Below are 237,212 nucleotides of genomic sequence, written 5' to 3'. Positions count from 1 at the left end.
TCTACAAGAGATGGTTGAGTTCAATTACAATTATTGGACTTGAAGGAGGAATTAATTCAGGAGGTTTTGTGGCCTGTGCTACAGAGGAGGTCAGACTAGATGATCACAATGGTCCCTTCTGATCTTAAGTTCTATGAATCTATGAATCCCTTGCTGAATCAAGGCCTATGAAGTTGTGTATCTCAGAACCATCACAATTAGAGAGGAAAGCCCCCTGGTACTTTGCCCTTTCTATTTTAAAGGGTTCCAGGCAATGGCTCCCATTGTTTCCTTCTGACACTAGCACTTACCTTGACTAAACTATATTTGGGAGTTCTTTCAATCTCATTTTCTCATAGATGTCACCTTTCCTTTCATGAGCTGATCAAATAGCAATGTCCTATGCATGGATTCAGATTTTGTTTTATTTTTTAAAAAATGTTCCCTGAGCAACAACGTTTAATGGTCCAGTACCTGCTTCTTAGTTTAAAGGCCACTCCACTCTCCAGGTGGATAAAACTGCATTTGGACAACAATACCTAGCTTAGCTGAGCCCAAATAATTAAGATGATCTATTACAGATGGTCTCTGATTTTCATATGTTACATATGTAACTTCCTGGCACCCGAAGGATAGATTTTCATGATGAAAATCTGTTGCAAGCTGTGGACACACCGAGAAATGCCAGTGTGAATGAAGAAAAAATATTGTTTAGTTTTGAAGCTACAGATGGCATCAGCTGACTTTGGCGGACATGTGCATCCTGGGAAAAAATGAACAAATGCAGAAATTATGTCTGGTAAAGCTGGCTGCATGGTTATCTTAACCCTCTATCTCTTGGGGCTTTCGAAGCAGCACAGTATACAGCTGGAGGATGATTCCCGAAACCACTTTGGATTAAACGGAGTATCAGTCAACCACTGCACAATACTTATTATCATGTTTATTTAGCTTTATTTTAACTGGGGTCCATCTGTGCTGCACTGTTTAATGTCGGTGAAATTTCTCCTTGGTTTGCAATGTTTAAAAAGTTGGTAAAATGATTTGAGAAGCAAAATAATGTTATAAGTCTAAAGAATAGTTAAAGAAAGTTACTTTTATCAGAACTTTCATAGCTTGCAGAAAGTCCAAAACAAAAGGCTACTATGGGTCTTTTATTTTTATAAGCGATTTTTGAAATATTTTGATCAGATATTTTAACTTGAAATTGTTAAAATTCGTTTGTTTGGTTTTTTTAAATTGTAAATATAGAACTGTATTTATTGCTACAATAAAATACAACCACACTAAAGGGCATGAGAAAAAGCCATGTACAGTTTCATACTGATATTTGCTATATTTTCTATTGTCTGCTCATATATTTTACTAAATTCACCATCTGTATATATTATATGTAAATGTGTAGCGATTGTAAATAGATTATGTACTTTCTTTTCTATCGGTTGTTCCAATATATGTAATTTGTAATAAAATTTGTGACTAAACAGAAAAAGGCATTTCATCAGGGTCTAGTTCACCAGAATAAGATCTCTGAGGTATGTCTACACTGCAATAAAACTCCCGTAGCTGGCCTATGTCAACTGTCTCAGGCTTGTGGGGCTCGGGCTATAAAACTGCAGCGTAGACATACCCTGAGGTTCTAACCAGAGCTTACATTTTAGGTGATTTCTATCCTGTTAGGGGTCCAGGAGAGCACCACAAATCTAGAATAGTATTTTATTTCAACACAGACCAAGCCTCTTTACCTAATATTCTCCCTTATCTATCAGTCTGAAGCCAGGAATCTTTTACCCTGACTATCTTGTATCTACATTCTCTTCTCTATTTTGCATGGGACAGCTCAAAGCTATTCTGTACCCCACACACACACACCCCACCCCACCCCACATTTCAATAACAAAACATAGGTTTGAGCAGCCCAGGTTACACTGCTGGTTAAAGCCCGGATGACTGAATAAGAGGGAGACAGTGGCAGGGAATCATAGCCCAGTATAGAGAGCAAGTCTGAATTCATTGTCAGGCTGATTGAGGAGGACCCCAGAAGACGTGCCAGCACTGGGACACACACTAGTGATTAGGAACAGTGCTGGGTGATTATCAATTATTATTATTATTATTATTATTGGCAAATAATTTAGCTGCCCAAAACTTCAGTTTCAGTCAACCCAAAACTTCAAGTTTTGGCCGAACTGAAAAATGAAAACATTTCAGCAATGTCAAAAAGAAAAATTTTGTTTTATTCTTATTTCAGGCATTTGTCAAAAGCCAAGGAGGATTCACAAAATGGCTGGGGAGGAAAGGAAGTGGCAGAAACTTCTTTTACAACCTTTAGCCCAGTGGGTCAGGCACTCACCCAGGATGTGGGAGACCCAGGTTCAATTGCCCTCTCTGCCTGATCTGACACAAAGGTTCTCCTGCCTTTCAGGAGAGAGCCCTAACCACTGAGCAATGGGATAGTCTGATATGAAGGGCGGGAGCTTCCACAGTCTCTCCTGTTCCACTTTGTATAAATAAGCAGTGAGACAGGGAGTTGAACTTGTGTCACCCACATCCTGGGTGAGTGCCCTAACTACCAGACTGTAGAGTCTTCCTTCTTCTCTCCCGTGCCTCAACGACTGTTCATTCTCATGACAGTGGCAATTCAATCAGTTTCAATTTATCTTGACTCAACTTTTTTTTCAATTTTTCGGTTCACCAAAAATTTGGAAAAAGCTTTTCAGTTCAACTCCAAACGATTTTTTTTCAGACCTGCAGGCAGACGTAAAAAAGTACATTTTACAGTATTCACCAAGCTCTAACTAGGAACCACTGCACAAAATAGTTGTGCGCACTTGGCTTCTCAGGTGTATTGATGTTGGGCTGAATAAAAGTGGAATACAGGCAGCAAGAAGAGACATTTACAAGGAGAAGGACAGAAAAGCGAAAAGAGGACAGACTAGAAGGAATAGAAGACGGCAACGTATCAGAAGAGACATAACACTGAGTAAGAGAATTAGGGAGCTTGAGAATATTCTGGCAGGCACTTGGCCCATGTGCGAGGCAGCTACAAAATCAGATTTTAGAATTGCAGGTGCTAGGCATAAATGACAGAAAAATTGAAAAGCAACTCTAGTGTTGGTAATATCAGCGAGTTCGGCCAGGAAAGTTCACAAAGAAATGAAGCTTGAGGAGGGATTTGAAGGCAGAGAGTCAGGTTGTGTGGGGGACAGGATCAGGAAGGAGGGGGCACAAGAAAAAGGTAGAATTCTTTTTGGGAGATGAAAACCCGAGGCATGACAAAGTGGATTGAGGTGGCAGAACTCAGGGCATAAATCAAGGAGGAGGGGACTTCAAGGGACAAGAAGTAGATGGAAGCAGAGTTGTGCAGAGTATGAAGGTGAAGCTGGGGTGACCAGATAGCAAGTGTAAAAAATGGAGATGGGATGGGGGAGTAATAGGCACCCATATAAGACAAAGCCCTGAATATCAGGACTGTCCTTATACAGTCGGGTCATCTGGTCACCCTAGGTGCGGCTGAGGTGTTTGAATTTGATGTAGGAGATTGGAAGGCAACGTAGTGATTTAGGAAGGGGATGAAAACGGTCAGCTCAGCAAGTAAGGAAGAAAGTTTTAGCTCCGTCATGTTGAGGGGGATCGATGTGAGAATCATGGAAGCTAAAAAAGAGGGAGAGGTTGCAATAGTTGAAGTTGGATGTACGAATGCATAGGTCACAATTTAGCTGTTGGGACGGAAAAGAAAGGATGGATTTTGGAGATGTTACAGAGGGAAAACAGATGAGGATTGGATGAAAGTGTGGGAGAGGAGGAAAAGAAAAAGGAGCCAAAAATGACTCCAAGGTTTTTTTCCAGGTTTAACTGGGAGGATGGGGGTGGTATTATTTCTGCTTTTGTTGTACTACCACTTAGGGGTTCCAGTCAGGGATCAGAGCCTCATTGTGCTAGGCACTGTGCACACATGTAACAAAAAGATGGCCTGTGCCCTGAAGAGTTCACAATCCAAGTATGCTGAAATTATCAGTGATAGCAAAGGAAGGGTATTATAGGGAGGAACTGCAGTTTTATCACATTATTATTAATCATTTATACAGTGGTAGCCCCTACAGGCCTCCCCCAATTCTTGCCCCAATGTGATAGACACTGTATTAAGTTTGAGTTGGTGGGTGGACACCCAGGCAGAGTTGAGAGAAAGCTACAGATGTGTGATTGAACAAGGAGAGTGGGCGGTTAGCACAGTGATGGAAAGGAAAGCCAGCAGAGAGGATGTAGTCAGCCATGGGAAAGGAGAAGAGGGACAAGGACTGAGTCTAAAGGACATTGATAGAGAGAGAAAATAATGGGGAGGAGAAGCCCCAAGAAAGAAGTTGCATGAAAAGTACCGTGGGATTCAATATGGAAACCCAAACACAGGACTCACAAGGCAGTCATAGCTCTTACCGAGGCCGAGTCTGGATATCAAGTTGTGTTGCAGCCCGCTCTGATCTGGAGCTCTGGTTGCATTTTTGTTCCTGCTGCCCTGCTAGTACCTTTCCATCCAGACTTCTGCAACCAAGTAGCCTGCATGTAGTATCCTATGAAACAGCCATTAACCACATATAAGTTCTAAATATTATAACCACCCACTATCCCTCTTTTGTTTTTGGACATTCAGCTTTACAATATTTGACATCTGAGAGTAGTTCAGTGATATTCTCTATGTGTTGTCTGGAGTATTGGGACAACTGTTAGGGGGCTTGTTCCTTCACCCACTTACTTCCTTGGTCCTTCTCGCATGAACAGAGAGCAACAATACCCGAAGTCCAAAGGTGCAAACAATTCAATGTTTATTGGGGTGAACTTCCAGCAAGCATGATTCCAGTTTCCTTACTTAGTGTCCCCCATCCCAGCTCTGACACCACAGAGCCTTACACCTGTGTCCCTGTTCCCATTCCTGCCCTTGGCCAAACATGATTCCAATTTCCCACACACACACACACCCTCTTTCTGATTGACGGCAGACTATATAGTAAAACTTGAGTTCTGCTTAGCTATACCTTAACCAATCATTTTCCTGAAATTTAACTAACCAATCCTAACATATTGTAACATGATTATATAACCAATTATATCCCATCACCTTAATTAGTTTACACCCAGCAAAATTAGTATACAGCAGACAGGAACAATCACAGAACCAGACAGAGATTATACAGACAAACAATAGCAAAGTGGGAACTATAATGACAAAACAATACAGAAGTGAGGATTTCACATCCCAGCTATTGATAAATGAGTTCTTGCCAGACAGGATGTCTGTCTAAGTTTCCTTTTACATTTTCTAGGCACTTCCCTTTCTCTGGAGGTGATAGGCACTATCAGGACAGGACTGTATTCCTAACAGCCCAATAGCACCTTCTTTCAAGGTGACTAGTTTGGAATGTGAGGATGTGACCGGTCGCTTCCCAGCTTATGGCTGCCTCTGCTGCTTAGCCAAAGGCCTTAGCCTAAGAACAGGGCCTCAGACTGTCACAGTAAGAGAAGGACCTTACACCGGCAGACAGTGATTTTGATTCTCTCTTTTATACCTCTAGAACTAGCCAAGTGATAAGAATACACCTAAATTCTTAGAGCATAGGCCTTTACAGACAGGCCTGAATATCTATATCCTAACAACAACAATACCTTACAAAGGCTGTATTGCATGTACGCTGATGTTTCTCAATCATCAGTTTAAGTTTTCATATTGAAGTGTAGGTGTTGCCGGAAATATATCAATAGTTGACAGTTATAAGAAATTATATAGTCTTCAGATCAGGAAAGTAGAAAAGACACATGAAAAGTCAGAACAAAAACCAAACCAAAACAGGCCTATAACAAACCAGTTTCTATTTCCAGACTCATTCAGGTTGAATGATGGCCCAGATCCTCAACTGATGTAAATGGGCATAGCTCCATTAAATTCAATAAAGGTGCACTCATTTACTCCCGCTGAGGATCCGAGCCATCTCGCCTAACAACAACAACCACCCTGAGTTTTTTCTGCAATATACGTATATCATCTACACAAAGGTTCAAGAAACAAATCCTCCATTCTCGAAGTACATCTCAAAAAAACAAATAACTAATTCAGCTCTAGTTCTATATTATCTAAACTAAGCTCAGGAGTTTGATCCAAATCTGTAATAGTAATGATTGATACAGTCTCAAGCTGCGTTAGATTAGCTCTCCTTTTAAAGGAGAAGGCCAATTTATCCATGCTAAAAAAATAAATAAAATCGAAGCATTCATGTACCCAACAGATGGAAACATACATGGGAGAAAACATAGTATCAACATCAAGAACATCTTGTTCACATAACGAGAATCACAGTCTTCTGGTTCAGTGGCTCCAGAGATCGAGGAAACATGAGCACTTCTCCCCCATAAAACAATTTGTTGTGGCACTGTCAAAATAATCTAAGGATCCAATCTCTGTCACAGGAAAAAACAAACATTAAGAGTATTCCTCTTGAGAGCTGGCCTGAAGCCAGAATTTCTAAAAACCTCAGTCACAGACTAAGAGTCCACTTAACAACCCCATATAATCATTTCACAGGTGGCAACACTTTCCACTTGTCAAGCAAAAAATATGCCTTCACTAACAAGGGATAAAATGTCCATCTGTGAATATTAAGACTTCCACTAAGTAATTTGGATACATGTTCTGAAGAGCTTCTCCAACCAGTTTAGGAATTCTTAAGTCTCTTAGATAATTGGTATTTGAAGGCAATTTCAAACTTCTCAGTTTTCCTCTGGAGTCAGAATTTATCTGTAATCATTGTTTTGACAGCTGCCTATACAGTTTTTAATTGAGTCCCTTGCATATCCGCAGCCTTCTCAAGACTGGCTATAGATTTCCCGGCAACAATCTGCAATTTCCATTTAATTAAATGACCTTTTTCTCTGGAAAAGAATTTCTCCCATCTACCTAACAGAGTTACACAAAGTGATTGGGGAGGTTTCACTAATAAAGCAGAAGTTTCACTTACTTAAGCTGTAGCCTTGGTTAGTAACGCAGTGTTCCCAGTTTTGATATGGGCTGCCTTCTTCGTTCCACCATCTTTGTAGAAGAAATGCAGAACGTGTCATATGGGTAAGCAATCCTAGGGTAAGAATCAATCAGCTCAATGTAAAGGTCTGCAACCAAAGGGGGCTTTCACAACTCTTCTCCAGGCACTTAACTGTCAGTCTGTAGGCAAACACATAAAGGGGTAGAGGCCAACCAAGAGCTCATGCCCTCTGCTGGAACGGTGAGAACATATCGGAGGTATGTCTACACTGCAGCCAGGTGTAGTTTCGAGTTTGGGTAGCTATACACACACTAGCTTTGATCAACATAGTGGACTAAAATATCAGGAATGGTGACACAGGCTAGCTACCTGAGTACAATCTCATCGAAGACTCTAGGTATGTACTCAGACAGCTACCTGTGCCATGTGCCTACACTGCTTTTCTTAGGACACTAGCTCAATCAAAGCTAGTGCCTGTATATCTACCTAAACTAGAAATTATGCCTCCCACTGCAGTGTAGATGTACCCCTAAACCACAGCAACTCAATCCAAACAAAGGTGCTGGGGTGGATATATACTTATTAAGTTATCTTACACTGCAAGATCACCATAAGCGGACTTCAAAATTTTGATATATTTGCCTGTACCCAGCCCAGAGGCCCTGCTGAAGGCCTCGAGGTCCTACCACACCCTGCCCCAGGAAAGAGCAATAAAGGTGAATCCAAGCTGCCTAGAGAGGCTACAGGGAAGCAGCCAATCAGTGACAAGCAGGCTCATATAAAAAGAGGCTGATGGACAGAGCAGTTCAGTTGTTGGCTGGAGCTGGAGGAGTAAGAATGGTGCTCCTGGCTGGCTGTAGGGCTGGACAGATTAGTTCTGGCTGGAGAAGGTACTGGGAAAGTGGCCCATGGAAGCACAGTAGCAAATAGTTAAAGAGAAGCAGCAAGGGGGTGCTACTTATAGGGCTCCTGAGTTGGGACCTGAAGTTGGGGGGACTTAGGCCCACCCACTATCAGAACAGTTGGAGTGGCTAAAACCCTGAGCAAGGGAGTAATCTGGCGATGGGCTGATAACCTGGAAGATGGTCAGTAATTGTTGAATGTTGTTACCCCTGGAAGGGGATGGACCTATAAATAGTGTCCTAGCTGGGGTACCAGGCGAAGAGCCTCTGGGGAGGAAATCCTGAGGGCACTACTGCATATCAGAGCAGGGAACAATACTTGAGGGAACCCAGGAGGGGCTAAGAGACGCTTTGAAAGCTAGCCCAGGAGGGGCAATATCCAGGACACTGTGATAGGCCCTTTTGGACTATTTACTCCAGAAGGGAGTCTGTTTTGTGTTTGTTTCACATAAGGACTGTGTGTGACTCAGCTAGAGGGCTGAGTCACTGAAAAACCTGCTTCAGAAGGCTAACTGCATGCAGCAATGCAGAGGGAGTGCAGGTGCAGAGACACACCCAGCTGCCAAGGGTGCCCATGTGAAGTGAGTGGGCCCTGTCACACTGACAGGGAACTGTCCCATGCCTTAAATCTACAAAGGGTTACACCTGTGGAAGGATCGGTTTATTCATGGGTAGGGGGAGGCCACTAGGACCCTGCATGGGAGTAACCATATTAATGGGTCATAACCCTTTGTAGGTTTGGGCCTCCAAACAGCAACATTTTGGGACTGACTGGATTTCAGGAGACTCCCAGGTACTAATCAAACTACCTATCCTGGCCCCAGACTCTTTATACTGACAGATTGCTCTCAATTAAATATTCTACAAAGAAACTGCCCACTGCAAACCACAAGGGTAGCAACAGAGTTGTGGGGACAGCTGATCTGCTGTGACATCTTATGTCTGAACTTTAATAAACCCCCTATGTAATGTCATCATGGGGAAAGATGTGTGCAGAGTCAAAAAGGAAGGCAAGCCAAATCATTTCCCAAATGAGGGGAAATCTGCTGAAGATTATGTGCTTTAAATCATATTTCAGCTACAGCTGGCTGGGAAACTGAAGAGTTCAACATTTCAGTGAAAAGTGGTGTAAAAAAAAGTCTATAAAATTTTTATATATTTTCCTCCCATTTTGCAACCCATTTTAATTTCAACTTAAGACTGTCTCAAACTGTTGAAGGTGCAGAGGGTCAAAGTGTGCAAATGATTATCATTTTTATTTTTTCTATTATCATAGCACCTAGGAGCCCTAGTCAGGGACCAAGGCCCCACTGAGCTTGGTGCTGGCCAAACACAGAACAAAAAGATGGTCCCTGCCCCTGAAGAACTTACACACTAACAACAACAGATGAATACAGCCAGGCTGATGGAGGAGTATAAGGAAACATTAATAATATTTATACTGTGATGGTACCTGGAGTCCTGAGACTGGGCATTGTCCCATTCTGCTAGGCACTATATAAACACTGACAGTCCCTGCACCAAAATACAGATAAAGCTAACAGTTCAAATCAGGGTAATTTTAAAAATCCCTGACTCAAACTGTCATACTTTTTTTTTTTTCTTCAAACTTTGCAGGAACATTTCCTATAGCCTTGAGAGTAAAGCTAGCAAATTTGAGGCCAAACCTATTTTCCAGCTTAAAGCTATAAGGAGGCAAAAATACCGCTATGTTAATGGAGGTCAGTTACAACTTTAATACAGAGATGCCACTGCTTTATACATACGTTCATAGATTCAAAGGCCAGACAAGAACATTTTGATCATCTAGTCCAACCTCCTGTATCACACAAGCCATAGAATGTCCCCAAAATAGTTTACACATTCTAATAACGTTCTTGTTGGCCAAAACCTGGTTTAAAGGATGCTGTTACCCCTTCTGACCTCAGCAGTTAGCCAATATTCAGGTCTTGCGGGTTGTTTCCATTAGGATGAGAAATTGATAACTGAGTCAGAAATTTCTTTGTTCTAGTCCAGCTAATGTACAAAGTCCTATTTTTCTGAACACAAAAGGAATCAAACAAGAGACAGTTTCTTTGCTCACAGATTCAAGCCCCTTTTCAGCCAGCACTCTGCCCAAAAGCTCTCCCCTCCCTCCCCGCTCAGGGTCACATTACAAGTGCTTCTCTGGCTGCCTCTGTTGCTTCCTTGCTGCTGCCTTTGTGTGATTCTGTGGTGTTTTTGCCATTTCTCTCTCACATACATAGCTCCATCCAATAACACCCAGTCCTCTCCATTTGAACTCAGATCCCAATGAAATCCCTCTTCCCACATCACTCAAATTCCTGACTAGACTTGCATGTGCCCTGTTTTGGGGCAGTGGCTTCTATTGTTTCAGCTATCTATTTCATAAAGGGGCTTAATTGTTTTTTTCCATTTATTCTGAATGAAAAGCAGCTGTTACGTCCACCAGCATCAACAGGGTTTCACCAAACCCCCAGCATAATAGTATAAACGATACCACTGATGATGGCTTAGCTATTAGTAGGGCCCTACCAAATTCATGGCCATTAAAAATAAATTACAGACCATGAAATCTGGTCTTTTGTGTACTTTTACCCTATCCCTCAGAGCTGGGCAGCTGGAGCGCAGCAGCTGCTGACCAGGTGCCCAGCTCTGAAGGCAGCGTCACCACACCAGCAATGCAGAAGTGCTGCCACCATACCATGCCACCCTTACCTGTGTGCTGCTGCTGATGGGGGTGCAGCCTTCAGAGCTGGGCACCTGGCCAGCAGCCACAGCTCTCCGGCCACCAAGCCCTGAAGGCAGCACAGAAGTAAGGGTGGCAATACCATGCCCCCCACTACAATAGCTTTGCCACCCCCTTTTTGGTCGGGACCTCCAGTTTGAGAAACGCTGAGTCTTAAGGACTTTACACGTTTATATTTTGCTGTTTTAAAAATACATATTCATGGTTGTTAAAATGCTGTGGAATTTAAGATTTAAATATCTGAAACCATGAAATTCAAGTAAGTAATACAACAATAGGGAGTGTAAAAAGGAAATTCTTTGAATTAAGGGTACAATTAATGGGAAACAATGGGAAAAACCACCAGTGTACATTTGTTACAGACCACTAGACCTGAAAGAAAAGTGAACAGGAAATATTCCTGAAGCAACTCTTGAGGCACTTGACTTGAAAAGGTAGTGTACATACTTTAATTCCCCCTTAACTACCCAGATCTCTATTGGTTACAAAATACAGTCAAACGTGGATCAGATGAAAGTTACATGGAAGATAATTTAATGTTTGAAAGTAGAGAGTCTAATCAGGGGAGAAGCCATCCTGGATCTATTTCTTGCAATAGAGAGGAACTAAGAGAAGAAGGGGAAACTGCTAACAGAGGTCAGGTGCTATGGATCTGGGTGATACTTCCAAAGACATAGATGGCAGTGTGGCATCTAACTCCCATTGGATGTCAGTAGGAGTTAGGCACCCAACAGCCATTTGTGCCTTTGGAATTTTCCCCTGGGATCTTCAAAAGTACCTAAGTGATTTAAAACAACAAGTCCCATTGATTTTTCCATTCTATATGTTTAGGCTGCATTCATTTTCTGCTGGCTCCAAGTACCTGTAGTTCTTGAGGGGCAGGGAGGAGATGGAGTAGTGCATTTTCCCTCTGCCCCACTTTTCCACTGGCCCATTTCCTGCGCAGTTTTGAATTCTCAGCTCCAAAGAGGGCTTTCCATGAGGTTCAAGCGTAAGAGATGGTGCTGCAGAGAAAGCTGACCTCCCTCTGCAAGCAAAGAGTGAGATCCACTCCCAGAAGCTTCCCTCCTTACACAGATCTTAGGAAGAGGTTTGAAACGCGAATTTATAGACTGGGAAACAAACATGATCCCAGAAATTATTTTACTGGCATAGAGATGAGACTTATGGAAACATAATGTAACAGATAATAGAGATCTGGGGAGAAACCACTCCACATCTAGGAGGATAACAGAACCATTAACAGTAATCATCATTAGCTTATAAAGGACAAGTTATACTAGAGAAACTTAATTTTTTGCTTGTTTTTTGGTAGAATTACAAAGTAGTGGATGAGAGGAATGCAGTAGCTATATTACTAGCATTTAGCAAGTCATTTAATGCAATATCTTACAAAATAAAACTTTCAGAATTTAATCAAATTGGATAACAACCATCACACAGATTGAAAACTGGCTAAAGTAGCATAGAAAGGGCCCCTGAACAGCATTTTATCAAATGCATAGATACCAAGGCTAGAAGGAACCATTGTGATTATCTAACCACTGTGTTATGCAGTCTGACCTCCTGCATAACACAGGCTATCGGACTTCCCCTAAATAATTCCTACATCACATCCTTTAGAAAAACATCCAATCTGGATTTAAAACTTGCCAGTGCTGTAGAATTCACCACCACCCTTGATAACTTGTTCCAATGGTTAAGAATGTACGCCTTATTTCCAGTCTGAATTTGTCTAGCTTCAACTTCTGGCCTTTGGACAGTGTTATACTTGTCTCTGCTAGATTAAAGAGCCCGTTATCAAACATTTGGTCCCCTATAGGTACTTACAGACTGTGACCAAGTCGCTCCTTAACCTTCTCTTTGTTAAGCTAAACAGATGGAGCTCCAGGAGCTCCATCACTAGAAAGCAGGTTTTCTAATCCTGTAATCTTTCTCGTGGCTCGTCTCTGAACCCTCTCCGATTTATCAATGTCCTTCTTGAAGTGTGAGCACCAGAACTGGACACAGTCTTCCAGCCCTGTGCTAAATACAGAGGTAAAATAACCTCTCTATTGCTACTTGAGAATACCCTGTTTACAAATCGGAGGATCGCATTAGCTCTTTTTTGCCACTGGGAGCTCATGTTCTGCCGATTATCCACCACGACCCCCAATTCTTTTTTAGAGTCACTGCTTGCCAAGATAGAGTCCTCCATCCTGTAAGTATGGCCTGCATTCTTTATTCTTAGATGTATACATTTACATTGAGCCATATTAAAATGCATATTAGGGCAGGGGCTCTGGAACAATTTTTATAGTGGGGGTGCTGAGAGCCATTGATCCAAACTGTAAACCCTGTATAGAATGGAAACCACTTCAAGCGGCAGCACCCCTAGCATCCCTGGTTCCAGCACCTATGTATTAGGGGAGGCATTTAGGGGAGTATTGCAAGGATACAGGTTACATCCTCTCTTATTTAAAATCTCCATTCATTATTGAAGAGTGGGATAAGCAGTCCATAGTTGGTATCCTTGGAGAATTTCAGCAAGGGAAATGATGTGCAAAAGGACATAGCAAGAGGGGAGGGATAGCTCAGTGGTTTGAGCATTGGTCTGCTAAACTGAGGGTTGTGAGTTCAATCCTTGAGGGGGCCATTTAGGGATCTGGGGCAAAAATTGGGGATTGGTCCTGCTTTGAGCAGGGGGTTGGACTAGATGATCTCCTGAGGTCCCTTCCAACCCTGATATTCTAAGATTACAAATATTGCCAGAAAATAACACACTGAGATTCTTTTAAGGAAAATGCAAACAAATACATCTGGGGGAAAAGTAATGCAAAGCACAGACGCTCTGTTGAATGGAGAAACCTGGAAACAGTAACTCTGAAAGAGGTAAAACTAATAGTGAAGACAGCAAGTTAGATATGCATTCATAATGCAATAAAGTATTGGCAAAAAAAAAAGGCCTTTGAAATTTTGAGACTGCAGGCAGAGTGTTACATCGTGGATCTGAATTGTTCTATAATGTTGGGTACCATATAGGAACTTAGGCGATAATTATCCATTGCCGGATTGTGATATGGCTCTTTTGTGATTGCCTCTGCAACATTACATTCATTTTGGGACCTCATTATGTGAAAGATAGCGCCAAATTAGTGGAAGTTCAGAGAACAGCAACAACAAGGATCAGGAGTTTAGAGGGACTAATGTGTGAAGAAACATTAAATGTACTAAATATGTATCAGCAATGGATTAAGAGGGAACATAACAACCTTCTGCAAATGCTTTAAAGGTGTAAACAGCAAGGAGAGACCATAAGTGACAGGAGCAGTAGGATGAAATTAACCCATGGCCAAGTCAGTCTAAATAACAGAATCTCTTTCTGATAATGAGATCTGTTAGGCTGTGAAACAGTTTTCCCAGGGAAGTATCACAGCTAGGCATATTTGGAACTAGGCTGACCATGTATTGTCTAATCCTGTAATGGACTGACAGCAGGGAACAGTCCTGCATTAACAAGTGGTGAGGCTGGATGATTTAGTCTGGCTTTTCTCTAATTTCTGTAATTTTACACACTGATGTCCAAAAGAACAAATAAAATAAGTAACGTGTTTGAACTAGAACTGAGAGAACTCACACTGAAAAATATATTCTTTTTTCTGTTTGAGTTGTATGTGAAAACATAGTTTGATTTTTACAAATGTATTCATCATTCATAACGGTTCAAATACTTTATGCAACCATATCATGGTCTCTGGGTTTTTCAGGAAGTATTTGCTTTGACTATATCTTCGATTACTCTCTATTCCTGGTGTGTGATTAGTTGCTAAATCACATTTTGCTAAATCACACGTTTCTGCTCCCTGCCTGGATGACCAAAGCTTTGTGAATAGTGGGCATGCACTTCCAGCACAAAGAAAATTCACATTTCAATATTCTTATTAGCATGTGAACACGTAAAGAATTATGCAAAGACAATCCCCTTCACACAAATGTTAGTAAGAAGGGATGGATGAGCTGAAAAACAGCTCAGAATTCAGAAATAAATTCCACGTGCTATTCTCTCAGCTTCAGTCCTACACCAACATAGTAGCTAAAATATAAAATCTGGGGCACACAGAAATAGATTTCCCTAATCTCCACCTTTCCACCTATATGAATTGGCTAACGTTAGGTTCAGAAACAAGCTTAAACCCCGTGTCCTACTGAAACAGAATTATTATTTAGCACCACTGCTGTGTATGCTGCTTTACAAACCACTAGTTCCAGGCCCTGAAGATCTTATGACAGTAGCAAGTTCCTCTTTGTCTGCCATGCGCTTGGTATCTATTCTTGATGAGCAGAAGAATGACAATACTGAGTCAGAACAATGGTCCATCTAGCCTAGTATCCTGTCTTCCAGCAGTGACTGGGCCAGATGCTTCATCTGTAGCCTGTCACCAGTTCCAGCTTCTGGTAATCAGAAGGTTAGAGTCTGGTGTTGCACCCCTGACCATCTTGGCTAACAGCCGTTGATGGACCAATCCACCATGAACTCATAACTTTACACCCAGTTATACTTTTAGCCTTCAAAACATACCTTGGAAATGAATTCCATAGGTTGACCATGCTTCGTGGGAAGAAGTCCTTTCTTAAAACGGTTGTTTTAAACCTGTTATCTCTTAATTTGGGCTACCTCTGGTTCTTGTGTTATATGAAGAGGTAAATAACACTTCCCTATTCACTTTCTGCTCTGTCATATTGCCCCTGGGTCGTCTCTTTTCCAAGCTGAACAGTCCCAGTCTTTTTAATCTCTCTTCATTTGGAAGTTGTCCCATGCCCCTCATCATTTTTGTTGCCCATCTTTGTACTTTTACCAATTCTAAGACATCTTTTTTGGAGAGGGAGCAGCCAGAACTGTACGCAGTATTCAAGGTACCATGGATTTATACAGTGGTATTATGATATTTTCTGTCGTCTTATCTATCCCTTTCCTAATGGTTCCTAACACTCTCTTTTCAGCGAATTATCCACAATGACTCCATGATCTCGCTGTTGAGTGGTAACAACTAATACATTATTTTGTATGTGTAGCTGAGATTGTGTCCCACTCTGCATTACTGCTCACTTATCAAGAAGGCTACCATTTTGTCATGGTTATTTTTAATAAAAGCCATGGATGGATCACAGGGGCAATTAAAAAAAATTCTTGGAAGCTGTGACCTTGTCCCTGACTTTTACTGAAAATATCCATGACAAAACAGGGAAGGAGGAGGGCCGAGCATCCTGCCCTGCTGTAGCTGGGAGGGACCCCTGCCTGTGATGGCTAGGGAGCTACGGGGGATCCCCCACTGGCCAGGGACTGCGGAGCTGCAGAGGTTTCCCTGCCACTTGCAGCAGCTAGTGAGCTGCAGGGGTCCCCCACATTCACGGGGACTGGGGAGCTGTGGGGGATTCTCCCCCTGCCCGCAGCGGCTGGGGAGCTGCCAGGTATCCCCCAGCGCCCACAAGGACTGGGGAGCTCCAGGGGATTTCCCCCGCTCCCTGCCACAGAGGCGAGGGAGCTGTGGGGGATTCCTCCACCACCACTGGGGGCATCTGAGGAGCTGCCAGGGATTCTGCCCCGCACGCTCAGGGCCCGGGGAGCTCTGGGCGATTCTACCCTGCACACGCAGTGGCTGGGGAGCTGCGGAGGACCCCTACCACTCCAGTCAGCAGGGGTCCTGCAGCTCCTGGCCACCCTGGGCTGTGGGGTTACCCTGCAGCTCCCAGCCGCTGTGGGCTGAATTCATGAAGGTCTGCGGAAGTTATGGATTCTGTGACTTCTGCAACCTCTGTGACCAAATTGTAGTCTTAATTATCAACATTGAATTTCATCTGCCATTCTGTTGCCCAGTCACCCAGTTTTGTGAGATCTCTTTGTAACTCTTTGCAGTCAACTTTGGACTCAACCATCTTGAGTAATTTTGTATGGCCTGTATACTTTGCCATTTCACTGCTTATTTCCTTTTCCAGAGCATTTATGAGTATATTGAACAGCACTCGTCCCAGTAGAGGTCCTTGGGGAACCCATTACTTACCCCCTCTTCATTGTGAAAACTGACTATTCCTATCCTTTGTTTCCTATCTTTTAACCAGTTATTGATCCATGAGAGGACCTTCCCTCTTACCCCATAACTGCTTACTTTGCTTCAGAGCTTTTGGTGAGAGACCTTATCAATGGCTTTCTGAAAGTCCAAGTACACTATATCCACTGGATCACCCTTGTCCACATGTTTGTTGACCCCCTCAAAGAATTATAATTGTTGTGGCATGATGTCCCTTTACAAAAGCCATGTTGACTCTTCCCCAACATATTGTGTTCAATTACGTATCTGATAATCTTGTTCTTTACAATAGTTTCAACCAATTTGCTTAGTACTAAAGTTAGGTTTACTGTATTGTAATTGCTGCGATTACCGATCAGAAATCAATGTTACATTAGCTATCCTCTAGTCATCTAGTACAGAGGCTGATTTAAGCAATAGCTTACATGCCAAAGTTAGTAATTCTGCAATTTCATATCTGAATGCTATCTGGTCCTGGTGACTCATTACTATTTAATTTATCAGTTTGTTCCTAACCTTATTTATTGGCACTTCAATCTGGGACAGTTCCTCAGAGTTGTCACCTAAAAAGAATGGCTCATGTGGGAATCAAAGACCAATGCAAAGAATTAATTTAGCTTCTCTGCTATGGCCTTGTCTTCCTTGAGTGCTCCTTTAGCACCTTGATCATCCAGTGGTCCCACTGATTGGCAGGCTTTCTGTTTTTGATGTAATTTTTTAAAAAGCTGCTGTTTAGTTTTTGTCTTTTGCTAGTTGCTCTTCAAATTCTTCTTTGGCCTGCCTAATTATATTTTTACACTTGACTTGCCAGAGATTATGCTCTTTTCTGTTTTCCTCAGTGGGATTTGACTTCCAATTTTTAAAGGATATCACCTTTCCAGGACACTGTTGTGCTAGTTGCTGTACAAACACAGGACAAAAAGACAGTCCTTGCCCCCAGAGAGCTTACAATCTAAGTATAAAAAAAGAGACAACACATCCTAATTAAAAAACAAGAAGAGAATACATAGAATTCATACAGGGTGAAATTCATGCCACTGCAAAGGACATGTGCAAGGCCCTATATCCCACATCACATAAGGGATAAAGTGGTACAGAGGGCTTTTCCCCCAATCAAATCTCTGATATTCCTAGAAAGAAATGAACTATAAAGTTTAAAAAGCTGTTCATTTGTGGTAGAATGAAGCATGTCTTGTCGAACCCAGAACCTCATAAAATACACTAGAGAGGATATTTTTTTTAAAAAAAGGTAAATAAGTAACAGCTACGTTGTCCACAAACTAACGCTTTTACACCAAGAAGCTTTCATAGAGCAGAGCCGAGTCATAAAAGTGCTTTGACGTACGGAAGATCAAATATCATTGTTTTCTAATAACATCACTTTCTTTCCCAATGGAATACTGAGAGTGCCTGATAATGCAGCTTTATTAGGATAATTAGAAAAAGATTGTTCGGCTCTAGTTCACCCCGTGAGCTCCCTGGCAAACTTCTGCTTTTATGTCATTCAGGTTTTCCCTCCTGAATACCTTTGTCATAAGGAAGAAATTTAAAAGTTTCACGTTTATGACTCAAGCGTTTAGCCCAGCCCATGGTGATCCTAGCCAGTGATCGGTGGAATCTGGAAGACGGACCCTTTGTAAAAATTAAACCATCACAACTTAAATAATGAATAAAGAACTTTTTACGTTAAATGAGACTTTTACAAAAGTAGTTTACTGAGCTTATATTATAAGTGAAAGGGAACATGGTTTTTTTTGTTTTTGGTTGGTTGGTTTTTAGGGGGGTTGGGGAAGGTGTCATTAAGGGAAAATTTGCCCATGTGGGACTTTTGGCATGTAATATGACTAGAAACAGAATTTGCATGACAGATGACAGACATAAGAGGGCACTTGTGAGGGAGTATTACCAGACATCTGACTAGAAACGTGGAATTCTTACCTTGTCTTGATATTGCAATGGTCGTGCTTTTGAAATCCACAGAGGTAATTCTAAGGTCATGGCCAATTAGGCAGGCTGGAAGAAGTCATTATTTGACCAGTCATGAACCGCCACCTGGCCCTCTATACTTTAATGCTATTTTGAACCATTTTTGGCTTTCCTTTTTGGGCCCCAACTCAACAAACCATCCCTCTTCAACAAAGCACTTAAGCACATGCTTATAGTCCATTCGAGTAAATAGGACTTAAGCCTATCCTGAAAGTTAAGCACCTGCTCAAGTGCTCTGTTGAACCTTGGTGAGGCTCTGCTGTTTCCATCAGTTTCTCTTAGCCACATGATAAAATAGATAGCTCACTAGGTAAATACCTTCTACCTCACTCCACAAAGCTGCTCATGCATTTCTTCGTTGATCAATACTGTTCTGAAATGGCTGATGTTTATAGAATCATAGAATATCAGGGTTGGAAGGGACCTCAGGAGGTCATCCAGTCCAACCCCCTGCTCAAAGCAGGACCAATCCCCAACTAAATCATCATCAGCCTGACCTTAAAAACCTCAAAGGAAGGAGATTCCACCATTTCCTTAGGTAACGCATTCCAGTGCTTCACCACCCTCCTAGTGAAAAAGTTTTTCCTAATATCCAACCTAAACCTTCCCCACTGCAACTTGAGACCATTACTCCTTGTTCTGTCATCTACTACCACTGAGAACAGTCTAGATCCATCCTCTTTGGAACCCCCTTTCAGGTAGTTGAAAGCAGCTATCAAATCCCCTCTCATTCTTCTCTTCTGCAGATTAAACAGTACCAGTTCCCTCAGCCTCTCCTCATAAGTCATGTGTTCCAGTCCCCTAATCATTTTTGTTTCCCTCCACTGAACTCTTTCCAATTTTTTCACATCCTCCTTGTAGTATGGGGCTCAAAACTGGACACAGTACTCCAGATGAGGCCTCATCAATATCAAATAGAGGGGAACGATCATGTCCCTCGATCTGCTCGCAATGCCCCTACTTATACAACCCAAAATGCCATTGGCCTTCTTGGCAACAAGAGCAGACTGTTGACTCATATCCAGCTTCTCATCCACTGTAACCCCTAGGTCCTTTTCTGCAGAACTGCTGCCTAGCCATTCGGTCCCTAGTCTGTAGCGGTGCATGGGATTCTTCCGTCCTAAGTGCAGGACTCTGCACTTGTCCTTGTTGAACCTCATCAGATTTCTTTTGGCCCAATCCTCTAATTTGTTTAGGTCCCTCTGTATCCTATCCCTACCCTCCAGCGTATCTACCTCTCCTCCCAGTTTAGTGTCATCTGCAGACTTGCTGAGGGTGCAATCCACACCATCCTCCAGATCATTAATGAAGATATTGAACAAAACCGGCCCCAGGACCGACCCTTGGGGCACTCCACTTGATATGGGCTGCCAACTAGACATGGAGCCATTGATCACCCCCCATTGAGCCTGACAATCTAGCCAGCTTTCTATCCACCTTATAGTCCATTAATTTGATATCTGACTTTGTTTCAGAGTCCCTGGAGTAAAAGAGGTGACAGTTCCTTTGAATAGGAGATAAGAGTGTCCAGCCTCAGGAAGGCTAAAATACAACAACAACACTTAGCACTTTTCACCCATAGACTTTGAAGTATTTTACTATGGTGAGTACATATTCTCATTCCTATGTTTCCAATGGGTTAACACAGAGAGGCTAATATCACTTGTACAAGGTCATATAGCAAGTCAGCAGGAGTGGTGGGAATCTAAGTTTGCTGACCCCAAATCCCATGCTCAATCCGCTAACCAAATACATGTGCACAAATTCTGATCTCATTTACATTGTTGTAAACAAGAAACTTTACTGCATATTCACTGAATTCAGTGGAATTACTTTGGATTTACACCTGTGTAATTTAGATCAGAATCAGCCCCTTCCCCCCGCCCGCACACTCCACCCCTCTTTCCAATTGGTCAGAGTAGACCAAACTGAAATAAATGTTTTTCACTACTCTAGTTCACAAAGTAAAGCCTGTGGAAGATTTAATCTGATTGGATGAAAAAACCAGAAAGATGTACAAATACAATAATCTAACCTAAACTTTGATCTCAGTTGATCTGATAAGCCCTGGCACAAGGCCTTCAAAACCTACTGAACACAGTGCTCTTAGAGGAGTCTTCTGAATAAAGGATGTAAACATGCATTTTATGTGTCTGTTTGAATTTTATAGTCATTGCCTCACTCATGGGATAACTGCAAACAAATATGTTGGCTGTTTACATTTTGGATTAATTCCAGTGGTCATTTTCCCGCTCCTGTAAGGTAATTACAAATACAAAGTTATGCTATTTATAATGCCATTCTCCCATTTCCCCCGTCACCACGACGAGAGTTTGACAGCTTTTTGATCAGACCGGGTCTTTCTAGTATTACTGCCAAGGCAACTCTACTGATAGGGCTGGTGTGAGCATGCTGCATGAGCACTGTGTCTTGTATCTCCCCCCATTGCAACGGCCTGATACCCTTTGCCTTCCACCAAATGGGAAAAATAGTCAGACCCTAGAACAGCATTTCTGCTGGCCCGTGCAAAAATGGGAAATGGACGCCCTTTACAGGACTGAGTAAACATCTGCATATCCATAGTCAGTGTTTGGCTTTGCATCACTTCCAAAGTTTGTCACAAAAGTCTCTGGCATTCCAGCAGAAGATTTGACATCATTTCGCTGTAGCTGAATGCCATCTGTTTTGTTGAAATATGCTTTAATGAATGTGAATAGACCTTTCTATCCAGCAGAAAGAGAAAGGGCTAGAAGAAATAACAATACCTCTCCTTTAGAAAGAATCTATTTCAGTAGGGTCTATGTTGCATTTCATAGACTACTGCCTACCTTGAGAGCTAGACAGGCCTTCATAAGAGTCTTGCCATCCCGTAGCCTGCTTGGGAGTGTCCTGAAGGAACCACATAATTCAAGGAAAGAACTTCAGCTACCATTAGACACCCAGACTGTAGGGATCTCAATAACACAATCTTAAAACTTTTGGTTTGTTTTCCCCTGTGTATCTAAATCAATCACTTAAAAGCCTCACTGAAGTGGCCTTTAACCAAAGATGGAGAAAAGTTATATCCAGAACCTTACAGATAATTAAGGAGTAAAAGGGGGGGTGGGGGGGGCACCTCCAGTATGGGAGATGATCGTTAATGCAATTTTTCTTTTATGTGTTGATATCACAGCATGGGTGGTTTGATGGGAACTGAAATGCATTGGTGCACAAGAACTCCATGCAAGACCCTCCATGGCAGGCTACCAAGTGGGAGGGGGAAAAACACATTGGGGAAAACCACACTAGCTGGCCAACCCTGGTACTCTGCGACACTAAAGCAGTTACGAAAAGCTGTTCCAAACCTAATGTATGCAGCTAAGGCCCTAAGCCACATAATGGGTGCTTAGCCTTAGCTTTTCCCTGTTCTGGGAGCACTTTTGACATGGAACGTGCTGGCAATATTTCCTTATGGGTTGAGTACTTCTTTCCGACTACAGCCTCCACCTCCTGGGTTCAGCTATGTGGTCTAGCCCACTGACCCTACCCCAGCCAGGCCCAAGTGACTATGGCTTCACTTCTACGGTAGCACAAATTGTTGATGCTGTGTTGTTAAAAGCATAAAAAGCTGTCTAAAAGGGGAATTGAGCAGCTGCTGAAGACTTCTCATCTCCTCTTCCCAGCTGTCCTGACAGGAGCCACCAAGACAAGGAGCCTTTGTCCTACAGAGCTGCCCCTACAGACATGTGAACAATAGGGGTACTGGTGGTGGCCCTTTGCCTATGATGTTCATGCTGTAGCCAAGTCACTCAGGATGATGACAGCTGCACTAACATTTTTGTCTTTTTAACTAGATGAGGAAGTTCACTGAGAGCTTGAGCAGGGTGGCAGAGGAGCCTCAGTAGTGGGAGTAGTGAGAGCTCACAGGAAGGGTAGATATGCTGCAGGAGGCTTCTGGTGGCTAGAGATGAGGAAGGGATTGAAGAAAGTATGTCCCCCTACATAATTAACTCACTTCCTCTAAAATACCAACCCTGCACAGCTCCTGGTCTATTCCAAGGGAAGAAACTAGCTATTCCCTTGGGATTCTCTCTTGGAAGTTCCCCAACTGCCCACCCACCAAGCTTTCTCATTAGCTAAATTATGTCAACCGGCCTGCAAGGCAGCTAGAGGAAAGAATATGAGAGAATGACAAACGCATTACATGTGTCAGAGGAAGAGGATACTGTCTAAAACTCAACAGAGAACTCCATGCCAAAGCACAGAGATTGCCGTCCTCATAGATAGAGCCCTGCAAATCTGCAGAAATCCACGGACCATGTTTGCGGATCAAATATGGATACAAATTTTGTATCCATGCAGGGCTCTACTCCTAGATGCAGTGACCTTCACATAGTTTATCCTTTGCAGGACAGGGGAGCAGGTGCGGAATGATGCAAAATTCACTCAACTGCCTGATCTTTCTACGTTCTACTTTGAAGCTGAGTAATTTACACAAGAGTTTTGTCATCTGTTGCACTAGGCACCCATCCTTACTGACTTTACCATAAATTCACATTTAGCTGGTACTAAGCCAATTCTTTGCCAGGGCCACAATGAAGTTACTTCTTCCAGGCCTCCAGGTGCAGCACTGACGACTTCATGATTAGGTTTTATGCTCCCTTTAACTGAAAGCAAACAGTCTCACAGATAATTCATTGCCAGCAACTTAACAAGGCTCATTTTCAGTTACAAGGCACATACCACTTTATTACCAGGTATTCAAGTAAGACAGTTAAAATGACTTACAGCAGCAACAAATTTCATTATATGAATTTATTATATAATGTAATGAAACAGTAGCAGTTAAAGTCTACAACCCTGTTAGGGCCAAATTTTGATCTTGCGTTCCTTGGAATCATTACTTTAGATAAGTTACCTTATAGATAGATAGAGAAATGCCAGCTGGCTTATCTAGGCATTGGGGACAACAGAAATCCTCTGGCACAGAAAATTTGAGGAGTTAGAATTTTTCTGCAATGTTTGTTGTCTAGAATTTAAGTATTATTTAAAGGAAGAGACATGTCTACTCCTCCTCATTAACAAAAATAACACGGTCAATGCACTGTTGTGACACACAGAAAAACTACCAAGACAAGTGTGCTTACATTCAGTTCAATTGAATCCTGGCTTGGAAACCTAACTGACCCTACTGCACCTAAAAGTGACATGAAGATTTCTGTAAATCAGTGGCAATTCATTTACATAGTCCTGTGAGTCAGCCATTGCGTCCAGCAAAGCTGATCAGACTTTACAATCTTGTCAGGTCTCCCCCAGTGCTCAGAACTAAACAACGAAAAGGCCTTTTTGTCCACTTCATTCTTTTCCAGGCCAGCCAATCTGCTCCCTTCAATCAGGCCAGCCCCTTGGCTCAACTCTTGTGACCTTTCCAACCCACTCCTTCTGACCAAATTGATCTTATAGTCCAGTTTTGCTGGGGCCAGTCAGCTGATTGGCTTCTCTGCTTCCCAAGAATCCTGCTTTTTTCCCCTGCAAATTCCTTCAATCCTAGCTCCGGCAACCTCCCAGTTCCTAGCCCTAGTCACCGCCAACTCTTGCCACACCACAGAGCAGGGAAAGTTGTCCTATCTAAAATAGTTGCCAGGCAAGCCATGATTTTCCAGCACCAACACAGAGAAATCTGTTATGAAGTCTTCAATAGCAACAATGTCACTGCTGTATGTCATGCCAAGAACATTCATTTCATGCAGTGACCAAGTGTGGCTGGGCAAGCTGGTCATGGTCGGATGCTCAATAATAAGGCCACAGGAGTTGGTGCCCTCAAATAGTTAAATACAGACTATTGGTGTTTAGAAACCAAATGCAGGAATTTGCTACTTAAATATCAGCCTTGCTAATCTTAGACAGTAGGGAGTATACTTTAGTCAATTAACAAAAGTTATTTTGTTCTTAGACAACAAAGTATAAGCCAGCTACTAGGGAGGCTTGTCAATAGGGATGGCTGGAAAACAAGAAGTCCATTTCATGAAAAATTTCAAGGTTTTGACAATTGTTTTTGTTCTACATCAGAACAAAGTTGAGACCTTTTGACATTTTTTCAGAAAACCAGAGAGAAACCACCCTCCCCAAAGTAGCAAACAGCCCAGAGGCTGGGGTTCAAATTCCTGCGCTACCTGATCGTGTCCTCCTAGTTGGTTATATTGTTCATCACAGGCCATACTTTTAGCTTAGGGAGCTTTTTATTGGTATTTACTACAAGCCTGTATGTTTGAAGCAACTCCTGTGTCTGCATTGTGGTACTGTGCGCTTCTTGTTGTTTTCTGGTTTTTGAGGTTTGTTTTTTTTTTTGGTTGGGGACTCTAATCAAAACATTATAAAGATTCTGGGAGCTGACTGAAAGGCCAAAGAGCAGGAGTTTTGTACTGGCAGCAGATCATGCCATATGCAAATATCAGTAGATGATGATGACACGGATGTATGGGAATGTGTAGATAAGAACCACTAGGTCACTGAGATAAGGAAATCCCTTTGGGATAGGGAGGCTACCACGGAGTCCAGGGTCTCCATCTGCAATCTTGTTTTCTTCATCCATTTGTTGAGCCATTTGAAGTCCAGGATGGCTCTGACATAGACACACACAACCTCCTGTATGATGATCCTAGGGATGATGAAGAATATGGAGTTTAGCTCTTTTTTATGGGGGAATCATTCCATTCCTTCTCTATCCCATTGAGATCTCATTGAGCACCAGCTTGTGGTTAATAGGGTTGCTTGAGGTGAGTGATTGGATGAAGATGGAATGGGAGGGGAGGCTTAAGTTCAAGGGAGTAACTGAAATTAACTACTTTGGTAAAAGTGATTGTGAAATGATAAATGTCATGATTCGAAGGAAAGGAAGGAGTGAGGGCAAATAAGGACAACGGACTTTAAAAAAGCAGTCTTTAAGAAACTCAGAGAACTTCTAGGTAAAGGCCCATAAAAAGAAAATCTAAGGGAAAAAGGAGTTCAGGAGAGCCAGCAGTTTCTCCAACAGACAATTGTAAAGGCACAGCAGCAAACTATCCTGATGCAAAGGAAAAATAGGAAGAAGCAAGAAATCAATATGGCTCCATCAGAAACTCTTCAGTGACTTGAAAATCAAAAGGGAATCCTACCAAACATGATCAAATTGAAAAAGATGAGTACAAAAGAATATGCAAGGGACAAAATATGTAGGGAAAAAATCAGAAAGGTTAAGTGTGATGGTGGATCAGGTCCAGAGGCCCCCTGCTTCCTTCACCCCACCCCAGAAAGAGCAGAAGAGAAGTCCTCCAGCCAGCCTAGAGGGGCTGCTGGAACAGCCAACCAGAGGCCAGGAGGGCTATATAGAAAGAAGCAGCAGCAGCAAAAGAGCAGTAAGTTGCTGCCTGAAGCTGGAAGAGAGAGGACCGGGTTCCTGGCTGGCTGGAAGAGTGGCAGGACCATGGACAGCTCAGTGTGGGCAGGGCAGAGGCCATGGAGGATTGCCAAAGATCAGGAGAGTTAAGAAGGAGCTCCAGGCTAGCTGAGGAAGAACTGAGCCCAGAACCTAGCCAGATCAAGTGACGGTCCTATGATGGGCCCTGTCGGTCTGGTTAAAGATTGAGCTCTGGGGGCATGCGGAGGTGGGGGGATACTGAAAAGGACACACTAATGGAGGGTACTGCAATGGGCCCTGTTGGATTGGTATAGCAGGCAGTGTCTCCAAGGAGGAAGTCTTGGCGGAAGGTAAAGACTGTATACCCTGAGAGGGGTTTGTTTGTTCTGTTTCATGTACAGACAGTGTGTGTGATTCAACTGGAGGGAAGAGGCCAGCAGGGGCGGGGACTTGGGGCAGAGCTGCGGATAGGGCCGCAATGGGTGCTGAGGCCCACAATGATATACTCTGCCTGTATTAATTAAAAGATTATCTGGCCCTGTGGGTGCTGACAACCCCCCTTTTTTTTTTTTCAGTGACTGCTTGAGCTCCGGAGTATCCACAGAGTAGATGCCTGTGTTTATGCCTGTTGTTGGCCTAGTAGTCCCTTCTTGAGGCACTGTTTGGAGACAGGAAGGATTGCTTTGGTTTGGGTGCACTACTATCTGCCACTATCTTATCACAGTCTCCAAACGGGAGAGAGCCTCTGAATATTGATCCACACAAGGTTTGGAGTCAGCAACCAAGCTATGCCCCAAGGGCATAGGTAGATACACTGCCTGGCTGCTGAGCTGCATGTCATTGCACTGGCCAAGAACCTCATCATGTCCACTGAGGCATCTGTAACAAAGGCTGTTACTAGGGTTATTTTCTAAAGAATCGACTGGAGGCCTGGATGGTCCTTGTCATGCTGGGCCTTATGGTCATCCAACCATGACATTGTGACTCATGGAAAGGAGCTAGGGACACAGAGTGGTGGAGGAAGCTTCAAAATCTTTGAGGGTGGCTTCCACCTATCTGCTATCTCTTTAAGAAAGCTCTTTCAGATAAGATTATCATGCCCTTTGCTAATGACACCCCACTACAGCATCCACCTTTCCAATTTCTGTGATGGCATTTTTTGCCCCTTGCAGTTTAGCTGTGTGCTTATATGCTTTCCTTTGTTAGGATATTCCCATTCCTCCCCAATCACTTCCTCAAAGGAAGGGAGTTGGCTAAGACCCCATCTGGATGGAGCTGCATGGTAGATGCGAGTTTGCTCCACAATATCAAATGTGGCAAGAGGGGGAAAAAACTTTTGCAGCTTTTTGTCTCTGTTCTGCTCTGAGTCTGAATCAGAAAGATCACCATCCTCAAAGGATGTAGAGTTTTGAGTCTAAGGAGAAATATCTTTTTTATTTCCCTTTTGTGTTTCCTGTGCTGCTTTTTTTTTTTTTTTTTTTTGGCTCTTTTTGCCCATTTTGCAGGGTCCATGCATGACTGTGGCCAAGGAGAGGGAGGGTCTCTTGCAGCCATTTTTATTGGCAGCCTTTCCCCCTTTTAGATGTCACTTCTGAGCTTAATGCCTTGGCAGGGTAAGGGTCATGCATCTGTGAACAGGCAGGGCATAATTTGCCTCCTGCACAGCCTGTAAATGCTGCCTCATTTACAGAATACTGCTTTGATTTAGCCCACTGCTTGCATGACAGCTCTGTCATTGCTTGGGGAAGAGGACAGGCAGAGGAGTCCTAGACAAGAGGTACTGCAGGAACAGATATGGATGGTTAAGGCCAGCATGCTGCCAATTACCCAGTCCGGAGTGGGAAGAGAAGGAAAGAATATAATTTACTTGGCTACTACCCAAAATACAAATGAAAATAAATCGCTGGCAGGGGAGGGGCCAGCTGTCCTGGCCGGGAGCTCAAGGGCCAGGGAGGACAGGCCCACGGGCTGTAGTTTGCCCACCTCTGTCCTAGATAATAACCTTTGAGATAGGGAACATGTCTCACTGTATTTTGTAAAATGCTGCATAAATTGTGTGCTTTACAAAAGTTTGGAAAGCACTCATGATATTGTAGAGCCCATGCAGTGTAAAAGGGAAACCTGCCCTGCTTCAGGAAGGGGACTTAGGAGGTTGCCCCCTTTGGCTGCTAGGTTCCTGAGACTAGCCAGCATGCTATGCTAGAACAATCTCTCTATGTTTAGGGAACAGATTCAAAAAGGTGTGATTATCTAATGGAACAGGGACTGTGTCAGGAGCAGCTGTGTAAATATTGGCTGAAGCTCTATTTAGGAGGTAGCCTTGGACTCTTCTTCCCCTCCAAAGGCAATTGAGCAATCTACCTAAAGAGAGTCAGATAGTCTGATCTAAAGAATCCTCCACTCCCCACCCTCTGTTTCTTTGATGTGTTACAAGCTTTACCTTCCTCACGTGGTAAAGGAAGAACCTAGCTCTAGGGGAACCTGGCTGGGAGCCTTCAGTATAGCACAGGGAAGGTTACCTACTATAAGGAGACAATTAGACATTATGCCACCCCTACACCTGGAATGTTTTCTCTCTCTTCTCTTAAGTCTTCAACAAAAATATTAGTAAGACAGACTGAAGCAAAAGGAGCCTGCCTTTTGGAAAGGAAGGAGACTGAGATGAAGGTCCTCTTCAGCGATTGGTGCATCTGTTTTTTTACAGAAGAGCAGCTCTCCCAGTGGTGGCAGACTGAACAGTATTCTTTTATAGGAAATGCTGTTTTATAACTTTTTCAGCCTAGGTGTAATGGAGTCACTTATTTCAGTTCAACCAGCATCAGCCTTCAGTCACTTTTACACATAGACCATGCAGCTAGCATGCAAGGGCAGATATCTTAAACAATACGTGCTCCTGTTAAAGTAAAATTAAGTTTCTCATTCATTTGACCATTCCCTGTAGTTGTTAGATCTCACTCAGCTAAGGTAGGATGTATTTTAAGAGCTTAATTAGCTCTTATTTACACCAGAAATAAAACAATGTTAGCTCGAATCATGTTTAATAGTTCTTGCTGCAGAAGTCACAGTAGAGACCAGGCTTGCCCACATTGTAAAGGGGTCACTAACACTAGAACATCTTTAAACCCTCTGTAATACTGAAATCACAGCATACACTGCTTCACTAACTGTGTTAGTACTTCTCCCGTACAAGCTATTTTAACACAACAGTACAGGCACTATAAGACATCCTGTGTTGTAAGAAGCAGGACACACACTAGACCTATTCAATTTAAATTGCTTCTATAAATAAAATGTTTATTTTGAGTAGTTTGGTTTTCTCTCATGATCCAGCCACATCAATCCACAATTTGAAATAAGTGATTGTTTTAAAATGGTCTCCTATGGTAGACTAAGTGCAACATCTCCTCCTCCTGAGAAAAGAGGATGTCCTTTTATGAAGTTAATCAACTGTTTCGTATTTCACTTAGGAACATGAAATAGTGCATCAAAGAGGAAAATGAAGTACTAAAATCAGCTAGTACTAGATCTTAAATACAATTGTTTAAATGGTACTTTTTATTTAGTACACTAATGTATACAGCAGGACAAGACATTAGAATGTCAATTTCTAATGAAAACACTGAAGCCTTCAAGGGTGAGAGAAATTCACCAACACTACCCAATGCATTTTTCTTTGAGCCTGGCCAGAGAACAGTCACATGAGCTTGTGCTACTCTGAAAGATATCCATCTTCCTTGTCATTGCTTCTCTAAGTAATTTTCATTAAAATTGAAGTTACAACTGTGTTCAGCCAAATAGAAGTGGGCCAAGATGCAATTTAGCACTATAAATTAAAGCAATACAGATTACAGATGACCAGAAGGGAGACAGTCAGTCAACTTTAAGCAGCATATCTCCAACTATATGAAGAAAACTTTAAGGCAGAGTAGATCATTTCCTGAGGAAGATTTAAAACTTAGAAGTTTCTTTTGAATCAGAGTGAGCCAAATGGCTTTCTGCTACACAGGCACAGAACAGTGAGATCAAAAAGGTAACAAAACACTGACAATAAGTATCTGTCATGCCTAAAGAAAAGGAGTACTTGTGGCACCTTAGAGACTAACCAATTTCATGTTTGCATTTGGAAAGGAAGATGATGTCTGTCTGTATCTGTGCAAGTTTTTTCATGCAGTTGATAGATTTCCACTCCATACGGCTAAATGCAGTGCCTTGCATAATGACAGGTTTCAGAGTAACAGCCATGGTGCCACAAGTACTCCTTTTCTTTTTGCGAATACAGACTAACACGGCTGTTACTCTGAAACCTGTCATGCCTAAGAACATGAGCACTCATACAGTCCAAAATCTGTAACTTTCATAGTAATGAACAATACTTTTAATAAGATTAGAGAGTAGCGGCATTGTGCTGAATCGTGTATTAATATAAATGGTCATGTCCCCCACAGATTTCTTTGCTTCCCTGCAGAAAAATGACTTCTGAGGGGGAAGTAAAGGGAAGCCCCAAGAGCAATCACATGCCCCTCCCGAGCAGCTCAGGCAGGTCGGCTCAGGAACCTGGAGCAGCAAATAAGATATGTAAATCACCACCTGTGGGGAGAGGGGGTGGGTGGGTGTGTGTGTGTGTGTGTGAGAGACACACAGACACTCTGTCCCTCTCGCTATTGTGGCACACTCGACCTGGACAGGCAGGGCTTCAGGGTGTGTCTGAGAAGATAAGCATGGTGCAGGAGAGTCCCCTCAGGCAGACCAAAATGTAGCAGCCTGCCTGCTTTGTGAATTGTTCCCATTGTCTTTGTGAATTCCCCCAGGAGTGTAAAACTGTTAAGTCTCCTTTACATGGCCAGAGTGATGATGTAAAGGACAGTATGGCCTTATAAATGCTTATGGTGCTTTAGTGATTAGAACTTGCCTACATTTTTGGACTGAAAAATGTACCAAAATGTGCTCCATGAACTGTTTGCTACTGCCCTTTCTGGAGATGGTCAATAGCCAATATAGATTGTGAGTTTGACTCCCCAGCCCTCACTTGCTCTTCAGTTGCCTATGATGTAACACTGAGCATATGGCTGCATATATATTTGACGACTAATAACTAGAAATAAACGGTCAGGGCTACCTACATTACTATTAGGCAAGGGGATTTCCTCCAATGCTCCCCACTCCCATTCTCCATCCACTGTATTGTAGTTTAAATAAATTACTTAAATAATTGAAACCAGCGTGATTATATTGTGTTATTTTGACAAATAAAATACGCAGAATTTTAAAATACTGTGCACAGAATTTAATTTTTTTCCCCATGAGTAGTGTTTCCCTGAAATAGGGCATACATAAAAATGCCATGGATGCTGTCAGTCATTAATGAAGTTTTAAATGCATTTTGAAAAAATACTTATGTAGCACATCCTAAAAACTTTCATACCGAGGCTTTTAATATTTTGAACAGAACAAAACATTGATTGTATTTTAATTTCCTACTGTGTGGTCTACATCAGATTCATTCAAAACTAAATAGTTTTGAGCACTTCTGACTTCGTCTAACTAAAACAGAGCTTGGATTTATTGTTAAATTTTTTTCTGATGCTGCCTTACCGAAACAATAAATGTAATAACAGTCTTTTTGAACAGGCAATTATTTGAAGTTTTACTTGTTTCTATAAATCAGGTGTATAACTATGTGGAAGAACAGAATCTTTCCCTGTTGCCCTGGTTTAGGACTGGTATTTTTTCCACTTAAGGCAAGATTACCTTGGCGCGTCCAAGAATCACAAACTTCAGGAAAAAATAATTGTTAATGAACTGATGTCATGAACCATCTCCCCTCATTTCCAAATTTGAGGATTACCTACCCTCCGATTTGTGATCAAATCATCTTTGTGGCACCTGTACAAATTATTCATATGGAAGTAATAGTACAGGAATGGCCAATCTTACTGACCCTCTGAGCCACATAATCTTCAGAAATTTGTCCATGTCTTGCGACTCTCAATCTGCCCCGCAGGGTGGCACCTGCCAGGGCACAGGGCTTCTGCCACAATGCACCCCCATGAGGCTAAAGCCATTAGACCCCCCGCTCCCTGCAGGGAAGAAGCCCCAAGTCCCACCACCCCTGCTGCAGGGGGGAAGCCCTGAGCTCTTTCCCCCGCCCCCACCCGCCCAGTCTGGTAGGGGGAGAATGGGGAGGTGTAATTTGATTTGGCACATGAATACAAGGGAGGGAACTAGCACCACGTGACCAACCAGTTCCAGCAAATGCTTGTCAGTTCACTGGAGTGGCAGAAATATCCCATTTTGTAGTGTATGTCAGGAGGCCCTTTCTCAAAGTCCTATATCATTAAAGGATAGAATTATGGAATTAAAATATGTCAGTTTCTATAACACAGTATCTTGTACTTTGTAGGGCTGGAATAAGTGCTGTCAGTGGTGACTGTCAAACCATGATAAAGTGTTTGTATCTGTGGCAGAAGGAGGAAAGATCTTTTGTGGATATGAAAAATATTTCCCAGTCACAATAACTGTGACTATCTCAATCCCATTTTCATGTGATTAATAGAGAACAAATAATAAAGACAACAGCTTTCTTAAAAGTTAACTTATATTCAAAATATCTTTGTATAAACAACTAATACTACAGAGTAGTATCTTAATACAAAACAGTTCAATATTAACTGTTCTTTAAACTGTTAAACTTTATTATAAATTAAAATTTCTTTACAAAAAAATTGCACATAATAATTGACCACTCTTTTTTCTGATGCACTGGCATTTGCAATAGTTTCTTTAATCTTCAAGTTTAATAGTCTCTCTGAGTCCAGAATGCAGAAAGGGCAGTAAACAACCCTCTTAGAGCCTTCAAGTGCAAGAAGCATACTTGAGGCCCTGGCAGTTACGCTTTCCTTAAGAGCGGCTGCTTTTGTTTTAAATCCTGTAATGAAAAAAAATCTCAAAAAGGTTTAAAAAAGGAAAAAACCAAAGTGGACTGCTTGCTTTTTACTGTAAACACAGTCCAGTACTTAACCCCAAACACAGATCTCTCAGGCATCAGCGAGAGTGTCAAGTGAATCAGGAACAGCACAAGATAAAGAAAAAGGAAAATAAAAGGAAAACATTAAAAAAAAGTCTGTCATTTTGATTAACTATACTTACGTACATGATGTTATGAGATTCTGGCAGGGCCCAGAAGCAGGCCAAACAGGGAGTTCAATTATCCAGAGAGAGGAGGGTCATGTTAATTGCTTCCAGGTTCAAGGAAAGCAGATTGGAGACTTGATATGCTCAGCAATGCTCATCTGCCTGACACAGAGCTTAGGCATGGATCAGCCTGAAGATTCATTCAAATGATTTTGGCATTTAATAGGACTTAGGACTGACTGCACGCCAGCATTCAGTGATTCTTGCTTTCTGTTCTGTAAGTGTTTAAATTTAAAAGCTCATCTAGGCTGACTCCAACCTCTTGGCACTTGGAAACTAGTTTTCTCAGGTTATCAGTTTTACCTCCTCCTGATGCTTCAAACAAGAGTTGCTGTAAGAGATGGGGAAGCAGATATAAGATTTAGCCAGAGCTTGAGCATCACCACATCTATGGATATGGGATATGCAGAAAATTTATATGAAACCTCAAAGTGAAACATAAGGAGAAAACATTACATCTTTCCACAGTGTTGCACATAGAGGTAACTTCTGAAAGGCTCTCTGATATAAATGATGGACCTGTAAAATAAAAACAAATACCAAGATAATGCTGCTCAATGTATTCAGAAAAACAACACAAACATTTAAAGCACATAGAACTGTCTCAATAAGATTTCTGCGTACAAAAAAATAATCTTAAGAAAATGTAGGTTGCAAACTCAAGCAGTCAGAAGTTAGGAAATGCCAGATTTAAGCCTGCCTGTGCTTTAATTCTGACCCTTGAGTGCACATTAGTATGATTAATTACATGATTACATACTATTTTTTCCACAAAACCCCTGCCTCTGTCATTGCACAGGAGGCATGATGCTCAGGGAATGAAGCAGATGTTCAATATCTTTTTCTCCTCATCATTCAATGTGTGGCCCCATGTCTTGCTTACTACATACCATCCAAATCCAGCACTGCATACAGAATTAACTGCCTCATGGGCTTTTGCGTATGGCATTCATCATTGTATTATCTCGGTCTCACACATTAATGCACTTACTTTCACAACTCCCCTGTGACACAGATTATTATTATTCCCATTTTATAGATAGGAACAGGGAGATTAAGGCAAAGTTTATGAAAGTCCCCACCAATCTGCGGTGTCTGAGTGACCGAGCCTCAAATTGAAACACCTAATCCATTTCTTGCACTTTTAGAACAGGCTATGTTCAAATCACTGTACAGACATTAATCCTCAGAACACCTCTGGGAGGCAGATGGATAAGCATTATTCCCATTTCACGGGTAGGGATTCTTTGTCTAAGTGCCATGTCAGAGGAAATCAGTGGCAGAATCAGAATTCAGAACCACTGTAATGAGATGCTGGGGAGGGTGCATAAGAAGTGCTACTGGACTATTAAAAAGTATTTTTGGCCAACCATATAGTGAGCCTACACAAGTTGACGGCATTTCTCAGTATGTTTGGATGTAATGTGATAGCTTTTTGATCAGATGTGGCATTTACTTCCAAATTTCAGGGAACACTGAAAAAATCGAAAAACAGGGAAGTGCGGGGGGACCACAGACCTCCTGGCCTTTGGTCAGCAGACCCAGAAACTTCAGCCAGGTCTACATGGGTATGTCTACACTGCAATTAAATACCTGTAGCTGGCCCATGTCAGCCGACTCTGACTCACAGAGCTCAGGCTAAGGGGCTGTTTTATTGCAGTGTTGACATTTGGGCTCACTCTGGAATTCCCCCATCTTCCAGGGTCCTAGAGCCCAGGCTCCATCCCAAACCTGAACGTCTACATTACAATTAAACAGCCCTTTAGCCCAAGCCCCAGTCAGCTGGCACAGGCCAGCTGTGGGTTTTTAATTAGAGTGTAGATATACCTTAACTGTCTATAAACCAAAGAACCAGTTGATGGCATAACAATACACACTCATCTCAGGTCTGGCCATCCTCCCAAGAGTATATGTTGACACTCTGAATGACTCTCCTAGCCAGAAAGAAAAGAAACTGGGGGGCACACACAGAAACCCTGGCAGGAGGATAAGGACGGGTTGGGGAGGAGCACACAGAGTTTCTGGAATGTCGAGGAGGTAGTCTAGGGAGGATGTTGCAGGGACTCCTTAATGTCTGCATGAGCTTGGCCTACAGAAGCTATGAAGTATGTGACCCTCTAGTTACTGTTCTTCTCAAAACAAAGTGTGCTGTGTGAAATACAGCTAGCCAATGACTAACTTGACCAGCTTCACTGCCTAATCTGAACTGAATTTCAAGAGGCCAGAAACGACACCTCCCTGATACCAGAACCATACCTCTGCCAATTTGAAGTCCTGCTGCAAATGATGGAGATGATAGAGATCTTCAAAAATTTTCATTTTATTTATAATGAAAAAATTTTAAGCAACGTACAAATTGGTGTCACTCCTAATACAGTTTTTCTTTCGAACATTGTTAGAAGTATTGTTACTCCCACAATTCAATTCTGCAAAATGAGCTGCCGAAAATATTCCTTGTATTTGAAGTATCTGTTTCTGGTTTATGCCCAGAACATTTCAACTACCCCAAAATAGACTTAATTTTATAAAATGGCCTATGCTGTGTGTGCAGCCAGGTACACTGACAGTTTCACAGAATTTTCTTTGTTAAAATGATCAGTTACAATGTTAACTTACCTCTCTCTGTCCCTTTAGAAAGCACTCGGCAGCAATGGCTCTGAGAAAAAGAAATACACAAAAATAATTTATCCATGCACGGAACTAAATGCCATTATTGGCAGAATATTGATTGTGGGATGGGATTGCAAACGCCCTGAAAGTAACAGACTAACTTCCAATGATGATAATCTATAGTGAAAAGAACGAAGAAGAAAAAAAAGTAGCCATTTTTTAAAACAACCTTACATGAGCAAGACATTTCAGTGGTTCCCCATTATGAACAAACACTGAAGAAAATGATCAGTTGAGCATCACTGGATAATGGAGATTATTGCTATTGTGATATATAAAAGGGAGGGTAGAGAGGAGGAGGAGACAGAAGTCAATACTTTAATAATTAAAATACATTTTCTATATTTATCCAAACAATAATTGCCTATATATTTTTTCTACATGGAAACTAAATGATTCATTTTACATTAAAAATGTCAGTACCTCTGCCTGTCTGAACCAACTGTTGAAAGTCTAAAAATAATGAAAAAAAGGCCTTCCAGTATAAATCCAATTTGAAGGACATTTCAGATTTACCTTTGTGATGCAAACCTTATAAACAAAAGTAATATCTATGAAAACAGGTTTATGATTGTTGCATTACATTTTCCAGGTGGCCAGGCATGTTGGGATATTATATGTAAACATCTTGGCTTGCAGTTTCAGTATCTGAATATTATTCTCTTCCCAAAGTTGCTGAAGCAGCCTGTAAAGGACATTCAAGGGAAGTAAGTACAGCTCTTATCATAAGGAATAAAAAAAATACATTAAAGATACAACCATGTTGATCTAAGTGATCTTATGTCACTTTTTAGCCCTTCTGTAGATGGAACAGAATTCTGTCAGGCACTGGGAAACGACTGGCAAGATGCCAAAATGCCAGGGTGTTCTTCGGCAGGATGCAGAAAAGGAGTAATTGCAGTTTATTAACTTGTCCTCTTTTCAAACACCTACATTTTACTGGTCACCACAACACTTGTCTTTATTCTCTCTCTCTCTCCTATTATATTAAAAGATGTTCATACCAAGCATTTATTTTAAAAGGAATTTTACTTGTATTCTGGCCGATACATGGATATACTGAACCTGAACCTCTCCTTTGCTAGACTCTTATACAAAGAACTTTGTTCAAGTTTTGGAGTGTTTTTTTTTTTTTTTTTTTTTTTTTAATACATTGAATTCCCAACTGCAACAGCGCGAACTAGTCTTAAGAGACATAGAACTGGTTAGCAATATACACCCTTAAGTTTATTTTCCTACCTCAGTGCAAGTCCAGGATTGGTAGGCATAGAAGAGCAAAACCGTTCCAAGGTTTTGGAATGTTGAGACTTTGGAACACAGCTCAAATAAAAGAAAATTACCTGTAAAATTCAAAGATAAAAGTGAATCCAATTTAAAAGGGTATGAATTCTAGTTGCTGGTAATTTTGATGAGAAATACAATTATTGGAACATGAATCTTAAGCATGAACCTTAACAATATCTGTTTATTTGGCAGAAACAATTACTATATTTTACCTAGAAGTTTAATTTTTAAACTGAATAAAATCTCAAGTCCATTACAGTGAAACTTCCCCCCCAGCCTCCAGAAAGAAATGTGGTCTTCAGATTAGCAAAGTCACAATTATTATTGTAAAAAATTAATAAAACTCAAACTAGATGATGCTCAAGATGAGGATTTTTTCAGCTTAAACTTCATGAGTAAAATTTTCAAAAGCAGCTACGTTATTCCGGCACTTCTGAAAATGTTACCATGTGTGTATAACACCATATTCTTTCCCAATTAAAAAGACACTCACACACCCATCCAGCAGGATTTCCATTCAAATTTAGCATCTTCTGTCGTAACTGTATAAACACAAGTTTTGAACAATTTGCTCAATGTCCTTCACAGCAGCAGCACAGGGTGCCCTACAACTAAACAATAAGGCCATATACTTAGCTTACAGAATTCGTCATAGTTCTGTTGAAGTCAGTGAACTATACCAATTTACACTAGCCAAGTAAACATATGAAATCTCTTACGGAACAGGGAAGGAGATGGCATGGAATTGTTTAATTACTAGATAGTAAGTAATACATTAGTATGTAGTGTTATTCAGACAAAAAATCCTTATACTTTCACTGTATGGGCACGCGTGCCCTAATGCAGTACACTATCAAATCACTTGTTCTGTCCTGAAACAGTTCTGAAGGAAGCGTTTCAGATAGTTATTTAGGTAGAATTGCCCTCTGAGTGCTCCAGGTTCTTCTATCTTGCTGATCATTCCTTAAGCATATTTCAGGGACTTACTCTCTCCTTTCTTGTTGCTATCCCTTGAGATTTTGTGCTAGCTCCTCTTTTACACTTGGACCTTATCCATTCCCATAAATTTTAACTACCACCTCTATCTAGATAATTCCCAACACGACCTCTTCCCACTCTTCCCTCTTCACATTCATTTATCTCCAACCATCTCTCAGACATCCCATCTTGGATGCCTTGTTGCCACTCCACACACCTTCCAAAATGGTCTTACCTCCTAATTTTGCTGAACTACCCCCTTAAAAAAAAAAAATGAAGTCACAACTCCAGTACCCTTCCAGTCTCCCACTATTATAGCCACCCTCTTTGTAGACGTTTTCCACTGCACACCATGAAGTCTCTTCCTCTCATGACCAAAACAGAAACAAAAAACACCCTATCTTTTCCTCTCTGCAAACACACACATCCACTCCGATCAAATTTTGCCTTAACTACTATAACTTTCTCTTTAGTCTTACCCTCTTCTCATCGCCCCAATTTATTTAAAAATTTCATTGCTGATGTGATATTGCTGTCTTGCTGGTGTAGAGCAACTTCCTCCTTAAATTTCTTCACTTTTTGTCTCACTGGATTTAATTCCAACTCAACCTCACCTTTAAGAACGCATATAATCTTGTTACCAATAATATTTCTGTTCTAATTTCTTCCTTCTCCTACCACTCTTCCAAACAATTTTTTCCATTTATCTTTATGCCCTCCATGCTCAGAAAAGTCTCCCTTGTTCACTGCTTATTCACCCTCTTCCCTAAATTCACATTTTTTAAGAAACTGGGAAATGCTAAGAGAAAATATAAGCTTGGAGTGCTCTAACTCAGTAAGTTAGTTAAGAACATTTGCTAAAAGGTCATTAGCAACACACATTTTTACATACAATTGGTTACTGAAAATTCTTACCCTATTATGAAACTCATAATTGGTCCAGTAATCAGCAGTGCTAAAAGGAATAGGGTATCGGGTGGGAACTGTAACTAGACATCTGTTCACTAGATCAGTAAAAAGCTTGAATTCTTGAACTTTATTGTTGGATCCAACAACTTTGCTATTGAGAAAAACAAGGTAACTGCAAAAAAAAACACAAAAAAAACAAAAGAAAACCACATTGACACTTCCAAAGGCCTTAGTTTTACAACTGTGAAATTAGGTAGCTTTCCCCCCTTCATTTAAACTTACTCCATCCAAATGTTCTGCACCGTTTCCTGTTGCATCACTGCTCCTAGAGCTGCTTCATAAGCATCCAATGCTTCACCAACACTTGCATGAAGAGACTGGCATAAACTGTTTGTTTTAAAAGTTAAAAAGCATTATGCCTTAGTGGGTTTGCTCTTATTTTGTATATTAAATAAAAGAGAGAAGGACAATGCAGAGTTTAACATTTCACAAAGGCAGAAGTGAAATCATTAATATTGCTAAAATAAGCCCAATTTCAATTTTATCAGTCATAATTTATAAAAATGACTAATCTTTCAGCAGTTAACGAGTAATAGTTTGTAAATTAAATAGGTATTTATAATGCATTTAAAGATTAAAAGTTTCTCTTACCTGTACATTTCTACTCTTGAAAAGTACCTTTCTTTCTGCCAATCCTTACCTAAGAGTGTTCTCTGACTGCTGCAGACTGGAGACAGGTAACCAGAGCTTCCCTCTGGAAAGCTCCAACAATAACAAAATTCCAAAAGGTATAATTAAATGTACACTTGAGACGATCAGACTATGATTGCTAGTTAAACACTAAGGGTTCAGAAACAACACTGGAGGTGAAACAGTAAACAGCAAATATATGGACACCCTCCCCTAAGAAGAGCAAGAAAAAAAAAAGTCAAACAATGGTCAATAAACATTTAATATTGTTTTTCTGCTCCCAGAAGAAGGGGAGGATTAGACTGATGGACATAACTTTTCCAAGACGAGAGATTAACAGAGGAGAAATTTCTGACAGACACTCATCCACCAATCTATGCTTAGGGGTTTAGCTAGGAGTTTGCTAAGAAGTCTTTGGCTAAGTAGGTTATAAGAAAAAAATGCATTCACAAACTGGAGGGGGGAGCGGGAGAGTATAGCAATGAAATATAACTAGATAGCTAAATAAGCCCTCTGCCACAGCATGAAGAACGATGTCAAAGGCAGCACAGTGGATAACCAAAGGCCCTGTGTATAGTACTTGGAGAAGGTGTGAACAAAGGACCAAGTCAGTAGTCACAAAAGTCACATGCTCTTTCCAAGTGAATGTTGTTGCTCCTTGATCCTTTCAGGTTTTGGTATTTCCACTTTGTGTGATTGTATAATACAGCAATGCACCTGACAAGATGAACTTTGAAATCATTTGTCCTTTGCATCTGAAAAGGAAAGAGAGGCACCTGCTGACTTCCTGAGTCCTTCCATCGTTTAAGATTTGTCTTCACAGCTCAGCAGGGCATAGCTAAAGATGCTGTACAGCTCAACTTTATCAAGAAGGCTGATAAAGCTCAATGATTCTCCTTGATGAAATTTATTATTCTCAGAAACATCAATCATGGATAGGAAATAAGATACAGACTCATATGAGGGGATGGTCTGTGACTACATGATGTACAAGGCTTCTAAAATGGGTGTTTCCTAATCATGGCAGGCATGGATTGTTTTTATGATTCAAGAAGCTAAAAACGTGTATGTGGAATGCAAGACTGAGCTCACTGTCCAGACAGCAAGTTGTCCATAGGTGCTTGATGAATCTTCAGTATACTTATTCCCAGTGCCAAAGGGGATGTGTTGTCCTGAATAAAATTCAGGATATACTGAATCCTGGTGCATATTAGTTGTAGCACAGAATCATAGAATATCAGAGTTGGAAGGGACCTCAGGAGATCATCTAGTCCAACCTGCAGCTCAAAACAGGACCAATCCCCAATTTTTTTTGCCCCAGATCCCTAAATGGCCGCTTCAAGGATTGAACTCACAACCCTGGGTTTAGCAGGCCAATGCTCAAACCACTGAGCTATCCCTCCCTTCTGATACAAATAATAAATAACATGCAAAAAAGAACAGTGTATCATGGAGGCCTCATTGTACTAGGTACTGAGAGATGCACAATTCCTTCTCCAAACAGCTTACCATCTAATCTGAAACAATGCAACAAATGCAGCTAGGTAAAACAGCAGATGTACGCTTCGAGGGGAGGGTTTTAATCTTTGCTAGCTTCAAAGAAACCTTCCACCAGTAAGTAAGCATTCATTTGGAGAGTTATCCTAGCTCAGCCTCTCTATTCAAAAAGCCATGCAGTCAATCATGGAGATGGCATAAAGCCAGACCATGAAGTAGGCTTCTTCCATGACAGCACAAGAGAGTATCCCAATGACATTGCCTATACTAAAAGAAGGGTCCTCTTTGGCTGCCTGGGTGTTACCATGACAGCTAGTATCTTCTCCTGGCAAATCTTGAATATCCTTGCTTTCAGACGGAACAATAGGAAAAACAAAGTAGATCATAAGTGCATGACTGGGATCTGTCACCTTTACACATCGCTTTCTTCTTGAGGAAAACTGTGTCCGTGGCATTTTCTTTTGTTGAGAAGAGATCTGTCTCTGGAAAGTCCCAACTTTTAGAACATGCATGTCCTTACTGCAGGAAGACTGGGCCAACGAGGCTGGGGAAGAAGAATGCTGAAGAACCAAGCAAAGGCAAAATAGGGAAATGGGAAAAACCTAGAACGAGAAGTGGAGATAGCTGAAACAGAGAAAGGAAGAAAAGTTTAAAAAAAGTCACTGGCACTTTTGGTAGAGATAAGCCACAGCCATGTTCTGGCACAGCAAGGACAGAACCTCTGGAACTTTTCCCAAGTGTGAGCCTTTGATGACATCCTCATTTACAGCTCCATAAATCTATCCCGGTTCTGCAGCAGCCAGGGAAGCTTCTAGAAGGACTGGTGGATTAGTCATTCAGAAAGAACCCAATATAATACACACTTAAGTATGTACAATGCACTCTTAAATTATAAAATCCACTGTTTACTGTTCATTTCTCAGAGGCTATAAAAATTCTCACCAGTAGATTTGCCACAAAAATGGTACTTGCTGGTTTAAAATATCATCTGTAAGATGTCCTTTATACAGAGGTGATGTAAATTCAATCGGCATTGGAAAATTCAAGAGATACCTAAAACAAAAATATGCACATACTTGAACATGAACTGCTTCTCATATATAGAAATAATCCTGACCAGACAAATATTTACTGGTATACTTCAGAAATACACTTCACACCTCACATTCAAAATAGATAATGTGTACCTAGCATCAGCTTTCTAAAAATATTACTTAGGCTTATCAAATCTAAACAGCAATTTTAAAAAACATCCTCCTTTTTTCTTTTTATTCTGCATCAAGAAAGATACTAGACTATATAAAAAAACTGTGAACACTGAGCTTCTTTACATCTGTTCTTGATGCAGACATATGTTTCCTTTTTCATATTATATGTATGTCAACCCTTTATAACTGAAAATTATCTACGTTTGATCAGCTTGTGGAAAAAATAAAAATTCCATTACTACCATTAAGCTGACAGTATATAAAAACTGAAGGTGAAATTCAGGTTTATTTGATTTGAATTGAGCTACTCTTGTGCTTAAAGTTACGCGCATAACTGGATTGGGGCTTTATGCAGGTACCTAAACAGATTTAGGAGTGTAATTTTAGGCACACCACTTTAATATTTTTGGCCTAAATATTCAGCATATTTCTATTCCTCATCCCAAAAATCAAGGAAATGAAACCACTAGTAGATGTTAAAATAAACAAAGACCAACTTAACTGTAAACTACCTTGCACTGCTCAGATTAAATGATCAGAAACGACATGGTTAAATAAGGAAAGTGCAAACCTTAGAACAGTGCACAATCTAATGGATTGTAAAACGTAGACACAACGTAAATTAAAAATGGAGTTTTAACAACTCTAGATTGCCTTGCTTTTGTGGGAACGAGTCCGTTGATAGTTTTGCAATTTTAATAAAATCAGATACTTTACAATTTATTGTATTACATGACACCATAATTATATCAGTATGAATTAAATAATGCCTTCTCCAATCCTACCGTAATAGATCCATGGGACTGTGTTCCTGACATACATTCTCAAAGAAGGCTGCGACAAATTCTTGAAACAATGGAGGAATACTGTCTGCCCTTTTCTGTTTTAAAAGTAAATTAGACATTACGTAAGACTTCTGTCAGCCTACAGCACATAAGTTAAAAAAATTCATTAAACTATTTCTTAAAGGAGTACTTTCTCTTGAATCTTTCAAGGAGCAATATAATTAAATTATATCAAAGGGCAGGTAACAGGAAGAGAGGAGATAATGCACTAATGCGTTTACATTGTGACATCTTCTACTTTTCTTGCACAAGGATGTGGTCTGGACACAGGACTGGGAGTCAGTTACTCAAGTTCTGAACCCAATTCTCACATCAATTCTTCCTATTTGCTTGCGCAAGTTACTCAATTTCCCTGCTCCTATTTCCCCAACTATAAAATGAGGATGACACATCACAGGTATTTTGCAAGTGTTAGTTACATTTTGTTAAGTGCTTTCAAGATTGAAAATACTACAAGAGTGCTAAGTATTAGTACTAACTACATATTGCAAGGTACAAATATACTCATTTTACAGAATACATAAGCCGCAAAACCAATGAGGGTGTTTTTTTACCTGGGAGATGAGAAATTTGCACATATGATAAAAAACTTGGGCATTTTGAGGATTTTTCTCAAATGCTGTAAGCCACACAGCATAGGCTTTGTCATGCTGTTCCATCCGCAAGTATAAAGTAACCAGCGCTTCCAGCAACTGACAATTGACAGGGCATAACTCCAGCAATGAGATGCACAGTTCTATAGCAGCCTCCCACCTTAAATAAAACAGTTAAAAGTTTAAAAAAAGAAAGTGCTGAACTGAATATCCTTATACAAGTGTTCTGTCTGGTAACCTGTTCTTACCTTTCCAGTAACTGCTGCAGAGCAATCATGTTTCTGTAAAGTGGAAGGCAGATAGCTATTCTTTCATCAGCTCCAAGATTTTCATCAGTACATGTTTGTACTGCATCTAAAAAGAGACAAAAAAAGTTTAAAATCAAGCCTGTAAATATAAGCTTAAACACAGATTTAAATAAGTTAAGTTTTACACAAATCTATACAACACGTTTAAGTTGATTTTTACCTATGAATTAGGGAAAGGAAACGTGACCTTCGGAAAAGTTGTTTTCAGATCGTTAACGTGTAATTCGAGAATGAAGACTTTCTTACCTAATAATTTTCTGGTAATGCCTCTCACCTGTGGAATTCAGACGGGCTGCCATGTTCTTAGCGGAGGCTCCAGGATTAAGTCCCTCCCTTCATTTCAGGATACCAGAAATTCAGCAGCAGCACAAGCAAGTGGTTCAATTTCTCCCAACCACTTTGTTTTATAAAAGTTTTTCTTTAGTTAGTTTTTATGCAACAGGGACTTCATTTCAACTTTCAGCTTTCCTCCCCACTCTCCTGAGCTGAGGAATCACTAGAGCATAGAGGCTCGAATCCCTTGGTGCAGCACCTTTCTAGTGGACTCCCTCTACCCCCACCACAACTGCCGAGACCACCTTCAAGCACCAAGTCAAATCCAAGACATGGTACAGGTAGCCTGGGTAGAATTTGACTTTTATTAAAAAAAGTAATTCTGACTGAAAAAAAATCAATGTTAATTTAAATAAAAAATCCTTAAAAATATTCAGTTGTGGGAAGATATGTGGGGGAGATCAGAATTATTTAATGACCGTAGATGTTGAGGTTCAAAAAGTTAAAGCTTTATAACCGTTAAACACAACTTGTCATCATGTCATCAAAATATTTAAAAAATAATTTTAAAAAAGTCCTTAAATCCAACTCCAATAAGTTCTCAAGTGGCATTTTCTTACTTTGCCTATCTGTAAATTTTGTTCTTCATCAATGGAAATTTTTGTGGATCTGTGTGTTCCGTGAAATGAAGTTTTCAGATAATTTACCAATAAAAACTAATCCTTCCAAACCTAGCTATCAGCAGCTTTTCAGGAACCTCGAAGGGTGACCTATGCACACTGTTGCAAGCCACAAACACTGGATCTATTAGTCCATGGGGCTTTTGAGTTGGACTCAAGCTGGGGCTTCACTTCCCACTGCCCTGCCTGAAGCCATGACTTCACCACAGAAGGCTTAACTGGGAGCATGAGGACATGAGGATTCCCAGAGAGAGGAGAATTTCTTACAGGTTGCTAGAAGAAAGTCTTGCCAACTCCAGAGGATGTGTCCCCGAAAAAGATAAAAGCTAGTGTGTCTCCTTCATACACCAATAATTTGTACCACCAACAAGCAAGCGGTTTAATCAGAGTCTAAACCTTTTCCTTCCCATCCTGAGTTCCACAGGTGAGAGTCACTGCCCATTTGAATGAGGAGAGCAGCAGTGCAGCAGCAAAGTTATGTACTAAATAACTTACCTTCAAACACAGCTAACAACATATCAGGATTGGTCTTCACATCTTGAACTGTTTGCCATGGTATTAAAAACGGCTCTTTGTTCATTATCCTTGAAGGGTTGGCATTAGCAGGATCATAAAACTTAACAGGGAGAACACTGAATTCAATTAGATGTATATAAGCTAGCCAAGCCAAGCAGCGGTCACTTATGGTGAGGCGTTCTGCTATTATCTTTTCATTAGCTGATTTTAAAGCATTCTGTAAAGGTAAAAGACAAACGGGATTATATTTTTGACTGATATGCTCTACATAGGAGATCAGTATATTTTGAGATCTGAAAATGAGAGAAACAATGAGGAAACGTGAAGTTTCCATGTTCTCAAAAGCTCTCATTATGACAGAAAGGCAACCCAAAGACAGACCTGGAGCCAATATCTAGTCTCCTTACTCATGGAAGCAGCTCAAGTACACATAAGGCAAACATGTAATATGGCCCTTGAACAGCATAATACTACAGGCTGAGACAATGACAATGACAAGGACCTGTCTTACTCTGAGAAGTGAAGTGACCATACAAAAATGGACTTTGTACTCAGCATCTCTTCTCCCTACACGTATTCTATCTTATCTACTTACCTGAAGACAGATTTGCACAGATGTCACTAAGGGCAGTAGTACGCCTTCAGACTCTGCTACTAGTGCTATATGCAAGTCTGAAAATAGTCTAATATGACTGGCACATCAGAAATAAAGTATGTGATGACTGGCAGACAAAAATCTTTGTGTTTGAACGAAGTACACGTGCTCCGGAATAAATGACGCACAAAAAATAGAGATGTACAATATCACGTTTAGAATAATTTTTAGGGCAGACTAGCCCCAAGACATAAAAGACTTACCTAAACTGGTAGGGTTAGAAAAAAGCATTACAAAACAAATTTTAAAAACCCATGTGACTAAGAAAATCCCCTTGCTGGTAGGCATGAACCACTGAAGTATGCAGCTATTATATCTCCCTTTTGCTAGGAGCAGACATCAAAGTTTTATTTCCCATTTCCAACTGCTAGCAGGTCATACCTAGTAATGATCAGAACTAGTCTTTCAGGACATCTTTCTACATTTCACAGATAAGTAGCAAAGCCCTGTCATTGCTGTGTTTTTTGCAGCCATGGAAAAGGACCACTAACTCCTCTATTGATTGTGGAAAGTGAAAAGAAAACAAAATCACACACATGCATAATGTTTTCAAAGGATGATGTAAAGGACAAGGAACGAAGGACAAATAAATAATTCCGCCACCCAAAGAAGTTAAAATATCACCCAAAATTTTACAATGGTTCAAATATTAAACACAGTATTTAAAATAATTTTTGTAAAAATTGTTAAGAAATCACCAACACTAGATTGGCTTGAAAGGGCCTTGGACTATTAAATTAGGATAATGAATAAAGATACCTCACAAACTGTAACAATCAATGTTGGTGCTTTGCAATACATGTTCCAAGTTGTAAGATAAAAATTCAATAAACTTTTTTTAAAGACAGTCTTTTAGCAACAATTCATGCAACCAAGAGGGAATTCTCCTCAATACCTTGTTGAAAGTTTTAAAAATTTATTAAAATCTGCCTTATTAACACATGCACAAAAGCATCCTTCCAATTGTATCAACTTTCTACCAATAAATGGGATAACTTGTCTGGTACTGGAACTACCAGAATTCTAGGCACCACAAAGAATTAAAGGAAAAAGGCAATTCTTTGGACACTTAAATGAAAAACAAAACAAAAAAACCCAACACATAATTAGTATTTAAGCATCCAGTATAATAGGGGTTAAAATGTGTGTAACTTGATAGCCACCTGAAGTAGAGCAAGAGCATTTTGATGTCTTCCTGTAAACATGCTTAAGTGAACTCTGTACAGCAGGGTCTCCAGCAGCTGAAAGGACAGGAGATCAGAGTTTTCTTCACCCTCTGTACTTTCCATTAGGAACTGCAGCATTCTCCCACATACATAGTCCTTTCCATCAAAAGAGTTTTCCAGGTTCAAAAACTAGATAGAAATATTTCACACAAATAATTATTAGGTGGAAAACTTCAGTACAGTTATTAAGGCTAAAAGCTATATAAATCACTATATTTTATTCACATGAACAACTACTAGCAAACTGTTAGGGTTCAAATATGATGCTCTTTTTTATTTACTGTGTTTTTAGATATTACCTCAATGAAACACCACTCCATTCAAATGTTATTGAAAATCAATATTCACAAAAGGCAAAGAAATTTCAAGTTAAATTGAGGTTTAACTTAAAAAACTAAACACACACATACACCTTTGTATCTAGGAAACGCAACACCTTGCTTTAGATAAATTTGATCATCAAATCAAATGCAATAGGAACTGGACCCTGCTAAGGACAGCACTGTAAACTTAACTGTGAATTTCCTTGCTTTTTATCATTATATTAGATCTTTTTAAAAGCTAAGGCATTAGGCACAGGGGAAAAAGAAGAAAAAAAAGGAAAAAAAAAGATACCCTCTCCCTGTTGCACACTAAAATTCACTGCTTACCTGTAGTATTGGTATATTTTTGCACTATATTATATATAGGTGCTTGAAGTACATAGTGTTATTTTGTTTCTTACCGTCCACCAGATTTGGTAAGTAGGCGCATACTCTACTGCTGTCTCGCACATCTCCTGCACTTCCTCCTTGGTTCCTCTTTTTGAGAACAGCTTGAGGTAATGACACCAGATTTCAGGGTTCTCTTTGTTGTTTTCTAGTGCTCGAGCCAGAACATTTAAAGCAGAATCCAAGCACTCAGAAGATGAACTGTGAAGGAAAAAATTGGGCCAATATATTACATCTCAATGTTTTCTTAAAGTGAAGAGTGGACTTAGTAACTTTTAGAGCTCATTCGAGACAGAACATTTCAGAGGGAGGCATGTCAAATGAACAGAAATTAGAATTTTTTTAAAGAAGTGTTTTAAATGCTTCTTGCCATTATAAAATGGAGGACTGCAAAAAGACCACACTTTTTTCATATTTATATGAACTGCATACTATTATCACATACTCTACAAAAAGACAGGAGTATCAGCTCCTTGGAAGAAGATGCCAGTTAACAGGATGTGGTTAACTTGAACAGGGGTTATCCATGGCCTGAGGTCTCCCACTTTCTGACCCAGAAAGAAGCTAAAAAAGTAGAAACATTTCAAAAGTTAAATGAAGCAAGAAGTTGGATTTCACTCTTTGGCAAGATTTTATCTGTTATACACAGCACATGTGGGATATTACTCTTTACTGCAGACTAGAATGCATGTCACGTTATTTCGCTCTTTTACTCTTGCCCAGTTTTAAGCCACAACTTTTCCCCCCTTTTGGGGGTAATTAACTACTCACCACATTTAAGTAACACAAGTATAGTTCTTGGCAGAACTGCCAATCAAGTGATGGACTGCATATGTGGTTTGCAGTTTATAAACATCAAGTAACTTCCATAAAACTATAGAGAGCTTCTCAGGCTAGTCTTATTTACTCTATTTGAGGGATGGATATTTATTTATTTAGGAATTATTTTACACAGACCTAAATGATTGTGTTTATGCAAGAAGATTCAAAAGAAGATTAAAACACCTCGTCTGTGCTTTTGGTCATGTATACAAACCTCTGAAATTACTTATATGCAAAACAGACTTTCCACTGTGTATCTCAACAAATCAAAAGCATTGCAAATCAGCTAATGGACTTATATTCACAAGTCATAATGGGCCTGTTCACCTCTTAACAGCCAGATCATCAGGAGAGTTGTTTCAGAGAAGGAAGTTCTATCCTGCCCACTGGTACTCCTTCCCCTGCAGCCCTCAGAACAACTTGTGTCCATGTTTTTAAGGAATGCAGTGTACATTTAGAGTGCTCTACAATGTAACTAAACAATTTCTGATTAAGAGTCCATGTATATGATAGTTTGGTACAGCCTTCTAGCAAGTTATCAATGCATCCTTGGTAGTATAGAGCTGTGGTCCCCAAACTTATTACTGCAGTTCCCTTACAAATATTTAAGAACTTGGGGGGAGGTCCCCACAACCAGATACCCTCCTTTAAAAAAACAAAAAAACAAAAAAAACCACACACATCAACTCAGGACACCAGATTCAAGAGGGACACTAGAATTGGACAGTTGTGCAACTTTACTCAATTTTATAAAGTTTAATTATCTAATCCAATCTGGGTTTTTAGAACTATAATTTGAACATATGGATTTTTTGCATGTTAGGACACAGCCTAAGATTTTAGTGAGAAGAATGGGCCTGTTTCAAACTGCATAGGGGCTGTACAATGTTTGCTGTCAGACATAAGTAGTTTTCCAAATTTAAATGATTTCTATGTTAGTTTTCACAGAAATCATTCCTGAAAACCCAGAATCACAGAAATAACTGGAAGCGAACGGAAGCAGCACTGCCAGGGATTTTATTAAAAAAGCTTGACTATAAACCTTGCAATGTCCTAATTGCTATTTCTGCCACTTCCTTTATTCACGCTGAAACCCCACTGTTCTTTCTAGTCATAGCTGCAGTCCTGTCAATACACAGCCCCCTCCTAACCCCAGTTAAGTCCTTCATCTGCTATGAAGGTATCCAAAACTTTAGTATTTCCTCACTGGTTGTTCAGACTGGGATTTCTTTGCAAAATAAAAGTTCTTCAACCTCTTGTACCTATTTTGGCAAATCTCACATAACACAGAAGATGAGACAAATTGGCTCTGTCTGGATTCTTCAAGCTGCAGTGCAAAATACTGCCTCTTCCTAATTGTTCTATCAAGTGGTCATAGGCATTTTCACATGGTCATCAGTGTGTCAACAGATGGCATCGTTTGACACAAGAATGGTTTTTAGTGCTATGGCTGCTTGTTCCCTAATCATAATTTTATACACATCTGTTTCTTTTGGAAATATAAGGGTCTTGCTAAGGGTGTGTGCTTGTTTGCATTTTGGAATTCACATGGTCACAACAGGAGTTTCTTCAAAGGCTTTCTGAGGAACTGCTTCTTTAGCAGCAACTATTTTTGCCACTTAAATTCTTCCTCTTTCTTAAGGGGGAAAAAAAATTGCTACTCGTGTTTGGTTTCCCTGGCCTCATACTTTCATTTACTAACACTTAAGCAAATGACACCTATTGTTGTGGTGCACTTTCCACAGTCACATCAAAACATGAACATCCAAACAACGTAACTATCACAACATCTACTTTTCTTCCTTTTCCGTTTAACTTGATTTAAATCATCACCTTCTTCAGCTGAATGTTTGCTACATGTAGGCTTAGCCCTTGGTAAAAGTCACTCCGTTATAAAAAGATGCACCTATCTCTCCTTCATTTCCCTTCCCTTATCTGTGAATGCTATTGCTTTTAGCACTGGAAGTCTCTTTGCCCTCCACGCCAGCAGGACTTCCAGTTGAGAGTCTTCCTGCTCAGTGCTTCCCCCCAGCAGAGTCTCTGTGCTAAAGGCCCCCTGCAGGACCAGAGGGCACAGAGAAGCTCCCAGTTCCGGAAACAGGAGTAACTTTAGGAGCAGACCAGTGGTTTTCAAACCTTTTTCATTTGAAGACCCCTAAAAATTTTCAGATGAAGGTGCAGACCTCTTTGGAAATCTTAGACATAATCTGTGGACCCCTAGTGGGTTGAAAACCATTAGTGCTCACCAATAGATAAGATGAAGGTGATTTTTTAAGCCTCATCTAATAGTCAGTTAATTGGGCGGGGGGAGGAGGGGGGGGAACACTGATTAAAAAATTTTCCCCAAATGCTCATGGCTCCCCCATGAATCTCTCAGTTTGGCAAGCACTGATACAGAGGTTGTGAATCACTGTACTTCCTCACGTAAACCAGCTTTGTACCCACTGTTCATATTGCAATTACAGTCAATACAGAAGCTTGTTAAAATACTCCATCCTAGCATTAACAAGTTAACGAAATTCAAAGTTTTGATTCCAACAGTAGTAACTCCTCTGCTGGGATGTGCCTGGTGAGTTTTTATTGAACTCAGTAAGTGGTTAGGTTAGGCCAAAGTATACATAACACAAACCCACACAATGCGGTAGGTGGGGCTCAACTGCAGTTGTTGTGGTTATCTAAACGTTAAATTTTGAAGACTAAATTTCTTGATTTGTTTAAATTAACTTTTTTTGCACTGAATTTTAAGTTTCTTTTTCAAGGAAATTTGCAAAAACCCAAATGTTCATACACCAGAACATGCTTGCTATTTGAAATATACATCCATACGTGTGCAGGCTTGCATATACCTTAGATAATTAAAACTACATACTTAATTTGGTAAGTTACATATTTCACATGATGCTATTTTCACTTCATTATAAGCAAGTACTGGCTCCCAAACTGATAAGGCATAAATTCCTCATTGAAGATTACACACACACCAAATTTGAAATTGTAGAGCTCAAAAATCAAGATTTTTCTTTAAGCGTGGAGGAAGAGGTATATTCATGTGCTGATACTAAGGAATGAAGTGCTAAATTTTGTCCATGATTTCCAAAATAATTCACATTTAGACAGAAAATTTAATCCTAAAGAATGTATATGTCTGAAAAAACAACTTCTGAAAAGGGAAGCTTATTAAATATTTATAGTACAGTAGTATCCAGAGGCCCGAGTCAGGATGAGGGTCTCTTTTGCTATGGCTTACACAAACACACATGAAGAGACAATCTCATTCCAGAACAGTTTATGATTTAAGAAACTTAGAATGAAACAGCCTACTCAACCTAAGTGACCAAGTTGCTACTGGGATGCTTTTACCATAAAATAAAAAAACATATTGATTCTCTAATTCCTATCAGTTAAGGAAAATGAAAAAAACTTAGTTACTAAGAATTCCAAAGGCAAGAAAATTACAACATGAAAAACACACTGGAGTTAGGTTACCATTTTCCCCACGTATTCCACATGGATTAAAAACTGCAAAACACCTGGCAGTTCTTACTCTAGTGGGTCATCTTAAAGCACCTTGACTACATGTTGTCTTAGAATGCCATCCCAAACATTCCAAAGGCAGATTTAAAATCAGTGTTTCCCTCTATCCTACTTACCTTGATGTAAAAATTCGTAGAACTGGACACATTTATTCCACTGTAATCTTATAAACTGTGTATTTTTTAAAGTGATTACTCCTTTACTAATTCCCATTTCAGCTACTTCCACTCTGAAATAAAACCTGTCTGGAGTTAAATATATAATTTATTACTCATGCACTGGACTGTGTACAGCAAGAGATCTAATCTGAAGTTTCTTCTAACTGCTTTTAAGCAATAAAGGTATTTGTGGCTTTGTCAAAGAAACAAAGGGTCCTTTGACACCAAGAAGGAAATCTGATTACAGTAGCACAGGTGAAAAGCATCAACCAAAAAATATAAAAAGGGCAACAGATTTGTTTGCCTATAGATAAAAACCTACCCTTCATTTTGACTCAAGTACTTGTATGCAAGTTTAATCCAAAGCTGTACATCACAGGGGTTTTCGAGTACACTCGCCTCCAGATTAGAAATATCATCAGTCTCATTTGTGAAATATCTGACATCATCGGGAGTCACAACAGCATCCAAAGCTCGAACATTTGTTTTGTGTTCTACAGGATGGGCTGGAAGAATAAAGTGTCTCTGTTCAGCATGCAGATTACCTTTCACAGTGGAACTTGAACTAACTAATCGTATATTTAAGATGAGGGAAAACACCATCAAACAGAATTCCCAAGTGAATGTCAGGATACCTTTCAAATACAATAACCACCCACCACATTTAGAAAAAGATAAAGGTACTCTCTCTTTAAAGCAGGAAAGAAGCAGTAAGTACAGCACAAAAAACTGGCAGTAGTTCAAATGTGAAAACTGGAACAAGGAAGTGTTAGAGGACTGCTTTTGCAGGATCATACTGGTTAGGGATAACTTATAGGACAGCACTGAGAGTGAGGCGGAGCTCATAGGAGAAAGTTCATCACAAAACAAGTCTGATCCTCTGAAGATCCTTCTGGAGGATTCACTCGGGGGGGGGGGAGGGGGTGTTGGTTGTGCCATTTGCACAAATCATGTGGGAAATCTCTGTAACGACTAAGATTTTTGATATCTTAAGGCACAGGTAAACTAGTTCTAAAGCTATGCCCTGCTAAGCATGCGCCAATCTCAGATGCTCCAGAACATTCTAGCAGTTTCCTTGAAAGAGAAGGGAACAACAGCTCCCACTAAGACTTTAAATTATTTATTTTTAAATGGATATACATAGATTTAATCATCCTAGAATAAAGAACAGGCAAATGAGGAGAAGGTAGTCAAGAAGCTTATGCGTGGAGTACATAAATGGATCATATACTGAAGTAAAGTCATGCTTTATCTGAGTAAGTGCTTGCAACTCCCCGCCCCCTTCCCCCAATATTAGTTATTTCTAATGCACAACACAATTTTGCCTTACCATATTTAATAGTTCCCAGAGATTGTTCCTCCTCACTGCTGCTGCTACTACTACTATCTAAAACAGGTTTTCTCCAGTACTTAGGTCTCCATTTCCTTTTGTCTTTCCAAGTTGTAAATGGAGGTGCTGTAACCAAACAGAAGAAAAGAAATTGTCTGTTTTGCAGCCACAAACCAATGTATTTTTGTTCAAAGTCAGTCATTTTAGGTAAAATTATCAGAAGCATTTAAGTGTCTTAGAAGCACAGATTCCATTGACTTTCAATGAGACTTAGGTTCCTGAGTGCACAAGTCACTTTTGAAATTTTTACCTTATAACAAAAAGAAGCTTAAAGACAGAAGACCATAACCATATGTTTCAGTGCAATAAACTTAAATAGAGTAAGCAAATCTTCTCTTTACAATACTATCGTAAGAATTTGTCAAGCTCATACGCAATGTTAACGCTATAATATAACAGACTGTTTTATTAATAGTATCAAACAAGTTACTTACTGTGACCTTTACTCTCATTGATATTGCTAACAAGAAGAACGGCCATCTGATCCACTGACATTCGATCTCTGTTTACACCAAAAAGTTTTTCTACATATTTTTCTAAAATGAGACCAAGATTACAATATAACTAGATGCTATAAATTTATGAAATATTATAACAAAAGAGATAATCTCAGCAGAAAGAATAATGAAAATATAAATATCACCACCATTATTTCAGTGCTGATCATTTCAAGTTATCAAGTGTGGCTGGATATAGAAGTCAAAAATTGGAAAAAGATATATTAGGCCATTTTATCCACCCCCAAGATTATTCCTGCAGTACATTTTCTAGTGCTTTGGTCTCGTCTACTTGTAAATATCCTTAAAAAAGGGAGTTTCCATAGGTGCTTTCTAGGCCACCGCTACAGATTACATCTCACAAACAGAAATTTCTTTCTGATTTTTCCAGTCTGACTTTCTTGTGTTACTTTCATCCCATTACTCCTCAAAGATGCAGAAGAGGCATCTGGGGGAGGGGGAAAGGAACACAGAACTTCATCACTTTTCCCATGTCTTTAGACCCTGATTTAAGCTCTTCCCCTTGCATTTAATTAAGGGAACTGGAAAAATGAAACTGAACAGTACACATCCGCTATCCAAAATGACAATCCAACATGGTGGTAGTAAAAAACAGATACTTTTTTAGAATCATAATGATGTTTAAGAAATCAATTTCTCTACTGAACCCTAGACCATCCCTCAAATTCACATAATTTCACATAGTCTCCAAAACCGTATCTGGATTTTAAAAAATGACATCTGGCTCAATAGTTTCTTAGTAATATATATGATCTACATCATTCTGCTTTTTAAAACCAACTGTTTATCTCAGGCTTTTTGGCATGGCAAAACAGAAGTATCAACAGAGAGTGTATTACAGGATTTAACAAGAAATCTTGCTTCATTTTTCAATTTAAAAGATGTGTATACCAATACTCCATTATTAAGTTTAAAAACATTAATATTTAGAATATTTTACCCATCCAACTTTAACCCATTTAAGTGGCAAAATTACATAATCATCAGCCCTATCTCTAGAGAACTGGGCTTAAAAAGGACTGATCTCTAGAGAAGAGTGTCTCTCATCCTAGATCCCAGGATGATATGTACACTTTGGCACAAAATAATCATCATTAAATCTAGCCCTGAGAATAGATTAGAATATGATTATGTGCCTGGATTGTGGAGGAAGCTTTCCTGGTGCCTATTCACACTATACCTAATTCCATTAATAAGTACAACATCCCATTAAGTTATGTATATAAGCAATAAAAAAGGAAGGTAAGGAAGGTTTCCACTCCCCACCCATGAAATCTTGTCTCCTTCATTTCTTGTTTGAATGAAATGCCCAGTGAAATTAGGGAGAATTTTCTCCTGAATAAAGAAGGAATTTTTCCTGAATACAGGAGTTACTGTCTACTACTGAGAAATTTACTATGGACTGTGACTCAAAAATGGCTTTCCATTTTTCCATACAAAAATATTTTACAATGTATACAATGACCACTAGAAAGACTGTAATGATTCTTTAATGCTAGAACTTCTAATGAAAATAAAAGCTACCCTTTGGAAAAAAAAAAATTCCCAGTTTTACATTCAGTAGGAAACAAACTTAAAAACCTGTTGCAATGCTGATCTCCTCATCAGTGCTTTTTTCTGAACAGCCAATCAAAGCTAAATTATAAGAAAGAATGTCCTGAAACAGCTGCTTTCGGTTAACAGTGCAATCTTTCATGTGCTGCCTAAAAAGAGAAAAAAAAGTTAGACTAAGTTGTTCTCAGACAACAAAATATCACCAAAGTAAAGATTTAACATCAGGGCCACAATCAGCAAGTGTTACTTAAACCCTACTGAAGCAGAGAAACCAACAAAAAATTGAAGTGAAAAGATGTCTATGAAGCACAATGTTTAAGGTGCTCTGAAATGTCTACTAACGAACAAGTATGCTTTTAGGCCTTGTCTAAACACAAACTTGCAATAAAATAACTAACAGTTTTAATTCACTCCTTCTGTTATTTCAGTACAAGTCTATGTGTGGACCACACTTCAAAATACACACTTGCACTGAAGTAACAAAAGGTGCCAATTAAAACTGATTTTGTTAGTTCAGTGTATGTTTGTGTAGACTAGTTTAGGTATCCTGCGTATAGTCTCACCACCCTGTACAAGGAATAGATATGCACTACTTCTAGTAAAGGAGAATAATCTTAACATAAAATAGTAGGTCTGTTCATATGATATTCCTCCAAAAGATAACAGGAGTTGGGAGTCTCATGCACTTGTGTATTGGTAGAATTCCTCTCAGAAATAATCCAGTTGCTCTTGATTACAGATTATATACCCAGAGTCAGTGAATCAATACACTACTTCCTTTTCCCCTCCCCCCTTTTTTTTTTTTAAAGTTAGATCAATCTCATCATTTGAGAGGTTCCAATGGCTCAAGAGGCATGGTAGGCAAGCAACAGCTAGCTAATGAAACTCCAAATGAACAGGCTATTGTTAATATAACCGTAAACACCATTTAATGATGTGGCTTCAAAGTATACAGATTTTAATGCAGTTCTAAACTGATCTCTTGCATTACAATAGGATCTTTTATTAAATAATTCCATAATACACCATGCTATAGATGTTACTAATTTATTTATAGTGTGCTAAATAGTATGTTTCCTCATCCACTGTTACATCAGGTAATAAAAGACTCTGCTGTAATTATGATACAAGAGAGTTCCCATCTGGATACAAAAAGAGCCTAAAGGACACCCCGCAGGATCTGACATAATGGTGAACAAAATCCTCGAAAACTCAAGCAATCTTTCTTTTTCCAAGTTTAGACATAAGAGCTCTCCCTCCAGGACTGGAATTGGCACACTGATTTTCTTCCTGCCAAGTGAACTTATACAGGCAAGTTTTTAATGGAAGGCTATAGCACATCATGCACACAGACCTTGTTAAGAATCAGACATGTCTATTTTCACCTCTTGGCAGCAGTAAACTCTGCAACAGAGATTTGGGACAAATGAATAAGACTGAAAGGGACTCACCACTGACAATCATCATCATTACACGTGCCTGTTAAATCAAAACGACAGAAACACTGTTTTGGCTCAATCATATTGCTGTAGGATACTGAACTGAGGTAAAGCTTTTCCTTCGTTCGAAAATAGGGGCTAAACCTAAAGAAAGAAAAAAAAATATGATGTGAATCCCTGGTAGACAAACAGAAAAGCAGTTTTAAATATAAATAAATAAAAAGGAATTGTATTTTGCTTCCAGAAGTATCTTGCATTTCTGAAAGGCTGACTGGAGTACAGCTGACCTACAAAAGGCAACACAGTACAGTTCTCTCAGTCCGCATAGATTTCTATTCCGATATCCTGCTCTCCCTTCATTCACCAAACCTCATTACATGCACATGGGGAATTAATGCACACACTGTAGGGAGAGTTACATATTAGAGTTAAGATCTAATGCGAACCTGAAAGACCTGTGCTCTTTCACTTACTTAATTGGCATCAAGCAGAGCTGTAAAGCAGATTGCTGGGGATTAAATAACCTCAGAAGCCATAGTACTAAAAGCTCAATATCAGAGAGCCTCCAGAACAGGTGCACAAGACTCAGCTCATACTGAGTTTCTATTAGCCAGATGTTTTTTGGTGGTTTTTCCTTTAATATAAAATTTGATGCTAAACTATTACAGCGTTTTAAGTTTGTCAATTTCTAGTATGGTAAGGGAATCACCACAGTCTGTACTATATTAAAAGCATAGCAAAGCTGCTCCTGTAAGAATGTTATCCTTCAGCTTCTGCCTTCCCATTGTATTACAATGCTGCAATACAAAAATCTAGAGCACACTGTAAATTTAGGGGTAGTGTAATATAAAAGAGCTAATATAAAACAAATACAAGGAGTACTGCACTGCTGGTGTTAAATTTTTGCATGTAATTCAACGTAATCATCCAGATTTTAGAATCTGCTTAAATCTAGCACAGAATTCAATTTATGGAACTGAAGCGCCATAGACTTTAGGTCCATCTTGCTGCTCCAAAATGGGGCCTATAGGTAATGAATGAAGACATAATTAAGTCTCTAGAGATAAGTTTTCTGTTTCTTTGAAGCAGAAAAATAATTTTAAGACAACTTTTGGTTTAAGAAAGTTAGGTTTTACGTAGCATGCTTAAAAGTTTATCATACCACACAGAACTTTAAAATGTCAAATCTTCCAAAGAATGGAATCCCAAGCTAAGGTTACAAAAGCTGTTCTTAAGCCAAACTTACCTTTGGCATTAGACAACTTGTAAGAAGAAATAAAGAGAGAGCACTGAAAGCAATTAAAATATTCCATACACAAAGAAGCCACACACGCACACACACAGTTAATATAATCTTCATACCTGTAGGATTTAAAAACTAGAAGGGGACTATGATATGGCCCAAATGGAAATGGTTTCACTTCAGTTTGTTTACTTTGTGCCGTAACAATATCCATATCTACCAAAATTTCCTAGGAAACAAATATACATTTAAATAATTATAATACAGCAAAAACCTAGTCTTCATAAAAAAGACAAATCATCATAATGTACTTACAAGTTAAGTATTAAAAAAAAGGAGTTGAGGCACAAGTTTACCTGACCACATAAAAACTCTTTCTTAGAAGTCATAACGGCAGTACTTTTTATAAGCAGTTCTTTCAAGCTGTCAGCTTTAGCGTAAAGTTTTTTCAGTTCATCAATATTCAACCCAAGAAAAAGTTCAGGTTCCTCCACTGCTTTTTTAGAAAGTTTGTTTATTTCTTGTTTGGGGGTGTCCATGTGCTTAAGATTCGGTTTAGTAAAAGAACTGGATTCTCTGAAAGATCTCCTTCGTTCTCTGTTTGAGTTAGACAAAATTTCATCATCAAAATAGTTTTCTTCACTGTCTAGGGTCAGTTTGTCTTGTGTAAGGTCATGAAGTGATGGCTGAGGTAATACAAATTCAGATTCCTCTTCTGCATTTGGAGTAATATTCGGTTGTTCCCTGGTTTGAAGTGCACGGGCCTCTTTAAGTTTCTGAATCTTTAGAGCATACTCATACTCCAGTTGCTGTAGTCGTTTCTTCTCCAATGCAATCAATTCTGCTGAATGTTTTTTTGGACTTGATGCAGGGGAATGATCCAATTTCAACATTTTGCTTGGCTACAAAGAAAAAAAAAATCCCTTAATATCTCTTTGCATTTACTGAAATACTGATAAGAGGGTAATGAAACAGGGTAAAACATTTGACTCAGGTTAGAAGTACATATTTTAAACTCTTGCCTGAAAATGTAAACAAAACAGCAGGAAAACCACAACATAATTTGCCACAATTCCACTGGAATGTTTGCTGGTTTTTCTATTAAATTAGTCTACACCACTCTATAAATCTTTAACACACAAATTTGGGTTACCAAAGTTTAAGCATAAAATGCAAAGCAAATACATATAAAAAAGGGAAAACAAAGAAAAAATATAACTTACAAAAAACTGTCTCAAATTGTCTCAGAGCTCTGTTTTTCTTCCAAATTGCCTTCTTCAGCTTGTTTTTCAGATTAGTAATATCAGATCCTCACTTACTTGTCTCAGCTGGACAGCTTGGGCAAAATCTTTGAAGGAGCTGAATAGTGATGTCACCAACATGCAGGAATCCTTCCCCACAGAGCTCAGGCCAGAATCTTATTACAGTACTATTCGTTTTCTCCAGCAAGAGATGGAAGTAAAACCCTAACACTTCTAATGTAAAAATCCAACAGAAAAGACTTTTGGAACAAACTTTCAGAGAGCTTCTATATTACAACGTAGGAGATGTACATGGAAAAAAACTTGTTTTTTCTTCACAGTTCACCTTTTAAAATACTTTTCCATTTAAACTTCTATTTGAAGATTCTGAACTGAAGTTAGCTAAACAAAGTTATTATTGCTTTTTGACTAAAGAATGGTGCAAGTTTATGTGACTGACTTACTCCAAGGTGATCTTGTTCCAGTTTTCGTTTTCCAATTTCTTTACTTGCCACTGCTTTTGCTCGAGCAAGCTCTTCTCCATATTTTAACGCCAGAGCTTTCTTCACTGTAACTCGTTGTTGAACTTTGTGAATCTGAAAAGAGAAAAAAATATTTTAGCACTTCAAGAAAACATGCACTTTCTACCAATAAAAAGTTTGATTTGACAAAATTCAGACACAGCTAAATGAATTAATATGTTGCACAGTACAAATAAAGCCACATACTTCCAAGAACTGAATTTGCACAACTCCAAAAATATGAAAGTTCACATAGTGATAGAAAATAAATTGAACAATTTTTTTTTCCTGACAAAGTTCAAACCTACTTGTTCCTGAAGCTTCTTCAAAAACACCCTATTAACATCCAAAATCTTTTCAGTTGCTTGCAGTTGCTCAGCAAGTTTGGCAATCTTATTTTCAGCAATTCGAACAGATTCTCTCTTCTTTGCTTCTTGCTGCAGGAGATGTTTCAAAACAGATTCATCCTTCATTAACAGAAGTCTAAAAATTAAAAAGTTGGTTTAAACAACACATTTTACCAAGGACCAAAATGGCACAGAATTACAAACTACCACTTTGAATCCCAAACTTCTTAATTTGTAGCAACAGCCAACCAACCACTTTCAACAGTACCTTTCATTAAATTAACTCAAACTATTCTGCAAACAAACATTAAGTATATAACATCCCATGAGACAGGCAAGCATGGGCAATACAGCTGGGTAATCTACAATAGATATACTGAATGGGCAGATTTAGTCAATGACATCACTTTAAATATGGTAGTCCGATGAGAAAATGGCAAATCTTAAAAATATTTTGTTGATAGCTTTAGATATTTAAGGGCACCAAAAATTCTGCTCCCATTTCCGCAGCTGAGCCCTCTTCTCAGGTAGGTTTATACTTTAGCGGAGGGCAAGAAGATGCAGAACAGAGGTTGCCTCAAGACAAGAAGCTGCTGCTTCAAAAAGAGCAGCACTTAGACCTGGCAGGAAGGGCAGGGAAAGAGAAAAATAGTACTTGTGCTACAACTGGACACTAAATCCAGAGCAATTCAGTTGGGGGCCTAGAACCAAAGTTTCAAACCACAAAGATCGGAGAGCAGGAAAGAGGGCTGTGGAGTACTGTGATGGTGGCATTACAACACACTCATTTTGTAAAGCAGGAAGTGACAACATAAGGTGCAAAGCAGTGGCTAATCCAGCCCTATTGTATTGAAGTTACATATTCATGAATATTTTCACCTTTCATCCCCCCTAAACAAGCTCAGTGTGGTTTACATCATACTGAAGAACTTACTTGTGCTTCTTAAGTTTTGCTTCTGCTTCTGTAACTTGTTTTGTAACTATTGCTATTCTACCAACCCCATCGACTTCACCATCAGAGTTTGCAGGAGATGAACCGTTCTTCAATGGATCAGATTTAATTAAGCGCTGCTTCTCTCGACTAAAACAGACACATTAAAAAACAAAACACATGGAATATCCAGCAATTGCAACTAGCTACACATTATGTCTTCTGACAGCATATACTCCCAGAACACAAAAAAGGAGCAGAGCTTTACAGAAAGTAATATGGCTATATTTCAAGTAAGAGGTAGATTTTTGTAGCTGGAACTGTTTCCAAGCAGTTCATATACTGAATAATCTTACTAAAAAGAATCTAAAAAAAAGCCAGTTTATTTTTACAGTCTAAGGAAGCACTTCAGATTAATTCTACTGATGTTTAATTCAACATCTTTTTGTCAGAATTAAAAGGACTGGTTACTGGTATGGCTTAAAATCAAAATATAGGTTCTCCAAAGCTGTGCTATTACACTGAAACACCAACGCACCTGGCAATCTCTTCTTTTAAGAGTCGATATTCAATCTTCTTATCTTCTGGTAAGGCCTCTGGGGTTCTCATAGGATCATTTTCTTTTTCTGATTTTGGAGGTGCTTTGGGTTTTGAGGCCTGTTATAAGAAGAGAGCTTAATCAAAATATGCCAATATTACACTTCCCACGCACCAAATTAAATGCAAATGTTTGCAGCAGCCATACTATATTTAAGGGGCAATTACATTTTTCTTTAAGTTTAAAGCTTTAAGATGTAGTTATTAACAGATTACACAGTGAGTACAAGGTTTTTAAAGCCAAATATAGTCAATTAGCAGCCCCTTTTCTTACCTGCCACAACCTGGAGTTCTGTGTTTGGGTTTTATTTTTCAATGAAGCATATTAGTACACCTTCAAGTTTTATCCTGAGGTTATTTTTAACTAAAACAAAAGCAAGCTTACATCATTCTTGCAACACAATGGACAATTACTAGCCCAGGCACAGTACCATAGAAACACACTCAATATTCTTCTGTTTCTGACACATGCCTGTATCTCTAGACCCTTGCTGGAAGGTTTGCTGTGAATTCTGAGGTTAAAAAGTGCTAAAATTAAGCTGTATAAATAGATATACCATTTACCTCTGCAGTTCTTCTTGCTTCTTTGATCATGGATTCTAGTCCTCCAAATACACTATTAGTAGAGTTAGATGGCTCTCCATCAGATTCACTATCATCTGAATCGTTGAGTGTCACCACTACTGACTTATGCTTGGGAAGCTGCAGAGACAAAGTACTTATTTTTATACCTACTGGCAAAAGAAGCAAAACCGTGATGCATTATAACGTAGGCTTTATGTGAACACTTTTAACCCTGCTCCAATTATATTCTGGATCAGTTCTAGTATTTTATGTACATATATATGCAGCTCCCTTTACCAGAACTTCCAAATGCCTCATTTAAAGGATTTATTCTCACAACAGTCATGTGAAGTAGGAAAGTATCTTAATTTTACAAATCGAGAATGGAGGCAGAGAAAATAGCAAGCCACAAAGGAAGTCTATGCTAATACTATGCAGTGATCTTTCTAGTCCCAGTCCCACATACTCAGACTAGGTACTCAAGACTGAGTAGGTCAAATAATGATAGATTTTCGCATGTACAGTTCTAGGCAACTTCACCCTATTTTCTCCAGCTGATTCTCTCCCTTCCTCCTAACACAGGCATGATTAAATTTCATTCAAGGCTAGACAGCTACAGAGTAATGTTTATCCTCTACCTCAGGGCCGTGTCCCTTCAATATGTTACAAATCCCAAATAAGAAGCCTGTATTACTACACTTTCCTACATATACCACTTCTGCAATAACACGAATTTGAGCAGCTAAGCAAAAGACATTAATTTTGTCACTTTTACTCTACTATTCTTCTCAATGCAAGTGGAAACATGCATAGGGAGGAGTGTGATCTTATATAGTCTTCCAGGGCTGCAGTAGGGTGGAACAGATTAGCGGTTTGTCTTCTCCCTTCACCACCACTCCCAGTAGTAATGTCAGGATCATATACACATTGTTCCAGAACATGGTGCAGCATTGCCAACCAAAATCATTCAAAAACCATTAGACAGGCATAAAAAAAAAATCATGATTTAGGATTATTGTTTTTAAATCATATGTTTAGTTCCTTGTAACAGTCTTTTGTGTTTTGAGCCTTCAGGGTACAGACCGTACACATTTTCAAACTTTTCTCTGCAACCAGGAGGACAAGAAGCTTACTTTTTAAAAAGAAAACACAGTCTCATGATTTCAGGAACTCAAAGAATAATTTAAAAAACCCTGAATACCACAAGACAAACAATTTAAAAAAAAAAAAAAAATGGCCCTAAGAGTGATGAGAATTGACAGTTATTGTGGGTAGAAGGGAGAGAAGAAGCTATGCAAGTGATCTGCTGTAGATACCTACAGCTGTCTACACACTACAGAGCATCTATCCCGTATACACTACACCTGCACTATTAGGAGATGCCAGGCAGGCATGGCCTCCTATTGTAGCCATAGCGTACGCCAACAGAAGGAGTTTTTCTGCTGATGTAGAACCACTACCTCCCTGAATAACATTAGCTATTCTTCGCCAGCATAGCTCCAGCTACACTGGGGGTTTTGTCAGCATAGTTATGTCGCTAGGGTATGTATTTTTTTCCCCACACTCTGACTGACACAGCTATGCCAGTGTAAGTTTTAAGAGTAGATGGGGCCTTAAACTGGCCACACCTCCTTTAATACACACAGGAAAATGTTCCTGTTCTAGACCTTAAGCTACCACATTCACAATAAGCAATGGCTTTTAACAAGCCTGAAAATGGAGTGATTTTTCTATCATTATGTTGATTCAAAACTCAAAACACTTAATTAGAATGGCTATGCAAAATGAAAAGTTGTTAAAAAATGAGCAAGGCTGAAGCATATACAAACATATCGTCCATCATTTTTAAATTAATTAGTGTAAAAAATAACTAAGCTAATAATCATTAACTAGAGTATACAGAAAAACTTATCAGGACTTGCTCAACCCTTTAAAAACTGCCCATCATCACAGCTGATAAAAGCTATCTTGCAATTAAAAAGGCTAAATACTGGCATTCATCTCCCATTAACTAGTACAATTTTTCTTTGTGTTTCTGTACCATAACAGTTGAATTAAATCTGACCCAGGAGAAATTCAAGACAATAGGACAAAGAACTCTTTCAAAATCCTCTAATAGTTGACAAAGTGATTCAAATGAGATTTACATAAAAAATTACCAAAAGAACAGTTTACAGAACACATGCAACTGCCAACTGATTATCACATGTATAATGTGCCACAAAGGCCAGAGGCCCTTTGTATCTCAAATTACTCTTGTATTGTTTGAAATTAGGTTAGAAGTAGGCAGCGGACACAGAGCGTTAAGGAGATGGAAAGGTTTGCTAGAAGAGGGGGAAATATGACCTTGTCCCTGCTGAAGTTATCTGAAAGAGTGGAATATCATAAGATTTTTTTAAAGTAAATTCAGCTAACGAAGAGTGTGATGCACACGAGAGGTTATAATCAGAAGACTAAGAAGCTCCTGTAAATTCTGACCAAAATGACATCAGTGTAGTCAGGCCTCTTCTATCTTTCATCCGTACTGTCCTCCCTTCTCCTTACAAAACAATATGTAGGCAGTGAAACACTTCAAAGGTGCTTCAGAGAGATCATGGACACCACAAATCAGATACTGACGTGATCTGAACCCATGTCTCAGAGCCATTAAAATAGGATTAAAAAACCACTATATAATATCTAGCTGGACTCTGATAATTAAATACCAGATAAACCAACTGTCAGAACAGAACTACCTCGACCATTTAGTGCTAATCTTATGCCTCATTAATTCCCCTCCATCTTAAAAACGCTGGTTTCACTGTTTTGGTTTTTAAATTTTCTACATCCAAGCATCTTCTGCCTGTAACATCTCCCTTCATCTTTAACTTCGTGTAAGATTATACCAAACCAAATAACAGGACAGTATTTAAAGAGTCTGTCTCACAGACTCAGTGAATTTTGACCATGGCTCAAATGCTCATACAGTGCTTTGAATCGATAGGATGCTGAACGCTAAAAGCGGGAAAGGGTAATAATCTTCAGTGTCTGAAATTCCTAGTGAAAGGTAACTTAAGGTAATTTAAACAATGTTTAAGTGACAGCTATACCGTTTTGCACTAGATTGCTAAAAATATATGAAATTACATTTGCTGCTTGCTTCATGCATCTTATCTTCTCAGGATTCTCCTCCCCCCGCCCCAATCTAAAAAGGGAAAAACTTTAGCTCATTTTAAAAGGTTATTTAAGAAGGGCCACTGCATCTTCTCCCAGCTCAGAAAAGCCATAAATTCTTAGACGTATCAGAGAATTAAATATTTCATTGCAATGAAGGGAAAGAGAACGGCCCAACATGCCACAGGTTCCTAATCACTGCTCTAACACAAAATTATTTGCAAGGGAAATAACATGCCTTTATGCATAAGAAGATCCTTTAATTCTAACTTACCATATGAGTTAAGACTAGTTCATAAGATGGTCTTACTAAAAGAAAACTGAAGTTATTTCCTTACTGTGATTACTGCTCGTGGAGGTCGCGGTACTCTAACAAACTTTGTGTTCTGTACCCGAGGCTGGGATACAGTATTAATACTGACTGCTGATAGATTGCTTCTTGGCACAGGCTGGGAATTATTTGGAACTGGAGGTGAAGGCGGACCACTATTACTTGATGTTTCCTACAGAAGAAAATAAAAAGTCCAATCAGGGGGGAAAACAGTATACTGTATCAAAAGAGTTTCAAAAGGTGTACAGCTCTATATGAAAAACAATTGAAAAATATTAGCATGTTAGTGCCTATGCCATCTCTAAATTTTTATAACAGAGACACTATACCACCAGAACATATTTCAATTTTCTGATCGAATATAAACTACCACCACTTGTGTAGTTACATAGTGATGCCAAAAAGTGTACTAGGCAAGAATGGTCCTGCTCTTGTTTATAGTTGATCTGCAAAGGAAATAGGTTTGTGGCCTCTTTTATGAGGTCATATAGGCAGTTTAGTTTAATTTTCGTTACAAACACAGGGAGCGGTGGGGATAAGTTTTGTCTGTTTTTTACCTCAGAAATACTAGAAATGTCAAGTCCTGTCCATCTCTCATTTGCTGGAGGACTGAAGTGCAGCAAGAGCTCTCTCAGCCTTCAAATGACAGGTTAGGTAGTGTTTGAAGCTTTAACAAAAAGAACTTCCTTCTAATTGTTTGTTAAATAGGTATTAAGCAAATAAACAGTTTAACAGTGAATAAAATCCCTTCAACTGTACAAATTTTAGTCCTTTGAAATGTTATAATCCCACCAGTCCTCCAGCAAAAACAGGTTTGACAAGACCTGTAATTTGTAATGTAAGACAAGCAGATTTTGTTTAAAACTCATTCAGGATTGTTTTATACAGCCATAAAGGAGCAAAAAAACCTATCCTATATTTTCCACCCTTTGCAGGTCACCTTTAAAGTAAGCTCAAGATTGCCATCTAGAGGCTATATTCACAAACTACTGGACTACCTCTGATTTGAAAGCTCGTTTGTTAGCTAGAGACTTGAGTAGCTCTTCTCGTAGCAGCATTTCTTCTTCTTCTTCCTCATCTGCAAATGGAGGTTTGGGTGGCTGTTCAGGTTCCTCAGGTGGAAGAGGCGGGAGAGGTGGAGGAGGCTCAAGAGAAACACAAGAAACGTCCTCCACATAAAGTTGGCTCAACGGCTGCATGGTCTGAAATGCATTACAAAAAGAAAAACAGAATCTGAAAACCAAATAGAATTAAACTAAACCTTTCAGTGCTAAATTATCCCAAAAGACACAAAGGACATGAACTAAACTGATCAGGTCACGGTTTAATATTACAATTCAAACAGCAGTGACTTAAACAGTGACATCAAAGGCTGGAGTTAAATTGCTCCTATTTACAAAAAAGGAGGTAGGTAACGAGAACAACAAGTGCTAAAACAGTGGCCTTTTGAAGGTTTGTCCCTTCAGCTCTATTACAATTCCCTTTAAGGCTAGGAATTCAGAGATTTTAGTCCCAAGAAGAAGCACCAACTAGGCACAAAGAAGGATACGAAAGCTGCAAATGTTCAGTGGGAAGGGGGAAGACAGAGAACAGCAGGCTTCTGGAAAATTCCTAGGTAAGAAGGCAACCAGAGTCTAATTGAGACTGGTACTGGGTGGATAAGGGGTCTACAACACAGCCAAAATAGGTGTTAGTCCCTGGATGGGGAATACTGAGGCTAGAGAGGACAGACATTTTGTATATAGGGCCAGGGAACCGGAGCCCAGGACGGAAGTGGGGACTGGGTTACCCTACCCTTCAGCTACACACCTGAAAGTAGTGATGCAAGAGGAGAAGGAACTGATTAGAACTCCAGCAGCAAAGAAGGTGGAAAGACAGTTGAGCCCAGAAAAGATTGAAAGAATTGTCTGGTTTTGTTGATCTCTGGAAAAGGGGGTCTCCTGTACAGTCACCCCAACACCAGAGGGGGAACAACTGATCAGCAAAAAGATACAGAGGCACAATGGCACCACAAAAGGGCCTGGGAAGAACTACTGTATGCAGACTTGTTAGAAGTTATTAGGAAATTCTCACATATTTTAATGCAACATAAATGTGGGGTCCAAGACAGTGTTTCTTTAAGGCACAGAACTAAAATATATATTAAAACTGAAAAATTTAAAAGACTAATAAATTAATTGAAATTATTTCCTGTAACCTGAGGTGGAAGAGGCAAGGAAACTGGTGGCGTTGGAGGAGGAAAATATCCCATCAGACAGTCAAAGAAAGGAGGCTGCACTGGAGACGAAGCTGCAACGAAGAGAGATACATTTAAATTCAAGAAAGAAGAATAGCAACAATAACTTAAACAGTTACCAAACACAACTCTAAGTCATGTTATACTTTAATTAACCAACTAAAAATCTAGGCAAGTTACCGAATTGCATTTCAAATCATGACTATAAAGCAAAGTGAGAAAACAGGCAAGATCCTAATTTACATCTCAACTTTGGTAGGTGAGACCAGATCAAAAGAGGAGTATATACACCTGAACACAAGACACACAGAACTACTCAATGCCCTGTTTCTACCTTTTTTTATTATTAACTTTACAATTTGTATTCAAATATTCAAAGACAACATCACTCTAAGAGAAACCCATCTTTGCTGTCCAGTTTGATTTAACTCACAAATGCATGCTTTCTGAAACTACATGCCCCAGCAGAGATTCCAACTGATCTGGCAACCAGCAATAAGGAGATGCAACATGCACAAAGGCTTCAGCACCAGACAGGGAAGAAACGCAAGGAGTATTGACTACTGGGATATGTAGATCCAGAACCTCAGAGGCCCGCCCTTCCATATGAAGGAGTCACAGTTTGCATGCCTGGAAACAGTATGTTCTGTGGTCCTTCTAAAAACAGACAGTAGAAAGATTAAGAGAGGCAGCTAGTGAGAAAGTCTGGGAACAGAGGCCAGAGGGTAAGGAAGTTGGCCGAGAAGGAAAAATAATAATAATAATATGGAAAATAAGAAAATAAAATCAGAAGATGAAGAGCAATGGAATAAAAGGAGTAAACACAGTTAAGAAAGAATTACCGTTATTGAAATATTGGTAATGTTTCTAAATTTTAACTGTATTTTCTGATGGAAAAGGAGAGCCGAAATAGTTTTATTTAAGTTTGTGAGAAAATTAGGTGCAGGACAGGGTTCTAGAAAGTAGCCAACAGAGTCTTTCACATCGTGTTCTGCGGACCCCCATTTCTACATGATTCCATGTGAATTTATAAACGAGTTTGATGTTTCTAATCATATTTGTCTAAGTGTAAGCCTGAAGATCTTTAGAGGATCCCTAGGGAATACAAAGATATATAAAAAATAATCAGATTTAAAACAGGACAGAATTAGTTCCTCTTAAACGGCATAGTTCTCAAACCCGCAGGGCATTATTATGAAGGCTGCAATTTGGTCACGGAATCCGTGACTTCCAAAGACCTCTATGACTTCAGCCAGCGCCAGCTGGGAGCTGTGGGGTACACCGGCCACCTGTGGAGGCAAGGAGCTGCAGGGTACACCAGCCGCCCCAGGTGGCAGGAGCCCCCTCGCAGCTTCCAACCCCCACACGGACCCCCCCGCAGCTCCTGACCGCCCCGGGCGGTGGGGGCAATCCTGACCGCTCCGGGCAGCACAGGGGGACCGACCCCCGCAGCTCTGCGCCACCAGCAGAGGGGTACCCAGGAGCTCCCAGCCCCCATGGGTGGTGGAAGCCCCTGGAGCTCCCAGCCCACCAGCAGATGCCCAGGCTCCCCATTTTGTTATGGATATTTTTAGTAAAAGTCAGGGACAGGTCATGGGTTTCCATTAATTTTTCATTATTGCCCGTGACCTGTCTGTGACTTTTACTAAAAATATCCGTGACAAAAAAAATCTTAGCCTTAATTACCACCCATTCAACTTCAGTCCTCAAAACGAACACAGCCCTTCTGAGACGACAGAAGAAATATGAAACGGACAATCTCCAACAGTAAAGTACCGTATATACTCGTTCATTAGCCCATTCATTAATAAGCCGACCCCCCAAGATGGATAGGTAAAAACAGTAAAAACTATATGATCCTTTCATAAGCCGACCCTATATTTCAGGGGTTGACAAACTTTGGCTCCTGGCCCGTCAGGATAAGCCGTTGGTGGGTTGGGACGTTTTGTTTACCTGGTGTGTCTGCAGGCATGGAGCCCCTCAGTTCCCTGTAGCTGCGGTTCGCTATTCCCAGCCAATGGGAGCTGCGGGAAGTGCCATTTCCTGCAGCTGACATTGGCTGGGAACGGCGAACTGCGGCCACAGGGAACTGAGGGGCTCCATGCCTGCAGACGCCCCAGGTAAACAAAACGACAATGAATTAGATATTCAATTTCAATGATTTCATAGAGTTTAAAATCATCAAATTTTGGTGTAGACCCAGTTATAAGCCGACTCCTGCTCTTTGATGCGTCACTTTTTTACCAAAAATATTCGGCTTATGAACAAATATACGGTAATATTCCAACCATTTTTCATCATTACACTTTTCAACCATGTCAGCAATTGAAAATAAATCTTACCTGGTGAGTTAGTTTCACTGTCCGTGTCCATGGCAACTTCATCATAGTTGTCATATTGATAAATCCCTCCTCCACTATCAGTAGATTGCTTATCTAAAGACCATCTCAAGTCTGTATCTGAAGACTACGCATACAAAAAAAAAAAAAAGTGTTTTAATTTAGCATGTCTTACAGCATTTGCATTTTTTAAAAGTTGTTTTAACACTGCCACTACCTGTCCCCTCACTCATTTTTCAACCAAGTTCTACCCAGTAGAGACAAAAGGAGGCAAGAAGGGGGTCAACCGTGGGTGGCTTAAGTCGTCAAACTACAGTTTTCTTCTCCATGTAGAGAAGAGACTGAGATCAGCTGGAGGTTTTGAATGCTGTTTTCTCTGAACATAACAGCAGTTTCTACAAGTTTATCAAGGAAGAGATTAACAAGCAAACATCCAATTATCAAACCCAAAATAAACTTATAACAGACAATCAAGCTCCTGAAAATTAGCCAACGTTAAAAGTCTGGGGAGTCTTGAATAAAGCGTTTCTGAAAGAAATGGTGCTACAATTAACTTCTACTTCAGAACTCTATTGCTCCTGCCAATACATACAGTAAATTACTGAAGTTCCTGATGAAAAGCAAATCTCTTTTCAAAAGACCCAAGTAATGACTGAATAGGAAAACTAAAAACATAGTTATTATGAAAGAGCACTCAGCAACTTTATTGTAAAGGTTGAACAAAGCTTTCAACCTTCACAGAGCTCTAAAAATATCCAGGTGCATACTGAATTTATCTTGAAAATCGTTAAGCCTCAGAGCCAGTTAGTTGTGTGAATAATGGGTCATTCGGCCAAAGGGTTCCAGAGACAGAACTCCCATGAAAAAAGAACCGTGACAGGCACCTGAGAGAAAGTGATTTGCATACGCTCCATGAGACTGGTACACCTGATGCCTCATGCGACCAACTATGCAGAGGAGCTCAGCCTACATCGATCAGTTGCTTGCTTACAGAAACAGACTGTCTTGAACTTGAGCACACAAAAACTATGAGTTCAAGTGCCGCTTTTAGTAGACTTCTGAGACAAATTTCAGACTACTTTCTGCTTGCGCCCATGGGCTTGTTTTTGGAAGTTCTGCTTCAAGTGTCAGCAGCATTAACGAGGAACGGCAGTGACTTCATAGGTCTGGTCAAAAAGAGCTGTTTAAAAGCCCACTTTCAAAGTACTCTAAAATCCATGTACATAAAGGAGGTTGTCGTGAACAGTGGTATACCACAACATGGTGTACTTTGTGGTGCCAATTTGGAATCATTTGCTTAAGGGGCTCCTCAGATACAGCCTTATGAGTGGCATGAAGGAGCCAGGAGAAAAGCAAAGCTAGTAGCTGAGCAGCAGTGAGATGTATTTAGGAAGTCCATCCATGGCCCACACCACAGGTGCCTCTCAATCATGCCCCCTCTTTACCATCATTTCCTCAAACAAGGGAAATTCAATGCCAAACCTGTATTAAGTTGGCTAGCACTACCTTGTGCCTCATAGAACATGGAGGGAAGAGCTAAACTTGCATTTCTGAAAACAAGGAAATGCAGAGTTAAGGTCATTTCCCATCCCCCTCCCTCCACAATCTTACCTCTGCCCCCATGAGCAATACTCCAACCTGTCCCAGTTAAAGATCATATAACTGTACCCCTCCTGAGCACCTGGAGGACAGCAGGGGAGAAGTGAATAAGGATAGCATATGGGGAACTCCCAAGCCTTATCTTGACTAGGATAAAGGCTGAGATTAGAATGGGCTTAGCCAAACACCAACTATCTAAGCCTGACCTACTATTCTTGACCACTTTGCCTATTCCAGGCAAGCCCCTAAAGACTTGACAGATGTTGATACCTGTCCATCCTTGTCTTAAGGACTCCCTGTGGGACATCAACTTTGGTTACTTCAAAATGAGCGACATAGTGTAGTCTGTTGGCACATCCCAGTGCTAGAACTCCCAGAGCAACAGTACAGGACAGAAGGCAGAGGGGATGCATGACGTGTGAATGCCAATGCAGATATGGAGTGCTGGTGAGCACTAAGAATATGCAAGTGTTAGAATGGGGTGAAATGCTACTATCCCTCTATATTCTTGACATACTTTGTGGACTGTCAGCCTCTGGAATGGACAATGGTAGCCATTCTAGTGGCCCTCAAATGCTAGAGTTCTTTCAAATATTGTTACATTATAAAACCAGGAATGGCCATTATGACTATCTAATGGGACCTTCTGTATAACAAGCCCAAAACACAGGGATCCCTGATTCCTCTAGCTGCAGCTGCACCTCTCCTGATGCAGCAAGCTACCAGTTTACTCTAACTTTTACTTGGGGCAGTGCAGCTACACCTAAATGAGAGGAATGAGGCTAAAGAATTGGTCTGGGGACACAGCAGCACAAAATTTTGTTAGTGACAGGGTCAAGTTTGATTTGGTGCCAGTGCCTATTTCCAGCTCCATGATGACAGAATTAAGGTTGGGTGCAAAATATAACTATTTCCTGATTTTCAAATTTAAGTTTAGGGATACTCTACATTCTGGAAAAGCAGAACTAAGCAACCCTATCTCTAAATTAATGAGACTTTTTCCTAGTGAATAGCCTTTGCTTCTTGATAGGCAACATATGTTGTTGGTTCACTTCTGCAGTGTAACGTGATTTGTCTTAAAATGAGCACTTTTGGGGAGTGCTACCCCACTGAATTTAATTTCCAGAATAACCTAGTAAAAAGCAGTATCCTGGCTTTACACCTCTTAGAACAGGATTGACTACTAATTGGTTATACTTATTTACAGAGGGGTTTAACATCTTTCAAGCATTTTATGCTCACAACACTCTTACGAGAATAATTACTGATGACTAATTTTCAAGTGGATAAATCTATGTAGAGAGATTGAGACATGACCAAGAACAGTCAGAAGAAAAGAAAACAGTCAGATCTGGGATTAAAACACAAACTTCTGGCTCCAAATTCTATGTTGTAACCACTAAACTATTCTGTTTCTCTGACAGTTTGAAAAAGAAAGTATGCATCAATCAAGGATCTCAAACAGAACATCTGAAAACAAATCACTACCTTGCTTCTTGATCTCCTCTTCCCCCCAACAAGCTTCATGAACCGGTTGTACTGCTCTTCTTGATTTGAAAGGTCCCGAATTTTTCGGATTTCTTCTTCTCTTTTTCTTCTTTCCTCCTCCTCCTCCTGTTTCCTCTGCTCCTCTTCTTTTTGACGTCTTTCTTGTTCCTTTTGCTGCTGCATTTTTTTCCATGCCTTTGTTTGCTGTTTCCTCAAAGCTTGCTTAGCTTTAAATAAAAATATATACAGGTAATTGCATCTCATTTCTTTAAAAGCCTCCACACATATCCAACACAAGTCCCCAAAGGTTACATTTTGCAGAAACCCTAAAAGTTTTGAGAATGAAAAGTATTAGTGAGTGCCATATGGTGGTGAAGATTTGGTATTAGTATCAGCCTTACATAACAGATTACATTTTAGATTTCAGATGGACGACTACTGCTAACCATTTAAATAATGTTACGCATATTACCTGCAGTGCTGGTTTTTTTGGTTGAATGTGGTTTTGTACTGGTTTTGACTTTTTGCTGAACAATTTTAGTCTTTGTTAGTTTTTCCTTGCTTTCCTTCATCACCTGCTGTTCTTTCTGCTGCCATTTCTTACTGGCAGACTGAAGTGCAAGAAGTCTAAGCTGCAATTCAGACATCTCTTCCTCCTCATCCAGTAGCTTCTTTGAGGATGGGATGGAGAAAAAGAGGGGAGAGCATAACTGAAAAGTCATTAAATTTAAGTCATTAGTTAAATTCACAAATGTTATTTTTCACACAAAAAGACTTGAGAGTGCAATTAGATTTCTATAAAAGAGGCAAGCTTAAAATCCCACCCCAGATTTCATCAGGGTCTTTGAGGATTAATGCTACCTATTCCTAAAGTGTGGCTTGACTTTACAACGTTGAAAAAAAAAAACCAGAAGATCATGCCACAAAATAGAACATCATTTCAGCCACAACACTCTTACCTTTTCAGATGTAGCATCTGAAGTGCTAAGCTTTCGTACTAATCTTTGTTCTTTGTCTTCTACTCCTTTAAAACAAAATAGCACTTTTATAAACATGACAAAGCTTCAGTTCACTTAATAGAACTACACTAAAACAATGTGCAGAACTGAACCCAAGATATTTTATTAATATTATTGAGGTGTTAATACATTAGAGTAGTATATTAAAAATAAAATTGCTGCAGATGTGTACTTTGAAAGTGTGCTATTATAACTGGCATGACTGACCTTGCTTTGAGAAGTAACACCCTGACAGTAGAGACTGGATCTTTGATCTTTTAATAGTTTTCCATCTAAGGTATTTTTCCCCTGTTTTTCTTTCTGCTTCTATGGAAGTCTTCCCCCAGTTTATCCCATAAAGAGGATGAAAGCGGCATTTGTCAAAAGACAGGCTATGCCTACACTACTGCGGTAAGTCAACCTACGCTACGCAACTCCAGCTACATGAATAATGTAGCTGGAGTCGACATACCTTAGGTCGAGTTATTGCAGGGTCTACACCGAGGGTGGTTGACAGTAGATTTTCAGCACTTTCGGCTCCCACTGGAATTTAAGAAGCTCAGCACATCCCAGTAGCTGCTCAGGACCTTGCAGGATTAAGTTGAAAACTCAAAGCTGGAGAAGAACACTGGTTCACCTCCTCCACCTCCAATGAAACCAGTTCTAGGGTTATCAGTGGCCTGGTATGTAGTAAAACTCACCAACTGAACTTTACCCTACAGATATGCTTGACTGCCCACCAGTCACATTGCCATCAAATGGGAGGGGAAAAATAAAAACAGCAGATGAATCATTCTCGAAGATGCTTTCTCTCCATATAAAAAACCCTCTTAGAGCGTGTCCCTGCCCACATGCCAAACTGGGAAAAGAGAAATTGACAACCCACTTTTCTCCCTGCTCCCAAGTCCTAGAAAAAGACTCTTCCTAAATATCAAGAAAAGTAGATACAAGGGCAAATGCAAACTCAAAACATAAAACAGAAATTTTAGAAGATACAAATGTTATATAGCTCACCCTGGAGATCTCCCTGCTTGCCATGTGCTTTTAAAAAAAAAATAGCATATGAGAACGAGGGGAAATGGGATGAACCCAGCAATGCTTTACCTTCAATTTTTTAAAAAAATATTTCAAAAGCTTATTACACAAGCCAGACCAACAGACCATAAAAGTGTTAAATGAAAGCACATGGAAGACATTGTAAGAGCATCTGAAAACACTTTAAAGATTTAAAAAATTAACTGAACAGACTTCTTTTGTCATGGGGGGTGGGAGCACAAAAGGACTGCAGTACTGGTTCTTGGGTTAAAACTTTGCATATCAAGTTTCACTTAGCGTAAAGAAAGTTAACAGCACAGCTGATTTATAAACTTTTACATTAAAACGCTAATAAGCCCTGAAGCATAAAGGCAACAGTAGACATCACTAAAATATAGCTGATGCAGATTGAGACCATTATTGGATTTATTAATAGCACTTCCACCCTTTTCACTTCCAAACTATAGCCTAGTTAGCCACAGAACATGTACAAGTATTTTTCCTAATACCACATATCTCAACATTGAACTTTAGAGCTTCCCTCTATGCCCCTTCAATCCACGGATTCAAGGTGGGAAAAGGCGCAGTTAATGCTAATTGTGATGACAGGAGTTTCTATAACATGGAACACATGCTTCCTAAGACTAGGTCTACGCTACCGCGGTGAGTCCCCATACCTTAGGTCGAGTTACTGTGGGGTCTACATTGTGGGGGGTTGATGGGAGAAAATCTCCCGTTGACTTATCTTACTCTTCTCGTCGGGGGTAGAGTTCAGTGGTCAACTGGAGAGCTATCTGCAGTTCATTTGGTGAGTCTTTACCAGACCCGCTAAATCACCTGCCAGTGAATCAATCTCAGAGCGCTGATCCCCACTGTAGTGTAGACCTGCTTTTCCCCAGAGATGGACGAAGACTAACTCATAATCACACAGCCAACAGTTAGATGGTAAAAATATATGGTGAACGGAATAGAGCTACAAAGAGCAACTTAGGGTATTCCACAGAGAGGAAGATATAGAGCCTCCTGAGTAAGAGGAGGACAGTTAAAATTAGCATTAAAACTGTGTTTTAGAATTAAGGCCTGATCTACATAAGGAAATTAAGTCGGTACAACTACATTACTCGGAGTGTGGAAAATCCACAACGCAGTTAAACTGAACCAACCCCCTCTTGTTGACAGAGAATTCTCGAGTCAACCTAGTTACAACCTCTTGGTGATACAGATTACCTACACTGACAGAAGCCCTCCCATCGGCATAGGTATTGTCTACACTGAAGGTTGCAGCTGTGCCCCGGTATTGTTTTAAGTGTAGACACGCCCTAAAATAGCTCTTCAGCTATACTGCACCCATTAGGGCCTCAGAATAACATTTGATATAAACGCTCTGCGATAGAGGATGTTTCCTTATAATCTCTTATGTACTGTATGCAGCCCTGAATAGTATACTCTCATTTATCTTAGAAATACCTACCTCACTTGATATTAATTTACGGTTGTTGAAATCACTTGGGATGCTCTTGCTATCAGATCCTGGGATAAAACTAAGATTAGCGACAGGGTTCTTAGCTGAATGCTCTGCTTTTACTATGCATTCCCTTGAGCACTCATGAAAATCCAAGTTCTGATAAGTCTCAGGGCATCATGCAAAGCCCATTTATTCTGTTTTGTTTCTGGTTGATTACTATGCATTGCAATTGTTAATTTGGGTTGTATATTATCATTTGATCTTCTAAGGCACACTCGAGATACTCGTGGTACTGGTCATGCAAGTATAATTTGTCAGTGGCTTATGTAACTTGTTTGCTTTTAGTATTTTTTATGTAATGGGTTTAGCTCCTACCAGGCTAGGTACTATATATGAATTAAAAATAAATTGTGCATCCAAGGAATACAGCATTAATTTTACCACTAGCATATGGTCCAATAGCAAAAAGAAAAAAGAAAAAAAAAAAAAAAAGGCTGAGGGGATATGATTCCTCTCCATAAATACACCGGAGGGGTAAACACGAGGGAGGAAGAAGAGCTATTTCAGCTCAAGGACAAGTTGGCACAAGAACAAATGGATATAAACTGGCCATGAATAAATTTAGGCTGGAAATTAGAACACTTCTAACCATCAGAGGAGTGAGGTTCTGGAACAACCTTCCAACAGGAATAGTGAGGACAAACAACCTGCTTAGTTTTAAGCTGGAGCCTGATAAGTTTATGAACGAATGATATATGGAGTTGTCTGTGACCAGAGGACTGGACTCAAAGCAAGAGATCCCTTTCAGTCCTATGTCCTGCAATACAGAGTTAATTCTTCTTGTGTTTAATTTCTTATTTTTATGGATTTGGGGGTGGGGTTGTTTTTAAATAGCTCCTTTTTATTCCCCAGACTCATAGGTGTCAGTTTTACTCCTTTTTCTACATATTTACTTATCCTATATTATATTGGTTCTTGCTCTGTCACGAAGATATGACTGCTCCTCTAAGCCTGGTAATAAAGCCACATCCACACCTTTATCATTTTACCTTGATTAGTGTAATAATCTTTTGGGTCTCCCTACTTTTCACCATCCCCTGTCCAGTTTATCTAAAGTACCACAGGTAAAACCATTTTCCTTAACCACTATTCTCTCATTCCCTTCCTTTACTGGCTTCCTATCTCCTGCTGGATCATGCTCAAGCTAATCATCTTGACTCTCAATGCCTTTGTCTTATATTTCTCATGCTCTGATGCTTTGTATCATCTCAGATTCATGCTTTCTTCTGTGCTGCGTCTACAGTTTAGAATATCCTCCCACTTCTGTTCATCATGCTTCTATCTGGCCCCCTTTCAAACCCACTTCTTACATAAATCTTCCCTACCTCTTTCCCACAATGATTTCTCCATTTCTTTTCCTTACCTGAACTCTTACAGTGTGTTTTGTCTTATATTACAACTTAAGTTCTTCTGGGCAGGAACATTTATTACACTACAAGAAACACTTGAGAGAAAAACTCTCACACTAGAGTATACGATTGTCACTAAATTTCAATCCTCCCCTTTCAGCTTTAACAGAGAAACTTTTGCCATTGCACATTCTAGTCTCACAAGAAGGAAGCCAGTAAGGAAAAGAGACCGAAAATATAAGAGATGATTAAACGAAAGCCCAAGATTCCAGTTATGAGCAGGATGCCTCAGACTGTTAATTTAGTTTTTAAAAAAAAATCTCAAGAAAACAAACTACATTTCAAAAGCAGTAAGTCAGCTCTTAGCACTAGTTATTCCACCTACTCTTTTACACTGTTAACAGCAATGCTCCCAGTGAAATTTAAGGCTGCCACAGGTCTCGTTTTCAAATTATTATTTTTTTAAATAAAGACAGCACATGTTAGAACAGTAATCAATTCTGGCTTATCAAAATTAAATTACCATTTTGCAGTTAAAAACACCAGAACTAAATAGCATAATATGATCACTCAGAGCCCTTCAAATAGGATACCACAGTCAGGAGCCACCAAGTATGACATCCATGCTTGGCCTTCAGGTGATATTACCATAGTAATAAAACTATGTATTTTTTTAAAAGTGTTTCTTTAGGTTATTAAAACTGAAATAGTTTAGATTTTAACAACAATTTATTTTAAATATGTGCTGTATGTTTCCTTTTTATAGTTAGTTAATGTGGATAAGGGAAGAAGGCTGATTAGACAACTAGTGATTCATCAATTTCACTTTCTGATTCTCATGCACTAATATACAGTGTTGAAAACCTAAATATAACAAAAGGGAAATATTCTAATGTTGTTCTCCTGCCCTACTCTCTCTCTACAAACAAGTTATTTACATTTAAGTTAGAAAATTTTGTGAAAATATTTATCATAATTTATTTTATATTTTGGATCAATCTTTAATTAAATCTTTAAATGTTGAAGATGTTATACTTCAGGACAAGTTCCAAATTTAAAATAAGTTGTTTGATGTAAAACCACTTTCTTTTAACAATATCAAGTTTCAAAGAAGCACAACTTTCCCAAATATCTAGTAAAATCACAAGGATTCTTGCTGTAACAGGTTAATGCAGACAGGAACGTTCGATAGTTACCTTGACTGGATTCTGAGAGTTCAGATTTTTGTGACAGCTGTTTTGTTCCATCTTTAGTTTTTTTCAATCTGTTCCTCTCAGCCGATGTAGACAGTTTTTGCCTGAGAGGTTTCAGTTCAAATGCCTGAAAGGCTATAACCTGATTTTTCTCCTCAGGAGACACTTCTTTTATAGTTTCTTTTGTAATACTGACATTTTCTACAGCGATTTGGTCCTCAGCGTTTGCTGTTTTAGCATCATCTTGGTGCACAGTTTCTTCTCTGCTATTCAGAGCCAGTTTTTCATCTTTATTAATATATTCAAGCTCAAGCTGAATCTGCTTGTATTTCAGAAGAAGATCCTCAAAGCTTTCTTCCATACAGTTTTCATTTTTAGATGGGTAGTTCTGTTTTCTAGATGGGGATCTTCCAAAAGTTTTGGCTGAATTATTTGTTAAGAAAACTAAATTTCATCAATTTCTGACCTTAATATGGTAGAGATTAAGATACAATGAATGAAGATTAAGCAACAATATGTAACAAATTAAAATGTGCTCCCCCACTGGAGTAATTTAGTATTAGAACTTCATATCGAACTCTCCTCCCCATTTTCAGAAACAGAACTTAATTTGTCAAACACATAACAATATGCATATTTTATACGTTAGTCTTAAGAACGGAATATAAAGTTAACATACTGATCACACTTACCCACTGTCAAGTAGCATCTTCTTGCTCAATTTCATTAATTCACATTTCTTTTATAGGATACTTTACAACTGTTCTCAAATGTAGAAAAATACCATCTTTTTTGTTTCATTTTTTAAGACTTCTGTTACTCTTATAGCTCAAGGAATTGCCCAGCAAGTTTTCTCTCTCTCCACCCACAACCTCTGACTCACTGGAACTGCAATGGTGGAGACTGATAGGGAGGAGCTCACCTGGTGGTTAGACTTGCTCAAAGCAAATTAGTGAGCCTCAGACTTCTCTGACAGAAGTATGACTCAACCACTGACTCCCTCTGTGTGGTCTTGAATAAGTTACTGAAACTTCATTCTGACACAGTTTAACCATCCATAAAACGCTGAGACCAAGCAACAGCGCAGTTAAAATCTGTAGCAACCGTGTTCCAACATCTGAGCTAAAGCCACAGATAATTACCACCAACAACCAAGAAAAGTAAACCACAAGGAGCCAAGGGCTCCAGGACTTATCATCAAAACAGTCAGGAATATACTAGTTCGTTTTGCAGCCATTGCTCAGGACCAAACCTTTTGGTTTACAAGGTGTTGTGCATGCATTCCCAATGGACACCGCTTTTCTATTGGGTTTTGGCTTGGCAACAGGAGCTTGACCCACAGCCCAGAGCAGATAATGGAAAGACTCCTGCTGACTTTCATATGGAGTTTCATGGATCAGGCCTTAAGTACACATACACAATTCCACAAGGAGAATGCAGAATTATCTTATTAAAGACTGTATTTCCTTCCATAGTGACACATGGAAGATTGTTATTAATCATTACTAACAAATTAAGATTGTATATACTAGAAGTGCCTATTATGATTTGAAGAAGCCCTGTAAATATATTTATTAAGAAGTCAAAGTACTTGCCTCCTTTGAAAAGCTCTTTGAAATCTGACAGAGAACCAGATTATATTATTATTGCTACTAATACTAATGATCTAAACAGCCTTGTAATACACTGTTACACCAATATGTATTACATGCTATTGGTGCATTTACAGACTGCTGAAGGCACTCAAGGTATTTCCTGTGCTTTATTGTTTACATGAAACCAGGACCCAAAGATTACTTCTATTTGGACATGTTATAGCCAAACTAAGTGCCTTTCATAGTTTCTTATCCAAATAAACACGCGTTCTTGTAAATTTAAACCAACCTATTTGGCACAGTTCAATGTGAACCAAAAACTAATAGCAAAAGACCCTCTGGCATTTTGAGTTTACTTAAACATCTACATTAGAACTTCTTTTACCCTAGTCTAAACTTTAGAATGCTAACATAGCTACTTAATAACTCTTCTGTAGGACTCTGCTTTAATTAGACGAAACACCTTAATTCTCCAAAAGTTATATTTATACAGCAAAAAAATTGTTTTAACCTGATGAGTCAGTCTTGCTCCTTGTGCAACAGGTGAACATTATGATAATTCAAAATACTTTTCCACTAGGGCTGATGTGTACTAACAATACAGCTAAAATTAAAGCACAATGAAATTTCTGTAATCTGTGAATTTAAACATGCTGAGTACTCAGATACAGAACCATAATTATCTGCACAGCATTTCAAAGCGAAGCCACCCTCATGACCATGGGGGCATGAGTGACATGGACATATCAATATGTTCATCTCAGAGAGGTCTGAATATCTTTGAAAAACATCCTCCAAAACTGCTTAGGTTATTCTAGCAAAACATTTGCTATTGCCATAACATGTTGAGCCTCAGCATAATGATCGACTAGGATAAACGATGTACAAAACAAAACTAAACAACTAAGATAGTATATACAAAAGTGCCCATTATAATTTGAAGAAGCCCTGTAAATATATATTAATAAGAAATCAAACTACTTCGGAATTCTGTAATGAATAATCCCAAACCACCATAAGTGGGATATTTGCAAATTGATAAACATTGCTAAAGTAAAGTAAAAGTAAAAATGCCCCTTACACGGGCAATTGGGGGGGAGCATTAGCAGACAATCCTAAACTTTGGAATTTTTTAAAAGTATCTTTATGTATTTTTTGTAAAGACTGCTTAATTTAATCTACTTAGAACTATTCTGTATCTATTTCTCTTCTCTCATGTGGGATGGCCTAAAGGTGAGGAACACTATGAGAATTAGAGAAGGGTGGGGTTTTTTTGTTTTTTTAAAAGAGTATGTAAAAAATGGTAGGGGAAATATCCTAATGTGTCTCAAGAGTGGAAGTGATGAGGAATTCTTAAAAATACAATTTAAAACGTTTACACAAATATCATCTAGGACTAGGTTAAGGACAGGCAACACAGATATGAATACATGAAGATAAAAAAATAAAACAAACAGGCTACAGCTGTTATCCTTCAAAACATTCTGCAAAATTGAACCGAAGAGCCAGGCAGGTTAAAGAAACCTTCAACTCAGCTACTAAAGACTGATGAAAAACAAACAACAGAAACAGTTTAGAACTTATCTCCCCAAATAAATCCACATTTTGGGGTTCCACACTGCAGACTCAAATCCATCTAATCTACAGATTTGAAATTTCAGCAAAAAAACCTGAACAAAATATAAGAATGATCATACTGTGTAGGACCAATGGTTCACCTAGCCCAATATCCTGTCTTCTGACAGTGGCCAGAACCAGATGCTTCAGAGGGAATGAACAGAACAGGGCAATCTTGACTGATACACTCCATCGTCCAGTCCCAGCTTCTAGCAGTTGGAGATTTAGGGACACCAAGAGCATGGGATTCTGACCCTGACCACCTTGGCTAATACCCACTGATGGGCCTATCTTCCTTGAATTTATCTGATTTTTGAAACCAGTTATACTTTTGGCCTTCACATCATCACATGGCACTGAGTTCCACAGGTAGACAGCGTGTTAAATTGAGTACTTTATTTTGTTTTAGACCTGCTGTCTATTAATTTCATTGGGTGACCCCAAGTCCATATGCTATGTGAAGGGGTAAAGAACACTTCTCTATACCATTCATGGTTTTTTAGACGTCTATCGTATCCCCCCTTAAGAAGTCTCTTTTCTAAGATGAACAGTTCCAGTCTTTTTAATCTCTTCTTTGGTAGTTGTTCCACACTCCTGATCATTTTTGTTGCCCTTCTCTGCATCAGTTCCAATTTAACATATCTTTGTTGAGATGGGGTGACAGAACTGCACACAGTATTCGAGATGTGGGTGTAGCATGGATTTATAAAGTGGCATTATTTTCTGTCTTAATTTCTGTCCCTTTCCTACCTGTTCCTAATATTGTTAGCTTTAACTACTGCTGCACATTGAGTGGATCTTTTCAGAGAACTATCTACAGTGATTCCAACATCTCTTTCTTGAGTGGTAACAGCTAATTTAGACCCCATCATTTTGTATGTGCAGTTGGGATTATTTTTTCCAACGTGCTTAATTTGCACTTATCAACATTGAATCTTATCTGCCATTTTGTTGCCCAGTCACCCACCTTATAAGTTCCCTCTGTATCTCTGCTTTGGACTTAAACATCTTGAGTGATGTTGTATCATATGCAAACTTTACCACCCCATTGTTTATCTCCTTTTCCAGATCATTTATGAGTATGTTCAAAAGCACTGGTCCCAGCACAGATCTTTGGGGTACCCCGCTGTTCACCTCTCTCCATGGTGAAAACTGGCCATTTATTCCTACCCTTTGTTTCTTTCCTTTTAACCAATTACTGATCCATGAGAGGACCTTTCCTCTTATCCCATGACTGCTTATTTTGCTTAAGAGCTTTTGCTGTCGGACCTTGCAAAAGGCTTTCTGAAAGTCCAAATACACTACATCCACATGCTTGCCAACATCCTCCAAGAATTCTAACAGATTTGGGGAGGCATGATTTCTCTTTACAAAAGCCACTTTAATTCTTCCCCCAACATATTGTGTTTATCTATGCACCTGACAATTCTGTTCTTTACTATAGCTTCAACCAAATTTGCCTGGTACTAAAGTTAGGCTTACCAGGCTGTAATTATCAAGATCACCTCTGAAGCCTTTTTTAAAATCAGCATTACATTAGCTATTCTCCAGTCATCTGTGTGTGTGTACAGAGGCTGATTTACATGATAGTTTACATACCAGTTAATACTTGTGCAATTTCAGATTTGAGTTTCTTCTGCACTCTTGGGTGAATACCATTTGAGTCCTGGTGACTTATTATTCTTTATGAGTTTGTTCGCAAACTTCCTCTACTGATGACTCAATCTGAGACAATTCCTCACATTTGTCATCTAAAAAGAATGGCTCAGGTGTGGGGATCTCCCCACATTCTCTACAGTCAAGACTGATCCAAAGACTTCATTCAGCTTCTCCACAATGGCCTTGTCTTCGAGTGCTCCTTTAGCACCGGATTGGCCAGCAGTCCCAGTGATGGTTTGGCAAGCTTCCTGCTTGAGGTACTTAAAAAAAAAATGTGCTGTTAGCTAATGACAAAAACTAGTTGCTCATGTAATTCTTTCTTAGCCTAACCTTATTATACCTTTGCACTTGACTTGACAGAGTTAATACTCCTTTCTAGTTTCCTCACTAGGATCTGACTCCCATCTTTTAAAGGATACCTTTTTTACTCTAATCACCTCTTTTACTCTGCTGTTTAGCTATGGGGGCATTTTTTTTTTTTTGGATTCTCTTACGATTAGTTTGAGCCTCTATTATAGTGTTTTTTAAATAGTCTCCATGCAGTCTACAGGCATTTCACCCTTGAGACTATTCATTTTAAATTTCCGTTTAGCTCCCTCCTCATTTTTGTGTAGTTCCCCTTTTGAAGTTAAATGCTAGTGTGGTGGGTCTCTTTGGCATTTTTACCCTTAAAAGTATGTTAAATTTAATCACATTATGGTCACGATTACTAAGTGGTTTGGCTATATTCATTCTTAAACCAGATCCTGTGTTCCCCTTAGGACTAAACCAAGACTTCGTTAAAGATGTAAGGAATTAATAAAGAACACTGTGACTGAACATCAGTTACAAAGTTTACCCACTGAACTAAAAGTTAAAGCCCAAGAAAAAAGGGAGCAGTACTGAAAACAAAATTGAAGTACTTATCTGTAACAGGAATTTAGACTCCCACATGTATTCCCTTCTAAAGGTTAGCTGTAACTCAGATGGGGATTTCTTCCATACCCAACAATTAATCTCCATACTCAACAAAAGAGTTCAGAATCCAGACTACTGACATCACTGAGGCCCCTGAGACGTTAAGAAATATTTCCTGGTGCTGTTCAAAAAAAAAAAGGGGGTGGGGGTGGGGGGGTTTGCTGGAGCCATGTATGCACAAAGCCCTAGTTCCATAGGTGGGGAATACCACTTCTCCCTGTCAGAGAAGGCACATATCAAAGACTTCTCAAAGGGCTACTTGCCACTGGAAATTCCAAAGGGGGCTCCAAAGCCCATATGGGTATATCTACCCTGAAGCTGGGAGCAAACCTCCCAGACCATCTAGACAGACTCACACTAGCATACTAAAAATAGCTTGTGGACATTGTGGTATGGGCAGAGGCTCAGGTCTGGGTCTGAGCTTAGGTGGCTGGCCCAGGGCTGCAACATCCACACAGCTATTTTTTGCATGCTAATAAGAGCCCCACTAACACATCTGTCCACTTGCAGTGTAGACAATCACATAATTCTCTTAATAGGAAAGTGAAGGCTGCTGCTGAAGGCATGCATCCAGAAGTCCTCACTCCATTAATACCAACAGGAGTACAGGTAGCTGCACTATTTTAGAGAGTTGTAATATCAACTGTGGCATGTGACAAAAGTTGTGGTAAGCACAGAAAATGATTAAGCATTTCATTTTGAAATCCTATGTCTACTTTAGAGTATGAATGATATTTCAAAATCTCAGTTCATTAAGCAGCAGTGACATTAGCTCCTCCTGTGTAATGTTTACCAATAAATTATGTCTAAAACCCAGTAAAGCAGGGCTAGGGTCTTCTCAACTGTTATCTCTTTTAAAAAAATAAAATATCATTAGTTTCTTCATCATAAAGAGTGTAAAAGTAAATTTTATGCTGGCGCTAATAACTTTTGCAAGGCTCATCTAGAACAATCATTACAGTACTACTCACGCAAAACAATAATTATAGGCAGAGTCATTTTCTAGTATTTAGAGCAACACTGAGAACGAAGAGATTTAGGCCATGTCTGCATTACCACTTATGTCACCAAAACTTATGTTGCTCAGGGGTGAAAAAAAAAACACTCCCCTGAGAGACATAAGTTTCACTGGCATAAGCGGTAGTGTGCACAGCACTATGACGACGGGAGAACTTCTCCTGCCGACATAGCTACTGCCACTCATTGGAGGTAGTTTAATTATGCTGTCGGCACAAAGTGGCTACACAAGAGATCTTACAGCGGCGCAGATGCATCAGGATAGCTGTGCCGCTGTAAGATCTCTAGTGTAGACATAGCCTAAGGTTCTATTTCTAGTTTTACCAGAGACTCACTACATGACCTTGGGCACAAGTCACATTTTCTCTATTTTCCCATCTTAAGAGAGACATTCTTGGATGAAAAGCACTACACAAATACTGATAAGATTCAAGTAACGTTCTGATGGTAACATATGAAGTTAAACAGTTAACTAAGGCTGCTCTTACAACACTTACTCCCCTCACTCCAAATGTAGTCTTATGTTAAGGCTAACAATCTTCAAATATTAACTGGACTTGAAATAACAGGGATTTCTCTTTCTGATCTTTTAAACAGATCTCAAGCCCCCCCAAGTCTTGGCTTCACTAAGAAAAATATCCATTGCTGATAACCACTGTGAGTAACTGATACAGCTGAGTGAGTGATGTACATAACTTAATTAAAAGTGTAGACAATGACAAACTGCTTTCAACACTGCAGCGAAGGAGAACAGGTTTTAACTAGTTTCTGAAAGCAAACTTGATGCAATTTATCACTATCTACACTTAAGCTACGTTGCACACCAGTTCAGTGCACCCATTCCTGACCCTCCACCAATGCATGGTTTTCCCGCAGTAGACCAGGACAAAGACCTACCCAACTTAAAGCGAGAGAAGTTTCCTCACTGGTTTTGCCACTTCACCTGCCATAGGAAGAAGGCACCATCCAGACTGACCAGCCAACTGTTCTAGAGCAAACAGAACTCTGCTACAAATGACCATATCAGACAACATTGGGCTTGATATATGCGCTTTGCATTCATCTCCCCGTGAAAGTAGAATTAAAGCAAAGCATAGCAACAACCAAGATTAGAAGTCACAAGTCTGCACTACAGTTGACAATGCTCAAAGCAGACTGGGAGATGTACTGAATTCATCACTGCCCAAGAGGCAAAATTAGCAACTTTAGAATTTTACTGCTCAGATAATTAGTCTAAGTATTTAGGTTAAGGCTCCCTTCCCTGGGGCTGACCTGCTCCGCAGGTCTCCTGTCAGGCTGGGGAAGATAAGGCCACATGGAACCTAACCCACTGAGCTTTGCATCAGCCTTCAGGCTTTGCTCCTAACAGAGCCTATCCGGATCAGTGACCCAGCTTCACACCAACCCCTCTTCATGCACCCTGGGGAATGCGACCCTGAGGCACAGCCCCTAGATATGAACTAGAGCGTGCTCAGGGCGTTGTGCTGTTCGAGGTACTTATGAGAGGCCTTTAAGATTGGCTCGCCACTCAGGCCCTTTCTCCTTCCCCACAGCCGGGTCCCAGTCACCCAGCGCCGTAGGGAAACAAGGGACACAGCCAGGCCCGTCCCGAGCAGTGGGAAGTGGCCCCTTCTTCCCCCCCACCCCGCCGTTGTCCCGCACAAGGATACACTTCCGAGGGGAGGACTCTCTCCAGTTCTGGCCGCAGCTGAATCCGGGTCCTCCCCCGCCCCCCGGCGGCCTTCCGGGGGGGTTGCTTCCCCGATCTCCCCCACCCCGGCTCCTGCCCCAGCGGCCCCCGCCGCGGTAAGGCCTGCCTCGGAAGCGGAACCGATCCAGCGCGTTGTGGCTGCGTTCCCAGAACGAGAGCCTGGGGCCAGAGTCGGAGTGGGAGCCCGGAGGCATCCGCGACGAAGGCAGTGGCGGCGGGTGAGAGCGGAACGACTCCTTGGGCCGGTAGCCGCCGTGGCTGTGCAGGTGGCCGAGCTCCGGGGGCGGCTGGTGCCGCGAGCGGGGGAAGCGGCGCGAGGAGGAGGAGGAGAGGGAGGCGCCGCCGCGGAGGCTGGGAGGCGGCCTGCGCCTCGAGTAGGGCCTGGTGCTGATGAGGCCGCTGGCGGGCTCGGAGCCGTTATTATCATCGTCGCTGATCTCGCCGTCCTCCAGCTCCCCCTCCTCCTTCGGGGACAGGCCGCGAGGCTCCAGCGGCGCCGCCTCGGCAGGGGCTGTGGCCGCCGCCATGGGCCCGGTCCAGGCGCTCAGGAGAAGCGGGGAGCGGTTCGCAGCGGCACAAGCGCTTTCGATTCCGGAGTAGCCCAGCCCCAAAAGTTCCCCACCACGTCTGTCTTCAGGATCCCCCCGCCAGCTTCTATTCTCGCGAGAATTCCCCTCTCTCATCCCCCCCTCTGGAGGGGAAGGAAGCCATGGTAGATGGCGTCATAGAGAGGGGCTGCGCGCTGTATTATGGGAGTTGTAGTTCTGACTGGCAGACGGGGAGCGTCCGTTATAGAGGAGAGGAGAGAGCTGGGAGCGAGGCGAGCCTGGCCGTCCTGTAATGGGGCGGGGGTGGATAACGGCCTCCAAGGGCAGTGGTGTTTCCCGCCATGTTGGTGAAGGAACGGGACGGAGTCGCTGGGACGCCGCCATCTTAATAAAGGAAAAGAGCGAGCCTCCCCAGCGCGCCGCCTGTTAGGGGACATGCCGACCAGCTGCGCGGCGGCGGGGTGCGCCGCCGTTTACAACAAGAGCGTCAACGTCAGCTTCCACCGGTACCGCCCGGGCGGGGGGAGTGTTAGGCCGGGCTCTCCGGGCGGCTCTCCGCCCCCGTGGCTGGGGAAGCCGGGTTTGTGTTCTTGCCTCCGGCTCTCTAACCAGCGGTCCTTCCCGTTAGAGCGGGCTGTAACGCGGCGCCGCCGCTGCTGCGCGCTGGCCCCGCGCGGGGCGGCCCCCCGGGCTACGCGGGCTGTGTGCTTCGGTTGAGGAACTCCCCATACCAGTCGCCCGTGTAGACACGGGTCAGCCCCTTCCGGGCCGTCGGTGTGGTGCTGGTGTAGTTTAGCCTGCGCTTTGCGGAGTTCTGAGCCCGTCAGATGATCCCTTCAAAGAAGTGAAGCTCTCAAAAGCTTGACCAGGTTTTCTTTTTCCTGCTGCTTTTTCGCACTGAAATTCAGATCTGCCCCATAACAAGAATGAAAGTTGAGCATATGAGAAAGGAAGAAAGTATTAATCAGTCCTGTCTAAAGCTGCTATTTGTTTCTTTTGACATCTTCTAAAGTCGAATTAACAGCTGGGAGAAAGAATGTCTTTGTTAAAGAACCAAAAACCTCACCTCTTCAGATAAGGGCTGAACTCTAGTATGCACCTCTGAGACTCCCAAGCAGCCCTTTAGCCACACTAGGGAAGGTCAGATATTATTCCTGGTATTTTTGTGCTAAAATACATATTTAAACATTTGACAATTAAACCTTTTAGACTTTATTTATACATTGAAGCAAAAAAAGGGGGGGCACAAACCCCATTTTAAAAACTCCTTTATCAGTCATATTTAAATCTTAGTTCAGTCACTTGTGTCTTTTGGACTTAGTATTTGGAAGCTAACTTCTATGCACAGAACCGTCAAGTCACACTAAGACTTGTGGAAAACATTGTCATTTTGTATTCCTTGTAAAGATGAATTGCAATGGGTTTCTTTAAATTAAGTTTAGTGCTTTGTTCACTTTATTATTTTATATTTGTATTACACTAGCACTCCGAATTCCCAAAGTTATTTTGGTTTGTGTTTTTTTTTCCCCTGAAGTTTTTTTTTTTCTTTCACCCTTTATTGTTTATTTGCAATCATAGTAAAAAAGAGACTTGATAAATTTCAAGGCCAGAAGGGACTGATGGTGAGGTAATGAGCCATCCCTGAACTAGAGCCTCATTAAGCCATATGCAGTGGTGAGTCATTCCTGTGCTCAGCTCAGCTGTTCCACAAACCAGGAGCTGGTCTGGTGACTCTCAGGGCATATACCAGCCTCACAGGAGACACAGTAGCATGGTCAGCCCAACATAAATTTATGGCTTGGAACACCACTACCTGATAGTGATGACAGACTTCAGGCTGCTCAAGCCCTGCCCATGTTTCACCTTAGCTCCTAGCTGTACTCGTGGCTTGTCCCAACCCTTCTTTTGACTCCGGCTCTGGTTCCTGGCCCAGCTGTTGCTGCACCAACTTACTTCCACTGTACCAACTGGGCTGCACCCTCTACATCTTGTTTCTGACTTCTTGTATAACACAGGCCATAGAACTGCCCCAAAATAATTCTTGTATAAATAATACTAGTGATATATTATCTCATTATTTCTATTGTCTTTTCTCTTAGATTTCCCTTGGATCCCAAGAGAAGAAAGGAATGGATACGTCTTGTAAAACGCAATAATTTTGTGCCAGGCAAACACACTTTTCTTTGCTCAAAGCATTTTGAATCCTCCTGTTTTGACTTAACTGGACAAACTAGACGACTTAGAATGGATGCTGTTCCTACAATTTTTGATTTCCCTGCTCATCTAAAACTCAGGGTAGGTTATTGGAATGTATGTCACTCTCTGAAGTCTTCTGCATTTTTTCAGTTACAAAAAAAAATTCACACACATGACCATCCCATACAAAATTTTACATAAATTTAAAGAAAATAAACTCAAACAAAAAGTTAATTCAACAGTTTGCCTTATTTTACAGTCATAACACTGTAGCATGTCATCCACACCAATCAGCTATTTTTTAAATGGAAAAATGTGATTATAAAATCACTAGTGTTGGTAGGGAAATAGGAGTATGAATAGTATCTGAAATTACTTTTTTAATCTTTTATTTTTTTAATGGAGATTGTGTCCCTTTTATAAACACAGACAACTATAAATGCATCGCTGCCTAAAACTCATCCCAGAGGTGCCCTCATTTTTGTCATTTAACATTGCTATGTGGTACAACATGTTCCCAAATTACTAGAATAGAAATATTTAAACTTTTGAAGAAATGTGATTCCAGAGAAGTTTCTTCCATTGGCAATTCAGCATGTTCGCTAGTATGCCCCAATTCTTTTCTTTTCTTCCTTCCTTCAGCATCACTTGCTTTACTATTGTTACCAGGCAAGCAGTTTTGTAACTCTCACTTGCAACTTATACTAGCACAGACCATGGTGGATTGATTTAAATCATCTATACTAATCATGATTTAAATCAGCAAGCAGGAAACCTTGATTTAAATAAGCAATTTTAATCTGTTTTGTATTTGTGCTTTTTAAGTACTTTTCTAAAGGAAGGCGTATTCTCATTGGTTGGGGATGATTAGAACGTTGATTTGCAACTAAATATAGCCTTCATATTAAATTTGGTGGTGCTTTTTTTTGCTAACTAGATGGATACACTATACATATATGCATTGTTTAAGATAGTTTAACCTACATTTATTTGGATTCTGAAGTTTTACTTATTATGTTAGAAAATTGTGAATGATGCATTTCTTATTTACTAGACGATGAATATTTTTACTTGTAATTTGTCAAGTTGTATTTGGATGGAAATTCAAATCTAATTAAATGTGCAAAAACAGCATTATAAGGGCTTCTTTATTATTAAATAAAACTACCTTAAAAGTGCTGGATACATAAGACAAAGTGTATCAAGAAGTTTATGAAAATATTTTGTATTTAAAATTGACTTATTAATCAACTGAAGTGTAATATGTAGATTGTTTCTGGTCACTGTGTCTAGCGGATCTCTTTCTCTCCCAGTCAGAGGCGCTGACGTATTTTTCTCAGTGGGTGCTCCACTCCTGCCCCTGCTCCGCCTTTCCCTGAGGCCCTGCCCTTGCTCTGCCACTTCCTGCCCCCGACACCCTCCTCCCGCGCCGAACAGGTGCTGAGCACCTCCTTTTTTTTTTTTTTTTTTTTTTTTCTGTGGGTGTTTGAGCCCTGGAGTGCCTATGGCAGGGGTGGGCAAACTTTTTGGCGCGAGGGCCACACTGGGGTGTGAAACTGTATGGAGGGCCAGGTAGGGAAGGCTGTGCCCCAGACAGCCTGGCTCCCACCCCCTTTCACTTCCCGCCCCCCTCAGAATCCCCCACCCATCTAACCTCTCCTTGTCCCCTGACCTCTCCCCTCCCAGGACCCCCTGCCCCTAATTGTCCCCTGGGACTCCACCTCCTATCTAACCCCCACAGTCCCCGTCCCCTGACTGCCCACCCCAGAACCTCTGCCCCGCCAACCTCCCCCTGTTCCCTGTCCCCCAACTGCCCCATCCCGGGACCCCCTGCCCCTAACCGTGCCCCCCCCGGGACCCCATCTCCTATCCAACTGCTCCGTGACTGCCCCCCAGAATCCCCTACCCCTTATCCAACCGCCCAGCCCCCTTACCATGCCGCTCAGAGTAGCATGTCTGGGAGCCGTGCCGGAGCCCGACACGCTGCCGCAATGCCCTTCATGAGTGCACAGCCCCGCCGCCCAGAGTGCTGCCCCCTGCTCAGAGTGCTGAGGGGGTATAGCACGGGAGGGGCCAGGGGCTAGCCTCTTGTGCCAGGGGCTCAGGGGCCGAGAAGGACAGTCCCGCGGGCCGGATGTGGCCCGCGGGCCGTAGTTTGCCCACCTCTGGCCTATGGAGTCAGCACCTATGCTCCTAGTATTTATTTATAGACTGGAAAACAAGCTTTCCTGCTTTTTTCAACTCCCAGTCAGTGTCTCAACTTTGAGTGCACAAGAAATTGAACTGAACTAGTTAAATAAACTGAATTGAAGAAAATATTCTCTCTGCACCTGTAAAAGAGGCTACTTTTATAAGAAGTTGTTTTAACACTTCGACAGCCAGTGGTTCCAGGTGCTTAGCCAGTGACTTCCACCATTTGAGTGGTGTGACTTTATTTAAAACTTCAGCAGCAAACATGGATTGCTAAATATAATTTTTTTGTTTAAATTATTTTAATAGATTAAAGTACATGTAGGGCTTTAAAATAGGTTGTCAATTTCAAATGAATTTTAAATAAATAAACCCTGTGTTTAATTTAAAACATTAATTAATTTGTTTTATCCACCTTGGCACTGACATTCTACAGCTATTTCTTCTTGCCCATGGTGTTTGAAAGCCATGAACATCTGCTGTTTCTTAGTAGTTTAAAGATGGCACTAGATGCTGTGGTCATGGCTGAGGGAATGTAGAAGTAGAGGCTGAAATGACAATAAGTGATTGGGATTACAGTTGATCTGCACTCAGTATCTGAGCTGTTTGCACTAATGAAAACAGATGATGAGATGGTCTGTTCAAATTACTTATCGCTGTGTTATTCAGCAAAGAAACAGTTTATTCATCAGTAATTGGGTTTTAGAATGAGCTGCTACTCTGCAAATTAACTAACACTAGCATCAGTTTTGAAAACAAAATGTGATCTCATGCATTCGACGACAGAAAGGTGATGAAGTACAGGAGCAATTGAAAAGTTTTTTATTGTATTATACAGTATTTTATTTTGGTGGTGGTATTTTTTTTCCCTCTGAGAGAAATTGATTGAGAAATTCAAACATAAAAAGGGGAAATTAACATGAACATCTCTAATCTCTTTCATAATAGCTATTACAGTTCAATTTTATGACTTAAATTTGAAGCTGCACAGTAAGAGAGCTTCTCTGAGCTAGCTGCATTTGGCTGTGTGCCTTTGAAAGAGAACTGGTTGCTGCTGAAGCATATAAAAGTAAAGGACGTTTTTCTGTTTTGCAAGATCCCTCTTGTTTTTGACACTGAAGAAATTCTCAATGAAGTGCAAATGGAATGGTTTAAACTACAAGAAAGCACAGGTCTTAAGGTACTGAAGCCAGGAGCTGTTCTGTGTTCTGCCCCCTGGATGTTGCCTACATATTCAAATTCATGCAAAGAACACCATTTCAGCAGCACATGTTTGTGGAAATATTTTTCATATTAAGGGATGACAACAAATCTGCATACATCTGCAGCCAACAGCTACTATGCAGAAAAGTCTCTTTAAACTGTCCCAAAAATCTGCTTTATTTTACTAATGAGCAAAGATCACAAAATTGGTTTAAAAAAATCAGTGTTGATTAATAAAATTAACATATAATAGGAGGAATTCTAATGGAGGCCTGTTCACACTTCTAAAAATATGTGAACTGTGAAAAATATTGCTTCTCTCATAGTCCTGGCAATATTTTTTTCTATCAAGGTTTAGGCATTCCTGATACAGTAATTATTACAGCTGATCTTCAGGTTCATGAGCAAAATGCCTTAGCATGGATGAAATTGGACACCTGGCTCAAAATTAATAAGAATACTGTGTGTTTTAAATGTACCTAGTTACTGCAGACTTAGTATGGTTCTGTTCTGAAAAATGAAATTGTAAGAAATGGCACCTGTTTGTCAATTACTGTGAATAAAAATAGGGACCATTGTGCAGTTACAATTGGCTTGTTTTGTTCTCTTGTTTGTTTATAAATCCTAGTCATAGCTGCTTGACATCATCAGATAAAACTTAAAATCTAGCCAAATGAGGCTTACTTTATTTTTCAGAAATCAAAACTTTATTGTATGATTTATTTATGCATTACTAGTTACTCTTGCTTACTGTTTTTTCACAGTCTAAATTTATTTAAAGGTTTAATTGTAATCAGTTGTTTGTTCACACAGAAAAAAGCTACTATAAACTATTTTGGAACTGAGAAAATTGTATAACTTTTATATTCTTTTTTCTTAATTTTTCCATTCTATCCATTTCCAAAAGAACTATTCTTCCTATTCTCATCTTGCACATTGTGGATCTATGTAAATGATCAGGATCTGTCTTTCCCTAATATCATGCTTTATTAGATTAGAAGGACTAGGGAGTGGGATACCTTCTAACATTTATGGGGGGTTTATTACAAATGCAATAATACATATTTACATAAAATGTACAGGCTCCTTATATTTGAATTTCTAGAAATGTAGTAATTACAGGTTAAATTAATTTGAAGTTTGGCATTTTATAAACTTGCATAATGCCATGATAAATTTAGGTTTTATTTCCTTTCCTGTCATTTTATTTACAGACACCTATGTCAAGAAATCTTCTGAAGAAGAAAGATGCTTATATCCCAGAAGGGGTATCTAACTTCAAAACAAACATTAGCTGTAGACAAGTACTACTTGAACACAGTTATGCTTTCAGAAGCCCCATGGAAGCCAAGAAAAGGATAATTAAGTTAGAAAAGGAGATAGCAAGCTTGAGAAGAAGAATGAAGAACTGCATTCAGAAAGAACGTAGAGCCACACAAAGATGGATAGAAATGACTTGCCTCATCAAAAACTTGGAAACAAATAATATTTTGCCAGGAGTTACATTGGACCACATTTTACCAAGTGCCTTAAGAAACCTTCCCTTGGAAGATTTCAAAAATATTTTACAGGAACAGCAAGACCATCTATAACAGCTTTGCCGATTTTAAACCTAGACTTCAAAATTTAAATTTATACTGAATATAATGCCAAAAAATTTATCCAGCCTAATTAATGTGTTTTTCTAGGACATTCTTGTGGTGGTGAGGGACAACTTTGGTTCTTATGCCTGCTTAATTAATTGCAAATACCCGTCTATTACTAATGAAAACTTCACAAGTCTTTTGATTGTGATTGAAAACTTACTATCAGTTAATAAGAGTGCCTTATGCAAGAACTGTGAATTAACTATCTTTTCATTTTTTGAATAATTGAGGATTGTGTTTTGGTTGATTGGTCTAATTTGTAGAACATCTGAGTAATTGAAATGGACCAGTTTTTGATGGAACACATGCTCTATTCAGGTAAGTTTTACTTTAAGAATAATAATCACCACTTTATATTACTAACAATCAAACATAGAAATGTTTTACTAGTGAACACTGGCCCACAGTCCCTCATACCCCTGAGATTCACAGTTAAGTACCTCCAGCACCATAACTCGAGACCACAGAGGCCTCTGTGTGTGTCCAGGGTCCATAGTAAGTCATGGGGTAGAGGCCGGACATGCTGGGGAGAAGTGGTCTAGTAAGCCCAGAAAGGAGCAGCATTTACTTTGTTCTGGTTCATTGGAGGTTCCCGAAGAAGATGAGACTTTTCCACTGAGTTCTGTCTTTTCCCAGGAGCTGCCATTGCAGCTGCCCAGGGTGATGTCGGAGACCACAGCCATTGTAGTGTTACAGGACCTTAGCTTGGGTATCCTGTGGATACCTGTGGTCTGCCATTTTGGCAGCAGGACAGTGTAGAGAGCAATTTCCATGAGGGGTTGTTACAGAAATTTGCTATATATGCACATATACATATATATGTGCTGCACATAAACAAAAAGGTTAAGTTGTATGGAAACACAATTAAGCTAGCAATACAAACTGCAAGAGAGGCCACTTGTGAACTGACAGCAAATGCCAAAGTGATGTTGAAAGTATGGACGTTGCATTTTTGACAAAGTGCTGAAGCAAGCATTTTAGACATGCCAGATGAACGGTGTCTTGGAAGGCAGAATGGATGTCAGCACTGAACCACCATTAGCAGAAGAATCAGAAAGAGCAGTGAAAAAGTTGAAAAATGGGAAAGCTTCAACGATAGACAGTATAACAGCTGAGACACTAAAAATCAGCGCAACAAGTGCTATCAAAGCATTAAGAAAATATACAAGAAGGTATGGGAGCAGGAGGAGCTACTGGATGACTGGGTAAAGACAATAGTATGTACCAATCCTGAAGAAAGGTGATGCTGTCAATCTGAATAATTATAGAGGTTATTGTCAGTATCATGGAAAATGAACGTAATTATCAACAGATTAAGACTGGCTTTTGAGGAAGTGAGACTTCAGGACAGGCTGAAGTTGCATTGATCAGATATTTATGCTCCAACAGTTTATTTGGGCATGGGAGACTGGAAGGATGAGAAGGGGGATTAAAGATAGTTGCTGTTTTCATCAATTTCACGAAGGCATTTCAGTTACTTTCCATAATGCTTTTCTCCAAAACATTAAAATCATATGGCTTCTTGATAAGATAATTGCAATTATAAAAGTTATGTACAAGGACTCCTGTAGTGTGACCTAAGAGTTGGTGGAAAGCTAAACTAAGCTGGTTGGGCAAATAGTAGCACATATTGATCTGGTTATTAATCTGGATAAAACTAAGTCCCTGACCACAACCTCCAGCTCCAGCTACCTCACTATTAACCTTTCCAGATGGGACATCAAGCAAGTGGCATCTGTCAAATATTTGGGCAGCCCCCTAGACTGTGCTGGAGGATGCTTGAAATATGTGGACATTTGTGTATCAGCAGTTGCTGCCATGTTCTGGGCCCTTCCGCAGCCTCTGTGGGAAGGCTATGACATCAGGCTTGTGAGGAAGCTATGGATCTAAATAGCCACAGTTAAAGCAACTCTCTTATACAGAAATGAATTGTGGGTGCTGAGGAAACCTTAAGAACACCAGATTATGAGAATTGAAAAATGTCAGTCTTTGTCAGCTGCTCTGTATGAAGTGGCAGGACAAGACCCAAAATGAGGATATTTGAAGCCAAACCCATCAGTCCCCTCCAGCAGCACTGGTTTGGTTTCAGTGGCTTTCTTGGTATGGAGGTATTATTAGAACGGAAGAGTAATGAATTTCAAAGTGCATGTACCAAGGAATTCCATTACATGGCCGGTGAGCATATGGGTATCAAAAACTTTGATGGTGCAACAAGATTACCAGTGATGGATATCAACTGAATATATAACTAGACCTCCTTAAGCATCTTGCCCAGAGATCGATCCAGTGGTGCTTGATTTGCAAGGAGGCCATGTCCCTTTGAAATTTGTCATGAAAACTAAATGTATAGCTTGTTATATTGGGATATTCACCATTTTCTCCTAAAGTGATTTTTTTAATCATTCATAAGTTATCTTTAGATGAGAGTACATGTAAATAAGTAATAAAGCTTCAAAAGAAATATTTCCTTTAAAAATGTACTTAATAATGAATTCTTGTACTTTTTTTCTTTTAGGTATTGTCCATCTCGGAGATGTTTCATACAAATATATACTACAGGCATTTTGCTGTACCTTTTATTAAGGTAAGTGCTTTTCAAGTAAAAGATATAAAAAATAGTACTTCAGAAGTGGCTAAGCAGTATACCCTACCTGTACTCTTCAGCTTTTTTCAAATTTTAAGCTAGTTCAATATATAAATAAATTTATATCTTGCCTTTTATGAAGGAGGAACATGTTAGCTGGGGGGAAGGGAGGTGTGTTTGTTTTTCCCCCCGCTTTCCTTTTTTCACCAATTAGAAGATGGCAGCTGTCACATGAAGAAAAGGGAACTTAGGATATTTTGAAGAGAATAACTATGCTAATGGTGCTTACCCTTTTTTCTTTTTTGGCGCATAACTGCTTATACTGCTCAGAAGCAAAGTTTTGTTTTTAATCCTACTTGGTGAGTATCTCTCACTCTTTCCTTTGAACACTGAGTCACAAAAATAGTTGATTTTAAAAAGCCTGCCTCAACCTACTTCTTGAGGTAGGTTGATACTCTTTAAAATAGTGGTACAAACTTATTAAAATCACAACTTCAAATGCTGATTATGTAAATCATGGCAAATTTAGTATTTTACAGATCTTAATTAGGACTCTCTATCAGTAGTGTGAACAGTGGAATAACGTCTCAATCTTGATAATGTTTGGGTGTCAAGTTCCAATAAAGACAAGACTTGTTTGTCAAATTAGATAATTTAATAGTAATAGATCTTCCACACACCAGAAACGGAGACAAATGTGAAGAGAACTAATGTATATGGCAGATTACCGTTAGATACATCTTAACTGGTGGTAATACCAAGGGCCCCAGTCATGGGCCAGGATCATGTTGTGCTAGGTATTTGTATAAACACGCACACAGACTGTTCACACCCCAATGAGTCTAAATCTAACTATAAGACAAGAGGCCAAAGGTGGATACAGACAGATAAAGGAGCTCAAGGAAACAGCAACTTAATATTGGTCGGCATGATAGGCTGTGGTCCTAACATGCCAGATGCTTAACTGTAAAGTTCTTTTGCAGTATTCCCTGGAGGTCAATCTCTTTGCATGAGCTTTTGAAGAAGGGACACAATACAATACACTTTTGTTCATATTTCCTTTTTAATATTTAGCCCTTTACCTTTTATTATAGGTCTTACCTTCTCCTTTTCCAGTCACTTCTACCAAAGAAGGTTTTGGTCTTCACCTCAATTTATTGATGGGTTCTGGAGCAGGTTATGTCATAACAAAAGCAATACTTGTTAGTCTGTTTTCCAAAAATGTCATGTAGACTTATAAACCAAATGTTTATTTTGTATTAGTTTTTGAACAGAGTATAGGTTTTATTTGAAATCCATCTTACTGCGTAATTAATCATTAAACACCATGCTATGTAACAGGTAACCTTAAGTCTTGTATGATCATTTTGACAAAGTGCTTATGTTTTTTATAACTATTGTGCTAGTTTCAAATAAAAATGTCACTTTTCAACTGGTGTATGAAATTTTCTTCTGAGAAATGTAGTTACTGCTTGTCTTACACATCCTCATGTTTGCTATATGAATATTTTTATGTGCTAAGCTGAATTGTATAAAATTCCAGCATTGATTGTATCAACTGAAGGAAAATTGTACATCTGTGCAACTGGCTACATTTGAAGTTGTCATAATATAAAGGGAAGGGTAAACACCTTTAAAATCCCTCCTGGCCAGAGGAAAAATCCTTTCACCTATAAAGGGTTAAGAAGCCAGGATAACCTCACTGGCACCTGACCAAAATGACCAATGAGGAGACAAGATACTTTAAAAAGCTGGGGGGAGGGAGAAAACAAATCTGTCTGTCTGATGCTTTTGCCGGGGACAATACAGGAATGGAGTCTTAAAACTTAGTAAGTAATCTAGCTAGATATGCGTTAGATTATGACTTCTTTAAATGGCTGAGAAAATAAGCTGTGCTGAATAGAATGGATATTCCAGTCTGTGTGTCTTTTTGTAATTTAAGGTTTTGCCTAGAGGGATTATCTGTGTTTTGAATCTAATTACCCTGTAAGGTATTTACCATCCTGATTTTACAGAGGTGATTCTTTTTATTCTATTTAAATTCTATTCTATTCTAAAATAGATTCTATTAAAATTCTTTTTTTTTTCCAAGAACTGAATGCTTTTTTTTATTGTTCTTAAGATCCAAGGGTTTGGGTCTGTGGTCACCTATGCAAATTGGTGAGGATTTTTACCAAACCTTCCCCAGGAAGTGGCATGCAAGGGTTGGGAGGCTTTTGGGGGGAAAGACGTTTCCAAATGAGATCTTTCCTAATAAAATAAACCTGGATAAATGTTTGGTGGTGGCAGTGGAAGTCCAAGGGCAAAGGGTAAAATAGTTTATACCTTGGGGAAGTTTTAACCTTAGCTGGTAAAAGTAAGCTTAGGAGGTTTTCATGCAGGTCCCCACATCTGTACCCTAGAATTCAGAGTGGGGAAGGAACCTTGACAGAAGTATTTTAATTTTTAATACTTTATGAACAAGGGGAACAAACATTCAAAAATAAATTATAAAAATTGAAACCATGCTGAACTCATGAATTACATTAAAATCTTTATTTGTGAAAAGTGCCAGATTGATAGTCTTGGAGAATTAAATCCTGTACACTGAACAGATACAGCATCAGCAGGAACAAGTGTGTGTGTGTGTGTGAGAGAGATTTTGTTTTTTAACATCACTTTACAAATGTGCTTCAATGCTGATCTAGAGGGACCAATTCTAGGGGTAAGGAAGTAGTTAAGACTGCAGACCCACAGCTTATTAATATATTTTTGGCATTTATAAATGCCGGAAAATAATGTCTGATGGGCTGGATGAGGCCCATGGGCCGTAGTTTGCTGACTCCTGAGCTAGAGGGAAAGAAATTGGCTGGCTGAATTTAGAGCCCTTCACCCAGAATCTTAAACAGTGAAGCTGGAATTTATTTGTAGGAAACGTTTGTCAGCTCATGGCTGGTACCAAGCCTTCATGGAAAAAGGTCATGTAGAGCTATAGGAGGACCTCTATAGCTGTTTATCTTTTCTCACAGATTGTTAATAGCTTAAAAAGCTAATCCATGGAGGTATGGGCTTTCCCTGGCATGAGGTACAGGTGGCCTTTAATGCAAGTATGACTAATGAGGGCAGCTGCCTCAAAGGTACATGCATGCCCATAGGTGGTGTTGCTGCTTGTATCTAAGTTTCAAGGAAGTTTTAGAACCTGTCTTATATTAATTAAGAATTTGTGGAGCAGGTACTAGCTTCTTTACAAAGGGTAAAAGAAAGGCCACACTGCATTCTCTTGAGCCTGTTTCTCACTTGAAGAAGGGACCTATAGACTTTAAGTCTCCACTTGAAAACAGACTTTCTTGTCAGTGATCATCTTCAAACAAGATCAGGAACCCACTGACAGAATATGTCTTAGCAGCACCAGAAGGCAAAGGATCCTAAGGTTCCTTTCAGCAAGCACCATAAAGCACCAATTACATTGACACACAATTTTGGTATGAGTGCTGTGTGTTGGACTCCACCCTGTTTATCTGAATTTCCCCAGTCTTGTTTTGCTGCATAACACAGTGAGTCACAGCAGCATGGGTCTACTCCATGTGACTGAAAGAATGTGAATAAAATTTAATTTAGTATAGCAGAGAAACAGAAAAGAATTGAATATTCAGTCTGGTCAGGATTTTTAGGCTGTTGACAGCAGAGGCAATACAAAGAAGCACACTTCTCAGAACTTCAGCCCATCCTGCTTTTAGGCTATTTACTTTACCTGGACTTCCCACAAGTTCTCCTGAGCCTGATTTGACTCTTCAGAAGTCTCAAGTGGAGGTAAGAAATCATCCTGTGTCTTGGACTTCTAAGTACACATTATATCCACCGCCTCCTTCATGCATGCCTTGACTTCCTTGTTGTCTAGAATCTGGTGAAGCTACAGTAGAAGTCTTGCAGACATTGCTCCCACACCTAAGGTAAGACCTGCGAGCTGCTACAGTGAAAAAGGTTTCCAGACTTACCCCTGACCCAGGTTGGACTGCAGTTGACTATTACTAATTAGGTCTGCCTAAACCTTTTTTATATATAAATAATCATCCCCTTTTTGTAAATTTTTAAATTTCTTAATACAAAAAATCATCATTTAAGAAACAAAACTAATTTATAATTGTTGGCCAAAGAGAGTGTGCCATTTCCATATGTGTCATAGATATGCAAAATACTGGTATAGAATATCATTAACCTATGCAACAAATTAAAGTTATTGTTCTGATGGAATTTTATGCTGAAAAAGTTTAAATCATAAAAATCCAGTGTGGATGTGCTGCATAAAGCTGTGCAATGTGCTGCTCTGTGGTAATTTTGTTCTCCCCTGCATACTAAGGGTATGTCCAAAGTGCAATTGGAGATGTGACTGCAGCACATGTAATTTTATAGTTGAGCTAGCTTTAATCTAGCTAGGCCAGGTACCAATAATCGTGAAGCCACAGCAGCATCAGTTAGCTGCCCAAATATGTACCAAGGCTCCCTGGCGAGCTTTGCTGCTTCGGGCCCTGAGCATAGGCCTGCGCACGGAGTGTGCCCAGGCACACCCTAATCAGGGCCACCCCAAGCGCAAAAAAAGGGGGGGGGGGGTGGCCAGACTGCCGGAAATGGAGGGCGAGGGAGTCCGGGGTAGGGTGGGCCCCGGCTCGGCCTCTCTTCTTCCACCCCCTGCCGGCTCTTCCCTGCAGGGGCAGAAGCTTGGTGGTGCTGCGCGCCCCAAGCTCTGTCCTGCTGCTCCACGGCAGCCAGCAGCCAAGCTCCTGCCTCTTCCCCCAGCATGCTGCGTACTTGCCCCTCCTCCTCCTCTCACTCTATCCCTGCCCCCGATCAGCTGTGTGCTGGGGAGAGAGAGGAGGATGTGGAGAAGGGGGGGGGGCAGGGCCTTGCAGAAGAGGGTGGAATTGGGGTATATCCTTTCCAGACCCCTGCTGTGAACAACTCAGGGCAGAGGGCTGGGAGCACCCCCATGACCCCAGCCCACCTCCCCAGCCCTGACCCCTGCAACCCCACACCAGCCCTCTGCCCTGACTCCTGCTCCCCCCTCACACACACCCAGCCCTCTGCCCTGAATCCGGTACCCTCCCCCCATGACCCTAGCCCTGACTCCTGCACCCAGTGATTTCCCTATACCCCCACTGAATTTCTCCAACACCCTTCCCCCCCTCCAGTTTTGTGAACTAGTTACATGCCAATTTAGTGACTGTTTGGAAATTTGAATTGAAATTGAAACATTAATAACACTTTAAAAGCATATACAGTGTTGTCAAGGTTCCTCCCCCACTCTGAACTCTAGGGTACAGATGTGGGGACCTGCATGAAAAACCTCCTAAGCTTATCTTTACCAGCTTAGGTCAAAACTTCCCCAAGGTACAAAATATTCCACCCGTTGTCCTTGGACTGGCCGCTACCACCACCAAACTAATACTGGTTACTGGGGAAGAGCTGTTTGGACGCGTCCTTCCCCCCAAAATACTTCCCAAAACCTTGCACCCCACTTCCTGGACAAGGTTTGGTAAACAGCCTCACCAATTTGCCTAGGTGACTACAGACCCAGACCCTTGGATCTGAGAACAATGAAAAAGCATTCAGTTTTTACAAGAAGACTTTTAATAAAAAATAGAAGTAAATAGAAATAAAGAAATCCCCCCTGTAAAATCTTACAGGGTAATTAGATTAGAAAACATAGAGAACCCCTCTAGGCAAAACCTTAAGTTACAAAAAAGATACACAGACAGAAATAGTTGTTCTATTCAGCACAATTCTTTTCTCAGCCATTTAAAGAAATCATAATCTAACACATACGTAGCTAGATTACTTACTAAAAGGTCTAAGACTCCATTCCTGGTCTATCCCTGGCCAAGACCCAGCATACAGACAGACACAGACCCTTTGTTTCTCTCCCTCCTCCCAGCTTTTGAAAGTATCTTGTCTCCTCATTGGTCATTTTGGTCAGGTGCCAGCGAGGTTACCTTTAGCTTCTTAACCCTTTACAGGTGAGAGGAGCTTTCCCCTGGCCAGGAGGGATTTCAAAGGGGTTTACCCTTCCCTTTATATTTATGACAAGTGTATGATAAAATACATGTATCTGAAAAAGTATTATAGATTTGAAAAGTATGAACATGGACTAGCTTCCTTATACAGTTGTTTTTTATAACAATGTCGGTGCATTCATATTGATGAGGTTGGCCAACCTAATAATTTCAAATGATGTTTTGTAAGCAAAGTCTAAATGAGCTCTCCCTGACAGCTAGTGATGAGCTGGGCTGTGGGGAAAGGCTTCAAGACCAGATTATATTTACATTCACATCTAATCTACCTAGGTATCCAGCAAACAGAGCCCAAGTGATAGATTTTGGCTGGGGTTGGGTTACAAATCACTTGAATGGGGGTGGGGGATGAAATCTTGTTGTTCTTATTGTATGAGTAAAGGACAGTAGAACTGTACTTAGCCTGTGTTGATTGAGGTCATTAAGAGAGAGGATGGGGACCTGTCTCACTCCATTGTTTAAAGACAGAGCTGATTAGGCTCCATAGATAGTCTTTTGTTCTGTTAAGTGATCACTGCAGCTGAAATCACTGATGATCAGGTCTAAGTGATTAGTCCTGCTGTGGCGACAGTGTTTCTGTGGAAGAGACAGCCCAGACTGCACTAGCTGCGAGGTTCCCCCACCGAGAGCTCAGCTGAAATCACTGAGAGCTGTGTGGAACCTCAAGAGACCAACTCCCAGAGGTCACAGTGGCAAGTGGCAGCAGAAGGTGACTGTGCAGGGCCATTGGCAACAGAGCTATAGAATGAACGGTGGCACAACAAACAGCAGTGGCCAGAGCGAACAGTGAGCAGCTGGAGGAACGAGAAAGGTGCCTTCTTGCCCCCTACCTGGGAGGTGTATTCACATGAAAGCACTTCTGAACTCTGAGTCTCCACTGACCAAGGGCAACACCGGTGAGTGGGGTGCGGTGGAGGGAAAAATGAGGGGCACGTTAAACAAACATTTGTTTGTTGGACTATATTTCAGTGACTTTGCTCCACAATGCTAGATTTGTGACTGGGAATGGAAACTTATGTTTCCTAGTAGGTCAAGATTTTTAAAATGCATTATTTGCCAAGGTTGTTATCTCACATTGTTGCTATCTTGAGAGGTCATTATGTTGTGGAGTTTCTGTACTAAACATTTTTATTATAATTAATTTTTTACATAAGAATGGTCAAACTGGGTCAGACCAATGGTCCATATAGCCCAGTATCCTGTTTCTAACAGTGGTCAAGGCCAGGTGCTTCAGAGGGAATGAACAGAACAGGTAATCATCAAGTGACCCATCCCTGTTGCCCATTCCCAGCTTCTGGCAAACAGGCTAGGGACACTCAGAGGATGGTGTTGCATCCCTCCCAATCCTGGCTAATAGCCACTGATGAACCTATTTTCCAGGAATTTATTTAGTTCTTTTTTTAATCCTGTTATAGTTTTGGTCTTCACAGCATCCCCTGGCAAAGAGTTCCACGGGTTGACTTTGTTGTGTGAAGAAGTACTTCCTTTTGGTTCTTTTAAAACCTGCTGCCTATTAATTTCATTGGGTGACTGCTAGTTTTTGTGTTATGTGAAGGATTAAATAACATTTCCTTCACTTTCTTCACACCAGTCAAGATTTTATAGACCTCTATCATATCCCCCCTTAATCGTCTCTTTTCTAAGCTGAAAATTCCCAGTCATTTTAATCTCTCCTCCTGTTTCATACCCCTAATCATTTTAGTTGCCCATCTCTGTACCTTTTCCAATTCCAATATATCTTTTTTTGGGATGGGGTGACCAGATCTGCACACAGTATTCAAGGTGTGCACGTACCATGGATTTATACAGAGGCAATATGATATTTTTCTGTCCTTTTAATTATTCCCAACATCCTGTTTGCTTTTTGACTGCTGCTGCACATTGAGTGGATGTTTTCAGAGAACTATCCACAAGGACTCCAGGATCTTTCTGGAGTGTTAACAGCTAATTCAGACTCCATCATTTTGTATATATAGTTGAGATTGTTTTCCAATGTAGGTTACTTTACATTTTTCAACACTGAATTTCATCTGCCATTTTGTCACACAGTCACCCAGTTTTGTGAGATCCCTTTGTAGCTCATCGCAGTCTGCCTGGGACTTAACTATCTTGAATAGTTTTGTATCATCTGTAAATTTTGCCACCTCACTGTTTACCCATTTTTCCAGATCATTTATGAATATGTTGAACAGTAATGGTCACAGTACCAACCCCTCAGGGATACCACTATTTATCTCTCTCCATTCTGAAAACTGATAATTTATTCCTACTCTTCTTTCCCATCTTTTAACAGTTACTCATCCATGAGAGGACTTTCCTCTTATCCTATGATGGCTTACTTTTCAAAAGTCAATTTAAATTAAATAATTTTTTTAAATTATATTTTTTTAGAAATCTAGACCTGTTATGTGTGTTGGTGTAATTTGCATTATCCTTATGTTAAATTTGCATTGTCCTAACAAGACATTTACTTTATTCATATCTCTTTTATAGGTTGCAGGTCAAAGTGAAAATGAAAAGACAAAAAAACATTTTTTTTCACTCAAAGGCCTCAAAAACTAACCAAGGTGAAGAACACATCAAGAACATATCAACATGTCATCTGAAGGTTCAAGTGGTATATCTACATCCGACCAGCCCGAAGCACAAATACAGTTACCTACTGAAGAAACAGTGTCTCCAAAACCTAAAGGCATTTCCCGATGTTCGTCGGTCAAAGTGTTCCCATATATTGAAGTTACAAAAGATGGCTACTGGTGCACCTCTTGCAAAAAAGCTTACGAAGAAGGAAAGTTTCCCAATGCTATAATTGGTAAAAGTGGAGGATTGGTTTGTCAAACCGATCAGCAAAGCCAATGCTGACAAACTACATGAAAAGGTTGCAAAACACCAGGCTGCTGGAGTGCACCAACATGCAGAAAGCCTTATAAACCCACTTTCAAAGCCAATTTTAGAAGTACTTAATGAGGCTGTTAAGAATGCTGGAGACACAACACAGTTCATGCGAACAAACATGGCTGTGGCATCCTACTTTCTATTTAAGCAAGAGATACTACACATTACAAACTGGAAGCCAATGTTAAGTGCATTGTCACTTGTTCATCCTGAAGTTGAACACTGGTTCCGAACAAGACCAGCAAATGCTCACTATCTTTCTGCAAGAAACTCAACTGACTGGCTAGAAGCATGGAGTGTAACAGCAAAAGACTCAACAGTTGAAAAAGTGAAGAACTCTCTCGCCACATTCAAAAAATTTGCATACATGGCTGATGAATGCACCGATGCAAATGGGCATCAAGTATTACATCAAGTATCTTTGTGTACGTTATCTAGATGTCAGGGGTAGGCCAGTAGATGCATTTCTAGATGTTCAAGTTATAGAAGACACATCGGCTGCATCTGTGACAACCCACATCTTAGAGTTAAATGCTTGTCAACTGGACCCCAGACAGATGTCTGCTTGTGAATTTGATGGAGCTGCAAACTTCTCTGGAAGACACGGTGGAGTACAAGCTTTGCTCAGAGAAAATTATAACCCTAATCTCTCCTATACACACTGCAGAGGCCATCTACTCCAACTAGCGCTAGTACGAGCTGCAGAATCTTCAAAAGACATTAAAAAAGCTATAAATATAATATCTTCGTTATATTTTTTCAGCAAGAGTCCAAAAAGACTTACTATCTTGGAAAATATAGAAGATCCACTGGGACTGAAGTTAAAATTAGTCCAACCTAGGAAAACCCGCTGGCTTTCCCATGAGCAATCCTTGGCTGTTGTCTTAAAATTACTCCAGCCGTTATTACTGGCTTTGGAAAGTATCTACCAAGATGTGATGGATCTAAGTAGTGAGGCTGGTGGATTACTTTTGCTACTACATTCAGAGAAGACTATTGCCATTCTCTCTCTCGTAAGTCTACTGTTGAAACCAATTGGGTCATTAAACAATGCCATCCAGGCATCTGCTACAACAGTAGTAGATCTTTGTCCAGCAATAGAAGCTACATTTGGATCAATTAGAGAGCTATCCATTGAAAAAGTACTGGAAGAAGCAAAGACTTCAGTCCAGAAGTTGACTAATGAAGGCATTTATATTGAATCCTAAAGTGAAGAGGACAAGAAGTGTTTGTTAAGACAACTGAAAAAGTACATAGACTTGATTCTTAAAAACCTACAACAGCGACTTCTAGATTCTACTCCACCTCTACGTAGCTTTTACAGATGCCTGTCCTATAAAACACCAACAGTTGAGTGGATTGAGGCACTACCAGCAATGGGGCTGCCATGTGCTCAGGACAGAATAGAGAATTTGAACACAGAGTGGAATATCATACAACGAATGAATGAAGATTTGACTTCAACTTCTTTTTTATCATCACTAGTGGCTCGACCTGATCTTTGTGTTCTGTTTCCTGGGATGAGAGAAGTAGAAATTCATCTCTTGCTACTCCCAGTCACAACAGCTACAGCAAAGCGTTCTTTTTCATCGTTGAATAGAATTTTGTGTTCTGAAAGAAGTCACCTCCTGCCTGATCATGTGAATGAACTAATGAGCATATCAGTTGAAGGAATGGAAGTACTGGGTACACAAGAAGCTACCAAAGATGAACGCATTGCATTTAAGAAGTTCATTAACAGAGTTGTGCAAAATTATAACAAGAAACAAAGAAGGATGTAGACGTAGTGCTTCATAGAAGGCTTCAGTAGCCAAGTTTCATTTGTGTGATGATTTTAAAACATGAGTTAAATCTAATAAAATGGTCATGAAACATTTTTCAGTTTTTACTATGGTGCATACAGCCCACCTTCACCCTCACAGTCTCACCCCTTATTGGCCCTGACACCAGCCCCACCCCGTGTAAATTCGAACACCCCCCCCTAATTTCAATTCAATTCAGTCCCCCACACCTTATGTCCTAACTTCTGCACCCCCCCCACACATCCCCACCCCAACCCTGAGTACCAAACAGGGAGCTTCTGTGCCCTCCCGCCCACATATCCACCTGCACCCCTCACAAAATGGGAGCTGCCCCAGGTAAGCGCTCGACACCCCAACCTCCTGCCCCAGTGCTGAGCCCCCTCCCTCATTCTAGCTCCTGGCCAAACCCTGCACCCCAACCCCCAGCTTGCTCCTATACCCTAACTCCTTCCCAGACCCTGCATCCCTAGCCCTGTACTCAGTGCACCCCCACCTTCAGCTTGGTGCAGAGAGAGACAGAGAGAATGGGCTAGAACCAGGGAGAAGGTAGGTACCCACTCTATGTGGGCAGGAGTGGGGGGGGGATCCTGTTTACACCCTCCCTAGCCCTGCTGCACTTGTAGTTTACCCCCAGCCCCTCCCTTGCTCCAGGGACCAACCCTAGTTCCCGCCCCACTGTGCTTTTGCCACCGGCCCCTGCCTTGCTCCAGACAGCAGGGACTAGTCCTCCCCCCATGCCCCACTGTGCTCCTCTTTCCCCTGGCTCCTACCTCACTCCAGCTGGTGACCAATTCCCCCCATGCCCCACTGTGCTCTTGTCCCTGGCCCCTGCATCACTCCAGCTGGGGACCAATCCTTCCCCCCCACCCCCATCTCCACCATGCCCAGCTGTTAGGGTGGATAAAAAATCAATGACTTTAAAAAAAACAATTGGTTTTTTGAGGAAAAAACATATCTAAAGATAGATACATTATATCTCATCATGGAATAAGGATTATAAATTCTAATTCTATAGTATGAGACAATATATTAATGTAATGTTTAAGAAAAGTTTTGTAAATGAGTTCTAATAGTTCATGGATTAGGGACCCAATTTTATGGGGTTCCACAGGTTTCTGTATAGATTATTTAGGTTAATCTTTCTATCTACCCAGTGGGACTCAGTGGTCAGTCTAGAAGATACCATCAGAAACGCTTAATTTTGCAGTTGTATTATGCAATAAGTGTCGAATCGTGTAATATAGATGTTGTAGAAATGTATAGAAAGCCCGCACTCGCTTGCAGCATGTATCCCCTCCCCCTCCGCATTACCATTGGTCCTCCCCTCCCCCTCCAACTACTATTCTAGAAAATTCTTTGACCTATATAAGCGGCCGCATCAGGCGTGCCCAGCACAGTGTCTACAGTGTTTGTAATCTTTGTCGCGTGTACTCTACTGAAATAGCATAACAAGCCCGTGGCTTTAAGTTTTAATTCAATGGTATGATACCCCCTTTTAATTTTAAAATATGGATCGGTTTGTTGTTAATATAAGAAAAGGAGCAGACAAACTGAATTATAACGAATGTGCTGATAGTAGTGCAAATACCTCGGACTCCTCGGTTAAGAACTTACATGAAGATAATGCCACCACCAGTTCCAGTGCGTGCAATAAACTGAGTAATGACCAACAGAAACAGACTTTGTCTCTTAGTTCAGGTCAGTGTAGTTCCTATTCAAAGCCATCAAACATTCCATCTGACGAGCCGGTCTGTGATATTCCAAAAAATAGATTAGAACGCCAGTCTTGATTATCTAGAGGTCCTTATCAGCCTAGATTGAGTATGTTTCCTAGAAGTAAAATAGGGAATAAACAAAGAAGTTTTCAGTCCGATTAGTATGAAAAGTATAGGTGGTTAGAATATAGCCCATCAAAGAACGCAGCATTTTGCTTTTACTGCCGTTTCCTCTCCTCTAATGATGCAGCAAACAAAGGTCACACTGATCCAGCATTCATTGATAAGGGATTCAGAAACTGGCATAGGGCTAATGAATGTTTTTAAAACAACCAACTATCAAAAAATCATGTGTTGAGCTGTTCTTCATGGTCAAGTTTTAATGAAGGGACATCTACTGATGTATTGTTGGATGAGAGCAAGCAGGCTTATCTGTCTAAACAAGAAGAAGAACGGTACCATAACCGAAGTGTAATGGAGCAACTGATTGACATTGTTCTGTGTTTGGCGAAAGGTGGGAGACCATTCAGGGGTTTGAGAGAGGTTTATTTCTAAATCTTGTCAATATGCTCCAAAAATATGATCCCATAATGGCAAAGTATGTGCAACAATCTCCTCGAAACGCTACCTATCAGAGTAATCGCATCCAAAATGATTTAATTGTAGCCTTGCACAACATTGTCCAACAAAAGATTGTGTCTTCACTAAATGGAAAAATGGTCTCAATAATTGCTGACGACACTACTGACTGAGGACACCATGAACAGATGTCCATTGTGGTGCGGTATTTTGACAATGAAAAACAGTCCAGTTGAACATTTTGTCTGTTCAGACACTATTAACAGTTGATGCTCAGTCAATTTTTACCAGTTAAATGATGTCCTTGGCATTCTTAAAATTGACCATCAGTAATGTCTGTCTGTTTTGATGGCACATCTACTATGTCTGGATGTACTGTGGGAGTTCAAATGAAATGTGAAGAAAGAAACAGTGAAATACCCTATGTACACTGCTATGCGCATTGTTTGAACCTCGTCCTAGAAGATGCATGCACTGCAAGTAAACAAAACAGAACTGTCTTTGATTTTTTTTTCGTGTTATTCAGACTCTTTACACCCTCATGGAGGGGAGAGTCCTGTGCGACATGCAGTAATGGAGAAGATTTCACAAGAAGTAGGATCCCAGTTGAAGACTTTGAAGTCCCTGTCAAACACAAGATGGGCATGCAGAGCAGAAGCAGTGGCTGCTGTAAAACAAAACTATTCCATCATTTTACAAGCTTTACAAGAGATTATCGAAACAACTTGCCTTGCTGACTCTAAAATAAAAACCAGGGGCTTTATCCATGAACTAAATTCATTCAAGTTTGTCTTTGCCCTTCACATGATGCACCCTATTCTCCAGATGGTGGTAAAAGTGAGTAAGGCTCTTTAAGCTCCAGATCTCAACTTATTTACTCTAATGACAGGGGTGATAAGCCTTGTGTAACTCTTTGGCTGTGATGAGAAATGGCCCAGAATATTTTCAATCTATTTTCAATGACAGTGTGAAAATGTGTGTAGAGAACGATATATCGATTCCTCCAGTTAAGAAGAGAAAAAGTCCACTCGTATAGATGACGCGTTTGAGTCCCAGCATCACTTTGATACAAAAGAGGCGCAGGAGAGAATAACTTCATTTTCCCCCACTCCTAGACTCCATGATTACCTGCATTGACCAGCGATTTGATCAGGAGACTTGTAAAATTGTGATTGCAATGGGAAAACTGCTGAGCTTAGACATTGGCAGGGACGATATGAGAATCATTGCCAACAAATTTAAAGTGTCCTTGGATGAGTTGGAAGCTGATGTCGGATTGCTTCGGGGTTATGACGGATCTGTTCCTAAAGGTAGCACTACGAACACCACCAGCGAGAGGCTTGATTGGCTAAAGGAATTGGATCGGTCTTCCATGTTCCAGGCCTTTTACAAATCTATTCAATGCTTTGCAGTCTTACCTGTTACAAGCTGTTCACATGAAAGAGCCTTTTTGAAACTAGCACATGTAAAAAACAAACTAAGAAGTACAATGCCCTAGCAGAGCCTCGCCTCACTCGTGATTTTGTACATTGAATGAGAATTGGCTTCGTCAGTTAATTACAATGATTGAGGAATTTAAGTCCATAACACCTGGTGAGCAACATCTCATCCTCTAGGACAGGAAGATGAAGAAACCTTAACCTATTTGGGTTAGCTCATTATCTGGTTAAAGATAAAGATCATGAAAATCGACTATCTTTGTATACGCCTGGTTATCACTACAGCAAACATTTGGTATTTTGTGTCTCATTTTTTAAGTTTGTATTTTTTTAAGTAAAGTTTACTTTTTAATTTAAAAAACATTAAGTTGAGTTAAGTTTTAGTTTCTTTAGTTTGTTTGATGAATAAAAATGTCCTTTATGATTTGAGTATTCAATAAATGTTCTCCTTTAAAAAAATAAATAAATAAAATTCCCTGGGTGCACACCCTAATGCAATGTGCTGCGCACGCCTATGGCCCTGAGCCAGCTAGATTAAAGCTAGCTCAGCTACCTATACTGTAATCACACCTCCAGTTGCACTGTAGCCATACCCTATCTAGGGCAAGCCACAATTTTGCAGGAAAGCTACACATTGCACAGATTTATTCAGGACATATGCACTGAATTTTGTGACAATGTTAACTGATTATGAAACATTTAAGTCTTAAATTTACTTCATCTTAGTCTCAAGTTCACACTTCAAATGAATACAGAAGGTGCAGGGGAGGGCAACTTCACACATGATGATTATGATTCTGTGGGGAAAGATTCCTGATTTGCAAGATTGTCGGAATAGGTGGCAAACACATCCAGCACAGTTTGAGCTCTGCATGGCAGGTACCTTTGCTGCAAGCCTCCCCAAGTCTCAAAGTACTGCAGTGCCTGCTGCTAGTTCTCCTCACTTAAGTTCTGTATAGAGGAGCAGTTTAGCCATTTCTTTTGGCCTCAGCCTGAATGGTAAAACTCAATTGAGATAATTGCCTTTGAGCAACAGTGTGTGGGGATGGTGATTGTTCTGTTTGCACTACTTTTAATCTGCAAGCATCTTATTGCTGCCTGTGCTTTTAAAGGGTAGCAGCAGGCAAAAGACAGGAGCCAACTGAGGAAGACCTAGAACAAATGAAGAATAAAATACTAGGGAGAAAGCAAAATTGCAGGCAAAGGAGCTCCAGAACAGAAGGTAGTATTTATAGATTTATGGATGCACAAGTGCTGGTAACTAGTGGAGTTCCTCAAGGATGGACCTTAAGACAGATCTTATTTAATATTTATATTAATGACTTTAGCACACTTCTACTTTTTGTGCCAATGATACAAAGTTGGAAGGCGTTGTCCATACAGAGGAACTAGATGTCCTTTAAGACTGGAGTAACAGAAATGGGATGGAATTTAATAGGACAAAGTGCAAGGGTCTAATAATTTCTGCTACAAGCTGGGGGCTCATCGGTGGGAAGTTACAGAGGAGGAGAGGGACCTGCATATGTAGGTCAATCATAGGATAATTGAAGCATCACTCTGATGTGGCTGTGAAAAAGGAAAATGTGATCTATGATGTATTAAATGAGGCATTTCCAGTAGAGATAGAAATATTAATGCCATTGTACAAGACACAAGTAAGACCTCATTTGGAAGGCTGTGTACAATTCTGGTCACTCATGTTCAAGAAAGATTAATTCAAACTACAACAGGTGTAGAGAAGAGCTACTTCGGTGATCAGGGGAGTGGAGTGTCTATCTTATGAGAGAAGATTGGAAGAGCTTGGCTTGTTTAGCCTCGCACAATGAAGGCTGAGAGGTGATATGATTGTTCTCCAGAAATACACTGGGGGTAAACACCAAGGAGGTTGAAGAGCTGTTTGAGCTAACAGACAATTTTGGCACAAGAACAAATGTGTGTAATGAACAAATTCAGCCTGGAAATTAGAAGAAGTTTTCTAACCATCAGAGGAGAGAGGTTCTGGAACATTCTCCCACGAGGAGCTGTAGGGGTAAGCAACTTAATTAGTTCTGAGAAAGAGCAGGACAAATTTATGAGTGGGATTGTATGACATGGTTGCGTGTCACGGTGGAGGGCAGGGTGCGTCAGCCCTGGGAGTTGCTTCTGGTTCCTAAGATTTCAGGCTTCAGGGCTTCAGCCAATCAGCTGCAGGGGTCAGGAAGAGATTCCCCTTCTCCCCCCAATGCATTCTTCTTTTTCTTGTCTCCTTCTGGAGCACTAGGGATGGCCACAGCTGGAGATGGGACACTGGTGTGGTGGTACAGTACTCTGAGGTGGCACTGAGCATTCTGTCTCACATGCTTGTCTGGCTGGTTCTTGCTTCTGTGCTCAGGGTCTAACTGATTGCCATATGTGGGGTCAGGAAGCAGTTTCCCCCAGATCAAATTGTCAGTGACCTTGGGGGTGGGTTCACCTTCCTATGCAGCATAGAGAGCAGGTCACTTGCCAGGATTATCTGAATATGTCTCACTTAATCAATTCCCTGCCACTGCAGGGACCTTGTGCACTGGTGCACTTCAGTATCTCCTCTTCTGTCTGGCACATAATAGTCTAATCACCTGTGGGCTGTAATACCTTGATCTATTTTCAGTTGTTGGGTTTAGTGTATGGGTGGTGTTGGTGGCCTGTGAGACACATGGATCAGACTAGATGATGTGGTGGTTCCTCTGGCCTTAACCTGTGATTCTCTGACAAATAGATTTATACTGCAACTTGACAAAACGGCAAATTGTGGAGTTACTTTACAGGATTGGACATTGAGGCCTAGACAATATTGCTACCTGAAGAGCCAGAATAAAAGCTTCCCCAGAAATACCGAGTGTGTAAAGGTTTATATTTGTAATCTAAATTACAAAATAAGATTGGGCAAATCATATGCCTTACCAGTGTGGGGGGGTTTGTTTTATATCAAGTTTTGACTGTTAGTAAATTACATGTCCTGGAAACTCACAAATATTTGGACTTCATGTATATCATTGACTAAGACAAATAAAAATATAGAAACAGTAAGTAAAACTAAATTTGGGAAGATTGGAGCAAGTAGCAAATAGCAAAGCTAATGTGCAGAATAAAAATAAGCCTAATTAAAATGAATACATTCTGCAGAGATTCTCAACTCCTTACTATGAATCTCACCCACAGATAGATATTTTTCAGGACTTTATTTAGACAATGAAGAAAAAGCCTAAATTTGCCCTCCATTCAAGGAGAGGGAAGGTGGCAATTCCCCCAAGTTTATACAGTATGATTCAATTATTCATTAGACACACTATGTACACTTGACAAAATAGAGACACACCGTCTCACATGGAGTCCCAGTTGAAGAATGCCTCAACCCTATAAGCTAGAGTTAAGCAGGATGTAATCAAGGAGCTTACGTCTGCAGTGTCAGCTGTGTGTATTTTCCCACTGTTGTAAGTCTTCCACTGGCTTATAGGCTCGAGGGGTGCTTTTTGACTCTCAGGTCTGCTCCTTCCGGGGGAAACAAAAGTGCAACACAAAAAAGTAGTTCTTGGACTCAGTAATTCAGCACCTCCACTTGAGGCAGGCTAGGAAAAAATTTGAGAAGCAACTTGATAAAAATGCAAAAACTAACAGGTTTTTATTAATATATCAGAAGCAGAAAGCTTGCCTAACACACAGTGGGACCACTAGAAAACAAAGGTGTTAAAAGACCACTCAAGGAAGACTAAGCCATTGCAGATAAACTAAATTAATTTTTTGCATCAGTCTTCACTGTGGAGGATGTAGGGGAGATTTCTACATCAGAACTATTCTTTCTGGTAAAAAGAACAGGAGTACTTCTGACACCTTAGAGACTAACAAATGTATTTGAGCATAAGCTTTCATGGGCTAAAACCCACTTCATTGCAGTGGAAAATAGAGTAGGAAGATATAGATATATACACACATAGAGAACATGAAACAATGGGTGTTATCATACACACTATAATGAGAGTGATCAGTTAAGGTGAGCTATTACCAGCAGGAGAGAAAAAAAACCTTTTGTAGTGATAATCAAGATGGGCCATTTCCAGCAGTTGACAAGAACGTGTGAGGAACAGTATGGGGGGAAAATAAACATGGGGAAGTAGTTTTACTTTGTGTAATGACACATCCACTCCCAGTCTTTATTCAAGCCTAATTTAATGGTGTAACTCTCGTTATAGTGTGTATGATAACACCCATTGTTTCATGTTCTCTGTGTATATACATATCTTCCTACTGTATTTTCCACTGCATGCATCCGATTAAGTGGGTTTTAGCCCATGAAAACTTATGCTCAAATACATTTGTTAGTCTCTAAGGTGCCACAAGTACTCCTGTTCTTTTTGCAGATACAGACTAACACAGCTGCTCCTCTGAAACCATTCTTTTTGGTGACAGTTCTGAAATACTGTTCCAAATTGATGTGTCAATAGAAGAGGTTTTAGAACAAATTGCTAAACTAAACAATAATAAGTTATCAGGACCAGATGACATTCACCCAAGAGGTCTTAAGGAACTCAAATATGAAATTGCAGAACTGCATATTGTCACTGAAATCAGTCTCTGTAGCAGATGACTGGAAGGTAGCTAATGTAATGCCAATATTTTAAAAGGGCTCCAGAGGAGATCTTGGCAATTACAGGCTGGTAAGCCTAACTTCAAAAACGTGGAAATTGGTGGAAACTATAGTAAAGAACAGAATTATCAGGCACACAGATAATCAAGATTTGTTGATTAGTCAACATGGCTTGTGCAAAGGGAAGTCATGCCACACCAATCTATTAGAATTTTTGGGGGGAATCAACAAGCACGTGGACAATGGTGATCTAGATATATTGTACTTGGATATTCTGAAAGCCTTTGGCAAGGTTCCTCATCAAAGGCTCTTAAGGATAAAGTAGCCATGAGATGAGAGGCAGGTCTTTCCTGGATCAATAACTGGTTGAAAGATGGGAAACAAAGGATAGGAATAAATTATGAGTTTTCACAATGGAGTACTGGGACTTGTGCTGTTCAACATATTCATTAACAAACTGGAAAGTGAAGCGGCAAAGTTTGAAGCAGATGCAAAATTACTCAAGATAGTTAAATGCAAAGCAGACTGCAAGGAGTTACAAAGGGATCTCACAAAACTGGATGAGTGGGCAACAAAATGGCAAATGAAATTCAGCATTGTTAGGTGCAAAGTAATGCACATTGGGAAAAAATTATAACTGTATATATATAGTGATGGATTCTAAATGAACTATTACCATCCAAGAAAGAGATCTGGGAGTCATTGTGGATAATTCTCTGCAAACTTCCACTCAATGCACAGCAGAGGTCAAAAAGGCTAACAGGATGAAAGGAACTATTAGGAAAGGGATAGAAAATAAGACAGAGAATATCATTCCACTATATAAATCTGTGTTGTGCCCATACTTTGAATACTGTGCCAAGTTCTGGTCACCACATCTCAAAAAGAATATAGTGGAACTAGAAAGGTTCAGAAAAGGGCAACAAAGATGATCAAGGGTACGGAATGGCTTCCATACAACGAGAGACTAAAAAGTTTGGAGCTGCTCAGCTTAGAAGAAAGACAACCTAGGAGGGATGTGATAGAGGTCTATGAAATCATGAATGATGTGGAAAAAGTGAATGGAGAAGAGAAAGTTACTCAACTTGTGCAGTAACGATGGTTCTTCGAGATGTGCGTCCCTATGGGTGCTCCACTTTGCGTGTCTGTGTGCCCTTGCACCTCTAATCGGAGATTTTTAGTAGCAGTGTCCCGTTGAGCCTGCGCATGTGCTCTCCCTCCCTTGTGGTCTGCCTCGAGGCTATTTAGCACTGCACAGGCGAACCCCCCTCACTTCCTTCTCTACCACAGTGCCCTATAGAGAACTTCGAAGTAGAGGGGAGGAGGGCAGGTTGTGGAGCACCCATAGGGACACACATCTCGAAGAACCATTGTTACTGCACAAGGTGAGTAACTTCCTCTTCTTCTTCGAATAGTGTCCCTGTGGGTGCTCCACTTTAGGTGACTCCGGAGCAGTACCCACCACTGGAGGCTGGGACTTCAGAGTGGAGTCTTTTACTACAGAGAATACTGTGGACTCGAAGATGGTGTCAGCAGCCAAATCTTCAGTAATCGAATAATGTCCTGCAAAAGTATGGACAGAGGCCCCAATCATTACTCTATAGATTGGGGAGATAGGGGTATCCCTGTGGAATGTGATTGAGGTAGGAACTGATCTCATGGAGTGCGTATGGACGGAAGCAAGTTGCACCCTTGCTAAGTGATTAATGCAACTAGAGACCCATTTGGATAGTCTTTGAGGAGATATCACAGAGCTTTTGGATCTTTCTGTGGATGAAAGGAAGAGTTTAGGGGATTTCCTGAAGTCCTTAGTCCTGTCCAAGTAGAATGCTAATGTCCTTCTAATATGTAGGATATGCACAATTGTCTCCCAGTTGTCACAATGTGGTTTTGGGAAAAAAAACAGGGAGATGGATCTGTTGATTCATAGGGAAAGTGCAGAAAAAGTAGGGAGAAACTTGGGTTATGGCCTTAGAGTGATTATTGTTATTTTATTTTTTAAAGACAAAGGCCATGAATGATGGGTGTGCCATCAGGGCTTCTATTTCTCCTATGTGCCTAGCTGAGGTGATGGCAATTAGAAATGCTGTCGTCATGGACAGGTGTAAGAGAGAATAAGTTGCCCTGGACTCGGAGGGAAGTCTAGTCCAAGCCCTAAGAACTAGATTAAAGTCCCAGGCTGGAGCGGGTGGTGTCACAAGGGGGAAGAGAGTCCGAATGCCCTTAAAGAGTCTATGCATTAGTGGTTGAGCAAACTCCAAGTGGGAAGCCATTTTTGCCATGAGATGTACCTTAAGGAAGCTGAGTGAGAGTTTACATGTGTTTCAGCTTGTCAGAGCATTCTGCTTCTTAGCCTTGGAACAAAGAATGATCCAAGCCTGGAGGCGGAGGACCCATGGGTTGGGGTGAAGGGTCAGCCCATTGTTTTGAGAGAGCGGGTGAGGAATTGGCTGACGTCAGAGGAATACGAGGGCATATTGCCATCTGTGTCAGGTAAGGGAGCCAGACTTGTCATAGTCAAGAGGGGCAATCACAATAACTCTTGCGTTGTTTTGTTCAATTTTCAACAGAATCTTGGATAGGGTAGGAAACTGGGAAAAGACATACAAGTGGGCCCTGTCCGCTGGGAAGATGAGGGCAACTGCCAGTGAATGTTTCACCAAACGGTGGCTATATCTTGAAGCACCTATGAATTCAGTATACACTCATTGTCATGAGAAAATTCCAACAGAGACAGTTGGTTATCCCATTCTGTATCCCGTCTAGACAGACAACTGAGATGAGCACATTGTGATGGGTGCATCAGTTCTAAAGTTTGAATGCTGTCTTGCAGAGGGAGGGAGATCTGGCAGCTCCTTGGCAGTTTGTACAAAACATACAGGTCACATTAAGTCCATCATAACCTTTGTGTGTTGTTTTTGATGAAAGGCAGAGTTTGTGCACAGGCACTCCTGACCGCCCCTAGCCCCAAAAGAGTGATATGGAAGGTCATTTCTGTGGAAGGCCATTTGTCCTGAACCTTGTTGTTGTGTAGGTGAGTTCCCTGGCATATTAGGGAGACGTGTCCCAGGGTGGTGAAAGTGGGTAGTGAGAGGAGCGCTCTTGCTTGTACTGCATCAGGTTGGTGCTGATAAAGTCCAGTCACTGTATCGGGGTTAGTATGCCACTACAATGAAGTGAACCTTGGAGACTACCCTGTGTGGAGCAGTCTATACCTATAATGATCCTGCCCCAAAGATAAGCAGTAGGAAATCTTCTGTACAATGGTTGTATTGAGATATGGAAGTAGGCACCCTGTAGGTTCAGGGCCATAAATAAATTTCTTTGCTCTAGACCTGGTCCTAACTGCTGTGAAGTAAGGCAAGGTGACTTCTGAGTGGCGTGACAGATGTATAGATGGCAGCTGATGCTGTAAGGTATCATTTTTCAGGCCCCCGACCAGCTCATCAAAGTGCTTATAAAAGGCAGTTTTAGAGGTCATGCACTGGGGTGCAGACTGTTCTCACTTTTGAGCCCTGGGCCTCTTACACTGTGGCTCATAACAGCACAGAGATGGTGAGTATTGAGAAGATTGTGATCTGTGGTGTCGTTGAGAGGTATATCTTCTCTTCTGTTCCACAATGTAGATTCCTAAGGAGTGTAGTGTGGTCCGAGAATCCTTCAGGATGTGGAGAGAAAATCTGTCTTCTCCGCAAAGAGTTTGGCCCTTCAAATTGGAAGTCTGTAGCTCTTTGGGCAATCTAGAGAGGTGTAGCAAACAAAAAAACACCCCATAACCCACCTCCGTACCACAGTCATGGAGACTGGGCTGGCAGCTGTAACAGCTACATCCAGTGGTGTCTCTAGGTCCGGTCTCGCTATTAACTGACCTTCTCTAAGAATGGTCTGAATCTGTTCTTTTTGCGTTTCCAGTAATGTTTCAGAAACATCCTAGGTTTCCCAAGATTAACAGAATTGTTTTGGCTATGACAGTTTGGTAATTTATTACTCTAAACAGTAATGTTGTCGATGAATATGCCATCTTGAGAAGCCTGATCATATGCAGTTGACTTGGCATTATGTTGCTTGCTTCATGCATTAACCACATCCACTATGATGGAGTTGGGTTGCGGAAGCTGAAAACAAAATCTGCCTCTTTGGGTAGAGATGTAGGGTTGTTTTTGTTTACACTTTATTGCTGGTTGGTGCGATGGAGGCTGGCTCTGCCAGATGATTTTGGTAGGATCTAGAATCAGCTCATTAATTGGGAGGACAGTTCTAGATAAGAAGGTAGTGTGCAGAATTTCCACCAACTTGTGATGTGTATCTGCCACCTCCTGTAAGGGAATCTGCAGCTCGTCTGCCATCCTCTTGGTAAGATCCAGAAAGTTCTTAAATCTTCACCTAGTGATGAGGGGTGGGCAGCACAGTCTCATCTGGGAGAGATGTGGAGAAGTGTGCTGAAGAGGTAGCTTCCTCTTCAGGTGTGTGGGGTTTTTTTTCCCCTTCCCCCTTCTTTCCTGTTCTGAAAAGGCTTTCTCCTGTCCTGGCTCAGGTGCTCTCCTGCCCTGTCTCAGGTGCCAGGCTGTAGCAAACCATCTGGTGGACTCTCCGAGAGACAACGGAGACGGTCGCGCTGTGTGTGTGTATATACCCGAAGAGTTACAGTATGGCCTTGGGAGGGATAGGCAGGAAGGCAGGCACGGGCGGTTGGCGTGATGGAATTGGGGATGACCCTTGTAGTGTGGTGGTGGGCCACCTTGAGGGGCCAGGGAATGTCTCCTCCTGGCCAGTGTCAGATTCCTCAGTGGGTAAGGGTACCGCTGACTGGGATATTGGCAGTATACAGCCCAGTGCTAAGAGTGATTCTGGGTGCCGGGATGTGCTCGATACCAAAGTCCTGGTACCAAGTAATGGGAATTGTGGTTCTTTCCCAATTATCAGGTCTCCATGGTACCAGAGCTCATGCAGTACCCTGGATTCATTTGGTACCACAGAGGAGGGCCTGTGGTACATTGTCAGTACCGATAGATGGGCAGAGCACTCCCTAAATGAGAGTTTTGCCCAGTACAAAAAGTTTGTTGGTGCCACTTTTTTAGAGACGGTATGGTAATTGTAAAAAGAAAAGGAGTACTTGTGGCACCTTAGAGACTAACCAATTTATTTGAGCATGAGCTTTCGTGAGCTACAGCTCACTTCATCAGATGCATACCGTGGAAACTGCAGCAGACTTTATATATACACAGAGAATATGAAACAATACCTCCTCCCACCCCACTGTCCTGCTGGTAATAGCTTATCTAAAGTAATCATCAGGTTAGACAAGCTATTACCAGCAGGACAGCGGGGTGGGAGGAGGTATTGTTTCATATTCTCTGTGTATATATAAAGTCTGCTGCAGTTTCCACAGTATGCATCTGATGAAGTGAGCTGTAGCTCACGGAAGCTCATGCTCAAATAAATTGGTTAGTCTCTAAGGTGCCACAAGTACTCCTTTTCTTTTTGCGAATACAGACTAACACGGCTGTTACTCTGAAACCTATGGTAATTGTCTCTCCCTAGGTACTGAAGCCACAGGTCTCCAGGGTATGGGAGTACCTGTGTTACCATGGGCTCATCCGAAACCCCAGAGGAGTGTCTGTAGTCGGTATCAATGGTTGGGAAGGTGCAAAACACTTCCTAGATGGGAGTTTTGTTGCATCTGGTATCAAAGGGTTTCTCTATGCCGCTTTTTTAGAGATGGTACGGTAACTGTCCCCTCTCCTTAGCGGTAATTGTCCTCCTCCCTTATCCAAAGCAGAGCTGACAGCAGGGCTTCTCTGTGTCACTTCTTTTAGAGATGGTACGGTAACTGCAGTAGTTGCCCAGAGAAGAGCTCAGAGCAGCACAGGGCTTACAGAAGCCCCTTGTCCATGTGGAGAGCAGAGCTCAGAGCAGGAAGCCCCTTCTCAGGTTTCAGCTTCCAGAGCGTCTGGTGGGGAGGGGAGCGGAAGCTGAGCTCACAGCAGGAGGTTCCTCTGCTGGTATTGTCCTACTGAGATGGCCGCACTGGGGAACACCCCTTTGGCTGGCCAGTTGCTCGGGGATCGGTGCCGAGATGGCCGCACTGGGGAACACCCCTCTGGCTGGCCAGTTGCTCGGAGGAGCCTTTCCAGGGGCAGTCTGCTGGTGGCCTCTTCTTTTTCTCTCTTTCTCTTCTCCTCTCCACCACTCAACCCCTTTTGAAGTGAAGGCTCCGGGGATGAGCCGGGGTCAACACCCACCCAGACTGAAGTGTTTTCTCTATAGGGAGGAATTTTTACTTCAGCTCCCAGCTCCTGTGTGGCTGCAGTTTAAGGTGTGGCAGGTAAAGCACTTCTGTGAGGGTCTCCCAGGCACAGGGAGTGTCTGGCCATTACAGGAACTGACTCCTGGCAGGAGAGGCACCGCCTGGAGCAGAGAGAGCCAGGCAAGCCCCTGGGCAGGGGGTTCTCATCCTCTAGCAGGGAGGAATATGCACAAGAACATTGTCTTTATTTTATTTTTTTAACTTAAAAAGAAAATAATTATGAGTCTACTAGATGCCGGGGGAGGGGGGGGAGAATGCCCCCAGACAGGGAAGCAAAGAGAGGTTGTTTTCCGTTTTCTCTTTTCTTTTTAAACCAAAGGAATAAAATAAAATAAATAAAACACTAGCCTGAGTACTTTTAGGGAGAACAAAGGTAACAAAACAAACACTACTTATGCTAGACACAGATAAGGAAGGGACAACTGCTCCTTCTGTCAGAGGCCAAAGGCAGTAGAGAAGGAAGTGAGGGGGGTTCACCCACGCAGTGCTAAATAGCCTCGAGGCAGACCACAAGGGAGGGAGAGCACATGCCCGGGCTCAACTGGACACTGCTACCAAAAATCTCCGATTAGAGTTGCAGGGGCACACAGACACCTAAAGTAGAGCGCCCATAGGGACGCTACTCAAAGAAGAAGCATCATTTTTCTCTTTCCCACAATACAAAAACCAGGGGTCACCCATTGAAATTAATAAGCAGCAGGTTTAATACAAACAAAAGGACATACTTTTTCACACAATGCACAACTACCCTGTAGAACTCAAGGCCATTGGATGTTGTGATCACCAAAAGTATAGCTGGGTTCAAAAAAGAACTGGATACGTTCATGGAGGATAGGTCCACAAATGGCGCCTATCTTGGTAAAAGACACATTTTACTTTCACCCCTGGCTGTCACCCCACTAACCCCCACCCCAGTCTATCCCCCCACTAGCCCTGTTGAACCCCAGTCTATGTGACCCTCCAGCAGCCCCATGTGCCCTGTTCTGTTTCTCCTGCCCCATATCCCATGTCTCCTCACCTGGTCCTGCAGGCAGGGCACTGTGTGGAATGCAGATACTGCCCCCTCCCTCTCCGTGGCTGGCCACTCTGGCCCTGAACTAGCTGCCCTCTCTTCTGGTGTTACAGCAGCTCCTGGTGGGTGACAGGTGTAATTGCAGCATCTTTCTGGCAGAATATATTTTCTGTGGGGAAAAAATCTGTGGGGGACATGAATTCTGCGTGTGCGCAGTGGTGCAGAATTCCCCCAGGACTACTCTATAGCCTGGTGGTTAGGGTGTCTATGTGGATGACCTAGGTACCAGTTCCCATGGTCTAATGCTTCTTTAATTATTTATACATGATGAAACAGATTCACCAGGATAGAATGAGAGAGCTCTCTTACATGAGACTATCCCACAGCTCAGTGGTTTGAACACCACTCTTGAGACATAGGAGAATCCTGTTCAAATCCATTTTCCCCTCCAGCAGAGAGGGAAATTGAACCCAGGTCTTCCACATCCCAGGCAACTGCACTAAGCACTGGGCTAAAAGTTATTCATTGGGTGATGGCAGCTCCTCCTCGTCCTCCTCTGACTGTTATGTGTGGACTTAGGCAGGCACCCAACTTATTCTCACAAGAAACTACTTATGCATCTATGATGTTTTGGGCTCCACCCAGACAAAAGGGTTTCCATCACCCCCTGCCCTGTAACTTTGGGGGTCTATGTGCTGTGCAGCTGTAGTCCAATTCCCAGACACCAGTACTCTGCACACGAGCATAAGGTCTTATCCTGGCTCTCACCAGCCTAGTTCCACTTTGCAGGATGTAAAAGGTGCTTTTTAAAGGTGCTTTTAAAGGGTGCTCTATCTACACTTTTAAAGGGTGCTCTATCGGACACATGGATTTTTAAAGTCCATTGTTAAAAAACAAATTAAGTTGATAACTTTCTATTAAATAAAAAAACCAACCATCAATATTGCCTTTATGGAGGGTTACAAGAAATATAAAAGCAATGTACAAGACCATTCCTAATGATAAAGTTTTGCTCTGTAAGACAAGATAATACAGATATATTTTAAGTAAAAATGAATAAAATGTACACAAAACTACCAAACACCTTAAATAATTAAGAACAGTCCAAGTTTTCTGATCTTTACTATCAAACTAATTCCAAGGTAACTATATTAGCAGGCCTAGAGTTGTATTTATATAGACCCAGCTCCAACCCTAATTGGCATAAGCTCACCGGTTAAGGTTTCCAGTTCCCCCTGCTCTTCCTGTTATTCCTTGATTAAACTAATATAGTTCCTGTTATTTAAAAACACCCAAAACCAGGTAAAAATTGACTAATTTATAATGAGAGTGTTCCCTTTCAATGTTACAGCTCTAAGGAAAGAACCTGAAAAGTGATACAAACAATGTGTTTTCAGAAACAGAGATATCATGGATATGAATTTACTTTGAGAAGTGATGAAGAAAAGAAGATGAAAAATAATATATTAGAGTGTTAGAAAGGAGGGGAAGGGGGAAAAAAGCAGAAAACAAAATTTATTTTCAAGAGCTCTCTGGTACAGGAGACATTTTATGCTCTGATATTATAAACCTACATTAGAAAATGCCAAATCCTGAAATATTTCTAAAATTATCTGCAAAAATCCCAGAATGTAGATGAGTGTATTGTGATTAATATACTGTGTACAGTAGTATGCTAGTATCTCCAGACATCCTACTTCCTTTATCCATTCCTTTTTCTTATTATGGTACTGCAGTGTAGGAACTTCTAGACTCAAAACCAGTTTTGTTTTATAGTGCTGTGATTGGAGTGCTGTAGCTGAAGATAAAAAGGCCTTCAGTTCTAAAATTTTGCTTTCAGTTGCATACACCTTCTTTTAAAAGATAGCTTTTAGTTGAAACTTTTCATGATGTTGCTTAGACCAGAGGGGCATTTATTTAGGAAAGTTGAAAGAAAGGGCTCTCAGGCCTGTTAGGTTTTTTTTCCAAACCATTAAGAAAATTGTTTAGTTGCTTTTTTGGCACTGGATGGCTCACGGTTTATTTAAAAATATATAGATTATAAATTTTACAAGCATGAATGAGTAATGTGTGCTGCTTAGATTTATAGAAATTTAGTTATTAGGTGTTGAACACTGTGTACTGAGCATGGAAGGCACTTAACTTTTTTTACTGATTTAAGCACATATTGAAGAACAATATTCTTAAAACCAGACTGTGTGAAAGTTTTAATATATTTTATTTAAATCTTTGCCCATAAGAAAGGTAGTGTAAATTTGTATTGAATAAGAACAATAATTATGGAGTGAGAAAGTCTAAAAACAACATAGTACAAAACAGTATAGAAGAAGTAAAGGTTTATCTCTTCTTTGGTCAGGAACTACAGGGATGAGTACCATTTGTTCTCAACTGTTTAGTGCTGTTTGCTTGATATGTCTGATGTTGTATTGTCCTATAATCGTTAATTAAAATATATAATCCCATTTCCTCAAGCATAGTTCCATATTCAGGATCCAGAACTTATGTATCATTTTTGCAGGTGCCAATAAAAACACAAGCCAAGATTTAAAAAAAACAGGACACTAAAGTTAGCATTTGGGTTGACTTTGTTAGAAGCTGCTAGGTGCTTAGCACTTTTGAAAATCTGGCTACTTATTGAGATGTCTAAAAGACCCTAGCTTTAGGTTCCTATTTTTTAAAAATCTTGATCATATTGCTTCATGTCTGTTATACAAGTTACCTCTAAATCCTGGACCCAACAGGCATATATTTTGGCTTATCATAGCTGAAGATGCTTGGGGCAAAGCAAATAAGGTTTTGACAGATTATGGACCAAAGCCCCACAAACTGAAAGAAAGAGAAGGTGAATATATGTGCAATCATCATTACAGAATTAGTGATTCCAACCTTCTTTATAATCAGGTAAAATTACAACTTGAAACCTTTCTGGATAGCTGATCCAGTCTTTACAGTCTTTTGTTCAGGACGAGCACAGCTCAACAAACACCCTTTTGCTCCAACAGTAACTCTCCTTAACTTTTCAGTGTGCTACCACTAACTTTAATATTTTACAAACAAAAATAATATTGGAGATAGATAAATTCATATTGGAATGAATAAATTATGGAGTTGATTGCCACTAACTAGGCAATGGTTTATTAGGCTAGTGATCTGAATAAGCTTGATCTTGCCTTATTTTTAAAGTTAGGTAATTTAGATTCTGTTAAGTATTTGTATGCATGAACTCTAGCATTGTTAGTTCAGTGTGGTCCTTAAACAATTGCCTCGTTTGTTTTGTTTTTATCAGTTTAACCCTACAATCATGTTAGCTGTTTGTTGATTATTTCAGACAGTTTGCAAATAAGGCCATGTTTACACAAGGGATTTTTTGCGGGGACGGAGACACCAACACTACAACCTGTTCAGCTACACCAGTGTTAGCACTGGTGGGAGTTGTAGTGCAGAGAAGATTCCAATGACTGTTGGCTTTTATACCCACAAAATAGAGTTGTAAATAGGCTGAATGTCACCAGAGTCTTGTCTGAAACACTTGACCTGATGGTGGCATCAGTGGTAATTTTTTCACTAAAATTACCAGAGCCTGTATGCTGTAAACACTTATGTAGGAGCTTAACTTTAAGCACAAGAATAGTCCTATAGACTTTAATTAAATTAAGCATGCGTGTAAATATTTGCAGGATCAGACCCCTAGTGTAGACAAAGCAGAAAAGCCTGCAAGCAGCCTTTGAATTATTCCTCCATCTCTACAACAACAACAAAAGAACCTCTGAGCTCTTGCAACTATTGCCAGAAGATCCCCAATCTTAGCTGGGAAAATTACTTTTGTAGTGCTAACAAGGCCAATCCAATCAAGGTGGCCCATTTCCAACAGTTGACAAGGTGTGAGTATCAGCAGAGGGGAAATTACTTTTTGTAGTGACCCATCCACTCCCAGTCTTTATTCAGGCCTAATTTGATGGTGTCCAGTTTGCAAATTAATTCCAGTTCTACGGTTTCTCGTTGGGAGTCTGTTTTTGAAGTTTTTTTGTTGAAGAATTGCCACTTTTAAGTCTGTTATTGAGTGTCCAGGAAGATTGAAGTGTTCTCCTATTGGTTTTTGAATGTTACAATTCTTGATATCTGATTTGTGTCCATTTATTCTTTTTGCGTAGAGACTCTCTGGTTTGGCCAATGTACATGGTCGTTGCTAACTCTGTCTGCATATCTATTCAAGGGACACCATCAAAGGACCTTACCACATCAGCCATACCATCAGGGGCTCATTCATCTGCACATCTACCAATGTAATATATGCCATCATGTGCCAGCAATGCCCCTCTGCCATATAAGCTACAAAAAGTAATTTTCCCTCTGCTGATACTCACACCTTCTTGTCAGCTGTTGGAAATGGGCCACCTTGATTGCATTGGCCTTGTTAGCACTACAAAAGTAATTTTCCCTTTCTTGGTATTCACCCCTTCTTGTCAACTGTTGAGAATAGGCCACTTCGACCTTAATTGAATTGACTCATTAGCGCTGACACCGCCCCCCCCCCCCCCCACTTGGTAAGGCAACTCCCATCTTTTCATGTGCTATAATATATATTCTGCTTATTGTTTTTTTCACTCCATGCATCGGAGGAGGTGGATTTTAGCCCATGAAAGCTTATGCCCAAATAAATTTGTTAGTCTCTAAGGTGCCACAAGGACTCATTGTTGTTTTTGTTTGCTTATAGTTACTCAGCTGTATAAGTATCTGTGGGATATAGGCCTTTCATTATTATGGGCTGTGTATATAACAATATAGAATCTCTGAATGATACGTCAGAATTGTGCAGAATGATCCCAAAAATCTTATACATTTGATGGCTATCTGCCCCAAAGGGGAAGGAGAATATACAGAATGCTGTGGAATTTCATACCTTTCTTTGCTTTGTGGATGTACAAAGTCTCTGATACTTGGAGTCAGATGCACTCATAGCCAGGTTTCCACCCACACAATATTTGTGGTCACACAACACCTCTCTTAATAACTCTTACTGGTTTCTTCGTTGATCGTCTGGCACCCTCTAAACAATTCTGTCATGTACTCAGAAAAGTTGCCAGACTGGGTTGGTCTGCACTCAGCTGAAGCTAATTGTAAGGCGGTGTTAAAGTCTGCCTCTGATGCTGAAGGATTTTGCTGTGTTTCAACAAGTTTAAAATCTCACTCAGGACATTTAGAGATATCACTACTACCCCCATGATTTCAGGCTCTAATCCTTATGTTGATGCCATCATCCTGTCATTGTTATTCTGTGAATTGGTAAGTGAGATTGTTACCTATTAATTTTTGATTGTTTGATTGATTGTTTCATAATGTAAATCATATATGGAATTCTAGAGATCATTGGCTTCAAATTGTACAGTCAGTACTGACCAGCCCAGAACTGACTGAGTGGGAATGTGTAAAGTAGGTGGTGTCACAGACTTGGTGCTTAGTGACTGGAGCAGGGGTTGGGCATAGAATCAATATTCACTGCAAAGGATGGGGCACGCAGCCCAGGTCTGAGCATGGAGGGAGATCTCATTGAGGAGACAGTATGGAGTACAGGCGCATCACAAGGAGAGGGGCACACAGCCCTGGTTCTCAGTGAAGTATTGGGAAAGGTAAATACTCGATGTTCAGTGTGGAGGTGGGAGAGACAGCCCCAGGTGCCACTCTCATAGAGGGGATGGGAGAGCATATAGTCAGTACAAGAGAGGGGAGCACAGCCTTAGCTCTCACTGAAGAGACTGATGGAGGCACAGACTTGATGCTTAGTCAAAGAGAGTGGGGAGGCAGCCACAGGTTCTGTGCTGGAGTGGGGTGAAACAGCCCCATGTCTCAGTTCTAGTCTCAAGGAGGGGATGGGGCCAGAGCCCAAGCTGTAACTCATGGGAAGGGGACACTGGCGCAGGGGGAAGAAGCCCCAGCTTGCTGAGGAGTTTGGGGGGAACAGTTTCAGTGGGGTGGGTAGTCCCCATTGTTACTTGGAAGTTGTGGGGGCTGGCCTCAGTGGGGGGGAATCAGATCCTGCTATCACAAGGCTAGGGAGCCCAGGCTTGGCGGGCAGTCCCTGCTGTCAGAAGGCCATGGGCTCTGTGAGTGAGGTTAGTCCTGCTGTCAGAGAGATTAGGGGGGGCAGTCGCCGCTGTCACTGGTGGGTGTGGAGGGCATGGGCTCGGTGGGGGTGTGCCAGTCCCCACTGCCACAAGGGCGGGCAGGAATGGGGTGGGGGGGAGATTCAGTTCCACAGTCATGGAGAGCATGGGCTCGATGTGCGGGGGTGCGTTACTCCCCCCCTGGCATAGGGGTGGGGGCATAGGCTCGGCGGGCAGGTCAGTCCCCACTGTCACGCAGCGGGCGCGGGCTCTGAGGGGGGATTAGTCTCTGCTGTCACAGGTGTGGGGAGACGTGCTCGGTGGGACTCCAGGAGGGGTCGGAACCCGTTGTCCCAGGCATGGCGGGGCACGGAGCCAGTGGGGAAGGGCCAGTCCCCGCTCTCACGGGCTCGGTGGGGGATGGGGGCTCAGTTCCCCGCGGGCCCCCCCCACGCTCTCACGGCGCTGCGCGAGCGGCGGAGAGTATTTCCCTGAGCGGCCGCAGATGGGCAGGAAGCACGGAGCATGCGCAGCTGGGTGGCGGCCGGAGCCCTGAGGCTGCGCGGAGCCGGGGTCGATCTGGCGGCGCTGGTGCCCGGCGGCGCGGGAGCCAAGCATGAGGCTCGCCCAGCGGCCGGGGCAGGACAGCGAGCTCGCCGTGCCCGGCAGAGGGTGAGGTTGAGTGCCCCCCTCCCCTTCTGCGCCGACCTGGGCCTAGAGGCGCCGCCGCACCCGGGCCGCCACCTTGTGCAAGGTGCAAGGGCCCGCCCAGCCCCTCACGCAGACCCCACACCACCACCCTTGAATCTCCGCCGTACGGGGAAGGGCCCGCCCACCCGACACGCTCCCATGGCGGTGGGGGGCTGTCACAAACTTGTTCTGCCCTTTCTGACTTTCCCTCTTTCCTTTCGGTGGTGACATGGACTTGGCGTCCCTTGTGTGTGCGCGTTGGGAGAGGCTCCGTCTTGCTGGGTTAGTTTCCAGAGGCTCCCCTGTTGGGGGGTGGGCGGTGCTGCCATGTGGGAGTGTAGTTGTCTTTAACTCAGCAGGGATCTGAGGAATGGTCCCCCAGTGCTACGGTACGGCCCAAGCCACAGCCCCTGCATTAAACTTTGTTTTTAACAAAAATGGTTCTTTAATTGAAATTGTGTATGTGATACTTTTTTTGTTCTTTTCCTCCCATAGGTAATTGTCTTCTGAATTCCCATGTCATACCAGCAGGAGGATTACAAAGAATCTATCAAAATGATGACAAATATTGTCATTTTGAGCCTGCTTATTTGTATTTCGTTATCTTTCTGGATTGTGTCTATGACAGCAAGTACATACTATGGTAAGTCCGTGGCCAGCCTACTTGGCTGAGCAAAACTTAGCCCTATGCTCAACTTGAACCCCCATCGTCTCTGTCTCTGTTAGTAAATGATAACTTTTTAATACTGCCTCCTGTCAACTCCAAATTTTTAGAGAATGTTCTAGTCATCAGTAGGACCCTATGGATTTTGATGAAAGTTGAAAAACCAATGGAGGACACATGAAGGCTCCTGGCATGTGGTTAGAGACCAGTCAGCTTCAGTGAGATCTGTAATGGTCTATAGATCAAAGAACCGGTTGATGGTAGCCATTAATACCTTCCAGCATAGTACCCCTCATCTGAGCTCTGCCCATTGATTCAATAGAGTTTAAAATGTGGTTGCCCTGAATGACTTATCTCCCAGACAGAAAAAATGAAATAATTGTGTAAGGGGGAACATAGGACGAGGGGCTCAGAGATAGGCGGCAGATGGGGGGCACAGAGACAAGTGGCACAGGGAGAAAAGGGGGCACACAGAGCCCCTGGCATGAAGGAGGGGTTTCTGCATGGAGTTCCTAAAATGGAGGGAAATGGGAGGGTGACCCTGGGAGCTTGTGGGGGGAATTGAGGAATACAAGGAGTGTGTGCAATGAGCTCAGCCTCCAGAAGCAAGATGTGCCAATCCTCTAATAAAATATATCTTGATTATATTTTGTTAATTTGCAGTTAAGATTTTTCTTCAATCAATATTATTACTTGTAGAGAAAATACATGTTAGGATCATTGTAGTAGGAGAGTATTAAAGAATACTTCACATAAATGTTCTATTATCCTTTTAGTGATTATGTCTGGTGACTGTACACGTTCCATCTATTACCCTAACTGAATCACAACATGCAGATTCTTTCAACATCTGCATCGCTAACTATATACTTAATTACAAAGACTTTTCAATACCGTTGAAAGAATTCATCAGTGTTTCTTTTGGTTTTGAGTTAAGGTGGCTGCAGTGTGTAAAGGGAACTGCCACGTGTTTATATTGTCCTTAACCTCATGTATGAACTCTGTGAGTAATAGTATATTTAGTAATTTAACTGAAGAGTTTTTACATGGAAATTTACTTATTTTCTCAAAAGAAATATAAGAAGCCTTGTAAATTTAAAATCAGTTGGCATGCACAGTACCCATACAAATTTGTACAGAAAATATTGTGTTGGGTGATGCTGGAAATTACTAGGCTTTTTCTTACACATCTTAGGTACAGGTTTCAGAGTAGCAGCCGTGTTAGTCTGTATTCGCAAAAAGAAAAGGAGTACTTGTGGCACCTTAGAGACTAACAAATTTATTTGAGCATAGGCTTTCGCGAGCTACAGCTCACTTCATTGGATGCATTCAGTGGAAAATACAGTGGGGAGATTTATGTACATACACACTGTAACGAGAATAATAGCTCACCTTAAGTGATCACTCTCATTACAGTGTGTATGGTAACACCCATTGTTTCTTGTTCTCTATGTACATAAATCTCCCCACTGTATTTTCCACTGAATGCACCTGATGAAGTGAGCTGTAGCTCACGAAAGCTTATGCTCAAATAAATTTGTTAGTCTCTAAGGTGCCACAAATACTCCTTTTCATCTTAGGTACAGTAACTCCTCACTTAACGTTGTAGTTAAGTTCCTGAAAAATGCGACTTTAAGCAAGACGATGTTAAGCGAATCCAATTTCCCCATAAGAATTAATGTAAATGGGGGGGTTAGGTTCCAGGGAAATTTTTTTATTTTTGCCAGACAAAAGATATAACACACACACACACACACACACACACACACACACACCATAAGTTTTAAACAAAGATGATTGTGAAGCTTGGTTGAGGTGCTGACATCAGAGGGTGGGATATTTCCCAAGGAATGCCTTAGTGCTAAATGATGAACTAGCAATTGGCTGAGCCCTCCAACGGTTAACTCATTGTTGATGCAGCCTCACACTCTACAAGGCAGCAGGAATGGAGGGAGGGGAGACAGCATGGCAGACAAAGACACACACCGCGTGTGTGTGAGAGAGACATGCGCCTTTCCCCTTTAAGTAAACCGACCCACTCAAGTACACTGCCTTGTTAAGTTAATCAGCAAGCTGAGACCACAGCTGCTGCCAGGAAGCTCCCTCTGTCCTGAGCCCTGTCCTGTGTCCCCCTGCTCTATGGAGATGGGGTAAGCGGGGTGCAGGAGCAAGGGGGAGAGGGACACCCTGACATTAGCCCTCGCTCTTCCCCCCCCCCCCACCCCCCCAAGAAGCAGGAGGCTCGGGGAGCAGCTCCAAGGCAGAGGGCAGGAGCAGCACATGGCAGTGGGGGGAGGGACAGCTGAACTGCTGGCAATTGATAGCCTGCTGGGCAGCAGCTGCACAGGGAACTTAGGGGAGCGGGGAGCTGATAGGGTGGCTGCCTATCCACCTTGGATCCAAGCCCCCACCAGCTAGCTCCAACGGGCTGCTCTTCCTGCAAGCAGTGGACAAAGCAGGCGGCTGCCAAACGACATTATAAGGGAGCATTGCACAACTTTAAATGAGCCTGTTCCCTAATTGATCAGCAATGTAACAATGAAACAGTGTTAACCGGGACGACTTTAAGGGGGGGGGGGTTACTGTATGCCCAAGTGGAGCTCCTCTCCTATGTATACTATAAGAGGTTCATAGCAACAAGGCTGCCTTCCTGTCATCTCCCAAAGCACTTGCTTTGCACTCTGGTACAGAGGAGAAGAAGGGGTACTTCTGTCTTGTGAATCTTTTTGCATAGTGTAAGACATGCATCATTTGTTGGGATTCCCTCTGAGACCTTTTCCAATTGCCTTATCCATAAGCTCCTTCGTTTTCAGTTTAAACCGAATTTTACCAAAAAAAATCCCAGCTTTTACAAAAAGTATTATTCACTTTTTTCCTATTTTTCACCCTACTTTTGTGTCATTCATATAAAAATGACTTGTTTTATTAGGAAAATACATTGCATGAGATATATGTATTATGATAATACGTTAGTCTGTGTGTATATGCAAAGCTGCCTGTTGAAGTAAAAAGGCTATGTATTAGTCTAGAACCGGGGTTCCCAAACTTGGTTTGCAGCTTGTTCAGGGTAAGCCCCTGGGAGGCCACGAGACCCTTTGTTTACCTGAGCATCCTCAGGTATGGCCACGTGCAGCTCCCAGTGGCCATGGTTCGCCGTTTCCAGCCAATGGGAGCTGCGGGAAGTGGTGCCTGGCCCACAAAACAAAATATTTGGGAACCCTTGGTCTAGAACAGTGGTTCTCAAACATTTTTTTCATGGACCACTTGAAAATTGCTGAGGGTCTCGGCAGACCACTTAATGATCTTTCCAAATGTTATTTGTACCCTTAGCTAACTATTGTAAAGCGCTTTGGATAAAAGCCCTATATTTGAAAAAAAAAACAAAAAAAAAAACCTTAATAATAATTAATGTTTTTTTGTTCTACAAGTAAGAGCGCACACTCATTTTAATATCAGTGGTCTTACCTTTCTAATGCAACGGATTTGTCCTTTCTCCCCTGCCATGGCAGCCCCAGAGCTGGGGTTGGGAAGGAGGGCCATCTCTCCCCGGCAGCCACAGTCCTGGAGCTGGGGAAAGTTGCCACTTTCTCTGGCCGCCGCAGCCATGCATGTCCCAAATTCCCACCACCCGCTCTTCTCACCCACTGCTCCCTCCCACCTATTTCCCCCAAGACCACCATCTCATCTTACATGTGCTTCTTCTCCAGGGTCCAGGCACCTAATTAGTGGAGCCATGCCTGCATGGCTCCACTAATTAGGTGGGTGGCCCTTCATTCTGTTGTGTGCGGCCACCCAGGTGCGCACCTTAGAGGGAACTATCCGTGGACCACCTGAATGGAGCTCGCGGACCACAGTTTGAGATCCTTTGGTCTAGAAGATACAAACAGTAGGCACGCACACAAGCTCTGAAGTGCGTGCACATCTGAATGTACTGATGAATCTCACACCCACCACGTACACATTTAAGGCTGTCAGCAGATAATGGTTTAAAGATCTCCCACTAAAATGGGAAGAAAACGAAAATCTGTATCTGAATACATTTCAGAACACAAGGAAGTATTCAAAAGTTGTAAAAAAAAAAAAAAAAAAAAAAAAAAAAAAACCATGAGAAAGGAATGAAGTTAAGTGTATGTGCTGCAAATGGCGTGGCCCAGTTATTAAATGTAAATGTTTATAGGCTAATAGTTCTAAGTCCGTGGTTCTCAAACTTTTACACTGGTGATCCCCTTCACATAGCAAGCCCCTGAGTGCGACCCCCCCCCTTTATAAATTAAAAACACTTTTTTATATATTTAACACTGTTATAAATGCTAGAGGAAAAGTGGGATTTGGGGTGGAGGCTGACAGCCCAGGACCCCCCATGTATTAACTTCGCAACCCCCTGAGAGGTCCTGGTTATACCAATAAAATAAAAACCAGCAGGATCTTATTAAAGGGGAAAAGCCAAAATATCACATTTAACACACACACACAGGTTCTGCAAGGTTATCATAGTTACCAGCCTTAGAGTTGCTCATGCCAAGCCACTGGCCAGGTGGCCTGGACATGAGGAGGGAGCAGGGCCTCGTCAGATGCACATCTGATGCTCCTGGAAGTTGGTTTGCAGAATCAGACCCCAAAGTTCTCACTTTCTAGAGTCCATTTTTATAGGAATTTCTTCCTATGCCAGTCTATGGGAATTGCTTCATCATGCTGTTGCTGAATCAATCAGCAGATGTCACATTCCTGACGGCTCCGTGCTGACAGATGTTATCTTGTTCTTTGGTTCTCCCATTCTTGAGGCTGTTGGGTGGATTCCAGTCTGCCCTCCGGGGGTCCTCTGGTTATTTCCACTTGACGCCTTCTTCAGCTGATGGATGCTGCCTTCTTAGGCTGGCACTTCCCTGATCATTCAGTTATTATCCACACCAAGCATCCATCCACATACATCCTCTATCTCTATTTTAATCACAATTGTTAACAAAGCGAGATGAATACAACAAAAGGGCGAGGAGTCTCTGGGTGCTGTTTCTGTTACAGAGTATTGCTTTGAGTCTCTCTCTGAGTGGTGGTGGTTACAAAGAATTGCTTTGAGAACAGACTCTGTCTTAGAATGTACTAACACAATTAGGAGCTTGCAATTTTCACACACAGCGGGAGAGAAACAGTACTAAAAACCAAGAGACCTCTTAATTAGTAATACCCTGGAATTTAAACTATGGATTTTAATACAGAACTACTTTAATATGATCTAACATCCTGACCCCCAGTTTGAGAACCCCTGTTCTAAGTCTACAACAGTAAACTGTTCATTCAAATAAAAAGTTTTATTTTGGGTTTAGAGATGTGTTGTTTTGTTAAACTCATGTTTTGAGTTATGTTTTAGTTCTGCAGCAAACCACATTGAATTCCATTCACCAAAGCATTAATCTACTGAACAATTTTTTCCCTTGTCCTTCCATCCATCAAAATAAACCCCAGTATTTACCCAGAAAAATAAATAGTTTTTTTCCACCAATTTTCACCTGTTTTTGTTATTGTTGTTGTAATACAGGGCATTTAAGCTAATTTTTCAAAATAGTTAAATCATTGCCCATGGCAGACTCATTTCTTGGATTCCCAGGCAGAATTAAATACAATAAAAGCCAAAAATGAAAGGCCCTACTTATCCAGAATAATTTGTCTAGTTGTGGTAGAACACCTCATTCTGTTCTCTGGAATCCAAAAACTTCGTTTGACTCCGTATTTCGTCATTCAGGTTCTTTAACTTGGCATACAGCAAACCTATGCAAAGTTGATCAGACTCAAGTGTAGGGGGTGGGTATAGGGCGTACCACGCCTCCAAAATTACACAGAAAACCTCTTCATTTATGTACATTTACACGTTGCATTGCATTTACTATACATTGCATCACACATTTTTGGATTGGCTTGGTTATTTTGCAAGAACCAGTCCCTCTGCAGCCTGCTCTGACCATGCATTGTGCACTCTCAACCTCCTCTTTTTACAGTCCTAACTTATCTTGTCCATTGTTAATAAATGGTTCAGTGGGTGTTCTCCCTCCTATTGTAGCCGGCCCAGACATTGTCTTTTTAGCCTACTGACCTCAGCCTAATGATCTGTTTACTTCCCTAATTCTGTCCTCCAAGAAATGAGGCCTCTTTCCATGTTTTAATTACTCATGTCATGCCAGACTTCAGATACATCACTGCAGAATGTGCCTGCTCTGTAATACCCCTGAGCCCTTGGGGATCAAGAACCCCTGCATCTGCAGAGCTTTGAGCTCTGCTGACCAAGCACTGCTTTTTCTCATTTATAATCCCCATTCCATGATGAGATATCTCTGAGCTATACTGTATCTTAATTAAAACTATCTTTAGATAGGCTTTTTCCTCAAAAAGCATTTTATCAAAAAAATCCAATTTAAATAAAATCCAATTTTTAAATTTTTTTTTTTTTTAAATCATTGATTTTTATCCACCCTGGCCACTGATACCGAAACAATGTATACCAGGGACCCGCTGGTTCAGCAGTGGCATAGGTAAGAGGGGGACACTTGGGTGGGCGGGCAGTGATGGGGAGTGGAGGGGTAAGAGCGAGCTGGCCGCCCCGCTCCCCCCCCCCCCCCCGCCAAGCTGGTCTTGTGGTGGAGGGGGATGTGATAGATGCTCTGGCCAGGGGCTACTGGAAAAAAGGGGGGCCTGGTAAAAATGTGTGTACCTGCTCCGCCTGGCACTTGGGGCTTGCCATGCTCTGTCCGCCCGGCGCTCCTGCCGGGGAGTGGGGTTGGGGTGTGGGGGCTTGCTCCGCTCCACTCCGCCCAGCGCTCCAGCCAGAGAGGAGGGTCAGGAGCTTGGAAGCCCCCGGGGCCCAACCCTGCTCCTTGGCTGACATGCCAGGCGGCGGTATGGGGCAAGTGCTGGGGCAGGAGCAGAGCTGAGGCTGGGGGGGTAGGCCGGGATATTAAGTGGGTGAGCCGCAGCCCACCCATGGCTATGCATATCTGTCGCATATCCATCCCTCGTCAATAGGGGAACGTGTTCCAATTCACAACGGTCCCAATCGAGATATCTGTCATTTGCAACTTACAGTACAGTACTGCAAATGACGGATACGCAGATAGGGACCAAAGTGAATCAGAACATGTTCCCCTATTGATGAGCAATGGATAGGCGAAACAACGGATAAGGGGGAGACTTGTACCGGGGACCCCCCTGTAATGGTATTTTGGAGGAAAATGCTAGAATTTTCAAGATTAGGCCAACCACAAAATCAACAATGATTCTATATGTGTAATAGTCCAAAGGAGGTTGGACTATTACACAATTAGTATTTCCAGCCAGGTGTTCGATAGCTCATGTTTGGAGAAGGACAGATCCGCAACGTTACTGGCTTAGACAAATAAAAGTATGATTAATCATTGCAGTGGAAGCAATGATAGCTTTATATTAGGATCAAGTAGATTTTATAATGTATTGGTTACTACAGGATTTGAACAAAATAAATACATAGATAATAAGAGGTTGATCAAATATAAAGGGATGTTTTGAAGGTAAATATACCCTATGAATGAATACTTGTGTATAGAAAGTTCATATATGTTGAGTGGAAAAAGTTAAAAATTGTCCATTTATTCCTACTGCATGCTTTATATCTAGACAGTTTCTGATCCAAGACTATTATAGTACTTTACTTCCCCCTCCATGAATATTTCATTCCCTTAATAGTCTTTTTGTACATGACAATGTCAAAGGCTCTTGGAAGGTCCAACTACATTTTAACTGTATGTTCTCCTTTATCTACTCTTGTGTTGACACATACAAAGAACTTTAGGAGTTTCGAGAGACATAAATTTCCTTTACATAAACCATTTTGGTTTATCTCTGTCACATCATGTTCCTCTAGGTGTTTATAATTCTATTTGTTTTAACCAGTCTTCAGGATACTTTATTAAATTGCCAAGATTATTTGTCAAAGAAGTTTTTAGTTAAAGGTGAAATGTTTTTCAAAATCATTTGTATTTATTGCATAATGTACTATAAAATATATTGTTGAAACTTCTTCATATAGTTCTAGAGAAGCGATCAGAATATAAGGTACTGGAAAGATTTCTGTGTATTGGTTTATTTATTCAAATGTAGTCCTGCCATCGCTACATAAAAGTAATAAAAATAATATTTTGAAAATTAAGTTTTATAGGCTTTATATTATTTTACGTCTTTACTTGAAGTTAAGAAGAAAAAGGTCCCATAACGTCATTAGTCCGTTAGTGTCTTTATGTATTTGCTGTAAAATCACAATTACACCATCCATTCTACCAAAATTAAAATCAGGCTTCAGTTAGTTTTGTATTTTTGAATTTTAATTTTAACTGTCTGTAATTCCCTTTTAGAAATTTAAAAATTATGTCATTTCCCTGCAGTTTGGTTCCTTTTCTGATTAGTAAAGTTTTTATTACTAAACTGAATACTTTCTCTTTATATGGATTAATTTATGTGAATACTAAACAAAGGCAGAAGGTCCTTTTCAATGTGTTGTTCTAAAAGAGAGTTAAAGTATTTCTCTTCTGAATTGTAAAAGGGGTGAGGAAAATAAAGCAGGTCTGATTTGTATGTTCAGAATGTAAATGCATATTAGTAAAGATTTACTATTCTGACATGTAGACCATTTTCTATCCTTCAGAAGACGAGTATGTAATATTTTATTTAATACTTATTTTAACTTCTCAGGTACTTTACGGCCTATTTCTCCATGGCGTTGGCTTTTTTCAGTTGTCGTTCCACTAATGATTGCTTCACGAGGCTTTAAGAAGAAGAGCCTGGATCACAGTGGAGCTTTAGGGGGTATGTATTCTCTGGGAATATTAAGTGACCTATTTAATATATAAGCTAATGTGCCTTTCTTAATTTTTGCTTTTCTGTGTACTTTTAAGGACTTCCTACTCTCAATCCAGTAATAATGTAAACATATAAGCGTAAGCATACAGTATCTGTCATGGCTTCATGTTGGTTTAATGTTGTGTGTCATTTATACTTGTTTAAGCAAGCAGTTTATGCTCCTGTAACTACAGCTCACTGTTTTAGCTATAAAATCCACTACAATAATGGCAATGAGACATGAGATAACATACACCATCTTACTCTGCAGTATCTGGAGTCTTTGTGGAGAGACTGACGGTTGCAGTCTCTTTTCATCCATGCTAAGCCAGAAGAGTGAAAGGAGTATGGGGAAGGAGGCTGCTGGAAAGCAATTCCCTCAATCTGAGACGTGGAGGGAGCCTATCTGCTTGATTCTTCAGTTTATGTGATACAGACCCAGACTGTTCTCTGTGGTTCCCTTTGCTGAAGGATAGGCAGTGCTCCTTTCTTGCCTCCCAAAAATAAAAAGGAAATTAATGATCTGTTCAAGCCTGCTTTTCTTGACTAGATGGAGAAACACCAAGGTACAGTAGAGTAACATTACCAAACTCTGATGCAAGCTTTGTAGCTATGGTGCTAGTCCATTTCATGAGGCACAGGGCAGAAATGAGGATCAGTGTTGGGGAGAAAGAGCACGACCCCAAATCTTCCCTTCTTTTATCACACACTGCAAATATGGTACTTCATCTGCAGGTAGAATGGCAGGCAATACCTTGAAAGCCACCAACTTTACTTTTCTTCTCCCTTTGTAACCCCTACCGTAACCAACTGGAGGAGCAGCTCACTTATATAGAGAATCAGGCCAAGCTTCTGTACTGCAGTGACATTGAGCTAGCTGAGCCTCAGGTGGCACCAGTAGACTTCTTTTACTAGCAGAATATGGCTTCTGATGAGCAGTTGAGTAAGTAGAGGGAATCCGAAGTACACAGTGAGGAGGAGAAAAGTTAAAAACGAACATGTGAAAAAGCAAGAAAGGGAAGGATGGCAAAAAGGAAATAACAGAAAAGAAAAAGCAAGAGAGAAAATGAACAAAAAAAAAGAGATTAGCAACTATCAGGACATGATATGAATGGATGGCAGGGAATGCGCAATCTGTCAAATGATCCAAAGAGGTGGCTCTATGTTTAAAAAAAAAAAGGGCGGGGGGGAATCCAAGTCATGAAAAGATGTGTTTAAGGTCAGCATTTAAATAGTGGTGGCTGGAAACATAACAATAGCTCTCTGTCTCCTTTCTGCCTAGAAACAATAAAATACTCCAGGCAGGGTATATCCAGGGATTTTCACTTAGATGTCATTTGCCTCATCTTATTGTTTAATTTTCTTTGTATTTTGCATAGATGGGTGTTACTGTTTCCTGGCAATATCAGATGGCTGTTTCAGAAACCATATACTGTCCAGATACTTAGTGGAAGATTCAGGAATGTTAAAGGACAACATCAAAGCAAAAAAGCCCCAAAAAAATTTCAGTCAAAATGGTTGGGTCTTTTTAAATTGTGTAGACAGTTTTCAGGAACTACAGTAATGATCTAGCTAATTGCACTGTCATTTTATTGTAGGTTTATCATGAAGGGGTAATTGATAATTTTTGAGACTCCAAAATAATTTCCTGTTAATTGTTTTGAAAAGATGATTGCGTGAACTAAACTTGCTTGATTTTTTCCCCCCTCCCCTCCTCCCTTTTCAGGATTAGTGGTTGGGTTTATCCTAACAATTGCAAATTACAGCTTCTTCACTGCCTTGCTCATGTTTTTTGTTACTTCTTCAAAACTTACTAAGTGGAAAGAAGATGTGAAGAAGCGTATAGATTCAGAATTCAAAGAAGGTAAACACGAAGAATTATACTGTCCAACAACCTGTAAAGAATAGCTACTGTGTCTTACCTGATACTTTTGAAAGTTAGAGATATTATATAGTAGTACACAGAATAGAGAACACTGTAAAGCGTTCTTCTCCTCTTTATCCCCATCCTGGACTAGAAGCAATGTGCTTGCTAGTGGTTCATTTAATAGTAATAAACTAAAAGTAGTGATTGTGACTTGAGATTTTCATGTTTTTTGAGTTGTGTGTGTGGGTGTTTTTGTTTTTTGCGCTTTTTAATTTGCTTTTGCTACTGTATGATGTGGCTGAATGTCAAGTTTCTCTGCTACAGATGAAAATATTCAAATATTTTTGTTTTTGTTTTACTCAAGGTGGGCAGAGGAATTGGGTGCAAGTATTCTGTAATGGTGGTGTCCCTACAGAGCTGGCTCTGCTATATATGATAGAAAATGGACCAGGTGAAATTCCAATAGACTTTTCCAAGCAGTACACTGCATCATGGATGTGTTTATCCCTTTTGGGAGCTTTGGCCTGCTCTGCTGGAGATACGTGGGCTTCAGAGATTGGCAGTGTCTGGAGTAAAAGTGAGCCAAGGTTAATAACAACATGGGAAAAGGTTCCAGTTGGTAAGGCCTTGTTGATTTATACATTCTTGTCTTAATAATGTGTCATTTCTGTCTGGGACCCTTAACATAATCATATCCATAAAAAGAATAAATCAAATTCTGCTAGTATTGTGAAGTTTTATGTGGTAAAAATAAGTACGTTGACATAGTATTTACCACATTCTGTTTGTCATAGCCTGTAAATAAAAAAAATAGCTTGGAGAGAGAGCGAAAAATTCAAAAATAACTTTTGGTTTGGTTCAAACTGAAACAGTTTTTTCTTGCCAAAACAGGAGAAAAAAAATAATTCAGTTTTGGGTTGAACAAAACATTTTGTTTGACCCAAAACAATTTTTTTCATTTTCAGGTGTTTGACCTGATTTTGTGAATAGTTTCAGTGACCTGAAAAATGCGTTTTTTGACAGATTTACTACTATGAAAAAAATTCACATACCTGCAGTTAGATAGCATCCTGTGAGATAAAACCCTTACAGAATTCTGAGACTGCTTGTTTTTACTACCATTAGTGTGTTCGTATTGCAGTAGATTTAAAGATAGATTTTATAGATATAAGGAATGGTAACTGTCATTTGACTTCCTTTAAAAAAGGGGAAGTGAAATGCTTTTTAAAATCAAGCTAGATAAGATTTCTAATTGGTAGCAGAATGTGTGTTTTAAATGTAAAGATTATAAAAATGCACTTTTAAACCAAATAGTCAATTCATTTCCTGCTTTGCTGTCTTACCATTCCCTGTCTCCTATAGTTGATGACATTGCTAACTGCTAAAGCAATTCATAATATTGAGTTTTCTTGAAGCAAAGAAATCTAGATCCCTAAATTTGAGAGTTGGTTATTGTAAGTTGATTTCTAAATTGTGTGAAGACAGTAGTTTGCCTCTTTTTTTTTTTTTTTTTTTCCCACCATAAATGCTCACTGGGTTCCTTTTGCGTAAGTTGGTAAACGTGTTGCTTTTTTAGATAATTCTTTTAAATATCTTTTGGGCAAAACATATCTTGGTGAACTACTTCTGAAAGTTTGAATAGTAGATACTCTGGCTAAATAGAGTTACATGTACGGGTTGGGAGGATATCTTTATCTTCCTCCCGCTCTACCCCTAAAATTAAAGTGCCTAAGTAATACTGACACTTTTTTTCTTTCCAATTTTGTTTAATATTAATTTAACTTATTGTTTGTGAAATTTTCTGGATTAATAGCCATGGAGATTGAAGTTATCTGATTACTCAGGTGGTAGTTCATAGGCAGCAACTTTGCAGGGTAAGCTACCCAGCACAATGCCAGTCAGGAAGGATCAGTCCTTGCTTTGTCTACACTAGCCTTTTTTCTCCAAAATTTCCCACACTGGTTGCAGTTCCATCAGCAGTAACAATAGTGAAAGCATCAGTGTAGACAATGTGTTGGCCACTACTGGAAATTTTAGAGAAACAAAGGCTAGTGTAACGGAGCCTCTGGGAGTGAGAGGGTAGTTCTGTCTTCACTGTCAAGTAAACCATTAAAGCCGATTAATACATCTTCCAAAATGGTTTATAACTCAACTCTGTTTTTTCTTTGATTTAGGTACTAATGGAGGTGTTACATTAGTGGGCCTAATTTCAAGTCTCATTGGTGGCATGCTAGTAGGTGTGGCTTACTTCATTACTCAGCTTGTTTTTGTGAGTGATCTGGATATATCTGCTCCACAGTGGCCACTTGTTGTGTTTGGCGCAATGGCTGGTTTACTGGGGTCAATTATTGATTCATATTTAGGAGCTACAATGCAATATACTGGTAAGAAATTTTCTGCTTATTTTTCTGATTAACTTAAAAGCTCCCTTTTAACTCCAGAGAGGCTGGGGAAGTGGTTTTTAAAATGGGGAAAGAATGGAGGGATTTCCACAGTGGTCAAAGGGAGATAAATAGAATGGTGGAGATCAGAAAGAAGATAAATTGCCTTTGCTCCTATCTTCATCCTTATCCTCTGCCATCTTGGTTCTTCTCCCCACTTTTTTATTTTGGCATTTCAAAATTTTCTGAGGCTGCTGTCCTCCGAGTCATGAAAATGTTTGTGAAATGGTATGATAGGGAAAAAAATGATTAGTATTTTTTCATCAGGCCTTGCTTGAATATGTCAATCCTAGTAGTGCACACTGACTTTGTGTTCTTTTTTTCTGTCTTGTTCCACTGAATTGCTATCAAACCAAAGTGTGTCTAATATTGTATGACAGTACTTTCCTTTTACTTCTGTTATCTTATCACAAACATAGTAAAGTTAAGGCCAAATTGTCCCACCTTACTAGGTGGAGTAATGCATTAATTTGCAAATAGTCAACTTGATTTGAATGGGATTAGTTGTAGAGTCAAGTACTACTTGATTACGGGAGGCAGTGGCCCTTGTGCAGTGCATTTGGGTTTCGATTGTGGCTTTCACTAAAGATGTTAATATGGGGAGCAGAAGGTCTTTTTCTCTGTTTTTCTTGGGTTTGGCGAGTTATCTAGAAAATAAACATGAGGCTTCGCTTTCCATAGCACGTATTAAGTAAAAGTTAGACTACCTCAGCATGAAGTTAGTGCCTCTGTAGCCTCATCCTGTTCACCACTGAACTTTGGTTTTGGCCTTAGTTTAGTAAGTGATTAGGAGGCAACAAGACTGCCAGCTATTTGCTTTCCAAACAGGCTTTAAAAAAGAAAAAGTCTTTGTGGTGTTTGTAGGAATCTCTTTACAATAAAACAGAAGTTCACGGTGAATATTCTTATCTTTTAACATGCTGGGCATTAGGAGATCTTCAAAAGCTACAAGAGAAATACTGGCATATGTTGTACTGGCCTGCTTTGAGGTGCTTCCGCCTCCCCTCATTCCCCACACAAACACCTCGTGTCAGTTTTCTAGAAATGTACATTTCTCCTGGAACACACAATAGTGGAGTGGCAGGGAGAGCACTGTGATAGCTAATGAAAAACAGTGTTAAAACTCTGCTAATACAAAGGTAGAGTAGAGAGCAGCTAGGCTGGTGGTGGGAAAGCCATGCAGCTAGCTAGTAAATACTGTTGTTTTGCAAGTGGAGATGTTAGTGAGTACTATTTCAGCATTTAAGGCAGTGGTGCCCAAATTTTTCCTGTTGTGTCCGCCCCTTACCAGTAATGGAATCTGTCTGTCTGCCTCCCCTTTCATTACTGCACAGTTGGCTCAGCAGAGGAGCTTGGGCTGAAGGCAGAACTGAGAACAGGGGAGGAGCTGGGGCTAGAAGCAGAGCTGGCCTGGGGTCAGAGAGGGAATGAGGGCAGAGCTGGGCTGCAGCTGGGGCCAGAGCCGGAGCGGGACTGGAGCTGGGTGGTGCTCTCTCTCCACCCCTCTCCCCTTGTGGGGGCCGGCCTGGGTCCCGCTGCGTGCCTCCCCAAATGTTCCTCCACTGATCTAAGAGGAGTAGACTTGCCATCAAACAGAGTAATCATTTTCTTTACATCGTTTATCATTGAAAACTAATTCTTTTTGACAGACATACTTTGTTTCTAACCATTTGTTTGTCAACAGCATCTTTCATATCAGAACTCTTTAGTTTTTGATTACCACTATCATTAGCTTCTTATTTGTAGAACTGCATATGTAGATTTCATAGAAACAGTAACTACATTTTTTAAAAAAAGCTTCTCTCTAATTAAAAGTCTAGAATCTAGATTCCCTCCTTTGAGGCTATTAGTGTTAGTTTAGAATAATAGTTTAGAATTAATAATAATAATAGATAATTATTGGCTAGTTAATTATCCTTTTTATATATGTTTGACTCCACAGTCATATACTAAGCATTTGTAGGCAGTCATGTACATTTGAGGTCTTGGTAGTGGATTTCCTCTCAAGTATGATAGTACTGTAAATTTATCTTTTATTTACTTCTTTCCCCAGGTTTTGACAAGCGTATTGGCATGGTTGTCAACTACCAAACAAAAGACTCAAAGCACGTATCTGGAAAACCTATTCTGGACAACAATGCAGTGAACCTCTTTTCTTCTGTAGTCATTGCTTTGTTACTTCCTGGTGTGGCATGGGGTTTCTGGCCAAGAGGGTGAAACTTCCTAAGTCTTTTAATACATAGTTCAAATACACTTAATATGAATCAAAGGTTTCTCCCCAAAGCACTGTTTTTACCTTGTTTGAGGAAGTCCTCTGCATCCTTTTCAGAGCCAGAAGGATTCACCATCTTAACTTCCTTAGGCTGTAAGTTTTATGGGCAGCCACCATCTTTCTGGGAAAAGAGGACCAGATGAGGCTCTGTTAATAACCTGTCAGTGCTACTCCTTAATTGGATGCAGTTTGCTACTTTGTAACATGAAACACTTCATTTTCCCTTCTGAAGCTGAATGCTTGGTCTCCAAATCATTTTCAGCCCCTGGCAGAAGAAAGAGTGAGAGAATACAACCACAAATCTAACCTGGATCTGCTATACGACTAGTATTAACACTGTTCTCCAAGCCACAAACAAAGTACTATATATTTCTGTAATATAGATCATAGTAGTGTCAATGAAATCACTGAATTCTGGTTTAGTATACATTTTTCCATTGTCTGCTACAATATTATAGGTTTTATAGAGGTGCATTGAAGTCTTTAAAAACATTGTACTTTAATAAGCATTGTTGCCTATTCCATGTTGTATTACTTTTTTGCCATGCTTTTGATGAAGAGTAAGAAAAAGTAATGGTATAACATAATGTCTCAGGCATATGACTAAATTTAAAATCAAAACTAATCCTTTTTCCAATAAGCAAAACAGGTTTCTGTCCTTGTTTTCTGAAAGTCTTCCTTGCCTTTTATTAAGTAGGAATATAAAGCTTATATAAGCAGCATCATAAGGTGGTACTTCTCAGATTAAGTTGTTGATCTTAAAAGTAAAGATTACATTTTTTTAATTCAAAATCAACTGGTTAGAAAAGATGTAACTTGTTCTGTAACTGTGGAATTACTCTTTAATATTCCAAGTTAAATAGTAGCACATTCACCAAGTTGTGGTCTTCATATTCTTCCTCAGTAACACTCTTTTTTTGTTTTACAAATTGTTGCTCACTGGAGATGTAAAAAGTGTTGGGGCCTGTACTGTTGATAAATTATTATGGGGTTTTCACTTTTGTCATTAAATGACAGGCTAAAAAGTTTTTCAGTTAACAATTTAGTATTTATTATATAGAATCAGATCCTGCAACTGGTTGCATGCGTGGATCCTTTTGGCCATATAGAGATCATCCACCTGGATCCATTTGCAGGGTATGACCCATAATGTGTACAGCACCAAAAAAAGTTTCTTCCAATCTGAGAGTGATTACCAGTTCCGGTGATATTCCCAGTTTTAAGTATAGGAGACTTGGCAGAATCTTTCAAAACAGAATAAACTAAGTGTGACCACTGCATCCTAATGTTCTTGTTGAAAAGCACTGTAATGTGAAAGGCATAGATGCCCTTATTGATTAATTATATTTAATTTAACTGTAAATAAATGCATTTTTCTTCATGATATAGTTAGGATTTTGTGCTAACACATTTTTGATTTTGTTAATGCCACACGGCATTAGAGGAAGGCTCTTAGAAAGGAAAAAAAGTAGATGATGGTGAGCTCAGTAAGAGAGTGAAAACATACAAATACTTTGAGGGGGTTTAGCTTTTAATTTAAATATTTTAATTGTCTGGTATATTATGTTGCAGGAATCAAAGGCATCTTTTCAGGGATTAAGGAGGCTTTTAGCCAAGTTTCTATTGTGATCTAATGTGGATCCCAAGCTTAAAACACCACACAACACTGAATATATATCCATAACATGTTTTAAAAACAAACTGCATAGCAGTATGAAATGCCTTCATTGCTGTTAAATTAAATTTTAAACAAGAAGTTTTGCACGTAGCAGGTAAGGGTGCAATTTTCAAAAGTGCAGAATATTGGCTTACCTCTGGTGAGAGCAGAGTTGGGCCAACACTGAGTGCTTTGGAATTTCCCACCATTAAATCTCTAGTGTACAGAATCGTATTTAAAGAATATAGCATTAGTTTTATTAAATAATATCCACTCTGGACAGGATACCATTGCACTGGACAAAATACTATTAAATTGAACAGAACATAGTGGTGCAGATTGTGTTGCCTTTGATTTTTTTTATTTTACACAGTAGCTGTGCAGAAAGTGTAGCCCTTATGAGAAGAGGAGGAGAAATATAGGGAAATTGTATGTCACTAAGTGTAGTTGTTCGGACCAGAAAGAAGCCAATGGAACGTTAACACTTGAGATCATTAGAAGGTGTCTGGATAGGCACAGAGAAAATAGATGAAATTAAAAGGGCAGGTGATAAAAGGAAAGGAGGCAAAATAAGCAGAGTAAGATATTAATAGAAATGAATTGAGGGCACATAGTGTTTTTCCATTACACTGTGTTTTAAATATTTGAATATTTGTTTTGCCTCAATGCCTGTATTAGATTAATCTCAAATACTAATCCAATGCCTGTAAATTAAAATTTGACATTTATCTGGCACTAATTTATTTATTTTCTTACTGAAACAGCATGAAAATTCACAAATCACCTCTACAATACTTTGATCAAACTGAAAAATTCCAGTTGAAAGTCAATTGAGCCTTATCTGTATAGTTTTATAGATTGTGTATGTTTAAGAAAATGACTATTTTTCAATATAAATATGAAGTAGTTTTTCTTAATAAACACATAATGTAATTGGTTTTTATGTTAAATCTTGTCTCTGCCTGAAAAAATTTCAGTTGGTCTGGTATCTCAATCTGAAGCATTTTTAAGGATACAACAGTGCAATCATTTATTTACAGAATACAGCTTTATAATTATACTAATTTACTAAGTGTCAAAATGTGCATTGTTTGTGCCTGATAGATCCACCGCAGTTAAGTGTGCAAGCACTTCAGTGGTAAACCACAGTTCACTGAGACATGTTTAGCTAAAACCACTCAATAAGAGATGTCAAACAGTCTGGGGAGATGGCCCAATTACATGTGAAAATGTGGCCCAGGGCTTTGATTTTTAAATTATTACTGAGTCCAGATAATCCACTGAACAGCGATAAAAGATTACGGTTTCAGTGATGCACAGCCCTTTCTGGGATCACTACTACTTTTGTCTTTTGTTTGGCAATTTTTGCATGCAGTTAACTGGTGTGTATGAACAGTTGTTAACTGTGTATGCAAATTGCACACCTACATTATTTTCAAATCTGATTCCTAAATATCCATTATTGGCTTCATAGTTAGCACTGGGAGATGAATGGGAGAGTTTCCACCTATCTGCTGTTTAGGACAGGACTACACTAATTCATGTTCAGATGGTTGTCTTCGCCACAAAGGGTCAAAACTTGTTTTAAAAATGAAAGCTTGCATTCTATTGAATCTGCATGCCAGATTAACACATCAAGTGAACTGATGCCATTTCTAAAATAAAACAAGTTTAGGACTGGATGGCTCAGGATTGGTAATAGGGCTTGTCTGCATAGGTATGTTATATCCAATTACCTTTAGTTTGCCTTAAAGTGCCTTGCATCTATACATAACCTTTTAAAAAGTGAATTTGGCATCTTCAGTTGCTGTAATGAATCCTTGCAAGAGGATGGTTTGCTTGCCTGCAATGAGTTTGTTTGTTCTAAGGTTTGCATATGCACACTCCTAACTACTATACTTCTAGCAGTCTCCCCAGTGCATTGCTTCACCCCTAGATCAGATTATCTGTGTACCTCCATGGCTCTGGGGTCATCTTGACTGGATTTCACCTCCTTGTTTAAATGCAGGCTGGCAGCCAGCTGTGCCTCTTTTTGATACCAGATAGTAGTGAGTTCACACACCTGGAGTCATATATGTTATAGCCATGCCCCTTCCTCCCTCCCCCAAGACTTCCCTGTGGACCCATGCTTCCCATTCCCCTAGGCTTCTTTGTGAACTCCTGCAGAGGTCCTAGATTTGATTGTTGTTTTTGGAGAGCTGCATGTTCAATGCTTGGAGAAGAGTCACGGGAAGGTAGACTGGTACAAGACGCTGACAGAACCAATGAAGAGCAGGGCACTCTCATACCTGGTCCCAGTGCAGTCAAAGCACAGGATCTCCAGCAGAGGTAGCTGAAGACCAGGAACAGGATCTCTGGTAAAGCTCCCACTGCTTGCCTATACTATGAGGACCTGGACTGTTTCTGCAATCAAAGCCACCACTGCACTAAGAATGATGTCATGGACGGTTTTCCACAACGCAGCCCATACAGCATAACAGGTACCGTTTGATCCCATGTGTACCAGGAAGTCTGACAGGAGATTTTTCTGGGCAGCCAAGAACGGTATTACACAGCAGATTTAGAGATTACACAAGAACATTGTGCAGATAGCTGGCCTGAAATTGCTGTGGATGAGAGCTCTACAAAAATGCTACAGAGGGAAGCTGTATCAGTCAGTACTATGTGCTGTATTACAATACAAGTGTACAGGGAGAGTTAAATAACCTTTTTCCTTGTACCAACCGTCTGCTGTTGTGTTCGGGGAGCCTTTCCCTGGCTGCTTAGTTTTTAACCACACTAGACTAAAAGCTATGAAGTTTTATTTCCCTACAGTATCAAATCCCACAACCACATGTCCCACTTGCTGCATCCACAATCTCCTTTCTGAGATGTTTCCTGTTCTTTCACCCACCTCTGCTCAAGATGTTGGCAAGACAGGCCGGTTAAAAAAACCTGCATGGCAAGTGTGTTTGTTGTAGTCAAAGAGTAAAAGCAATAGCCAAAGTATTGCGGCTCAGTTTCATTAATACCCTCAACTTTTAGCTAATTTACGTTGTGAAGTAAATTGCCCAAATGAGGCTATAGAGACAGTTCAAAACAGACTGTAAGGCATTCATTTACTGTAGAGTTCTCTTTATTTTGGAATGCACTTTGTTAATCTGAGGCTGTAATAAAAGAGACCTTAAGGCAAATTAGAGCTTTCTTTTGGCATGCATGTTCCAAGGCAATGAGTTTTCTCAGAATTGCCTACATAACTAATATTTCCCCACCACACCTGCACCAGCTGGGGGGACACCATCTTGGTAAATAGGAGTGCTGTATTTGCCTATTGCCTTTTTGAACAAGACCTTTCTCTCTCTTTCTGTCCTGGGGACTTGCCACAGAGTGACATCTTCCACCATAAGGACAGCCACCAGAGGTGCAGATGCAATCACAAAGCCTGGGAAGGGTGTACATAATACAGAAGCAAGCAGCTATGCTGTAGCACCTTTGTTACAAAGTTAAAGGCTGGACCCCAACCTTGCACTGTGCTGCAAACTATGGAGAACGCACCATACTGGGACCTATCTTTCAATCATCCTAATGGCAGGCTCTTTCCACACAACAGTCAACCCCTTGGCATCACCCCACATTCATACTAGTGAATAGGTTTGTCACCTCCAAGATGCAAAAAAAACAGCCACTGCCCAACCTTGACCCCCAGCCCCCTGGCCTCCACTTCCCCTTTCAGGCACCACTCCCACCAGCCTGCCCTCCTGGTACCCACCTAACACAGGTGCTGGTGCAGGTGGGGTGCTGGGGCTGTTTCCAGGCTTAGAATCATAGAATATCAGGGTTGGAAGGGACCCCTGAAGGTCATCTAGTCCAACCCCCTGCTCGAAGCAGGACCAATTCCCAGTTAAATCATCCCAGCCAGGGCTTTGTCAAGCCTGACCTTAAAAACTTCCAAGGAAGGAGATTCCACCACCTCCCTAGGCAACGCATTCCAGTGTTTCACCACCCTCTTAGTGAAAAAGTTTTTCCTAATATCCAATCTAAACCTCCCCCACTGCAACTTGAGGCCATTACTCCTCGTTCTGTCATCTGCTACCATTGAGAACAGTCTAGAGCCATCCTCTTTGGAACCCCCTTTCAGGTAGTTGAAAGCAGCTATCAAATCCCCCCTCATTCTTCTCTTCTGCAGGCTAAACAATCCCAGCTCCCTCAGCCTCTCCTCATAAGTCATGTGTTCTAGACCCGTAATCATTTTTGTTGCCCTTCGCTGGACTCTCTCCAATTTATCCACATCCTTCTTGTAGTGTGGTGCCCAAAACTGGACACAGTACTCCAGATGAGGCCTCACCAATGTCGAATAGAGGGGGACGATCACGTCCCTCGATCTGCTCGCTATGCCCCTACTTATACATCCCAAAATGCCATTGGCCTTCTTGGCAACAAGGGCACACTGCTGACTCATATCCAGCTTCTCGTCCACTGTCACCCCTAGGTCCTTTTCCGCAGAACTGCTGCCTAGCCATTCGGTCCCTAGTCTGTAGCGGTGCATTGGATTCTTCCGTCCTAAGTGCAGGACCCTGCACTTATCCTTATTGAACCTCATCAGATTTCTTTTGGCCCAATCCTCCAATTTGTCTAGGTCCTTCTGTATCCTATCCCTCCCCTCCAGCGTATCTACCACTCCTCCCAGTTTAGTATCGTCCGCAAATTTGCTGAGAGTGCAATCCACACCATCCTCCAGATCATTTATGAAGATATTGAACAAAACCGGCCCCAGGACAGACCCCTGGGGCACTCCACTTGACACCGGCTGCCAACTAGACATGGAGCCATTGATCACTACCCGTTGAGCCCGACAATCTAGCCAGCTTTCTACCCACCCTATAGTGCATTCATCCAGCCCATACTTCCTTAACTTGCTGACAAGAATACTGTGGGAGACCGTGTCAAAAGCTTTGCTAAAGTCAAGAAACAATACATCCACTGCTTTCCCTTCATCCACAGAACCAGTAATCTCATGATAAAAGGCGATTAGATTAGTCAGGCATGACCTTCCCTTGGTGAATCCATGCTGGCTGTTCCTGATCACTTTCCTCTCATGCAAGTACTTCAAGATTGATTCTTTGAGGACCTGCTCCATGATTTTTCCAGGGACTGAGGTGAGGCTGACTGGCCTGTAGTTCCCAGGATCCTCCTTCTTCCCTTTTTTAAAGATTGGCACTACATTAGCCTTTTTCCAGTCATCCGGGACTTCCCCGGTTCGCCACGAGTTTTCAAAGATAATGGCCAATGGCTCTGCAATCACAGCCGCCAATTCCTTCAGCACTCTCGGGTGCAACTCGTCCGGCCCCATGGACTTGTGCACGTCCAGCTTTTCTAAATAGTCCCTAACCACCTCTATCTCCACAGAGGGCTGGCCATCTCTTCCCCATTTTGTGATGCCCAGCGTAGCAGTCTGGGAGCTGACCTTGTTAGTGAAAACAGAGGCAAAAAAAGCATTGAGTACATTAGCTTTTTCCACATCCTCTGTCACTAGGTTGCCTCCCTCATTCAGTAAGGGGCCCACACTTTCCTTGGCTTTCTTCTTGTTGCCAACATACCTGAAGAAACCCTTCTTGTTACTCTTAACATCTCTCGCTAGCTGCAGCTCCAGGTGCGATTTGGCCCTCCTGATTTCATTCCTACATGCCCGAGCAATATTTTTATACTTTTCCCTGGTCATATGTCCAACCTTCCACTTCTTGTAAGCTTCTTTTTTATGTTTAAGATCCGCTAGGATTTCACCGTTAAGCCAAGCTGGTCGCCTGCCATATTTACTATTCTTTCGACTCATTGGGATGGTTTGTCCCTGTAACCTCAACAGGGATTCCTTGAAATACAGCCAGCTCTCCTGGACTCCTTTCCCCTTCAAGTTAGTCCCCCAGGGGATCCTGGCCATCCGTTCCCTGAGGGAGTCGAAGTCTGCTTTCCTGAAGTCCAGGGTCCGTATCCTGCTGCTTACCTTTCTTCCCTGCGTCAGGATCCTGAACTCAACCAACTCATGGTCACTGCCTCCCAGATTCCCATCCACTTTTGCTTCCCCCACTAATTCTACCCAGTTTGTGAGCAGCAGGTCAAGAAAAGCGCCCCCCCTAGTTGGCTCCTCTAGCACTTGCGCCAGGAAATTGTCCCCTACGCTTTCCAAAAACTTCCTGGATTGTCTATGCACCGCAGTATTGCTTTCCCAGCAGATATCAGGAAAATTAAAGTCACCCATGAGAATCAGGGCATGCGATCTAGTAGCTTCCGTGAGCTGCCGGAAGAAAGCCTCATCTACCTCATCCCCCTGGTCCGGTGGTCTATAGCAGACTCCCACCACTACATCACTCTTGTTGCACACACTTCTAAACTTAATCCAGAGACACTCAGGTTTTTCTACAGTTTCGTACCGGAGCTCTGAGCAGTCCTACTGCTCCCTTACATACAGTGCTACTCCCCCACCTTTTCTGCCCTGCCTGTCCTTCCTGAACAGTTTATAACCATCCATGACAGTACTCCAGTCATGTGAGTTATCCCACCAAGTCTCTGTGATTCCAATCACATCATAGTTCCTTGACATCACCAGGACCTCCAGTTCTCCCTGCTTGTTTCCAAGGCTTTGTGCATTCGTATATAAGCACTTGAGATAACCTGTTGATCGCCCCTCATTCCCAGTATGAGGCAGGAGCCCTCCCCTCACAGACATTTCTGCCTGTGCTTCCTCCCGGTATCCCTCTTTCCCACTTACCTCAGGGCTTTGGTCTCCTTCCCCCGGTGAACCTAGTTTAAAGCCCTCCTCACTAGGTTAGCCAGCCTGCTGGCAAAGATGCTCTTCCCTCTCTTCGTAAGATGGAGCCCGTCTCTGCCCAGCACTCCTCCTTCATGGAACACCATCCCATGGTCAAAGAATCCAAAGCCTTCTCTCCGACACCACCTGCGTAGCCATTCGTTGACTTCCACGATTCGACGGTCCCTACCCAGGCCTTTTCCTTCCACGGGGAGGATGGACGAGAACACCACTTGCGCCTCAAACTCCTTTCAGAGTAGCAGCCGTGTTAGTCTGTATTCACAAAAAGAAAAGGAGTACTTGTGGCACCTTAGAGACTAACCAATTTATTTGAGCATGAGCTTTCGTGAGCTACAGCTCACTTCATCAGATGCATACCGTGGAAACTGCAGCAGACTTTATATATACACAGAGAATATGAAACAATACAGTGGGGTGGGAGGAGGTATTGTTTCATATTCTCTGTGTATATATAAAGTCTGCTGCAGTTTCCACGGTATGCATCTGATGAAGTGAGCTGTAGCTCACGAAAGCTCATGCTCAAATAAATTGGTTAGTCTCTAAGGTGCCTCAAGCTCCTTTATCCTTCTTCCCAGAGCCACGTAGTCCGCAGTGATCCGCTCAAGGTCATTCTTGGCAGTATCATTGGTGCCCACGTGGAGAAGCAGGAAGGGGTAGCGATCCAAGGGCTTGATGAGTCTCGGCAGTCTCTCCGTCACATCGCGAATCTTAGCCCCCGGCAAGCAGCAGACTTCTCGGTTTTCCCGGTCAAAGCTTCTTTGCCTCTTACTTTCCCCACCCCTTGCTGCACTCCAGGCCCCCAAGCAGCCAGCGGGAAACGCAGCCCCACAACAATCCCCGCCCCCGAGATGGCAGCTAGTGAGTCTGGCCAACGCTGGAGCATTTTAGGAAGGAGGGGAAGGCAGACGAGTCTTCCCAGGGAGGCCTGGCTCTTACAAGGGATTGGCCCATGGGAAGTCTTTGCTGAATGTTCCCTTCCCCCTCAGGATGGGGAAACAGGGAAAGGGCAAAAAACACCTTGCCATGAAGATGTGCTATCAGCAAGGCAATACAAAAACTGGCCAGGTGGTAATTGTATTGATGAACCTTCCACAGTGATCAACCAGGACTTACCACTCCATGGAGAAACACCCTTTCTTGCTGATAAACTCCGAGGCCTGGTGTGGGGAGCAAAGAATAGGCATGGGGGGGGGTCCCATCAATAGCTCCTTTGAGAATCCCATCTATGCAAAGCTGTCAATAACTTCCTATGCATTGCCAAGCTCTATGACTCAGCACAACAGCACCCCCTTAATCGCACCACAAACCTCCATGTAAAGAACCCCAGCAGCTGATCTAGCAGCACCAAAGCGGTTAGCTGGTGGCAGATAGGAATCGGGCTGGCAAGCTTCCAAATGGCAATGGCTACACACTTCTCCAGACTGGAGGAAACTCTCATGTTGGTGTTACGCTGCTGCAGCTCCACAGTGACCTCTACACAGATCACCAGGAAAGCAGCCTTCCGCAGCCTGAAGCTCTGGAGCCACTGCTGGCCACCCAAGTGTTGCATGACTGCCCTGCCTCACCAGTCAGTGTCAGCTGACCAAGCCCAGAAGCTCCACCAAGTAAAGCTGTACCAGATAAGTCCTGCAGAAGTAACCTGTTAATTTCATCCTCCTTCTCCTCCACTGGTATCCATATTGCCATGGAATCCAAAGCCCCTTGAAGTCACCAAGCTGAATCTATCTGGCTACACGTCAGTGAAGTAAAGTTACTGTATGATTATGTTGATTTATTAGATTTTCCTGTATAAAACTATTGGTATAGCTTAACAGGGGACTATTAGAAAAACAACCGGGAAAGCAACACAATGGATCTTGAACAGCAACTTCCCAACAAACACCTGTGGGGGGTGGATGGGGGTGAAGGAGGAGGTGAGCAAATATCAGACCATGACCTACTTCCAACACAGGCTACTGCAAACATATCAAACCTGTCCTCCACTATCTACGCTAGCTTCCCATAGAATTCTGAATTGAGTTCAAGGTTTCAAGCGTTTTTTCAAAGTGCTCGATGGTCTGGGCCCAGGACATCTAAAAGATCAGCTAAAGCTCTGGGACAAAGACCGTGGTTGACAACTCTGCTGCTCTGGCACAATGGAATTCTCAATAATAAGAGTAAAGTTCATCTATGCAAGAGACAGAACTTTCTTCAGGAGTGGCTTTTGACTGTGGAAAGAACTCCCCCAAGAAGAGGAGGGACAGGAGTTCAGTTAACCCAGTATCTGTGATACTGTCCATCACCATAGTACTGGAGTGCCTTGAATATATTAATTTATCCTCCTAAATCTCCAGTGAGGTAAAGTAGTAGTATTCTCCTCATTTAGCAGACTGGGATCTGAGGCAGTTAAGCCCTGATTAAGGCCAAAGAGTTTGATTGACCTGACCAATGTCAAGGAGATTTCTTTGGTAACGAGACACATTTGAAATAAGGACTATGATGTATCTGAGAGATTAATTTTCTAAATTATGGTTGTTTCACTATAAGAGAGCAGCATTGTTATTCTCCTTTCCTTTCCTTTCCTTTTTTTTTTAATGCTTGTGTTAGTTCGGAACATTTTTTTCTAGTAAAGAGAGAGGGTAGTCCCTCAGTGCTATATGCCAACAACTAAGACAGGACTGTCAGACTGTTATTTTAAATAGATCTTACAGAATGTTGCAAAAATCTTTCACCACAAGAAAGTGGCACGTTAGCACTGGTTAATAATTGTTTCAAAATGAGGAAGTATTCCTCCACACAAGCAAGAGTGGGAGACCTGCCAATAGATTATCTAACATTATTAGAAACATGAAAAAAATTGTGGCGGAGTTGAAGCTAGAAGACAAGACACTAAAAATTAACATAGCTCTCTCTAACACCTGCAGACTACAAAGCCATCAGATATTTCACAGAAAGGAAAAAACAAACAGTGCATACAGTATATACAAATAAATGTTGAAGGCCTTTTAAATGACCAATTTGAAAAAACAAACCAATTAATGCAGAAACCTGTTAATGCAACGTGAAGGGTGCAAATGAAAACGTCATTATTTTATGGTGCCGCAAACTTGGCACCTTGCAGTTTAGATAGAGAGCATGTTGGTACTGCCATGCAGAGCTTATGTTGCAATCTAAGGCACCTACAACTGACTTTATGTGGGCAGACCCTGGTGGTCACAAAGAGCCCCACTGACTTCAAAGGGAGTCAATTGCAGGAATAGATCATAATTTTACAAATAATGCAACCGAGGGACAACAAACGATAGGGGTAGAGACCATGATCACAGTAACAAGACTGGAATTACTCAGCAATGTTATGTGTACAGACAACATGGTTGAACTAATTATTCATGTGCAGTTTTTGATAAATTATAGGCGGAGCTGTTAGTGCTACCTATAGTAATGGTTGCCTGATACTTTCCATTATAAGACCCTAAGTTTATCTGCAAAAGACTTTGCTAAACTTTAACCACTCGGGCTGAAATTTTCTATGCTGGGTGTCTGCCTCAACATTTTTGAAAGTATCAGCTGAAATATTTCAGTTTCCAAGAATGAGGTTGGGGGAAAATGTTGTTTTTGCCCAGGTTAAAAAACATTTTTTTACAACTGTTTTGTTGGGAAGATCTAGCACCTTCATTCTTTAGAGCGGGGATTTGTAATTTAGCAAGGAGATTGCCCTGCTGACAGGGATGTGTTTGAACGGTCCCTGTGAAAATTAACCCAAATTTGGCCAAGTTATATGCCTCTGAAAAATTGCAGTTTGCACAAGGTCAGTAGAGGCTTGTTCGAGTTTGACTATTAAATTCTCTGAAGATTCTGTCTGCACTGAGCATGCTTCAGCTCCTCGCAGACCCTGTGAGCTGTTTGGACTGTTCATGTGCCATCCCCACACAGCACTCTTCATCCCAGGCTGCAGGGCTAAACTAGACTTTCCCTGTGATAGCTCTAAGCTCTCCGAGGGGCTGCTGTGGCACTTGGCCCAGGAACTGACAGCAGTGTGAGTGTTTCTCCTATGCTATCAACATTCCCCCTACTGGCACGTGGAGGACAAGACTGAAGCTGCATAACTTGAATGCAGAGGGGGTCAGGAGTTGGGGCAGGTATGGAGGTGGATAGGGGCAGAAGGGGAGAGACAGAAGCTTGGAGAACAAGGGAAGAACTTTCTGTAGCCACTACAGTACACTCCTTACAGAAACTGGAATTGAACCCTGCACACCTGAATCCCGACATTTCTCTCCTGTCAGCAAATAGCTGGAAGCCCACAAACAAAGTGTGTCTTAGCCTCCTCTGGTGCCTGGTCTGCATAGAAAATAACAGCCTACTACTGCTCTAGTTAGTCCATTAGATCAAGTAATAGAAGTCTGTGGTATGGATCTTAAGTCCTGAACCTTGCTCACGACCTAATATAATTCCACATACTAGAATTTTTTTTTGCACTTTTTTTTAAAATGCAGAAATTACATTAAAAAGAACATTAAGGCTGCAAAGTCAAGCACTCAGAAGTTAGGAAATGCCAGAATGCATGTTGCCCTTGTAACCTTAATTTGGGTCCCTTGTGTGTGTTCATTATGATAGCCTGTAATTACATGATCAAACTTTATTTTTTTCAGTAGGACTCCTGCCTCATTCAGTGCACAAGATGGACAGTGTTTCAGGGTTGAGTAGTGAATGAAGCAGGGGTTTGCAGAAAAAGAAAGGATGATCTCACTGTTAAGGAGGTTAAAGTCTGCCCCAGAAAATTGGATTCTATCTCTGCCTCTTGCCACAGAGTTCCTATGTGATGCTGGACAAGTCATTTAAACCTAGATGTCCACAGTTGGCGACCGATTGTGTATCCCTCATTTTCTGAGTGCATAACATGAGAGTATGGAGCCAGATTTACAGAAATGATGAATGCTTACAACTGCAACTGAAGTCAACTGGACTTGTGCTTTGAACACATAATGTGTTATAACAATGCTAAGTACTCTACTCTAGAATTAGGCCGTAAGTGTCTCAAGTTGGGCACCCAAAATTAGTGAACATGTCTGACAGTTTTGGACTTAATCTCTCTATGCCTCTGATCCCCATCTGTAAAATAGGGATATTATTCCCACCTGCTCTCACATGGGTGCAGTGAAGATACCTTTGCTAATGTTTGTGAAGCACTCAGTGTGACCCTAACAGCATCCCAGTGCAAAAGGGCAAGCAGCTCACTGGTATCTAGTGATGAGCTTCAGCTGGCCTGACCAGTTCAGTGTACCCTAGTTCATTAATGTCATAAACTGTATCTTATATCTGTCATATAAGGTATCAATGGAAAACAAATAACATACTGATCATTAATATTCTTCCATGATGTATGCACAGTAAATGCCCAAGGGATCACACAAGTATGAAGGAAATTTTGAACTAAAATGTGTTTACCAGACAAGTCTTGGGAATGGGTTAACATTTTTTTCCCAAAGGATAAGCTGACACCTCCAGCCGGGTGTCATCAGAGTTGATCGACAATCACATGACAAATAGCCATTCATTTGCATTGCAGAGGGCAGGAACTGATCAATTTTCATTTTAGCAAACACCAGCAGGGAAAGAAACCAGCATGGACTTTCATCCTCCACCTGACTCCTTCCTCACAGCTTGAATGAACTTTATTTTGGGGGATAACTTTCAGAAAAATCTTTTCAAAAGTTCACTGGACTGTAAAGGAGAGGGGCAAAGAACCCCAAGTTGTCTTTCACCTAAGATAAAAAAGGAACTAAGCACTTTGGACTTTGTGGGAGATTCTGACCAGGGGGATGGTCAGTCATCTTGTTGGAAGATAGTGTGGTAAGGATCTTACCTTGAACCAAGACTGTAGTTTTCTTAAGTCTTAGTCTCTACAAAGCATTTTTCACTTTTATTTGCTTGTAACCATTTCTAACTCTATCCTTTAAACTTGGACTCAAAATCTTGCCTCCTTTTGTTAATATACTTGTTTTAATCTAAACCAACCCAGTGCTGTGCTTGAATTGAAGTGACTGTTAGCTCCAGTTAAAGTGATAAGTTGTGCAGTCTGTCTCTTTAGCTGAGCAAATGAACCTTGTTATTCCTCTGAATGATCCACGAAAGGGCTAGGCACTGCCAAGCATACCGGTTTGGGAAAATTTGGGACTGGAGTGTGTTGGGGTCTTCTTGTCAGGTGTATCCGAGGCTGGTGGAAGCCAGAGTGTGGCTGTGGTGTAACAGGCTGCTGGAGTCAGAGTTGCTGGTCCAGGGCTGATTATCGCAGAGACCCTCAGTGCATGCTTGTGTGCTGACTGGGAGCATACAGAGAATGGAGCTACAGCAGCAGAGCTGTTGAAGGCAGGTGATGACAAAACCCTGCATTGGTCTGCATTGCACCTCAGAACATGACACTCAGGTACTTTGTTGGGAGCACCACAGAAATGCCCAAGAGGCAGGGATCCTGTGGGGGAAAATAGAGGTATTAAAGACAGTATCATAATGCACATGTCCAAGGGGGGGTGGGGGACAAATTAAAGGCAAATTGTGGCATTTCCTGACTTTGGAATCCTTGACTTTGTAACCTTGACATTCCTTTAACATAAGTTTTTGGATGTAATAAATGTATAAAATGCCTGACAACACAAAAATGTTTGGTTGACTTATGTTTTGTGCCTGTGGCAACAGGCAGAGATCTTAGGAGCGGGTTGAATGAAGAGAGAGTAATAGTCTGGCAAACCAATTCAGAAAGAGTTTCCATACGTATACAGCAGTGTGTAGGTAGGAAATGCAAAAAATAAGGTTCTAACTGTAATGTTAACCAAGCCAAATTGCACATTTAGCTATGTTTAAGAACAGAACCACTAATTGAAAAAGCCACATATGTGCACTGCTGTTACTGGACTGTTACGTGCAAAAAAACATTATTTTGTGTTACACATATGTTGTACATAGTTTTGCATTTAATTTCTATGTTGTTTTCAGTCTTGGAAAGATCACCCTACCTGCTCTGCTACAAAGCTATGCATTTGTTTTGTGCAGCTTCTATGTATTGTGCTGCACTATTCTGTATACCCACCAATGACATAATGGTAACATCCTGCTAGAAAATGTTTACTGTGCAGCCATGAAAATGAATATTATTGTCTTTATTCATTTTTAAAGAAATGTCAAACTTCCCAAACTGCTGTCTTTGAGGATTAGACATTTGTGAACTTTAAAGTTTTGCTGTTTTTGAGATATTTATGTGCCAAATATCTTGCTTATTTGAAAAGTGGGAGTGGGGAGTGGGAGAATATTTTTCTCCACACTATTTACAGAAAAATGGCTGCAACTGGTCAAACATTCCCAAATTACCTTTGGCTGAGAAGCAAATCTTGAAAACTTTGGCCCAAATGGGGAACATTTGAAAAAGCGTGCAGTGGAAATGGAGTTATAATTAGAAACTTACCATTGCATCTAAAATTATATTCCCTAGCAGAAATTTGAGTGTTTCACAACATTTCTTCAAAATCAATCATGAAAACATTCCTAGCTACAAATGCTTACAGCTCACATTTGCATTTGGGATAAAGATAAGAAAGACACTGATAACACAGGAAATAATGATTATTGTCTGATCTCCAAACACGGCTACAAGGCGTTTTCAAATCTCAACGTAACACAGAGATGGGGAGTACAAAGCACACAATGAGCAAGAAGGGGGTCATAAATAGCAGCTTTGGGTTCAGGTGTCCTTGCCCCACCACACTTGCGAAGCAGGCCAATCTTGAAGGAGCCTCATAAAAGGAGATGCTTGCTCAATTCAGAAGGCCTGAGGAGGCGGACAGCCCTCTCATATTCAGCTCCCAGAAAAGAGCACAGCAGAGCCTTTCTTCAGTTGCTTGTGAGCATAGAGCAGTAGGATAGAGAGGCTGATGTTTCCTTTCCTTTGTTGCCTTGAGAACTGGGACCAGGGGCTGACCATGTGGCAGACCCCCTACTGAGAATATGAGCTCCTTGAGGAGAAGATGGGCCAATGTAGGAAGTAGCCAAGGGAAGAAGCAAGAGGTCTGACAAGCCAGACCTCGATCACTTTCTACAAGGGCTCCTGGCCTGGAACCCAGGGTAGAGGGAGGGACTAGGTTCCCCTACAGCCTCATGTGAAGACCTCAGAAACAAGGGGCCAGAAGGACTATTGGGCCTGGACCAAGGCTGTTGTATGTTGTGTCTCACATGAAGTGTGAGATCCTCCAGCTATTGGTGGAAAGCCCTGGTTTAGCCCAAAAGGGGTGAGACAAAAGGTAACTTGGCTGGAGGGCTAAATCACAAGGCAAAAGGGGACCACCAATGGACCTGGTTGGCTGGACTACAGAGTAAAAAGCCACTGCATTACTGCACCTAGCCATCGGGTAGCTCTCTGTCTGGGGAGATACTTTGTGGCAAACACATATAGTATATGTAGGCTTGGCAGAATTCCACATTAATTTGTTTATGATTTTCATGGATATCAGTTTATTTTTATCACTTCATTTTTCTATCAATTTAAATTTTCACAGTTGTGCAAAATTATGGGGTTTTTAAACATTTTTGAAATTGTTATTGATTTAAATTTTCACAGTTACATGAAATTATGGGAGGCAGACAATAATTATTTAATAATAATAGTAGTTGTTGATATTCAAAAAGTTAAAGCTATAATTAGAGAGAGAAAGTGGGTGAGGTATTATCTTTTATTGGACCAACTGCTTTTGGTGAGAGAGACAAGCTTTCAAGCCACACAGAGCTCCTCCTCAGGTCTGGGAAAGGAACTCCCCATCATCACAGCAAAATGCAAGGTGGATTGATCATAGACTTTAAGGTCAGAACATTATGATTGTCTCGTCTGACCTCCTGCACAACGTAGGCCACAGAATCTCACCCACCCACTCCTGTAACAACCCCCTGATCTATGTCTGAGTGATCAAAGTTCTCAAATCGTGGTTTAAAGACTTCAAGGTGCAGAGAATCTTCCATCAAGTGACCCATGCCCCACGCTGCCGAGGAAGGCGAAAAACCCCCAGGGCCTCTGCCAATCTGCTCTGGAGGACAATTCCTTCCCAACCCCAAATATGGTGATCAACTAAACCCTGAGCACATGGGCAAGACTCACTAGCCAGACACCCAGGAAAGAATTCTCTGTAGTATTGCGGGAAGCGGCATGGGCTGAGGGATGTGCTGGCCGCCGCTTTCCGCAGCCCCCATTGGCCTGGAACGGCAAACTGTGGCCCGTGGGTGCTGCGATCGGCCAAACTTGAGGATGCTGCAGGTAAACAAACTGTCCCTGATGGGCCGCATGCCAAAGGTTGCCGATCCCTGAGTTAGCACATATTGTAAGGGAGCATTTAAGGTAGAGTAGTTTGTTAACACCGCTACATTCATAGGACAAAAAGAGGGGGTTAATAGTTTACAGAGTGTTCTCATAAACCATAAATCCAGTGTCTCTGTTCAGTCCATGATTTTTGGTGTCTAGCAGAGTAATGCATTTAAGCTCCCAGGCTCATCTTTTGAAAGTGTTGTGCAGGTTATCTTTGAGAATGGTGACAGATAGGTCAGATATAGTGATTGCTTTATGAAAAGTGCTCACCACAGGTGATAGGGTGTGTCATAAATATAAACGGAAGGGTAAACACCTGTAAATCCCTCCTGGCCAGAGGAAAAACCCTTTCACCTGTAAAGGGTTAAGAAGCTAAGATAACCTCACTGGCACCGGACCAAAATGACCAATGAGGAGCCAAGATACTTTCAAAGCTGGAGTGGGGGGAATAAAGGGTTCGCTCTGTCTGTGTGTTGCTTTTGCCGGGAATAGAGCAAGAATGCAGGTCAGAACTCTTGTAAAAAGTCAGTAAGCAATCTAGTTAGATATGTGTTAGATTCTGTTTTGTTTAAATGGCTGATAAAATAAGTTGTGCTGAATGGAATGTATATTCCTGATTTTGTGTCTTTTTGTAACGTAAGGTTTTGCCTAGAGGGATTCTCTATGTTTTGAATCTGATTACCCTGTAAGGTATTTACCATCCTGATTTTACAGAGGTGATTCTTTTACTTTTTCTTCAATTAAAATTCTTCTTTTAAGAACCTGATTGCTTTTTCATTGCTCTTAAGATCCAAGGGTTTGGGTCTGTGCTCACCTATGCAAATTGGTGAGGATTTTTATCAAGCCTTCCCCAGAAAAGGGGGTGTAGGGCTTGGGGAGATTTTGTGGGGAAAGATTTCCAAGTGGGCTCTTTCCTGGTTATATTTGTTAGACGGTTGGTGGTGGCAGCAATAAAGTCCAGGGACAAAAGGTAAAATAGTTTGTACCTTGGGGAAGTTTTAACCTAAGCTGGTAAAAATAAGCTTAGGGGGGTTTTCATGCAGGTCCCCTCATCTGTACTTCAGGAACCTTGACAGGGTGTTTTTGTCTTTTATCATTTTCCTGTGTGAGCTCGTTCAAGAGCATAGTCATTGTCTGCTTTCACCCACATAATTGTTACTGGGGCATTTAGTGCACTGGATGAGGTGTACCTCATGTGATAATCATGTGTAGGATCCATGGATCTTGAAAGGTGCACTGTGGAGATGTAGATCATTCTAGAAGTGGAGATATGCCTGAAGGTTTTGCATCTGTTGTTCTGGCAGGGTCTGGTGCTGCTTTGAGTTGGCATGTACTGGTCTGTGAGGAGCTTGCTTTTGATAAGGAGAAGTTGTGCAGTTTTTGAAGGGCAGAAGTGGGACTTCAGGAAAGATTTCCATTAGGATGGGGTCCCCATTGAGTATGGATGGTAGTTGTTTGATACCCTGTCTGAGCTCCAGGGTGAGGTGGTAGGTGACAATTAGGGGTACCTGGTGAGAGGAGGTTTTATTTCTGTCTTGAGCAGGTACTCTTGGGACATTTGGGTGGCCCATTCCACAATCTGATCTACTTCTCTGGTGGAGTGTCCTTGTTTGGTGAAGGCAATTTTAAGTGTGTTAAGGTATATATTCTGGACTTTCTCTCGAGAGCATTTCTGGGGTCTTCAAACAACACCCCTCCCCCCCAACCTCTCCAGTTTAATATCCACTAACTTTCTGAGACACTTGGATTTGGCCTGTGGGGGTTTACTGGCAATGACTAGCAAGGCCCACCTGATTTCACTTATAAGCTCACATTCAGGGTGACAGGGCTTAATGGCTATATGTTTCAAAATGATAAATTTTATTATAAACAGCAAAATCTAAACATTTTCTTTAATACTCTACAAATCTCCTCTGGTTCCACTTCTATTAGCTCCTAGAAACCTGGCATTTCCACACAGACATAGCTATCTACTCTAGGATAGACCTCTCCTCATTCCTATGTTAAAGAGTCAAGACTATCTTTCCCATTACAGAGAACAATCGTCTGATGTCTTTTGGCAGTAATTCAGCTGAACATCCAGAGGGGCATTTGTTTGTTCTGAATTTGCCATTTGCTAGACGTAGCTGCTTCGTTTGCTCTCAATTATTTGTTCCAAAATTGCATTGATGTAACAATTTTAATTAGCTTAAGGCTTTCAGGCACAGGAAGATTTGCAGATCTTTACTGTGATGGCTGGCAAGTCTATGTGACCTGGTGGTAGAAACATAGTCAGCCACAGGTGTACATTATGGTGACCAAAGTTTCTCCCACCTGTAGAGCCGAGCCTCTGACATTAATGATGGGAATCATTTCTGTAACAATTCTTCATTGCAGACAAGGCCTACTGGCTTTAACTCTGTGTCAATTTTATTTAATTATCCATCTTTCAGACAATTTACACAGACCACACTTTTTTTATTCAATGACCTGTTACAAAATTTCATTATTAAAACCATTCCCAGTGCTATGCTGCAGTTACTGAGAAGTATCCTCAACAAGCTTTGACGCCATTTATAAACTTAAAAATCTCTATGTCTTCAATAAGGACTAAAGTGTCCAAGCACCTGGAATGCTAAGTGCTTTGGTTCTGTTTTGCCTCTGCAGTGGGGGCAGTAGAAAAGAACAGCATTTGATTTGATATTGCTGCTTTCCTGTTTAAAGTATCTTTTTTTATTTTAAACATGGAATTAGTTGACATGCAACAACAGTTACAGGAAAATATTGTACAGTATCCTTGTCGTAGATAGCTCACATCTTCTAAGGAGATCAGAGCAACTGGAGGCAAATGAAACCGCCACTAAGTGCTCAGCAATAGCAAAAGTTGTTTTATTGATAATAAAAACGTTGCCTAACACAGCAGGATTATCTTTTCATCTTGAAAAAGGATGATCCCATTCCAAATGAATAACTAGTAGAGAGACACATTCTTCCAACCACCATTTTTTCAAAGCAGTGGCCTCTCTTAACACTCCCTCCCAACCCATTGTGCAGCAAAGTGACATCAGAGTTTATTTACTGACCTTCAGAAAAAATACAAATCTGCTACAGGTTGTTGTGGAGTGTGACAAATGTGGAAAACCTGCATTTTGTTGCTTGTAGCACTTTGCATCCCCTGCTCTGCCAACAACAGGTGCTAAAGTTTTTCTATCTTCAAAAACTGAGGGGTTTTTCCCCAAGCTGGAGAGTTTGTATATATCACACCAGTTTTATAAACTGGGATAATCCTGAGCTGTGCCTGCAGTTCTGTGGTGAACCTATAGATTTCTGCCAGATATACACTTGCATTTAAAAAATATTCTATTAGTTTTACAAGGCCAGCTGTTTACAGAATAAATATGACAGTTTGTCCTGAGCAGCTTGCCGTCTAATTCTGGTAGCAAAGAAACCTACTTGAATGTGATCCCATGCAGCATTATCTGGTTGAGTCTAGGGACACAATAGGTCTATTTTAATTCCAACTTCCTTCCTGCTTCACGTCAAACGGAAAATACCGTGAGACTAGAGCATCCTTTCTCAGAATGGTTTAGAGAGAGACTTCTGTTTCTGGTCCTGCAGGCATCAAAGTGTAGAGTGAAAATTAAATAATGCAGGGGGAGAGAGGGGAAGTTATACAAACTTTCCTGAATCTTGAAAGTTTTCATCTGAAGTTTAGGTGAAGGTCCTTGCTTCCTTGCTTTAGCTGAGAGAGCTTGACCATCCATAATGGTTTTGTTTATTTCTTTCATCAGGGGAATTTTTAAACAGTAGGGGCCAGATTCCTTTTTACTCTCTGGCCACTCTGCACCATATTCTGGCTGTAAATGACCATAGAGAATTCCCTTCCTAGAGGGGAGCTGTCCACCTCAGTAAACCTGGTAGAAGTGGCCGCTATACTAGGTGATCCTCCCAGTAAAAAGGGCATGCTGAAGGAGGGAACAGGCCAGGGACATGGCAGAGCAGAGCTCTGCTATTCTGATTCTTATTAGTGTGGGCTGCTCTAACTGATGCTGGTACCCAGCCAGGACTGATGCCGTGAATAGTTTTGCAATAGCTCCTTCTTTCTCCTATGCTGAGTGGACCATGGGCATGGGAGAGTTGCACACTATAAAGTGGCGTGTTATGTAATATCTTGTAGAGATGGTATATTCAAATTGTTGTAATTAAAAAAATCCCACAGCACTTTGTGAAAAGACAGGGTATTAGCTTCAGTTCCTGAACAAATTCCAGTTGGAACTTGTGGCAGTGTTGTTCATTTTCTGTCCTAAACTTTTCTGTAATTAGTTAACTGTCAAATATTAAACTGGAACTAGCATCTACTATACCTTAATGGTGTCTGAATTTCACTAGTGGGCAAATTGATTAATATACATGATTGTTGTAAAGAAATGTAACTCGAATACAGTAGACAGCTTTAGGCACTTTAGTGAAATTGGCTATATAAATATTGTACCAACCCCCCTACCCATGCTGACACAGCTGCTGGTAGATGTCCTAAGGTAGTGAGCCTGCACCTTCTTCTTTTCAGGGTGGGCACAGCCTCTCCCCCCCCCCCCCCCCCCCGCTTTGCTTACATGGAGCCAGAAACTCCTAACAAAGACCCAAATGCACACAGAGGAGTTCTGAGACCATTTATATAAAAAAAATTAAGCAAGGGGATGGTACAAACCAACAGGTCGGGGGACTGAAGGGAATTCACAGCAATCGTGAAATAATTGTTTTGTTTTGTTTTTTTTAAACTAAGCACAATCCCTTCCCCCAGCTCTGGAGGTACCCAAAATCTTTTACCTCCTTCACCTCCGAGGGCTCTAATCCCACCAGTGGTACACACAGACCTGAGATGCACTAGGCTGGTGAGGTAGCTGCTTGCTGGCTGCTCAGTCTGGACCTCTGCCTGGTGGGATATGGTGCTACTTGGCCTTCACCTGCCCTGAGGACACATGCAAGTCTGAGTCCAAAGTGTTCACCACCAGCCCCCGTCTAGCAGTGCCCATCACATTCCTTTCCCCTGAGCTCACACATACCCGCACACAGAGCAACAGGAGTCCTCCTTCCTTCCACCGAGGCTCCCACCCCTGCCAAGATGGTGTTCTCCCACTGGTCCAGCTCTCCTGGAATCCTCTGGCTTCTTGCCACTCTAGGCAATTGATCCTCCAAACTTGATTGCTCACATTTAGGTGCATCTGTTGGGTTATTACGATGTCAGTCATTCTGTTTTCAATCAGTCTTTACAATGACGAAAAAGTACTCTAAGTATTATGTGAAGTATAAATTGTTTCCTGAAAAGTTGCACAGAGATTTTTCAGCATTCTGCAAAAACCACACAGTGGGGTTTGCAGAACTTTTTGCATAGTTATCATTCCAGATGTGCTGAATCAGAGTTCCTGGACCTTGAGCTGTCCCTGTGAGCCACTTCCCTGAGGCCCTGCACCATTGCTGATTAAATTATGGGATTAATATTGCTTTCTGGAAACACAGGAAGCTTGAAAACTGCCTGTGTGGTGAAAAATGTTCTAAGATCTCGGGGAACTCAGAGGAGACTTGTTGAAAGTAAATGAAATTAAAGTATACTTGTACCTCACAATAATGCACACAAAGGAAAAGCAGCTCATCTAGGGGTTGAGCTAGTTTCAGCAATTGCCTTTTAAATTAGCTGCCTTTAAAAAATTATCAGATTGTCTGTCTGAAAAAAGGAAGCCAAGAAATTGTTCGGATTGTATTAGAGAATCCAACCTCCCTAGTTCAGTTGAGAAACCCAGGCATCACTCAGTGCCTTGGGGCTCTGATTTTCCAGAGTATTCCAAATCTGCCAATTGAAATGGAATCATTCTCTGCCTCTCGGCATCTCTTCCCTTAAAACCAGTCACACTGTTTTAGCCAAACATGTAGCCTGTCAGATATGAACATAGGCATAGGTTTGAGATTGTTTCTATTTTATAAATGTTATCTGCATGTTTGTGAGCCAGACCTAAAAGCATGAAAAGTTAAAAGGCTATTGTATTGATGTGCGCCAGATGATATGGGCTGTAGAGCATTCACAGAACTATGTATCAATTCAGGTTATATGTTTAAACACTGACCACCTTGACGTCTTTGGCAGGATTCAAACCTGGAACCTCGAGCTAAACGCTGAATGAGCTAAAAGACACATCTTGCTTAGCCATAGCATGGCAGGCTCATCAAACACTTGCTGGACAAGCTGCCATCACTGGAGAGGACCAAATGCCACAACCAGCCAGGGGTTACGTATGTATGTGTGTGTTACTGTGGAATCTGCAATTGCTTAGGGGTAATTAATGCAAAATCCCAATGTCCATTATGCAGCTCCCCAGTCTCTGAAGCTTCACCCCTGGGGAAAGAGGCAGCAACTGGCTTTACCTGTTTCAGGAGACAAGGAAGAAGAGAGGCTTTGGCATATAGAGACTTGAGGGCCCTCACTTTAATCCAACAAACTGACCAAGGGGGCAAATCCTCCCAGGAGGGTTTGAAGGACTGGACCCTGCCTGGGACTCCATAGGAAAGGTGAGGGACCTCTTGTAAGCTTAACTATGTGTTTTGACCTTTTATTGTTTTATATGTTCTCTGTAATGCCGTTGTCTTAAAATAAATGTACTTTGATTTGTGAAGGCACTTTAGTGACAGGAAAACCACTGTAACTTTCCCTGAAGAATGAGAATGAAGTTACAGGACCTGAGCTAGGTCAGACCTGCTAGGAAATCACACCAAATGGCCAGAGGGCTGCAAATCTAACCTCCCTTTGAGAGTGAGAGGGATGCAGGTCCCTGCGCAGGAGTGACATTTTGAGATGTAACAGGGCATTTCCTGAGCAGACCATAGAGGGGTCCATCACTCCACAACTGGGCAGAGCATCATAATGGTTCTGATGCTGGAAGGCACTGGCTCAGTGCCCATAACTCCCTTGGCACTCACATATGGAATTACTCAGTTACCATTCTGTGCTTTCCTGGATCTTTTAGAGCTCGTTTGTTAAACATACTATAGGTATTATACCAACTTTTCTAGGAACATAATAACTGCATAATATAAGATCAGACTAGTGATCCATCTCGTACAGTATCCTGTCTTGGAGACAGGCACTATCAGATGCTTCAGAGGAAGGTGCAAGAAACCCTCACTGGGAAATAGAGCTCATATTTTAAAAAGGTATTTAGGTATTGCAACACCTAGCAGACTTAGGAGCCTGTCTCATTTTCAAAAGAGATTTAGGCACTTAGGAGCCAAAATCCCATTGACAGTAAAAGTGCCTAAATCTCTTGAAAAATGAGACTTAGGCATTGCAATGCCTAAATACCTTTAAATATATGGGTCTTAGGGAGGAATCTGTTCATACGGAAATTTACTAACACCACCACCCATGGGTTAGCGGCTGAACTATTCCCTGAAACATGAGGGTTTATATAGTTTCTTTAATCTCTTCTAATGTAACTTTGAATGTTCCTATGCTCCATATACATGCCCAATACATTGGGAATCCTACTAAACTCTATTCCCTCACACTCTGTGCAAGGAATTCCACAGGTTAATTGTGCATTGTGTAAAAAAATCCTTTAAAATCCTATTTAAATTCAATTTCATTGAATGCCCCTTTGTTTTATTATGAGAAAGTATAAAGAGGATCATATGACTTACCTTCTCTTCATTGTGCATCTCTCCACTCTGTTCCCTCTTTTGTGTTTCCACTATAAAGTGAAACCACCCCGGACTTTTCAATCTCTCCATTTAGAAGTTTTTCCATGCTTCTAGTTTGTTACTCAGTAGTGAACTTACCTATATGTCCTCTAACTTTGTTTGAGATGGGCTGAAAGAACTGAACCAAATATTCTAGGAGAGAATACCATTTAACATATGTCCTTGTAATATTTTTCATTGCATTCTATGTGCGCTAACATTGTTTGCCATTTATTTATTTTTTGGAAGGCTGCTGCACTTTGAGTAGATCTTTCCACTGAGCTGTCCACAGTGATGCCCAGGTCTTTGCTAAGCAGTTACAGTTAATTTACATCTTATGTCTGAGTGGTGTAAGATAAATATGAAGTGTGAATTAGAGTTATCTTAAGAAAGTAAAGAAAGCCCCTAATTAGCAACTAGAAGGAAGGCCTTGAAACTAATAAGTTATAAGGCCAGAAGGAATGAAGCAGGGAGGATGTCAATGGGATCAGGGGAAGTTTCTAAAAAGAAGACCTCTGATCAATAAGGGTGACAGCGAATGGTTTTAAGTAAAACCAAGAGAATCTGTCTTAAAATGAGCCAACATGGCCCTTCCCACCCCATGTGTCAGTGTTAAAGACTATGTAAACCCAAACGCAATTGGAAAACCCTGTTGGGCAGCAAGGAGAGGTGGGAAGGCCTGGAGAAGAAAGGAGACTGTAAATCTTATGTGGATTAAGTCTGGAAATAAAGGGTGAACTGTCTCCTGTTGATTTTTAGCGAACGTGATTAATTGGCAATGACATCACTTGCTTGTTAAAGGGTAGAAAAAGTAAACTCTTAAAGGGTTCATTGCTAATACCTGGCTGGCCACACTGGAGCCAATCAATATGGGTTTAAGTACCCCTGCCCTGGGTTTAGCCCATTTGTGAGTCTCTTGAGCAAATGTTTATCATTGTTTTGTTACTGTCTGGCTGTAGTAAATTGCTTATTAGTTAGGCATGTTAAAGCAATTGTATAAATACACCATTCAGCCTTTGGATTAAATAAAGGAATTTATGATTAAATTAGTGTTTGGTGGTTTCCCATATTAATAATTTCAATTATTAATGCCAACAAGCGGATTTGTCAATCAAACGGCACTCTTATTTCCAAAGAAATATACAGTAGGGATTTATTTGGCCCTAAATTTGCTTCTGAACTGATGATTTTAAAGTAAAATATAAATGTTTACATGAGCTTCATTCTTGATCCTGGAACTATGTGTTTTCAAATCCTGCTACCTCTTGTTCTTTAAAATACTTCTAATCCCCCCCCCACCTCCATTACCGCTCTGAGAAACACTGACAGTCCCACCGTGTTCCCTTTTGAAACCTCCACAGTCCTTTCATCATCTGAGGACTGCATAGAATTCCCCTGCATAAGGATGAACAGCAGCTGGACCTTAAGCTGTCTCCCTTGGAATAACTAAGCAATCCACCCCTTTGACAAGCACAGGATTGGTGAGAAAGCCATACCATAGCCAGCAGTAGCAGTTACAGGTAGTATGGGACGAGAAAGCACAAAAGCAACAGTACCAGGTACAAAGAGAACTAGTCATGTGGTGCGTCCGTTTGTGTGCATTTGAGAGCTGAAACTCAACAGTGTGGTTTGGCAGCATTTTCACCATCATTCAGCTGCATCATTCTACAAGACAAGCTGCATGCAAACACAAATAGAATCAGATGTGATAAAAATTCCACAGAAACCTGGTAACCATCTCTTAACTGAATCATCCCTGCAATAAAAGTCCTGTCTACTGCACGAGAAGCATGCCCCAGTTTTAGCAATAAAAACAGCATGTGTAGCCTGAGCCATTACCTCACCCACTCTGCCAACCAGCAGTATTTGAATCTCTGAGTCCATCTGAAGACAGCTGTGTGGCACGGGTTCTCCTTTGTCATCCTACCCTCCTGGTATATCTTTGCCATCACTTTTAAAAGCAGCAGCATTTCACTTCAGTCCTCTGTCATGGTCACTCAAAAGACAAAAGCCAAACTAGTGTTAGCAGTACTAAATGGGCCCTCAACTTAGACTACCAGCTCACTACACACAGGTCACTGAGTAGTCATCAGATAGTAACTTCTTACCACTACAGCCCTGATCTCAAAGTCAGAAAGCTAAGACAAAAAGGAGACTATAGCTTTTCTCCCACCAAACCCTGCCTCAGTTATCAATTCCAGGTTTCATATACCAAACCTTGTCTTTACAGGATTCTCTTTCCACTACCATGTGCCCCTGATATCTTGTAAAGTAACGGATATTTTGGTAGTGGCTGCATCTGTAAATGTAGCAAGGAACAGCAATGGACTTCAGCGTGTATGTGGGTGGTAAGTGACTGCTGTTCTGTGACTGCTATTATTGCTAATTAGCAGTACTTCCTGCAATGAGCTAGATGCTTTCCAATCGTTAAATGAGTGGTGGGAAATCATAGTCAAAGAACAGTCAGACAAGAACACAGAGGTTAAGGGAAGGGGAATGACAATTGGTAATTTATATACAAATCGGCTCTATTCACTATAAGCAGTACAGCAGAAGCGTTTGTTTGTTTTGAGAGAAAGAGACTAAATGTTTGTCCACATGGGGAAAGTTTACCAGCATAATTAAACTGTAGTAGTTACATGGGTATAGTTCCCTATGTGGACACTTATTCTAGAAGAAAGGTGCCTTTTCCAGTTTAGCATATACTGCTTCCTAAGAGACAAGCTAAATCAGAAAAGGCACTTGTACTTGTTGTCGATAGCTATCAGGGCGGTGCTCTGCTCTTGTTCGATGGTAACAGCTACGTGCGTGTTCCCTCCGTGTGCTGCCCCAGCTCTGCGCAGATAGCTAACACAGCAGACCCCGAGAGAACCCCCCAAAACCACAGACTCTAGTAAGGTACGAAGGAACCCGAGCCAGGTTTATTGTCAAACAAAGCACAGTAATAGTTCCCTAAAGACTCTACAGGGCGTACTACAAATTTGTGCTCCCTGGCAATGGACACAGTTCAGTCAGTGGCGGGACACTCCACTGCCCCCTAGGCTGGACAAAGATGTGCACCCCCGGACCTACTTTTATACAGTTGCAGGACAGATTACTCATCATAGTTCAAACGAATCTATCCATCATGTTGTCCTTTTGACCCTGTTTTTAAGATGCACCTGCCTGTTCCTTGTTATGTCTGTGGAGTGTTCTGATGTCGTCTTGGCGCAAGTTCCTCTCATAAGCACTTGTGTGTGTACACGTGCTTCTAACAACCTTTTCTTGCCAACTTCTGTGAGTGCGACCTGCCTCTGGCTCACAGCCCAGCTTTTCTTAACACTGCCTGGAAGTACTTTGGTTCAGGCTTCGGGCCTCAGACCGGGCCTCTGATACAAGAGTTTGCTTCAGGGCCTCCTCTTACTACAGTACTCCAGAATAAGAGTGCCCATACTGGCAATGATACCAGTATAACTATGCCAAGGAAATTGCCCTGTGTAGACAAGCATTTAAATAGACAGGGTAGGGGCCTTGTGGATGAGCATTTCTGAGCAAACCAGGAAGCGTATTGTTGCCCGCAGGCTGCAGAGAAAGTCTGGACTTTTCTGCAAGTGTAACCCAGTGGTCAGTGTATTGGGCATCTACTTCTGTGCTCAGAGAACATGGATCTGTGATGGGCTCTTTGAGAGCCCAACTCTTTAGCTCAAGCTGTAGGGATTCATGCTTTTAGATCCGGAGGCACCCAATTCAGCCACTGGCAGTGACCAGGATAGAGGCTGCCACACAAGTGCTAACTAGAGCAGGTTGAAAAAAAATGGTGTTCCCCTGTTGAAAATTTAGAAGGAAATGGAAAATTGTTTTAATTACCCATAGAAAATCTTGATAATTTTTCAGCAAAAGCTCGGGAAAAACAGAAAAGTTTCAGCTCAGAGATGTAGCTGCAGCATCTCATAGGCCTTATAGTTTAGATGCCTCATGCTGTAGGCTGGGCTTCCTGGTTAGACGTCTCCTGTGACACATTATGGTCTCCCTTCAGGAGAGGGGAGATAGTGCATCATGGGAGTCCACTTAGAGAGAAGAATGGGGACAGGAGGTAATGGACTAACAGGGGTGGTGCTAGTCTGTTCCCACTTGGGGGCTAGACAGAAAATTGGAGGCGGAGGGATGCAGAGAAAGGCTACTGCAGTCTCAGGGAGAGCTCAGCTCACCCAACACTTGCTCAGCATTGCTTTCCAGCTCTGCTCTTTGACAACAGCGGGCGGGGGAGGAGCACAAACCCAGCTGTCATGGCTGAACTGCGAAGGAGATGGAGCAGAGCTGGGCCGCACAGCTGTGTGCGCTTTACACCATGAGGATCCCAATAGCTCCCCCATCACACGCTGTGCTCTGCAAATCCCTGAGCCAGGTGCCTCTATGTGAGCCAGCTGACAGGCTGCAGCTCAGGAACCCCCACACTTAGGCACCGACGTTGTGAGGCAAGATGCCACCAAGTCTCCAGGAAGTTTTGCAGCCCTGTGAGTGTGGTTGCAAACTTCCCCCTTCTGCTCAGTGCATGGGGCTTGCAGCACAGCTACTCCCAAGGCTCCCTCAGTGCCTTCTCCACAGAACTGGAGTTAGTTTACTTCTTCTCGCTGTCTCCCTTCCGCTGCTGCTGGTGGCGGTGCTAGGGTGACCATCCCTCCTGAATTGGGCAGGATAGTCCCAAAATGCAGAGTTCAAACCCCAGTCTGGGCTGAATGACTCCAGGACAGCATTCATCCTGGATTCCTTGTGGTGCCGCTCCATGCCTGCTCAGGGCAGTGCCAGTCTTTTCCTGGTGTGGGGGGGCTGTGGTTGGCTTTAGACCTCCCCCTTGCCACACGGTCCTGCCCCCTGCTCCTCTTCTCCCCCCAGGGCCCTGACCCTGGCCAGGCCAGAAGCCAGAACTGGGCAGTAGTAAGAGCTTCTGAAGGAGTGTGAGAGCCCCAAACCCTCCACCTGCTCAGCACCTTGGCGGGGGGTGGGTGGGGGGGATGGAAATGGGACAGGGGATACTTTCAGGTATCCTGGCACCCACCCAGGGCAGGTGGAGGGCCCAGGCTCCCTGGGCAGCTCTTATAAGTGCTCTGCTCCAGCTTCTGGCCAGGGGGTGGGGCTTCAGGGGAAGAGGAGGAGCAGACCCTCACAGAGGGGTGGGGCTCCTGCACATGTCCCACTGTTGCCTTTTGAAAAGGTGGTCACCCTAGCCAGTGTTGCCGCCAGTGCTGGGTGCCCGTGGAGAGCGGCAGCAGCAGCGCAGAGCTTCAGAAGTAAGGGTGGCAGTGAGACAGGGGGAATAAGGCAAGTTTGGGGGTGGCTCTGGCCCCCAGAAGTTCCTCCTAGCACCACTCCTGCAAACTAATTTCCCACGAGGCATTTGTGATGGAATACACCCCGTATTCACACCCTACACGCTATTGTACAAAGTATGCCTTGTAATATATCGTTTGAAAACACAATTTGCTGGTCAGTATTGTCCTGGTAAAATGTGTGACAACATTTTATGTGAAGTTATAAGATCCCCCTTGGATGATGTTAGTAACACACGTTCTAAACCCCACAGCCCTGCCCAGGCAGAAGCCAGGTCTGTTCTACACAGAGGAAGGAATGTGTGCTTGCTTTATTTTGCATTTGAGCAGTAGAGCGAGTCATCAAGCAGGAAGGGAAAACAAAGGAAGTTTAAACAGGTGGAAGAAACCCACAAAGACTATCTCCTGGGTCTCAGCTGCAAGTATTTTTCAGGAGGAGAACAAACTATAAAAAAGAGGGACAAACACCCTCAAGGTGCCCCACTCTCTCCCTGCCCATTACATTCTCTGTACCCAAGGACAAAAGGAACTAGCCCTGGACTTTTGGGGGATAGGTCCTGACCTGAAGAATTTGGTCAGTAACCTTGCTAGAAATATGTAGTGAGAAAGTTTGCTTTGCAACTAAGTTAGTTTCTTAAGTAAATAATAGTTAGCATTTTATCATTACTATTCTTGTAACCATTTCTGACTTATGTCTCATTTATATTCCTTTAAAATCTCTGTAGCTAATAAACTCATTTTACTGTTTGATCTAATCCAGTGTGTTTAAAGAAGTGTCTGGGTAATTATTTAAGGTAATAACCTGGCATGTTTTTTCCTGAAAGGAATAACAGACTTAATATTTAGTTCCTGTCCAGGAAAGGGCTAGGCAGTACAGGACATGAATTTCTAGGGGGAGATCTGGGACTAGGGATGTGTTGGGGTCACACTTCAGTATAACCAAGACTGGTGAGAGCCAGGGTGTGACTGGCAGGTGGCAGTTACACACAGACACTCAGGGTGTGGCTTGCAAGCTAGAAGATTTTTTGTGAGCAGCCCAGGCATTACAAGGCACCCAAGGTTGCAGGGCAGGGGTGACACAGCCCCCACTACTCTGAACTGTACCCCTGCTATGTCACAGCATTACAGCAAAATATCCAGTGAAAAAAAATTTTTTTTGGCTGAAATAACTTGGTTTTGGTGTGTTCATTTTTTCAATAAAAATATCAAAGTTTTTCATGGAAAGCAGATACTTTTCATGAAGACTTTTGATAGAAAATTGGGGTTTTGACTAAAACTATTTTGACAGAAAATTATGGCTAGCTCCTATGGAAATATGTCAGGGATTCAAACTACCATGGAGCTCAGATGCTCAGGATGAGCTTCTACTGGTCAGTGTGTGTTACCCATCCACCCCTGTGCATGATCACAAGAGGAAATGGGTCCATTATATCTCAGCTTGAAATCCTGGGTCTCTCACTCCAATTACAGAGACTAATGCTTTTCCCCCTAGGCAATCTCTAATGGTGGCAATCACACAAGCAGCTTTGGAAATCTATAGCCACCCTGGGCCAGTTTTGCCACCCTTATTTACCTGGAGTGTAGTACCTTATTTCACAAGTAGTTCAACTCATGTCAACCAAAGGCATGAAATCTAGAAGAAGAATCTTGTTAGAGAAAAATGTCATTGTGGTCAGTGCTTATGGTGCAAGATATTACTCAAGGTGAATAGGCGTAGCAGAGCTGTATTCTCTGGTAATTTTACTTTTATTGATGAACTACTTCCCATGTCCATTTTGGCTCTAAGTGTCTTAGTCAAGAAATAGGACCACATAATGAATCTTTAATACAAAGGTGTTCTTCACATATGTAAGTATTAATTTAGAAAGAAGCACACTTTAGCCTGTAACTAGTATGCATATTTTAAATAACTGGCTGAGCAAGTTTAAAACTAGTTTGACTGCACCATTAAGAGTAAAGCTTTTATTAATAGGCTCATCTTTAAGCACACCAGAAGTGGTTTGTCTGTATTATCAGGTACAGCCATTAACTGGTTGTCTGTTGGCAAAAGTCACTGTGTGAAAAAAGTTCAGGGCTTTGAACGTATTTCTGGTGGTTTATTTTCAGTCCATAACAATAGGTAGAGCAAGATGAAATACATAAAAATTACCCTTATCTCAGGCTCACCACACTTGTTACTAATCCAGCAATTTGGATCCCCACCAAGCATGAGAGCTGGGTTAAGTCAATCTGCCTACTAGCAAGACAGTATTTCCTCACCTAGGGGAGCATTCCTGTTGCAAATTGGGGCCTCCATTCCTAGTAGCTGTTGCATTACCTTTGAGAGAAATGAGAGTTCCCTTTCATTTCACCAGGGTAGGAGTCAAAGCCCTTCACTATTACAAATTTTATGGGGATTATAAGTCTTCTCACATACACTCCTTCTGCCCCTCCCCTCAGAGGAGGAATGTACTTACTTATAAAAGGATCTAGAGCTCCAGGATATTGTAACGGGGAGATCCACTCACTGCTGGGGTGTCTCTTGGTGGCTGCAACTGGGGAATAGCGCTGCCCTGTCTGACACCCCTTCCAGTTTCTAGTTTGTGCTGTGGCCCCTCTCACACTCCAGGAGTTGCAGTGCTTCCCTTTTGTGACTCAGGTGCCCTCTCTTCATGGCTTAGGCCTCCAGCTAGGTCATTAAGGTTTCCACTTGCCAGGGTATTAAGTCTCTCAAGACCAATTATCCATACGCCATCCCAGGCAGTCCTCTGTGCCAATTCCTATTCTGTGCCATCTCACTAGAGGCTAGGAGGGGAACCTGGCCTACTACTCTGGCTCCAAGCCCAGGAACTCTATCAGCAGTAGCTAAGGTCTATACAGTCTCAACTCTCACTTCTCTTTCCCTGGACTTCTTCCTACTAGGCCTTCTACAGGCTCTCTTCCCTACACCTCCTCTAGGTGAACATCTTCTGTCCGGACAGGTTCCCAGGGCTCATACTCCCCTCAGCTTTCCGCCTACCCACCTCTCTCTACCCCAAAAAGTGACTGCACACTCCCTCCCTGATGCCCCTACCCAACTCCCTTTCTCTCCAGGGAGCAAAGCTCCTGCCTACAGCCCCCTCCTGTTCTCACTACTTGGCCTTATATCAGCCCTTTATGCTCCTATTCATCTGGGCTCCATCTTCTATTAGGGATTGTTTATCAAGACTAATCCTCCTTCAGGTGTGGTTATCAGGTTGCTTAGCCTCCCTCCTGAGCAACATTAACCCTTTCTAGTGTGGGTGAACATTCTGTGACACTCTGTACCCCATATTCATCATAGTGGTATGATTATGATATGATTATAACATAATTATGGTGCATTTTGTGCAAAATATGTCATATGAGGTGTCAATGGAAAAGTTATGGTTTACTGAATATGATTATCCTATTTGTATGAATGTATCATTTTTTAATCTGGAATTTTGAATATTGACCATGTATCTGTAATTCAAATGTGCTTGCACCTGGGTAACACCCCCAAAGCTTTCCATACAGTCTAGCCAGCACGCTGTGAATAGCCTATTCAAGTTGAATGGCCCATCAACAAAGACAATGGGCAATGGGGAAAGCTTATCTTCACCTGATGAACTGTCTTGGGAACCCTTCAGTCAGCCTATGGATAATGGCTGCCATGACTCATCAAAGCATGCAAGGGCATGTGGCTAGATCACATGATACTGAACTCCATGTTGGTACCTGTATTTTTCCACAAACTGGGCTGTGAACTTGGCTTGGAACAAAGGGGTTCCCTGCCATATGGGAGAAGTTATAAAAGAGGGATGTGACATCACAATTGGCCTCCCTCTGCACACAAGAGAACACCTGAGGAACAAAGACTGAACTGGGGGAAGTGCTGGTTCCAGGCAGGAAAGAATGAAGCCTGCCTGTGTATGAAACCTTGGTGGACTGTTTATATTATCTAACTATCTAGTATATTAGGCTTAGATTGCATTTTTGTTTATTTGCTAGGTAATCTACTTTGATCTGTCTGCTATCACTTATAATCACTTAAAATCTATCTTTCTGTAGTTAATAAATCTGTTTTATATTTTACCTAAAACAACGTGGTTTGAGTGAAGTGCTTGGGAAAAAATCTCGGCTCAGGAACAAGAGTTGGTGCACATCCACTTTCCTTTGTAGTGGTGGACTGGGTAATAACATATACTGGTCAGGCTTTTGACCAGGGTGGGATAATACAGCTCCGGGGTCTTAGGTTGGAGAGCTGGGAGTATTTTGGCTGGAGCTTCATTCTACTGTCAGTTCTTGACTGGCTTAGGAGAAGCATTCATGTAACTGCAGCTGGCTGTGTCCCTGCCTGTGTGAATCCTAGTAGGAGTGCAAGATCGGATGTGGTCGTCAGCTTCTGACGGAAGCACAGGGTGAGAGGGAGCCAGGCTGATAAGACAGAGGGCTCAGTGGTACCCCAGTTCCAGGTTGCACCCTGGGAGGGTGGGAACCCATCACAGATATTGTCTAATGTTGCTTTGCAAAGCTCTTGTTTTGGAAACAGAACGTCTGAAAAATGACATGAGACCCAGGACTTGTAGGCCTCAAATTAGAGACAATTTTAGAAAAAAGCAACTCAGGCTTGGATAGGGGAATGTTGGGCAACCTTGGCATTTGTTTGCTCTAGTGAGCTAGCAGGGTATCCCATGGTATCTCTCTGGCTAGTACCATGCCTAGGATGAAGATGACTCCCCTATGCTCAGTGGCTACCAGAATTACCTGCAGCCTCAGTTTTGACCTGTATCTTGAATAACTCCTCCACTAGGTGAAAAGTTAAAACCACCTTTGACCTCAACAAAACATGCAGAACAAAAACACTTACTGTCAGTTTCATCAGTGGGGCAACATTTTCCCACCTCTCTGCTTGTGCAATGTTTATTGGAAGTTACAAAAGGTGTGCCTGTTTTCAGGGCATCTAATCCAATCAGAAGAAGCAAATATGTTTATGAAATATTCTGTGCTACTTTATAGCTTGTAAGGCTGAACTTGAAAAAAACAAATTCCTACAGATCTTCTCTACTACAGTTGCAACTTGCCAGGTCCAGTTGGCAAACACAGTTGTTTGATAAAAATGTGTTTACAAATGTGACTGTTTTCTAATAGGTTTCAGAGTAACAGCCGTGTTAGTCTGTATTCGCAAAAAGAAAAGGAGTACTTGTGGCACCTTAGAGACTAACCAATTTATTTGAGCATAAGTTTTCGTGAGCTACAGCTGTCCACAGTATGCATCCGATGAAGTGAGCTGTAGCTCACGAAAGCTTATGCTCAAATAAATTGATTAGTCTCTAAGGTGCCACAAGTACTCCTTTTCTTTTTGTTTTCTAATAAGCACAGTAACATGTCTGACAGTCATTAGGGTCTCCATAGAAACAACCACTAAGTATCCATAATCACTGCGGCCATGCACAATGGTTAAAAATTACAGTTAAAGGAAGAACTGCTATTAATAACTTGATAGTTAGCTTTAGAGCTCAAAGAAAAAGTCTAATGTGCAATTGTCTTACATATACTCATTTTTCCATAACTATTAAGGAGCAATTTAAAATGACAAGTACAACATATTGTTTGAGGGTACTTCCTATATCATGAAAAGTTAGCTCTTCCCTGTCCCCTCTTCAGCTGGTGATAGCAGTGTAAATCATGTAGCCAAGCAAGCGGCTGGACTAAATCCAGGAAGTACTGAAACATTCACCAGCTAACAAAGAGTATAATTATATTTGCATCATGTATGCCTTGTAATCCGAGACCAGTCAAGAGACATAAGAGCTTGGCATTATTATTAAAGGAGGTCTCGTAAGACTCTCTGCAGTTGCACCAGCACAAGATTCACCCCTAGGGCTAAACAAGTGCTTCTCCCACTGCCACTCTTCCTGAGGGGATCCACTGTGGGAGGTAACCCTAAATTCTGGCCAAGGCTCCATGGGAGTCACAGTAGGGGAGACTGCCCAGGAAATGTACTTTAATCAGTATATCTCCTAGCAACTAGGAACTCAGCATGTAATAACAAATACATCTCATTTAACTCCAGGTTTTGCATCACCATTATTGCTATACTTTCCCCATGTACTCTAAGTTCTGCCAACAGCGTGGCATGTCTTGTTTATCATCTCATTTCTTAAACATATGCCAATTACGAGGCTGAAGAATTGTAATTCTACCCAGGCGTAGGATTAATGGAAAAAATATGGGGGGTGGAAGTACATGATTAAAGACTGCATTGTAATACATATGTGCAAGGAAGCTGAACTTTCACTTGTGTGATGTTGTAATTTAAAGAAGGTTCTTTTAATGTTGTTTTTTGATATGTAATCCAATACCTCTGTTACAGCAGTACCCACTCAAAGACCCCCAATAAGAAATGCAACCCCACTGTTGTAAGTGCTGTACAAACACATAGTAAGAATACCTACCTCTTTTCAGCAGTAGAATTCAAAGCATTTTAAAAGTGAGAAGCATTACTATCCTGATTTTAGATACAGGGAAACTGAGGCACAAAAATGTGGCTTGACTTTCCCAAGATCACCCAGTAGGTCAGTGGCCAAGGCAGAATTTGAATCTGGAAGTCCCAGTCCCGTTGTCTAGCCACTGGGCAAAGATGGTTGCTGCCCCAAGGAGCCTATTTGAGGAAACACTTTGTTTGCCCTTGGTGACAAGAGCTCACTCTCCTCTTGTTACCTGTTTTCTTTATCATCTTGTTACATACTACTGACTTGTAGGGTAATTATTTTAAGAAACCCAAGAACATTTTATAACCCAGACCGGTGTTTTCAAGTGTAAAATGAGAGAAAAATGATTCCTCATACTTGCCTACAAGCTGCACATTAACTGAACTGAATTTGCTACCAGTATGGTATTACCATCCTCACAGGCCAGGCAGAGACATGACTATAAAACTGATGAAGCATCAGGTGAGAAGGAAGAGGCTAGTTTCATCAGCCATGCTTTTGGCACTTTTCAATGAAATTCCCACAAGACAATCCTCAAAATTTATTTCAAGTTTCAGGCTGAGCAGTGCTCCAGAAAAGAGAAGCTTAAAGACTTCTGTGACAAGACCTTATGGGAGGGCCAGATCCAAGCGATGCTGACACATTTAAGTTTTGATTGGACTAAATAGAATGAGGAAAATTAAATAGATCAGACAGATTGTTTTTATTTTGAGAGATGTTTTGTAATGATGGCATTATGACTATTCCCATTGGTTTTCAGGGTAATGAACAGAAAATATAAAATCTAACTGTAACATAGTGTTTATCAGTATCTAGAATAGGGTTGTTAACTTTCTAATTGCACAAAACTGACCACCCTAGCTTCTCCCTTACCCTGAGGCCCCACCCCCCTCTCACTACATCCCCCCTCCCTCGGTGGCTTGCTCTCTCCCACCCTCACTAAATTTCACTGGGGTGGGGCAGGGGACTGGGGTGAGGGAGGGGGTGAGGGCTCTAACTGCGGGTGCAGGCTCTGGGGTGGGGCCAGAATTGAGGGGTTCAGGGTGCGGTAGGGGGGATCCAGACGGGGCAGGGAGTTGGGGTGCGGGAGGGCATGAAGGCTCCGGCTGGGGGTGCAGGCTCTGGGGTGGGGCTGGGGATGAGGGGTTTGGGGTGCAGGAGGGGGCTCCAGGCTGGGGGGTGGGGCTGAGGGATTTGGAATGTGGGAGGGGGCTGCTGGTTGAGGCAGGGGGTTAGGGTGCAGCAGGGGGTACAAGCTCTGGGCTGGGGGTGAGGGCTCTCAGGTGGGGCAGGGATGAGGGTTTCAGGGTGTGGGCTCTGGGATGGAGCAGGGGGGTGAGGGCTCTGGCTGGGGGGTGTCTCCCCCCCACACCTAGGCGCCAAACCTGCTGGCCGCTTCTGGGGCACAGCGCGGTGCCAGGTCTGGTAGGAACTTGCCTGCCGCAGCACTGCCAACCAGACTTTTAACAGCCCAGTTGGGGATGCTGACCAGAGCCACCAGGGTCCCTTTTTGACCGGGGTGTTCCAGTCAAAAACCGGACACCTGGCCACCCTAATCTAGAACCATTGCAGCTTTTGAAATGGTCCTGGTAATAAATCTGTGAATGCATATTTGGAGCTAAAATAGCTGCATACCTCCAGCATCCAGGACAGAACTGATAACTTTAGATCCAAACCCAGTCCTCTATCACTTTAGTTAGGGGCTTGCATATTCTGTATAGGCCATTCCTCTAGAACAGTGGTTCTCAAACTTCTGTACTGGTGACCCCATTCACATAGCAAGCCTCTGAGTGCAACCCCCTTTATAAATTGAAATAACTTTTTTATATATTTAGCACCATTATAAATGCTGGAGGCAAAGCGGGGTTTGGGTTGAAAGCTGTCAGCTTGCAACCCACCAGGTAATAACCTCATGACCCCCTGAGAGGTCCCAACCCCCAGTTTGAGAAGCCCTGCTCTAGAAGGGGACTTAAACATACATTAACTGATCCTGTCCAGCAGAGGGCAGCAATGGTAGGTATAAACACCATAGCCAATCTATTCCATGCTTTGACTCCTGCAGTCTCCTGAACAATAGCCTGCATTTCAACTCCTGCACTGAAGTTCTAAGTGGTCGGTGGCCCCTTTGACCAATGTGGGCCAGATTCTTACTCACAATGGGTAGCCCATCATTCCATGTACTTTGCCACTGACTTCACTTGGACTACTTGTGGAGTAAGGTACTATTTAGCATGAGTAAAGGTTCAGAATTTGACCCTGGGTAATTTGGAATAAAGGGTGGGATTTGCAAAGGCACTCGGTACTGGCCTAATTTTGTTCTCCTTGAAGTCAATGGGAGTTTTACCATGTAAAAATTTAAATTTCTCTCATTAGGTATGAGAATTTGCTTCGATTTTCATGCTACACCTAGAAGGACCATCTCTGTCCTGCTCCTTAGAACTACCTCTGCTCCAGTCCAACCTTGTTGATTCTGATTTCTAGCCAGCTCATGGGTTACAGCTGTTTGGAAAAAGTACTCAAAAAGTAGAAGAGCAGCAGTCAAAAAATATCCTGCCTAGAGTAGAAAGATTCCTGCCAACTCTATGTGGAAATCTACCAACATTTGTTTTCACGAATTATTTGCACCAAGATGTTTCTTAGTTGATAACTGTCCAGATGGATCTCTCATTAAGTGTTTGTTTGTTGTTTAAACAAACAGTGAGCTAAATTTTGCCTTGACTTGCATCCTGTATAACACCACAGTAGCCAATACATATAACAAAGTGTATGTATTGTCCAGAGGGCACTTCACTTACCATTGATATGCAGCCACAGCTAGCATGGAACACAATAACAACCTAATGCAACACATTCTTAGATGGAGGAAGACTCCTCCAAATTGAAGAAGTTTAGATGGGAAGAATGTACTTAGCCAAGCTGGAATTTAGCCAGACTACTGATGTTTAGCATGGCTACTCATGTGAAAAATGCTTGGAATCTTTGATGAGTGCAGAGGTCAAGGCATCAGTTTTATGTCTTGTCTTACAGAAGTAACATGTCACATCTTACAGAACAATGACCGCTAATATTATGCATGGGTGTCAGTTCTGTAATGATCCAGAGGGGAAGGGTGCCACCTATTTAAACACTCATATCACTTCTTGCAACATCCTGAGTTTTCTTGAAGGTCTTCTATCTAAGTAAATGTATATATCTTGAGTCATGCACTCCCTTGACTTACATCCCAAGCAGCTTTCTTGGACAGAGTTTTGATCCTGGAGGGTTGGGGCCCAGTGCCTTTGCACAGCTCTCCAGTCCCTTCCTCCCACCAGCCCCCAATAGCAGCACACTTCTACAGTCAAATAATTATCTAAAAAAATAATAGAGACTTAGGGATAATTTGATTGCTACAAACCTATGTATGACTTCATAATTTTTGCCATGCCTGCAATAGCTTTCTAGCACTCTTAGTCCTGGTCTACACTATAAACTTAGGTCAACATAAGCTGTGTTGTCGATTTAATAATGTATGTGTCTACACTACCGAATCCCTTCCACCAACCTAAGTGGCCTTTAAAGTCGACTTCTGTACTCCACTTCCGCGAGAGGCGTAGTGCTTGATTCAACATCCGCAGGTCAACATGGGGATAATGTACATTACTGCGTTGTGTAATTCGAATGAATTGGCCTCCAGGAGGTGCTCCGCTGTGACTGCTCCGGAGAGCACTTTCAACTCCACTGCACGCCAAGTACACAGGAAACAGCTGTTCCCTTGTTAAAGCCCTGGGAACTTTTGAATGTTCATTTCCTGTTTGATCAGCGTGGAGAGCTCACCAGCACAGCTGATCATGGAGACTCAAGGCTGTAAACACGCTCCAGCATAGAGTACACAGGAGGTGGTGGATCTTATTGCTGGGTGCGGAGAAGAGTCTGTGCAGTCAAAGCTCTGATCCAGCAGAAGAAATGTTCACATCTATGCCAAGATTGTGCAGGGAATGGAGTAGAAGGGCAACACCATGGACACACAGCAGTGCCACATGAAAACAAAGGAGCTTTGACAATCATACCAGAAGACAAGGGAGGCGAACAGTCATTCTTGTTCTGCCCCACAGACATACCGCTTTTATGAGGAGCTGCATGCGATTCCCAGTGGCGACCCCACCACTACCCCAAAACACTCCGTGGATACCTCCCAGGAGCCCCGGCGACCTCCAGCAACAATGAGGAGGACATTGTTGACAAGGAGGAGAAGGCAGGCAAGCGGAGGATCCATTCTTCCCGACAGCCATGAACTGTTTCAACCCTGAAGCCGATCCCTTCACAGGACCAGTTGTGATGCCGAGCGTGATGCCGGGGAAGGCACCTTTGGTGAGTACACGTTTCCAATCAAACTGTAGGGATTACATGCTATTATTTTTTATGTTTAATCTGAACAAAAAAGTAGGTGTCATGGGTATCTGTGGCCATTCTAGCTATGCAGAGGGTGTGCGCTGAAAAAGACTGTTTATGTGCACGGGGATGGCCCAGGAATCCTCCAGGGAGATCTCGAGGCAGCTTTCAGGGAGGTGCTCTGCAATCCTTTGCAGAAGGTTTCTAGGAAGGGCTGCCTTATTTCAACCACCACATTAGGACACTTTCCTGCTCTACACCAGAACACAGTATTGCAACATAAGGACCAGGTCTGAACCCAGGTGTTTGCAGCATCTGCTCCCTTGCCACTTCTGTTATCCTCAGGAGAGTGATATCGCATAGGGTCACCTAGGGGAAACGGGGGGATGTTTTTAATGCTAGGCCTTCAACCACAAACAATTCAACAAGTAATCCACCCCCTGTTTGGTGAAATCTGGGTCACACAACCACACTTTTCCAAAAGTGCCATGGTTGTGGTTGGAAGGGATCACCATGTATGGCAAGCAGCATTGAAAAAAAAGCGGGTGGGTGGCTTCCTGTTTGTCTCCTTCCCCTCAACCCAGTGCTACTGTTGTAAAAAACAAACTATTTGGGAGGCTTTACATTGGTGCCTGTCCTCAAGCACCATCCAGGTTGCTAGGGGAAAGGGGGCTTTTCTCAAGTTCCAACCTGTGATCCCAAGGATGTCATCACAAAAGCAGCAGCATACGACCTCTTGCCCATGCCTTGTGGCCTTACTCACCATGTCTGGAGCAGCAAACTGACTCTTGCAATAGCCAGCAGTTGTGATTATGTTGTGGCTTACAGTGAAGTGTATTGGCGGGGGGGGGTTTATATAAAAAAATAATCTTGTACCAGAAACAATGTATGCACTGTCAATGCTACCCTTGTGCTTTGCATCCCTTGCAGCTGAAACCTTTTCCATCGGTGCATCCTCCACACCTGGACAGAGACTTTCCCAGATTAGAAGGCAGAGAAAGAAGACTCAGGAGGACATGTTCCGTGAGTTAATGCGCGCCTCAGAGAGTGACAAGACGGAGCTCAGTGCATGGAGGATTATACTGTCCAAGAACCTTGACATGGACAGGGAGGAAAGGAGAGCATGCAGGGAACAAGAGCATGCCACACAGGAAGAGATGCTGCGGATATGAAGGAGCAATCAGACATGTTGAGATGTCTGGCTGAGGTTCAAAAAAGGCAGCTGGAAGCTAGAGTCCCCCTGCAGCCTAGCTGAAACTGCTGCCATCATTGCCCGGTTCTACATCGTCCTCCTCCCCCAAAAGTCCTATTGGGGTCGGGGGGTTCGCTATCCCTTGCACTCAACACCAGGGGAGAGTACAAGGACCAGAAGGTGCCCATTCCCACACCTTTGATTGTTATTGCAGTGCATCTGTAAGCAAGCTTTCCTTGTTTCTCTCCCTACAGTGTTATCAGCTCTTTTGCCCTAGGTTATCTTACTTTTCTTTGCTGTCTCTGTGTGTTTGTGAGCATAATAAAACTTAACAGATTGAGGAGAAAAGGCTTTTTATTCATCCAACACATGGGGGTTGGTGGGGGTGGAGTTTACATGGGGAGAAAATTCAGTGGAGGGGACAGTTTGGTAAGGAACAACACAAATAAGTGTCACATTATTCTGGCTCATTGCTGAAAACTGATTTTCAAAGCCTCACAGAGACACAGAGCCCTTTGATGTACTCTTCTTATTGCCCTGGTGTCTGGCTGCTCAGAATTGACTGCCAGGCAATCTACCTGAATCCCCCACCCCAGCAGAAACTTTTCTCCCTTTCATAATGACAGGTTTCAGAGTAACAGCCGTGTTAGTCTGTATTCGGAAAAAGAAAAGGAGTACTTGTGGCACCTTAGAGACTAATCAATTTATTTGAGCATAAACTTTCGTGAGCTACAGCTTACTTCATCGGTTGCATACTGTGGAAAATACAGAAGATGTTCTTATACATACAAACCATGAAAAAATGGGTGTTTACCACTACAAAAGGTTTTCTCTCCCCCAACCCCACTCTCCTGCTGGTAATAGCTTATCTAAAGTGATCACTCTCCTTACAATGTATATGATAATCAAGTTGGGCCATTTCCAGCACAAATCCAGGTTTTCTCCCCACCCCACCCCCCCCAAACCCACTCTCCTGTTGGTAATAGCTTATCTAAAGTGATCACTCTCCTTACAATGTGTATAAGTGTAACCCTTCTGCCCGTCAGAGTTGGCAGCAACAAGGGCCGGGTTCAATATCTAGGGGATCCATTCCAATAACACAATGCAAACCGGCTCGAGCCCCCACCCAGTGACCTGGGACAAATATATACCACCCCCGCTGGGCGCCTCCAAGAGGCAATACTTCCCCTCTCGCAAGCACATAGTCTGAGTGTAGCAAAAGCCTTTTAATAACAGAGAGAAACAATGTGGCATTATGTTGGGGAAACACCACCAACAGGATTCATAACACAACCCATGAGCAAAAAAAACCCACCCCAGGCAAATTGGGGCATGCCCTTTTCCCTTTGGTTCTTGAGTCCAGCAACCCCAAATCACCCAAAGTCCCAAAAGTCCAATGCCCCAAAAGTCTCTGTCCCTGGTCAGGGCAGCCCCAGAGTTCGAAAGTTTATCTGCGGAGCTTTACCTCCCAACCTGGGTGGAAATGGGACGGGGGTAAGAGGCACCTTACATGATCTGAAGCTGACCGCCCCATTGCTCCATAGCGGCGCTCCGCTCCGCCAACCGCCCCACAAACTCCTTCGCTCAGCTGCACTCTGCTCCGCCAGCCGCCCCACGAACTCCTTCGCTCTGCTGCGCTGCGCTCCGCTCCGCCAGCCGCCCCACGAACTCCTTCGCTCAGCTGCGCTCCGCCAGTCGCCCCACGAACTCCTTCGCTCAGCTGCGCTCCGCTCCGCCAGTCGCCCCACGAACTCCTTCGCTCAGCTGCGCTCCGCTCCGCCAGCCACCCCACGAACTCCTTCGCTCAGCTGCGCTCCGCTCCGCCAGCTGCCCCACGAACTCCTTCGCTCAGCTCCACGACCCACAAGCAGCTCCTGCCATCCACACACTGCTCCACGTCGAACTGCTTCACCAGCCGTCCCGCAAACTGCTCCACAATATATCTTCAGGCTCCCCCACTACTTAACACAACACTCAGTGATTTCAGCTCTTAGGTGAATTCAGCTTGTAGTAGGGGAGCCCCAGTGCTGGTGCACTGTCAGCCCAAAGTGAGCTCAGCAGCCTATAACTAGACTTCTAATGAAATCAAAATTAGCTCTGATATTCCACAGTGGAGAGAGGAGGAAGTGCAATTAGCATGGAAGGCCCTCACCGAGGGGCCCATGCCACCAAGTATCAATACTCATCCCCAGCCTCTCTCTATTCACACAGTTTTGGAACCCATGACCCTTGCCTAGCGAGTGCTACTTAGTTGATGGTGAATCCCTCCATCATAACAAAAGGCCACGTACAGTTCCAAGCACAGTTCCCATAATCAGGGTAATAACAATTTATTCTTCCTGCCCCAATAACAGAGACACTGGGGATCCCACAGCAGCCAAAGTGACCATTTGAACAGCTATGGTCTCATTCTAGGCGTGGTGGGTGTGCCTATGCAAATGACATCGGCCCCTGAAGTTCTTTTCCACAACTTGCCACACCTCACCACCAGATGTCAGGGTGGAGCTCATCCTGACACTGCTTACATAAGGTAGGCCATTTCCAGCACAAATCCAGGGTTTAACAAGAATATCTGAGGAACGGGGGCGGGGGGTAGGAAAAACAAGGGGAAATAGGTTACCTTGCATAATGACTTAGCCACTCCCAGTCTCTATTCAAGCCTAAGTTAATTGTATCCAATTTGCAAATGAATTCCAATTCAACAGTCTCTCGCTGGAGTCTGGTTTTGAAGTTTTTCTGTAGTAATATCGCAACTTTCATGTCTGTAATCGCGTGACCAGAGAGATTGAAGTGTTCTCCGACTGGTTTATGAATGTTATAATTCTTGACATCTGATTTGTGTCCATTTATTCTCTCAGACGTTTTTGTTAAACCCTGGATTTGTGCTGGAAATGGCCAGGAGAGTGATCACTTTAGATAAGCTATTACCAGCAGGAGAGTGGGTTTGGGAGGGGGGGGAAAGAAAACCTGGATTTGTGCTGGAAATGGCCCAACTTGATTATCATACACATTGTAAGGAGAGTGATCACTTTAGATAAGCTATTACCAGCAGGAGAGTGGGTTTGTGGGGGGAGAGAAAACCTTTTGTAGTGGTAAACACCCATTTTTTCATGGTTTGTATGTATAAGAACATCTTCTGTATTTTCCACAGTATGCATCCGATGAAGTGAGCTGTAGCTCACGAAAGTTTATGCTCAAATAAATTGGTTAGTCTCTAAGGTGCCACAAGTACTCCTGTTCTTTTTAATAGGGATATTGCTTTCACTGAGGTCTCACCTAGTAAGAAAACAATGCCAGCGACCTTTTAAATGTCCAAAGGCACATTCCACCACCATTCTGCACTTGCTCAGCCTATAGTTGAACTGGTTCTTACTGCTGTCCAGGCTGCCTGTGTACGGCTTCATGAGCAAGGGGTAGGCTGGGTCTCCCAGGATCACGATTGGCATTTCAACATCACCAATGGTTATTTTGCAGTCTGGAAAGAAAGTCCCTGCTTTCTGAACAGACCTGTGTTCCTAAAGATGTGTGCGTCATGCACCTTTCCCGACCAGCCCACTTTAATGTCAGTGAAATGGCTCCTGTGATCCACCAGCGCTTGCAACACCATTGAGAAATACCCTTTTCAGTTTATGTACTCTTTGGCAAGATGGTCTGGTGCCAAGATAGGGATATGCATTCCGTCTATCGCCTCATTGCAGTTAGGGAACCCCATCATGGCAAAACCATCCACTATGTCTTCTTAGCAGGAAGTCTTCTTAGCAGAAGTCTATTGATGGCCCTGCAAACTTGGATCACAGATCCCACGGTAGATTTACCCACTCTAAATTGATGTCCCACTGACTAGTAGCAGTCTGATGTTGCAAGCTTCCACAGAGCTGTCGCCACCCGCTTCTCCACTGTCAGAGCAGCTCTCATTTTGGCTGGGGAAAGCTCTTCACACAGTTCCTGGAAAGTGGTCTTACACGTCTGAAAGTTCTGCAGCCACTGTTCATCATCCCATAGCTGCATAATGATGCAGTCCCACCAATCAGTGCTGGTTTCTTGGGCCCAGAAATGGAGCTCAGCCATGTCAAGATGATGCGTAACTGTTGCCAGCAACTGCAAATTGCTCCACTCTATGTCTTCCAGTAGGGTTGCTTGTATGGCATCGCACTGTTCCATGCAGTGGCTCCTGTGCCAGCTGTGTAAATACTGCAAGATAAGGCGCGAGGTTTTTGTAATGCTCACAGCAACGGTGTGCAATTGAGTGGGGTCCATGCTTATCAGGCTATGGCATCCGTGTGGGTAACCCAGGCTTACCAAAAAAGTCACAAAAAAAGGTTTGGTTTGTTTGCCGTTGATTTCAGGGAGGTAAGTGCATCATGGGAGGCTGATGGCATGTTCACATAACTACCTGCACCAATGTTTTGGTCCCATAAGGCATTGCAGGTGTGAAAGTAGAATGAATTATATTGAAATTATAATTCATTAAAGAAATGCTACTTGAAGGGTTTGCTGAAATATGGTTGTCAGGGTGTGCACTTAAAGTTCTCACTCAGATGCACGGAGAAAAGAACCGCCCAGTGGCTTATTTCTCTGCCACTTTAGACCCTGTTGCCCAAGGCTTACCCCCCTGCCTGCGTGCTGTGGCTGCTGCGGCACGCCTAGTCGAAATATCTGATTCCCTTGTTCTCCGCTCTCCTCTTACCCTCCTGGTCCCTCACTGACCTCGCCCTGCTCCAAGACTCTGCCCCAGAAACCGAGAGAGAATCCTGGGTTGCCCAAGGTTGCTCTCTACATCCCGATTCCTTTTGGCGCTCGCCTACTGGCACCTTTGTAGCCCCCTTTTCACTCCACTCATCTCTGGCCGCCCTGCTACACGGTGTTTCGCATGTCGGAAAGGAGAGGATGGTCTCTGCTGTAACAAAGACAGGATGGTGGGCCCCCCCCCCCCATTTTAGCTCTTTTGCAGCCCGCCACTGTGCAGCCTGTACCATTTGCCAAAGCCATAATATTGGTAAACCTGTAAAAGTGGCCCAGGGGTTCCGGGGCCTGCCTCAAGCACCGTTCTTGCACAAATGCCTAAGTGTCAACAATATGAATTTATATTGGTTATGGTATGTTTATTCTCCGGTTGGATTGAAGCCTTTCCTTGTCGCAAGGCTGACTCACTGTCTGTTGCCAAATGTTTGTTAAATCATATTATGCCTGCCAAGGGAATTCCTGCTACTCTGTCCAGTGATCAGGGTACACATTTTACTGGACAACTTGTTCAACACCTGGACCGTATATTGCATATCAAACACCTGTTGCACTGTCCCTACCACCCACAGAGTGCAGGTGCAGTTGAAAGACAAAATGGTGTACTTAAGAATAAGCTTGCTAAAATTTGTGACTCTACAGGATTAAGCTGGCCAGTAGCCCTTATGGACATGAGATCCACTCCATCCCAAAGGCATAAATTAAGTCCCTTTCAAATTGTTATGGAACGCCCTATGCAAGCTATGACTACCATTACTCCCGTTCCAGATTTGAACTTGACTCACAGTGCGCTCCTTCAGTATTGCAAGGGACTAATGCAAGCTGTAAGTCACTTCCATTCACAGGTTCGAGTCGCCTGGCCCACGGAACCCACCTCCGACGCTTGCCACAACCTCGAGCCAGGTGATTGGGTCTATGTACGGCGCCATCATCGAAAGCGCGCCTTGGAGCCCCGGTGGAAGGGTCCTCATCAGGTACTGCTTACTACACAGATGGCTGTTAAACTAGCTGGCATCGCAGCGTGGATACATGCTTCACGGTGTAAGAAGGCACCATCCCCAGAGAACCAATCATCACCTCAGGACAATGCAGAGTCAATTTTGACTCCAGAAGAAGACGTAGAGGAACAGTCTGCAATACCTTACAATCTACGCTCTCGTAAGGGTTGCCAGAAGCAGACGACGAACAACAACAACAACAAAAAAGCAGTAGCGAGCCTAGCGCCTACTGCCTGGTGGGCATAAAACCGTGACTGTGGTTCCCTCAGCTGAGGTTGTCAGAACCAGGAGAGCCTTGCCTCCAACATGCGCCTCTGCCTGTTCCTCGGTTGCTGGTATCTTATGGTCTGGGGAGACCACGATGACAATTCTTTTATCCAGCAGCAGATGTGGATAGCTCAGACCCTTAATATTTCTAATTGCTGGGTCTGCAGCCACATCCCAGCCCACTCTCAAACTGGTGTTCCTGTCCTGGCTATCCCACTCAAGTCCACAGACCTCACTGGAGGGCCTCGTCGTTTAACAAAATATGGAACAGCAATGACACTTGGGAAGCGGTGGGAATAAATGCATCTAAATGGATAAGTGTGGTGGAGGGAAAAGGTCATTGGTGTTGGGTGTGTAATGGGACAGGGCTGGATCTGGGGAAAAGCCGTTGCCTTCAGCATATTGTGGCCAATGGTGTATGGGATTATTCAAACAAAACTAAAAAGTGGCAGGCCGGGTATGGAGATATGAATTTTTTTCTCAACCTGGGATCCAACAGAGAAATCAATCTCATGTTCCCCCTACAGTAACCTTAGTGAAAACAATACAATCTTTCAATGTCATGCAAATAACACCACTCCTCGTAAGGAGAATTACCCTGTACCTTTTGGGGGATACTCCTCCTCCTTTGCAAACACCTATATGACAAATGGGTGCAACTGACCCTTCCTGGCCTTAGTAGGCCATCACTGGGTGTGTGAGACCAGAGCTTATACCGCACTACCAGCTAATTGGTCAGGAATCTGTTATCCTGCCTGACTCTTCCCACAATTCCGAGTGCTAGGAACCTTCCCTCGAGAACGGCTCCGCAATTTCAGGAGAAAAAGAAGGGACTTAACGGATGCCCAATGGTATGTAAATAACATAAGCCCCTTAACTTGGGAAGAGGCCATAGGCAGTTCCTTAATACCATTAGGGGGAGTAATACATCATGCAAAAAGGCTCCTAAGGTTACAAGCAGTAGTTGAAATAACGGCAAATGAACCCGGAGAAAGTTTAAGAGCCCTGGCCAAAGAAACAGGGGCAATCCGACAGATGGCCCTCCAAAACCGTCAGGCATTGTACATAGTGCTGGCGGCAAAAGGAGGGACTTGTGCTCTCATTGGAAAAGACTGCTGTGTCTATATACCAGACAACACCAATGAGGTAATAGATCATGCTAGCCACTTAGAACAAATTGCATATCTTCCCCACGAAGAGCCAAGTTCTTTATGGAAGTGGCTAAGTAACCTCTTCAATTTCTCTGACATAGGAAACTGGTTGTTTCAGGGAGCCTTAACTCTCCTGTTTGGAATCCTAATAATTTTTGTATGTTTTCAGTTACTTTCCTGTTGTATCCAAAATTGTGTCAGGCATGCTACACAGATAGCTGCCCCAAACCAGAGTGCTAATTTGATGATTTTAAATATCACTGATGAACAAAGAGATAAAGAACGATTGATATGTGGAACCCAGTCATTGTTGGTCATTGCGTAGCTTGACCAAAAGGAGGGATTGTGAAAGTAGAATGAATTATATTGAAATTATAATTCATTAAAGAAATGCTACTTGAAGGGTTTGTTGAAATATAGTTGTCAGGAAGAGAAACATTAAGGAGTGTGAGACAATGGGTCCTCAAACTAATTAACTTAGAATTCCTGCTGAGCTAGGAGATTGGTAAATGTTAGTATGCAAATAAGATATGTATGTATATTTGTCAGTTTCTGCTTTCTTTTGTCTCTTATGTTAAATTGGCTTTGGCTTAGCTGTATAAATAAGTTATCTTGAGCCTCAGAGAGGGGCTTACATGTGGGTGCATTAGCAAAGCGCTTTGCTAATAAACAGAGTGGTCTGACAAATGACGTGAGTCCTGAATCTGACTTTGACACAAGCCCAACCCAAAATTCCACTCAGCTACATGCACTGAGGGATGGCTACCCACAGGGCAGTGCTCTGTGCATTGATGCAAGCCCTGCTAGTGAGGATGCACTCTGTTGACCCCGTGAGTGAAGTGTGGACACAGAAGATCGACTTGCTTAAATTGGAGGCTTGATGTCGACTTACGTGAAGTCAGCTTAGCTTTGTAGTGTAGACATGGCCTCAGTTACCATGACTTTTACCTCATGTTTCCCAAGATTTAACATGACAATCCTATAGCTCTAGTCATGATGCTGAAAATGTTACTGATGCCAGAAAGTCATAAATATGATAGCAATGATTGGATCATATAAATATGAAAAGGAGACATTCCAAGTGTTTGTAAAATGAGTGCAATTTCACAAGAAGTTTGTACATGACATTTTACTCTTGTCCTGAAGAGTTATTCAAAATTGCATTTGTTACATCAACAACATAAAAAGGACCATTCTACCAGATTAGGTAGCAACACTTCTTTGTACATTTACAAGGGAAGAGGAAAGTATACAATGCTACTAAAACATAGTAACCATAACCTTAGCATTATCGTATCAAAATGTTATTGACTTGATTCATTTATATATGGGCAGAAGGAATCCATTTCTTTAAACCTTATAAATAGGGTTGGAAGGATTAGATTTTTATCAGTAAATGTCAGTCAATGGAGATTTCACCATACACACATACAAACCAACAAAAATATTTCCATTGATAATAATTGAAAATTACAGACAGGCAAAGTAAGAAAAATGCTACTTTAGAACTTATTAAAGTTTGAGTTAAGGATATTTACTTTGTATATTTTGACATGTGATGTTGACAATTTGTATTTTAACAATTATAAAGCTTTTACTTTTTGAATCTCAACACCTACTGTCATTGAATAATTGTCTGACCCCTTCTACTAGCTGAAAACCCCATAATTTCCCATAACTGTGAAAATTTAAATGGATACAAATAGAAAAAGATGCTTAAAATGCACAATTTTGCACGACTGTGAAAACATAAATTGTTTTAAAATAAACATTGATAGTATTTTGTCAAAATTATAAAAAATAAAAACCAAATTCTGCCAAGTCTACTTGTAAATTAAATGAATACGCCAGGAACATTTTGTACCTTCCTCAGAAATGAACTAATTTCTGTCAGCATACACAGCATAATTTGGCTTTATAGGATGGAGAAACTGCCACTCAAGCTCAGAAACGATCTCTTCTGATGCCCCAGTGGCTGTTGCTTTTCGTGCTACTGTAGGTTTGAGAATGGAGTAAGGAACACACTCTGGCATTTGTAGTGGTCCCTTGCTCTCGAGTTCTGAGGGAGGCCACTCTGCCTCACTACACAGAGGGGAAAAATAGTCTAGTGCGGAAGCTCTGGCCCTCTGGGCAGGGCAGATCCTAAAGAGTCTGTTAATCCACTGCCTCTTGTCTGGGGCAGGTGGAAAATGCCCAGCTATAGGGGGGCTCTGGCCTTCTGGGCGGAGCAGAGCACAAACAGTCTTTAGCCCACAGCCTCCAGGCTCGGGGAGACAGTAATCAACAGTCTATAGGTACAGGCATCTCAGTGCAGCCACCCCAGGTGTGGGATGGCAGGGGGAGGGAGATCCAGAGGGACCCGGGCTTTTACTCAGTGGCGGGCAGTCTCACCACTGGGTCACTAGGGAAAGCCAGTGAACCACGCTGCCTCACTTCTCAGCAGTGCAACTGGCTCAAGGTCCGGCTCTCCTGGGCTACTTCCTACCCCACTTAGTCACGGAGGCTCCGTTAAGTGGGGGCTTGGTCTCATCACCTCACAGTGAAGCAGCAGCCACTGCAGTCCCTCCTCGGGGTCCTCATGTCTCCTCCGACCGCAAGGTGTTGGTCCATGCGGGAGCTGGTTCGGGATCCTGGAGAGGATTCTACTTAGGGTTGCCAACTTTCTACTCGCACAAAACTGAACACCCTTGCCCCGCCCCCACCCTGCCCCTTCTCCGAGCACCCCCTCCCCGCTCACTCCATCCCCTCTCCCATTGTCGCTTGCTCTCCCCACATTCACTCACTTGCTCATTTTCACTGGGCTGGCTCAGGGGGTTGGGGTGAGGGAGGGGGTGATGGCTCCAGCTGGGGGAGCAGGCTCTGGGTGGGGCCAGAAATGAGGAGTTCAGGGTGCAGGAGGGGGCTATGGGCTGAGGCAGTGGGTTGGAATGTGGGAGGGGGTGAGGGCTCTGGCTGGGGGGGTGCAGGCTCTGGTGTGAGGCCAGGGATGAGGGATTTGGGGTGCAGCAGGGGGCTCTGGGCTGGGGTAGAGGGTTGGAATACAGGGGTGTGTGAGGGCTCCAGCTGGGGGTGCAGACTCTGGGGTGGGGCTGGGGATGAAGGATTTGGGGTGTAGGAGGGTGCTCCGGGCTGGGACCGAGGGGTTTGGAGGGTGGGAGGGGGACCAGGGCTGGGGCAGGGGTAGGGGCACAAGAGGGGGTCAGGGTGAAGGCTCTGGGCAGCGCTTACCTCAGGCAGCTCCTGGAAGCAGCGGCATATCCCCGCTCCTGCTCCTACATGTAGGTGTGGCCAGGCAGCTCTGTGTGCTGCCCTGTCCTCAGGCGCCGCCCCTGCAGCTCCCATTGGCCATGGTTCCTAGCCAATGGGAACTGAGGAGCTGGCACTTGGGGTGGGGGCAGTGTGTGGAGCCCCCTGGCTGCCCCTATGCGTAGGTGTCAGAGTGGAGATATGCTACTGCTTCTGGGAGCCATGTGGGGCTATGCCAGGCAGGGAGTCTGCCTTAGCCCTGCTGCGCCACCAACCGGATTTTTAATGGCCTGGTCAGCAGTGCTGACTGGAGCCACCAGGGTCCCTTTTTGACTGGACGTTCCGATCAAAAACCGGACACCTGGCAACCCTAACTCCGCTCCCTGGAAGAGGCGTCTGCCCCACACATGGCCCAGCCCCAACTGCTCCAAGGCTCTCCTTTTGTACTTCCCATCCTGCCCTCATACTTCCAGCAAGGGGGGGCAGGATGGATTTGGCTGTGCACACCAGGCAGAGTGTAGTGGTCCCTCATTCTCCAGTTCTGAGGGAGGCCACTCCACCTTGCTACACATACCATAAGTTAAAATAAGGTAAATCAAGTTTAGGCCACAAAAGAAAGCCAGTGACTCTACATTGCCAGCAATGAGTTACAGCAGCAGAGTTATGGAAGGGAACACTTGAATGTTAAGATGCACATGATCGTGCTGTATAAGGGGAAACCAAAACTTGCACTCACTCCCTGATCTTTAAGAGCAGAATTTTACTCAAGATATGATTCATGAAAAAAAAGAAAAATGCTATCTGGTTCACAAGATTGGTTGATTCCATTTTAGTGGCTCTTCCAGGCTTCCAGCAGAAGATAAAGCACTTTTAAAAAGGAGTAGATGATAATCTTAGTGTCCAACTTCCCTCTTTCAACATAATATTTTAGAGCCCAGGACTGTACGTGAGCTATCAGTGTGCACATCATGGTTGCTTTCATTTGTCCTCATTGCAGCACCAGTATCTGCTGCAACTCATTGCTTTGTAAAGCACTTTAGGAAACATGGCTTGGAAAAGAAAACATATACAACTGAATTCAATTCTGTTCCAAAACATTGAGAATACCTAGACAATGTCTCTACCCACATTGCTTAAGAACTATGATTGAAAAAGGATTTCTAATCTGTCCATTTCCTAGTTTTTAAAACTGCTTTAGGATAGGTCCCAATTTTTGGTTGGGTACAGTGTCTTTTAGTAAGCAGATGTAACTATCCATGTTACATGTTAATAAAGTGGAATACCTTACCAATGGTCTATAAAAATTGGTGTATAGGTATAGTCATATATAATATGACTTTGGGGTGGCTACATTGCAAATTGAGTTATGCAGATCCCAACCAAGTACCTTCTTACGTAAGGCAATAATTATCTAATTTAATAGTCAACTTTTAAATACTTTATATCATGTAATAAATAAGATATGCCAGAATGTTGTCTTGAGTTACACCACTGTGGAGCACAACTGATAATAATTATTAATAATAATACAGTAAGAATTGGAGATCATACAACACGTGACAGATGTGTAGTCATGTTCCTTAGTGCACTACTGGAAAGAGCTCAGATACCACAGTGCTAACCATGATAGAAGTACCTATATAGACTAGCTCTTTGGGTGGGAGGCTATAGAAGGGGAAAGTGCTTTTACAAGCACTGGCCAAGGGAACTTTTCTAAGGGTTTGAGCACATTTTCAAAGTGGAAAAAACTGTGATGGTTGTCAGGGGAACAGTTTAGGGTGGCTGGGAGTGTTGGAAGAGAAGGGAAAGGCCTTGGTAGCTGAGGAGAAAGTGGTGCCCAGCCTGCCCCTTCCTATTCCCAGCCAAGAGCACCTTATACTCACTTGCTTCTCTCCCCTCACAATAAAACTGGTGTAACCCTTCTGCCCGTCAGAGTTGGCAGCAACAAGGGCCGGGTTCAATATCTAGGGGATCCATTCCAATAACACAATGCAAACCGGCTCGAGCCCCCACCCAGTGACCTGGGACAAATATATACCACCCCCACTGGGCGCCTCCAAGAGGCAATACTTCCCCTCTCGCAAGCACATAGTCTGAGTGTAGCAAAAGCCTTTTAATAACAGAGAGAAACAATGTGGCATTATGTTGGGGAAACACCACCAACAGGATTCATAACACAACCCATGAGCAAAAAAACCCACCCCAGGCAAATTGGGGCATGCCCTTTTCCCTTTGGTTCTTGAGTCCAGCAACCCCAAATCACCCAAAGTCCCAAAAGTCCAATGCCCCAAAAGTCTCTGTCCCTGGTCAGGGCAGCCCCAGAGTTCGAAAGTTTATCTGCGGAGCTTTACCTCCCAACCGGGGTGGAAATGGGACGGGGGTAAGAGGCACCTTACATGATCTGAAGCTGACCGCCCCATAGCTCCATAGCGGCGCTCCGCTCCGCCAGCCGCCCCACGAACTCCTTCGCTCCGCTGCGCTCCGCTCCGCCAGCCGCCCCACGAACTCCTTCGCTCCGCTGCGCTCCGCTCCGCCAGCTGCCCCACGAACTCCTTCGCTCAGCTCCACGACCCACAAGCAGCTCCTGCCATCCACACACTGCTCCGCGTCGAACTGCTTCACCAGCCGTCCCGCAAACGGCTCCACAATATATCTTCAGGCTCCCCCACTACTTAACACAACACTCAGTGATTTCAGCTCTTCGGTGAATTCAGCTTGTAGTAGGGGAGCCCCAGTGCTGGTGCACTGTCAGCCCAAAGTGAGCTCAGCAGCCTATAACTAGACTTCTAATGAAATCAAAATTAGCTCTGATATTCCACAGTGGAGAGAGGAGGAAGTGCAATTAGCATGTAAGGCCCTCACCAAGGGGCCCATGCCACCAAGTATTAATACTTGTCCCCAGCCTCTCTCTATTCACGCAGTTTTGGAACCCATGACCCTTGCCTAGCGAGTGCTACTTAGTTGATGGTGAATCCCTCCATCATAACAAAAGGCCACGTACAGTTCCAAGCACAGTTCCCATAATCAGGGTAATAACAATTTATTCTTCCTGCCCCAATAACAGAGACGCTGGGGATCCCACAGCAGCCAAAGTGACCATTTGAGCGGCTATGGTCTCATTCTAGGCGTGGTGGGTGTGCCTATGCAAATGACATCGGCCCCTGAAGTTCTTTTCCACAACTTGCCACACCTCACCACCAGATGTCAGGGTGGAGCTCATCCTGACACTGCTTACACTGGGACAAGTTACAATAAATGAATGGCAGAAAACAGCATTTATCTGATGCTTCCTGTTTAGTCTTTTCTGTTAATACCCTTTACTGTATTTTCTATCCTTCTCCCTCTGTTCCCCTCCATCTCACACATGGCTTCCCAATTTCTCCTTCCACCAGCAGGTCTCTTTTCAGACCCCTGAAGTACAGGATTTACCATCCTGGGGGCAGCTGGAGAGAAGGAAACCCTGAGCAATGTCTTCAACCCCTGCAGGGGCTTGATCTGTAAATGCAGACAGGTGGGAGTGAGAAACTGTTCTGGCAAAAGTTCCTCGTTTTATCAGTTGCTCAGGAAATCCCCTGTCAAATGTGGTGGCTGCTAGGAAACCGAGGGAAAGGGCTTCAGAGTCTTAAGCTGTAAAACTTGAAATGCAGCCTTGTGAGTGCCACTGCATGTGAGGAGTGATGATACAGAATGGCAAAGGATTCAGAACTGCTTATCCTAGAGGGTATAATAAGCCTACAAGAAGTCTGCTCTTCAGCTTGGAGATAAACAAAGAGTTTTCAAATTGTTTTTCCTTCTATAAGGAAAAGCATTTTAAAAATTCTTTACCTTCGAATATTGTTTCCTCACTAAAAGCAGTTTCCATCTTCAATTTGCAGATTGTGAACAATTTCTCCCATAAAATGTATTACAAAACCTGAAGAATAAGTCCCAAAGGGCTCCTTGTGGCTCTTAGTTTTGCATGAGTGGTACAAACTGTTCAGAAAAGTCCCTTAGAGGTGAATGTCCTGTCTGAACAATTGGTTCTTTTCTGTTCAGGAGCTTATGCAATGCTCATCCTTGTGATATCTGAGCACCTTTTCTTCTTTTGGGAACAGACTGTATCTTTTAAATTAGTCCATATTTGTTGCAAAGAAATTTTCATGCTTCGCTGAATTATAACTTTTTTAAACAATCCAAAGTATTGATCTCTTGATAAAGTGCCTACTACTTTAATAAATAGTCTTGGATCATTAAAGTAAAACAATGGTATTACCTATGACTACCAGAAGGTGGAGAAGTGTTTGTTTACTGTCCCCTCTCCTAAGCTTGACTTTCACCTTGATCAGTACAGATAAATATACTACTTCTGGGGGAATTCTGCGTCAAAACATTAAAAATTCTGCACATAAAATTTTAAAATTCTGCAAATTTGATTTGTCAAAATAACACTATATAATCACACCAGTTTCAGTTATCTTGAAATGTAACCATGAAAAATTATGTCAGACAAATGGAAGATGCTGCGGTATTCCAGAGATCCCATGCAAGTTTACGTATAAAAATAATTATTTGCAAGGCATAGATTCTCTGCATGGTACTGATAAGCATGTGTGTGATGATCATCCAGTGAACCTGAAACTATAAACGAGTTAGAAGATCACACATATTCCACAGATCATCAACAGCAGAGGCGCTATCTTTCTGAGTTGCCGGGGGGGGGGTGCTAGACCCTGCTCCGCCCCCAGGCCCTGCTCCCACTCCACCCCTTCCCCCAAGTCCCACCCCCACCCTGCCTCTTCTCTCCCTCGCTCCTCCTCCTTCCTCCCCAGCGCCTCCTGCATGCCGCTGAACAGCTGATCCACGGTGGACGGGAGGTGCTAGGAGGGAGGAGGAGCAGCTAACTGGGAGGGCTGCCAGCACCCACTATTTTTTATCTCTGAGTGCTCCAGCCCCAGAGCATCCACGGAGTCGGTGCCTATGATCAACAGTGCAGGGGGATTCTGGAGCCTCTACAAACACATTACCTTAAATCCCTAAAAGTTACTATACAAGTAATGCTATGACAGATATAGCCACTTGGATAAGGGAGGGAAAAGATGACCTGAAAAGTTTGGAAAGAAGAAATTAAGAAATACAGGATTACTGAAAGAGTTTCACAACCATGGTGAGAAGTCCTGTTTAAAATGGAGATAAGACTTCAAACACTTTGATAAGGAGCTCAAAGAATGCATACCAAAAAAAAAAAAAAAATGTTGCAAACCTTCAGAGTTGAACAATTTGCAGCCTTCAGAAATGGCACCAATGTAGTCAATACCAACTGTCAGAGCACGAGTAGAGTTCTAAAAAAAGACCAATGAAAAGAAATGGCAGTGGATGCAATGGTGCTTGCAGTGTATTAGCTGGAGAATAACCATCTCAATCAATTTTAACAGGCATATTATGGAGTAGGAAACTGATTTTAAAAAGCCATTTTCATGTATGATGAAATCAGTAATACAGACAACATTTCCATTTTCATATTTATTGTACTCCTGGGAGAACTTTGCACCACTGCACATGCACAGAATTTATGTCCCCTGCAGATTTCTGATGGGGAAGCAAAGGGAAGTCACAATAACGGTCATGCGACCCTCCACAACACTATATTTCAGGTGCCCAGAGCAGCCATCAGAGAGGTAAATCACTGTGGGGCAGAGGGCAGGACTGGGGAAGACCTGGCTCCCTACCCTGTGCCAGGCTCAGCTGCTAGGCTGAGCTGGCGAGGATGGGACTTCCTCTTCCCCTGCATGGCATCCAGGGCTGTGTCAGCCCCACCTTCAGATTTCTCCCTGCTGCAGGAAGCTCTGCAAACTACCCTCCCACCCCTGCTTCCTGCAACCATCGCTCCTCAGCTGCAGGGGGAGGGATCCCACTACAGGGAGCTGCTCCCCACCACCCAATCCCCATGCATCCTGATCCCCCCATACCCAGACCCTCCCGCCAAGCCTCACCCCTCCCCCCCCGCCAATAAGCCCCACTCCCCCTGCAGCTGAACCACCCCAATGAGCCACCTGCACCCGGATCCCCGTCCCACTGGGCCCCACTCCCACAGCATCTGGACCCACCCTTGGGCCCCCCACACCTAGACCCCCCTGCTGAGCTCTATCCACCCTACATCAAGACCCTCCTGCTGAGCCCCAAACACCTTCACCTGGACCCTCCTGCAGAGTCCCATTACCGTTGCATCCAGAACCACCCAACAAGCCCCTGTGCATCCAGATCCCCCCTACACCCAGATCCCACACTGAGCCACCTGCAACCAGATTGCCCTACACAGAACCCTCAACACACACCAGGATCACCACACACTAAGCCCCTCCCCACTTGGATCATGCCTTGCTGAGCCTGCTGCCTGCACCTGGTGCACCTGGCACAGATGTGGGGGCGGGAGGGGGGTGGGGTTGCTCCTGGAGCAGGCCCAATCCTTGCGCTGTGTCAGGGTTGGGTGCAGCCTCACCACTGAGTTCATGTCCTGCGTGGGGGGAGCTGCACAGTGATCTCCCACCTCTGTGCAGCCAGTGGCCTGTGCTCCCAAATGCCATGCTGGAGCCTCCACATTTATTTGATAAATAAAATTTTCAGAATTTTGCAGAATTTTTAAATATTATGTGCATACTTTTTAATTTTTTTGGCACATAATTTTTGCGGGGGGGGCACAGAATGCCTTCAGGAGTAGACATTAAAGACTCTGGTGTTTGTGCCCAGTTGTCTACTTTTACTGTACAAGATGTTTATGGTTCCAGAACTTATGCTGCAAAAATGGTACTTGTGACTCCCCTTTGATCCTATCTGTCAAGATTATGTTACCGCAACATGCTGTCTCAATGGCAGTTAGTTATAAGAAGCGCAGTATTCTAATAAACCTATTTGGTGCCAGCACTCTGCAACAGAAAACCTGGTGATTCTGAAAGCCCAAGATGAGAGAAAGGATTAGGGACTATAATTATGAAGCTGATCCTGTAGTAGGCTTGTTTGGAAAATACTCAGTTAGCTTGTCTTGTCTGGTTGGTTTTTTTTTGTTTTGAAAACTATGAGTATAAAAGTTGTGCATGACCCAGCTTTAGAGGTGGGGGGGGGGTTTAAAGTTAAAAAATAATAAAACAATCGTTATTGAATATTGCTTTAAGGAGTAGTTTTGTACCATAACTAAATTTGTCCACTTTTAATAAAATTAGTTAAATGATTTTCTGTTCCAAGCTCAGTGTTTTCTTTATCAATACAATCCCTATATTTTTGGAGAGGTTGCAGGGTTTTAGGTATAACAGCTTCCCAGAATGGCACAGGCCCTGCTTACTTGGAGCTGGTGTACTTAGTCACAGCCTTGGTGACCTCAGACACAGCATGGTTAGCCAACTCCCTGGGCACCAGCTGTCGCACGGCGGTCTGGATCTCCCGAGCGGTGATGTTGGAGCGCTTGTTATAATGTACCAGGCGGGACGCCTCCCCAGCAATACGCTCGAAGATATAATTGATGAAGGAATTCATGATGCCCATGGCCTTAGAAGAGATGCCGGTGTCGGGGTGAACCTGCTTCAGCACTTTGTAGACATCAATGGAGTAACTCTCCTTCCAGGTCTTGCGGCGCTTCTTATCTCCTTTCTTCTGGGTCTTGGTCACTGCTTTCTTGGAGCCCTTTTTAGGCGTGGGAGAGGACTTCGCTGGCTCAGGCATCCTGAAGACTACAAGGAACCCACAAAACACACTGCAGGGGCCTAAAACCTGGCCAGACCCAGAGTTGTCTCTGCCCATGTAAAGTGATCAAGTGCTCAAGAATTCAAAAATGAAGAGAAAAGCAATATTAGTTATTTCTAAAGATATTTGTTAATCATTCAACATCAAAACTCGAAGCACACCAAATTAAACAGACCATTAGTAAAAGATGCATTCTGTCTTTGGAATAAGCTGGCAACAAGATGAGCCAAAAACCTGCCAGATGAGATCAGCGATATTAATAAAACGACTGGAACTTGGAAAATGGCTTTTTGATGAAGTGATTGATCATTCTACACTTCACTTTATTTATCACAGATAGTTATACAGAGTTTGGCATGTCATAGTTACCCATACAAGAATATTGCAGAACAGAGATATTTTTATAGCTCTTTCAGACAGAAAATTGCTCTCAACAAGACCATTCTTCTGGTTTCATTTAACACAAGACAAGTAATCATTACTGATTCCATGAAACAGCAAGAAAGGGCAAAAGGAAATGGTAAAATACTGTTGTGTTTTGTAGCTGCACGTATCTTCCAACGGTGATGAAGGGCAAAGTTCCTTTTGAGAATATACAGTTCAGTAAAATAATCCACACGACTATGATATACACAGTTTTAAATGTAAGTCCACTCAGAATGTATGACCCTCTCACAGACATTATATTACTTCTCTCTCTCCTGTAACTAATACCTCTTCTCCGCAGCACTTGTGCAAGGGGAGGGGCACATGAAACTGGAGTTTTAGCCCTTTCACACTGGGAGACAATCTATGTCCCTATCCCTGTTTATAAATATTGTTGCTCCTTGGCCTGAATGATTTAGCCAATAATCAGGGCCTTGCTAGGTTGTTCCTGTTAGGAAGAGACATTGATAATATGATTCAGGTATGTCTTTGGTATAATCATGTTTATTTACAAAGCTCTGTTCCTCTAAACACAGTAGGAACAAACAGCAGCAGGCAATTTTGTTGCTGACAATTTCCAAGCCTGCCTTTCCAGATAGTCCTGTGCCCCAAGAAGCTCAGTCACTGCTCCCTCTCAGGGCCACAGGTATGTCTACTTCTCTGGCTTTCTGCTTGCTTTCCCTGACTTTTTTCCTGGCTTTCTGGTTGCTTTGGGTGGGATCCACAAAGGCACTTAGGTGTTGCAACCAGAGGAACCACTTGGGGTCTCACACCAGGGGTGCGTGTGTGAAGTTAAAATAATTTATTGAATGTTTCATGAAATTTTACCCAACAGCATCGGCTATGCAAGCTAACTAAAACAGCAATTCTGAAGTCTATGAAGAAGCGACAAAACAAGCAAGTAATAATTGCCTGGGACTGAGCCAGCCCTTCCCCACCCAGTATTATTAGGAGATGGTGGGGACCAGTAGTGTGCTGGGTCATCTTGCTGGTTGTAACCAAGGCTTGTGGAAGCCAAAGTGGGACTGTGAAGCTGTAGACAGGCTGCTGGGGTAAGAGCTGCTGAACCAGGCCAGTCTAAGCACAGACACACAGTGTCTGACCTGCATGCTTCCTGCTGACTGTGAGCATCACAGTAGCGAGGCATCCCGGGTTGCAGGGTATGTGGTGACACAACCCCTCACTCGTCCAGATTGCATCCCCAAACCCTTCCCAGAGTGTCACAGTAGGCCTAGTGTCACAGTAGGCCTAGTGTCCCGTCCCTCCACATCCAGCTGCACATCTCTAGGTATTACAATAAATGCATCTGAGAGCTTCAAGCTGGCTACACATTTAGGACCCAATCTTGTAATGTGCTTGCACAGAGCCATGCCACCCAGGGGGCTCTCTGTGGGCACAGGGGATCTGTCCACAAAAATCTCATTGCAACACCAGGAGGCCTTATTAGAAGAAAAAGGCCCTCTAGAAAACATCTTTACATCAATAAAAGCCACAAATAAAATTATTTGACAACACATTGCAACCTATCCTAATATACTGGAGCAATGTCTATGGCCTAATTTTAACAGCTAACTGCCCCATGTCTGGAACAAAACATCAGTAGAAACAGATATACATGTAAGTTTTATGTATGCTTCAGACTTGCCTAACAATGGCATTATGACACAATTGCGGACATGGGTAAACACACCCTTAGGGGAGGGTAGCCCCCAAACCCTCCCGCTCTGCATGAGGCCCCGCCCCTTTTGTCCCCCTCTCCTGCTGGAACCCAGAGCACCCCTCGCGGCTGCCGGCCACCCTGCGTGCCCCCAATCCCAGCATAGTGGGTTGACAGTGCAGCCAGAGCGCCACCAGCCCGAGAGCACTGGGTGGGCAGTGCGGCCAGCACCATAGTCTCAGCACCAGGAGGACGGATGGCATGGCGTAGCCCCAGCCCGGGGCGTCTTGTGCGCACCACGGCCCCCAGCCTGCCTGCCCCAGCCTCTCAGCCACAGAAGGGAACAGCAGCAGGATTTTCTTTTTCCAAATCAACCTATGAAAAAGGACTCACATACAACTCTTTGTAGGATCAGGGGCTGTCTAAGGCAACAGTGTCCAATAGAAATTCGATGCTAGCCACACTGCTAGCCACACTTGTGGTTTTGAATTTTTCTTATTAGCTGCATTATAAAAAAGCCACATGCATTAGCCACAATTCAATAGCCTATTAGCCACATGTGGCTAGTAGCGAACGTATTGGACACGACTGGTCTAAGGAATTCACACAAAAATAATAAACATGGTCCTGATTCCACAAGCACCTAAGCCAGGGGTGGGCAAACTTTTTGGCTCGAGGGTGACATCTGGGAATTGAAATTGTATGGCAGGCCATGAATGCTCATGAAATTGGGGTTGGAGTGCGGGAGGGGGTGTGGGCTCTCGGTTGGGACCAGAAATGAGGAGTTCAGGGTGTGGGAGGGGTTTCCGGGCTGGGGTGGGGGTTGGGATGCAGGAAGGGGTGCTGGCTCCAGCTAGGTGTGCGGGCTCTGGGGAGGGGCTGGGGATGAGAGGTTTGGGGTGCAGAAGGGTGCTCTGGGCTGGGATCAAGGGGTCTGGAGGGTGGGAGAGGGATCAGGGCTGGCGAAGGGGGTTGGCGCATGGAGAGAGGCTCAGAGGTGCAGGCTCCAAGCGACGCTTACCTCAAGCGGCTCCTGGAAGCAGCAGCATGTCCCTTCTCAGGCTCCTACACAGAGGCATGGACAGCTGGTTCTGCACACTGCCCTGTCTCCAGGCACCACCCCTGCAGCTCCCATTTGAACGCTGGAGGGGGCCATTGGAGCAGGGCCTTTGGATCAGGATTGCACAGGAGCCGGAGCAGGGCCATGCTGCCCCTGACCCCCGGCTGGAGCGCCGGAGCAGGGCAAGCCCCAGATCTCAGTCCCCAGCAGAAGCTCGTGGGCCAGCTTAAAATGGCTTAAGCGTTTAAGTTAAGTTAAACGGCTTAAGTTAAACTCTTAAAATGGCTTAAAACGTAATTTGCCCACCCCTGACCTATGCACTTAAATTTAATGGGATTGCTCAGCTAGGTAAAATTATGCACATGCACATTAGAAGCAAGAAAAATAATGCTTATGTGTCACGCTTTCAGGGGCAATTCAGACGAGTAAGCGGTTAGGTCACTGCCCGCCCTGTAACCCTGGTGCCTCAAATGCTTTGCTACTGTAACTCCTTTCCTGGGACAGTCACAGTCAGCAACAAGAAGGCAGCTCACACTCTGAGTGACCGTGTATAACTGCATCCCTGATCCAGGAACTCTGACCCCAGCAGCCTGCCAGCAAGTCAGATCCTTGGTTTCTACCAACCTTGTCTACAACCAGCAAGATGACCCCCAACCATTCCCAGTCACAAACTTTCATTGGTGACAGTGGGTGCTCATGCCCCCCCACCCTGCTGGATCAGGGCTGCAGTTATACATGGACACTCAGAGTGTGACCTTGGCCCTGCCCTGACTCTGCCCCCTCCCTGCCCCTACTGGACCCCTCCCGAAATCCCTGCCCCTGCCCCGCCTCTTCCCCAAGCGTGCCACGTTCCTTCTCCCCCCTCCGTCCCAGCGCTTGCTGTGTGAAACAACTGTTTCGCAACGCAAGCGCTGGGAGGGAGGGGAGAGAAGCAGGACCCGGCAGTGCGCTCAGGGGAGGAGGCGGAGCGGAGGTGAGCTGGGGCAGGGGGGCGGGACGGGGAGCCGCCAGTGGGTGCAAAGCACCCACCAATTTTTCCCCGTGGGTGCTCCAGCCCCAGAGCACCCACGGAGTCGGTGCCTATGTTCCCAGTCCCAAATTTTCCCCAAACTGTGTTGCCATGAAGTGTCCAGCACACTCCAGGACAGCTCAGAGAAATAATAAGGTTCATTGCTCTTGTAAAGAGACAAAAACACATTACAACTTATCAATTCAACAGAGATACATACATCCTTCCCCTTAAACACAGCATTGAATTGGTTTATAGTAAATATAAATAATTGTATTAAAAAAGAGCATGGATTAAGTGAGTTCAAGTAAAAAGATAGAATTACAAGTAAAGCAAAACAAAATATCAGGTTTCAGAGTAACAGCCGTGTTAGTCTGTATTCGCAAAAAGAAAAGGAGTACTTGTGGCACCTTAGAGACTAACCAATTTATTTGAGCATAAGCTTTCGTGAGCTACAGCTCACTTCATCAGAGTAGCTCACGAAAGCTCATGCTCAAATAAATTGGTTAGTCTCTAAGGTGCCACAAGTACTCCTTTTCTTTTTGCGAATACAGACTAACACGGCTGCTACTCTGAAACCAGCCTAATATCAATGAGTATTCATAATTCCTTACATAGTGTTAATACATACATTTCGCAATGAGTTTAATCACCACTTTGTCACTAGCTTTCAGAAAAGATCTCACTCTATACAATTTTGTAATACGGCAATATCGTATGCAATCAGTTTATTTAGCTGCTTAGCATTTGAGGTTCAGCCTCCTGTCTTCACAGACCAGTAAACCTTTGAAATCGATCCTTCTGAAAAAGAAAACCCAGACCAAGCGTCTCGCTCTCTCTCCTGCTGGGACATGGACTCCTGGCTGTCTCTTCCCCCACTTGTCAGTGTGAGGTTTGCCCCCACCCTTTGCCGGCCTGATGGGGCTGCGTGCTGCTTGGATGTAAAGTGAGGAAACACCTGCTTTTCACACCTGCTTTACACACACTTTAGCCACAAGTCCAGCATGGATTTCTCATCCCCAGTGCCCAGCACAGCCCTACACCACCCAAGACTATTACGGCTCAGGGAGTTATTCGTCGGCCTACGCCATCCGCCAGGGCACCTTTCAGCGCCAGGCTGCCACACTACTGCGTAGGGGCACCCGGCCTGCCAGGCCAGCTGCGGCCCCCCGCTGGATACCAGGCTATGCCTTGGCCTCGGGCGGGCCCTGCGCGGTCACCCCGACCCCAGCCGGATCTCCCTGTTACAGGGGAAGGAGCCTCCCCGCCCCTGGCCCGCAGGGGGCCCGCGGAGCCCTGGGGCTGCCGCCTGCTTCTAACGACACAAGCCTGGGCCCCAGGCCGGCGCCAACTCTCCCCCCGGGGCGGAGGCCCAGCAGTCTGAGGAGACCACGGCGGGTCAGACTCCCCCCGGTCCCCTCCGGAATCTCATCTAGCCCCGCCCCTTGGGAAACTCGCTAGGCCCCGCCCCTGCTTCTCCCCCTCCCTCTCCGGGGGCGCTGGGCGTGGCCTCGGCTCCCGCAGCGTCTGCCCCTCCTGTTGGCTGCCAACATGTCGCGTGACCGAGCGGAGCGTGACGTAGAAGGAAGAAGACGCCATTAGAGGGAGCGGGACGAGCGGCTTTGACAAGTGGCCTGGTTCCATCCCGGGCTAGCTTCGCGGCTGCCCCCTTCGGTCCCCGCATCCCCGGGCTCTCCTCGCGGCGGCTTCCCCGCCGGGGTCGGTGTCGGTGTCCGGCGGCTGCGCCGCCGATGTGAGGCCGCGGCCCGGCGAGCGGGCGGGTTCGCTGCGGATGGCGGCGGCGGGTTCCGGCGCGGGGGGAGGCGGCCGGAGCTTCTCCTTCAAGGTGGTGCTGCTCGGGGAGGGCTGCGTGGGGAAAACCTCCCTGGTGCTGCGCTACTGCGAGAATAAGTTCAACGACAAACACATCACCACCCTGCAGGTGCGCGCGGGGCGGGGCTGGGCGCGCGGGGGCCGCGGGGTTTGGGTGCCTCTCTCTGTATATTGAGGGCAGTCGGGCTGTTGCGCTGTCTGTTCCCGGCATACGTCATTTTATTTAGTTATTTATTTTACGACGCCCATTTGGTGTCAGTCGACCTATCTATCTCTCTGGTCTCTTCCCCGGGCTGAGTCCTGTTCAGAGGGCTCTGTCTCTTTCTGCTCCTGTCGTTGCTGCTGTTGTGAGGTCCAGGCTGGTACCATGACCCTTTCCTTGGGTGAAGAATGGCATACGTGTGTTAATTCTTTTCTCTCTCTTCCTGCCTACTTGATTGTTGGTTTTAAGTGGCCAGCCTTGTTGGTTACTTCCTGGTTTGGGGGAGGGGGAGGTTCTGTAGTTCCATTTACACCTCAAATGGTCGGGGTTTGGGTTTAAATACTTCATCTTTCTTCTCAGATTTCTATGACCTTCTGTTCAGGCTCTCAGCTTTCTCCATTCTGGCCTTTGCAATCCTGGTATGGGGAAACGTGATCAGAAAGTGTTAATTCCTTCTCACTAACTAGGCAACATGAGTGGCCTGATGACTAAGTGTTATATGCAGATTCCAGCTTTCGTTGCTGTGGCTAATGTTCTAAGTGGTGAAAGTTAAGTATTAAGGAAGGTCAGTATCTTCAAAGAAATTGTGAGTGCCTTCAGATTTCATCTTTAGGTTTTTGAAAAACTCAACAAAAACATGTAGTAAATATTACTGGTGAAATAGGCTAAATTAGAAAGTTTGGTGAACTTGGCCAAAACTGGCTTAAGCCTCATATTGCAGAAATGCTAACATCCTAAATATTGAAAGAGCCACTCCATGTAATTGTTCAACAGCTAAAATGTTTGAGAATAAATCTGTCTAAATTATTGGCCTCAGATTTGCAGCACCAAAATCCTGTAGTTCACTGTACATTTATTATTTGACATGTATTGAAGTGCATGTACAAGCTTATATATCATGTATAAACTCTCAGGACCTGTGATTCTCAGACTCTTTGGGTGTGTCTACACAGCAACTAGACACCCATGGCTGGCCTATGCCAGCAAACTTGGGCTCACAGGGCTTGGGCTGCAGGGCTGTTTCATTGTTGTGTAGACATCTGTGCTCTGGTACCCTCCCACCTCATGGGGGTCTTAGAGCCTGTGCTGGAGCCTGAGCGTGGAAGTCTACACAACAATGAAACAGCCCTGCAAGCCTGAGTTCGGTGACACAAGCTAACTGCAGGTGTCTAGTTGCTGTGTACACATACCTTAAGAGTCTGGAACCACTTTTTAATTGTCTTGGGTGTCCCACTGCTCTGTGAACCACAGTTCCAGATATACTGCTCTAGAGTGAGAACAAACCATTTAGGGATGACAACATAGAGTGGAGCTGCAAGCAAGTTGTGCTTTATCTGTTTCAAGAAAAACTTAGTTTTCTTTTTCAACCAGCTCTGCGAAGAAAATTTACACTTTTTTAAATATTTTGAGATATGTATGATACTCCAGTAATGGAGACCAGAATGGCACCAAAAGGATTAAGTATTTAGTTTTTCCTTCCTTATCATAAGGGCTTGAAATACTTTTAAAAAATTCTACATTAATATTTTCATGGTTATGAGTCTGATCTTCTGTTTTTTGGTTGTTTGTTTTTTTTCTGGAGGTCTGAGGTGTGAGCTCGCTTACCTTAATTGAAGGTGCATGGCTTGGGGTTGATTCTTTAATGAACATTTCTTCCCAAATTTTTTAGCTCTAGAGAGGTAATGAAGAGTTTAAACTGTAACTAAATACTCCTGTACTTGCTGACAGCACATGTCTGCAATGGATGCAGTTGTAGCAGAACAATGTTAGCACTTCAGATATAAGGATAAAGTGTATGTCACTGCTTTGGAACTAGCCCAATCCAGACTGTGCCCTGGAAAATCTGCACCCCCAAGCAATGTAGTTACCCCAACCTAACCCCTGGTGTGGACAGAGCTAGGTCAATGGGAGGACTTCCCCAAGTGTTGATAGCTATGTCAATAGGAGAAGTGGATTACCTATGCTAATGGGAGAAGCTCTCTCATCAGCATTAGTAGGGTCTTCGCCAAGCACTACAGCTGCCCCATTGTAGCACTGCAAGTGTAAACAAGCCCTGGGCCTCCAGTGGATACCTAAGTTCTGATATCAATGTAAAACCAAAGGCTGTGACATTAGACTATTAATAGTTTTGTCATCTGATGTGTCTCAGTTTCAGCTAAGCATGTGGGTGTAATTTGTAGTTGGAAATTGAAATTCAGGCACTTTTTTCCTTGAGGTTAAAAAGTGAATTGAATCAATACTCTGTGGATATTGGGGAAACAGAGTGAGGGAAGCTACAGGTCCACCAATTCAATTTTTAAAATAAAAACAAAAGAATGAATTTGTCCTCTCTGGATTTATTGCCTTTAAAGGAGTGTGTGTGTCTTTTGTTTTTGTTTTTTAAACCTCCTGTAAACAAGCTTTCGGAGTAGGGACTTATGTGGGGAGAATGCACTTCCTTATTGCATGAAAAGGGGTGGCGCTCTATCATTAGTCCTTGGATATACAAAAATGAAATCTTTGTGGGGCTGTAACATCACTAGACTTAGCTGACTCACTTATAGTTTTTGATATTGTCATCTCTTAAACAGATGTTGTTGTGTGCCACTTAAGACTAAATGAAGAATTGTCTCTCTTCTCCCCCCCACCCCACCTCTCCCGCTGTGGTTTCCAGGACTGGCTGCTCCAAGAAGCAGTCATTAATGGTGTCTAGAAATTGTGTATCTGCATCCTATACTGAGGTGTCAGTGGTACATTTCTGGACATCTCTTCAGTGAATCCTACTATATATCCTCTCTCTCCAGTGACCCTGGTTCTTCTCTCTTCCCAACATATTTACCCCTAAGTTCTAAAAATGTTAAGCTGCAGGGTCAGTTGGTGTTGGAACTTAACTGTGTGAACAGTTCACATTTCAAAACTACTTCTCTTACTGTAGTTGCTTTGCTATTTTAAAGTGTATTTTACTACCATATATGGTCAGCATGTGGATTAAACTAAGGGGTCGCACGCTTCCTGGCTTCCATAGACTAAACTTTTTGCTTATACCGGGGGCTCCTTATGTCCCTTCATTATACCCCCACAAATTCCCTGTATGCCACCCTCGCATCCTATAGTTCAGGGATGCTCTGCAACTCCCTCCATTCTCCCCCTGCCAGGGATTCTGTGCCTCCATTCTCTTTCTTCCCATTCCAGCATTTTCTGTTTTTCCACATGGAAGGGGCTCTGTGCCCCTTTCCCAGGCCTCCCTCTCCAGACTAGGGTCCCCCAATTTCTCTTGTGCTCCCATCCCTGTACTGCATGCCTACATATCCACAGTCCTGCTTCCCCCACTATTATAGGAATGACTGAGTAGGTTGCACTGGTGGTGGAGAGTGGCGCTACATGTGAAAAAAGCATAGTCAAATACAGTTTGATTCATAGAAATTTTTAGTATATTTTAGAATTTCTAGGGATACAAATTCCATGCTTGAATAATAAGCATTTAGTAAAAGGAATAATCTACTGATCCAGATGATGCTTGTGAAAGTCTCAGATTAGAGAAGCTACAAAAACAGAACACCCAGGAATTGAGGATTTTAGTCACAACATATATAGTTGGGGACATGTCTCCTGAGGACAGGATGCAGAGGGGATTTCTTGACACTATTAATGACTGCTTGTTGGAGCAGCTAGGCCTGAAACCCAGAAGGGGAGAGACAATTCTTGATTTTAGTCTGAAGTGGCACATGGGATCTGATTGAAGAGATGATTATAGCTGAATCACTCAGTAATAGCAACCATAATGTAATTTAAACTTAACGTACTGAGGGGAGGGGAGAATATCTAAGAAACCCGTCACGGTAGAATTTAACTTCAAAAAGGGGAACTACACAAAAATGAGGAGGCTAGTTAAATGGAAATTAAAAGGAACTGTCATAAGAAGGAAATGCCTTCATGGAAGTACTTAAAGAAAACTCATAATACAGACTCAAACTATATGGATACACCAAAATTAAAAAAATAGTAAGGGGACCAAAAAACACCACTGTGGCTAAACAGCAGAGTAGAAGATGTGGTTGGAGACAAAAAGGCATTCTTTTAAAAATTGAAAGTCCCATCCTACTGAGGAAAATAGAAAGAAAGGAACCTAAACTCTGGCAAGTCAAGTGTGTTTAAAATATATTAATTAGGCAGGAAAACCAATTTGAAGAGCAACTAGCAAAAGGTAGATTGGCAGGCTTCCAGCTTCTGATGTACTAAATTCACTGGGCGATCAAGGTGTACTCAAAGTCAAGGTTGTTGTGGAGAAGCTAAATTAATTCTTTTCATCGGTCTTCACTGCAGAGGATGTGAGGGAGATTCCCACATATGAGCCATTATTTTTAGGTGACAAATCTGAGGAACTGTATTTGTTCCAAAATCTCTTCTATTAACAAATTGATAAATTAAACAATAGTAAGTCCCCAGGACCACATGGCCTTCACCAAGAGTTCTGAAGGAACTCAAATATGATATTGCAGAAATACTTACTAACTGTAGTATGTTTCAGAGTAGCAGCTGTGTTAGTCTGTATCCGCAAGAAGAAAAGGAAGACTTGTGGCACTTTAGACTAACAAATTTATTTGAGCATAAGCTTTCGTGAGCTACAGCTCACTTCATCGGTATGTAATGTATTGCTTAAATCAGCCTTTGTACCAGATGGGCTCCATATTAGTTAACTTCAGTACTAGACAAATTTGGTTGCATCTATAGTAAAACAAAAACAATTATCGACACATAGGCAAGCACAACATCTTGAGGAAGAGTCAATCTTGCTTCCATAAAGGAAAATCATGCTTCACCAATCTAGTTGAATTCTTTGAGGGAGGTCAGCAAACATGTAGGTAGATGATTCCAGTGGATATGGTGTACTTGCTTTCTGAGAGAGCCTTTGACAATGTCCCTCACCAAAGGCTCTAAAGCAAAGTAAGGAGTCATGGGATAATAGGGAAGGTTCTCTCGTGGATCAGTAACTGATTAAAAGATAGGAAACCAAGGTTAGGAATAAATGGTCAGGTTTTTTTACAGTGGAGAAAAGTAAATAGTCCCCCAAGGATCTGTAGTAGGACCAATGCTGTTTAATTTATGAATATCCTCATCTGGAAGAGGGGGTAAACTGCTAAGTAGCAAAATTGGCAGATGATACAAAATTACTCAAGATAAGTCCAAAGCAGACTGAAGAGTTAGAAAGGGATCTCACAAAACTGGGTGCACAACAAAGTGGCTGATGAAATTCAGTGTTAAATGAAAATTAATGCACTTTGGAAAACAGTATCAACTATACATACAAAATGATGGTCTAAATTAGCTGTTACCACTCACGAAATCTTGGCGTCATTGTGGGTCGTTCTCTGAAAACCTCCGCTCAGTGCACAGTAGCTGTCAAAAAGGTTAACAATCCTAAGAACCATTAGGAAAGAGGTAGATAAGACAGAAAATATCATGCCAGTGCATAAATCCATGTTATGCCCACACTTAGAATACTGTGCAGTTCTTTTTGACCTACCTACATTTTGATCTTTTTCAGTCCTAAAAGATATGAGACGGGGGACACAAATGATTAGGCGTATAGAACAAGTTCCATATAAGGAGAGATTTAAAAAGACTGGGATTGTTCATCTTAGAAAAGAGATCTCCACACCATTCAGGATTTTTTAGAAAGTGAATATGGCAGTGATGTTTACTGCTTAATATTACACATGAACCAAGGGCACCCACTGAAATTAATAAGCATCTGGCTTAAAACATAAAGAAGTACTTCAGTCAACCTGTGGAACTCATTGTGAAGGCCAAAAGTATAACTGGGCTCAAAAAAGAACTAGATAAATTCATGGAGGATAGGCACATCAGTGGCTGTTAGCCAAGATGGTCAGAGAGGCAACCCCATGGTCTGGGTGTCCCTAAACCTCTGACTGCTAGAAGCTGGGAGTAGACAACAGATTATGAAATCACTCAGTAAATTGCCCTGTTCTGTTCACTCCCTCAGAAGCATCTGGCACTGGTCACTGTCAGACAGGATACTGGGCTAGGTGGATCATTGATCTGATCATTGTTGTTTGTCTGGCACAAAAGGCTATATCTATACTGCAGAGCCTCCATGCATCTGAAGAAGTGGTTTTTTACTCTCAAAAGCTTATGCCCAAATAAATCTGTTAGTCTTTAAGGTGCCACCAGACTCCTTGTTGTGGATACAGACTAACACAGCTACCCTCTGATACTTAGTTATTCAGTGTGTCAGCATGTTGTTGTTGGAAGGATAAGCAAGATGAGAGATGGGTATTAATGGGTGCTGTCAAACAGTTGGTTTTTAAGACAGTTGGAGAAGTGCTTGAAGCTGTGACTGTACGAAATAGATGGCAGGGCTCCATGTGTCCCTTCCCCTGCCGCCTGCCCCCCCCTCTTGGTTTTCTGATTTTCCTCCCCCCAAAAAAACAGTTCTGGCCACTGGTGCCTAGAACATTCTCTGAATGGTGCATCAGATCAGTTACCACATTAGACAGATGTGCTCTCAAGTTGAGAGCACAAAGCCTCGTAAGCTCCTCCAGTTATGACTTGACAGTGAAACTGGCAGTAACTTTAAACTAAGAATGTATTCTCATTTATCCTGAAACATGATCAAGCAGTAAAATGGTGTGGTTTAAATTGTTCTTAAGCAGATTTTTAGTTTGTAAAAAATTTATAGTCTAATTTAATAGATTGTAAGGACTTGGTTCCAGTTCAGAAAAGTATCTAAGCATATGAATAGTTCCCTTTGAAGTTGATGATTTGTTGAATTGGGCCATATGATGAGCCATGTGAAGGAGAGGGGATGGGCCAGGAAGCACTGTTGCTTTCTTTAAAAGTTGCCCTTTGCCATGGGATAAGAGGGGAGAAGAACAGTACAATGTGGGTCATGCTAAACTCTTGAAAAGTTGGAGCCATTCTAACATGCAGGAGGGTGGTGAGGCATTAACCCTGTCCAGAAATGCCCTCAGTGTGGCCAGCTAGCTCTGTTTGCAGAACTGGCTCACTCCCTAGCATTGGAAGATGGGCTGGGCATACTCTTTATGGGTGGAGACAGGCTTCTTTAATCTTTTCTTTCCTTACCTAGTGCTTCCCAGACAAGGAATAAACCTAGTTCAGCTTTTGTAAATTCATTAATATGAACTAATCTCTAAATCTGGTGCATCGCAATATTCTTGCTGTAGTTAAAATCCTCAGACCTGTTTGATCTGTTACATTAGATGTATCCAGCTCATCCCCATCAGAGTCCCATAGTCCTCCAGTGCTACTTTCCACAAATTCACTCAGTGCAGTGTAGTCTTTCTGTACTAGCAGAATTTAGCAAGATTTTTTTAACCGTGAAAGGGTTTGTGTTTTTTTTTTCCATTGGAAACTACAGGGAGAACCCTGGTAGGCAAAATGTCCATTCTAGGTGAAACTTCCCCAGGACTCTGGTGTTAGGATGCTGCTAGTACATGGGTATAGACTAATTCATTCATGTCAGACATATTTGATTTCAAGTTGGATCTTAAACAGTTTAATAATGCGTGTCTATTGCTAAAGTGATAAGCACTGCAAATCACTGAAATTGTGGAAGTTGCTAATCTGCCTTCTGGAGCTGAAGTGATAAACAATTGTCTGAAATAGGTGGGTTTTTTTGGTCTTTAGGAATGATTTCTCAAATCTAAACTACAGTAAATACAAAGAGGAATGGCACACAGAGTCCAGATGAAGAGGGGCTAATGCAGCTTTAAGTAAACTTTGCACCTTCCTGATCCTGGGTTGCTCTGGGGGCTGGAGCATGTATCTAATTTAAGTAGACTTGCGAGGGCTTCTCTAAATTATGATAGCCTCCCTAGATTGCCATATAGGTTGCAGCACTGTCTGGAATTTCCAGTGTTGCATGCAGTAATCCTGCACCCAGCATGCCCCTGGCATTCCCACTACATCAGGGCTTGAGGGCATCCTAAGGGAATCCTCTCCTAACTGGATCTGGGGCTTTTAGGGCCTTTCTAATACTGCTTAGGCTCTTATCCAGCATAAAGGGACTGGAGCGGGGATGAGGCGTTTGCTCTTTAAGGGAATGATATTTAACACCTCAATGTGCCCATAGATGGAAGACCATTTCTTAGCAATTGGAGGAGATTAATAAGTTAAGCATAACTGAGTTTAGTGTAAATTGTAGGTTGAAGCATTCACTGGAGATCAAAGGACTGAAAAATCAGAAGATATCACAAGATTCAATAAATCAATAGTAGTTGCAGTTAACTTCACCTGGTCTCGTGTTTTGGAAACCACATCCAAAAAATTGCCATAGAAATTTAAAAAAAAAAAAGTTGAAAGAAATGACTAGAAACTAAAACTCATGACTTTCAGATTTAAACTAGTCTCAGTCCACTAATGTTTTATATTTAGTAAAGCTACAAAAGGACTGAAATTAATAAGAATGTAGTATCTTCCAAGTTACATTGCATAAATTCTCAGAACTGCAGCTCTTAATGTCGAATGAAACAAGTGAAGAGCCTTCTTGCAATTGGAAATCTAACTGGTTAAAGTTGAGCTTTTTTTCCCTTAAGAATCCAAGACTAAAATGCACTGGTGTATACATGCTAAGAACAAACCCTTACACTGAATATACTAGCATATTTATAGTCACAAATGCTAGAAATTCTAAGTGACTAGGGACATTGCTTGAAAATTTATTTAAACTCTGTTAACCCAATAATGAGGCCTGCCAACCAGGGGAGTTACCTCTGCTGCCTAACTTCTTAAACTACACGTGCAACTTAAAGGGGTAAAGCAGTTGTGCATTATATTGTAACTCTAGCATATTGTCCAAATCATAAAAATATAACTTGAAGCCTGCTTTTGCTTAGCTTCAGGCTGGGGAAAAAATCTTCTAATCACTTGTTGTTTGGCAGCTAAGACTTTACATTTGCTCATCAAAGAAAATATGCCTGTCCCAATTTTTGGGCAACAGTTTCAAGCAAATTACGTGAAGCATTTGCTCCTGTGACCAACAACACTTCTGCTTTTCATTTTTTTGGACTGTTTCAGGCTTTAACTTTAGTTTTTTGTCTCTAGCTTTAATACAAACTTAAAATGCCATTTCTACCAGGCTGAGATTGAAGTAATTTATTAGTCTTGGTTCTGAGTCTACTTCAAAACAATGAAATCTGAAGAATGTCCATCTGGTTTGAAATCTAAATGTTGGGGGTACCTTTACCTCCTCATAGTATCTAAAGTGATCTGATAGATCCATAATATGTATGGTGTCCAGATCATTATTTTACTTGGCTGCAGTCTGGAGTTGTAGTATTTTTAACCGTGTGAATTGGCTGCTGTAGTCTGAATCTGGATTCTGTAGGTTTTCTATGAAAGAAGCTGCACTGGTGGTGGTTTTTCCTGTTTTCTTGCCCACAAACGTAATTTCAAACAGAAGGGCCAGTCTATTTCATGTGGGGAAAGTTGCAACATAGTATTTCTCTCTTGCCAAGCCTCAAAAAGATCCCCTCAAAGGAAGATTTCAGTCACTATGGTAGCTAAGGCCACTGTGCCACCAAACTTGTCATGCCTTGAGCTCTTAATTCTTTAAATTGGGCTACATCAGTCCTGGGTTCAGTTGCCCTGATATTTTCCAAATGGGGTGTGGTATTAATTAAAAAATCACTTGGCTTATGGTATAACTAAAACACCTCTAGGATTCAGATCAAGGAGAACAGACTAATCTGAAGGCAGGGATGTTCTCATGGAGGATCAGAAGTGAACATGGATGCCAAAGGATAATAACTAGCTAATAGTCACACTAAGGCTGATGAGTGTATTTTTGATTAACTTGTTTAATGCTCAAATCTTAAATTTGTCCATTATTTATGGGTTAAGACATAACTACTTGTTCTCATTAAATAACTAGATCTTGTAATTAAAATATTACATAATTGTCTTGGGATGCCAGATAATTTGTAACATAATAATGGGAAAAATTTCCTGAATTTATTCTTACCTGTTTTCACTCCAGACTGAATAGATGACAGTTACTACTTAGATGCTGCCCAAATGGTGAGGCAATATTGAGATACTCTGAAAAGGCAAACTGAAAGTGTGGTTTGTTGGAGCTAGGCTAATCCCCAGCCTTGGATGATAATATATCTTTTGGTCTGTGTCACCTCCACACCTCCTGATGGTTAATGGTGGTCTGAACAGATTTTGCTTCAGGATTTGTTTTTCTCTTTAAAACCATAAGAGTACAAAAATAATCCAAATATAAATGACAGGTTTATAAATAACTCTCTGGATCAGTCATAAATGTAAAAATTAACCATAATGACTCTAGTCTCTAAACTATTTCATACATATTTTAATTTCTGTTCTAGGCATCTTTTCTAACAAAGAAGCTAAATATTGGAGGGAAAAGAGTAAACCTTGCAATATGGGTATGTTTGCTTATCTGCCTTTTACGTTTCTATTCACTCTGCTTTTATAAACTTCAACTTTTCACTTTTACAATGGAATTCAAGTCTTGTTGCTTAAAATACTAAGCACAAAATAAATGAATACACATTTGAGATTCTGGTTGAATTCTTGGCAAGAATTCAAAGTTTTACTTATTTCTGGTGTCACTCTTGTTCAATAATTGGATTTCCTTGAATGATGTCGTCAGTTTTGCCTTAATGAACACTAACACAAATGTATCTATCACATGCAGGATACAGCCGGTCAAGAAAGATTCCATGCACTGGGTCCAATTTACTACAGAGATTCTAATGGAGCTATTTTAGTATATGACATAACGGATGAAGACTCTTTTCAGAAGGTACTGTGACAGATGCATCCATCTCCCCACAAGTAAACCGGTTCAAAGCTTCCCTGCAGTATGAGTGTGCAACTTGGAAGTTTCCATTTCATCAGTAACTAAATGTACTTTCTAATTTAGATAATGACTGCCTTATAAACTTAGTTTATAACTGAATGTACTGCAGTCTTTTTATAACTGATCAATTTGAATGATCTAAATTGTTCTATCTAATATAATAGAAAATACTTCCTTAAACTGTTCAGTTTTGGTTAAGTTGGAACTTTTTTTTCTCCTTCCTCCTTCCCCCTCTTTGCTCCTGGTAAAACAGTAATGCTGTTATGGCACTGTCATTAGAGTTTAATTTATATTCTGAAGTAATTAGGTCAAATCTACTCTAAGTGCTGTGCTTGTAAATATATAGTAATGTGGTAGTGATGGAACAATAACAGTAGGTAGTATACATGCTTATTGCATATATCTTAATTATTTGAAACATAGCATGCTACAACATGCCTTGCTTGTGGAATGCACTACTTTGCCATAATTTCCAAGTTACGACACTAAAGAAAATGTTTCCAAGAACAGTGCCCCTGGATTATTAATACCTTGTAATAGTAAGTAGAGACAAGGTTTGGAGCTCGTGTGTCTATATAGAGCAGCTGATATATTCCAGAGTTTAGTCTATAAATCTAAATGATTTGCTTATTAGAATATTACTTGGTAAGATTCTGAAGGATTTTATTTTAATGAAGTTTTTCTCCATCATGAATGGAGACGCACTCTGTTGAAAGAAATGTGTGGGTTTTTGTTAGCATGTAAAAGCTTGGTTTTTTTGTATGTTTGTATCATGGGATCTAATTTTTATTTGACTTTCTTGCAGTTAACTTCCTCCTTCATTACTTATTCATAACGAATAGAAATTCATAAGCTTATACACTCCTCATGTAGTCCCAGTATGGATAGTGTATTTTCTATTGGCCTATCTCCAACCATGCCTGCAAAAGTAATATTCTTGTCTGGTTCTGTTCCTCCCAAAACAGTCCATCTATTATGTGTACATTGGATTATAAAACACTCTGAGCAGGCCCCAGTTCTTCTAGTAGAATACCATGCACGCTAACATATCACTGACCCATCTATGTAGCAGTCAATACAGAATTCATATTTGACCTAAAAGGCCACCTCATGTGCATTTATATCACACATGTGATCTGTAACTTGCTCTTTGGGACTGGGATAACAGATGCTGGATTACCTTTAGTACAACTCAGAGGTGCGTAACTTCTCTGGATTCCAGATCGCCCTCTATAGAATTAAAAGGACAAAGTCAGGAAGACATTTGCATAGATATCTGTCTTAGTCTTAAAGCTGTATAGTTGGATCCATGACCTTAAAGTGATGATACATGCCTCTTAAAATGAGAATACATCTAACTGATATTTGTATGCAGGTAAAAAACTGGGTCAAGGAATTAAGAAAAATGTTGGGGAACGAAATCTGTTTATGTATAGTTGGTAAGGCTATTTTATTTTTAATCTAGTCTGCTTTGAGTGCATGAGTAATTTATTGTAAATGTGCAATTATTTAAACATTGCATGATTACTTTTGTGGTGATGAAACATAGTCTTACAGTACAGATCAGCCTGCTACCAAATGTAAACTCAAGAGTTTACGTATCATTAATATATAATATCTGTTGAGTATATGCAAGATTTGGTGTGGAAAGAAAAATTAACTTTAGCTCCCTCAGTATGTATTAAGGCCAAGATCCATAAATGGACTTGGGTGTCACAACACTGAAACTGGTGCATAACATTTGGGCTACTAGAAAATCACAGGAACAACACTGCAATTCGTAAGACTGAGTTAGGTGCCTGGGCTCCCTATACAATGAATGAAGAGATGGGTACCTTAGAAAGCAATCCACAAAAGTTAGCTCACTAGGTGAGGAGCCAGTTAAGCTAGCCAATGGGAGATGCTGAAGAGAGGAGATAGCAGCCTGCTTAATGATCTGTAAACCTGAACCTGTCTCTTGGAGTCAGGTGGCTCAGGTACTTCAGGTGTTTCCTGTGGGAATGAGTTAGGTGCCTGTTTTACCCCACATAAAATGTCTGGAGGTGGTGGGCTGCCCACTTTATAACTTTTAGCCTGGTGGTTAGAGCACTTGCCTAGGGAGACCAAGGTTAAATTCCCTCCTGCTGCCAGAGGGGGAGAGGATTTGAACAGGGGTCTCTCCCACTTCTGAGTGCTCTAACCACTGAGTTATGGGATTTTCAGATGTGGGGCTTCCCCATCTCTCCTGTTGGAGCTTTCCACTATGAATAAATGAAAGTGAGTTGGCCCAGGAGAATGGGAATGAATCTGTAGCCTGGTGGTTCGGATGCTTATCTGAGAGGTGGGAGACCCAGGGTTCAAATCCCCTGCTCTAGTTACTTTCATTATTTATCCACAGTGGAACAGCTTCAACAGACTCCATCCTTGTCTCTCAGTGACTGAGCTGTGGGACACTCATGTGAGAGTACTCTCCTGAGAGGTGGGAAACCCTTTCCCTGTTCATATCTTATTGTTGCTAAGTGGCGAGGGGGATTGAAGCTGGGTCTCCCACCTCTCAGGTGAGTGCTCTAACCGCTGACTTAAAAGTCATAAGGTGGGCATCTCCTCCTCTGGTGGTCACACTTTGAATGGACCCTGATCCAATAGGCAGCTTCTGAGCATGTCTCCTGGATCAGGCCCTGCATATGAGATGAACTGGGGAAGAGCATTCACCTGCCCATGGACACTCTGGAGCTCAGGCTGGAGATAAGTGTCTGGACACCTAGAGGAAGGCTGCAGTGTGCATGATAAAAGGCAAGAAAATAGGCACTAGGAAAATTCTTTTTTTTTAATCCTGAAAACTTAAGTACTTAAACTTATCTGGTGCCTACAGGGTTTGGCAGGAGTTTTTTGGCTCACAATGGAGCCTAAAATTGGGACTTTATGGATCCCATCCTAAGTATTTGGGTGAAAGGGGAAAACCTTTAAATACTGCTAACCCTTAACGTATAAAACATTTTTAAAGAAAACCAGCTTGATTGTGTTTTGAAGGTGGTATTTGGAAAGTGATAGGAAGAAAGATCCATAGCAGGGGTGGGCAAACTTTTTGGCCTGAGGGCCGCATCTGATTTTGGAAATGGTATGGAGGGCCAGTTAGGGGAGGGGTGTGTGGCCTGCCCCCCACCCTCCGCCGCTTCTCACCCCTGACAGCCTCCCCTGGGATCCCTTCCCCATCCAACCACCCTTTCTCCCTGACTGCCCCTAGAAACCCTGCCCCTGACTGCCCACCACCACCCCCATCCAACCCCCCGCACCTTCCTGACAGTCCCAACCCTTATCCACTCCACCACCCACCCCCCCACTTCCTACCCCCTTATCACGCTGCCTGGAGCATGGGTGGCGCTGGAGCCAGCCACACCAGCACACAGCACAGAGCACGGGTGGGTCAGGCCGGGCTCTACAGCTGTGCTGCTCCGCCCCAGGAGCTCACAGCCCCGCCACCCAGAGTGTTGGGCCAGCAGCACAGTGAGCGGAGGCTGCAGGGGAGAGGGAACGGTGGGGGAGGGGCCATGGGCTAGCCTCTCGGGCAAGGAGTTCCAGGGCCAGGCAGAAGGGTCCCATGGGCCGATGTGGCCCACGGGCAATAGTTTGCCCACCTCTGATCAATAGTCTGTAGACTTTTTTCTTTAGTTTGTTCTACACACACACTGAAAAGATCTGAAGACTGGTGTGTCTCTCTCTGACAGGTAACAAAATAGACTTGGAAAAAGAGAGGCATGTTTCAATTCAAGAAGCAGAAACGTGAGTGGGGTTTTTTTTGGCTTTTGGTTTTTTTCTTCAACTTTAAATTAGTTAAATCACTTCTGCTATAACTAGTGCCTTTATCACAAGACTAAAGAAGCAGTAGTGCTTTTAGTGAACGATTGTAGCTAATTACCATAGCTTTTGTATTATCTGCCAAAATTAATACTATAGTAATGTTCCATCCATGTTCTACTCCACATGTATTCAAAGATTTAAAGCTTCAAAATTATACTAAACACTCTTAAATTACAGTATATTCTATAGTAAACTTAGCTTCTGAAGTGTTTTTAAAATAGTAGATTCTCCCTTTCAGTGATGCTTCTCAATTTACACTAGTCATAGAATGGCAGGACTGGAAGGGACCTTGAGAGGTCATCTGGGCCTGTCCCCTGCATGCATGGCAGGATTAAGTATTCTCTAGACCATCCCTGACCAGGTGTTTGTATAATATGCTCTTAAATCTCCAATGATGGAGATTCCACAACCGCCCTAGGCAATTTATTCCAGTGCTTAATCACCATCCTGACAGGAAGCTTTTCTAATGTCCAACCTAAACCACCCTTGCTGCAATTTAAGCCCATTGCTTCTTGTCCTATCCTCAGAGGTTAAGGAGAACAATTTTTCTCCCTCCTTCTAACAACCTTTTTATGTACTTGAAAAGAACATAAGAATGGTCTGACCTGGTATGGCCAAAGATCCATCTAGCCCAGTATCCGGTCTTCCAACAATGGCCGATGCCAGGTGCCCCAGGGGAAATGATCAGGATAGGTAATCATCAAGTGATCCATGCTCTGTTGCCATTCCAAGCTTCTGTTATCTGTTGTTCGCTAAAAGGTGGGTTTGGGTTTTTTGCTTGCAATATACAGGAGTGGCATCAAATTTAAATAGCAAAGTTTAATGTGGTAAATATCCTCCGTACTTTGTATATTTGTCTTACAAAGAATATTGTACACTTCAAAGTATGAAGGCTTGAAAGGATTTTTGATTTCTTTAACGTTCCATGTGGTCTCATAAGTAAAAGCTTTTTCGGTATTTGCACTACATACAGGTATGCAGAATCAGTGGGAGCAAAACACTATCATACTTCAGCCAAACAAAACAAAGGAATTGAAGAACTCTTCCTTGACCTCTGTAAAAGTAGGTATTGCATTTGCTGTCGTGAGCTTACATGGTACAAGTTAATGAAAAAGCCCACATCAGAATAAAGTCCTTTTACATAATAGGCTGGAAGATGGGTTTCACAGATACTAAATTAAACTACAATAGATTAGTTAACATAACTGTTCATTCGTAAGATTGATGTTTTACCTAATCTTTTGATGCCAAACTTCCTATTGCTGAATGTCTTCAGTCCTTGAGCCAATGTTCAAGCTGCTGCAGTTTGAAAAGACTAAAATTTGGTGCCAAAGATAACAGCCACATTGCATACACCTGTTATGTGCATATTATTGAATGATTAATATGTTGTAATTTTGAGACATTCAGTTGCCTGAATTAGTTGTTAAAATAGGGGGTCTAGTGTACAAAGTAAAAATGAAAACCAAGTTTAAGGCTTGTACAGGCTATTTGGAATATAGTGTTCAAAATTACAGTCAACTATTTTAAACATTCTTATACCTCTGCACTCTGTCCAAGGTCTCCCCTTCACCGTATCTGAGCATTGGTTGGTTGAAAACAGGAAAAAGTACATAAACGCACTTTCCTCTTCCATTATGTCCTTATGACTATTTCTCCTTCCACTCTTGCTCCCTTCCAATCCTCCATCCCACAGACACTTGGCTTCAGAATTCTGATTTGAAGTTCTCTCTATTCACTTGCTGTCCAGAGTCAACTTGAAGTTTATTGCACAGATCTTAAACCACATTCCAAATGGTCTGGATTGGAATATAGGTGTCTTACTCCCTGCATCTTTGAATTTTGTGAACACCTGCATCTTAAACCTTCAAAGGAGCCAAATTAGGAAGAAAACCGATCTAGAATCATTCAGCTGTCTGCTGTTGCTTTCTTTTATTTGTAGAATTTTCAGCAGTAACTTTTTGTTCCTGTGTACAGGCTCTAGTGCAGTAGTTAATGTTTGAGGGGTCATTTATTTAGGCCCAAATAGTCTTACCAACTCAACTACTGAGCACTCAAATGCTCCTATTGAAGTCCAATCAGAGCTGCTAGATGTTCTGCATTTCTGGGCCCGAATTATGGTTTCGGACTTTATATGTAGCAACCTGTTTTAAAATGTTGGTTTGTGGTATCAGATGGATCACTTTTCTAAAAGTCACTTGAATGTTGAAAAATTTCAGTTTGTTTGTTTCTCGTTTTTGCTAAATCAGGTTGATAACAGCTCTGTGTGCATAGAGATTAAATAGCTTGTTGAAGAATTCAAAGCTTTGAAATATTTTAAAATGGTAACGGAATGTCATCCTGATTTGAGTTCTTATTTTCCAGGAATGATAGAAACTGCTCAAGTGGATGAAAGAGCAAGAGGCAATGGTTCCAGCCAGTCAGGAACTACAAGGCGGGGTGTACAGATTATTGATGATGAGCCACAAGCACAGGGCAGTGGAGGGTGCTGTTCTTCTGGATAACTGTATAAAACTGTGGATTATTGCCCCCTCAATATGAAGACTGCCATATTTCAAGTCCTGTGTTCTTTACCAATGGAATAATAGAATTAACAGTATTGAAAAATATCTCTTAACACTGCAGAGACCTCAAGTGCTAAACTAGTGGAGTCTGAGACCAGAGAATTGGCATTTTCTACAGTGGTTAACAAAGCAATTACCAATGGCCTTTTTACATATATTTCTTTAATGAGGAATAATATGCATGTAGAAAAGACCTACTTAAAGGCGTCATTTATATTCTTTTAAATCAGATCATTATTTAATAACTTATATACACTGTTAGAATGGCAAATGTTTTTGCAGCTGTTTGTATTTTGTGGTAGATTCAACTGTATCACTTCTAAACTGCAAACGGATTTTTTTTTCTAAATTAGATACCTGAACTATTTTTTTTTTTTATTTTTTTTTTGCAGGGCTTACACAAGCCCATAACTGTCAACTACTTTGATATACTCTATATCCAGTCTGTATGCCAAGCTGGTAAAATACATTGTAAATTACATATTAAATATTTTATCTGCTTTTACAAGTGCAGGTGCAGAAATACATACATCAGCCTTGTCAGTGAGTGTCAAGTGAATAACAGTTGGTGAAAAGATTGCTCGTTTCTTCACCCGCTCTTCCTGCAGACTCCTAACAGGGGTTTTGGTGTATTCAGTTACACAGCGCTCTTTAAAAGTCTCTTCCTGGCAAGCAGCAATATGCTACAGAGCACCTCTGGTGACAGGGAGGGAGCACTTCCTTTAAACTCCAGTTAACCCAGAGGGATTTGAGTCCCAGATGAACAGTGGAGCACCCTGCCCTCAAGTCTGCAATTGCTTTCATCCTCTCCCTAGTCTCCCAAGGAAGCTTAATCCTAAATTAGCCCTTGTCCATCTGGTAGCCACTAAACAATGTTTGTGAAAAGTTGTATTAGTACCCTTGCCTCCCAAGACAGCATTTTAAACTTTAATGAGCATTAGTTCATACTACAAAGCTTGAGTGAACAAGTAAATGAAATTTAACTTTCCTGAGTTACTTTTGATTTTGAGTGGTTTATTGACTATAAATGTAAGATGTAAAAACTTACAAGATGCAATGTAACTATAGGAACACTAGAAAGGACTAAATTATATTCCTGCTCTGCTGGTTTTGTAAAGCTTGGTGAAGCTTACTTTAAGGTTTTGGGCAGAGATTTATTTGGAAATATTAAGTGTTTAAAAAAAAATCTGCAGAAGGAACACACATGGTGGCAATTAAAACTTAAACTGTTGTGCTCTGACTTTTTTTACACATAATTTGTCATGTTTGGAAAAACCAGTAAAAGTGATGTCTGACAAAATAGAATATTCTTTGGCTTTCCTTTTTCTGAAGGGCGGAATCAGTATCACTTAAGCAACTGTAAATGCACTGAAAGGTGTAGGAAATATCTGTTATACAGTATATAGGTGATGGCAAATCCATTTATACTACAGCAAGAATACACAATATCCTCAGTTTATTCCTTTTTTCCCTGCCCAAAAATGATAGAATTTAGTTTAAGTACTTCATGGTAAAACAGTAGGAACCTACATTTCCACAAGCCAAACATAGCCACCTTAGTCTTAAACATGACAGGCACCCCTAATTAGGTAACTTTTCAAACATTGTGTAAAGGGCGTATACATCTTAACTAGCAAGAAAACATAGCATGCTATTGCCTGGCCTCTGTAAATGACTGTGTGGAAAATATTAATGAAAAGTCTGATCACAAGATTTAAATAGTCTGTTAAAAGACTAGCTGCAATACAGAACCATATTACTATGTTGAAATAAGTGCACATAATTCTATATCAGTAGCTCAAAATACTAAAGGAGCTAACTTTTGATACCAGTACATGTCTCTCTGTAGGTCTGTCACTGTTCTTTCCTCAGGTTAGTTGGGAATAAATTTAACAGGGTTAATTTATGGATCATTTAAAAATATTTCTGAACTCCCTGTTTGCTTGCTCTCTTCTGCATCAGGGCTTTTGCAGGGGATGTGTAGGCAGGAGTGCCTGTCTTCCATGGCAAAAAGTGGACTGGACAGGCCAGGCCTGTTCAATTTTAAAAAGTGGGAGATCTATGCCCCTGGCCGCCCGCCCTTCCTTTCTGCTGCCAGTGGTTCCTGTTCGGGGATTGTTAAACAGAAATAGGTGTCTCTTCAGCCCAGACTTAGGCCTCTTGTCTCCAAGAGACAGGTAGGGCTTAGTGCACATACCTCATCCCATTGGCTAGCGTAGGTGTGGTGCTGCCTAGCATACTGGCTTTTGTGGATTGCATTGTAAGGGGTCTGTCTCTTCCCATGCATCCACAGTGCTGGGACAGTGAGCACAGCAATGCCTAAGTTCCTTTGCAGACCCCACCCTAGGAGAAGACACTTAAAAACTGACCGGAGGTCAGCTACTTCCTGGATTGGAGCTGAACACAGTACACTTGTCTTGACAACATCCTCCCTCTTCATACCAGTGTCACAGATTCAGTTGTTGCTGTCTCCAGTCGGTTTAGGAACAGTATCTTTCTGCTTTGGTGGTTGTCCGAACTGGAGGAAATATGAAGGTATGAAAAGTTCTACAACAATCACATTTTTAGTTAAACGTGCAACAACTCACTTGTGTGCTTTAAGTGTGCCAAAATGGCATCCTCCATGGTGTCTGTCAAGGCTGAATTCTCCACTCTGGCACTTTGAGTGCAGAAGGTGGGGGCTCGCAAGGATTCTAAAAATTAATACTGGCCACTCAGGCTGGTATTAAACCGCCCAGGTTACAGGTTTTTTTGACCTTGGGTGGTGGCAGCATCTACCCATCCAAGTGCGAAACTCCTTTGAGGACCCAGGAAGGCACACTTGGGAATTCCTTCTTGTAGGGTGCCCCCCTGGGCAGGGAGAGCTGAGAAAGAAAACAAAGGAAATCAGCTGTTGCCACCAGCTACTTAAACAAAACATGCACAAACCTCTTAGGACACCAAACAATCCAATCCTGTTCTTAAAGGTAAATTGTATTTTTTGTTTTTAATAAATCTGGAACTTAAGCCTTTGCTAGATTTAAAAATCCCACTTACAAAAATTAATCAAGAATAATCTTCTTGAGGTCCAGCTTAAAGGTTACAAGCAAAACAAAAGCATTTGGGTTAGCAAAGAGGAGTCCACTAACTACAAGAAAGAAACCTAATCGCATCTTTCTAAACATTCCTGATCTACTTACACATCTGGGAGGTTTCAAATAAGTAGTTCTAGGGATGACCTGATGATTTTTCATACCTGGCTTAAACCTTCTCATAGCATAACTGCTGCCCTGTTCCCCTCTTCCCCAGAGAACAACAACAACCGACAAAGGGAAAATTTTGTTTTTTTTCCCCCCAATTTTAAAAAGTTCTAGCCCTCCCACTGGCTCTTTTGGTCAGGTGCCCACTCCCTTCCTTTACCTGCGGACTTTAACCCTTTACAGGTAAAGCAAGTAGAGAACAGCCACAAACAGGGATTTCATAGCTAACTAGCCAGCTGGGTATCCATAAAAGGGAGCTTTCCTACTCGCCACTTAATTTATCACAGGGTCCAGTCAGAATTGTCCCACGGGCTGCCAGTTGGACAGCACACAGCTGATTGAGCATGCAGGGCATGCAATGCGTGCCTTGCACATATAAACAGCAGGCCACTGCTCTATGGTGATGTCTAGATATGTCTTGGTGAGTGACTGTCAGCACTTGTATGAGTCATCAACATACATACCCCAGCTCAGCTTGCAGGCCTACAGCATGGCTGATTTACACATGAGCGCCAGGCCCTATTAACTCCAACATTTCCAGACTCCTTTGACTTCTATCAGTGAAGCACATTTTTTCTTCTCTCCTCCAAGCGATCAGATGGTTACCAAAGCAGGATGGGACTTGTAGTTCTCCTACCTCAGCATGCAGCCCTAGCCATTTAATCAAAGGGGACTGTTTGCCACATTTGTAGGGACAACAGGCCAAAAGTGATTCCCCACCCCTGAAAGCAGATCTGCCTTCAGACCTGAGCTCCCGGCCAGCACCCACTGCTCTCCAGCTGCTCAGCTCTGAAGGCAGCGCCGCTATCAACAGCAGCACAGAAGTAAGGGTAGCTGTACCACAACCCCACCCTACAATAACCTTGCAACCCCCCCCCCCCCCCCCCAAAAGCCTCCTTTTTGTGTCAGGACTCCAACAATTACAACACTGTGAAATTTCAATTTTAAGTAGCTGAAATCATGAAATTTAT

The 237,212-nt window shown here is 42.0% G+C and overlaps 5 protein-coding genes across 9 annotated transcripts; 3 read left to right on the top strand and 2 right to left on the bottom strand.

The window, feature by feature from the left end:
• Positions 1 to 32,658: 32,658 nt before the first annotated feature.
• On the bottom strand, positions 32,659 to 89,614 carry ZFC3H1 (zinc finger C3H1-type containing). 3 transcript variants are annotated; one of them, XM_077832826.1, is made up of 35 exons: positions 88,935 to 89,614; positions 80,423 to 80,842; positions 75,279 to 75,343; positions 74,792 to 75,029; positions 74,320 to 74,546; positions 71,236 to 71,359; positions 68,855 to 68,946; positions 67,656 to 67,859; positions 66,665 to 66,829; positions 63,174 to 63,311; positions 62,551 to 62,669; positions 62,016 to 62,162; positions 61,043 to 61,217; positions 60,678 to 60,809; positions 59,329 to 59,874; positions 59,092 to 59,201; positions 57,742 to 57,873; positions 56,318 to 56,439; positions 54,653 to 54,754; positions 54,159 to 54,284; positions 53,151 to 53,334; positions 48,329 to 48,515; positions 47,542 to 47,733; positions 45,703 to 45,940; positions 44,195 to 44,300; positions 43,908 to 44,106; positions 43,294 to 43,388; positions 42,243 to 42,353; positions 39,396 to 39,500; positions 39,120 to 39,285; positions 37,182 to 37,282; positions 36,526 to 36,627; positions 35,889 to 35,928; positions 33,729 to 33,791; positions 32,659 to 33,603 (listed from the first exon to the last, which is right to left on the bottom strand). In XM_077832826.1, the coding sequence occupies exons 1-35, from the start codon at positions 89,500 to 89,502 to the stop codon at positions 33,466 to 33,468; spliced, it is 5,979 nt and encodes a 1,992-aa protein (XP_077688952.1). In that variant the 5' UTR covers positions 89,503 to 89,614; the 3' UTR covers positions 32,659 to 33,465. The 3 variants fall into 3 exon arrangements, with proteins under 3 accessions (XP_077688952.1, XP_077688959.1, XP_077688965.1); XM_077832833.1 differs by having other exon boundaries at positions 74,792 to 74,990; XM_077832839.1 differs by having other exon boundaries at positions 74,792 to 74,987.
• A 141-nt stretch (positions 89,615 to 89,755) lies between these two features.
• On the top strand, positions 89,756 to 100,774 carry THAP2 (THAP domain containing 2). Its single transcript, XM_077832848.1, has 5 exons — positions 89,756 to 90,029; positions 91,623 to 91,818; positions 96,327 to 97,076; positions 99,274 to 99,342; positions 100,437 to 100,774. Exons 1-3 carry the CDS (start codon positions 89,959 to 89,961, stop codon positions 96,702 to 96,704), a joined length of 645 nt encoding a protein of 214 aa, XP_077688974.1. The 5' UTR covers positions 89,756 to 89,958; the 3' UTR covers positions 96,705 to 97,076; positions 99,274 to 99,342; positions 100,437 to 100,774.
• A 2,331-nt stretch (positions 100,775 to 103,105) lies between these two features.
• Positions 103,106 to 150,010, top strand: TMEM19 (transmembrane protein 19). 3 transcript variants are annotated; one of them, XM_077832817.1, is made up of 7 exons: positions 103,106 to 103,131; positions 133,025 to 133,172; positions 141,903 to 142,016; positions 143,776 to 143,913; positions 144,281 to 144,535; positions 146,091 to 146,300; positions 148,411 to 150,010. In XM_077832817.1, exons 2-7 carry the CDS (start codon positions 133,046 to 133,048, stop codon positions 148,572 to 148,574), a joined length of 1,008 nt encoding a protein of 335 aa, XP_077688943.1. In that variant the 5' UTR covers positions 103,106 to 103,131; positions 133,025 to 133,045; the 3' UTR covers positions 148,575 to 150,010. The 3 variants fall into 3 exon arrangements, with proteins under 3 accessions (XP_077688943.1, XP_077688931.1, XP_077688938.1); XM_077832805.1 differs by lacking the exon at positions 103,106 to 103,131 and adding an exon at positions 132,352 to 132,511; XM_077832812.1 differs by lacking the exon at positions 103,106 to 103,131 and adding an exon at positions 132,774 to 132,811.
• A 59,153-nt stretch (positions 150,011 to 209,163) lies between these two features.
• On the bottom strand, positions 209,164 to 209,544 carry LOC144274156 (histone H2B 8-like). The gene has a single exon (XM_077832800.1). It carries the CDS (start codon positions 209,542 to 209,544, stop codon positions 209,164 to 209,166), a length of 381 nt encoding a protein of 126 aa, XP_077688926.1.
• Positions 209,545 to 215,287: 5,743 nt separating this feature from the next.
• Positions 215,288 to 234,307, top strand: RAB21 (RAB21, member RAS oncogene family). The gene is made up of 7 exons (XM_077832792.1): positions 215,288 to 215,659; positions 226,105 to 226,164; positions 226,437 to 226,544; positions 227,977 to 228,040; positions 230,306 to 230,360; positions 231,412 to 231,500; positions 232,803 to 234,307. The coding sequence occupies exons 1-7, from the start codon at positions 215,510 to 215,512 to the stop codon at positions 232,940 to 232,942; spliced, it is 666 nt and encodes a 221-aa protein (XP_077688918.1). The 5' UTR covers positions 215,288 to 215,509; the 3' UTR covers positions 232,943 to 234,307.
• Positions 234,308 to 237,212: the final 2,905 nt, after the last annotated feature.

This window comes from Eretmochelys imbricata, chromosome 1 (genome assembly GCF_965152235.1).
Source record: "Eretmochelys imbricata isolate rEreImb1 chromosome 1, rEreImb1.hap1, whole genome shotgun sequence".
NCBI classification, from domain to species: Eukaryota; Metazoa; Chordata; order Testudines; family Cheloniidae; genus Eretmochelys; species Eretmochelys imbricata.
This window is presented reverse-complemented; position numbering and strand designations above follow the sequence as displayed.

What these genes read in the sequence shown, in the direction of transcription:
- RAB21 (XM_077832792.1), top strand. Translation starts at nt 215,510, where the DNA reads ATGGCGGCGGCGGGTTCCGGCGCGGGGGGAGGCGGCCGGAGCTTCTCC. An exon ending in ATGAAGACTCTTTTCAGAAG is followed by an intron (nt 226,545 to 227,976) that starts GTACTGTGACAG and finishes ATTTGTATGCAG; the next exon opens with GTAAAAAACTGGGTCAAGGA. An exon ending in CTTCCTTGACCTCTGTAAAA is followed by an intron (nt 231,501 to 232,802) that starts GTAGGTATTGCA and finishes CTTATTTTCCAG; the next exon opens with GAATGATAGAAACTGCTCAA.
- LOC144274156 (XM_077832800.1), bottom strand. Translation starts at nt 209,544, where the DNA reads ATGCCTGAGCCAGCGAAGTCCTCTCCCACGCCTAAAAAGGGCTCCAAG.
- ZFC3H1 (XM_077832826.1), bottom strand. Translation starts at nt 89,502, where the DNA reads ATGGCGGCGGCCACAGCCCCTGCCGAGGCGGCGCCGCTGGAGCCTCGC. An exon ending in CTAGTTTTTAAATCCTACAG is followed by an intron (nt 57,874 to 59,091) that starts GTATGAAGATTA and finishes TTCTTTCTTTAG; the next exon opens with GTTTAGCCCCTATTTTCGAA. An exon ending in TACTTGAGTCAAAATGAAGG is followed by an intron (nt 48,516 to 53,150) that starts GTAGGTTTTTAT and finishes TTTCCTTCACAG; the next exon opens with TTCATCTTCTGAGTGCTTGG.
- TMEM19 (XM_077832817.1), top strand. Translation starts at nt 133,046, where the DNA reads ATGTCATACCAGCAGGAGGATTACAAAGAATCTATCAAAATGATGACA. An exon ending in TCACAGTGGAGCTTTAGGGG is followed by an intron (nt 142,017 to 143,775) that starts GTATGTATTCTC and finishes CTCCCTTTTCAG; the next exon opens with GATTAGTGGTTGGGTTTATC. An exon ending in ATGGGAAAAGGTTCCAGTTG is followed by an intron (nt 144,536 to 146,090) that starts GTAAGGCCTTGT and finishes TCTTTGATTTAG; the next exon opens with GTACTAATGGAGGTGTTACA.
- THAP2 (XM_077832848.1), top strand. Translation starts at nt 89,959, where the DNA reads ATGCCGACCAGCTGCGCGGCGGCGGGGTGCGCCGCCGTTTACAACAAG. An exon ending in GTCAACGTCAGCTTCCACCG is followed by an intron (nt 90,030 to 91,622) that starts GTACCGCCCGGG and finishes CTTTTCTCTTAG; the next exon opens with ATTTCCCTTGGATCCCAAGA. An exon ending in CTGCTCATCTAAAACTCAGG is followed by an intron (nt 91,819 to 96,326) that starts GTAGGTTATTGG and finishes TTTTATTTACAG; the next exon opens with ACACCTATGTCAAGAAATCT.